The 212,159-nt window shown below is 41.5% G+C and overlaps 2 protein-coding genes across 9 annotated transcripts; both read left to right on the forward strand.

The window, feature by feature from the left end:
• Window positions 1-4,171: 4,171 nt before the first annotated feature.
• tln1 (talin 1) lies at window positions 4,172-156,893 on the forward strand. Its single transcript, XM_060908652.1, has 57 exons — window positions 4,172-4,324; window positions 52,958-53,028; window positions 72,478-72,640; window positions 74,008-74,105; window positions 75,871-76,000; window positions 76,194-76,346; window positions 76,647-76,789; window positions 79,762-79,889; window positions 84,421-84,481; window positions 84,963-85,067; window positions 85,221-85,376; window positions 87,203-87,304; window positions 88,106-88,182; window positions 90,095-90,275; window positions 91,675-91,788; window positions 91,903-92,011; window positions 92,298-92,506; window positions 92,590-92,688; window positions 95,848-96,015; window positions 96,214-96,508; window positions 97,111-97,277; window positions 97,609-97,737; window positions 102,091-102,204; window positions 102,522-102,635; window positions 102,741-102,875; window positions 103,077-103,205; window positions 103,788-103,890; window positions 106,130-106,338; window positions 106,595-106,714; window positions 108,654-108,851; window positions 108,992-109,131; window positions 110,944-111,037; window positions 112,668-112,757; window positions 112,886-113,008; window positions 118,107-118,250; window positions 119,039-119,200; window positions 121,709-121,849; window positions 122,197-122,378; window positions 123,897-124,029; window positions 124,276-124,377; window positions 124,522-124,692; window positions 124,983-125,228; window positions 125,399-125,518; window positions 125,679-125,825; window positions 126,039-126,205; window positions 126,377-126,560; window positions 129,475-129,600; window positions 134,656-134,772; window positions 135,323-135,508; window positions 137,183-137,290; window positions 140,432-140,537; window positions 143,046-143,170; window positions 143,756-143,881; window positions 144,051-144,113; window positions 144,619-144,801; window positions 150,580-150,705; window positions 155,455-156,893. Exons 3-57 carry the CDS (start codon window positions 72,511-72,513, stop codon window positions 155,587-155,589), a joined length of 7,623 nt encoding a protein of 2,540 aa, XP_060764635.1. The 5' UTR covers window positions 4,172-4,324; window positions 52,958-53,028; window positions 72,478-72,510; the 3' UTR covers window positions 155,590-156,893.
• Window positions 156,894-161,677: 4,784 nt separating this feature from the next.
• On the forward strand, window positions 161,678-205,898 carry tpm2 (tropomyosin 2 (beta)). Of its 8 annotated transcripts, none has more exons than XM_060908675.1 (9): window positions 161,678-161,983; window positions 165,642-165,767; window positions 185,965-186,098; window positions 186,357-186,474; window positions 189,019-189,089; window positions 191,182-191,257; window positions 192,770-192,832; window positions 192,946-193,015; window positions 204,591-205,898. In XM_060908675.1, the coding sequence occupies exons 1-9, from the start codon at window positions 161,870-161,872 to the stop codon at window positions 204,671-204,673; spliced, it is 855 nt and encodes a 284-aa protein (XP_060764658.1). In that variant the 5' UTR covers window positions 161,678-161,869; the 3' UTR covers window positions 204,674-205,898. The 8 variants fall into 8 exon arrangements, with proteins under 8 accessions (XP_060764658.1, XP_060764656.1, XP_060764657.1 ...); XM_060908673.1 differs by lacking the exon at window positions 191,182-191,257 and adding an exon at window positions 192,244-192,319 and having other exon boundaries at window positions 161,681-161,983; XM_060908674.1 differs by lacking the exon at window positions 204,591-205,898 and adding an exon at window positions 196,092-196,632 and having other exon boundaries at window positions 161,681-161,983.
• The last annotated feature ends 6,261 nt before the right edge of the window (window positions 205,899-212,159 follow it).

Below are 212,159 nucleotides of genomic sequence, written 5' to 3' on the forward strand. Positions count from 1 at the left end.
AGCCGTGATGCAGACATGATGCAGAAGCGCAGACGTCTTCTCTGGGCCAAGGCTCATTTAAAATGGACTGTGGCAAAGTGGAAAACTGTTCTGTGGTCAGACGAATCAAAATTTGAAGTTCTTTATGGAAATTAGGGACGCCGTGTCATTCGGACTAAAGAGGAGAAGGACGACCCAAGTTGTTATCGGCGCTCAGTTCAGAAGCCTGCATCTCTGATGGTATGGGGTTGCATTAGTGCGTGTGGCATGGGCAGCTTACACATCTGGAAAGACACCATCAATGCTGAAAGGTATATCCAGGTTCTAGAGCAACATATGTTCCCATCCAGACGACGTCTCTTTCAGGGAAGACCTTGCATTTTCCAACATGACAATGCCAAACCACATACTGCATCAATTACAGCATCATGGCTGCATAGAAGAAGGGTCCAGGTACTGAACTGGCCAGCCTGCAGTCCAGATCTTTCACCCATAGAAAACATTTGGCGCATCATAAAACGGAAGATACGACAAAAAAGACCTAAGACAGTTGAGCAACTAGAATCCTACATTAGACAAGAATGGGTTAACATTCCTATCCCTAAACTTGAGCAACTTGTCTCCTCAGTCGTTTACAGACTGTTGTAAAGAGAAAAGGGGATGTCTCACAGTGGTAAACATGGCCTTGTCCCAACTTTTTTGAGATGTGTTGTTGTCATGAAATTTAAAATCACCCAATTTTTCTCTTTAAATGATACATTTTCTCAGTTTAAACATTTGATATGTCATCTATGTTCTAGGGCGGCACGGTGGTGTAGTGGTTAGCGCTGTCACCTCACAGCAAGAAGGTCCTGGGTTCGAGCCCCGGGGCCGGCGAGGGCCTTTCTGTGTGGAGTTTGCATGTTCTCCCCGTGTCCGCGTGGGTTTCCTCCGGGTGCTCCGGTTTCCCCCACAGTCCAAAGACATGCAGGTTAGGTTAACTGGTGACTCTAAATTGACCGTGAGTGTGAATGGTTGTCTGTGTCAGCCCTGTGATGACCTGGCGACTTGTCCAGGGTGTACCCCGCCTTTCGCCTGTAGTCAGCTGGGATAGGCTCCAGCTTGCCTGCGACCCTGTAGAAGGATAAAGCGGCTAGAGATAATGAGATGAGATCTATGTTCTATTCTGAATAAAATATGGAATTTTGAAACTTCCACATCATTGCATTCCATTTTTATTTACAATTTGTACTTTGTCCCAACTTTTTTGGAATCAGGGTTGTAACTTTTTTTTTTTTTTTTTTAAATATTTTTTTGGGCTTTTTCACCTTTATTGGATAGGACAGTGTAGAGACAGGACAGGAAATGATTGGGGGGGGAGAGAGGGGGAGGGATCGGGAAATGACCTCGGGTCGGAATCGAACCCAGGTCCCCGGATTTATGGTATGGCGCCTTAGCCACCTGAGCTACGATGCCCCCATCGGGGTTGTAACTTAGTTTAGAAATGAGGCCCAAAGTTTGAAGGTGGAATCGTATATTACAAAATATTTGGGATGATAATTAAATCATTCATTTGCTTTACTACTTGTCCATTGTGGGTCGCAGGTGAACTGGAGTCAATCCCAGTGGACACCAGGTGAGACGCAAGGTACACCATGGACAGGTCACCGGTCTATCGCAGGGCTAACACAGACAGACAGCTATTCACACCGACATGCACATTGATGGACAATTCAGAGTAACCAGTTGACCTAATCCGTATGTCTTTGGACTGTGAGAGGAAACTCATGGAGGCAAAAGGAGAGCATCCCACTTCTGATATTTGTTGGGTCAGCCATGGCCTGAAGATTAGACAAGCAGCCTTGGGCCCAAAGGGTCACCGGTTTGATTCCAGGAACCAGCAGGAAAAATGTGAGGGGAGTTGAACAGCACTTTCCCCTCCCTCTGTATCATGGCTGAAGTGCCCTTGAGCAAGGCACCTAACCTCTAACTGTTCCCTGGGTGCTGTAACATAGCTCCATGTGTGTGCTTATTGCTCACTTGTGTGTGCATGCATGTGTTCACTGCTTCAGATGGGTTAAATGCAGAAGAGGAATTTCGCTGTGCTTGAGTGTACATGTGACAAATAAAAGCTTCTTTTTTTAACATGCAAACTCCACACAAAAAGACCCTGTTCAGCTGCCAAGTTCAAACCTGGAACCTGCTTGTTGTCAGGCGACAGCGCTAACCACTGCACCACCATGCTGCCTTGGATGATAATATTGCTCCAGATTCCTTATTTCATTCATTTATTCATCTTTTTATCTCCTTTAACCCAGTCAAGGTCGCAGCATGTGTGGAGCTTATCCTGGGAATGCTGAATGGGACACCGGTCCATCGCAGAGCAGCACTACGCACACACATTCATACCTAGGGCCAAATTAGCATAACCAGTCCACCTGCTGGTGTGTTTTTGGGAGGTGGAAAGAAACTGGAGAATAGAAGAGCAAAAATGCACCTCCAGCATCTCTGGTTTGATCCTAAGCTTGGATGTTTCTCATGTTGTCCAAACATTCACCTGGGTTTCCTTGGGGTTCTCCAGTTTCCTCCCACCACCCTTAAACTTGCCAGTAGTACTTGTATTATCTCTCTGACTTACTTCATATCTGCGCACCTTCTCATACTCTTAGATCTTCTTCTTCCATCAATCTTGTTACACCTCCAGCTCATTTGAAAACCATGGGGTTTAGAGCCTTCAGTCGTGTCACCTGTCACCTCTGGAATGCTCTTCATCATGACATTCATAATATTGATTCTCATCCAACCTTTAAATCCTGTCTTCAGATATGCCTTTTCAAATTGACCTATTCTGTCTGACTTCGGCACAAATGACTTCTTTTACAATTTTATTTTTGCATTTGAGGTTTTGTACGGTGATTGCTGTCGCCTCACAGCAAGAAGGTCCTGGGTTTGAGCCCAGCGGCTGGCAAGGGCCTCCCCGTGTCTGTGTGGGTTTCCTCCGGGTGCTCCATTTTTCCCCACAGTCCAAAGACATGCAGGTTAGGTTAACTGGTGGCTCTAAATTGACCGTGAATGGTTTTGTCTCTGTGTCAGCCCTGCGATGATCTGGCGACTTGTCCAGGGTGTACCCTACCTCTCGCCCATAGTCAACTGGGATAGGCTCCAGGTCGCCTGCAACCCTGTAGAACAGGATAAGCAGCTACAGATAATGGATGGATGGGTTTTGTATATTGATTTTTACTGCATAGTGTAAGATGCCTATAATGCATTATTTTTTATTCTTAGTAGTAGGTGCACTAAATTCCCCTCCCTCAGTATCATGGCTGAAGTGCCCTTGAGCAAGACACCTAACCCCCAACTGCTGCCCACTGTTCTGCCCAGGCACTATAGCATAGCTGCCCACTGTTCTGGGTATCTCCGTGTGCTCGTGTGTGTTCACTGCTTCAGATGGGTTAAACGCAGAGGAGGAATTCCACTGTGCTTGTGACAAATAAAGGAGGCTTCTTCTTAAATCAGGGCAGTGGTGGCTCAACTGGTTAAGGCTCTGACTTAATGGGTTTGAGCCAAGCTGTCATTGTTGGGCCCTTGGGCAAGGCTCAACACACATTTAGCAGATGCTCTTATCCAGAGCAATGTACACCATACCCAGAGTGCTCAAGGGCACTTCATCAATTCCTGCTAGTCCAGGGACTCAAACCAGCAACCTTTTGGTCCCAAAGCTGCTGTCATGTGTACTCACCCAGTGTTCCTGGATCCATTGCCACCCTGACTTCTCTACCATTCAACATTAGCTCCAGTGCAATGATTTGCCTGATTGAGTACATCTGGGACAGGTACATATTTGTGTACAGAATTGTATGCTGTTATGCATCAGAGAAGTCATGTGCTCTTAATGCTAAAAAACAAATGTTTTCGAATTGTTCTTTCTGCGTTACAGATAAAAATTATCTAACATTTTTTAAAATCAAATGCCATGACTAATTGATTAAATTAATTAATAACTCAATCAACACCATTTATAAAGAGCTATGGTTTTTTTCTAGTGGAAACGACGTTCAGTTTATAGGAAACGTTCCGTAATAGGCCGCGTCCCAAACCTCATACTACCTTACTAAATAGTATGTAGTACGCACGCGCTGCTGTAATACTATCCTGCGCACTGTGTAGTCAGGGAGTGTGCGGTTTAGGACGCGGCTGAAGGGTGGAGCTCTAACGGCGCCTCAGAGCAGTGGGTCCACAAGCCAGAGCTACTGACGTTTAACCCGCATTATTTTCAGGAACATCATTTTATCTGCTGGGGGAACGGGAGTGGTTTTACTGAAAATAGTGTCCGGAGGTGGACAAATAGCGGTTGAGTGAAGAAGAGGTAAGAGTTCAGGGTTATAGTTTATTTCCACGATAAATAAAAAAAGAAAGAAGGAAAAAAACCGGATTTGGTTCTGCTTACTAAACTTTGTTGTGTGTGGTATGAAGTTCCTTTTCCGACGGCTAGCTTGTTCACTCCTGCTAAACGGGTTTTTTTAATAATAATTGAGAAATGGCATGTAATGTAGCGTTATGTTGAAATATTTAAACGTTGAAATTATTTTTTCGAAATAAAAGGACATGAAAGTGAGCTGAATGGTATAGGCTTCTGGTTGAGGACAGAACTGTTGGCTAATGCTGTAGCTTTACCTGCTGTGTGTACAAACCGAGAGCACTGGGCTAGTTTAGCTGGGTTTAATTTATTTTAAACAGCCTTTTTACTTGCTTGCTTTGTCAGAATGAGGATATTCGTGTGGTAACTTTTTTAATAAACTAGTCAGAGTTGTAGAGAGTGTGTTGTAACTTGCTGAAGTTTGCTTCACGGCCTGCAGGCTTTAACTGTGTGCCAGAGTTTGAACTTGTGAAGTGAATGTAGGCGTCTTGTAACTCTCTCTCACTCACACACACTCACATACACACACACACACACTCTCACACTCTCTCTCACACACACACTCACATACACACACACACACACACACATACTCACATACACACACTCACACACACTCACACATACACACTCACTCACTCACTCACACTCACTCACTCACACTCTCTCTCTCACACACTCACTCACACACACACTCACTCACTCACACTCTCTCTCTCACACACACTCACTCACTCACACTCTCTCTCTCACACACACTCACTCACTCACACTCTCTCTCACACTCTCTCTCACACACACACTCACTCACACTCTCTCTCACACTCACTCACTCACACTCTCTCACTCACTCTCTCACACTCACTCACTCACACACTCACTCACTCTCTCTCTCACACACACTCACTCACACACTCACACACACTCTCACACTCTCTCTCACACACACACTCACATACACACACACACACACACACATACTCACATACACACACTCACACACACTCACACATACACACTCACTCACTCACTCACACTCACTCACTCACACTCTCTCTCTCACACACTCACTCACACACACACTCACTCACTCACACTCTCTCTCTCACACACACTCACTCACTCACACTCTCTCTCTCACACACACTCACTCACTCACACTCTCTCTCACACTCTCTCTCACACACACACTCACTCACACTCTCTCTCACACTCACTCACTCACACTCACTCACTCACTCTCTCACACTCACTCACTCACTCACTCTCTCTCTCACACACACTCACTCACACACTCACACACTCTCTCACACACTCTCTCTCACACACACTCTCTCACACACACACACTCACTCACTCACACTCTCTCACACTCACTCACTCACACTCACTCACTCACACTCTCTCTCACACACACTCACTCACACACTCACACTCTCTCACACACACTCTCTCACACACACACACTCACTCACTCACACTCTCTCTCACACACACTCACTCACTCACACTCTCTCTCACACACACTCACTCACTCACTCACTCACACACACACTCACTCACTCACACTCTCTCTCACACACACACTCACACACTCTAGTGCACTATACAGACTGTAGCAGATCTGTCCTATCTTCTCCACCAGTGAATTATTGATAGTAGACAGACCAGAGGTTTATAAGCAGCTTTAAAACTATGCTGGAAGAGGTTTTCTTTCTTTTTTTTCTTTTGCAGATAAAGTACTCTCATACATGCACAAGTCCATGTGTAACACATCTTACTCATCCCTTTTCAGCATATTTCATACCATTTATGACTAGCCTGAGGTATCGCAAAGACCTCACGTGGCTGTGTAGTGATTTGTCAAACAGGTTGGGCCAGAGGAAAAAAAACATACCCGACGGATGCAAATACCTAACTACATGGGTGCAGGTAGTGTAAATACCCAGGTATATAATGCGTGCACACATACTTTACATTACTGGTGTTTAGCAGACGCTCTTCTCCAGGAGCAGTTGGGGGTTAGCTGCATTGCTCAAGGGCATTTCAGCCATTCCTGCTGATTCAGGGAATCAAGCCAGTGACCTTTTGGTCCCAAAGCTGCTTCTTTAACCATTAGGCCATGATGTGTATATCCTTAAGATGAAAGTTACTAACGGGAAATAAAGTATGATAGATTTGGTGGGGTTTTTCCCTCCCCCATTATCGCTAGTAACAAGCATCAATCAGTCCAACTGAGTTTCTCCTTTTCTGAACGTTATATAATACTTCTGCCTTTATAACGGTCTCTAGTCTCTTTGCATATCACGCATTTCATAGCTTTTTTGATACTTTTATTTGTGATATTCACAGCTTTTATCTTGACATCTCTGCTTGAACTTCACCAGATTGCTTGGTCAGTCTTTGTGCTTTTTTTTTTTTTTTCCCCCTTGACACATCGTTTGTCACACCCTTCCTTCTTCAATTTAAGAAGAAGAAACCTTTATTCGTCACATGTACACTTCAAGCACAGTGAAATTGATCCTCTGCATTTAACCCATCTGAAGCAGTGAACACGTGCATGCGCGCACACCCAGAGCAGTGGGCAGCCCAGAGTGCCCGGGGAGCAGTCAGGGGTTCGGTACCTTGCTCAAGGGCACCTCAGCCCAAGGCTGCCCCACGTCAACTTAACTGCATGTCTTTGGATTGCGGGGGAAACTGGAGCACCCGGAGGAAACCCACGCAGACACGGGGAGAACATGCAAACTCCACACAGAGGAGTGCCCTTGCCGGCTGCTGGGTTCGAACCCGGAACCTTCTTGCTGTGAGGCGACCGTGCTAACCACTACACCACCGTGCCGCCCCAAATTTTGATTCTACTTGTGTGATGGATGATTGTCTTTTTGCAGAATAAGACACACACTGTTTCAAATAGAGGTTCGGCGCTTCTTTTGTTTTTAACACAGAAACCATCTTTTGCACTCGGTGATATGATGCACGCTCCAAATACCTGAGTATAATATGCACAGTGTGGCCAAATTTCTGAGCACACAATGCGCGATTGTGGTCCAAACACCTGGAGAAAGAACAGAGCATCTGGATTCCAATGCCAGTGGAAATAATGCATCCCTTGGGTCCAGATATTGAGGGTGAAAAATGCATCCAAATTATACAGGCTACTCATTCAAAGACCAATAAGAAATAATTCACCCGCTGGGTTTGCTGAGAACATTTTTGTGTGACAGTCTGAGACGCAAAATTGTTACTCAGCCAGAAATGCTGTGTATTCAGGAATAACTTCTAACACAGTTCAGTGATAAATATCAGGTGTGTGTGTCTCTTATTTTATTTCCTTTTAAGATGCACTAAGGAGCAGTGCCATGTCTTGAGCGAGCCATTCCTCAGTGGTCTGGCTAATCAAAGGCAGTGTATGATGTCACTGAAAAAAAAAAAAAAAACAGCATCCAGTGATTCACTCTGAAGTCATCACGCCATCTTGATGGATTGTCATGGCGTTTTCATTCCAGTTTCTTGTATAACTGAAGAACGTTCAGTTCTGTCTCCGGTACGTGTTATGTGAGCAGGTGTGGTGAACATCTGCACTGGTGTCCATGTGTTTGCTCACGTGACTGCTGTTATTGCTAATAGAAAAGAAGCTGTTGAACGGATGACATTTATATACGAGTATATGTCACTACTGATTGGTAATATATACAGCGGCAATCTGAGCACCCGGGACAAGCAAATTTCACCAACAAGAAAAAGAAAGCAAAAACCTCACTCTGTGTTGACTTTGTCATTTTGGTATACAGATGTGTTTAAACTTGATGCGCTTTTTCAGATTCATGAGCACACAGCTATGTGGTAATTAAGCAAAAGAAATGCAAGCACAAACTTGTCATATCACTCCTCCTCCTGCGATAAGTAAATAAAGATGTGAGCCAGATTCTAATAATATCTTTCATGTACAATGCAAGGAGAAAACATCGCGGTTCAAAGCCAAGAGCTTGGCCAACAGCTTGCTGACTTCTCGTCAAGGACACAAACATGATGTGCTACATTAGAAACTTTTATAATAAGATAATTATGTTCATGGTTCATTTCCCTTAGTTTATGAAATTGCACACACTACCGAAATATTACACTACATTAACTACCACTTTTTTTTTTTTTTTTAGTCGACTTGAGTAGGAGTCTGTGCAGCAAAAACATAGGACATGGTAGCACACTGGAGTTTTTACTTACCTGGAAGACAAACTATTGATATATATTTTAAATCCGAAATCTGTCTATATACACTGATTATTTCACTTAAATAATGAGCACTTAGCACTGTCGCCTCACAGCAAGAAGGTCCGGGTTCGAACCCCGTGGCCGGCGAGGGCCTTTCTGTGCGGAGTTTGCATGTTCTCCCCGTGTCCGCGTGGGTTTCCTCCGGGTGCTCCGGTTTCCCCCACAGTCCAAAGACATGCAGGTTAGGTTAACTGGTGACTCTAAATTGACCGTAGGTGTGAACGTGAGTGTGAATGGTTGTCTGTGTCTATTGGCCCTTTTCCACTACCCTTTTTCAGCTCGCTTCAGCTCACTTCAGCCCGACACGGCTCGTGTTTCGACTATCTAAAAACAGCACGACTCATCTCGCTTCAGCCCTGCTTAGCCCCCAAAACTCGCACCGTTTTGGAGTAGGGCTGAAGCGAGCCGAAGCGAGCCAAACCGAGCTGAGTGAGGCTAGGGGCGTGAGGAGACACTCCCCTGTGCACTGATTGGTGAGGAGGAGTGTCCTCACACACCCCGCGAGCACGCTGGGATCTGTAAACACCGTAAACCCGGAAGAAGGAGAATTACGAATTACGAGAATTATGAAGCCTTATGCGCCTCGCCTCATCTATACGCTCTTGCCAGTATCTGTTGGCGTTGTCGGTGACAACAAGCCACAGCACCAAGACCAGCAACACTAACGACTCCATGTCCTCCATGTTTATTGTTTACTCTCCGGGTTGTGAGACTACCGCTTAAAAGCTCGCTGATGTCACTGTTTGCGCCGCCTAACGACATCACCTGACGTCCACCCACTTTCGCTAACTCCACCCAATGTGTCCACCCACTTCCAGCCAGCACGGTTCAGCGCGGTTGTAGTCGAAATGCAACTCCAACAGCCCCACTCGGCTCGACTCAGCACGGCACGGCTCAGCCGCGTTGGTAGTGGAAAAGCGGCATATGTGTCAGCCCTGTGATGACCTGGCGACTTGTCCAGGGTGTACCCTGCCTTTCGCCCATAGTCAGCTGGGATAGGCTCCAGCTTGCCTGCGACCCTGTAGAACAGGATAAAGTGGCTACAGATAATGAGATGAGATAATGAGCACTGTGTTGTGCTCGATATTGCAGACCAATCAATAAAGCTGCAGAGGATTAGAGCTGATCTGCGAGTGTATTGAACATGATGTCCTGTGACCGTTGTTCTATCAGTGCATGTAATGTTGAGCTGCCTGTTCCTGTGCCATTGGTCACACTTGGACAGAAAGAGGCTTCATCCATCGTTTCTTATTGGCTTTTGATGTAAAGAGTGAGTTCCTTTCTAATAAACAATAGGGCACTTTTCGGAAAAGCCTTCCAGGATGTCGGCTTGTCACATTCCTGGTATTGTCCTCTAGAAGTTTAGTGATATGACATACAGTAGAGCACTGATAGCGAGCTTGATTTCCTCTTGCCTTCCCACATGAATTATCACACTCGAACACGTTTTGGTAGTGCGTTTAAAAGGATGGGAACTCTGCTCTTGCAGGCTGTTCCGGCCAGTAGCAAGCACCCCCCAGCGCTACGTGCAACAAGGTTGGCATTGATGGCACACTGTGTAGTATTGTGGTGGGCTTGTGCGGAATCAAGGCTCCCTTTGTCTCTGCGAGAGGGGCTCTGGAGGAGAATCCTGCTGAGATGAGCGGAGAAGTGGAGCACTAGAGGAGCACATGCTCTTTATGCATGGCCTTCACTAGGTGACCTGCTGCTCATCGTTCTAGATCAGATGCTGAGGTCAGCCTCCATGTGTGTACATGGACATAACCGCAAGCCCTCGGCTATCACATGGATGCCTTTAGGACTGACGAGGCTTCCTTTAGCTCTTGTTCTGATTAATCATAATGTTTTTATTTATTTTTGAACGTAGCATTAATTATTTTCCCCCATAATTAAGACGCACCATATATTTCCCTATGGTTAATTGCTTAAAAGGGGGTAGAAAAAGTACCTGGAATGGTTTCACTGATGGGTGATCCTTTAAAAGCACACCAAAGAAATATATTAGTATGTTGTGTAGTATGGGAAAGCCATGGTTTAATGGTTGGAGACCAAAAGGTTGCTGGTTCGAGTCCCTGGAACAGCAGGAATGGCTGAAGTGCCCTTGAGCAAGGTACCTAACCTCCAGCTGCTCCCCGGGCTGCTCTGGGTACGTTGTATGTCGCTCTCGATAAGACTGTCTGTCTGCTAAATGCCTGTAAATGTAATTTGTTCAAGGTTTATGACACTATGATCCCATGGGTAGCTGTGAGTATTTTAGTTCTTGTTTTTGCTGTGTTCACTTTTATTACTATATTGCATACAATATAACTTCATTACATTACAGGCACATCACAGACGCTCTTATCGAGAGCAATGTACAACATCCCCAGAGCAGCCTGGGGTTAGGTGTCTTGCTCAAGGGCATTTCAGGCAGTCCTGCTGGTTCAGGGACTTGAACTGGTGACCTTTTGGTCCCAAAGCTGCTAACCATTAAGCAATGACTTCTCCCAAGTTCAGCTTGGTGTGCTTTTTAAATAGAACCTAATGAACCTATTTTAGCTTCTTGGGTTAAATAGAACCTACCTTTGCTTGTTCAGAACTTTCTTTTCTGGTGCTTGGAAGTCCTGGTTTTAGAGAACTCAGGACATGGCATAGTCCTTGTGAACATCCCCTAAAGCCATAAAACTGTAACCAGCAACACATGAATGTGGAGGATGTTGATGAGCCAAGAAAAACAATTGGCATATTAAAAAAAAAAAAAGTTGCCTTTCTATAATCTTTGTGTCAGTGACTTGTTTGGATTGGAGTAGACATCTTAGAAATGGAAGTACTGCATATCACCTTTTCCTAGTACATATCGACCCAATAAGCTCTTTCATAGATGAGCCATGAAAGTACATTTACACCAAATTGGACCAGCTTTCTCATTTTTGGAGCCCTAGTATGGCAGAACATCTGTGGCGAGTCTCACGAACGTGATGACTGGAGTTGGATTTATGCCTGGCGTGTGCAGCGACTCCACAGTCTCTCCCATTTAGGAGATTTGGATCCGAGGTTTGTTTCGGGGTGCAGGACGCTGTCTTCTACCACTGTTTGGAGCCAGCCATATTTGGTCAAAGCAACATGTACTGTTATTCCACAGGCGAGAGAAGCCAGTTGAATTCCCTCCGCCTCTAATAGGACACATGTTATTAACGCCATCACATCCACTTGAGTGTAGATGTGTTCTTTGATGGATATGTGGAGTATATTGAACTTTTTTTTTTTAATTCTTAAGCTGTCATTGAACACATTTACACTGCAGTGCTGCCTGCTTGTACTCCATGTACAATAGCAGCAAGAGGAGTGTTTGAATGGTGCTTGTTAAGAGAGTGGAGTTGTAAGGAAAGAGGCATTAGTCACGCCACAGTTTAAGCATATGATTACCATATGTCTAGCTGAGAAGTTGTCATGACTCAGGAGGAAATGTGCCATGAGACTAGGGGCAATGGGAATTATTAAGATGAATATCTCGGACAGTTTGTGCTTATTCTGTCAGCTTTATCAAACCTTTGTGCAACATTGATGTCAAGCGGGGTTTGCTACTAGATCTATGAAGTCTGCTGAGACAGAGACATTGGGCTTCATTTATCTCAAAGTTTTTTGTAGACCTTGAAACGTTTGCACAGACCAAAACGGACTGAAAACTCCCGATTGCCAGGTTTACAAAAAGTTTCGGTAACACTTGTGTTTTTTGCTCATTTGTGTCATTTGATAAAATGGCAGTGATGTTGAGTGTCTCGTCAGCACAGTGTGACTAAATCTTCCAGTAATGCAGCTCAGCCACTGCAGCTTGTCATCTAATGCTAGGATCAGGCTCCACGATATTTTTAGCTTTCACAATGGTCGTCATGTCAGATTAGGCAATCGTATATCGCTATAAATGCTTGCCGTGTCTTGATTTAGGAGACTGGCGACACAAGTTTGACCCCGACCAATCATCGTTCACATCCTTGAATTTCGTCACGGAGGAGGGTCAAGAAATTGTGCATCATGGCTACAGAAGAGCGATGTGTGATGGTGGCAGAACACATTGTAGGAGTTAACAAATATCAAACTAGGTGAGAATGTTTAAAAAAAAAAAAAATTCTGGCATGCTAGACTTCATTGTGATCTCATGGAGCATCCCAGATGCCACATCGCTGACTTTTGTTGCGCTACAAAGCCCGTTTGTCCTTCCTGACATTCATGTTTGGGCCTGAAGCTGGAAATTTGTTGGCCTTGACAAAATCTTGTGAAAATCGGGCTGAATCTGTGGTCAGATTCCAACATAAAACAGGCATGGATTAACTCCTCCTCTTATACAGTGGCATTTCTTTTGTCCTAATTTTCTCAGTTTATGAATTTTTGGATTGCTTTATTAACTCATCCGGCCGACAGGCAACAAGCTTATACCATCGTATTGTCTGTCCGGCGTCCTCCACATTTCACGAAAATCGCTTTTTCTCTCTCGATTCTTCATCGATTTTTATTCTTTTTGGCAGGAAGGTAGGTCTGCCTGGGGTGTCTATAGCTTCTACCCAAATTTGTGTAATTGCAATTAACAATAAAGGTATGGAGTTAAGTCCTAACAAGCAGTTTCCACACAAATCGCTGCTTCTCCCTCAGTTCTTCACAGATTTTGATTCTTTCTGGCATGAAGGTAGGGGTAGCTAGGGTGCCTATAACCTCTACCCAAATTTGCTTAATTACAATTATTAATGAAGTTATGGACTAAGTCTTAATGAGCAGTTCAACAAGAGTAACTTCTTGGTTAATTCCTTGCTGTTTTGGATTCTTTCTGGCAAATAGGTAGGTGTTCCTATGGTGTGTATATAGCTTGCAACATTTATTGTGCAAGGTGGCCCATTTTAGATCGTTCCTTCTGGACTAGACGTGGTCGGAGTGAACTACACCGTCATTGACGGTCTCGTTAATAATAATATTTTCGCTAATGTGAAACAACGGAGTTTCATTAAATTTGTTTAGGCAATCAAGATTTTCAGTTAAGTTTCAGATTAGGAGACTTTACACAAACTTAGAAGCTCTCAAAATATTTTACCACAGGCTCCTGTGGATGACTGACTTATGAACAAATTTTTATACGGTTTAATAAGTGAAACCCACTGTCCCTACATCACCTTGCATGATTAATTGCAGCCTGCGATGAAGCTTTGAGAGACACCTAGCACTCCAGCCACTTTTAGCAGTCGTTTACATTGTGACAAAACTGAGTCATCTGAGGAGCTGGCTGAGGGAGTGTGGTTAGTGATAGATATCTGGGATAGCTGAACGACTGGGTCACAACTGGAGCTGGAGCGAGTCCCGACCAAGCCAATCTGCTGCTGGCAGCTCCTAAATCACTTGAGGCTCATATGTGTGAATGAAAACACCTCTCCATACCTCATGTATGAAAAATGTGCTATTTCAGTCTGGAACTAATAAAACATTCATTATAGTTTTAAAAATGAAATATGCACTGTATGTAACAGCCATATTTGTACCCTATATGCTGTAAATTGTTGCTCATGTAGTATAATATAGGCTGTTATGTGATAAATGAACACCGTTCAGAAGACATCCGCAGGTCTTGGTGTTAATTTGAATTTGTCTGAACATCCTTTTTTAAAAAAATAATTCTTAGAGCCTTGGGTATATTAAGCAAAAAGAAGTGTAAGCTGCCGTTGTGAAACTTCATACCATCTTGCTGAGGTTCCAAGAACTGTTAAATTAAGTACAACAGATATTTATGTTCTACCTATCATGTAGTGTTGATGCAAGTTAGACGCTGTGCTCCGAAATCAAATACAGAAATTTACTCGCGTTCTTCTCACTTGTCAACGTCTACACTTTTGATGCAAGCCTTTTAGCTGATAAGTTTGCGAAGCATGGTTTTGGCCTAATGTTTGGTATTTGAAGCAGATGGTCTTCAGTTTTGGGTGGGGAAAAACAGATGCATTGCATGAACGTGTCTGTGGACATAAAAATGTGCAGATCGACTTCCTGTACCCTGTGGGAATGTGACTGAAGGAATGTAAGGTCTGTCACTGGTCATGTCTTCCCAGAAGGGTCATCTTCAGCCTCGGATGACTTTCTGCTGTGTTTGACACTGAAGTCTGGCAGGAACTGTTTTTAGTGTAATTGGAATATATTGAACTACCTGGATTTTTATTTTTTTTTAAATATATAAATATAATTTCCAGGAAAGTTGGGATATTTTCCAAAATGCAATAAAAACTAAAAGCTGTGTTTTTTTTTTTTTTTTTTTAAATAATTCACATGAACCTTTTATTTAACTGACAAAAGTACAGAGTTTCAGTAGTTTTACTGACCAAATGAATTGTAAATATAAACGAGGTTAGAATTTGATTCCTGTAATACACTCAAGTTGGTATGGAGGCATTATTACCATTTGTATTACATCACCTTTCCTTTTAATAACACTTTAATTATATTGGAACTGAAGATACATGTGGTGTTTACCAGCTGGGCAGTCCGTATTGTGAAATACCATGACTGAGGTTTTGAAAGTACTGACCGAGGTCATGATATTTCACCATACGGACCGACCTTAAGCTGGTAAATTTTTTATATATATATGTGTGTGTGTGTGTATGTATGTATGTATATAAATTTTTTTTTTTTTTCCTTTACCAAATTCTAACAGAAAACGAGAGCGCCCGAAAGGGAAAGCCGAGCCGCCATTTTGAATCCTCATTCACGGCTGTAATGCAAATTGCTTCCTTCTCTGTATACAAGTGCACTTCCATGGCAGGAAAAAAACTACATTTTGCTGCCTATGTAGTCCCCTATTTATACAAAATTGAGTCATTCAGGATTCAGCCATGTTTTTGCTCGGCGTTAGCAACAGTTAGAGGTTTTTAGCTTTCTCCTGAAATGTTTTCTTTTATTTCTTCTTCCTCAGGGTAGTAAAACTCACTTTCACTGTGAAGACTGTCGTTATCGCTATCCATGATGTAAAATTAATGCTATTATGCTGAGAAATGCTGGCAAAAATTTAAGATTTTTGATAATCTTATAAATAAATCTTATAAAAGAGATAAATGATGACAAAAATTGCTACTATGTTTGTTGTTGTGAACGAGCGAGTCGCTAGAGGTCCATAACTGGGGTCTGTACTGTAGGATACGGACCCGCTCGCCAGCCAATCAGAGCGCAGGATTTGATGGAAACCGGACCGCGAAAAAATAATTTTTGCAGTTGGAAGTTTTGTCCATTCTTGCTCGATAGAAGACTTCAACTGCTCAACAGTCCGTGGTTGCCGTCGTCTGACTCTCTCTTTATGATGTGCCCTACATTTGTCAATAGGAGACAGATCTGGACTGGCAGCAGGCCAGTCAAGCACATGCACTCTGTGTCTGTGAAGCCACGCTGTTGTAGCCCGTGCAGAATGAGGCCTGGCATTGGTCTGCTGAAATAACCATGGGCTTCCTGGGAAGAGACGTCGCCTTGATGGCAATATGCGTCTCTCTAAAATCTTAACATGCACCTCTGTGTCAGTGGTACCTTCTCACACGTGTAACTCACCCATGCCGTGGGCACTGATGCCCCCATGCCATCTCAGATGCTGGCTTTTTGCACCTTTTTCTCTGATGATAAACTGGACGGTTGTGTTCACCTTTGGCATGTAGAACTCAACGTCTGGTTTACCTGAAAACAAGTTTGAAATGCGGACTCGTCTGACCACAGCACACATTTCCACTGTCGTTCAGGCCCAGAAAAATCGGCAGCGTTTCTGCATAGCATTTGATAAATGGCTTCCTCCTTGCGTAATACAGTTTCAAAGCATTTCTGGATTCAGCAGCATACTGTGTTAAGCGACAATTTTCTGAAGTCCTTCCAAACTCGTGGCTGTATTTGTTACATTAGCATGACGGTTTCTCAGGCAGTGCCACCTCAAGGCTTGAAGGTCGCACACATTCAACAGTGGTTTCTGACCTTGCTCTTTACGTACTGGGGTGTCTCTGAATTCCCTGCATCTTTTCACAATATTATGTACTGTAGATTTTGAAAGACCTAAATTCTCTGCAATCTTGCGTTAAGCAATGTTCTTTTTGAATTGACCAACAATTCTCTCGCAAATTTTGGCACAAAGGAGTGAGCCACGACCCATCTTTGCTTGCAAAGCCTGAGCCTTTGGTGCATGCTCCTTTTCTACCCAATCATGTTACCAATTAACCTGCTTATTGTGGAATCTTCCAAAATGGTGTTGCTTGAATATCCTATAAACTTTTTTTAGTCTTATTTTACCTCTGTCTCAACTTTTTTGTGTGTTGCAGGCATCAAATTCTAACTTTGTTTATATTTACAAAATACAGTTAAGTTGGTCAGTAAAACTATCGAAAGTCTTTTCTTTGTACTTTTTCAGTTAAGTAAAGGTTCATGTGAAACAGAAATCACCCTTTTTTTTTTTTTTAATTGCATTTTGGAAAATATCCCAAAACTTCTCTGTAAATGGGATGTGTGTGTGTCAGTCATGCCTAACCTGCTTGATGTGTAGTAGTGCTCTTCAGAAGCATGTCCATCAGTTCTTGTTTTGCATAATCCTACTTGAAGGCTCAGCAAAGTTCTGAAAGCACTTCACCTCCCAAGTGGCTTGACATGGTTGCACACACACACGTGAAAGTCTTTTGGAAAAGGAAGGCATGCAAATACTTCCTCTTGACTGGAATACAAATTGCTGTTCCTTCCTCACAAGACAGTGCTGCGTCCTGTTTCTTCTTGCTTCTATTTTTTCTTTCACTCAGTTGAAATCCTTCATACTGAAAGTTGGATTTAATTAAACACGTTAAGTGTTCATGGCTTCTCCGCTTCAGCGGTTGTCTATTATGAGCTGGTTATTTCATGTTGGAATTTCTTAGAAAAGAAAGAAGAAACCTTTATTCGTCACATGCACAGTGAAATTCATCCTCTGCATTTAACCCATCTGAAGCAGTGAACACACGCGCACACTGAGCAGTGGGCAGCCATACCAAAGCGCCCGGGGAGCCGTCAGGGGTTAGGTACCTTGCTCGAGGGCACCACAGCCCAAGGCCACCCCACGTCAACCTAACGTCTTTGGATTGTGGGGGAAACCGGAGCACCCGGAGGAAACCCACGCAGACACGGGGTGAACATGCAAACTCCACACAGAAAGGCCCTTGCCGGCCGCTGGGTTCGAACCCGGAACCTTCTTGCTGTGAGGCAACCGTGCTAACCACTACACCACAGTGCCACCCATGGTCGTTTGTCTCTACTGTATGTGGCAAAAAAAATGGTTGTTTGTCTCTACTGTATGTGGTCTCTCTGTGATGATCTGGCGGCTTGTCCAGGGCACCTGTAGTCAGCTGGGATAGGCTCCAGCTTGCCTGCGACCCTGCACAGGATGAGTTGTTACGGATAATGGATGGATGGAAATTTGATGACTTGTACAAATCTCATCTCATTATCTCTAGCCACTTTATCCTGTTCTACAGGGTCGCAGGCAAGCTGGAGCCTATCCCAGCTGACTATGGGTGAGAGGCGGGGTACACCCTGGACAAGTCACCAGGCACACAACCATTCACACTCACACCTACGGTCAATTTTAGTCACCAGTTAACCTAACCTGCATGTCTTTGGACTGTAGGGGAAACTGGAGCACCCAGAGGAAACCCACGCAGACACGGGGAGAACGTGCAAACTCCACACAGAAAGGCCCTTGCCGGCCGCTGGGTTCAAACCCGGAACCTTCTTGCTGTGAGGCAACCATGCTAACCACTACGCCACCATGCCACCCACGGTATTCTTATGACCAAAGTGGTTTCTTTGGTCATAGGAAGCCATCTCAGTGACTAGGTGGATAAACTTTACTGATTTAAAGCCCTTTCCGTTGTTGTGTAGCGTTGTCCCTGACTGTTGGTAAACTATTTTTTGCATGTAATAATCTAGGCATGAGCATGTCAAGTTTTAAGTGCTTGGCTTCATCATATTTAAAAAAAAAAAAGTACTGCAGTAAGTAAAATGTCTTTCACAACTTTCTGGATTTTTTTTTTTGACTACTTTCAGCCTTAAATATAATATTTAAACTTGTGGAGACTCACTAGCCACATGGTACAAAAGTCCACAACTGTCTATTTGTTGATTTAGAAGTAAGGAATTAAACATGAAGATGCGCTATTATAGATGTGTAACTTGTACAAAGGGCTTACACTGAACACTCCTTCCATAAAAGTTAATGTAATGTCTTCATGTTAGATTATACACTTTATTTGTTAAATAGCGCCACATTTTAACCTTGTTTATTTATTTTAGTAGACTTGGATTGCATCCTCTGTACAAGTTTCAAAGTCTACTACTGTCCACTCAGATTCAGCAACACTAATAATATAACAATAAATATCTTGTAAAAGGAAGTGAACAAGTAAATAAATTATTGCGTAACAAAAGAAATAAATGCCATTAGTGAACCAGGAATGCTATGAGTGATGTGTATGACTTGTACAGATAGCCCTACAAATGTGACTTCAATTAGTCAGACGCACAAGTTTTCAAAGGACACAAAACAGCAAAGAATGACATTCCACAGTGTAATTGGATTGATTGAATCGGGGTGGGTACTGATTCAGAACAAAGAAAAAAGGAGGTGGTGGCTCACAGCAGTGGCTGTTCAAACTGTGCTAATGTTACAGCTTGTCTGAATGGACTGTGTCTCCTCCCCGTCTGAAAACCAACCGTTATAAACATCAAGATGTGACAGCATGCTGCCCTCTGCCAAGGATTCTGTTTAGGAGGCTTTAACTCCTGACCGAGTCCCGGTTCAGTGTTCTCGATTGAGTGTCAGTCCTGGAAAGCATCGTCTGCCGGCTACAGCTTGTGCAGTCCAAGCCTCTGTGTTTTGCTTAAACAGATCACTCGGATAAAGTTACTTTGTCGCCAGCAAAAACATTCCCAAATCCACTTCTGCTCACATTCCTAAAGATGGTGGGGAGGCAACAAAACAAGTGCTGGACCTGCAACAGCGAGCGCTCCCCCTTTCTCTAAGGCCTGTGTCGTCCCTCCCTCATATTTCGCCTGGAGTCCGCTGAGAATCGCTGTGGAATTCCAGTGGAATGTGATGTGGAATTGAGCCATAAAGATGCCAATGATTAGTTTGAGTTTGTGTTCCACCACTATCAGTGCTGTACTTTTTACAAATAATGAACATGATACGATATCTAGAAATGATTTCAGTTTGAATTACTGAACTTTCGCAACAAAATGAACAGAAGACAATTTGTGACTGAAGTACATGAGGTTGTTATTTAGTTGGTGTGTCGTGGGGTGTTTTTTAAAGGCACCATTACATTGATTACCAGCTGCGTTGGTATGCCATATGTCTCTCATTATTTACATTCAACCACATTGCATTTTTTTTTTTTAAAAAAAAAACGAGCGTTTGCCTTCAAAGTTTAGCACCGTTTGTAATGGGCTGAATATTGAATAAAGAGATTGCTCTTTTCCTTTTTTAACCTTAGCGCAATACGATACCATTTTGATTTCTAAGTCAACGATTTGATATTTTTGATTACGCCGCTGGATCTGACACCATTTGATTTAGCAGCCTCTGATTTTCTAAGGGATCAGCTTTGTTCAGACTCTGGGGTAAGGCATATCAATTCACAAATTGTGGTGTTTTAGGGAAGGACTGTTTTTTTGTTTTTTTTTTTTTAAATTGTTTTGGTGTTACGGGTGAATCACCTTGCTAGCCTTTTTTAAATCATTTTCACATCAGTTTAAAAATACATTTTTATACACTGTCCTTTTTTTAGTTAATTTATGTATAATCAATTACAATGGTCAAAAATTTGAGAATTGTTAATCAATTTCAGTCATTGCCTTTTAGATTGATGTACAGTGGTGCTTGAAAGTTTGTGAACCCTTTAGAATTTTCTGTATTTCTGCATTAATATGAATTATTTTTTTTAAATTGTATTAATATGCATTAAAACATCAGATTTTCACACAAGTTCTAAAAGTAGATAAAGAAAACCCAATTAAACAAATGAGACAAAAATATTATACCTGGCCATTTATTTATTGAGGAAAGTGATCCACTATTACATATCAGTGAGTGACACAAGTATGCAAACCTTTTCTTTCAGTATCTGGTGTCGTGTTGTGTTTCCCCCCCCCCGGCAGTAGCTTTTGATAAGTACTGCACATTGGCTTGGAGTAATTTTTATCCATTCCTCTGTACAGAATAGCTTCAACTCTGGGATGTTGGTGGGCTTCTTCATATGAAATGCTCACACATTTCGATTGGATTAAGATCAGGACTTTGACTTGGCCATTCCAAAACATTAACTTTATTCTTCTTTAACCATTCTTTGGTAGAATGACTTGTGTGCTTAAGGTTGTTGTCTTGCTACATGACCCACTTTCTGTTGATTTCAGTTCATGGATAGATATTCTGACATTTTCCTTTTGAATTTGCTAGTTTACTTCAGAATTAATTGTTCCATCAATGGTGGGAAGTTGTCCTGGCCCAGATGCAGCAGAACAGGCCCAAACTATGGTACAACCACCACCATGTTTCACAGATAGGATAAGGTTCTTATGCTGGAATGCAGCGTTTTTCTTTCTCCAAACATAATGCTTTTTCTTTAAGCCAAAAAGTTGTTTTGACTGCATCCATCTGTAAAAATTTTTTGCATTAGCCTTCTGGCTTGTCCACATGATCTTTAGCAAACTCTAGATGGGCAAAAGTGTACTTTTTGAAGAGCAGTAGCTTTGTGACCTTGCAGGCTATTACATGCCTTGGTCAAGCACTCCTGTGGAAGGTAACGGTGGTCTTGAATTTCCTCCATCTGTCTGACTGTGGATTTATGGAGTCCAAACTCTGGAGATGGTTTTGTAACTTTTTCCAGCATGATGAGCCCCCCCCCCGAGATTCTCAGAAATCTCCTTTGTTTGTGTAGTGATGTACTTGCACAAAGATGTGTTCTAAAGGACCAACGTTGATCGAGCCCTGTTCTTTAGGTAAATCAGGGCACCTATTCACACCCATTTTAAATCCCATTGATTTTAAAACACCTGACTCTTAATTTCACCTTCAAAATAACTGCTAATCCTAGAGGTTCACTTACTTTTGACACTCACTGATATGTAATATTTGATCATTTTCCGCAATAAACAAATGAGCAAGTGTAATATATTTTTGTCTCATTCGGTTAATTGGGTTCTCTTTATCTACCCTGAAAATTTGATGTTTGTCATATTTGTTCAGAAATAAAGAAAAATCTTGGAGTTCACAAACGTTTTTCAAGCCACTGTATCAATCCAGACTGTTTGGTTTAATACACTCCTATTCAGCACATTAACATTTTATAACAATCATAATTGCTTTGAACTCCTTTTTATGACCTTTTGAATTGTGCTAATCTAGCTGCCGCCACCCCCTACCCCCCAAATTTTTATTTATTTATTTTTTATAAAGGCTGGCCCACTTTTGCCATGACCCTGACATGCCTCCAGAATTGTTTATTCTACACCGTGAGAGTACTTTTTGTTTTACTTGCTGTAAGATAAGAGCGGCAGGGATTTGCTCAGCAGTTTACACTCCAGCAGATGTTAGTTGTTGCTTATATTCCCCATGTTTGTCATCAGTGTGTTGCGACTCCTGCCAGTAGAAAACACGGAGCAGCTTTCTGTTGGACTTCACGTTACTGTGATGGAATTCAGTTTGTTGGCTGTGTTGTTGGGTCCATGCAACAAGGTCCTGTCCTCAACCTTGGGTGTTTCAAATTCTGGTTATCTGTACCTGTTTCCTGCCATATTGAGCACTCTAAAGTGATTACTAGAAGAAGGAGAAATGGTATGGTCTTTCATTGAGATTTAGGTTCTTCACATACATTAAAGGGAGTGTTGCCATAACATTAAAACCACTGACAAGGTGAAGTGAATAACATTGATCAGCTCATTACAGTGGTACTTGCAAAGGGGTGGGATATATTAGGCAGTAAGTGAACAGCATGTTCTTGAGGTTGTGTTGGAACCAGGAAAAATGGGCAAGCGTAAAGATCTGAGTGACTTTGATAAGGGGCAAATTGTGATGGCTAGATGACTGGGGCAGAGCATTTCCAAAACAGCAGGTGTTGAGGGATGTTCCTGGTTATGCAGTGGTTAGTACCTACCAAAAGTGGTTCAGTGAAGGGCAACCAGTGATAGGATCATGGACATCCAAGGCTCATTGATGCACATGAGGAGCGAAGGCTAGCTCATCTGGTCTAATCCCAGAGAAGAGCTACTGTACAACAAATTGCTAAAAAGTTTGTTGTTTATGATAGAAAGGTATGTGAATACGCAGTGCTGTGTCGCTGCAGACTGGTCAGTGTGCCATGTTCACTACCAAGTGTCTAAAATGGTTGTGCACATCAGAACTGGACCATGGAGTAATGGAAGAAGGTGACCTGGTCTGATGAATCACATCACATTTTCTTTCATGTGGATTGCTGGGTGCCTGTGTGTCGCTTACCTGGGGAAGAGATGGCCATAGGTGCACTCTGGGAAGAAGGCAAGCTGGTAGAGGTGGCGTGATGCTGTGGGAAATGTTCTGCTGGAAAACCTCGAGTTCTGGCATTTATGTGGATGTTACTTTGACACGTGCCACCTACTTAAACATTGTTGTGGACCCCTTCATGGCAACTGTGTTCCTTAATGGCAGTGCCCTCTTTCAGCAGGATAATGTTCCCTGCCACATTGCAAAAATTCTTCAGGAATTATTTGAGGAGCATCAAGGTGTTGACTTGGCCTTCAATGTATCCAGGTCTCAAGCATCTGTGGGATGTGCTGCACAAACACATCTGATTCATAGAGGTCCCACCTCACAACTTGCAGGACTTAACGGATCTGCTGCTGAAGTCTTGGTGCCAGATACCACAGCACACCTTCGAGGTCTTGTGGAGTCCATGCCTTGATGGGTCAGGGCTTGTTTTGGGGGCACAATTGGGGGGGGCGCTATATAATATTAGGCAGGTTGTTTTAATGTTATGGCTTATTGGTGTATCTGTAAATATTCATATTCGAGTCTGCAGATTTGTTACACAACGTGTGTCAAAGCAGGGCAAGGATGCCAGATGTGTGCATCATGTAAATACATGCTGATTCACTTGATTTCAGTTTGAATGTAGCTTCCTAGTGAGAGACATGCATGTCTTGTAATGATAAGCAGCATTGTTGTCAAAGTAATTGTGTGTTAACTCCATTCTGCAAAAGATGGATATAAATGAGAACGGTTAGATAGACCTAGCGGAGGATGAGAAGAGTCAGCTTGCAGATGGAGATAAAGGACAGAGTGGTGAACATGCGTTACTTTGTGAAACCACTGTCCTTCAAACACAGGACTCGGGAAGTGAATCAGCAGGAGTGCTGTCAGAGTAAACTTGAGTTTGAATACTGTTTACATTGTAATGATGTATTTAAAGACTAAATTGACATCCAGATGTTTAAGATCCGGTGTTATGGTATTAGTCATGTATAGTGTTGATAAAAATGTTTCCTTAAATGGGTGGAAATCGGAGTATGTATTGCGAGAGAGCCACCAGGATAAAGCACTTACAGGCGAAAGAAATGATCAGTCATTAAAAATAAAAAGTAGGAGTGTATTGATTTGATTTGTAGTTACCAGTGAAGTGTAGGGCTGTAACGATATGCGTATCGAAATCGCGATACGCAGAGCCACGATCCGTATCGCGATGCAAGAAGGCAGAATCGCGGTACACCCTTTCAAACTTCTCCTCAGCCCAAAAACAGAGGCGCTTCCAAACTTCAATTTATGAATACTTTTTTATTTAAATTACATTTTAAACTTACTTAAATTACTTTTATTTTTTTATATCTATTAGTAAGTCGTTTTTTCGCCGACCTGCGACAATCTTCTGCGAGTCACGCAACGTCCACACTCGCCACTGGCAGAGCATTCATTTCTTTTAAGCGGTCGCCATTCTGGTTGCGACGCGGGGAGCGAATCTGTAAACAAGCAGCTCATTGGCTGGCTAGGTGTGCCACAAGCCAATCACAATCACTTGACCGGAAAGGCATGCAGTGTTGCCAGATTGGGCGGGTTTAGGTGCTTTTTGGCTGGTTTTGAACATATTTTGGGGTGGAAAACGTTAGCAATATCTGGCAACACTGAAGGCATGTCTGCTTGGGCGGAAGCCTTCTGCGGCAGTTACATTTTACACGCGAGCAATGTTTCACCATAAAAATTCCGTAATTTCCATCTGTTTTCCGCGATCACAGAAAATCATTGGCCCTATGAGAGCGAGACAGTGAGAGAGCCACCCCCCCCCCCAAAAAAAAAAATCTTAACGGATTTACACGATTTGGAAAAATGACTTTTTCAGAACCGAAAAAACCAGAGCTTCCGGCTCAACAGTATTATTTTTGAGAAATAAAACAGTCTTTGGATATACATTTGTTCATTTTTGCATACATATTACTCATTCTCTGCAGTGGTCTGAATTATTTGTTATTAAATAGTTAATGTAAGTAAGTAAATGTTAATAAGTGAAATTTACTACTTTAAAAAAACATTTTAAAAAAAATCGTGGGCGTATCGAATCGTGGGTCAAAAATTGCGATTCGAATCGTGAGTCGGGTGTATCGTTACAGCCCTAGTGAAGTGCAATCTTTTCAGGTTTGCCAGACTGTGGTTTGTGCAAGCATCAAATTTTGTTTTGGGCCGAGCAAAAAAATCCTGTCAAAGTTTAAAAAAATATATATATATATTTTCAGGGTTCGGTGGTCCAGAATTTTATTTTATTTTTTTCCCCTCTTTTCAGAGCTGTATTAAAATGGTAGGTGCAAACAATTTTTTGTTACTAAAGATCAGTGATTTATGATGCATGAAAATGTTTTACAATTATATGCATGATTGTAGGATTTAAGAAAAATAAAATGGATCTTGATACTTTTTGATGTGGTGTTTTATTTATACACCACTACCCTGTGTTTAATATTACAGATGCAATGTCTAAATGTCATAAAACTATATGCAGTAAATTTATTTTAATATTCATTAAAATAACGTGTTATTAGGGGTTTCATTAAGGGCCGGTGCCCGGTGCAAAATCCGGCCTGGCGCTAGTTACTTTTCAAAGTTTCTCAACCAACTGATTTCCTATCAGGCCTTTCAATTACATGAAACCTGCGATGGATAACGTCGTAGGTGCCCAAATTAAGGTCAAGCACCCAAAATATGCTACCAAAAGTAAAAAAAAAAAAAAACCCGAAATGCTGATTAAATAAACTTGGCTGCATAAAACCCAATGTCTTGACTTTCTTTTTTAAAGATACAGAAATTAGCATGTATTTCTTGTAACTGACGCGAAATCCGCACCATTCCCATGTTGTTCTGGGTTCGTCGAACTAGCCGTAAGTCTCGCGCAGAGCACAAATTCTCCATCAACGGCTATCGGCATGCCATGTTTTCGTGGAGGAGCGAGACTCGCATACCAATGACCAGAGTGGGATTTCCACATTAGGTAAATCATCTTTTATAGCAGTTGGCAAACAGCTTTTAGGTGTATTACTGCCACCTTCTGGACTGGAGTGTGAACGAGAATGTTTACGACCCTGTTGTGCTAAATTCTCCTAATAATTCCTGTATCATTTAAAAACCTAAAAATAGCCCTGTATCCCACACTATCTGACCTCAACTGCAATATCTCTCTGATACCTAGTGTCCTATGATTTTAAAATCAGATAAGACTGAATAAAAGAGCGCTATTTGGGACACAGCTGTGTATTTAAGGTACAGCTTGCATACACACAGTTGTTTAAGTGTGGGTGGAATCAGTGACTTGGAGCTTGGTCCTCTTGTTGATGATAGTCTTAGATACTGGCCTTTCATTTAAACTCAGGTCTTTTACCCGACTACATGCTGTGAATTGCACTGCCGATTCTTGTGATGTGACTGAAAAACCTTTTGTGTCACAGGTCTGCGACAGGTTTGTCTCTTTGTGCGTAACTTGCTTTTTCATTCCCAGGCTCCTTTCCTCCAGGCTCTCCTCAGGCCCAACACATCTTTTAAATACTAACTGTATTCTAATTATTTTTGACATGTACATCAAGAGGGATTAATGCTGTAGACATTTTGCAATAAAGGTAAAAATAACGTTCATAGACTTCTTTATTTATTCATAACTTTGTAGCTAAAAAAAAAAAGCAGCAGCAGGTTTAAACACAGCACTGGGAAAACAGCATTTTGCATGTGCGGAAAAGCCCAAATTACCCTTTATCACAATAGAAAAAGCCCAAATTCAGAAATCCAGGGTGTATCCCAAATTATGTAATTAAAAGGCCTGCCATGTTTAATATTACAAATGCAACATCTAAATATCATGATATAAAACTATATGCAGTTGTCTTTTTTTTAATTTTATTTTAAATTTTAATATTCATTAAAATAACATGGTGGCACGGTGGTGTAGTGGTTAGCGCTGTCGCCTCACAGCAAGAAGGTCTGGGTTCGAGCCCCGTGGCTGGCGAGGGCCTTTCTGTGGGGAGTTTGCATGCTCTCCGTGTCTGCGTGGGTTTCCTCCGGGTGCTCCGGTTTCCCCCACAGTCCAACGACATGTAGGTTAGGTTAACTGGCGACTCTAAATTGACCGTAGGTGTGAATGTGAGTGTGAATGGTTGTCCGTGTCAGCCCTGTGATGACCTGGCGACTTGTCCAGGGTGTACCCCGCCTTTCGCCCGTAGTCAGCTGGGATAGGCTCCAGCTTGCCTGCGACCCTGTAGAACAGGATAAAGCGGCTAGAGATGATGAGATGAGATTAAAATAACGTTCTTAGGGGTTTCATTAAGGGCCGGTGCAAAATCTGGCCTGGCGCCGGTTACTTTTCGAAGTTCCTCAACCTACAATGCTAGTAGATTTCCTGTTTTCCAAGACCTTTTCTTTCCTATGGTTATCAGTGGTTATTTTCGCGTTTACACTTTTTACTGTGTTTGTGTACTCATGGCTGCTTTATGGCCTTGACCTTCAATCAGGTCAGTTACACTGTATGAGAGCCTGATGCTGATTGGCTGCTCATCACGCCAACATTGGGGAGCTGGAAAGCTCGTTTCTGATTTCGCTACAGTTCAAAATGAAAAGGCGACAGGACCAACCAGCCAACCTTGTCCAGATTCTTTCCAAGTTTGGCAAGGAAGGTGCCCAAACGAGGAGAAAGCGGTAGACAAGAGATCCTCCTGCACTGAGGTTACCTAGTTAGTGGCTCATGCAGGAAAGTACAGATGCCACTCATCTTGTAGTTGTTACGAACAGGTTAGCACACTTCAGAGGGTGACTAAGAGCCAAAGGGGAACATAAAGGATACTACACTGTACAGTAGTGTAAGCCATAGGCAAACACGGGAAGGTGCAGAAGGGTGAAATGTAAAGTGTTATGCCGTACACTCTGTTTCATGCAAAACCTGATAATAAACACCCATAAAATAGCAATAAAAATGCATTATCAGCAGTGAAAATGGGGCCTAGAATGCACCAGAGAGCATCTAAAATTGAAAATTTTCTGGGGGAGGCCTCCAGACCCCCCCCCAGCAAGAGGGGGATACCCCCTCCTGCACTCTCCCTCATCTATTACTTGACCCGCTACTTCATTTCTTAATGAAAACCCTGTGTTACTGAATCAATGCACAGAACTTTCCATCAGATCTTCGAGGCGAATGTCTGAACGAACATGGGTGGTAATACTATTAAAATTGCAGGCAGATGCCAGTGTGTAATTTTGCATGGTGCGAAGATGGCTATTGTAAACATCTTCCTTTTTTTTTTTTTTATAAAAAATTAAATCAGGTTTTTATATGTGCGATCATCGAACCGTTTTTGTGACCATTGAAGTGGAAGTTAAATATTGGCACTGGTCAGGTTTGGTTTTTGTTTGCCGTTTTCCACTAGAATCACGTTGAACTCCCTCACGTTTTCGCTGTAGTCATGTGGTACATCAAATATGGCTGTGCCCATAGCTGTGATTTTGTTTCTGAGCAACGGTAAATGCTTTTCATCATTTGCAATGCGTGAAACTCTTAAAACGAATGGTTATAATAATTCAACGCTTAAGAAATTTCAGGGTTGGGCAGGTGACTGGAAACTTTTTTGGATAGGCCTTGTCAAAGTTCTCACTCACTCCAGCTATTCATGGAGCAGAGGCCTGTGTCCACCATATGCTGAACTCTGGGGTACTTTTTTCTTTTGATAATAGTTTAACTTTTGGAAAAACACCAAGCTCACTAGTGTAACTTCTCTCACTGACAAATCAAGAAGGTGCTAGGACTTATGACATCAGCACAGTCAACAATAGTGGAGGAGATGCCTGATCCTGGTCGTCACGGACAACCCAGTTATTTACGATCTAACATTTCGATCTTTTCAAAGGTATAGACCCCTTCGCATGTTTGTAAACAAACCGACCGTTGCCAGGATGCGCGCGCAGCCTGGACTCAGAAACAATGGCGCTGCCCATAGACCGGCATTATGAGCTGTCAGATTATGCAAAACAATTGTCGTTACAAGATCGAGAATGCTACATAAATAAGTTAACTCTAACAAGTGGACATCGCCTACCGGATCCGCATTTAATTAGAGTGGACGGACAATGTTAGTAAGTTTTCCTCTGATATCTGAAGGCAGTCATACTATTTTTACAAAAAATGTCAAACTCAAAAAAAACCCAAAACCTATTTACAAAAGTAGCCTGCCATCAACATTCTGGTTACAGCGAGACTACAACTTGATTAACAATGGGACATTCATATTCATTTTGTTTTAATCAAATTATGCCAGTGATGTGATGGCAATGTGGCTTTAGCTACAACAGCAAATACCAACACTAAACAGCAATTTGCAGGAGGGAATGGCATGAAAGGAATGATAAAGAGTGCAGCTAAGAGAAATCAGAGCTGCGTAAAAAGCGAGAGGCAGAGACCAGAAATGAAACTGAACGGGGTGGGAGCTAGGTTAGAGCAGTCAACGTAAGTTGGCATTTAGAGTGAGGGCACACAATTTTACCTTTCCATCCTTGCTTTAAAATTGTGATTTTCGGCATACACAAATAATAATGGCACAAAATCTGGACTGCTTGAGTCAAGCGAGACCTCTCCTACAAACAAAATTGCATGCAAAGCTAAGTTAACATGCTAACAATATTCATTACATTGTGTAACTATGACCCAGCTAATCAGACAAACGTTACCAAAGTATTTTGCTACATCAATAAACGAAGACTAGAAAGATTTAATAAATAGCCTGATCTTACCTGTGATGAAGTGGGCGCTGCAAACCCGCGCATTTTTGATGGTGCTTTCATCCCAGTCTACACGTTTGATGGCTTGTAGCCATAGACGTTGGCGATTTTTGGAATGGGTGAGATCCTGCTGGAATTCTGTACATTTTAATCCAATCACTGCTACGATTCTGACACCCGACAACACAACAACTAGGCATTTCTTCCAAATATTTCTTCTCGTCTCTACCGTCGCTGAGTCTTTTTTGGGTCCAGGCTGCGCGCGCAATTTCCTCTTGCGTATGAATGACCTTTACTGCGAAGGGGTCTATAGAGATCAATTCCCATTCTAAGAGCCATTGCCAAGGCCTGATTTCTTTCGACAGTTTTAGCTAACCTTTCTAAAGTAAATAGAGACTTGACGGTCACAATGGAGGAATGCGGAAGTGTTGGATTTAAAAAAATAATTTTTTCCCTCAAAAGTGCTCTGAAAATGAGGTTTTGGGTGCTGGTGGTGCAAAAAAAACCCACATCTGGTGGTTACAGGACCTCAGAATAAACATCATGTTGGTTAGTGCACCTGACACTGAGCGTAAAGTTCAGGAGGAAAATGTGGCTATGGATACCTTTTTCTAAATGATGAGCTCTGTTTGAGGATTTAAGAATCCCCTGCTGAAATATCATGCATAGTCTGGCACATTTCAGTTACACGCCTAGAGTATTGATCAATTACGTGTGTGTGTGTGTGTGTGTGTGTGTGTGTGTGTGCGTGCGCACTAGCAGATCTGCTGACCCCCTGTAGGAGTCTGGCTGACCTTCATGCTGGGCTTTGACCTTGATGTTCACATAATTTGTCATTAGTTTTCAAAGTGCAATTTTCTCCTTGACTTGCCTTTTGCATCCGGTCTGTTTTAGAATTATTCCTTATAACCTCCGCTTGACAGTAAAAGACTGAGAATGTTGATGCTTTAATTGGTTTTCTCGTTTCACATAGTGACACTTGGTGCAGTTTTTCTGTGCCCTATATGAGCTTCTGGTAGACACAAATGCAGGTTCTTGACCAGCAGATCTTCTCGGAGTAGAGAAGAAATTTTCAAATGGATCATTTAGGAATGTTGCGTCTGTCTCTGGGAGTGGTATGACTGAGACATTTCCACAAAGGGTGTGTGTGTGGGGGGGGAGTGATTTTTTTTTTTTTATGATTCAAATAAACCATTATGGTTTTAAAAATGGCCGTGAGTGATTTTCATTTTCCAAGTTGAGTCACGAGAAGTAAGTGACTCCCACTATGATTCTTATGTGTTTGGTTGAGCTTTGTGTCTTAGAAGGTGCGGCACATCACACGTTAGTGTTGATGCATCTACTTTTTATGTTTTTGTGCAAGTTCTGGTGTTTCATCGAGGCTCTACAAGCAATCGTTTCATTTCACAGGCCACGTCTGATCTGATATCCGGTCAGTGTTCTTTATAGTGCCTTATCAAACTGCTATTTATACACCACGTTATCTGAAATGCCATTTGTCACTGATGCATGCAGAGAGCCTTTACTTTGTCCTGAAGCACTCACAAGCTTTTATAAGGAATAAGCAGCAGGCAGGATGGTGCTGCATTGCAGACGTAATGTTATTAAATGGGCAAATCATCAGCATGACGTGTATCTTAGTTATCAAGGCTGAGTCATTAGGCCATCCTTAAAAAAAAATCCGTTTCCTCTCCACCGGGTGAGCAAAAAAAATTTTCAGTCGGGAGGGAGGGATTTTATATATATAATATATGGATGGATAAGAAATCACAATGCTGTGTTTGCTTTTTCTTTCAGTACTTTTTTTTTATTACAAAAGCAGACATTTAATAAAATGACAGTTTAATCAACTGAAACTTGTACAAAAACTTTGTTAGCATTTTAAATGCTGACTGCAACATTTGCAAAACTTTTACAAAGGTACTTAAAATGTCCGACACACGGACATTTTGTAGTTCTAAATCGACCGTTAGGCCTAGTTCGGATGAAATTACACTATTAAAATGATCACTGAATGATTTGTTTTTCTGAATCTTTATTATTTTGTTGTTCGCTAGAATACCATTTTGCGATTTCACACTTAAGCAAATGTTTGAAAACTCCGGATCTCCTTCCTTCGTGGTGGCTGCCATTTTTTGTGCCGTACGGCGCATGCGCAGAGCTGATTCAGTTCAGAGTGCGCGCACTCGGCAGAGGCAGTAGTGTGTCGAAGGGAACAGAAGCAGAGATGACGCTTATTTTGTCTCCGGTAAACCAGTCTTCTCTCGTTCAATTACGTGCTGGCATCAAAAGACACCGTTGGTTGTAAATGAAACCAAACTGAGTGGTTGGAGTGTATTTTCATACACTAATGGAGAAATGTTCGCTGAGTGTTTAATTGTGTAGCCACCACTGCAGACCGTTGTCGTTGTTAATTCATAGCATGCTCAGTTGCGTGAATGTGTCATGCACTGAAAAAATAAGAGATTTACAAGCCAGGGACGCCTCATGATGCAATACGCAAGAAAAGAAAAAGATTTACTGCCATTTTACTTTGTATTTGAGTAAAGTGAATAAATAAATGGTCTGTGGAAAATACATTTAATCCTGGGAACTGCGTGCACAGGAGTTTGTGTTTATTCCCCCCCCCCGGCTGGCTACTTATTTGTCATGGCTGGCTAGTATGAGCCTTAGTGGAAAGCCCTGGGAATGCGTAAATGTCAAGTTCGATTTTAGATTTACGAACCCGAAAAAATGTCTAAAAACCGGCGTTAAAAAAAATTTCAACCGCAGAAACGGCACTCACCCGGCCGGTGGACCGGAAACAGAACATTTTTTAATAATGGCCTTAGAGGAATGCAGTGACTAAGACCCACACACACACACATCAGTGTTTAGAGGTCTGAACTAGATATAGTTTAAGGTTAAGTAAGTAAAATGGGTGTGGGTGTGTCAATCGCCTGACCCAAAGTTCAACTCTTGCATACTGAATACATGTGCTTCCTGTGAAGCAGCACTGAATTTAGCATCTGGTTAGTTAAGATAACCGACAGGAAACCAGTCAGTTATTTTGAGTTTTTAGAATAACTAAAGAGATTGCCTCAGTGTTACTTCAGTTCGATGTTTTTTGATTGAGTTACATGAATGACTTGGCACAAGGTTCTGTTCTGTTAAGTGCTCAGGAAATTACAATTGGTACCTTTTGGTGTTTTGAACACTGATATGCAAGCAGATCCTAAAAAAAAAAAGAAATCTCAAATCAAGTCCTATTTGGTTTTGTATCTTCTATGTTATTTCCTTTTCCAACTCTTAGTTGCAAAAAAAAATAAATATTGGTCTGTGTGTGCGTCTGTGTATGGTTATCCCTTCTTTAACTCTGTAGATAGATCTTGGCTCAAACATGTACAGCCTCACTCCAGATACACTCAGCACCTCGCTGTTGAAGACGGTGACCTCTGCAAAGTTCATGGGTCATTTTAGCAGTTTGCTAAGCTGCTGTTGAGTTTATTTACATTCTACAGGGGCCTCTATCAAATGCTGTTGGCTGTTGTGGAAATCAGTCAACTGTTTTGAGACCCTGTCACTAGGGTTGGGCGGTATCCAAATTTTGATACCTTTAAACTCTCTCTGTGTTTTCCCGGGGTATACGGTATTACCGAGAAAAAAATATTTTTGTTTCGGCCTACTGTGTAACGTGCGCCTATACCGGCGGACCTTGTCCAGACCTGCGCCTATGCCTCAAATGTACTATTTAAAAGCAGCATAGCGAATTGTGTGCATTGATGAATGGATTAAGAGATATTTCAAAGCATCACGCAACTCTTCCTTCATCTTGAAAATAGCATTCAACTGTCGTTTACACATGTCTGCGTTGAAACGCCATTTGCAGCACTATTTCACCTACTCCATCAAAAAAAGTACACGATGAGCAGGATCATACCCTTTCAAGCATGGGAAATAAAAAAAGAAAAGAAAAAGAATCAACCAACACCCAAGTCCGTTTAGACTGCGCGATAAACCATATTCTTCAGCGCAAATGAGGCGAACCTAATTCAAATGCGTGATAGCTGCACAAGGCAAAATCATATGGGCCCACGTCATGCCATGGCGGGGAAATTAATAATCAAATGGCCTTACCTTGCTTAAAACGTTGTCTCGATCACATAACTCCTTACAATTATTCCACTTAAATCCATACGGTTTAACACACCCAACAAAGATAGCAAGCGCATTGCTAATTCCCACCAGAAACCTAACAGTTTACGCTACGATGTTTTCTTCCGTTTCTTCAGTAGATGACATTTCAAACGTTTATTACCCACATCCCAAATGTCATACGTTATATTATTTTACCTTGTTGTTACTCATGTAACCAACTCAAAACACAACTCATTGGAGATATCTCGTGGAAGTGGAGTACCCCAGGCTATGGTGTGCCTTAGGGGACATATTAGATTTTTTTCGATTTTGCGCGGTCATTTACATTATTGCTGGCTCTTCCTTTTCGTTTGGTTTGAAACCAAAATACTGCCACACTGCCGATGTTGTATTTTTTTTTTTTTTTTGCCACTAACTCGTTATCTTGACTTGCCATCTTTCAACCGCGGTCTCAGTCTCTTGCGAAGCTTTCTGTCAGACTCCAAATGTCACGCAGGGTTGCCATGGTAACGACATAAACAACCCTGCACGCGATGAGAACTTCTTTAGGAAATTGATAGAATTAGTGAAAATACGATCACACAGTTATTCGGGATGATCTTCAATTTATTATTTTATATTATGACCTCATGTACTCCATATTTATTTAGATATTGTATATTTTTTTAAAATGACGGTAATGAGACCGATACCGTTGGTACTTTTGGATACCTCGGGATACCTTCTTACCGTAATACCGCCCAACCCTACCTGTCACCTTGACTTCCTGTTTCAAAAGATCGACCAACACATGCTCTAGATTGGTGTTTGAGTCAAACTGGATAAAGCAAACTAATTATTTGGATTTCTTGACTATTTTAGAAGTTTACACAGTATGTGAGCTCCAGTTGAAATCAAAATATGTTTAATGGCTTTGGGACCCCTGAGAAGATGGACATGGCACCTGGAAGCTAGTAATAAGCAGCATGGTTGGAAAATTATCATGGTGACCAAATATCAGAGGTTCTCAAAGTTTTTGCAGGGGCACTTTTAACTGTGAGGTGTGTGTGTGTGTGTGTGTGTGTGTGTGTTTCCACGAATTGGCCGACGAGACTGATCACGCCAAGTCGGCTATAAGCCATGTACGACGAGATTGAGTGGAATAACTGCTTTTTATTATAACAACCACAGTCACTGGCTTTTGAGAAACGGGGCATTATTATTTGCAAATTCGATAAATAAAAACTTTATACAAAATGTCTGACAATCATTTCCGCTTAGAGTGTAAACAAACTGGCAAAATGACAGTAGCAATTTGTGAAAAATGCTACAAAAATAATTATTGAAAAATAAAAGATGTGTTCTTACCATGAAATACTTTCTTTCCATATTTTCTTGCTTTTTTTTTTTTTTAATCATTTGGGGTTTTGTTTTTGAGTAGTTTTTATTTTGTCCTCAGTTGGTTCAGCAACACTGCTATTTTTTGTTTTTCTCTACTCACAGTATATGAGCTGATAGCCTAGTAGTAGAGTAGCCAATCGGAGCGTGCGATTGCTCATATCCAGTGCATGTGGAAAGGAAAAAAATATATATACGAGGGTAAGTCAAAAAATTTCGAAGACGGATGTTATAATTTCAAAAGAACTCAAAAAAGGAATACAAAGAAGGAATTCTCTGATGGAAACGTCGCTTGCAGAATTGTTTAGACCTAAATGGAGGATATGTAGAGAAATTAGCTTTATTTTCATTATTTTTTTCATTTGTCTTCGAACTTTTTGACTTCCCCGTGTGTGTGTAGGCATTGCCTAAAAGCAGAGTTCCTGACTGTAAAATGTGTTAGTAAATAAAACCCACATTATTATTTAAAAAGCAAATTAAAAATAAGTGCTGGATTAAAAACCTATCTATCTTATGTAAATAAAAATACAAATTTTGTTGTCTGGTGGTCAAGTGCTTGAGAGACGTTGCCTTGCACTTACGATCGGGTTCCCTGTGGTGTTACACGTACGGACATCATACCGTCACAAAAGTCATCAAAAATCAGGTCGATGTATTACCATATTCTCTTCAGTGTGGAGCTTTGCTCCAATAAAATAGTCTCATTATTTAAATGTGTACGTTTAATTTTTTTTCTACGTATTAGACCCATTGTACCTTTTTTATTCCTGAATGCATTGGCCCTCATTTATGGAGTGTATGACATGAAGCTGGGTGTACAGTAATTTCCACGCGTCAAAGCTCAGAATTTATCACTGTGGGTACGAGCGGAGGCTATGATCATATCTCACATCAGGTCTTGCCTTGTGTACGTAAGTTTTCGAGTCAGCACGGACATGTGATGGAGTGCAGTGAGCCTGGCTAAATGGAGAATTATCAGACCCTATATTCTTTCTGACTGGCATCTAAGAATTTGCAGGCATGTATTTATCACTTAAAGGTAGCATGTGGCAAAATATTTTATCAAGCCTACATCGACTATGGGTCTCGCATCCCTAACAAAGGTGAAATAAGGTGTGGTCTCCCCCCAAATGGTGTGCAGTTAAAGGGGTTAACAGCAGGTGGGGTTTGGGACTTTATTTATTTGAAGCAAGATTCATCTCTTTTTCATTTTGAGATGGCCTCCTTGTTTGGCTAGACTACTGGTGACGATCTAAATAAAATTAAGTCATTAAAAGCAGCGTGTAGGTTTAACGATTTGCAGTGTGATTGGTTTAGATGCTTATTCAGTCACCTGTTTAATAAAGAGTTTTGCCAATCATCAAATCTCAGCAATGGCACATCTGGATCTGTTAGACCTCTACACATCTGTAAGACGCAACAGGATTTTTCACATGCGCAGAGATTTTTTAAAATTTATTTTAATGGAGTGAGATGAGTGGCTATTAATTTGATTTCTTCTCCCGTGGCATCCAAGGCTGAAGTGTGTCAGCAGGGCGGTCGGAAGATACGTGCGCGCTCTCTCAGCTCATGCTTGTCTGGCTCTGTGGGGCTCCAGGCCAGTTTCTCTAGCTGAAGACTGAACACCACTCGTGCCTGGCTCTGACTGATCTGAAACATTAAAATGAGGAAATGAAGAAACTCCACAGCCATGTAATTTTTGTGACAAGTTTGAGATCTGACCATTCTTTTTCTTTACCAATCCTACTTCTAAAGATTTGCGATATAATCTATTATTACACTGCTGTTTTTATATATATATATATATATATATATATATATATATATATATAAATAAAAATCTCATCGGCTAGGCATATCGTGGATTTGTAAATATTCAGACTTCAGCTGGATTTCGATTGTCCACAGCAACATTGTTGACTGCAGCAGTGATTTCCTTCTATACTACATTTTTCTGACTTCTTTTAGGCCATTATTAAGGCCCACTTTACACGGGGACGGTCTGAAACAAAAACGCAAAAGTCCGTTTTCGTTCTCACTTTTTTCCGCGTCTACACGACCGTTTTCAAGGAGGAAATCTGCGTCTATATGGTGACGCATAAATGTGTGGAATTCAATTGGATGTGCATGCCGGGCGGCTAGGTGGTGCTGTGAAAGACCTCTGCTATGTCTGCACGCATGCGCAACGTCTTCCATCTTATCTGATCTGCACATCTGCGCTGCGAAAACTTTGACTACTCTGGCTATGGTAAGTAAAAAAGTAAGAGCATACTATACCCGCCTCTGTTCATTAACGGTATATGTGCAGATTCGGTATAGATGTTCGAAGGACTCCTGGATGTTTATTAAAGCTGCCAGAGCAGCTTGAAGGTCCGTTGGATCGATGTAATCAGACATGCTCTTACTTCCTGGGCTGGCATGTACAGTATATGACATATGTATGACGTAAACGCGTACCCAACGTGAGCAGATCCGAGCAGAGTTTCGCGTATTGGGTAGTTTAGACGGATATGCAACGGGGGCTGTTTTTAACTTCTTCACTCTGGAAGGCGTTTTCAATTTTTTCCGTTTTTCAGCCTCGGAAACGCCGTCCCCGTGTAGATGAAAGGCACTTCCGATAAAATATTTAGTCGTTTTTACCCGACAGCGTCCTCGTGTAAACGGGCCTTAAAAAATGTTCTGTTTCCAGTCCACCTGCCAGGTGAGTGCCGTTTCTGCGGTTGAAAATTTTTTTAACACCGGTTTTTCGACGTTTTTTTTCGGGTTCGTAAATCTAAAATCGAACTTGACATTTACGCATTCCCAGGGCTTTCCACTAAGGCTCATACTAGCCAGCCATGACAAATAAGTAGGCAGCCGGGGGGGGAGTAAACACAAAATAAACTCCTGTGCACGCAGTTCCCAGGGTTAAATGTATTTTCCACAGACCATTTATTTATTCACTTTACTCAAATACAAAGTAAAATGGCAGTAAATCTTCTTTCTTTTCTTGTGTATTGCATCATGAGGCGTTCCTGGCTTGTAAATCTCTTATTTTCGGTGCATGACACATTCACGCAGCTGAGCATGCTATGAATTAACAACGACAACGGTCTGCAGTGGGGCTACACAATTAAACACTCAGAGAACATTTCTCCATTAGTGTATGAAAATACACTCCAACCACTCAGTTTGGTTTCATTTACAACCAACGGTATCTTTTGATGCCAGCACGTAATTGAACGAGAGAAAACTGGTTTACCGGAGACAAAATAAGCGTTATCTCTGCTTCTGTTCCCTCCGACACACTACTCCCTCCGCCGAGTGCGCGCACTCTGAACTGAATCAGCTCTGCGCATGCGCCGTGCGGCACAAAAAAATGGCAGCCACCATGAAGGAAGGAGATCCGGAGTTTTCAAACATTTTGCTTAAGTGTGAAATCGCAAAATGGTATTCTAGCGAACAACAAAATAATAAAGATTCAGAAAAACAAATCATTCAGTGAACATTTTAATAATGTAATTTCATCCGAACTAGGCCTAACGGTCGACTTAGAACTACAAAAAGTCCGTGTGTCGGACATTTTAAGTACCTTTGTAAAAGTTTTGCAAATGTTGCAGTCAGCATTTAAAATGCTAAAGTTTTTGTGCAAGTTTCAGTTGATTAAACTGTCATTTTATTAAGTGTCTGCTTTTGTAATAAAGTACTGAAAGAAAAGGCAAACACAGCATTGCGATTTCTTATCCATCCATATAAAAATAAATAAATAAAAAATCCCTCCCTCCTGACTGAATTTTTTTTGCTCACCCGGTGGACAGGAAACGGATTTTTTTTTTTTTTAAAGGATGGCCTTATGATACTTTTCAGGCTGCCAAATAGAAATTTAATAGGACTTGAGATGTTGGAGCTTCTATTTCGAAGACACAGAAGTTTCTGCTCTTGGCTGTATTACGCCTCTCCATGTCGTGAGATCTAGGGATGTGACCCCTAAACTGAGAATATTTAGAGCGATTATTTAAATAGATGGATTTCAGCCACCACATTTATCAGCACCCGATCATTCTTACTCTGTGATTTTGATGAGATATGAACACTTTATAAATTGCACATGAACCCTGAGGTACAAGGGTTTCCACACTAGACTGATGAGGTTTATTATGTTTAAGTTAACTTTTATTTATAGGCTACTTGTTTTTGGATTATTGAGGTTTGGTTTAAGCCCATTCAATTTAAGTGACCAGTCAAACTATTAAAACTCAATAATAAATTGAACAATGGTGTTGTGATTTTCACCACTATAACAGCATTTTAAATAAATAAATAATAATAAAACGAGTAAATCAGTGACTGACAAACCACTTCCTAGTTTTAACTGGTTAATACAGTAGTGTTGGTGACCCTCAGTGGATGTGTTGAGTGATTCTGTTCACTTTTCACCTTTTTGACTTAAAATATCAAAGCTCATCAGATGAAAAGGAAGGAGGGATGCCAATTTGCTGGATGCACCTTTTTTTATAAGAATAATAACTTCAATTTATATAGCACCTTTCTCAAAACCCAAGGTCGCTTTACAATTATAGGGAGGGGGGGAAAAAAAAAGTCCTCCAAATAGAGGTCAGGATGTCATTCCAATGGTGTAGCAGCCACCGTCCCACCAAAAGGTGCACGAAAACAAGTCTCTCACAGCTGTGGCAATGCCACTCGGAACACCACGCCATAGATCCACAAAGCGAGCACAGATGCACCGCCACACAGAGCGCTGGTATGTCCCCAGCTGCTGTGACACCACCGAGCAACATCGCTCAGGACATCACACCAAGCATTAAAGCACTGCTACACAGAGCGCTGGACAACCACGATGTTAAAATGAGCAATGAGCTCACTGCAGATAGCTAGGAGCACAGGCATCACCCATGGCGAACCAAGGCCTGGAGGAAACTGACGCCCAAAACTGGGTCCGGAGCTACAGCACAACCGGCAGACAAAAACGCACTCGAACATCAAACTACACAAACACCAAAAAAAAAAAAAGAGAAAAAATAAGCTCTGGTGAGAAGTGGCAGCCAGAATGCACACGAAGTACTCTCAACCGGAAACAGAAACGGGAATGTACAAATCCGTATGCGCTTGCTAGACGTCTGGCCAGTATGCTATCAGGTCAACGCCGCTTCTTCAGGATCTGTGTCCGAGCGCAGAGATTGCTCGCCATATTGTGTCCAAAATATCATTTACTCAGTATTCATTTCTTGTTTATAGAACTGTTATATAAAAGTAATATCACACCTTGAGCTAGTTAATATTGGTGACAAATGCCGCTTTTCCACTACCAACACGGCTGAGTTGGGCTGAGTCGGGCTGAGTCGAGCTGAGCGGGGCTGTTGGAGTTGCATTTCGACTACAGCCGCGCTGAACCGTGCTGGCTGGAAGTGGGTGGACACATTGGGTGGAGTTAGCGAAAGTGGGTGGACGTCACGTGATGTCGTTAGGCGGCGCAAACCGTGACATCAGTGATCTTTTAAGCGGTAGTCTCACGACCCGGATAGTAAACAATAAACATGGAGGACATGGAGTCGTTAGTGTTGCTGGTCTTGGTGCTGTGGCTTGTTGTCACCGACAACGCCAACAGATACTGGCAAGAGCGTATAGATGAGGCGAGGCGCATAAGGCTTCAGAAATTCTCGTAATTCTTCTTCTTCCGGGTTTACGGTGTTTACAGATCCCAGCGTGCTCGCGGGGCGTGTGAGGACACTCCTCCTCACCAATCAGTGCACAGGGGAGTGTCTCCTCACGCCCCTAGCCCCACTCGGCTCGGTTTGGCTCGCTTCAGCCCCACTCCAAAACCGTGCGAGTTTTGGGTGCTAAGCAGGGCTGAAGCGAGCTGAGTCGTGCTGCTCTGAGGTAGTCGAAACGCGAGCCGTGTTGGGCTGAAGTGAGCTGAAAAAGGGTAGTGGAAAAGGGCCATAACAATAACGTTTTGGTATGGTATAGTAAGTAAGTTTCGGTGACTTGTATACTCTGCTATTCGGAGTGGCAGGAGGACATGCAGGCAGTTCCAATTTGCATGTCATGAATGAATATTCATGGTTCCTGACATTTTATAGTGTAACTACATCATGGTGTATGATCAGACCGTTACCTCACTGCAGACTTTTCAAATCAATCTTGAACAAGTTTCTTTCTCCTATGCTTCAACTCTACCAACATTTCACAAGCCCCTTCCCTCTGCACTCCTCCAGAATCCTACTACATCCACCTTCGTTTCTCTGCGCAGGGGACATGAGGACACTAAAATCCCTTTCGTAGTGTAATCTGCTACTGTCCTCCATGCGTTACACTTTACCAGAGTCACACGATTATAAACTGCTCAGAAAACCATGGCGCTGCTGACAACTTATCAAAAGAACTATCGGTTCTTTTCAAAGCAGAACTGCACACTGCTCTTTTTCTTTTTAAAGCTTAATGACATGAGAAATACTTACAGTATGAGATTTTATGGAAGTGTAATTCTCAAATCTTTTGAAAAAACAGTTAGGGATTTTTGAAAAATTTTAACTTCTCTTTCCTTTTGCTTCTTCTTTTTCTGCTGTTTCAGTCTAAAGCGATCATGCTTATGAATATGTACGTCTAAAAGTTGCTTCCTTGTTTTGAATGCAGTATTGAGCCATGTGAAGCGTAGACTCCTCACATGCTTGCAGATATGCTGGCGTACAAAGCAGGGCGTAATAAAAGAAATCTAAAGTCAGTCTGATGATGTGTTAACAGCTTCTGGTGAAGACCTTTTATTTAATTAGACACTTTCCTGCTGTGTGGATCCCATTCCTGGCTCCTTTCCACACACCCTGGCGCCGATGAGGATCTGTTACTGAACTAGTGAGCCTGCGATCATGTTTCTCTGCTGTATTCTCAGGTCCTCTGTGATTCCAGCTCTCCAAAATTAAACCATAAGACCTTGATTTCCCATGAGCACATCCTACACCTGTGACCTTTTCTGTATGTATACCTGAAGCTGATGCGATGTTGTTTTATACACTGTTTTGTAAATATTTACTGACAGCCTGGCGTCTTCTGTAATGCTGCGTTCTACTAAAGGTTATAACTCGTAATTTCCGACTTCCGAATAACGCCCCTTCAACTTATAATTCCTACTCAGGACCTCGGAACGGTCTTCTCAAATTCGATTTCAGCAAGGAACCTCAAATCAATATGGCTGCTCACAGCATGAACTTGCATTTAAATGAGTTGTTCTGTGTATATACACAAGCATTTTCTTTAGATCAATCAGCATATGCATACATTCCCTTAAATCTATAACTGGCTATGCAGATTTGAGGAGGAAAATATAAAACACTCATCACAAGGTGGGTTTCCATTAACCTGCTTAATGCACATTTTTGAAATTGCAAACTATAAAAAACAAGTAATGTAAACGCATCAGTGGCGAACTGTTACTGTTAGAGCTGGGACTTCAGTTCAACCAGAACTTTGCCAGACACACCAAAAAAGCAAGAGGGTAAAGGGTTTTGTAAGGGATTAGCGGCAGGGTGCCACATAGCTCCGTTGTGTGTAGCTGTCGATGTTGATTTTAAAAGTAACTAAGTAAATTACATGGGGAAATGAATATTTATTTAAGTCTGAGTGAAAAATATTGTGGCGAGCATGTAAGGATGAAGAGTCTGGAAACATAAATCTTAGTTTCCTGGCCGTTAGCCTGTGCTATTTGCTCTCAATAGCACTGGCTTGACCGCTTTATTAGCATTTGCTGACACTACTGATGAACGCTACACCGGCTGGAAGGTTACTTCACTGCTGCACTGACTCATGGTGAAGCTAGCATTGCTGTTTGAGAAGGCCGAGAGCGATTAAAATTTTTGGTCTTTCTCATCTATAAATCAAAATCTGATTGGTTAATTCATCTGTCACTTCCTACATAAACGTACACTGCCATGGCCTTCTGTCCCGGCAATGAAGTTCTAACCAATGAGTGAGCCAGCTCTAAACTCTTCTCAGCCTAGAGACAATAAACAAAAAAAATCGCATTGGATAACTCTATTTTAATGTTTTCAGGACAGTAACCCTTTCATTTCTGAAGCAAATTTGATTTAAAAAAAAAAAGAGGCCAAATTAAAATTCGAAGAGAATGATCATAATGAAATTATGAAATAAATTAAAGACTGAAAGAAATTAAATATAACCTTTTGAAATGCTGATACAGGGAGTGCAGAATTATTAGGCAAATGAGTATGTTGACCACATTACCCTCTCTATGCATGTTGGCCTACTCCAAGCTGCATAGGCTTGAAAGCCTCCTACCAATTAAGCATACCAGGTGATGTGCATCTCTGTAATGAAAAGGGGTGTGGTCTAATGATGACAACACCCTATATCAGGTGTGCAAAATTATTAGGCAACTTCCTTTCCTTTGGCAAAATGGGTCAGAAGAGGGATTTGACGGACTCAGAAAAGTCAAAAATAGTGACATATATTGCAAAGGGATGGAGCACTCTTAAAATTGCCCAGCTTTTGAAGCGTGACCATCGAACAATCAAGCGCTTCATTCAAAATAGTCAACAGGGTCGCAAGAAGCGCGTTGAAAAAAAAAGGCGCAAACTAACTGCCCGTGAACTGAGGAAAGTCAAGCGTGAAGCTGCCAAGATGCCACTCGCCACCAGTTTTGCCATATTTCAGAGCTGCAACATCACTGGAGTGTCAAAAAGCACAAGGTGTGCAATACTCAGGGACACGGCCAAGGTAACAAAGGCTGAAAAACAACCACCACTGAACAAGACACACAAGATGAAACGTCAAGACTGGGCCAAGAAGTATCACAAGACTGATTTTTCTAAGGTCTTATGGACAGATGAAATGAGAGTGAATCTTGATGGGCCAGATGGATGGGCTCGTGGCTGGATCAGCAAAGGGCAGAGAGCTCCAGTCCGACTCAGACGCCAGCAAGGTGGAGGTGGGGTACTGGTATGGGCTGGTATCATCAAAGATGAGCTTGTGGGACCTTTTCGGGTTGAGGATGGCGTCAAGCTCAACTCCCAGTCCTATTGTCAGTTTTTGGAAGACACCTTCTTCAAGCAGTGGTACAGGAAGAAGTCAGCATCCTTCAAGAAAAACATGATTTTCATGCAGGACAATGCTCCATCACACGCATCCAAGTACTCCACAGCATGGCTGGCCAGAAAGGGTCTAAAGGAAGAAAGATTAATGACGTGGCCTCCTTGTTCACCTGATCTGAACCCCATAGAAAACCTGTGGTCCCTCATCAAATGTGAGATCTACAAGGAGGGGAAACAGTACACATCTCTGAACAGTGTCTGGGAGGTTGTGGTTGCTGCTGCATGCAGTGTTGATCGCAAACAGATCAAAACACTGACCGAATCCATGGATGGCAGGCTTTTGAGTGTCCTTGTAAAGAAAGGCGGCTATATTAGTCACTGATTTTTTTTTTTTTTTTGAATGCCAGCAATGTATATTAGTGAATGTTGAGTTGTTATATTGGTTTCCCTGGTGAAAATAAATGAGTGAAATGGGTATATGTTTGTTTTTTGTTAAGTTGCCTAATAATTATGCACAGTTATAGTCACCTGCACACACAGATATCCTCCTAAGATAGCTAAAACTAAGAAAGCCCTACTCCAACTTCCAAAAATACTCAGCTTTGATATTTGAGTCTTTTGGGTTTATCAAGAACATAGTTGTTTTTCAATAATAAAACTAATCCTCAAAAATACAACTTGCCTAATAATTCTGCACTCCCTGTATGCTTGGGCCTTCTCTGAAGGCCTAGAAGGCCCTGACGGTTCCACTTTGAAATGCATGATCTGAAATATTGCAAAAAAGTTTATACGCTTACATGAGGTGGTTTTTCAGACTATTTGACAAAGTAATATTTCACAAAATTGATGCGGTCAAAATGACTGGCTTAAAGGAACAGTCCGCCGTACTTCCATAATGAAATATGCTCTTATCTGAATTGAGACGAGCTGCTCCGTACCTCTCTGAGCTTTGCGCGACCTCCCAGTCAGTCAGACGCAGTCAGACGCGCTGTCACTCCTGTTAGCAATGTAGCTAGGCTCAGTATGGCCAATGGTATTTTTTGGGGCTGTAGTTGGATGTGACCAAACTCTTCCGCGTTTTTCCTGTTTACATAGGTTTATATGACCAGTGATATGAAACAAGTTCAGTTACACAAATTGAAACGTAGCGATTTTCTATGCTATGGAAAGTCCGCACTATAATGACAGGCGTACTAACACCTTCTGCGCGCTTCGACAGCGCATTGATGCGGAGCTGGCCGTGCCCGAAGAGGAGTGGGGGTATCAATGCGCTGTCGAAGCGCAGGAGGTGTTAGTACGGCTGTCATTATAGTGCGGACTTTCCATAGCATAGAAAATCGCTACATTTCAATTTGTGTAACTGAACTTGTTTCATATCACTGGTCATATAAACCTATGTAAACAGGAAAAACGCGGAAGAGTTTGGTCGCATCTAACTACAGCCCCAAAAAATACCACTGGCCATGCTGAACCTAGCTACATTGCTAACAGGAGTGACAGTGCGTCTGATTGACTGGGAGGTCGCGCAAAGCTCAGAGAGGTACGGATCAGCTCGTCTCAATTCAGATAAGAGCATATTTCATTATGGAAGTACGGTGGACTGTTCCTTTAACACTTATCAGGTCTTGGAGATCTGCCAACGTGTTTAAAGGGAATGACTATTGCGAGAGGAGAAAACCCAGCTTTATTCGCATCACACCATCCGGTGGAAACACAGACCATTCACAGTGGTTTTAAAATCACTTGAAAAGAAAAATCACTTCAGTTTGGCTCAAAACTGCAATGGAAACCTGCCTAGAGTTAGCTAGCTAGCTTTTTGCGAATAAAAGCTGACCTTGGAGGCATCCACTTTTTGTAGCTTGCACACAGAGTTCGAATATAAAGAAATTCAGAGTTCTGACTTCCCACTTCTGAGTTGCATCAGATGCAGCATAAGATTTCGGGTGTGTGGTGAAATGGGGATTTGTTTAGTTCAGCTTAAAGCATCATTTACATGATCATGCAGTGTGTAGTGTAATATTGCTGCACTATACACATCCTTTTACTAGGAACGTGCAGGTCTGTGGAAACCTGAAGAAACCAAGCAACAGCGCTACAGCATGCAGCCACCTGTTACATACCAAGTAAAAGCTTTGGTCAGACTCGAATGCTATATTTTATCTACAATATGATGACAAAACTCCACAGCTCATAGCCATACGCTTATCAGTTACTTCCTGACTTTTAGTCAAAGGTTTAAAAAAAAAAAAAAGGGCTGCAACAACTAGTCAACAAAATTGAAAATAAATATAGCTGCAAGCAGCGATGAGGGGGCCAGGCGGCTTGAATCGGTATGGCAGTGTCACCATGGCAATATCAGATGATCACGTTAACAGCATATCAAGTTTTGTCAGTTGACCAAAGACTGGGTGGAACTGAAATATATGATTTCATGTCCTGTTTGGTGGATTTAATGGACTATAACAGACGAATGCGCTTTTTGGAATCTCCTGACACAAGAATTACATTATAGTGAACATATTTGTTGGCGTGTTAAGGGAAACACGCCAACACTTGAGGTAAAAAAAAAAAAAAGTTTTTGCTTATTGTAGCACCCACCCCAGTGGTTAAATGACACACACACATTTTTGCACATTCACAGGAAAGCATTCCAAATCCATATACCAAGTTTGGTTTTAACACACAAAAGCGAAGCTGAGAGATGCCTTTAATTCCTGTTTGGTGGCTTTACTGCTCATTTCGTTTGGCTGTCACGGAAAAGCAGTTAATTGAACTGTGTTGTCGCACCACAGCATGCTTTGTCACGAGATCAAAATACATCCGACTGAAATCGTGGAGCACGGAGAAAACATTACATCCTTCTCTACGTAGTGGAAACGCTACAGTTCACTGTCCTCCAGTGGATATTTATTTTGCCTTTTATTCTGAATCTGTCCGCTTGGTTTTGGAACAGATCAGGGCTTGAAAGATGGATAAGACCCACAGTAGTAAAAAGTGTGATGTGATAAGGTGTAAAAGACGTACAGAACACCACTACCTTGTTAGTTTGAGGTGTCCTGTTTGGTTGACCTTGATGATATTCTCATGCTGTGACAGAGTAGCTGAAATGTTAATGTTGCATTGTAGTTAGTGAGATCTTGTTTAATTAACTAAGCCTAGTTAAGAAACAGTTCTATGTTACAGTTGAGTAAAATGCTGCAAAGAAATAGTCTTTTGGATTTAATAAATTTTTTAATTGATTAATTGAAAAAGTAATCAACCGGTTAATCGGTTATGAACATGATCGCAGAGTTTCCCATACATAGACCATTGTGTGGTGCAGCGCCACACAATGGATTCCTATCGCCACACAATCAGACTCGTGATTTTGAAAAAAAAAAATTCCCTTGCGTATCGTTCCGTTTATTCATAGTGCTCTTTCTTCTCGTTCACACGTGTGCGGACACACCCACACAGAGAGAGAGAGAGAGAGAGAGAGAGAGACGGAGAGGCGTGTACACAGGTCTGCCGTTGCGCATGTACCTGGACTGCAAGTAGGCCTGTTAGGCTAATTAAAAATAATGCAGCCTTATTTTAAAAGGTAGCCTACGTCGTGCTCGTGATGAGCTTTATCATAGCCGCCTTGGCTTACATGAAACGGACATCCCTGAGTCAGGCTACAAACCAATTTTGATGCATACAGTAGCAGCTTGACGTGAGGAACCGGCCTTATTGCGTTATCCCGTTTATCCCGCTTCAGCATTCATGCAAGTTATTAATAATGGCTTGACATTCACAATAAATAAGGATTTCCCACTAGCCTAATTGTATTATTTTGTTGTTACATTATACTATTTATTTCATTTTAGTATTGGTTGAGGTAAGTGTTGAGTTCAATATTTAAAATAAAAACCTCCAGCTTGTTTTTTGCAATTTATTCCTTGAATGTCAACTAAAGAATTATTGAAAGATTGCCACCAAAAAGGCAAAAAACTAAGGTCAAAACTAAACTTTAACTTCAATTTTGGTGAGTAATTTTCATAAATTTAAAAGACAGGTTTTCCACCAACATCAAGCCTAGCAAACTAATGGCCTGCCCTGTAATGTAAAGTTGGGTCGAGGGAATGAAACCAGGCAGGGTTCTGGTAAAAATTGTTTTAGCTGTCTTCTCTTGAACTTTAGATTGAACTGAATAATCTCAAATGCTTCTTGTAGCTTTAAAATAGTCCCAGCAGGTGACTCTGAAGAAAAATACTGTGTGTTTGAACACCGCCCGCTGTAAACACTCCGCATACACCCCAATGACCGACTCCACCGACCGCCATGACACCACCGCGCACAATTCCCTCATCGGCACAGTGGAGCACCACAAATTGCTACCTGGTCTGTGGGAAACACTGTGATCGTCTGTTGCAGTCCTAGTGTGAACATAACATAGCTACTGCCTGATTTTGGATGAGTCGTCCAATAAATTGGGTATTCTGTCTCTCTGTATTAATGCTTTTAACTTCTTACGTTATAATCGCTAGACACCAGAACATGGGCTTGAGCAAGTAAAGGCAAGAATCTTCCACATGCTGATGGATGTATCATTTGTCCAACCCTGCATACTATTACTACTACTACTACTACATAATAATAATAATTTTTTTCACCCGTGTTCATTCTGAACAGAAATAATGTTTGTACTTTCCTGCTCTGAGGTTCCACACCCCTGTTTAGATTAGGAAACTGGTTGGAGGGAAACAAAACAATAGTTAATGCTGTTCTCTACATATGATAGCCTAATGTGCTTATAAAAATCTGCGGATATAAATGAAACCAAACACTGCATTTAACCAGAAACGTGCATTCTTTTAACGTCTTCCTGCTTTGCTGTCTCTGCTTTCAGCATTGTTGGAAAAATGCACCATCTTCAAAAACCCGGCTGTAGCAGCTATCTAATGTTGTTGTATCTTCCTGTAGCGGGAATGCAGGAAGTGTGACGATTTCTGGACAGGAATTTGGGCCTGGTGGGAAAACGGGGAAAACTTGAAGTCACACTGGGTCAGAGAATAAATGTATTAACCCGTTAAGCACTTTTCACTGATTTTATTTATTTTGGGCATGTTTTTGATTTTGTTTGGTTTTTGTAATATTTCTACTGCCTGGACTGCTGACTACTACTGAGATTTCTGTTCTCTGTCAGCATTAATTGTTTGTTTCTTCAGGGCCTCCTCCTGGTTGCTCTTGCGAGAATGCCCGTAGTCGTTGCTCTACTCAGGACTCCGACGACTTCTCTTTCTCTCTGCCAGGATGCAGCAGTGTCTGTTTAAGGTCACTGTATAGTGGGGGTTGAATTTATTTAGGTTTAATGACATGCAGACCTTTTTGAGACTAAATATGGCAGGCTGTGCGAAACGATTCATAGGGTGAAAAGTTAGGCTTCAGATTGTTAGACTGAAAGCTGCCGAGTGAAGAAAGTGTTGTTTAAAACTCATCAGGGTACATATAGTCATTTTAGTCAGTAGTGATTTTAGTTATGGGAGGATTTTATATCCCCATGTTAACGAGTGTGAGTTTTGTACAAAGTGCAACTTTTTTTCTCCACATACAGAGGTTTGTTTTAAATTTTTGTACTCCCTCCTTTTCTATAAGCTAAACAAAGTTCTGTTCCTCAGCTCCAGGTTGTAATTGCACAGGATGCCGTACTCTCAGCTGTGGGAGAACCGGTGGTGTGTGTGTGTTAATGGTGTGCGCTCCCTCTCTGCCTGCAGATAGCTAAAATTCCCTTTTATGGCATTGAAGTGCTTTTCAAACAGGAAATGACATCACGCTACGCTGAGGCAGAGCAGGAGTTGCCTCTGCTGTGTAACATTCCACACAGCATGACTCGCCTCGACTCTGACGCCTCAAGTCAACGTATCCTCAACTAAAATAGTAAAAAAAAAAAACTCTAAGCCCCCATGCTGTTATAATGGAAATGAGTGGGAAGTTCACAAATAAAAATGTTCGTATTGGTCATGGAACGAGAAGGAGTCCTGTTAGCTGACAATGGGGCTCGAGACTTGCTGCTGGGTTTGTGAGCAGGGATCATGTAAACTGAAAGAGGAAGGGTGGACATGGCAGGGGTATTTTATTTTATTTTTTTAAATGGTAGCCTTCCAGAAATGCATGTCATTTTTCAGTGAGGGGGCAAGAGCTCTTAAATAAATGACTTTCTTAAGACACTACTTCTTTCTTCGAAGGGTGTGAGACACAGGAAATTAATGTAGACATAGCTACTCAAACATCCGACAGCTTCTCAGTCAGACGGTTGAGGGTCTAATGTCTAGTACAGTATTTTATTTTTATTTATTTATTTATGATGTGGCAGTGCCACTATCTATTTATTGATCCAAATATCCATATTTGTATTTGGGCATAAATCTGAAGTGGGTGTGGCCTTAAACCAGAAAGGGTGTTCCCCCCCCCCCCCCCCCCCCCCCCACACACACACACACACACACACATTGTCCTTCTGGTTCTGACCGTTCTGTATCACTCTAGTTCATTAGGTTTGACTACGGATGTGTGCAGGAGACCCTGTCTTTTTTTTTTTGTTTTGTTTTTTTTAAAAACGAGCAAAATTGATATTGTTGGTAGACGAATCTACATGGTTCCATTCAGAAAAGCTGCACGTTTGTTATTGAGTGTGTACGTACTTTTGTCGCTCATGCCCATACGAAAGCATTTTATGCTGCGTCCCACATGATCCCACCCCCGAGTGAGACCTTCGGACTCATCCAAACCTTTTCAGCAAGTTTCTTTCTCTTTGTATCAATTTGAACACAATGTCTGTTCATTTCAAATAATTACTGTAATATTTTAAAATACTTATTCGTAGTGTGTATGGAATTGATTTAGTCTGCGTAAGGGTGCGCAATATTTATCAAATACTGGACTGTAATAGTCTACTGAAAGACCGTTTTTTTTTTTTTTTAAAAAGATATTTTTTTTTGGCTTTTTTCACCTTTATTGGATAGGACCGTGTAGAGACAGGAAATGAGCGGGAGAGAGAGAGACGGGGAGGGATCGGGAAATGACCTTGGGTCGGAATCGAACCCGGGTCCCCGGATTTATGGTATGGCGCCTTATCCACCTGAGCCACGACGCCCCCCTGAAAGACCGTTTTGACTTTATCCTAATTTTATTTGAAATGAAAAGCTGTTTGAATTTATTCTGCATTATTAAAAGATGCCATGCCATGCACAAGTGTATCAGCAGTGCAGAACAGTGACTATCCTGATGTCATAATTATGCTATTGAAAATAAATTCCTTCACTTAAAGGTAGACTGACTTTCAGATTTTTCAAGTTTACGTCATTTAAAAAAAATTTTTCCCTGACACCCAATTATTTTTGTTTAGTGGACTGAAAGCTACTGAATTCGGATCATAGTCTTCCAGTTTTATTACTGTAGGTTTTTGTAAATAGAACAATTAATGAATTTAGGGCCACATGACCTGAAATTCTCTGCTATTTTTTCCTGCTTCACCATGACCCAATTTAAGATACTACGTCATGCATCATGTGGTGGGCTTTCCCCGTTCACGCGAAGCATTGTGGGATAGAAATATGAAACAGGAGAGAAAAATGGAGGACGTGAGTGTGCGAATGAAACGTGAAAGACTGACTACAGTAACGGGAAGCGAGAAGAAAAGACGTTATGTTGCGAAGGAAAGGAAACGCAGGACCAAACTAATAAATATCGGCGGTCAGCAAGCACCTCAGTGTGATCAGCTGTTCGTTTAGCAGCAGAATGATGTAACCATCAGTGCACGGTCAAGGTAAACCTGTAGATGGCAGTAATGCAACACTGAACGCCAGCTGCTGTAAAACCCAAAAGAAGGTGGTAAACCTGTGCATGCAGACGTCTGCTTGACTGCTTGAAGTGAGCGATTTCGTGCACATTTGCTCGGGAATCCCCTCAAATTAAATAACTTCCCAGCCACAGAATGTCGTGGTTGTTTTTGATACATGTTTATTTCTGTAATACCTTTATCACAATGACCAAATTTCAGAGGGAATTAAATTTCACCGATTTTTTTTGAAATCAAAAGGCTGTATAGCTTTAATTGTCTTGAAGTACAAGAGTGACTGCTAGCCGTTTGAGATGAGGATCAAAAATAAGTTTGCCACTCACTTCGTATCTGATTGGCTGCCTGTATGATCATTCTGACCTGATGAAGGATCCAAATGCTTCTTCAAACACTTGTTGAGCTCTTAAGGTGCCAGGTCTCTCTTACTGACCTCGATCCGTTTCCTAATCATCTTTTAGTCCTTGTTTTCTGCCAGTGAAACAAAATTGGCCTTACTGAATTTTAATTGAACTTTGTTTGTCTGTTTTTATTAGATGATTCATCTTTCAACAGGTCTTTATGCACGCATTGGTGCAGTACAGCTTAATTAAAGACATCTGATGAATTTAAAAAGCCTGGGGAATAAAGACGAATAGTGTGGGAGATGTTAATCCACTCCTCCTTTGCCTTCACAGAACCAGCAGAAGACCCCAAACTGCCACATCCCTGTGGGAGGCCTTCTCCCATTTCCAGAAGATTCCATCAGGTAAAACAATCTTCTTCATGGCTGAGCTTTGTTTGAAGCACTCCTCTGGCCTGGCTGGTTTAATAAATATATACATGCACACACAAATCCTTGATCGAGATTAATAGCATTTTTTTTGGTGACTTATGGATGGTAACAGTTTAATTGATAAACTCTAAATAAATAATTTGTGATGATGTTTATCACTGTTTGATATTTGAATTCCTGGGCTCATCATCCAAGTTGTGAGGAAATGTTTCAGAGTTGCTTTTTTTTTTTGGCTTTAGACCAGCGTTTCCTTTTAAATCTGATGGTAAATAAAAGAATTGTTTGTTGCGACACCATATGGGACGACTTAATCCAACACTAACAACTTTAGTGAGACGCTATTTGTGTATACGTGGAACGTTAGTATGTTTGGAGAAGGTATTCTCAGTCTCCTGGTATAGTGACCTGAATAATGTATAAAATATACTTGTGAAACAACTTCTAACCTTGGTTAAAGTAAAGCAATCATGTCTTTTGAATCTAGGTGACTTTTGAGTCTCGATGTTAACTTGAAGCTAAATTTAAATTGGGCATGTTTCTCTCGTGTGAACTAGTGTTAAATAGATGATTCTCAAGATTACCGAGTGCAGAGCCTGCTGTGTTGCATCTCAGATCTGTCAGCCTTCGACTGTTATTTGTGTACTTTTTTTTTTTTTTTGAAGGTGTACGCTTGGTGCTATAAGAAGCCAGTGTAGCGACTGCTAGCACACAGCTGTGTCAGAAAAATGTTCCCCGAGGCTGCTACTTAACACCGCAATTACCATGCCTTTTTAAACCTTGTGTTTTTGAAGATGAACAGCAACAAAGGCCGACTCTGTCAATGGTGTTTTTTTTTTTTTTTTGCCTTTGTATCTATGCAGAGTGGGTTGTTTGTTTGCCCTTTGAGCCAGTGACTTCACACCGTGGCATCTCCTGTGTCTCAGCCCACATTCGAACCACCTCACATCAGCTCACTACATGCCATTCTGCCAGTTTGAGCGCCTCTCGTTTTTACTGTTGGGCTTGGTCACGTAAATAGCACTAATGGGTTCTGAGAAACACCTCATAACTGTCAAAGAGCTCCTCAGGGCTGTATTATGCATGGGGCTTTATACTGTACAGAGTCACAGATATAACCAATGGATACTCCCCAGTAAGGTATTAGGCAGAGACCCGTCCACCCGTAAATTTGACGGGCAATTGCCGATTTCAACGGGCAAGTATACACACAGACGGATACTGAAACGGACGATAATGCCGAAAATTTTCGCACATGAATACTCCCACATGTCATCCGATAAATCCAGTTATGTTCCGCCCACACACGGACTGGCCATCGGGAGTAGCGGGAGTTTTCCCGGTGGGCCGGTGGTTCAGCGTGGGCCGGCGGAGAAAAAAAAAAAAAAACAGTTGCGCGCTGGCCTTTAATATGATAAGCAATGTTAACAGTTTCTTTAACAAACTGTTAACATTGCTTATTACAGTTGCGCGCTGGCCTTTAATATGATAAGCAATGTTAACAGTTTGTTAAAGAAACTGTTAACATTGCTTATCATATTAAAGGCCAGCGCGCAACTGTTTTTTTTTTTTTCTCCGCTGGCCCACACTGAACCACCGGCCCACTGGGAAAACTCCCGCTACTCCCGATGGCCAGTCCGTGTGTGGTTCCGCCATCATTTTACAAATCGTAAGAAACACAGTTTAATACGAAAAATACTGAAAACTTGAAATGAAAAATCAGAATATTTCATCGTTTCCGCCATTTTGGCCCGCACTGAATCTTGTAACATGCGGACTGAATAAATCGCGAATTCTGATTGGTCGAAAATTGCCAAACACCCTGCGTTGTAGTTTCCTCTTTCTTGGCGGGAGAACCGCATTTTTTTTTGCTGACTCACTCTTCTGGATCAAGATGAATCCCAACAAACGCCCCAAATTGAATGTGACAAAAACTGATTCGTTTTTCCACAAAAAGACAGAAAAGGTATGTGTGATACATTGATTAACAAGGGGGTTTCATTGGGGTATGGTAAAATAGAATACTGTTGGTTTTTTTTTTTATTAAATACTGTAACTAGATCAAAAGATTATATACAATTCATTGTTGTTTATTTTCTTTTCACTTTTGTTACCAAATCAAACACCATACATACATCTGATACATTCAGGAGTGAAACTGAAAAAAATACAAAGTAAAAATATGCAATATTTCTGATCAAAAATTACACGCCATTTCACCCTGAAAATGTCCTAGAATGCAGGAAATGAAGTCTAAATTTCAAAAATTTTCTGGGGGGGCATGCCCCCAGACCCCCCTAGAGGGACTTCGCGCCTGCGGCGCTCGTCTTCGCACCTGCGGCGCTTATCAGGATTATATAAAATATTATTTTTGACTGGTAAATTTCTTTTTCTGCCTAATACCCTACTCCCCAGACTTTAAATTGACTTTCGCACATTTACAAAAGGATCTCCAGTGAGAGCTCATGAACCTTTTGTTCACTGTGATGGCTTCAGAACAGAATAAGACAGGAAATTAGTGGTTTAGTAAGGAATAAAAATTGAGTATGCAGTTATGGGCCAATAATCAACAATAAGGTGATGAGAATGTGGCTTCACTTATTGTTACCACCCTGAAGTGGTTTATTTTCCAATAATTGCTTGGTGCATAGTGTTTTTATTCCTGTTGTACCCTAGCAGTTTGCCACTGATTGCGTGTTTATTCATTAAAGAGGAACAGAGGGCAATATATAGAGTAAATATAACAATAAAACACACATTAACGAACCTTATTCAAGACTTACAAAAGTTTTTTGTTCTAAGGTTGGAAAGTTATAGTGTTTTGAAAGTAGCTCGAGCAAACTATTTCCGCAGTTTGAACAGCCCGCCATGATATTAATTTTTATCCAATCAGAATACACGTTCATTTTCTCTGCGTAACACTCATGACGTATGTATGTGCCCAGTTGTGTTGGCTCATTGAGGTTGGGAATAGCACATGTGAAATACCTGTTTCTGCCTCTTGCGACGATTTCGCAAGTCCACGGGTGGCGCCTATCTCATTGCAGCAAATAAATTCTGCTGGACTCGTGAGCAGCTCCACGTTACATTTTCCGCACGAGCACCACGCCGTGTCACCTGCACGCAGACGCTCTGCCCCACGCTCGCCATGCCCATGGTCAGCATCAGTCTCGTCCTCGCCGTCATCCGAGCTTTCTTTTATTTCATCACCGGAGTCGAGAGCACCTCTCCTAGCTATTTTAAGTTCGTTTCTTAAGACAAGGATTTTTTAAGATGTTACCTTGTCGACAGTTTTGGTGAGAATCTTCTGCCTTCTTCAAAACAGTCACCAGATGTGTCCTGGGGGAGCGACCTGACAGCAGGAGGCGTGAACTACCTGTCAAATTGGGTGGGACGTTCACGCCTCCGTAGCGTAACATCAGCTGATAAGGCACGTCACCACTCGACATCTGGTGACTGTTTTGAAGAAGGCGGAAGATTCTCGCCGAAACTGTCAACAAGGTAACATCTTAAAAAATCCTTGTCTTAAGAAACGAACTTAAAATAGCTTTAATAGTTAGACATAATGAACTTCCACTACATAGTACCTCTCCTAGGTTCAAACTGGTACCCTTCTAAGCCATAGCCTGCTTGCAGTGTGTCTTGCGGGATCTCTTCGTATGATTCGACAGAGCTGTCGCTTTCACTTGATGCGCCCGACGCCATGATTACACGCTTCTCTCCTAGTGCAGTGGGTAGCGCTGACGTCACGGTCTTTTAAAAATGGCGACTCTTGTGCCGTTTAGCGTACCGACTATTATATTTACAATTACCAAGATATTTCGTTGTTTTCTAGTATATAAATTTGATAGAATACTTAAGAATACATTACTTTGTCACATCAGCAACTGTATATATTATAATATTTGGTACCCCTTTAAACATTTGCCATACAAGTACCTGTGAATTTTATATGCTGCTGTAGAAATTACAAGTGCATTTATACACATACATGTGGTTTGAATTCTAGCTAGTATTATTGTCGGAGCTGCTCATTATAGAAAATAAACCACCACCACCTGCTGGACCAATCAGAATCGAGAATTCAGTAGTGCTGTGGTATAATTGACCTCAATTCACTCTGTGACCAAATGCCTGTACTTACAGTATACTGTGGTAGAGCATGTATTGTACAGTAGAGTTTCTCGCACCTCAGAATCAGGAAATGCTTGAATTGTTTTTGCTGTTCGTCAGTATGAATATAGAGCTAGTAATCTCAAGTTTCCTGGGATGGTGTTAGTTTCTGAAAATTAACAACTGCTTGCTTCGTGGAGTAGAAACGGAGATATCATTTAGAATCTGGTTTTGAGCAATTCCAGCGTTATGGACGTGACACTTGAACTCAAAATGGCAACAAATGACCCAGTGCATGTTTTATTGTCTCCCAGTATTTAAACAGGTGTTGCATATTTTAAGGCTGTACCATACTGGAGAAGTGATAGAACAAGAACAATTCCCATAGTACATCTAGGGCATGCCAGAAAATGCCAATAAAAGATGCGTTATGGATGTGACAGAAAAAGTATCACTTTTCTTGGGTGACTGTACATTTTTATCAAACTCTGTGAAATTGTAAACCTAATGTCGAAATGGAGATATCCATTTGATAGAGGGGTCCAAGGTGAATATTAAAAAATCTTTGTTTAAAATATTTTGTATTTCATGCAGAGTTTCGGAAGGAAAAGTCAGCGTTATGGATGTGACGAAATTCCGTTATGGATGTGACGCGTCTGAAATAGACATGGCATATGTTTAGAAAATCAGCAATTTAACCGCCATAACCCTTTGAAAAACTCTCTAAATATCAGCTAAAACTATCAAAGTTCTTAAATAATATTTAGGATGGCTATTGTTTTGCTGTTTTGTGGATTTTAGCATACATTTCTGGGGCTTGTGGCAATAATATAGAATTGTACATGATCAAAGTTGATTTTAGCTTGGGTTTTACATTATAAGAAAGAAAGACTGACAGTGACACATTAGGTTGGTTACAAATTGGTTCAACTTATTCACATCTGTAAAATACAGGCCTAGGTGAGATCTCTGGGAGTGGTTTTGATGTATTACATGTTGCTTTATTTTTGCATGGTGAGGTTGACATTTACATGGAATTGCCCTTTTATGCTTTTCAATGTAGATTTTTTTTTTTAAGTGGATAGTTTCTTGATTGTGCAAGACCTTGGATGCTTTCCTGACACTTCAGTGCCAAATTCTTTATATTCCAGCTTGATCTGCATTTGTCTGTTGGTCCAGTCTTTCTTTTTTTTTTTTTTTGGTGGACGTGAGTTTCTTTAAACGTTTTACTTTTAGTGACGTAACTTGGGTCTTGCCTAAAAATTTCTTGAAGGTTAGTTTAGCGAATGGTGTCAGTCGATCCTGCGGTGTCTTGAACTTTCTCACGTTTTTGGTGTGTGGGAGGTATGTGGAAAGCTTCTCTCAGGAACCACAGCTAAAGAATCTGCTTCACTGTATAAAGAGAGATCAGAAAGTCTTGAACCTGCCATTAAAATGTCAAAGCCAGAATACGAAGTGTTGGGCAGAGCCTCTCGTTCACTGTGTAGTAACACTTTAATGCCATTATACAGCCTGCTTTTGTTGTTAGAACACAGTTAATCACTCAGCTACTTTATAAATCTCTGCTTTAAACGCCTCAACAATGGCCTGTTTCAACACCACACACACAGCTCTTGTCTCTCAGTCCGATCTACTCTGAGGTCTCCATTAATAGAGCTCCTTGTTCGGTTGTTAATTTCCTTTATTACCCATCTTTAGAAACAGATGCCCTGTCCGGAATCACGTCTGTGCCTTTTCACCCACATTTACGATGCTTTTGGAGCAGCGATTTTCCTTTCCGGTTGATGAAGTCATTCCCTTTATTTAAAGCGGTAGTCGTAAAAACTCTACTCTACAGCTAATGCTGCAATGTTGTTTTTTTCTATTTTGTATAAAACATTTGTTCAGAAAAATGTTAAATCTGTAAGAAGGTGTTTTTGGTGGCAAATAATGAACAGTTTATCTTCTGCCACGAACCCACACTATACAAGAGTTACTACTTGTGTTTAAACAGAACAGTATAAACTCTCTTCATAACCTTTTTACAAATGGTAGCCTCTCTTTCTCCGATCTTAGGATGTTTTGTTTTTTTCTGTCTTGTCTTGTGACGTTTTTATGACTGTGTGAGATTTACAGGGTTCCTGTGAGCACGAGCTGCAACAGGCCTCTCGGTTTCCTGACTCTCTGAATAGATCAGGTTGTTAGTGTGTGGTTAGCTGGAGGTGATTGTATTATGCTTTTTGACAACTGAAAGTTGCAGACTGAAGAACTCCTCCTTCATTTGTATTTGTCTGTAAGCACATGCTGATGTTTTCTCAGTATTGTGATCTTATATTGTGCATTAAATCTGTACGTTGTAACTACTTTGGTTTAAGGTCCGACATTATAACTTTGGGCAGGGTTTTATCCCATGTTCTTCACTAACGCAGGCCGTTATCTCACTTTTTGGATAAAAAGGCATCACTGTTCACTATTCAGGTATTTGTTATGCCCGACCTCCACATGAAGTCAGTAAGAAAATATGAAATGCAAGCAGTGCCTGGTAGTGTTTTGATTCAGAGAGACCAGATATGAAGGCTGCAGAGATGCTGTAAATTTCCTGTAATGTCCAGCGCAACTCTATTGTATTAACTCCATTAGAAGTAATACATAAGACACGTCAGGTACCACGGGTTTACAGGTTGAACCGATTTTTACACCAGAAGCAATGCACAGCACTTCTGACAATTTTATAATTAACAATTATTCCACGAAATCAAAACGCGCATGAGCAGGTAGCTCGGTTATAAGCCATGTATGACGAGGTTAAAGCTCATGGGCAGCGGTTTTAATTTTATGCACATTTGAAACTTTATATGTAAAAAAAAAAAAACCTCTGTAATTTTCTTCTAGTCCCAAGAAGTATTGTTAATAAGTAATAATTAAAATAAGTTAGCGCGGATCGTGGCGAATTTCTGTCGGCTATTTTCGTGACCACTCGGCACGTGACGTCATTTAAGTCAAACAAACCGCTTGAGTCGAGTCCACTTCCGTTTACTTACATTGCCACTTGGCTTGAGTGCAGACGTGCGTTCAGGAATTTCCAAAGAAAACCCATGCCTTATTGTTGTGCAGTGAACTGTAACAACGGGACTGGTTCAGGAAGAAGTTTTTACCTTTTACCGAGAGAGGAGAAGAGGCAGAGAGAGTGGATTGGCTTTTTCCAAAAAAGGAGAAGAGGCGGAGCGAGTGGGTTGGCTTTTTCTGGAAGAGGAGACGAGGCAGAGAGAGTGGATTGTGTGCGTGAAGCCAGAGGGTTGTTTTTTTCCGGAAGAGGAGACGAGGCGGAGCAAGTGGATTGTGCGCGTGAAACAAAATCAAGCAGTCAAAGAAGAAATGGACCAGCAACGCTCAAGCAAAAAGAAGATTGGAGGTAAACATTTTTACTTTTGCTTGCAATTGACAAGTCAAGAATCCTGAGGGATCCTGTACAATCATTGTGGAAATGAGACAAAGGGATATTTCCTCGCTTAGAATCGGCTATAAATAGTATAATGCCACAGATGGCAGGCTAATGTGGCCTACCGGTGCACTGTCCGGTAATCGTTCCCTATATCCACTAGGGAGGGCGGTTTAATTATTCTTCAAAAGGGCTCTTATTTAGTATTACGACGAAAGTAGGAATTTATCATAACTACCAGGATAAATCATTTGGGCGCGAGTCTTGTCGAGGTCCGGGGTCACCGCGATCAGAGTCGGCCGAGTCGCTGTCCGATTCCGAGGCCGCACGGTCAAACCAGTGAGCCACGTTCACCGATTGCTTCGCAACGGCCATAGGTTCATACATGTATGGTTTCACCTCTCTATATTCGATTTGTAGAGTTCCTACTTCAAAATTGCTATTGCTTTCAGACATTTTACACAACCTCTCACGACCAAAGTCCGTACACGTGTGCTCGGTTTGCAAGTAAACAGAGCTGCTCCCAGTCTGTTTGCCTTAAATGACGTCACAATGACGGTCCCCTGGCGGTGAAAGTGCGCATTAGTGAGATGTAAACAAACCTTTGGAAATTGGGCAAACCAGTACATTTTAACCGTTTTATTCAATTTTAGGGTGCAAATTGGACACCAGGAAGACTGAATTCACTTTTTTGGTCGTTCTTCTAGACAAAGTTGATATTTTACGTTTCACCTTCGACTATAGCCTATGACCTCTAACTTTTTTTTTTTATATCTACATTGACTGGATTTTGAGAAACCAAGCGTTTTTTCTTTTTTTTTTTTTGCAAAATTTGATAACTTTATGCAAAATGTCCGACAAAATCATTTCTGCTTAGAATGTAAACAAACTGGCAAATGACAGTAGCAATTTGTAAAAAAAAAAAAAAGCTATAATAATGAAAAATAAGACGTTCTTACCATCAAATACTTTCTTTACATATTTTGTGGCTTTTTTTTGGGGGGGGGGGTTGTTTTCAAGTAGTTTTTATTTATCCTCGGTTGTTTCAGCAAAACACTCTGCCATTTTGTTTTTCTCTACTTAGGGTATATGAGCTGATGGCCTAGTAGTAGAGTAGCCAATCAGACCATGCGATTTGCTCATATCCAGCGGCTGTGGATAGAATAATTACCATTATACATTGCCACTGTGATTCCAAAGTGCAGAGATTTGCAAACATCCTGCTCACAAAAATCAGTGGTTGCAGTCTTTTAAACTGACAGTTTCCTTCTTTCACGGGAGGTTAACTGAGGGCTTGATCACTATCACTTTTATTATATCTGTGAAGATACTCAGTCATCCAGGTACATAGTAATCTGTGGTTGGTAGGAGAGAGCAACTGGACTTGCTTGAAGATTCTTGAAGACGTTTCGCCTCTCGTCTGAAAGGCTTCCTCAGTTCTGTCTGTCTAATAGGGAGTATCAAGTATTTATCCTCTCATGGATCATCATAGAATCCGAACGCTGATGGCTGAATTGTAAATGCAGCCATCAGCATTCTGATTCGGATTCTATGATGATCCATGAGAGGATAAATACTTGATGCTCCCTATTAGACAGACAGAACTGGGGAAGCCTTTCAGACGAGAGGCGAAACGTCTTCAAGAATCTTCAAGCAAGTCCAGTTGCTCTCTTCTACCAACCACAGATTATCACTTTAATTCAAATAATATTCAAGTAATAAAATTAGACAGAAATAACATGCCAAGTTTGAACTTTTTCAATCCGGATGTTTTTAAAATGTGTACATTTTTAAAATCTGTGTATTTGCAAAATATACAGTAAAGCAGCATGTGTATAATCTATTTTTACATGCTGCACTTTTCAAAAAAAGATTTTTTAGAATGAAGAACGAAAGATGGATAAAATGGCTCAAAACCAGTTGAACTAAACCAGCAGAAATGTCCAAAAGTGGTCTAATAATCACGCTCGATTGGCCTCCAAGACTCGCAGCTGCTGCTCCTCCATTCAAACAGCACTATACACGAATGACCTCAACTCAACGTGTACACATACAATATGCTGTTTTTAAGAATCAGGTGCTGACGACAACTAAATTATAGTCCTAGACAGACACGACTGGCACCACTTGTTTCACTTGACACATGAACACAAAGATCATAAAGAGCTTGTGGGAGAGGTAGGACTAGTGAATAGGGACGGTAAAGCTTGTACAAGGGGTCACGTTCTGTGAACTGGTTTGTACATCTATGTTGGGAACCCACAAGATCAATATAGACCCCTTTCACTGACGTCACCCGAAACCGGAAGTCAACAGACCCTGCGCCATTTTGGAAGACCAACAAACTCGTGATAAGGGGATAATAACGGCAGCGGTATGTGAACCCACGAGAATAAAGTGGAGTGGCAAACGACTTAAACAAACAAATCTGAGCTGTTTTATTTATGATTTATTGGCCCAACAGTAGACTTGAAAGAAACCTGTGTGAGACTTGGCAAAAAACTGTGGATATAATGGATAAGTCTGTGCATGATCTGCGGACACTTTGAGGTAAGCAAACGCAAGAAATTCAGATTTAAAACATGCTAAAGTGGCCCCAAGTTGATAACTGTATGAGGAGCAAGCCTCCCAGACTTCTACAATTTAATAATAATAATAATTTAGGATGGTTTGGGGCTTGCTCGCTGCTGTCAGGTTGGTTGTTGAGTAGCCTGACTGTTTTTTGTTTTTGTTTTTTTTCTCTTGCGTGTGGTATCATTGTTGACGCGAGGTTGTTTTTTGAACATGCCAATGCAGACACGATTTCCCCTGATGAGTTATGACTTCAGACGCGATGCATGTGTGGAGGTGTGGAGTCCGCGTGATATGTGCGTAAGATAGGCTTCTCATGTGTTTGGAGATCCGCGCTCCGAGACGAGTGCAAGCACACACCCCCAAGGGAAAAAAAGGGGCCCCCCGAAAATATCGGCATAGTTCGAACACTGGGTGTAAACAACAAATAGTTTACAATGTCTGGGTAGCAAACATGGCAGAATTGGTGTCAGGTCCTCCTTATGTTTCCATTCTCCCTTGCCCTGAGTCTTGTCTTATATGGGTCAAACCCATCAATCACAGCCAGTTTCTCCACATACCGTGCCCTTTCTGCAGCTGGTAATGTACTCACATAACCAGAATTATCATCCATCGTGTCACTTTACTCTCGCTCGTACTTTGTTTTATATTGTGACTGCATGCACTTGGTCTTCCAATATGGCGCCTAACAAAATCTCGCGGCGCGGTGACGTCATGTAAAAGGGGTCTATAACCTCATTAGAAACTAACCCTAAGGCTGTAAGGGGAAAAAACTTGCATGTTTTCACTCGTCGTCCATTTTTCACCTGTGGTTAGACTCAAAACTGCTAAGCTGAAAGTTCACCCAGTCTGAGAACCTGCTCTGTTTTGTTTCAAAACCAAGAAGTGAGCCTGTATAACTTGCTGAAGAAAGTGTTAATTTGTGCTGCAGTATGTTACTCTGACCTAGTAAGCACTTGGCATGGTGAGAGTGAACCGTCCCCTTCCCCCTCCAGCGTGAGCCCTTTCAGGGCTGCAGCTGTGAATATCTTGTCATGAGTCTGCTGTGAAGTCTACCCGCTCATCCCATTCCCTAAATTTAGGGACAGGATTGCTGGGATGGGCAGCCGGAATGCAAGCAGACCTCCTCTACAGAACCTCTGCTGACAGTCCAGAGAAATGGCTGTGAAGAAAGAGCGTTAAAGGATGAGGAGATTCCTGTGGCATCGTTAACTGGGGAAACCCAGCACACTGCTGCTCTCAAGTGCACCACGTAACAATAGCAGCAGTCGGCAGGCACATCTCTGGACTTTGTGCCAAATTGTGAAATGTTCATTGCGTTTGAATTTCATTGAGTTGAAAAGTGTTAAGTATTTGGGTTAACCTCAGTCTTCAAAGACCTAAATGCTGTTTGAGCACATGGCTAAAACGCAGAATGGATTTTTTTTTTCTCACAAGGGCTTCAGAGAAGACTTTTTTTTTTTTATAAAGCGTGTGGTTTGCTTTTCTCACTTTCAGACTCAAAATGGTTCCTCTGTCGGGTCTCGGAGCACTGAGATCTTCCTCTTTTGGTAGATGGTATTAAAAACGGCTGTGTCAGCAACTGCGCTTCCACAATGCACAGAACATAACGCATAGCTAAAATTCCTTCGAGTTGTCTGTATTATGTATGACTAAATTTGGCTGCAGCGTGTTCCAGTGTAAGCCACATCCTTGTTGTACTTTTACATAGGGTTCGGTTAGATGCAAATTGCATGTCTGAGCGCTCCACCTAACTTGAAGTTTAAATTCAACAAGTGGCTAAGATTTCGGATGCACTCTTGGTTTTGGCAGTGCTTTTTGTTTTCATCGTCATTGCTTCTTTGCCCGTATTCTTTGGCATTCCTGATCTTGCGCTCTTTTTTTTTTTAGGATGAGGTTGAGGTGCGCTGTGTCTATTCTGGATGTTCTCTCAGCATCCTGCAGACATGAAGATTTTAGCATCTCTGATCTCAAGCATGCCACAATTTGAAGCTCTTGTACAACCCCGATTCCAAAAAAGTTGGGACAAAGTACAAATTGTAAATGAAAACGGAATGCAATGATGTGGAAGTTTCAAAATTCCATATTTTATTCAGAATAGAACATAGATGACATATCAAATGTTTAAACTGAGAAAATCTATAATTTAAAGAGAAAAATTAGGTGATTTTTTTTAAATTTCATGACAACACATCTCAAAAAAGTTGGGACAAGGCCATGTTTACCACTTTGAGACATCCCCTTTTCTCTTTACAACAGTCTGTAAACGTCTGGGGACTGAGGAGACAAGTTGCTCAAGTTTAGGGATAGGAATGTTAACCCGTTCTTGTCTAATGTAGGATTGTAGTTGCTCAACTGTCTTGGGTCTTTTTTGTCGTATCTTCCGTTTTACGATGTGCCAAATGTTTTCTATGGGTGAAAGATCTGGACTGCAGGCTGGCCAGTTCAGTACCCGGACCCTTCTTCTACGCAGCCATGATGCTGTAATTGATGCAGTATGTGGTTTGGCATTGTCATGTTGGAAAATGCAAGGTCTTCCCTGAAAGAGACGTCGTCTGGATGGGAGCATATGTTGCTCTAGAACCTGGATATACCTTTCAGCATTGATGGTGTCTTTCCAGATGCGTAAGCTGCCCATGCCACACGCACTAATGCAACCCCATACCATCAGAGATGCAGGCTTCTGAACTGAGGGCTGATAACTTGGGTCGTCCTTCTCCTCTTTAGTCCGAATGACACGGCGTCCCTGATTTCCATAAAGAACTTCAAATTTTGATTCGTCTGACCACAGAACAGTTTTCCACTTTGTCACAGTCCATTTTAAATGAGCCTTGGCCCAGAGAAGACGTCTGCGCTTCTGGATCATGTTTAGATACGGCGGCTTCTTTGAACTATGTAGTTTTAGCTGGCAACGGCGGATGGCACGGTGAATTGTGTTCACAGATAATGTTCTCTGGAAATATTCCTGAGCCCATTTTGTGATTTCCAATACAGAAGCATGCCTGTATGTGATGCAGTGCCGTCTAAAGGCCCGAAGATCACGGGCACCCAGTATGGTTTTCCGGCCTTGACCCTTACGCACAGAGATTCTTCCAGATTCTCTGAATCTTTTGATGATATTATGCCCTGTAGATGATGATATGTTCAAACTCTTTGCAATTTTACACTGTCGAACTCCTTTCTGATATTGCTCCACTATTTGTCAGCGCAGAATTAGGGGGATTGGTGATCCTCTTCCCATCTTTACTTCTGAGAGCTGCTGCCACTCCAAGATGCTCTTTTTATACCCAGTCATGTTAATGACCTATTGCCAATTGACCTAATGAGTTGCAATTTGGTCCTCCAGCTGTTCCTTTTTTGTACCTTTAACTTTTCCAGCCTCTTATTGCCCCTGTCCCAACTTTTTTGAGATGTGTTGCTGTCATGAAATTTCAAATGAGCCAATATTTGCCATGAAATTTCATAATGTCTCACTTTCGACATTTGATATGTTGTCTATGTTCTACTGTGAATACAATATCAGTTTTTGAGATTTGTAAATTATTGCATTCCGTTTTTATTTACAATTTGTACTTTGTCCCAACTTTTTTGGAATCAGGGTTGTAAATGACCATTTACAATTACACCACTGGGTACAAACCGGATAGCTTTGGTTTTTGATTTGGATGCATCGCTTTTCTTCATTTTCACTAAATTGGTTTGTTTATTCTTGATTTTGCTGTGAGCAGGCAATAAACTCGCCCACATCTCCAGATTGTTTTAGATCTGCTATTGCTCCATGTTGTACTCTTTTGACCACCTTGCAACAGGTGGGTTGCATCCAACATTACAGCTGCCTCATTAGATATGCAAGATGTGAAGTGGTGGTCAGCTAAGCTCACAAAGCATTACTATCGCTGGGGCACCTCGCTGGTTGTTAAAATACCCTACATTTGCGTTGTTTTGGGCTGCTTGATTCAAACAAACCACGAAACCGATAAGTTTCTTCCGGGTTCCCCGTGAAGTGATAAAGGGTGAAAGAGCAAAAGATTTTACCAAAAGACGACAAGAAAGGTGGCTCTTGAACGTTTCACTGTGATCAAAGGGAGCCGAGTTGAAGAATGCTTGAGTTTGCAGTGATCACTTCGTGAAAGGTTTGTAAATTCTTCTGATTTTATTTCGTTTGGATTCCCAAATGACTTCTCGCCATTTTCTGTTATTTTCGTGATGTTTTGAAGTTCAGGAGACTCTCAAGTCCTCAGATGTGTCCTTGTTTGATCGTGGTAGCCATATTGTAAGCTAACGTGTGCGTTTTCACTTGATCAGGATGTTCGAGCAATCTTCACAAGGACAATGATGTAGATTGGGCTCCTACACTGAACTAGATAGACAAGATATTCGAGACGATCCGTGTAAACGCAAAAGCAGAGCTTACAAGTTAACAGCATGAAACTGCTTCCCCGGCCATGCAGTTACAGTGAGCCGTGATCACGTCTCCATCCTGTTTCACCAATACCCAGGTCTTTAACGGTGTTTCTGTGGATTTTTGTGAATGCTCTTCTCTTCCAAGTAAATCAGGGAGGATTGAGAATCGAGTGGCTGTGGTTTGTTCACACTCGATAGTAAAACTTGTAGTGTTCAAGCAACCATCACAAAGACGTGTACAAAAAGCCCAAAAATTCCTACATACCTGGGCAAAAACAGTACAGGATTTATCTTGTAGTGTCCTGATCCCCAGATCTTTAACCCAACCACACATTAAAAAAAAAAAAAAAGGTTGTACACTTCCATGCTCTTCCAGGTTTTCATCCGTTTGTCCGTGTAGAACGATGTCTGCAGTACCAGGTAGTTTAAGGTGTTTAGGAACTCAATGATGGATAATTTTCCACCTCGTAGGAAAAATCCTCCTTTGCTAACATTGTAAGGATCTATCCCATTGCAAAGAGCAACTTTCTGAAGGTATCTTGACTTAGCCTGGGCCCGCCCATCCTAAGTGTGACGCAACACGGGGGCCTGTTGTGAACCTAGTCTGGCAAGGCAAGCTATCTCCAGCTCTTCCAAGCTCCCGAAAAATCGGGAGCCAATCAACTTTGAGCATCTCCAACGGCCCTGGGTAGAGGCGTGTTCGAGGCAGTGACGTAGTAGAACTGCGACCGGAAGCCATAGATTGTTTACAGAATCTATGCCGGAAGCGCTTCATTCACTAGAAACATTACGAACATGGAGCAGCGGCAAGCCTTTGACACAGCGGTAGATGCTGTATTGAAAGCATTCAACGGGAAGTTCTCATTGAAAACGGAGCAAAGAGCAGCCCTGGAGGTATTTATCTTCTTCCTGTTACTCGAGCAGTTTCCGTCGCGTCACATACGTCAGAGGAAAGAGTGATGTGATTTGGTTTAAGCTTCGTCAGCCTTTTCTGGCTTCGACCAGTAGCAAACTGAGGCATTTCAGGGAGGCGGGTCAACCACGCGCTTTGGGAAACGGTTGGGCTTAATATCTTTGCCAGACCAATGCTCGCAGAGCTTTGAAGTTGCATTAGCCAGACTAATCTTGACTGTGAATTGGCCTCAGAACTGCGAAAATAGTCAGACGGTTTCACTAGCTCTTCGCATAACGGCAGTCAAATTGGTTTGTCTGACCACCACTTCATTCGCCGGAAGTAAACTCGCAAGCAAAAGTCATATGACTGAATATAACCTATATCACGTCCATAATTGCAGCACTTTTCTTTTACTCACACGCACAGTAAAATGATCAACATACGAAACATGATTAGAAACAAGAGACTAAGTACATTGACTCCAGTGGACACAGCAACAAACCTCTACAAGATCCAACATGCTGAATCTTAACATTGTGAAAGCATTAAGTTCTCAGTCTACAGTTCTTGTAAATGATCAGGAGTTTATTGTGCAGCAGACTTTCTTAGTTTTCCAGTCTGTCCTGTAGGGAAATTTTACTGACCAATTTTAACTTGTTTTAAAAGTGCTGCTTTGTGAAATACTCTCCTCCTCTTTGCTATTCAAAACAAGGAAGTCAAGTCTTATTTTAAAATCCCAGTATTGAAGGGGAAGTAAACATCATTTAGGCAAGACCCTTGCGCTGTTTCCACTGGGTGGAGCAGATGGGTGTCTGTGATTACAAGAACAATGACACAAATGTTTTAATCATTATCAAATTCAGACAAGTGCACAATATTTTGGTAGCTCATGGATGAACGTTGTCATAACAGTGATCTGGACATTTCTTGAAATCACTGGAGGGACAGACTTGCATACAGTGCCAGTGAAAAGTTTGTACACCCCTACCCATTCATAGGCTTTTCTATATTTTGACGATTTTATACATTGTAGAACAATACTGAAGACATCAAAACTATAGCCCTGTTCACACGGCACATATTTGCATCGATGCTGCACCGATGTATTTTGTTGCGATATATCTGACACCGGTGTAAATTTTGTGGAGCGTTCACACGTCACAACCCTGCTTACTAGAGAGAAGCGTGTTAGCACCGGTGCAGCCTCACTTGCGGTCACACGGCAGTTTCTGCGATAGTTTCTGCGATAGTTCCTTTGATAGTAATAAAGTTTTGATATAATTTCCTTTTATTATTATCATTTCCTATCATTATTACTATCATTTCTGATCGTAATAATGCGGAAATGAAATATGCGCATGCGTGAAAATGTACTTCCTTTTCCCGGTTGTCATGGCATCACCAAGCGCCGGGAAAACAATGTGGATGAAGACACCAGTGTTGCCAGATATTGCTGACTTTTTCCATCCCAAAATATGTTCAAATCCGCCAAAATGCACTTAAAATTACCAATCTGGCAACACTGGAAGACACGCAGTTCTGTTGTTGATATTCGCCATTTTGGAAGCGCAAAATACCAGGATGCAAAATTATGCAATGCCCGTATGTAATCAACTCTCCTCACGCGTAGCGAGTCTACCCCAGTAGCGTTCAGACGTCCCATTTTATATCGGTGCTGCCCCGCAAACTAGCATTTACTCCGGAGTAAATTTCTTAAACCACCTCCCGAGCAGGGTTAGATTTGCACCGGTTTAAGCAGCTTTCAGGGGCGACACCGGTATAACTTTGTACCGTGTGAATGCTCTACCGGGGTAGCCCCGGTGCTACACCGGAGTAAAAGTTGCCGTGTGAACACCCCTTATGGAATTATGTGGTAAATAAAGTGTTAAATGCGTTTCATATTTTAGATTCTTCAAAGTGGTGGCGTAGTGGTTAGCACTGTCGCCTCACAGCAAGAAGGTCCTGGGTTTGAGCCCAGCGGTCAGCGAGGGCCCTTCTGTGTGGAGTTTGCATGTTCTCGCCGTGTCTTCGTGGGTTTCCCCCACAGTCCAAAGACATGCAGGTTGGGCTAATTGGTGGCTCTAAATTGACCGTAGGTGTGAATGTGTGTGTGAATGGTTGTTTGTCTCTGTGATAACCTGGCGACTTGTCCAGGGTGTACCCCGCCTCTCGCTCATAGTCCAGCTTGCCTGCGACCCTGTAGAACAGGATCAGCGGCTATGGATGGATACTTCAAAGTAGCCTATTGCTGTGTTCACACTTGTACCGGTACGAAAGTGGTATAACTGTATCGATACAAAGTATACCGGTACAGTTTAGTGCATCTGTCCACACTAGCGAGAAATGTTTGCAGTTTTCTTTCAGGGAAGTTGAAATGTGCGTGCGCGAAATGTTTCCGTGGTTACCGAGTAACTTCCTTCCGAGAATATGGCGGATGAAACGACGTGTGTGCTTTTTGTCAATGTACAGTCTGTATTTCTGTTGGTCATTTATTCATTCGAATCGTATAAAACGTGCGAGGCAGTTGGGAAAGAAACAAAGAAAACTAATCTCCCTTTCTCCCCCTCACTTTCTCCCTCTTTCCTTCTCTTCCCCTCCCTTTCTCTCCCTTTCCCCTCTTCCTCCTTTCTTTGCTGCATGTAGCTCCACGGTCGTTTTGAGCCATTTTGATGTTTTATTTACAGCTGGAAAGCACGGGCGTATTGTATGAATAACCTGGAAGACGTAGGAATGGTTCATTGCGCTTGCGCATTATATTTGTATCGATACAGAGCCGCTTCATCTGTCCACACTACAGCAAAGCGCTACAGTACCGATACAGTTATACCGCTACAGTACCGGTATAGTTGCTAGTGTGGACAGGTGTTGCGGTACGAAAGTAGTTTCGTATCGGTACAAAATCCCTAGTGTGGACAGGGTATAAGTTTACCTTGATGATGATTTGCACACTATTGGCGGCATCATAACCAGCTTCACGAGGTAGTCACCTGGAATGCTTTTTAATTAACAGGTGCCTCGTCAAAAGTTAATTAGTGCAATTTCTTCTTAAAATGTGTTTGAGATCAAATAGTAAATAATAAAAATACAGGAAATGGCCCTATTCTGCGACTGTAGTGATCCATACTATGTCAAGAACCGCTCAACTAAGTCAAGAGAAACGACATCCATTACTTTAAGACATGAAGTTTCTTTTAATTAATAAAAATAAAGAAAAAAAAATTGAATTAGAAGATATCCAAACTTTTGGCTCTGTATTATACTATATACTGTGTGTTGACTAGTGGTAGCAAAAAATAGTAGAATACTACACACACAGGCATTAAAATATACAAAGGTGTTTTTTTTTAAATGATATTCAGTATATCTCGTGGTGATGAATTGTGTGTGGCGCTGCTGCCTTTCTCTCCACGTACAACTTTGATTAATGGCGGCAGCAGCACATGAACCAAAACACAAGCGTGCCAGTACTTTAACCTTTAGTGAAAATAAAGATAGCGATGTTGAAATACGAGTGCAGACTTGACAAGACATTTGTTAAAATACAAGATAAATACAGAGTTGTGCGTTTTTCTGAATGTCCGTTAGAAGTTCAAATCAGGTAGGCAGGGTGTATGACGCCATTGTTTTACCCATGTGGTGCACAAACGAAGCAAACAAGAACCCATTTGGTTCTCACCTTGATGAGTCATTAGCTGATGGATTTGACTTGGATCACAGGTAGGAATTAACTTGTAAATAGAAAGCATGACTGTGGACAGATGAATGAAAAAGGAACTTTAGGTAACATTGATTTGCTGGGATAAACTGTGATACCGTTTGAATAGGCCAGGGGGAAAAAAAAAAGACTAAAAAGGTTTTGTGCTGGAGTGATGCAGTTCGTCCCAGAGACGTTACAAAGATGGAATTCAATAAATAAGAACCAGAATGTGGGATCATGGGTAATTTGACAAGCAAGGTCCTGCTGTATTGCTCAGTGGAAAAGTGCTACTGTAAACATTTGTGTGTCTTCTTTTTCTCAATACAGGTGTAACAGAGACGCATACACACAAGCGCAGTCATGGTGGCGCTATCACTAAAGATCGGGGTGGGAAATGTGATCAAGACAATGCAGTTCGAGCCCTCCACCATGGTGTACGACGCCTGTCGCATCATCCGGGAGAGAGTTCCTGAAGCGCAGCTCGGCCAGCGTGAGTGTTTCAAAGCCCAAACGGCAAATTTCTAAAATCTACAAAAATGTGTCTATTGTTTAACTGTGAGCTTGTCTTTTCAGCGAATTTAAGATGATGGAATTGGCTTACTTCAACTTATTTACTTTTAAATTTATAAACTTTTTTATTTTATGCTGATATTCTAAAGTCTGATTGTGCTCCTTGTTTTAATGTTCCCTGGGCCATGCAGTGGTCCTCGTCCTGAAAAAGCACAGCATCTTATCTTTCCATTCCAGTGATTCCCTGAAGAGGCTGTCTGATTTATTTATTTATTTTCCACAAATACACTCCCTTTATGGCTCTTGCAATCTAATTTGTCCGGTCAAGTTACACTGTAGTGCATCACCATTATTGTTGCACACATGACGGCTACGATTAAGATTTTATTTTATTTTTTTCCTTTCATACCCAAGTACTGATTCAGGATCACGACTGGAGTTTGATTTATCAGATTGCTCAGAACAACCGTGCTGAATTCAGGTTAGCGCTGGTATATTTGTCTTAGTTGTATTCAAAGCAACACCAAGTCCGCGCCCTTACGCTAAAGTATTCCGGAGCCTCTGATCCAGTGACCTCGGTTACTCATGAGGAGCAAGGCCTGATTTCACCCTTCTGTCACCAGCCTCCACAAAAAGCCCCTCCCATAGGAAAAAAGGAACGAACATGCTGCCAAATCCTAAAAATATCCCTGAATATAAAATGCAACTTCAGAGTTTCTAACAAAGCTGCTTTTTTGCTCTCCAATCAGGGTGTGGCTGGTTCCCCAGTCTTATATAATAACTTCCCTCTGGATGCGGTTTTTGTCATTCTTGTCCAAACCTGTGAGTAATTTTCCACTTTGAATGCCTGTTTTTGGCCAACGTCAACAACTAATATGGAATGTTCAGCATCTTAAAAAGCAGAGTGTAGAGAGACACTATATAGTCCCTGAGGGGTGTAAAAAAATAAAATTTAAAATAAAAAAAATCCTGAACTCTGATGCCAAACAGGGGGGAAAGAGATCTGAGCTACCCTTTGTGGTTGAAGGATATCAAGAGCGTTCATAAACTGAGACGAAGGCAACGTTAAGGGTGCGATTGCAAGATACCACCTTGAGTCATTTCTGATGGTTTATGTGGTGTGTGCCCATCAAAAGCGAAAGAGAGATGCATATTTTTACCACCTATTTAACACCTCGGTGCTTTTGTGGACATCTGTAATGAATTTTCTAGGAATATAATCCTGACTTAATTTAAAACTGGACTGACTCACTTGGACTGACTCTTCTTAATACCCAAAGCTGCCATATTTTCAGTACACAAAACACACCAGTAGAATAAGCTCTGACCTGTTCTTTCCTCCTCTAGCCAACGACTATGGCCTGTTCCTGTCAGATGATGACCCAAAGAAAGGCATTTGGCTGGAAGCAGGAAAAGCCCTGGACTATTACATGTTGAGAAATGGGGTGAGTGAGTCAGTCATTCTGAGGCAGGAATGTCAACGTGCTACCACATGTTTCCCCATTGTAGAGGAAGTGCACTACTGAGAATGGAGATTGTGATTAGACCCCAGTCAGTGATGTGTGCATACATTTGATAGGTAGGCCCGACTTAGAGTTTATTTCATTCCTGTTAGTCTATCCTTCACATTTTATGAAGCAGCTCACTTTCATTTTGTATGCTGTCAACTGCAGTGATCGATGGAGTTAATCATCACAGTTGACTCTCAAAGCAGCAGTGGAAGAGGTTCAGGCAGGCTTTTACATGAAAGCAAAACGTTGCAAGTCAGCAAGTGGTTGAAATCTGCAAACTTCCACTTTCGCATCTTGCACAAAATGCACACGTAAAAGTATTTTGTGCTTTTATGGCTGGATGGGTTATTGTTTAATCATGATCACATGATTATTTTTGGATTCTTCAATTAGCTAAATGCAATTTACTATGGTGTTGGTGAAATTAGGTTAGCTGTGTAAAATGTCATTTTTCCCTCCGGTGCATGCCTACAAATGTAGGTGTACAGTGTGAAAGAAAAGACTGTTTACTGATGTTCTAAAATGGTAGTGTAGTACAGTATTCTAAATTTCTCATCGTTATAATAATGGTTTTAGCCACGCAGAGACTTGACTAACAACCCTGTCTTTTCTTCACTTTATTAGAACATGCTGTCATACTTGATAATGCTGTAATACTTAGAAAAGATTAGCCCATGCTAATTTTTAGCAGTTACAAAGGAGCCACTGATATGCAGTTTTTGTCATAAACTGCTGTAAAAGTGGTTGCATCATTATTCCACATCAGCTGTGTGTAATTCAGAAGTGGCCAAGCAGGAGGTCCTCATTACACTTGCTATTGTTTCGGGACGTGCGTCAGTTCCAGCCCAAAGAACCCATGGGATTACAGCTGAGGCACTGCTGTAGATTAGTCTGGTTAACACCAGACCATATCACAAGTGAAATATGGTCTGGAATCCGCCTACTGAATTTCTCGTAGGGGAGGTGTGGTTTACGATTGTCAACGGCCGTTTATTGGACATTGCGAATGTCTATCATTTGGCGTATACGTAGCCCATGGCCAATCATGGCAGTTGTACCCGGTGACGTAGTTAGAGCGACGAAGAGGCGAAGAAAGACTGTAACGCCAAACGCTGTTCTTTTTTTAAAACAAACTTTCGCTCTAAACTATTCAGAACAGTGTCTAAAGCTTGATCGAAAGTTTGGTTCGTATCGCTCGCCGCCATGTTAAATGTGATCCGTAAACAGTCCCAAATAAACTACAAGCTTCCGTTTGTCGAGTAGTACGCGTCACCGTCTTTCCACCCCTCCCCACTCTCTGATTGGCTCCCTAACTCAGGCGAGCCTTTAGACCATAGTTTCCATGCTGTCTTTTCAGATCGGAACGACTGTGCAAAGCAGCATGGGATTTCCCAGGCTAGCTGTAGATATGAGCAGTGACGTTAAAAGATATGAGTAGTGGTCATGTTCCTGAGAGTTGTATTAGTAGAGATTTAAAATAATTTTAATCATTTTCACAAAGCATTGTTTAGTCACAAACGTACAGCTGCATCATAAGTCCATACAGCAAAGTTTCACTTTTAGCTAAACCCAAAGTTACCTTTTTAGTCTATTAGTACAGCTCTGGTGCATTAATTATGTTCCTAGGACAAAGAATTGGTATAAAATGGCTCTTGTCTGACACTGCTTTTTTTTTTTTTTTCTTTTCTTTTTTTTTAAGGACACACTCGAGTACAAGAAGAAGCAGAGGCCGCTGAAGATCCGCATGTTGGACGGGACAGTGAAAACAGTCATGGTGGATGACTCCAAAATCGTTACGGACTTGCTCATGACCATCTGTGCCAGAATAGGTAAACCACGTGGCATTCATTTAAAAAAAAAAAAAAAAACAGCCAGGCTTGGTGTGTCCACTAACATCAACATTTAAATGTCGAATCTGTAGTTTCATTTGTCTTTTGTTTTCAAGGTTGAGGTTGGTTTTGTGTGTGTGTTTGTCAAATTGGGAGTATGTTGATTTTACTTGTGAGAACTTTTACTCCTCAGGCATTACAAACCATGATGAATACTCCCTGGTGCGGGATATTGGTGAGGAGAAGAAAGAGGAGATCACAGGGACATTGAAGAGGGACAAAACCCTTCTGAGGGATGACAAAAAGATGGAGAAACTCAAGCAGAAGCTTCATACCGATGATGAATGTATGGCAGATTGTCACCACACTGGAGTCCTAAATTGCCAGAGTTTTTATTGTTTCAAAATGACCCAGTTTGACATTTTTAAAATTGGTTGGAACACTACACCATAAGTGAACACTTCAAAATAGGCTGCTGAATTTTTGTATGTAATGGCCACATTGTGTACAAGGTGTTTTTTTTTTTTTTTTTTTTGGATCATGTAAGCAACACATTTCATTGTAGTTATGAATAATCACCCAAGCTCTTATTTCATAGCCTTAAGTGATGTTTGTTTTAAAGTCTTGTGCTGCTTTGTGGGTGCAGTGAACTGGCTGGATCATGGGCGAACGCTGCGTGAGCAGGGGGTGGAGGAGACTGAGATGCTGCTTCTCAGGAGGAAGTTCTTCTACTCTGACCAGAATGTCGACTCCAGAGACCCAGTTCAGCTCAACCTGCTCTATGTACAGGTACGCAACTCAAGAGTGTGGAGTGTCAAGATGCTCTTTGGATAACTTCAGGCATACAGCAATGTTTTTTTTGGAAAGCAGTGGTTTTCTCCGTAGTGTCCTGCCATAGACACCTTGCCTGTTCAGTGTTTTGCATATGGCAGACTCGTGAACAGAGATATTAGCCAGTTCCTTCAAGCCTTTAGCTGTTACGCTAAAGCTGTCTTTACCTCATTGAGGATTCTGCATTGAATCTTTGGAGTAATCTTGGCTGAGTGCCTACTTCTAGAGAGACTAGCCACAGTACTAAACAGTCTCATTTGTCAAACTGTGGAATAATGAATATTTAAACTACTTGAGATTTGCTTTGTAACCCTTTCCAGTTTTATGCAAATCAACAGTGCTTGATCTTGGGTCTTCTGAGATCTCTCATGAGGCATGGGTCACATCAACAGATGCTTCTTGTGAAAGTAAACTCAAAATATTCGAGTGTCCAAATACCTCTGATTCACATCTCCAAACTGTTCATTGATTAGACTCCAAGTTTGCTGACTCCAATTAGTTTTTGTTGAAGCCTCGGGGGGTCACATACTTTTTCCAACATGCACTGTGAATAAATGAATGGTGTATTCTATATGGACAAGAACAAAGCAATCATTTTTGTGTTATTAGTTAAAGCAAATTGGGTTTGTTCATTATTGTAACTTGGGTGAAGATCAGACAAGTAGGTAATTCCAATGGGTTCACTTACTTTTTCTTGCCACGCATTCACTCTATCGCTGTACTTAAATGTTAGTAGTCCCTTAGTAGTACAACCCCGATTCCAAAAAAGTTGGGACAAAGTACAAATTGTAAATAAAAACGGAATGCAATAATTTACAAATCTCAAAAACTGATATTGTATTCACAATAGAACATAGACAACATATCAGATGTCGAAAGTGAGACATTTTGAAATTTCATGCCAAATATTGGCTCATTTGAAATTTCATGACAGCAACACATCTCAAAAAAGTTGGGACAGGGGCAATAAGAGGCTGGAAAAGTTAGGTACAAAAAAGGAACAGCTGGAGGACCAAATTGCAACTCATTAGGTCAATTGGCAATAGGTCATTAACATGACTGGGTATAAAAAGAGCATCTTGGAGTGGCAGCGGCTCTCAGAAGTAAAGATGGGAAGAGGATCACCAATCCCCCTAATTCTGCACCGACAAATAGTGGAGCAATATCAGAAAGGAGTTCGACAGTGTAAAATTGCAAAGAGTTTGAACATATCATCATCTACAGTGCATAATATCATCAAAAGATTCAGAGAATCTGGAAGAATCTCTGTGCGTAAGGGTCAAAGCCATAAAACCATACTGGGTGCCCGTGATCTTCGGGCCCTTAGACAGCACTGCATCACATACAGGCATGCTTCTGTATTGGAAATCACAAAATGGGCTCAGGAATATTTCCAGAGAACATTATCTGTGAACACAATTCACCGTGCCATCCGCCGTTGCCAGCTAAAACTCTATAGTTCAAAGAAGAAGCCGTATCTAAACATGATCCAGAAGCACAGACGTCTTCTCTGGGCCAAGGCTCATTTTAAATGGACTGTGGCAAAGTGGAAAACTGTTCTGTGGTCAGACGAATCAAAATGTGAAGTTCTTTATGGAAATCAGGGACGCCGTGTCATTCGGACTAAAGAGGAGGATGACCCAAGTTGTTATCAGCGCTCAGTTCAGAAGCCTGCATCTCTGATGGTATGGGGTTGCATTAGTGCGTGTGGCATGGGCAACTTACACATCTGGAAAGACACCATCAATGCTGAAAGGTATATCCAGGTTCGAGAGCAACATATGCTCCCATCCAGACGACGTCTCTTTCAGGGAAGACCTTGCATTTTCCAACATGACAATGCCAAACCACATACTGCATCAATTACAGCATCATGGCTGCGTAGAAGAAGGGTCCGGGTACTGAACTGGCCAGCCTGCAGTCCAGATCTTTCACCCATAGAAAACATTTGGCGCATCATAAAACGGAAGATACGACAAAAAAGACCTAAGACAGTTGAGCAACTAGAATCCTACATTAGACAAGAATGGGTTAACATTCCTATCCCTAAACTTGAGCAACTTGTCTCCTCAGTCCCCAGACGTTTACAGACTGTTGTAAAGAGAAAAGGGGATGTCTCACAGTGGTAAACATGGCCTTGTCCCAACTTTTTTGAGATGTGGTGTCATGAAATTTAAAATCACCTAATTTTTCTCTTTTAAATGATAAATTTTCTCAGTAACCCTCATTTGAAATATCTCATTTGATATGTCATCTATATTCTATTCTGAATAAAATATGGAATTTTGAAACTTCCACATCATTGCATTCCATTTTTATTTACAATTTGTACTTTGTCCCAACTTTTTCGGAATCGGGGTTGTATATCTATTCTATTCCTGTAACTTAGTGTCTGTCTCAGAAGCTCCTCCCACAACTCGTAGAGCATCTGGTGCTTTTCTCACACATCGTGTACACCTATCTAGCACGGAGTGTTGTTTTGGGATGTGCTCTATATCTTTCTCTGTTTTGGCTCCTGGAGTAACAGTTACACCTTTACAACAGATCAACAGTAACCACTGATAGATGAGTGTAGTAATGTCATCAGAGGAACATGATATACGCTGCCCTCTTACATGTAGCATTTTACATAACTTGGCAACAGAAATGTGCATTATCTGTTTTTATTTTGATATTCATCAGTACATTAATATGGGTTAAGTTATATTTATTACAACACAAATGAGATCATGCATTAATTCATTTTAGGCCCATCACCATACAGATGGCTCTGCTGTATTCGGGCAGTATGTTTAATCTGCTTATTCAGTGTGTTATAATAACAGCACGACCTTTAGTAGTCTTTGTATTATGATGCGCTGGTTGCACTGGTTTTGATCCCCAGCAGTAAATTTGTAAGATTACTAACACGCGGTATATTTTCTACCCAGGCACGAGATGACATTCTGAATGGATCTCACCCTGTCTCTTTTGACAAGGCCTGCGAGTTTGCTGGTTACCAGTGTCAGATTCAGTTTGGAGACCACAATGAGTCCAAACACAAGCCAGGATTCCTCGAGTAAGGGTTTATTTTATTTTTTAAATTCGTTGTACCTCATTTTCCTATTTTCTGATTTGTTAGTTTGTTAGGATTAGTTGTTGTATCATTTTATATATAAAATATATAAAGTTATTCCACAAACTCAAGTCGTATACGAGTTGATAGCAGAGCTGATAGCGCCAGGTCGGCTATAAGCCTCGAACTTTTGGCACGTAACTAGGGCTCGACATTTAACTTTTTAAACCCACTTGCCCCCTATTTTGCAAGCACTACACCTTTTTTTTTTTTTTTTTTTAAGTTTTGAATTGCAACATAAAATGAAGATCACACATTGAGTTGAAGTTTGGTTATCGATTAAGTTTGGTTATTGGTTACTTTTTACTTGTCACGGAAAATAATTTTATCCAAAATAGTTTTTCCTGCCTTAATCAATTTATTTCCATTTCATATGCATGCAGCTGTTGTAATGTTCAGTATGTTTGTATAGAACTCCTGACTGTAGGTTCATTACTCGATAATGTATAACTCATAGAAATCTGTAACAGTTTGTATGAAGAAAACAATAGGGTGCCAAGACTTTTGAACAGTACAGTGTTTGAGAATATTTATGTATCGGTTTTTTATCATCCACCTCTAGATTTAAAAAAAAAAATCAGGATAGAACCGACAGGATAATGGTTGAGTTTAAAATTTAGTCTGTAGGTTGTGGGTGTTTTATACAGAGCTGGCAACCTGTAACTGAATCAGTGCAGCGGTCTGTCATGATGCAGCGTGGGTTTATTTATTTATTTTTATTTATTTAAAAAAAAATATAAACCTAGAGGTGGATGATCTCTCTCTCACACACACTAAAAATATATATATATATATATATATATATATATATATATATATATATATATATATATATATATATATAAATAATATATATATTAGGGGTGGCACGGTTCACAAAAGTCGCGGTTCGGTACGTATTGCGGTTTGAGGTCTGCGGTTCGGTACGTATTGCGGTTTTTTGTTTTTTTTTTAAATCTTAAGTACTCTGTATTTGGGCATATAGCCTACTATTTACCTTAAGTAAACATAGTTTAGGATACAGCATTTAAGAGAGGTTAAAATTATAGTTACAATGAAATAATCATGCACAAACGGAGTTTGAGTTGACATAAGCACATTTTATGAACAATCTCTGATGAAAAGCCAGGTAGTATTTTGAAACAGCAAGAGGGAAGACATGGATGATTTCAACAGCTTTTTTATTTACTACAGTATTTATACAGTGTCAGGAGTGTTTGCTGCCATGTTGTGGCATCTAGAGGAACCAGGTGTCTTTTGTCACATACAGAGTTTTCATAATTGGAAGAAATAAAAATGAGTTCTTAAAGCTTACTTTTGAACAGATGTGTGTGTTAAAACTTTTATGTGGCGACCAACCAACCACCTATATACAAAAACCGAATCAAAAACTCTTCTAATCCCTGAGAGAGAGGATGTATTTTTTCACTTGAAATTTAAGTGCAGTGTTTTGAAACGTATGGCTGGATTTCTTATCTAATCTTAAAGTGCCACTGTATTCTTAGAACGATTTATAACAAAATACACACACACAGCCAATATAAAATATTGCAATAAAACCAATCACTGCACTGTTTAAAACAAACCTCCCCTCGCCGGAAAAAAAAAATCTAGTTCGCCCATTATCCTGTGTCATTCTGAGATGCGCAGATAGACAGTAAAGGGAATTCCGAATTCCCTTTACTGTCTATCTGCGCATCTCAGAATGACACAGAATAATGGGCGAACTAGATTTTTTTTTTTTTTTCCGGGCGCCGCGGTACGCCGGAAATCCGGAAAAAAATCCAGAAATCCATCACCCCTGTTCGCGCGAAAGAGAACCACGTGGTTTCATACGGGCATTCGGCTTTTTTTTTTGGCGAACATCTTAAATAGGGGTACCGCGGTTTATACGCGTATTGCACCGCAACAGGCGTATCGTACGGTTCGGTTTTTTTCCCATAACCGTGCCAAGCCTAATAAATAAATAAATATATATATATATATATATATATATATATATATATATATATATATATATATTTTGCACAGGACTGTGTTCCTCTGATAACAGAAACAAAGCTCCAGCTCTCTCTGCTCTGAATCTGTTCTGTTCTTTCAGGATTTATTGTGCATGTCACTTTTTTTTTTTTTTTTTTTGAGATATTTTTTGGGCTTTTTTTCACCTTTATTGGATAGGACAGTGTAGAGACAGGAAATGAGCAGGAGAGAGAGACGGGGAGGGATCGGGAAATGACCTCGGGTCGGAATCGAACCCGGGTCCCCGGATTTATGGTATGGCGCCTTATCCACCTGAGCCACGACGCCCCCGATGTCACTCTTTTTGTTGAGGGTTTTTTTTTTTTTATGCCTGAGGTGTTTGAAACCAATCTGGGTTTTCTGTGTCGAATAAGGAAGCGGCTTCACCTGTAAGAAAATCAAACACTTTCATGAAGGAGCTAACTCGAACGCGAGCAGAAAAAATAAAACGAGATTCTTAAGCAAACTCTTCCATCCTCACTTCCGACTTTCTTTTTGTCAAATACATTTTCAATACAATCGTGAATTTCTCTGGAGTTTTCAGGCTGAGCTCCTCTCCATGTTCTTGAAGCATTTGCTTCCATTTAACATTTTTCTTGATAGCGGGAAGACAGTAATGCCTTTTATCTGTTTCTCTGTTTGAACAAGCAAAAACGGCGCAAAAATTAACCATATTGAAGACAGATTAAGCCTTGCTTGCGTGAAAGGCGGTGTCTGTCTGACCCCAGCTGTAATTATCACGTGATGCATGACGTCATGCACAAGGGGTCTATAAACAGTATGCGTACCGTACTACAACAGCAGGGGTATATAAAATAACTTGCAAAGCAGTAAATGAAACAAAGACTAAGAAAACAGCCAAGGCATAATGGCAGATATGTAGAGAAGAGACACTTTTAGAAACTGAAATAAAAGATCAAAACCCCTAATTTTTGTGGTGCTAGTTTGTAATATATGCTCATTCCAACTTGCCTGATCAGGCAGGTCAGGGACATGTTTCACTTGCCCGAATGTAATCGGGCAGTGCTTAATTGTTGAGCCCTGACATAGGCTACGTTCACACTGCAGGCTGAAGTGACTCAAATCCGATCTTTTCGCCCATATGTGACCTGTATCCGATCTTTTATTGACAATATGAGCGACACAGATCCGATTTTTTCAAATCCGACCCAGGCCGTTTGGATATGTGGTCCTAATTCCGATTCCTATCCGATCTTTTCATATGCGACTTCAGTCTGAACCGCCAGGTCGCGTTCATCCGACTTGCATGTCATCATCAAGCCACAAACGTCACTATTCTGCGCTGAAGTAGGTGGCGGGTCTCTCAAAAAAAGTTACAACAACATGGCGCATGACCACGGGCGCAGATAGAGGGTGGGACTCATCCCACCCAGATTTAAATTCGCCTCGTTCGGTCCCCCCCACTTATAGGGAGGAAAAAACGTCTATGCTGTCTTTCTTTGCATAAGGCAAACCTCACGGAAAAATCAAAAGACTAATTACCATTCGGTTTATTGAGGTGCACAGCAGTGTATACATAGTTGCAACAACTCACATAAAACAAAACAAAGACTGATATTCGGTTGGTTGAGCTGCGCAGACTGCGCAGGTTGCGAGCTCGAGCTTGGTTGCTATGGTTACTAACAAGTTTGACAGGCATATTGGGGTTGGTTTGCTGGCAGCTTTGTCCCCCCCAGTTTTTTGTCCCTCCCAGTTCAAAAAACGTATCTGTGCCCCTGTGCATGACATCAATGCGAGGGACGCTTCGGGCTGTGAAGGTTCTGAATCTTCTCAATGGAAGGACGCAGAGGTTAGGGAGCTGATTTCCATTTGGGGGGATACAGCTATTCAGGCTAGATTGGATGGGTCATACCGCAACTGGACGGTTTTACTTCCGTAAACACTGGCCATGCTCACTGCGTGTGACGTCGTCGTATCCTGCAATGCGCATGCGGAACACTTTTAGGTCGCTTTTCGTTCATACTGAGGATCACATACAAGTCGCATATATTTGTTAATGTGAACGACCTCACAAAATCGGATTTCACAAAAAAATCGCAATTGAGCATTAAGCCTTGCAGTGTGAACGTAGCGATAGATACAGGAGAGAGCCACAATTTGGCAGAACTCAGAAATTCCATATTTGGGTCCCCGGTGGCCCCCTGGGTGGTGGATGTTTTGGATTTTTGTTTGTCTTCGGTTAACATCACCATTGCTTGACAGATCTTCACCAGACATGGAAGTCTGGGGGCAACCCAGAATTTGGCAAAACCTGGGCAATGCCGGGTAACCTGCTAGTATAATGTACTGAAAGTCAGAGCAAAGCCTTTTCAGTTAAATCTGAGCAATCAATTTGTTTTCACCACATAATGTGTTTTAAATTTTTTTTTTTTTTTTAAATGAAAGCTCTTCAATGTTTAAGTGAAAAACTCATCTGCTCTTCATATCCCTCTAGTTTGAAAGAGTTTTTACCCAAAGAGTATGTGAAGAACAAAGGAGAGAAGAAGATTTTCCAGGTAAGGTTCTTCAGTTTTGCATGTTGATGTGGGTCTCTGGTTTGAGGTCATTGTGGGGGGCAAGCACAAGTGTGCACAGGGATTTTAGCTGCTGGTGGTGGCTGTGCTTCCTCTCTCTGTGCTCCAACTTTGGATGAAAATACATGAGCTAGATTTAATCAAATTTAAAACATTCGCAGCAGCATCTTTCATTGTTCACTGAATGTTTATTTTAATGGTGTCTGTAGAGAGCTCTCTCAGAAAAGATGAAAGCAGTTAAAGCCTCAGGCCGCATATGCACTTTAAGTAGACTGATAAATATGTATTAATCTGTTACCTTTGTTTGTGGAATATTTGGAATGGCTAGTGTTTTATATTCTGGTGTGTTCAGACTTTCCCAGTACATCATTCATATGGGCTAATCTGAAGTATGCCATTCTGATTGATACAGAATGGAAATAGTTTGTTGAATGTTAGACTGAGTTTTCTTTCCACCAATCAGGCACACAAGAACTGCCAAAATATGACCGAGATTGAGGCCAAAGTCAGCTACGTCAAACTGGCCCGTTCTCTCAAAACCTACGGAGTGTCTTTCTTCTTAGTAAAGGTAAAATACTTTTTTATTATGTAACTGATGGATAACAGCCCACACCCAAAGTGTCTCAGTCTTGTAAATGGTTCAGTGATTTAACACCATACATATTTGTCTGTTAATAGACTGGATGAGAGGTGTGTATGTGTGTGTGTCTCCACCCTGCAGGAAAAAATGAAAGGAAAAAACAAGCTGGTCCCTCGCCTGCTGGGCATCACCAAGGAGAGTGTGATGAGGGTGGATGAGAAGACTAAGGAAGTGATGCAGGAGTGGAGTCTGACCAATATCAAGCGCTGGGCTGCCTCCCCTAAAAGTTTCACCCTAGTAAGTTCAGGCTTGGTGTTGGTTTGCGCACGTGTGTATGTGGTGAAATGGATTTTATTTCCTCACTTTTTAATCCTGCTGTGATTTTTTTTTTTTTCTTTCCTTCTTCCCTTCCACAATAATTTGTGTACACACTTCTTGTTTTCAATACTTATGTAACTTGTTTTGATCTAAATCCTGAAAGTTTTGTTTGCTGCATTAGTATAGGTAATCATATGGGGCCGAGTAAAATTAAGGATTAATTTCATGAGTGATTTCAAAGTTTTTGGCAATTTCAAAACTTTGAAATCACTCGTGAAATTGATCCTTAATTTTACGAGGAACCATACGATTACTTGTGTTTTAATATATAGGGCCAAATTCATACTTCGGAAGCCATTCAAGTTCACAACATTTGTCCTTCACATTTTCTGAACCAATCAGGGCGCAAGACTATCTTGCATGTTTGAATCAGTTTCTAAAGCATTCCTTGTTTTCGCAAATCTCTCGCTTTTCCCTCGAGGACTTTTCATGATTCTTGAAAAGTAACATCTTTCAGAATTGATCCCGGATATTTCTCTTGTCTCAGATGCAGATCCAATGCTGCCTGCATTACTTTTAAGAGAGTCTGGTTCGTAGTTTTCCCCATTTTCTTTCCTTACTTCTGCATAAAACTGCGATAGCACCTTGTCTAACTCACAGCATTCATACGCCCCTAGAGAGTCATTTATTTGTCTTTCTGCGGCCCATTTCTTAAACATGAAAAGCCAAAAATGTGTACTTTTTTGGTATTTTCATTTTCGCTTGCAGCTTTCAATTGGTTTATCATTCCTTCGTCAAATATAGCGAAACGTGGCATTGCTGTCAGCAGAGTCAGCCATTTTAACAAAATTTTGCTAATTTTTGTAACCGTAACCAAGCAACGAACTAGCCAATAGCATTTCCGAAATACAGCCCCGTGTTAAGGAAAAAAGCCCTCCTTGATTGACCAATCAGAATTGAGTAATTTGGCCCTATGTATTATAAATTGTTAAATAGGTACATGTATGTTAAAGAATGTAATTTCCTCAACCTGAGCGGCAGTGTCTCGTGACGCATCTAATTGTATAATAGCTCTATAATATTATCCTGATCCACAAGAAAAGAACTATTTTCATTTTAAACGTCAAAAGCACTTTCAAGACTTTAATTTGGAGCATTAATTTCACTATTTTTATTTTCAAAAGCGAGCAAAACATGCTGATCTAAGGTGTCGTTGCTTTGTTATAACAAGTAATAACAAAACTCAAGCTTTCTGAGGCATATCCTTTATGGTAATGGCATTATTTATTGTTGGCAACTTTTTCTAAAAAGGAAAAAAAATCCTTTTCACATGAGGAAAGGAAAGGCATGTCCGTGTTTTTATTTTTGAATATCTGGGGAAATATTCAGGAAACTATTTCCTGGCAAATTACCCTAGAGCTGGAAGCCGGCCTAAAGATCTGAAATAGGAAAGAAATGTACTTGGTATTAATGCTGTGGCCAGCTCATAATCTTTCCCAAGCAGCATCACAGTGTGGACCGCTGTCAAGTCTGTGGCTTATTTTCTAAAGGAGTTCCTTGCTTTTTGGTTTCAGTAAATGTTGTACAAATTCTGTCATTGTTATGCAATCGATATTTTTAGTGGACAGCTAAAAGTTTAAAAATGGTTATCCAGCACACACAAGAAGCCATCCAAATGAGAATGATATTCACATTGCATTATGCAGGACTTCCACATGTCGGAATGATCATGGAGTTAAATTAAATTACAAATGTTTTAATTCCTGGCCTGACACATGATCTTGTGAATGTGGTGATTTCTATAGGACTTTGGAGATTATCAGGATGGCTACTATTCAGTCCAGACCACTGAAGGAGAACAGATTGCACAGCTGATTGCTGGCTACATCGACATCATCCTCAAAAAGGTAATTGGCTCTTAATGCATGTTAAAGTATCTTGTAGGTCTTTTCCTCCAGACAATGCGGCCTACTTCGCCATGCCTTGACAAATGAGCTGTGATCCTGATGAATATTGCTTTCTCCCACACCATGTGAGCCATGCTGTATTTTTCAGTACAAATGTTGCCTTTGGTTACTCATCTTGCTTAGGTACTATGTGAGCTGAGACAAAGCGACAGGACATATGGGTGGAGCAAAAAATAGACCAGGCCATCGATTGGTCAAATGCAATCATTCCAGACTCACCCTGACGATGCCCATGGCTGCAATTGCTTTTCTACCAGCACAATATTGAGGAGTGTAGTGGTCAAACTTTGTCACTTTCAGATGGATTTACAAGGCAGCATATGGTTTTAAACAGCAGTTTAATGTTTTATGATTCCTTTTTTAAGTTTTATTTACTGTTAAAACTAACGTGCTACTTTTTCACTGGTAGGACACTGACTCTCACACACTCGGCCAAGAGTCCACGTTTCTTGAGTATTAGCATTTCTATAGTAGTGTCCAGCTTACAGTAACACGTTTCCCATTGTCCAAACCAGAGCTGACAGTTTTCCAGTCGTTTTTATCCAAAGACCTTATTTGCATTGATTATATAGCATGTTTGTGTGAAGTTACCGCCTGTGGTTTTACAGGAGACAGTGGAATTTGACAGCCGACCTTGATACTTGACCTTTGTCAAGTAAACAGCTTGGCACCAAAGTGCTTGTGGTATGTAACGTCGCAAAACTCACAAGAACTAACCAGGCGAACGCTGTCTGTCTGCAGAAAAAGAGCAAAGACCACTTTGGCATGGAGGGAGATGAGGAGTCGACAATGCTGGAGGATTCTGTTTCACCTAAAAAGTAAGCATGATCTATCATCTGGAGATCATGAGTTCACATCCTGATTATTGCCACAACCATTCATACAGTAGCCGGGAGTCTAAGAGGCTGTCCACACGGCAACGGATTCAGGTGAATCCGATAAAATTGTTTATCATTTCGGCCTGGCGTCCACACGGCACCGGCGTTTTGGGTGCCCCAAAACGATATTTTTTGAGAACGGGTTCCAGAGTGGAAAAATCTGGCAACGGCGCCGTTGCGAAGTCGTCTGGATGAGTAGAACGGATTTGTTTACGATGACGTCACAACCACATGACTAGAACAAGCAGCACTCTCGCTGTTTTGTATGAACCACTGCATTGCATTCACTTTTGTATACAGCTTTTCTTTTAAATAAACAAGTAACTGAACCATTTCTTGAATTTCTTTTTTTTTATTGGATAAGACTGCTTTTCAAAATGTTCACACACAATAAGAAAATTAAGTTATATAAAACTATGCACACTAATAAAACTAATTTGTACACACAGAAGGCACGATTTCCTTGCGTAGTCGCATCCATCATCTTGTTGTTGTGTGTTTGTTCCTGAGTGCTTCACGCCGGGTAGAAGAAGGGGTTTATGCGCATGCGTCCTACTTCTACCGTTCTGGTGTCTCCGATGGGACCGTCTTACCGCGCACGTAGAGGTGTGGCATGTGTATTGCATCGTTTTCAGCAAGCGTTGCGTTGCCATATGTACCTGATATCTTACTGGTCCGTTGCCCATGTGGACGCGATATTTTTTTAAATAAAATCTCGTTGCCGTTGTCGTGTGGATGTAGCCTAAGAGAGCAAAATTGGCCTGTGCGCTAAGTGAAGGAGGGGTGGCATTCTTTCTCTCTCTCTCTCTCTCTCTCCTTTTCTCGGTCAATTACAGCAACACTAGCCAATCATGGGCGTCTGTGAGCTCATGCATACGGAAATGGATGGACAACACTGTCCTCCACGTGTTGCGCTGCCTCCTAACATAAGCATGATGGTCCATGCCATCATCTCTGATTGTTGTGTGACAGCTAAGTTTACTTCAAGACTCAAAAATTGCCAGAAGCTTTTTTATTTTTTTTTTTTAACTGATGGAGAGGTTTTGTTTTTTTGTACTTGATTGAATAGCTGAAAATGTTGATTCTTTAGCAGGTACCCAGCACTGACTAATGTTTCGTAGAGAAAATGGATTGAAGTCATATGCAGATTTTGAGAATCTGTAATTAACAATTGCTTGCCGAAAGCGAGGTGAATAATAATGGAGGCAAAGTCGAGGTTATTATTCGCTGAGGCAGATAATTGTTTCAGTATAAATACAAATGTGATTCATTTAAAAGGTGTTGGTTTTTTTTTTAAATCCTATTGAGAATTTTTTTTTTCAGTCTTCAAAAGCAGTATGCAAATGTCAGACTTGTCACTTATCTACACAGAATCACCTAAAATAAATTACAATTTCACTTTACTTTTGAATAGCTGTAGACCAAACTTCGTAACGTCTTTAGCACTTTTAGGAACAGCATTTTCTTTTGTAACTTGTAATTCTTCCTCACTTACTGTGATTGATCAATTGGCCACCATTTTGCCAAGTTGCTCATCGAGAAATAATCAATCTTTCGACCAATCGGCGTGCACGATTTCATATAATCACCTTTGTATTTGTACTAATAACGTTTATTCATATAGAGTGCTCTTTCAATTGTAGGTTAAAGGTGAATAAGGGTTGAGGCAAATCTGTGATTGATATCCCAGCCTTCCGTCCCCTAATGAATCTGTTCCCTCCTTTATATTGTATATTTGTGTACATTATCACTTTATGATAATTTTAAAGTACTTCAGCAAACTGTATGACCTGACTTACAGGAGTTGTGCATTTTGAATCCTTGACGAACACCTTTTGTGCATTGCTTACAGATCGACAGTGCTGCAGCAGCAGTTTAATAAAGTGGAGAGGGTGGAGACAGGCTCTGTGGCTCTGCCTGTCATCATGCGTCCAGGTGCAGGAGGTCCAGAGAGCTTCCAGATGGGTTCCATGCCGCAGGCCAAGCAACAAATCACCAGTGGCCAAATGCACACAGGGCACATGCCACCACTGGTGAGCTCTATAGCTGGATATTACCATTATGGCAGGAGTGTGTGGTTTTTTGTTTTTTTTTTAATCAAAAAGTAATACACCTGATACAGTTGATTTAAACACAGATTGTTGTCTGCTGAATTTGTTGTCTGAATCAGGTGAGGGATTGATTAGCCAAGTGCTCCTCTGCTGCGTTTTGCATTAAATTGGATCTCTGTTCATATTTTTCTCTCTATACACAGTGTGAATGCTATTTGCAGATGAGAGAGCATGCAAAGAAATAGTCAGTCTGAATGTCATTTTCTAATATATCGAACAAACATCCTCAGCTGTTTTTCTTGCATTGATTGTATGTAAGCAGCAATGCTAAATTTCTAACAAATTCTACACTACCGTTCAAAAGTTTGGGGTCACTTTGAAATGTCCTTATTTTTGAAAGAAAAGCACTGTTCTTTTCAATGAAGATCACTTTAAACTAATCAGAAATCCACTCTATACATTGCTAATGTGGTAAATGACTATTCTAGCTGCAAATGTCTGGTTTTTGGTGCAATATCTCCATAGGTGTATAGAGGCCCATTTCCAGCAACTCTCACTCCAGTGTTCTAATGGTACAATGTGTTTGCTCATTGCCTCAGAAGGCTAATGGAGGATTAGAAAACCCTTGTACAATCATGTTAGCACAGCTGAAAACAGTTGAGCTCTTTAGAGAAGCTATAAAACTGACCTTCCTTTGAGCAGATTGAGTTTCTGGAGCATCACATTTGTGGGGTCGATTAAATGCTCAAAATGGCCAGAAAAATGTCTTGACTATATTTTCTATTCATTTTACAACTTATGGTGGTAAATAAAAGTGTGACTTTTCATGGAAAACACAAAATTGTCTGGGTGACCCCAGACTTTTGAACGGTAGTGTATTCTTTTGGGTCTATGCATTTTGTATGTCATAACCTGTATAGCGAGCGCGCACAGTGAATAAGAAGCAAGTTCATATTTGTTGTAATTCTATGGAAAAAAAAATTATACCCGTGTGAGAGCTAGTTAAAGATGGCGGATCTTTGTGTAAATCCTGGGTTTCCGTAGAAATGTAGAATGTAACTAAATACCAGAGAGAGGAAAACATTGATAGCTGGAGGTATATAATTTCATCAGTTAATACTAAAACTATGGTGCTTTTCTTATTTTCTTTGCTTTAAGAAGCCAAGACAATTTCAACCCTCTGTGGTCTATGCAAGTTGAAAGCACAGTTAGCGCTACTGGTAATGTTCATTGTGTCTGTGCCAGTGTAAAGCCAAAGCTATATTATATTTGAGTGCATTCAACCGCTCAATCTTTTTAACTAATTAAAATCAAAATGCATTTTTATATTACTTTGACAGACGTAGTGTTAAACTCCTCTGACGTGTCGTTTCTGTTGCAGACCTCAGCTCAACAGGCACTGACGGGCACCATTAACTCCAGTATGCAGGCAGTGCAGGCAGCCCAGGCCTCTTTGACTGACTTTGACACCCTACCACCACTGGGCACTGATGCGGTGACACACCAAACCTTTTATGCTTCCACTTATTATATGCAATACAGATTGCTGTTTGGTTCATACATCAGCTAGAAGTAGTAATTTTCTGTCCCATATCGTTTTGCTTGTAAGGCCTCTCAAGCCTGGAGGAAGAACAAGATGGATGAGTCGAAACATGAAATTCATTCTCAGGTGGATGCTATTACTGCAGGAACAGCATCTATGGTTAATCTCACTGCAGGTGAGTCCACATGCACGCATGCTTGTTGCTACATCAAACACTAATTTGCCTAAAAAAATTTACTTTTAATTCAATAGAAAATGGCGCCTTTCTAGTGCAATTAAAGGATTAGTTAAAAATAAACAGGAAGCTTGTTTGCTACCTTGGTGCCAGTATTTACAAAATAAGCCTGGCTTGTAACTGAGCCTCAATAACATCAGCACCCTAATTAGAATCTGATTGGCCATGCTTTCTTACTGTACAAATCGCGCACGTACCCACTTAGAACATGCTCTCTGTCTCCTAGGGGACCCAGCAGAGACCGACTACACAGCTGTGGGCTGCGCGGTGACCACCATCTCCTCCAACCTGACTGAAATGTCCAAGGGTGTAAAGTTGCTGGCGGCACTGATGGAGGACGAGGGTGGAAACGGACAGCAGCTCCTGGGTGCCGCTCGTAACCTGGCCTGTGCAGTGTCAGATATGCTAAAGACCGCTCAGCCTGCCAGCGCCGAGGTACCACACCGTCTGTCTCAGTGCTCTCACACACAGGCCATTTAACACCACATGTAATCTAAGCATGAGCGTGTCCTTCACAGCCTCGCCAGAACCTCCTACAGGCTGCAGGTAACGTGGGCCAGGCCAGTGGAGAGCTGCTGCAGCAGATAGGAGAGAGTGACGCTGACCAGCAGTTCCAGGTAAAATACCTATTTACATCCACACGCATCAGATTCAAAAGCATCTAAGTAACTACGTTTAACCTTAATTGTCTTTGTCATGGCCTTTAACCAGTCCTTAGGCAGAGGATCGTTCAGACACACAAGACGGATTCATCATTATAGTCAAATGCTGGTAACAAAACGCCCTCGGAAGACGAGTAATTCATTTTCACCAGCCAATCGTACTAATCCTTCCTTAATCACATTTTAGTAATTCTAGTTGGAGAACACCATTTAATCATAATGTGGGCTACTTATTACATAACTTCACACAATAATTTGGAGAACGTTTACTTCCTTGTTTTTAGATTCATTTTCAGCCAGATTTTTTTTTTTAATTTAATCAAAACCAGGAAGTAAGTCTTTCTGTGAAGTTATACTTTTAAAGTAGTGTTGCACAATATATTGGTTATTACAACAACATTAGGCAAAATCTACCATCTCTTAGGTTTTTAAAAATTCTGAGCAATCAGAAATTCTATATAAAATTTCTGTACGTGGCTTGATAAATAGTGGCATTGATGGGATCCAAAAATAAAACAAACTAATTGTATTAAAATAATGACACATTTGCTAGCTTGCTCAATTATATTGTAAGGCATATCCCACTGTGTAGCTGTATAACATGTCAGCATTGTGCAGCCCTACTTTAAACATTCATTTGAGCCCCCAGTCTTCTCCTTCTCTTTTATAATTGTTGGGTGAAAACATCTGGTGTTGGGTCTCGAATTGTAGTGTAATAAATGTAATCTGCTCACAAAATATGTAAATCAGGCAACATTTGTACTGTCTGTAAGAATGATGCTTTCTTGCTAAAAATGGTATGGGTAAACAGTCTTCAGTAAAGGTATTTAGTTCGGATGATCATTTTATGTGCTTTGTGCTGCATGACAGTTGAAGCCCGAGTAGTAGTTCATATCGCTACTGTTAGTAATAGCAGTAGTAGTCTAGCACTTTAGTTGCCCCCTCCCCCCCCCCCTTTTTTTTAAAGGTCCCATGGCATCGTTTTTTCATTAATTGTGCGGTGGTCTCTAGTATGAATGAATGCCCTGTGAGCCGGTTTTGGTGAAAAAAAATGCTGTGGTTCTCCTGTTTCAGGCTGTTCTAGTTTGGTGGAGGAGCGGGTGGCGGGAGAGCGACAGGATTTCAGCTCTTATCATTTAATATTCATGACATGTAAACGTGTTACCTCTGATTGGCTAACAGCACTGTGACGCTACCTCCAGTGGGTCAGAACAAGCGGATGTGGGTGTCTTACTATGGCGAGAGAGAAGGAACAAACCGCAAAGGGAAAAATACCGCGCGCTGACGTCATTAAGGTGCGACGCGAGGAAATAAAATAAATTCAACAAATGTTTGGTTTTTTACTGAACAAACAAATAAAATGAACGAGTGACTTAAAAAGAATGTGGGTGTCTTTGTAAAAACTGTTTTGATTGGCTATTATAACAGAGCATGCTGCATGCTTTTTGGTTTTGTAGCGCAGAGTACCTGGCTAACTGCAGGAAGCGGTTAGCTGCACAGCTAATGTAGCCATTGCAAGGCTAACGCACCGATTTTAAAACACGGCAAAACGACTTAACAGTTATACACTTACTTGTTCGCTGTTTGTGGCTGATGCGGCAGGGATGCTTGGTACGGACCCAGGCTTCAGTGACAGTTGATGTGCAAAACCTGCCCTGTACTGTCCCAAGTTGTGGAAACATTCATCAGGAAAATTTTTCCGACAAACGTACACCGTCTTAGGTAGACTTGACGGCGTATTATTGGAGTAAATAAAATTAAGCCACTGCGTCTTCAGGGGCTCTCCCGTCGGCAGTAAAAACAGACTCCTTTCTGTGTTGTCACATCCATGTACAGCGCAACTTCCATGTTTGGTGGCAACTTTTGAGCTGGGCGGGCAATCCATACAGTGGGTGGGAATCCAGAGGGGGGGCGTGGGGATCATCTCCCATGCTGACGTAGTAAAGGGAAGAGCCTATTAAAGTGCCATTTTGACGCGCCATTCTCAAATGTTGACAAAGGGTGGGCATAGTTTGGTTTACACATTATGAAATTTCTAGCCACTGGGGTGACTTAAGAAGGTCAGAGGAACTCATTTTAACGTTAAAAAACCTCAGAAAGTGAAAATTTCATGCCATGGGACCTTTAAGCAGAGACAATTCCCATTTTTGAGATCTCATTTTCATAAAATAGTCTCTTCACGTTAGAATTGTTGAAATGAATATTTTAGCAATTTGCCTTTATTCTCCAGGCGACTATGCTGCCTCATGGCGTTTTTAATCTAGAGTGAAATATCTGGAGAACTCCTGGCTGCCTGATTTAAACACAACCTCATAACATGCCTCTTCATCTGTTGTGGTCACAGCCTGTCACCCTTATGGAAAGAATTCTAAGTATTCACTAGTCTTTACATGTCTGTTATCCTCCTTTTGTATTCTCTGTTCATTATTTTAGGACTTCAGTTTTACACTACAGTATCACACTTTTGCTACTTGAATGGTGGATCAGTGATGGTGGTAGTCACTGAAGTCAGATGATCTACATTCTGCATCAATAAAGTTGTATGCTTAGAGTTGAAACTCTGATGCCTGAGGCATCCTGGCCTGTGTAAACAGAAGAAAGAAAATCATATGGGCCACCAACTTCCACCCAGTCTGGACGTCTGGCCTGTTGGTCATGTTGCCTCTCGGTTAAAAATGCTAACCTGTAGCCATAGCGTTCAGCCCGTCTAGCTGAGCTATACGTTTTGGGCATGGCTTAGGTATGGAACCCTAAAGAGATGGTCTGTATTGCTTTAAATTAGGAGTTTGAAAGCAGCCAACTTCAGATAACATCAAAATCACGGATTGTACCTTGTCTGGATAATCTGCACGCTGTGATATAAAGAATAGACAGGTGATAGGAGTTGCTCTGCCTAGGTGAGATGTCAAGCAACAGTCATGATGCTTATGCTAATGATACGCCAGTATCTCACAATGTGGTTAATTTTCAGTTGCATTCACGCACTATATAATCCAATCAAATCAAATACATCAATCAAAAAAGCCCATTTGAGCTTAAGTCTGTGCAAAACCAATCAGTGGTACCTGTAGAAACACTAAAAATGTGTGCATGCATTGGCGCGTGTTTTTGCAGGACATGCTAATGAAGCTGGCTAAAGCTGTGGCTACAGCAGCAGCAACTCTGGTGCTGAAGGCAAAGAACGTGGCTCAGAAGACCGAAGACTCGGCCCAGCAAAACCGGGTCATTGCTGCTGCCACCCAGTGTGCCCTTTCCACCTCTCAACTGGTGGCATGCACTCGGGTAAGGGGGAAAAAAAAAAACGCACTTACACCCTGGCAGACTGCAGACAGTCAGACCACCTGCTTAATGCTCTTATTTTATAGTTTGGGATTGTGTCGTCATCTCACACAGAGTCAGATGTCACTCTGGCTTCAGCCACATAGAAAGAATTCCTTTGGACAGAATCAGTGATTAAGCTACATGCTTCTGTGTCTCCAGGTCGTGGCTCCGACAATCAGTTCCCCAGTATGTCAGGAGCAGTTGATTGAGGCAGGAAAACTGGTGGCGAAATCAGTTGAAGGCTGTGTGGAGGCGTCACAGGGGGCCACTAACGACGAGCAGTTGCTAAAGCAAGTGGGCGTGGCCGCCACAGGTGTCACCCAGGCTCTTAATGAGCTGCTGCAGCATATTAAACAGTACGCCAGCGGAGGCCAGCCAATCGGGCGCCATGGAGAAGCCACCGACCGCATCCTGGATGTAACTGAGAACATCTTCAGCTCCATGGGAGATGCAGGTGTGTCAAGGGAGATGGTGATGGTGCCTGTTTGTGTTCTCGAGCCTCGACGCAGGAAAAATGCATAGAAACCTAACGAGGTTTAGACAGTATTTGTGGTTGTTACCTGCAGTGTAATTTTAGAGCCACGTCTTATCTTCAAGCCAATTTATAGTTTCATCAAAGACACTAACATCTTCACCATCTCACCAGCCAACTTTTGTTTTTGAGACTGCACATCCTGAGTTGCTGTTTAAGGGTCTGAGGCAAAACTAAGCAACTCTATCTGGCTAATTTCTGAAACGGAAACCTGAAAAGACAGACCTGAGTGTAATAGTTGCTTACGGGCATCTTTAAAGGATTTGTAATGAGTTTAGAAATACTTTTAAACATCACAAACTCCACCATTAGAGGACCACATTATGTTGTGTTTGCAGAATTTTACAGAAATCAATACGCAACGTCCCCATTTGATCTATTTTTCAGTTACGTTAATAAGCTCATTCTGTGCGTGTGTGTATGTATACAGTATGTGTGTCAGATATATTTTAGCCTCATTATTAGATTTATTCTCTGCTGGTACTAGAGTACCCAGAATAAACTAACTCTGATGGTTTGTAAAGGTGAGATGGTGCGACAAGCACGGATCCTGGCCCAGGCCACCTCCGACCTGGTCAATGCCATTAAAGCAGACGCGGAGGGAGAGACAGACCTGGAGAACTCCCGTAAACTGCTCTCAGCCGCGAAGCTTCTAGCTGATGCCACTGCCAAGATGGTGGAGGCTGCCAAGGTGCGTGACCTGAAATAAAGGTGCTGTTCATGTGACTTCGTCCACATGAGGATTTACGAACGTAGCGCTGATTGTTTTCGTACCAAAGCACAGTTAATGAAAGGACGACTTAAGTCCAATCCTGTTAAATGTCTTAAAACAGCAGGAGATGTGGAAGGTTAAAGCTGATGATGAAAGCCAGCTTTCAAGTGGAATTAAATTATTGTTGAATTTCTTTCACATGTACATCTGTAGCTCATGAATTTGATTTGGTGTTTTATAAATGGATGTTGCACCCTGAAGTGAATTCTATCCTTTGTGTGTGTGTGTGCGCGTGCGTGCATGAACACAGGGTGCTGCCGCTAATCCAGACAGTGAGGAGCAGCAGCAGAAGTTGCGTGAGGCTGCTGAAGGCCTGCGTATGGCTACCAATGCAGCTGCACAGAACGCCATCAAAAAGAGGCTGGTCAACAAGCTAGAGGTGAGGACAGATATAAAATCAGACTAAAGGTAATATTAGGCAATTGTAACAGAAAATGTACACCACCACCCAAAAAAAAAAGCGTGGTCTTTTTCCATATATGACCAATTCTTCGACTCGTTCAATATCCTGCTCGCTGAATGGAATATAATCTGATATACCATGAAAAAAGCCAGCAATTGTTATTATACATACACGTTTGATGGAACAGCTATCAGGGATGAGAGTTTTACGCTTTTCGGCGGATTTCCGCTTTTTCTGAGCAAAAATCAATATTATGCCAAATCCGTTGAGATCTTTTTTTTTTCATTGGGGGGGGTTGGGGTATGTTCCTTCGTGATACTCAAGCATACGACGATGTTACATGTTTACATTTTCGCCATCTTTAGTCTCGCTAAGTCTCGCGGTAGAATACGTGTTATCTACAATGTAATTGGCCAAAACATCGCTGGCGAGAGCATGATAGCCAATCATAACAGTTCTTACAAGAGTGTGAGAGAGAACAAAAGCCAATCATAACAGTTCTTACAAAAGTACCCGCATCTGTTCTATTTTATCGAAACTTGCACATGTTCATCGTCGCTGCGCTTCAAAAATACGTTTCTCTTTCATATCGGCTTTTTTACTCAAAATGCCGAATACAATTGACAAGCGAGACGAAGCGAAGGTACGTGAAATCGATGCTGGTATAAAAAAACAGAGAGAGGACTGACAAGCTTTTGTCTTTGGCCAAAAGGCTGAAGAAGTCGAAATGATTAAATGAAAATGAGAAGTGACTGTGAACTATAAATAATTGTATAAAGTGTACATAGACATTATCCCATAAACTTAGCATTCGTTTGATTTAATACATTGAACATGTATATGATGGTCAGTAAATCTGAATTAATGCTGACAGTTTTGAAAACTTAAATATTTCAAAAGACTTTGAAATCATATGCAACTAATGAGGACATAGGGTGACTGACCTTTTCTCCCTAAGAAATTTTATTTAATATATAAACATTTTGATAATTAATAAAACTTATGTTTAATGTGAATTTGGTTTGTCATTTTTTTTGTTGATCATAAATTATAACCATACCCTTGAATGTAGAATGTGATTTTATTTTGAATTCAAACAATACTCCTATTGATTTGAAACATATTTTCATGTAAATATATAAAAAAGACAACAGATTTTTTTATCTACTACAGCTCAGATTGCAGGAAAAGTGGTTTGTAAGGCCTTATTTTTCAAAATTTTCCTGGGGGGGTATCCCTCCCAGACCCCCGGCTTCGGGCGCCATCTTGTTTTCTGCTTTTTTTTTTTTGGTGGCCACCCACTTTCATCCCTGAATTATAGATTTTACAAAAAGTTAAGAACAGGGGGGTAACTTACCAATATCAAATGCTGAATTTGATCAAATGTAATTCAATGTTCTGTCAATCCAGTATACATGTACAAAGTCAAAGTTCTAACAATAAAAATGGTCCAAGTCCAAAAACCCTGAACAACCCAACTTATGTACAAGCTATATACAGGTTGACAGTTCAAGTTCAACGTTACTTTTAGTCATAGTTAATTGTTCCATTGCAGTTGTTCAAAGCTAAAAGGCTTTGCTGAGTGAAGTCCACGAGTGAAGTCCTCTTGTAAAAGTCTCCATCACTTTTCCTCAAACCCCCCCCCCCAGTAGAACTTTTGACAGTATTTTTCGCTATTTCTCTCTTTTCCAGTTTTTCAATGTACATTGGTATGTTTTTCTCTTGTAAATATACGTGAAGAATATCCAGTGAAGTTTTGGTAACCTTTCGAGTGTTCAGCGTGTTTTTAGTTTATTTCGTGCTTAAACCTAGCACTGGATCTTCTCTCTTTCCTGACCGACAAAGAAATGATTGTGTGCATGCGCAGCAGAAAAGTTTCGTCATTGGATCTTCGCATGAGCTCTGATGTGTGACATCATGTTGTCTTGACAACATGCAATATTATAACAATATTGCACACTCCTCCTCCATTGGGGAGAGTGGTGTAATACATGGAGGATAAGCGATATGATGATATTGCATGCCATTTAATAAACTGACTAGAAGGGAATAGAATACATTTTATTTACCAGCTGGGAGGTCCGTATTGTGAAATACCGTGACCGAGGTCTTGAAAGTACTGGCCGAGGTCAGTATTCAAGGCCGAGGTCACGGTATTTCACCATACGGACCGACCTTAAGCTGGTAAATAATATATTTATTTTTTTCTTTACCAAATTCTAACAGAAAACAAGAGCGCCCGAAATGGAAAACCGAGCCGAGGCGAGCCACCATTTTGAATCCTCATTCACGGTTGTAATGCAAATTGCTTCCTCCTCGGTATACAAGTGCACTTCCGTGGCAGAAAAAAAAACTACATTTTGCTGCCTATGTAGTCCCCTATTTTATACAAAATTGAGTCATTCAGGATTCAGCCATGTTTTTGCTTGGCGTTAGCAACAGTTAAAGGTTTTTAGCTTTCTCCTGAAATGTATTTTTATTTCTTCTTCCTCAGGGTAGTAAAACTCGCTTTTGCTGTGAAGACTGTCGTTATCGCTATCCATGCTGTAAAATTTAATGCTATTCTCCTGAGAAATGCTGGCAAAAATTTATAAGATTTTGATAATCTTATAAATAAATCTTAAAAAAAGATAAATGTTGACAAAAATTGCTACTATGTTTGTTGTGAACAAGCGAGTTGCCAGAGGTCTGTAACTGGGGTCCGTACCTCTAGGATATGGACCCGCTTGCCAGCCAATCAGAGCGCAGGATTTGATGGAAACCAGACCGTGAAAAAAAATAAATGTTTTTATTCCATGGAACAAGTGGCCCGTATGTATAATGATCATTGTTATTTAAGGACTCCTGTAGGGATTTCAAATGTCCCCAAAGGCTCCAAATCAATGTACAAAATAACACAATTTGACTATTACATGGGCTCGTATTGAAAAAGGCAGCAGCACAGAATTTTCTAAATACAAGTGATATGGAAATTCCTTAATTTTATTTAATTTTTTACAGTGAGTGAAAATTTATAGTTTTCAAAGAAGCAAATACTTTGGAAAAATCATGATGTAGGGTAATCATAATGCAGAGATTAAAAAATAGAGATGTACCCATTTTGCAAACAAAACCATTTGAAAGCTGTATCTAAGCAACCTTGGACTGAAAAAAAAAATGGGGTTGCAAAGTCTCTAGAGATTCCCACTCCTAATATTCTGTTAGCTTGGAGTGGTAGTACGACCTAAAAACTGGTTAACTATCAAATTTCCGAGTGTATGTTTCATTCAAGACGCTTTATGTGACTGGTCAGAACTTGTCTGGGAACAGAAAAGTTGGGCAAATGTAAGAGGATGTGCTTTAACATTGAGGTTGTTTCAACTTGTTTTTTTTTTTTTTTTTCAAAGAAGTGTGAGAGAGCAAATGACTCAGAACATGGTGATCACACATTTTTAAAAAAAACACCACCATGCTGTTGAGTTGATGTGCTCGGAGTTTTGTGTGGATGTTGACAAGAATTACTAAATTCCCAGGAGATGCTTGTTTAAACAGTAGAGCAAACATTTCAGAATCCCAAATGAGGAAATGGCATTTTGTTTTTAAACAAACAACCCGAAGGCAGTGCTTTGATGGCTTTTATATGGCACCAAAAATGTCGAATAGATTGTTACATTACCTTCATGTCTAATCTGAGTAATTGGAACAGTGTTACACACACATACACATGGCGGCACAGTGGTGTAGTGGTTAGCGCTGTCGCCTCACAGCAAGAAAGTCCGGGTTCGAGCCCCGTGGCCGGCGAGGGCCTTTCTGTGCGGAGTTTGCATGTTCTCCCCGTGTCCGCGTGGGTTTCCTCTGGGTGCTCCGGTTTCCCTCACAGTCCAAAGACATGCAGGTTAGGTTAACTGGTGACTCTAAATTGACCGTAGGTGTGAATGTGAGTGTGAATGGTTGTCTGTGTCTATGTGTCAGCCCTGTGATGACCTGGCGACTTGTCCAGGGTGTACCCCGCCTTTTGCCCGTAGTCAGCTGGGATAGGCTCCAGCTTGCCTGCGACCCTGTAGAACAGAATAAAGCGGCTACAGATAATGAGATTTTATATATATATATAAAAAATGAAAAGTCTCAAAGGCATGGGTTGATGGCTGGTTTGAACAGTGATTTCTAACCTTGCAGTGGACCTTTAGTACAATTTGGTCTGTAGCTGCGGTTCTGTGCCTCCTGTTTTTGTCTCTTCGTTTTATTTTTGCACCATTCTCAGTACATTACTGTAGCAACAGCTCTGAATAAACATGTCTCCATTGTGAGGTTTTGTGTAGTAATTTCTAATCAAGCAAACATTTCCTGCAGAACGCTGCAAAGCAGGCCGCTGCAGCTTCAACTCAGACCATAGCTGCCGCACAGCACGCTGCCTCATCTAATAAGAACCCAGCTGCACAGCAACAACTTGTACAGAGTTGCAAGGTAGGTTCATAGGTTCACTTCCTGTCTTCGTAGGATCATGATGAGGTCAAAGTTTCTACTGTATTTAAATCTCCAGACAGTTATTTCTAAGTACCACAAAACTTAAATAATCTGGTATAGGAGAGTCGTGTTGCTGAGACACCCAAGGTGGCATGCTTTTCAGATTTCTTGAGTTTGCATAATGAAAATCTTAGATTTGTTGGATTGCATACTTTTTAATATTTTGCTTATCGAGCGATGACCATTAGCTGTGTCTAATGCACATGGCACATTTTGTCCATGATGTCTTTCTGATGCAAGAATTATTTACTTGACAGGTGGTGGCAGACCAGATCCCCCAGCTGGTGCAGGGAGTGAGAGGCAGCCAGGCACAGCCTGACAGCCCCAGCGCTCAGCTTGCCCTAATTGGAGCCAGCCAGAACTTCCTGCAGGTTCTTTGCTCAGCTCAGTCTTTTCAAGATGCTGTCCTTATTTTGGAGAAGTGAGTTTGAGAGCAGACATTTTGGCTCATGCTGTGTCCTTTTTCTCACCGTCAGCCTGGAGCCAAGATGGTCACTGCAGCCAAGGCTACAGTGCCCACTATTAGTGACCAGGCCTCTGCCATGCAGCTCAGCCAGTGTGCCAAAAATCTGGCCAATGCATTGGCTGAACTCCGCACAGCTGCTCAAAAGGTAATATAAATATGTCCATAATTTACACTGTTCTCCTTTACTAAGGAACATGCTTTTGTGTTTAGCTTTTAGTTTCCTGTTCTTTGGTCCATCTTAAACATAGCTTTAATTTATTAATGACTGGAACTAGGCTGTGAGAAACACAAATGTGAAATGTCAGTCGGACCCGAGCTGTGTCTTTCTCTCCCCCCTCTCCCCCAGGCTCAGGAGGCATGTGGTCCTCTGGAGATTGATAATGCTCTGAATGCGGTAAGGGGGTTGGAGAAAGACATGCAGGAGGCTAAAGCATCAGCAGCTGAAGGGAAACTCAGACCTCTTCCTGGAGAGACGGTACCCATCCTGTTCTCACTGTTTAAAATGCACACACCAATACTTACCTACATAGACAGAGAGCCCACATAAATCAAGATAACACATCAGTTGTATGGGACTTTTGAAGAAAGAAAAATAAAGTGAAAGACAGAAACCATATTTCTGTTACTGTTAGTTTTTTATCCTGCACTCCATCCACAGTGCAACATTTGTAGTAGGCTCCCACGCTCTGTCACCACTCTGTCACACACTTCCTGTCACATGAGCAAGCACTACACACAAAGCTGCAGCCGTTGGAGGATTTCCTCTCCACTAGTTATTGCTGAACGTGACTGTTTATCTGTGGGGAAGAGCGATCCAGTCTGCACTAATGTTTTTAGATATGTCACAATATATTGAAATTATTAAACCTTAAGAGACAGAGTCATGGAATAATGGTCATAAAGTCAAGACCTGCTCACTCCTAACCTGCAGGCTTGTTTTTAGCCCATACTGTGAGTGCAGTGGAAATGCACCTAATCACAAACACTGAAAAGTCATACACTCTTCATCAGTGAGTTCACACTGGTTTCTGTGCATCTCTGTATGTGTGTGTATTAGCTGGAGAAGTGCTCTCATGACCTGGGCTCCCACACCAAGGCAGTGAGCTCTGCCATCGCACAGCTACTGAGTGAAGCTACACAAGGCAATGAGAATTACACTGGTAAGAATGCTATCAAGTAATCTGCACAATTCTTCTCAAATTCAAGGTCAATTAATCCACTGTGTTGGATACTGAATAGTCCACTCGGGACATGTTTTTGTGTTCATTCCACAATTGATTTCTGCATTCTTCAAGTACATTTTCTTCAGATATCCTATAGCACCCCCTGCCTGTGCTGGAAAGTGATTTAAAGTCATCCTAAACTTTATAAAATGTAATTTAAATGTTTTGAATGAATAAATATGTTGGGGGTAATTAAATTTAAGTGTGTGGATTTAGTGAAACTGAGAAAATGTCACTGCAGCGGTTTTGTCGTATTCTTTTAAGAAAGTGTAGGTTAATATGACGGATGAGTGTTTTCCCATCCTATATTATAATGTATAAATTCAGGATTATCGGTTTACCAAGAGTAACAGAGGGGCATTAAGGTGGAAAATTTACAAATCGCATATCTTTATTTACTGCCCCCTTTTTTTATTATGCTCCTGCTCCAAAGCGGTGGGGGTGTACTGGTTTACCTCTGTCCATCCATTCATCCGAAACACCCTTTTTCTCAGCAACCACAAATCCTAGCCACTTGGTACCAAACTTCAGCTTGGGGTTCTATACAGTGTGTACTGTTTTCAGGTCTGTCGCACATCAACTTCCTGTTTACCAGCTGAATGTATTTACGAAACATAGCGCGGATTTGCAAAATTTTCGTAACACTTTTCTCAGCAACTGCAAATCACAGCTGCTTGATATTCAGTTGATCAAGCTTTAGCTTAGGGTTCTATCCCATGTATGAGCCATTCTACCGAATCGGTGCCATTTCCGTCCCTAGAAAATTATATGTATAAATGCACATTAAAAATGTACTTTTAAAATACATTTCCTTATTATGCAGAATGTCCTGCGCATTGGTCTGATTTCAAATTTAAGATATACAATTGTAAGGATTAATAAAAACTACCTAAAACACTGAAAAATAGCATGTGTTACCTGTCCCCGCACTCTAACTTTATACTTAACTATGAAATATTATGATTAAAATCCTTCAGAAACAGTATTTCTTTTGCACTGTTGTGTGACTCCATATCCTATCCATGGTTTAAATTTTTTTTTTCATAAGAAATCCACAATATCTTAGTTAAAATACACATTTTAGTCATGTCCCTGGGTTTTCACTCAGTCCTGTTACCCAAACATATTACCCCATCTGACAAATTTGGAACGTTCCATAAATCACATGCTCAACAGGAAGTTACATCAGTTGTGTCTTCTGAAGGCCATGGGAAGACCAAAAGTTAGTTCTCTCATTTTACTTTTCTGTATATTTGATATTTTTGTTTTAACTTTGACTGAGAAGGTCAATGTCAACATACTGTCCTGTTACTTAAATTATTTCTTAGATGATATTTGTTTATTTTAAAAATACAGATTTTTGGTAAATCACTAGAATGTGCTAAGTGTGGTCGTGCTATTAGCGATGACGCCAAGTGGCTTAATTCCATGTATTAGCTAATCCTAGGCTAAAAACTCAGTCCTGTTACTTTCAGTCCTGTTACTCATATAAAGAGTATGCAGCCATCTTTGACTTCCAAACCTTGTAAAAAAAATAAATAAATAAATAACGTAGCCTGAGGTTGACCAATACACATTTTGAATAGTTAAATATGTGTGTTGTTATAATCAGTGTTGAAAAGATATAACAAATTAAGTTTAATTTAGGAGTGGTACAACAAGCAAATGGCACCCATTCGGTGGAATGTCCCGTATACTGTTTTCAGGTCTGTCCCACATCAACTTCCTGATTATCGACTGAATGTATTTACAAAACGTATAGCATGGATTTACAAAATTTTTGTGACACTTTTCTCAGCAACTATGAATCACAGCTGCTTGATATTTGTAACGGAGTTTCAGCTAGGTTTTTTTTTTTTTTAATAAGTTTTCATGTCTGTCAATCTTCTACATCCTATTTAGAGAACACTGCTCTTTACTTGTTTCAGGGTTAATTATTTGTTGAAGTCAACATTCATAAGAAGTGTCCTATTCCTTTGATTGCTTGCATACTGATATAAGCCGGGGGGGGGGGGGAATACGTAAGTGAGCACTAGCTCACAGTTGATCATGTTCTTTATGGGAGCTAAAAGTGTATCCTTAAATAGATTTTTAGGAACAATTACGTCAAGCAATTTATTATTCAATATTAAAAAAAAAATTTAATTGTGCATAATCACTGTGTGCTCCTTTGCAGGCATGGCAGCACGTGACGTGGCCCAGGCTCTCCGCTCTCTCGCCTCTGCAGCCCGTGGAGTAGCTGCCACCACACAAGACCCACAGGCATGCAACGCCATGCTGGACTGTGCTGGAGATGTCCTCGACAAATCCGGCAACCTCATCGAAGAAACCAAAAGAGCCATCGCCAAACCTGGAGACCCAGACAGTCAGCAGCGACTTGCCCAGGTTAGACATGCAACATGTAGTGGACATATTCATAACAGAGTCTGACACTCTGCTGGAGCTGATTTATATTTAGGAACAAAACCTCCCTTTAATTGCTGATGTAAGACTTCATGATGCTGCTGGTTGCATCAGAACGCTCATTCATTTGAAAGGATAAATGTTTTCTGTCTCAACTAATCTATGATTAGTGTTCTATTAGGAGTTGTGTCTGAACAGATGATAATTGCTGGTGTGCGTGTGTTGTGTGTTCATTCAGGTGGCCAAGGCTGTGTCTCAGGCTCTGAACCGCTGTGTTAACTGCCTGCCTGGACAGAGAGATGTGGATAATGCCATTAGGACTGTGGGAGAGGCCAGCAAAAAGCTCCTTTCTGATCAGGTGAACACAGCTGCGTCTGTACATTAGGGTTTTAAATCATTGCTGATGCATTTTTAATGTGTCTCACACTCCCTGTTCGACTCTGCTTATTCTTTGGGTGGCTTTAAGTTATTGGCCAACAAAACTAGCATATAACGTTGCAATATAAATTGTGCACATGACCTACCGGTACATCTACAGCAAAAAATTAAGCAATTTAGCAGTTTTTGATGCAGAAAATTGCAAGTAAGACCCGGTTCATACTTCATGTAGGTGTATGTATGATGGCAACCGTGCGTATCTTGCGTTCATGTGGTTCGCTGATTATGCACATCTGAGAAAATAAACATGATGCATGTACTTGGTGCAGTACCCACATAAATACTGGTGGCCATAAAATGTAATGTCTGCAACGGACTGAACAAACCAGAGCTGTGTCACAAATCGCAAGCTTGTGTACTATGGCAGTACTATAATTACTGTTAACACTGACAAATCTTCCTGTTATGTTTTAGTGAATTTGGAAAAACCTCTCATTTCAAGCCTACCTGAAAGTGCTTTGCAGGCAAATGCTCCAGATCTTTCTTAGAAGAAAACTAGTAGATGCTTTTAAGCGTGGGTTGGTTTTTTTTTTTTGGAAACACAACTCATGACGACAATCTCAACAATGGCGGAATGTTTTAAAGGAAAAGGCAACTTTTGTACAAAATCACCACAGATAGATAAATATATAAAGTAATCGATCATGGAATTTATAGAGAAAGAACAGACCGCATAACAGTATCTTTTAACTTTTAATAATATGGGCTTGCGCTGAGCTCAGCGAAGATGCGTTCCGCCATATTGATCTACTGTGTGACGTCATGCGGCCCACCACTGAAAAGAACTCTTCAGTGCTTCATGGTAATAAGGTAAAAAACCAGTACAATCGCTTCTTCAAAGTTTCACCAAATGGTTTTATTTATGCAACTTAAAGCTCATAATACTGTATAACTTTGGTTGAGTAAAAACACGGAGCAAAAACATGGCTGAATCCTGAATGACTCCTATTTGGATTTGTCCTACCAAGCCTACTGCGCATGCGTGAAGCGGCTTGGCTCGGTTTTCCCTTTCGGGCGCTCTCGTTTTCTGTTAGAATTTGGTAAAGAAAAAAATATATTATTTACCAGCTTACCGGGTCCATGAACATAAATCTGACAGCTGACAAGGTCGGGATATAAACGAATCGAATACAAGCCACCCGCCGGGACTCCTAATCACAGTGATCTGCTTGTAAACACTGTTTTCATGGGCCCAGTGATGTCACAGATCAGAGGGAGGCGCATTAACGAAAGATTCTGATTGGTTTATAGTTGTCCACAATCTCGAAATGGCTGACTCCTCCAACTTCGACTCCTCTGTGTCAATTCATGATTTCAAAGTTAAAAATATTTTTTCATGTTCGATATATAATGGAAATAATTAACGGAATTGATCACGTATATGTTTTTCTCCTATTACACACCTGGTTTTGTACAAAAGTTGCCTTTTCCTTTAACAAGAAATTAATGGTGCTTGTGCATGTGCAGTGCTACACAGAGACATGTGTGTTCGAGTCTAGCTGGCATGAAGTCATTAAACATTTCCTGGTTAACATGGAAATCTGCCATGTGCCGATAGTGGGTATTTCTTTTAATTCTCTAGATGTACATAAGATACGCATGCGAGTACTTGAACCATGCCATCACTGCACCCGTACGTGACGTCACACTCAAGTATGCTGTAGGTTTAATCCAAAAATGAGTTATTTTTGATAAAAACACACGCTTTTTTGTTGTGCGTGTTAATCTACTATAATGTGGAGTGAAAAAAGATGAAGCTTAAGAGTGTACATACACTAAAGAAAGCATTTATCAGGGTAAATTCTGGGTGTCTTTCAGTATTTTTATCTGACTCAACACTTCACTCTCCCACTTTTCAGTTCCCAGCTAGTGGCAAGAGCTTCCAGGAAGCTCAGGCAAATCTGAACCAGGCGGCCGCCGGCCTCAACCAGTCAGCCAATGAACTGGTGCAGGCATCCCGTGGCACCACACAGGACCTGGCCAAGGCATCTGGCAAGTTCGGCCAAGACTTCAGCCACTTCCTGGAGGCTGGAGTGGACATGGCTGGTCAATCACAGGTAGATGGACAGAAAAACTTGCTCAATTTCTTTAGTTATAACATTTAATTCTTATGCTGATAGTTCATAAATTGCTCTAAGATTGAAACCAGAATAATTTCCTGTATGATTTGGTTTTAATTGGTTTTTGCTTTGTGCAGTCTAAAGAAGACCAGACTCAGGTGGTGACCAACCTGAAGACCATTTCTATGTCATCTAGCAAGCTGCTGTTGGCAGCCAAGGCTCTGTCTACTGACCCCAATTCCCCCAACCTGAAGAACCAGTTGGCTGCTGCTGCACGGTTCGAACTCCATTTTTATTTCTGCTTGTCTCATCTTTCTGAAGTCGTCTGTTTAACTGACTGAGACCAAATTGACAGAAAGGATGGTGTTTGTCAGTCTCTAAAGTCTCATTTGCTTATAGTGTCTGACTACCGTCACTCACTGTTATCATGTAGCTTTTGTTTAAAGGAGCTGTTTATGGTTTTTAGATCCATCTGCTGCCTGCAAATTAGATTGCAGTGAACCCCAACTAACACCAACTGCTTAGCTGATGCCATGTATGTCTTGGTGGATGGATTTTAGGGAAAAGCTGAGCAGCTGTGTTGTGGCTGGTGGGGAAACGTACATTTTTGCTTCAGAAAATTTTAAACAAAAAAAAACAAACCCTGAAATAACAAAACTAGTCCGATTTCATTGCATTTCAATATTCAACTCATGGTGGGTCCAGAGACACTTATGGCCCTTTTCCACTACCCTTTTTCAGCTCACTTCAGCCCGACATGGCTCGCGTTTCAACTACCTCAAAACAGCACGACTCGGCTCGCTTCAGCCCCCAAAACTCTCACGGTTTTGGAGTGGGGCTGAAGCGAGCCGAACCGAGCCGAGTGGGGCTAGGGGCGTGAGGAGACACCCCCCTGTGCACTGATTGGTGAGGAGGAGTGTCCTCGCATGCCCGCACACGCCCCGCGAGCACGCTGGGATCTGTAAACACCGTAAACCCGGAAGAAGAAGAATTACGAGAATTTCTGAAGCCTTATGCGCCTCGCCTCATCTATACGCTCTTGCCAGTATCTGTTGGCGTTGTCGGTGACAACAAGCCACAGCACCAAGACCAGCAACACTAACGACTCCATGTCCTCCATGTTTATTGTTTACTATCCGGGTCGTGAGACTACCGCTTAAAAGCTCACTGATGTCACTGTTTGTGCCGCCTAACGACATCACTTGACGTCCACCCACTTTCGCTAACTCCACCCAATGTGTCCACCCCAGGGGTGATAGCGTTCTGGCGCGCCGCGCCGGATTTCCGGCGCGCCGTGGCTGGGGGGAAAAAAAAAATCTAGTTCGCCCATTGTCCTGTGTCATTCTGAGATGCGCAGATAGACAGTAAAGGGAATTCTATCACCCCTGGTCCACCCACTTCCAGCCAGTACGGTTCAGCGCGGTTGTAGTCGAAATGCAACCCCAACAACCCCACTCAGCTCGACTCAGCCCAACTCAGCCGCGTTGGTAGTGGAAAAGCGGCATTAAATTCTTGACACTTAAGTGATTGTTCTTTTCAGTTTTTAAGAGTTTGGGACTTCTTTTTGCACAGTCAGTATTGTTTAGGAAGTGTTGCACAGCGACTTGAAAACTGACATTGGCCTCCAACATGATCCCATAAATGCATGTCGTGTGTGCACATGCGCGGAGTCATCTTTTCCATTTCGGCTTCCTACAGCCTGCAAGTTCGCTCCTGTTGATTTTAGATGTTCAAGAGGAAAAGGGAACAATTATATAATGTGTGTGTGTGTGTGTGTGTGTGAGTGGGTATGACGGGCCTTTCAGAGCCAGGACTACCGAACTCCTGTGCTGCCACTCAAGAGCTTAGCTGAGTCACTGACAGAAAGAGAGAGAGAAGCACAGAGTGAGAGAGAAGCTAGTGCGTGGTAACGCATGTGGGCGGACTGTGTTCTCTATACTCCCGTATCTCTCCCTCTCCCCAATCTTTGTGTTTTCCTCATCGCCATGTCTCTAACTCTCCCTCCTTCTCCCACACATTCCCTCTCTGCCTCATCTCATGCATATCTTGTATCTCTCACATCTCCTGCTTTCTCGGTTGGTTTTAACAGTGCCGTGACTGACAGCATCAACCAGCTCATCACCATGTGTACCCAGCAAGCACCGGGTCAGAAGGAATGTGACAACGCGCTAAGGGAGCTTGAGGTATTTCTCTCATTTCACATTTTTTTTTTTGTGCTTTCTTTCTCGCTGTTTCTTTGTCTTAAGAGTTTGTTTGTGTGATACAAGCCAGTGTATGTCAGATTTGCAGTGTGAGGTAGAAAAAGTTGTTTGAGTGGTCATTGGTTGTTCATTCACGTACAGAATTCTGTTGTATAGGAAGAAACTGTCATATTTCCAGACATTATAGTTCTCATGGCATACTGCTCAGCACTCACGTTTTGCGGACTGTACTAATGTGCAAGTGGGCAGTGTAGAGTGATATTAATTTGTAGTAGGAGGTGCTGAAGCGCAAACCAATCAGGCAGCAGTGCAAAAAAAAAATAGCCAATCCAATTTGTATTCCTTTAGTTTGGTTTAAAAGACCCACAGTTGCTCTGTTTTATTGTGTGGTAGCGGAGTGTGTTGCCTGACAGATCCACTCTGACATGAGTTGAAATGTCATATTTTTGTAATTGCTACTTAAATCTTGAGAATGCTGGCTCCTTCTGTAAGAGCTTAAACTCGGTGCTAGGAAGTGAAACCAACATTTAGAGCTTAAGTTTATATTTGAAGCTAGTAAGGGAAGTGCATCAGTCACCATTGTAGTTTTGGTTAAACACAGTAGAAATAGTGGAACTTTATACCAGTGTTCCCTTTTATAATGCTCTCCTATGCACCATTATGCTAAAAACGATCACCTCGTGTACAGTATGTGTCAATATTTTGGGGTTTGTTGAAGTTAAAGGAACAGTCCACCGTACTTCCATAATGAAATATGCTCTTATCTGAATTGAGACGAGCTGCTCCGTACCTCTCCGAGCTTTGCGCGACCTCCCAGTCAGTCAGACGCAGTCAGACGCGCTGTCACTCCTGTTAGCAATGTAGCTAGGCTCAGCATGGCCAATGGTATTTTTTGGGGCTGTAGTTAGATGCGACCAAACTCTTCCACATTTTTCCTGTTTACATAGGTTTATATGACCAGTGATATGAAACGAGTTCAGTTACACAAATTGAAACGTAGCGATTTTCTATGCTATGGAAAGTCCGCACTATAATGACAGGCGTACTAACACCTTCTGCGCGCTTCGGCAGCGCATTGATATCTGAGCTCCGTATCAATGCGCTGCCGAAGCGCGCAGAAGGTGTTAGTACGCCTGTCATTATAGTGCGGACTTTCCATAGCATAGAAAATCACTACGTTTCAATTTGTGTAACTGAACTCGTTTCATATCACTGGTCATATAAACCTATGTAAACAGGAAAAACGTGGAAGAGTTTGGTCACATCTAACTACAGCCCCAAAAAATACCGTTGGCCATACTGAGCCTAGCTACATTGCTAACAGGAGTGACAGCGCGTCTGACTGCGTCTGACTGACTGGGAGGTCGCGCAAAGCTCGGAGAGGTACGGAGCAGCTCGTCTCAATTCAGATAAGAGCATATTTCATTATGGAAGTACGGTGGACTGTTCCTTTAAGAAACACCATCATGAAAGAAGACAAAAATTAAGCTATTGACAAATAAGATGGTGTAACAAGCTAAAGTCTAGATTTATTTTAGTTTGTGTGTACGCAGTGTTTTTTTTTGTTTGTTTGTTTTTTTTAATTTCTTTATTTTTTTAAACGTGTGTGTAGACGGTGCGGGGCATGCTGGAGAACCCAACTGAGGCTGTGAATGACACTGGCTACTTTGACTGCATTGACAGTGTGATGGAGAACTCCAAGGTGCACATTGAATCCTCCCACTTCATTCTTATCTTCTTTTCCTGCATGTTGTGTTGGGTCTATAAATGACACTGACCGTGAAGTATTTTTAGTCGTGTGTGTGAGACAGTGTGGTGTTTGGTCTGCAGGTTTTGGGTGAAGCTATGGCAGGCATCTCGCACAATGCAAAGAACAGTAACCTGCCCGAGTTTGGAGATGCGGTCAGCTCTGCATCCAAGGCCCTGTGCGGCCTCACCGAAGCTGCTGCTCAGGTAAACAAGCATCACTGTTTTGTGTGTGTGTGTGTGTGTGTGTGTGTGTGTACACACACACACCAACACCAACATGGGTCTTTTAGTTGGTATTTTTGTTGCAGCCATCATATCCGAGAGGTTCATTACATCCCCTGATGATTCATACCTCATTTCTTCAACCTAATTAGACCGGTGTGGACTGAAGTGTGTCAGTCCCCTGGTATCTCGCACATCTGGAATTAGAAAAGAGGTGCAAATAAGCAAACACAGCCACCCACTGTGTTTCTCTTCATGTGTTTATGGAATGCTTGTTTCTGTTTTTTAAGTTTTACTTTTAAATGACTTTTTGTAGAGGTTTACACAAACTATGCATCAATACCTTTTTTTTTTTTTTTCCCCCCAGACTGAGTATATGTTTTTGGTGCACACTATCATTACTGATACCTAAGCAAGTAACTTGCTCGGTATCGATAAATAAGGGACGTCACGGAAAGTGCACATCTGGTCATACCCTTAGGCTAGTAGTCTCATTCTTGATCATTTAGCTAGTTGATCTTCAACAGAGTGCATTAGTGAGCTCCATCATTGAGTAGGGTTGCAGTAGATAGTGGATTCTGTTTTACTTCAGGGGAAAAAAAACTCTTCTGTATAGCTATTCTGTTTTCATGGTGTCTGAATCCCTTAGGAATGCCCAATAACGCCGATCAAGAACAACGTTCTTGTTAAGTGAGTTACTGTGTTTTAAATCACCCAGTGTTGTCTATCGACATTTTTTTTTTTTCCTCACTTAGCCAGTTTGTTGCTGTGTGCCACTAGTAATGGACTCCTCATGCTGAGTGTTATTTTTAAGATGCTTTATTAAGTTATAGGAAGTTGCTATATTGGCTCCTACTCATATTTTCTCAGGGCACAGTTTTAAAATCTGCTTTCTGTGGTTTGTCATTATTAATCATGAAATATATTCATATTGTTGTCATTTGTTCTTTAGGGCAACAATTTACAATAAGCTTACCTTCTATAGTATCACACGATGGTGTCAGCATTTTTATGAGCATGAATAACTGAACAGGGTACCGGATTGATACCCAGTACGGAGATTGGTGTTGATGCAGTCCTTACACACACGGTACAGTGAGCCTGAGTTCAAGCACCTCTTCTTTTCTTATCTAGGTCCTTCTCCAGTTTTAAAGAGATCAGAAATTTTTTGTACATTTCAAATTCTACTATTGGGCATGCAACTTACGGGCACTCTCCTTTTGGCCCCAAGATTATATACCTGCTTGGCTTCAAATTGAGAAAAAATGCTGCTCCCCAACTTCTTTATCAGCTCTACGTTTTTCGGCTTTACCCATCACACATTCATATTCTGTAAACAATCCAATAGTCTCACAATCACTCAGAATTTGGTCTTCAATAAGAAAGTACTTTGGGTTGCACTTTGGATCACTTCGGGCCCCTCTAATCGCAAATCATTTATTTGCTCCTTCGCTCTCTGATACAAAGTTTTGTGAGTGGTACAATAAAGGGATTCACTCCTTTCGGGACCTTTTTATTGTGGATAAATTCCCATCATTCCAACAATTAAGAATTAAATTTGATCTACCTCACTCACATCATTTTAGGTATTTGCAGCTGCGAGATTTTGTCAGGGGAAAAAAACACAATCCTTCCCTAACATCAGGGGCGATTTCTCAGAGACATCAAGGGAAGCCGAGCTTCCCCTAAAATTCTCTCCCCAAACTGCGGCGTCTACGACGTTGAATTCTCATTAAAACAATAACTTGCATAACATAATATATGCCCAAGATTGTATTTATGTTCATAACTATCCTGTAACTTATTTGAGTGATGTCTGACGAACTTGCAGTTCGCTACGAGAATCACCTTTGCTGCCAGGCTGTAACCTTTCTTATTTCAATGGGCTCTATGGACTGGCAGCAGTGTTGCTAGATTGGGCGGTTTTAAGTGCATTTTGGCGGGTTTTGAATATATTTTGGGATGGAAAACTTCAGCAGTATCTGGCAACACTGACTGGCAGCCGGGTATCCGTTGCAGTCTATGAGACGCCTCTGAACAGCCAATTTCGGCTAGTTGTTATTGGTTAAAATCAACAAAATCGTCACTTCCAGGGAAGCCGGGCTTCTCTGGGACTAAACGAGACAGTGGGAGGGACAAGAAGCCGGGCTGATAAAGGATTATTGGAGGTAGTGTTTGAAAGACATGAGGAGGGCGGTACTTCGGCGAGAAACACGGAAGTATGATCAGTCAGTCCCTAGCGGATGTCAAGAAAGTGTAGTCGTGTGCCAAAGTGCTGTCCGAATTTCTTTTCATATAAACGGTTCTTCTCATTGATGTCTCTGTACATTACTCTGTAAATAAATGTAAATATTACTTGTTGTGCTCTGTTAACTTTCATCCATTCTATCAGTTTGATCATTCGTGAATTCACTCGTTTATTTCATTTGTAGTTCAATCTGGTTGTAGGCTAGCTTGAGCCTTATTGGGATCTGCAGTGCTAGCTGCTAACAGAAATTGGTGAAGTCTCTGGAAAGCACAACCAGCTGGTATGACAGGGTCACAGACCATTTTTTGGAAAAGGAGCGGAGGGCAGAATTTGTGTATAAATAGTGTTCATGTTCATGAATCTGAAGTGTGTATATTGTTCAGTAATGTTAAGAGAATGGTGGGCTCTGTGTTATAGGTTATACCTGGGCATAATATTCAAGGTTCTGTGTGTTGCATAGCCTACCTGGTTATGAATTTCCAGACTGTGTTGCAGATGATGTTCAAGGATGTGTTGCACAGCTGGGTGTTGTGTTAAAGACTCTGTGTTGCATATCAGGGTATGATGTTCAAGGCTCTTCGTTGAATAGCCAGTGATTTTTGGATGTTTGATATTTTTGATTAAGGATATGAGGCACTAGCCTGGCAAGCCAGACTATAACATGAAATGTACAAGCAAAAATACTTTCTGCCACTAGGTAGGGTTGTCTAGTTCACTATGCTAATGGGGCACACTTTTCTATGCTTTGATATCCGGCCTACAGGTTTTACGATGAATGCGTAAAATGGGCTTCCCCTGTTTTAAAAACCAGCAGCCACCACTGCCTAACATACCAGATAGTACACCAGTGGATTCTATATTCTTACTGAATCCATTGACAAAAGGAGGAATCTCGACTCTTTACAATGCACTTTCATGTTTAAATGGTGCCACCTCCTTAGATCATTTGAAAACAGCCTGGACAAATGACCTGGGAACAGTCATTACTGATGAACTTTGGACAGGAGCTTTGAAGCAGGTGCACTCCTCTTCGGTCTGTGCAAGACACGGGCTCTTGCAGTTTAAAGTACTTCATCGATTACATTTTTCAAAGGTAAAGCTCTGTAGAATGTATCCAAGTATAAATCCTGCATGTGACAGATGTGGTCAATCACCAGCCTCGTTAGCCCATATGTTCTGGCACTGTCCGAGAATAATTATATACTGGCAAAAGATTTTCCAATCTTTCTCGGACATCATAGGAAAAGTGATTGATCCTAACCCACTGACAGCTATCTTTTGGAGTTAAAGAACCTGGTCTCGTACTGTCTAGCTGTCAATGTAGCATGATAACATTTATATCTCTTCTAGCACGCAGACTGATTTTACTGAACTGGAAACAGGCTCGACCCCCGACTCACTCTGCCCTTTTGAAAGATGTTATGCAACATCTACAGTCAGGAAAAATTAAATTTCTCATTGAGAGGGTGTGAAGATGAATTCCATCAAATTTGGAACCCTTTTATAGATCACTTCAACAGAAGTAAACCAATACTTCCCGCAATTTAGCCTGATGTTAATATGAAGACAGCACTGAACTACTCGATATCCTCTTTTATTTCTGTCGCTTCTCATGGGTATTTTTTTTTCTTGTTTGTTTTTGTTTTCTTTGGTGTATATATGTGTCATTGATGTATATCGGTATGTCAGATATGTCAAATATTGTGTGCATGTTAAACTCTGAAAACCCCAATAAAAAGAGTGTTTAAAAAAAGAAATTTTTTGTAAACATAGGCATATACTCGGTTTATCATTTTGGAGGGGAGAGGCAGAAATGGGGCTTGAGGGTTTAAAATGCATCATTAGAGACCAAACTGGCAGAAAAACACAATGGGAGGACTATTTCTTCTTTTTTTTTTTTCCTCTTTTGTTCCATCCTGTTGTGTCTCTCGACTTATTTATTTATTTATTTTGCCACCCCCTGCGCGTGCACACAGTGGAAGTTCATAATGGCTTTGATAGGGGAGAAGGATGAGTCATGTTTAAATGCGCTCGCGCTCTCTTTCTCTGCTATAAATGTGTTCATTCTGCCTTTGTGGCTCAGCATTTCCCACTCTTATTAGAACATTGATTTCTACTAGAACAATAGTGAGGAAAGTGATTTGGAGTAGCTTGTGTGTGTATGTGTGAGAGTTGTTGCCAAGGCAGATGGTGAGAGAAGCTGAACTGGATGATGTGGCTTTTCTAGTGAGAACAGAACAAAGCTAAGCCTGTGGGGGGGAAAAAATCTTCCTTCTACAGGATTTGACTCCAAAAAAGGTCAAAAGAAGAATCAGACTTTACGTCTCCTTAAAACCTTTTTTTTTGAGAAGCTTTGTTAACGTGAAAAGTGTTTTTGAAGTTATCCATGATTTGAACCTTTGAGATGTACGCATGGAGAATTTACACACTGTCTATAAGTGGATGTGACTGTGTATGCTCAGGCCCTGGACAGAGACTTTAACCAGGAGAGTAGACAGAAGCCCAAGGTCACTACAGGGCTGCTGATTAAGTCTGTAGGATAACTGCACTGCCTTTAGTCCACAAATACACATCGTCTTTTAATGGAACAACGGAAAATATACTAGGCGTTTTATTTGTCTTTTGATATGTCAGTTTATTTATTTTAAGCCCCAAATGGGGTTCCTTAACCTCCCTCCCACTGGTAAGAAATATGGTTAAGACCTTCTTTCAGTAATTTACAAACATCATTTCAGCTGGAAGCAGGTTGTGCTAGTTCCTGATAGTCTATACCTTTTTTTTTTTTTTTTTTAAAACCACTAACTCTTGATTTAACTGAACTCTCTTTTGCAGGGTGCTTATCTGGTGGGGGTGTCTGACCCGAACAGCCATGCTGGACAGAAGGGTTTGGTGGATCCGGCTCAGTTTGCCAAAGCCAAACAGTCCATCCAGATGGCCTGTCAGAACCTGGTGGACCCCGCCTGCACTCAGTCCCAGGTACCATTCAGCATAAATGTTCTCATCACGTTCCACATCTAGAACAGATAGCAGTGATTTTAACCTTTTGTACATACTGTCATTGCATGACTAATCCCATGACAGATTTTGAAAATGTAAATCATCTCACATTTGATATTTTTCCACTCTAGACGATTAGGCAAAGACCCAAAGGTGTCACTCACCCAAGTGTTTAGTGAGATAATCCTCAAAATTACAAATGCTGATGGAATTTCTGCAATCCTCTTACATGACACGGAAATGGAGCCAGACATATTGTATCTTGTTCATTTGTTTGTGCACAGACTAGAAGTGTAAGCAGTCAAAATACATACCAGATGTTTTAAGGAAAAGCTGACCTTGACATCTTGCTTTTGTCTTTTTTTTTTCCCCCCTCCCTCCCTTCATCTGTTATTGCCTTTTGCTTTCATCAGTCAGGCAAATTCATCGTTGATCACAAGACACTTTTTCAGTATTTCATTGTTTCAGCAATCAATAGGAAAGTCTGTTTATTAAGCAGAATCAGTAGAATTAAGACTAATTTTGACTAAAAAGACTAAGCTGTGGACTGTTCTCATTCTGTGCCTTCAACAGAGAAACTTTTTGAATTGTCTTGGTGTTTTTATCTTATTGTTTTTATTTGTTTTGATTTTTTTTTCTTTCTTTTTTTGCCCTGCAAGTTAAAAATAGATACGCTATTGTTGATGTATACTTCAACAGTCATCCTCAAAGGTCAAATCTGTCATCAGAACTTTCAGATATTTTTTCACACCTCTGCATTTCCCAAGGTCCTCTCTGCTGCCACGATTGTTGCCAAACACACCTCCGCCCTATGCAATGCCTGCCGCCTCGCCTCCTCCAAAACATCAAACCCTGTTGCTAAGCGACAGTTTGTCCAGAGTGCCAAAGAAGTGGCGAATAGCACAGCCAACCTTGTCAAGTCAATCAAAGTGAGTATTCACTTCAACAAATGCTTTTGTTTATGTATTAAGATTGTAGTTTTATCAAAAAGTCAAAAGAAGAACAAGATTCTTGCGCAAGTTTTGAGAAGCTTTAACTAGCAATGACAGGCCATTTTTTTTAAATTAGTTGTCATAATGATGTGTAATGTATCAAGTTAGAGTGAGAAGATCTGAATTAGGGATGGCGAAAACTAAAAAAAAATCGTTGACCGAGCACCGAGCCTCATTAGCCAGTTAAAGTCGGTTAACTTATGAGTTTAAAATTCTAGAATTGGAATTATTAGAATCCATTCTAAATCTAACCGCGAGCATCCGCACATTCAGTCCCAGTCGCTGCCCTCCACTCACATTACCTTTTTCTACAGCGCGAAACATTTAGTCAAACGCGGCACTGACGTCGAGGGGTTTGTATTGGAGCGGAGGACAAATGGCTCCAGCTTAGAGACGGTTTCAGTTGGCCATGATGGCGTTGAAAATAAAGTCAAGTGCTAGAAGTAGTACATAACATTCAGTGATGGGAATAACGGCGTTAAAATAAAGGCTGTTATAACGCCGGGTAATCTAATTAATTAGCTACAATCGTTATAACGCCGTTACCAATATCAACACGCCATTACTGCATGGTATTGAAGTTGCTCTGAAGCCGTCACAGACATAAAAGCTGCATTTGTCACTCCCCCTCCAGACACCGCTGTCATTTCATTCTCTCCCCTTCCCTCGAAAAGTCGGCATCTGCGCCTTTAGTTTGTGTGGAGAAATATGATCTGCAATAACATGCATTGTTGGCTACAGACCGAAACATACGGTACTTTCAGAATGCACTGGCCAAGGCAGGACTAAACTCCATGTGCCTTCTAATAATAATTTTAAAAAAAAACAGAATAGTAATTTGTAAGCTAAAAAGCCTGTCTACACTTTTCTTTCGCCGAGTAGCAGCTGTCTTCAACTGGGGCGGGACATGACTGAATGGGTGTTTCTGATTTGTCAGCTGTCTTCAACTGGGGCGGGAGGGTGGAACATGACTGAATGGGTGTTTCTGATTTGTCAGCTGTCTTCAACTGGGGCGGGAGGGCGGGACATGACTGAATGGGTGTTTCTGATTTGTCAGCTGTCTTCAACTGGGGTGGGAGGGCGGGACATGACTGAATGGGTGTTTCTGATTTGTCAGCTGTCTTCAACTGGGGTGGGAGGGCGGGACATGACTGAATGGGTGTTTCTGATTTGTCACCTGTCATCCTTACACCGCATGGCATGCCCCAAGCATTTACAACACAGATTCCAGGTTCTCTGCTCCAAAATCGGCAGCTTCAAAACGATTGATTTTTTTTTTTTTTAACCGACAGCCAAAAAAAATTAACCGGTTGACGTTGATTCGGTCAACCATTGGTCAAACGGTCATCGGTTAACATCCCTAATCTGAATTGAAAAATGTTTTTGTAAATATGTCGTAAAAAAAAAAAATCAGTTAGGAACATTTGAAAATCCAGTATTTTTACAAAAATTTCCATTTCTGTCTGTTGCCCCGGTCACAAACCAGCAATCGTTTTCCATTGGTTTAATTTTCCATTCATGAGAAAAAACCTCAATCAGAAATTAATAGACCAAAATGCCAAAAATAGAGATTTTTGAATTTTGAGTATCAGGGTAAGAATTACAGATAAAGGCTTCTCCTTGCATATCACGGTTATGCACCTAGACGGATTAAAAGTAATGCATCAATGAAATTGTGTTTAAACATAAGTCAGAATTTAGCGGGTATGTTCACTTTAAATTGTGGACACCAAGCATGACTAAAGGTGGTGGTGCTTGATTGCGTTGTGTATGAGGGTCAAACTTTTGTTAATTTTCTTCAAAACAGTATTACTGATATTTATACACCTTCTCATTTTTTTTTTTTTCTCCATGAAAAAAATATGAGGAAAACCGTCGATTTTTAGGAAGGATACAAAATTTTCATCAGTAATCCTATCTTTCATGGGCACTAAACAGTGTTCCGCTGATTTTATTGGAAAAATTGTCAACATGAGAGATTCGACCACTAGGTGGGAATCATGAGTTTCAACCTGATTGAACAAACGGTGAGCGAGCTGGAAGTAACAACAAAACACGCACAACAGTGACAAATATTACTAAAAACCCCAAGATGGCGGCACCCATGAATTTGGCATATTGCAATACACAAAGTTAAACACTTAAAGTAAAAGCTCATCACAATGGCGTGCAAAATTAACAAAATATTCCATAAATGTTGTTTATTCTTGAATATACACAAGTTTTATGTAGATTAAGCACTTTTAAATGTCTTTAAAGGTCAAATTAAAAACCTGCTGTTCTCCCAAACAAACGTATGGGAGGTTCATCAGCACAGCGGCGTGCTGTCAAGCCTACTTTAACATAAACAGGTAGTTTCAGGGTTCTCTGTGATTTTGAACGTTTGAGGTGTGTGAAAGGAGAATTCATGCAAGTGTATAAGTGGAGATGACCATGTGTGCTCAGGCCCTGGATGGAGCCTTTAACCAGGAAAACAGGCAGAAGTGCAAGGCCGCCACAGGGCCGCTGATCGAGGCTGTGGATAACCTCACTGCCTTTGCTTCCAACCCAGAGTTTGCCAGTGTGCCTGCACAGATCAGCCCAGAGGTACCATAACTTTTTATATTAAACATCCATAAGTATGTGTTTTATCGAACACTGATTAGAAGACAGGCTGAACATTTGTTTTTAACTGTCATTTATGAATGTAGTCTAGTACACCCTTCTAATTGAGGTTTGTCCGGTTGTTTTGAAAGGTAAACAAGCCATTTATGTTAAGTAATCGTCTGAGTGTTGTGTAACATTAAGCTGGGCCCATATCACTTCAGGTGGTTTTATACATATATATATATATATATATATATATATATATATATATATATATATATATAAATAAATTTTTGTTTGTGTGTGTGTGTAACACAATACGTGTGTGCATGTTCACTTGAATGTAGGGTCTGGCTGCCATGGAGCCCATTGTGGCTGCAGCTAAAACTATGCTGGAGAGCTCAACAGGTTTGATAGAGACCGCACGCTCACTGGCTGTGAACCCCAAAGACCCACCCAAGTGGTCAGTACTGGCTGGTCACTCCAGGACCGTGTCCGACTCCATCAAAAAGCTCATCACCAACATGAGGTACTGCCATGCTTTAAAGGCTAGCTAGTAACAGTGCTAAACTAGACCAAATTAATGCATGTCCCAAAAACTAGCATGCAGCTGTGTAGGTGGTTTTTTGTAAACTTTAGCATTTTACATGTTTCTTCAGCTTTCCTGATTCTGCTACTTCTAGATATTTAAAGGTCCCATGGCATGAAATTTTCACTTTCTCAGGTTTTTTAACGTTAAAATGAGTTCCTCTGGCCTTCTTAAGTCACCCCAGTGGCTAGAAATGTCATAATGTGTAAACCAAACTATGCCCAACATTTGAGAATGGCGCGTCAAAACGGCACGTTGATAAGCTCTTCCCTTTACTACGTCAGCAAGGGAGCTGATCCCCACGCCCCCCCCTCTGGATTCCCACCCACTGTATGGATTGCCCCCCCCAGTTGTAGTGAGGAGACCATAGAGGACACAACAACATGGAAATTGCGCTGTACATGGATGTGACAACACAGAAAAGAGTCTGTTTTTACTGCCGACGGGAGAGCCCCTGAAGACGCAGTGGCTTAATTTTATTTACTTCAATAATACGCCGTCGAGTCTACCTAAGACGGTGTATGTTTGTCGGAAGCATTTTCCTGAGGAATGTTTCCACAACTTGGGACAGTACAGGGCAGGTTTTGCACATCAACTGTCCGTACCAAGCATCCCTGCCGCATCAGCAACAAACACCGAACAAGTAAGTGTATAACTGGTCGTTTTGCCATGTTTTAAAATCGGTGCGTTAGCCTAGCAATGGCTACATTAGCTGTGCAGCTAACCGCTTCCTGCAGTTAGCCAGGTAATCTGCGCTACAAAACTAAAGAGCATGCAGCATGCTCTGTTAAACTGAGTTTAGTCTGGAAATTGACTGTAACTTATGAGCTTATGTTTGACTGTTGCTCCGCAATGCATGTCTTCTGTTGGATAAGCGCTATGTTGCTGTAGTTGCTGCTTCTATCCTCTTTGGTTACGGAGTGCATGTTCAAGCCTAGGGTATTATACGTTCGTAAACTACCACTCCGAACACTCTCACTCTCTGTTTTCTGTGTCACGTTGAGTTTACAAAAGGAGTCCGAGGGAGAACGGGGTTTTGTCTTAGCAGCGTGGCTACAGGCGCTGATAGCAGCGAGTATGTGCGCGCGCAGCTTGGTCAAGCCCCTCCCCCTCCCCCCATGGCCCGCCCCCACCCTCTACCCTTCCCCGCCTCCTGCTTCTCATTAGCAAAACGACGCACTGGGAAAAGCGCTGAAATGGGGCTTTCTCCCAGGAGGCTATATTTACGTGCCGAGGGTTCATTTCGAGAAAGGCTGTGGATATAACATCCGGAAGCCTCCACGAGCCCGTTTACAGCATCAACAAACCACCATGCCATGGGACCTTTTAACAGTGAGATGTGTATATTCAGTTTCTCAGATTCTTCTCTCAGTCTTTAGTAACTGTTGCCTAACTATTGTAAGTTTAGTCCCTCTGGAGTTCAGTGCTCATGCTTGACTCTTGGTCGAATGCTTACAGAGATAAGGCTCCAGGTCAAAGAGAGTGTGACGAGGCCATTGATGTTCTCAATAATTGCATCCGTGAAGTGGACCAGGCTTCTCTTGCTGCCATTAGCCAACAACTGTCACCCAGAGACGACATCTCCCATGAGGTGTGTGTCATCCTTGCAGAATATACAGTACACACAATACATACAGTATTGGGAAGAACAAACATGAAAAAGTTTAAAACTTGAATGACATCCTACAAAGCTCGAGCTCTGTTTGGGAATTTCTCGTATGTTATCGGCGTTATAACAGTAGATTAGTGTCTGTTCCAATTAGCAGTAATTTAAATTGTTTTCCTCGGAGTCAGCAATGATAATTGGATTTAGCAGAGAATATGTTTGTTGTTTCAGGCTCTGCATGAGCAGATGGCAGCGTCAGTGCAGGAGATTAGCAACCTGATCGATCCAGTGGCCATTGCAGCCCGCTCTGATGCCTCACAGCTGGGACACAAGGTATGATTCAGCATGCAGCCTGTGGTACTTTTATACAACTCGATCATCTTTACTAATGACCCTCGGACTTTTCCTCCTTCCAATCACAAAGGTTTCTGTACAGTGGTACCATGCTCAAGGTCCTGGTTGTTCTTGGTCTCGCAGGTGTCTCAGATGGCGAGCTACTTCGAGCCGCTCATCATGGCAGCCATTGGCACGGCATCAAAAATACTGAACAGCCAGCAGCAGATGAGTGTACTGGACCAGACAAAGACTCTGGCAGAGTCTGCCTTACAGATGCTCTATACAGCCAAAGAAGCAGGCGGCAACCCTAAGGTGTGTTTATTTTTAAAGATTTCACCTGTCAAATAGTCTTAAATTCTCTGAATCCTCCTGAACAACATGTTCAAAGTCCTGGAATTTGAGCGTTTAGGAGTAAAGCTCTCTTCTTTGCAGAGAAGTGATATTTTTGGCTGCCCTGATTCTTTCCCTACATTATAGCCAGTTTATGTTGCATACCCTGTTCCTGTCCATAAAAGCTATTTTAATATTATTAAATCCCCAGCTCTAGAATCAGTAGTAAAACTGCTGAGCTTTATTGTTCATCTCTTTGGTCTTGCACCCAGGCGGCTCACACCCAGGAAGCCCTGGAGGAGTCTGTGCAGATGATGAAGGAGGCTGTTGATGACCTTGGAGGTACGATGGCTGAAGCAGCCAGTGCTGCAGGAGCTGTAGGAGGCATGGTGGACTCCATCACTCAGGCACTCAACAGAATGGAGGACTCTGGAGTGGAGCCTGAAGGAACCTTTGTGGATTACCAGACTACTATGGTGAAGACGGCCAAGGCTATTGCAGTCACTGTGCAGGAGATGGTATGTCCTTGGTGTTTAAATATTCCTTTTAACTAATTCCAAGTGAGTGCAGTTATGCAATTGAGGAAGTGGCTTTTTTTTTTAAATTAATTTTACAAAATAAAGTTCAGGCTATGTGCGTCACACTCTAAAAAGGCAGCATTTCTGGTTTTCTTTTGCTGCCTCACCAGGTCACTAAGTCAAACGCCAACCCCGATGAACTTGGAGGACTAGCCAATCAGCTGACCACCGAGTTTGGTGACTTGGCATCAGAAGCTAAATGTGCTGCCATCACTGCTGAGAACGACGAGGTAACGAATAACACGGTTTCTCTCTTAATGGGCCCATTAGAATTTACTTCTCTCTTCAGTGCATGCATTTTGTGTGTAAAAGCATCTGCAACCTCACTGTGCCTGTTGGTGCATGTACGTGTTTAATAAAGCCATTTTCATCCTCCCTGCACTCTTGTAGATTGGCTCTCATATTAAGAAGCAGGTAACAGAACTAGGCTACAGTTGCACTGGATTGGTCACCAAGGCAGGAGCTCTGCAGTGCAGTCCCAGCGATTCAATCACCAAGAAAGAGCTCATTGACGCCGCCCGCAAAGTGTCCGAGAAAGTGAGTGAAAATTCCCTTCTAGCCGAATATTTCATCAGACTGTTGTAGTCGGTTGTCTCAGAGATAACCGGAAATAGTTTAGACTTTGTGATTTATTAAATTGTGTACTTTTATGGGTAGTTTGTGTATTTACCCTTTTGCTTCTTCATACATTTATTAAAGTATTGTTAGAATGGTGTAGTCTATAAAATCAAAAACTTTTCTTTCTCTCAGGTGTCTCATGTGTTGGCAGCGCTGCAGGCCGGTAACCGTGGTACCCAGGCTTGTATCACAGCTGCCAGTGCTGTAGCTGGCATTATTGCTGATCTTGACACCACCATCATGTTTGCCACAGCGGGTACACTTAACAGGGAGAATGCAGAGACCTTTGCTGATCACAGGTTTTCAAGCATTTCTGATCTCCTAAAACATTTGGATTCATAATGATATGTATTATTCATAATAATATCAAGTATCAGTTGCTGCTCAGAAAATACAGTACCTAGGTCACGCTTAAAATGAAATTCAATCCAAATAGCCAACAATTCAACATGTTGTTTTTGTTCATCCAGAGAGAATATCCTGAAGACTGCTAAAGTTCTGGTAGAAGATACCAAGCTGCTGGTGTCTGGAGCAGGAGCCAGTCAGGAGAAGCTGGCCCAGGCTGCCCAGTCCTCCGTCAACACCATTACCAAACTGGCCGATGTGGTCAAGCTGGGGGCTGCCAGCCTCGGCTCTGAGGACCCTGAGACACAGGTATGGCTGTCCTTCATTTTCTGTCTGAAAAATGTACTACTTTATTCCTTTATATAGTGAGCTCCAGGTTCATTGGAAACTTTAAAAATGATTGGGGGGGGGGTCATCTGTCTTACTGGTAATCTTGGCTTAATTTCAGACTGAAAATATGAAAAGTTTAATTGATGGGAATTTATTCAAAGAAAAAAAGGTTTAAAGCTAGACAGCCTTTCAGATTTTAAGTGTAGGTCATGAAAAGAATTTTCCCTGACATCCAATTATTTTTGTTTAGTGAACCGAAAGCTACTGAATTTGAATCACAGACTTCCAATTTTATTATTTTTTTCTTCTCTAATAGAAGAATTAATGTTTCTCCGCTATTTTTTCCTGCTTCACCATGACCCAATTCAAGATACTACGTCATGCATCACGTGGTGGGCTTTCCCCATTTGTGCAAGGCATTGTGGGATACAAATTTGAAACAGGAGAGAAAATTGGAGGACGCGAGTGTGCGAATGAAACATGAGACCGACTACAGTAACGGGAAGTGAGAAGAAAAGATATGTTGCGAAGGAAATGAAACGCAGGACCAAACTAATAAATATCAGCGGTCACCGAGCACCTCAGTGAGATCAGCTGTTCGTTTAGCGACAGAATGATGTAACAGTCAGTGCACGGTCAAGGTAGACCTGCGCATGCACACACGGACTTCCACTGTCCGCTTGACTGCACGAAGCGGGTGATTTCATGCACATTATTTGCTCAGGAATCCCCTCAAATTAACTAACTTCCCAGCCACAGAATGGCCTGATATTTTGAGATATTATTGAAATAAACGTCACAATGACCAAATTTCAGAGGGAACTAAATTTCACTAATCTTATGAAATTGAAAGGCAGTCTCACTTTAAAGTATTTTTTTTCTTGAAGAATAATTTTACTTTATTTCTCTCATTTTTAGTTTGAGAGTATGACAGTTATCCACAAATGCATATTGTTACTCATATTTACCAATGGTGCCAGTTGTATAAGCTTATGCCTCTTCTTAACTAGCTTTGTGAAATTTTATTACATGCTGAGATGTATAAAGTTGTCGTGTCCCTCCCCACCCCCACCCCCCCACCCCGTACATTTGAGCAGAATTATTCTTAGTGACTTGTAGCATTTAATTTTCTTGATGCTGTCACTGAAACAAGTCACCCTTTTTCTTGAAAGTCTGTCTTGGTTACATCACTGTGCAGACAGACTGTTGTTGCACTCAGTTCCTTTTTCTTTCTGTTTCCTGCTTCACACTGCTGTGAGTGTCCTCAACAAACAACTTTTATTTTTTTTTCCTGTGGCTTTCCTGTCGGTCAGGATGTGGGTACTGCTTGTGTGTGTGTGTGTGTTTTTCCTCTACTCATCAGCATGTGTACGTGTGTGTGCTCATGTGTGTCCCATGAGAATGAAGAAAGATGCACATGTTGGCTAGCATGGTTCTCTTTACGGTCTTGTATACAGACAGCACACACTGCATTTTGGCACCCAAGTCTGCTTCCTCTTGTTCCTATGGCAGCATTCAGAAATTCTCGGAAAAACATTTGAAAATGCTGGAAATAGTTGTTTACTGGATTGAGAAGCACAAGTTGCCACTAATGCAAAAATATATAGTGATGATGTATAAGGCAGGTACAGGTTTTTACATACATTTTTAATGACCATCAGGCTGTATGTGGCCCTGAATGCCACGAAGTCATTCATTCTGGGTTTTTGTTCATTCTTGCATTGGCTGATCTTTAGAAAAGGTTTGTTTGGTATAAGAATGCTCAGACAGTGAGGCTCCTGCTCAGTTGCTGTTTAACATTTTAACTCAGTTTAACAAGGCTGCTTATTCACTACAGGAGTCCCTGCATTTATATCAAAACCCTGCTCCCTTATCATTAACCTCATATTTTACTATATTCAAGTTCAAAGTGTTTGTCATATGCACAGTAAGGACATGTCCTCTTGCACAATGAAATTCTTAGTTTGCTGTCCACCATGAATGCCAATTACCAGTAAATAAATGGGCGGAAGAAATAATACAAAGTAAAGGCAATATAATGCAAAATAAAAGGCAAGAAAAACACCCAGTATAGTACACAGTTCCTGAAAGGCATTAGTTTTTCATCTCATCTCATTATCTCTAGCCACTTTATCCTGTTCTACAGAGTCGCAGGCAAGCTGGAGCCTATCCCAGCTGACTACGGGCGAAAGGCGGGGTACACCCTGGGCAAGTCGCCAGGTCATCACAGGGCTGACACATAGACACAGACAACCATTCACACACTCATTCACACCTACAGTCAATTTAGAGCCACCAGTTAACCTAACCTGCATGTCTTTGGACTGTGGGGGAAACCGGAGCACCCGGAGGAAACCCACGCGGACACGGGGAGAACATGCAAACTCCACACAGAAAGGCCCTTGCTGGCCACGGGGCTCGAACCCGGACCTTCTTGCTGTGAGGCGACAGCGCTAACCACTACACCACCGTGCCGCCCTGCATTAGTTTTTAATAGTAATAATTGTTGAATATTACCATCTTGCATGCTAACATCAAAAAAATCTCTTCTTTTGCAGATATTTTTAGCACAAATGAGTTCTTATTCATTTTGTTTAGATAAATTAATGCGTGCCACCTTGCCTTTAAAAATGTTAAATCAGCAGAATGTTAGTCAGATTTAAAAGTTGTTAACTTTCTTCAGCATTTATTTGCTTGCTTCACTTCATGAATTCCTTCATTTATTTATTTTTTATTCTTGACTGCTGCTCACTTGATTGTGTTTATGTCCATAATGCAGCGTTTGTTAGTACACTACTACTTCTGTGTTGGGGAATGTGTGTGAACAGTAGATGTCAGTGCTGACCACCTCTCTGTGCTCTTCACAATAACAAAGCTGTGCTCTGTGCTGCAGGTGGTCCTGATCAACGCAGTCAAAGATGTGGCTAAAGCTCTGGGTGACCTCATCAGAACCACCAAGGCAGCTGCTGGCAAGCCTCATGATGACCCGGCTATGCTCCAGCTGAAGAGTTCTGCAAAGGTAGTTCACTGGTGCTAAAATACACTGATCACTGACCAGCTCAATAAAAATTTATTTATATAGCACTTTTAACAGCACACACTGCTGATAATAGCAGCTTCACAGAAACCTGGGTTGAGATATAGATTGCTACAGAGCAAGTCAGGCATGAGAGTGGCAAAAAAAAAAACCTCCCTGAAACAGGGTAAGAGAGAAATTTTGAGCAGAAGCAGATTCAGAAAGGAAGCCCATCCTCTTCTGCATGACGATGGATAGCCACCCAGACCTAAAGCTAGAACTGCCCCTTTTTTTTTTTTAGGTGTACATTGGTCATCAGCTTATTCTTCAAGTGAGATCTACAGTACCAGTCAAAAGTTTGGATGTTTTTCTGTATTTTGAGTAGTCTCTACGTTGTAGAACAATACTGAAGACATCAAACCTATTAAATAACGTGTGGAATTATGTGGCAAAAAAAAGTGTTAAAACATGAACCACGTTTTGTTTAGATTCTTCAAAGTAGCCAGCATTTACCTTGACGCTTTACACACTATTGGCATTATCTTAATCAGCTTCATGAGGTACAGTAGTCACCTGGAATGCTTTTCAATTAACAGCTGCCTTGTCAAAGGATTAATGGAATTTCTTGCCACCTTAATGCATTAGGGATGAAATAATACAAATGCAGCAAATGGCCTTATTCAACATCTGTAGTAATCAATCACTTTTATTGCCAGGTATGTGGACACACATGAGGAATTTGACTCCGGTTTCACTTAGCTCTCATAGTACAAAACAGATGATAAAGCGTATACACACAAACACAAAAAAAAAAAGAAAAAAATGGTGCAATAGGTGCATAGTGCAAAGTAATCCAAGTAAGTCAAGTATGAAATAAAGTATACAGTGTGCACAAAATGACAGTATGAGTGTGCAGATATTTTGCAAGTGATATTACTGATATATGAATCTGGATTTTAGCTGTTCATCACAGAAAGGATTTTCCCTTTTGGTGCAATATGGTGCATAGTGCAAAGATGAAATAAATATAAATAAGTATAAATATAAGTAACAATGAGCACAGAATGACAGTATGAGTGTGCAGATATTTTGCAAGTGATATTACTGATATATGAATCTGGATTTTAGCTGTTCATCACAGAGCCTGAGGGGGGGGGAAACTATTCTTGTGTCTGGTTGTTTTTGCATACAGTGATCTATATCGCCTCCCTGAGGGGAGAAGATTAAACAGATTGTGACCCGGGTGTGATGGGTCCGCAGCGATGTTACCTGCCTGTTTCCTGACTCTGGACAAGTATAGGTCTTGGATGGAGGGCAGGTTGACACCAGTAGTTTTCTCTGCAGACCTTATTGTCCGTTGCAGTCTGTTCTTGTCCTGTTTGGTGACCGATCCAAACCAAACAGTAATGGAAGAGCAAAAAACAGACTGAATGATGGCAGAGTAGAATTGTGTCAGCAGCTCCTTAGGCAGGTTGAGCTTCCCGAGCTGGCGCAGAAAGTACAACCTCTGCTGAGCCTTTTTGATGATAGTGACTGTTGGTCTCCCACTTCAAGTCCCGAGAGATTGTGGACCCCAGAAACCTGAAACTTTCAACAGCAGTCATAGTGTTGTTGGTGATGGGTGGCAGGGTGAGAGGGCTCCTCCTAAAGTCCACTGTCATCTCCACAGTTTTGAGCGTGTTCGGTTCCAGATTGTTCTGACCGCACCCCCAGACCAGCCGTTCAACCTCCCGTCTGTATGCAGACTCGTCACCATCTCGGATGAGGCCGATGACTGTTGTATCGTCCGCAAATTTCAGGAGTTTAACAGATGGGTCTCTTGAGGTGCAGTCGTTGGTATAAAGGGAGAAGAGCAGTGGGGAGAGCACACACCCTTGGGGGTGCCAGTGCTGATAGTCCAAGTGCTGGATATGATGCTCCCCATACTCACCTGCTGCTTCCTGTCAGTCAGGGAGTTTATAATCTACTGACAGGTGGAGGAGGGCACAGTGAGCTGGGCGAGCTTGGTGTGGAGGATGTCTGGAACAATGGTGTTGAATGCCGAACTGAAGCCCATGAACAGGATCCTGGCATACGTCCCTGCAGTGTCGAGGTGTTGCAGGATGTAGTGTAGACCCATATTTATTGCATCATCCACTGACCTGTTTGCCCGGTAGGCAAACTGCAGAGGGTCCAGCAGGGGGTCTGTGATGTCCTTCAGATATGACAACACCAGTCTATCAAAGGACTTCATGACTACAGATGTGAGGGCAACAGCCCTGTAGTCATTCAGTCCTGTGATATTGGTTTTCTTAGGAACCGGGATTATTGTGGAGTGTTTGAAGCATGAGGGGACTTCACACAGCTCCAGGGATCTATTAAAGATCTGGGTGAAGATGGGAGCCAGCTGGTCAGCACAGACCTTCAGACAAGAGGGTGACGCACCATCTGGGCCAGGTGCCTTCGTGATCTTCTGTCTGTGGAAAAGCTGACAGACATCCTCTTCACGGATCTTGAGTGCTGGTGGGGGGTCAGAGGCGGGGGGTGGCAGAATGGCAGGGGGCGTAAATGGGTCTTTAATGACTGAGGGGGGAGAGAGGTGTGAATGTGTCGAATCTGCAGTAAAACACATTCAGCTTGTCAGCCAGTTGATGGTTCACTGCAGTGTTGGTGGATGGTCTCCTATAGTTAGTAATGTTCTGCAGGCCTCTTCACACTGACGTTGGATTGTTTGCTGAAAGGCTGTTTTTAATCTTATCAGCATAGCTCCTCTTAGCTGCTTTCACCTCCATCGTTTCTGGTCTGATTATACAGAACTCTGTCTCCACTTTTGTAGGCCTCTTTGTTCTGACGAAGTTGCCTGAGGCCAAGTTTACATTAGACCGTATCTGTCTCGTTTTCTTCGCGGATGCACTGTCCGTTTACATTAAAACGCCGGGAAACGGGAATCCGCCAGGGTCCACGTATTCAGTCCAGATCGTGTCTGGTCCGGTGCTGTGTAAACATTGAGAATACGCGGATACGCTGTGCTGAGCTCTAGCTGGCGTCGTCATTGGACAACATCACTGTGACATCCACCTTCCTGATTCGCTGACGTTGGTCATGTGATGCAACTGCTGAAAAACGGCGCGGACTTCCGCCTTGTATCACCTTTCATTAAAGAGTATAAAAGTATGAAAATACTGATGCAAATACTGCCCATTGTGTAGTTATGATTGTCTTTAGGCTTACCATCCTTCCACTTGCAAGTGGTAAGTGACGCGCATGCCCGATATGCACTGAGATCACACACACAGCGGCTCAGTCCCGAATCACTGCTCGTGTGCTTCACTCTCGCGTTCTGTGAGCTGCGCAGGGCCGGAGTGTGCACCCTCCAGAGGGCACTCGCTGTTCAGGGTGGAGTGATTTGGAGCACAGGATGCCTGCAGAGCCGAGCGTATCCGTGTATTGGCGTTGCTGTGTGCACGCGAATCATGTATTGACGTTGCTGTGTGCACGCTAATCGTTTTAAAAACGTTAATCTGATGATCCGCTGATACGGTCTAATGTAAACCCCACCTGAGTTTTGCAGTGAACCAGGGTTTATTGTTGTATATGTGGAAGGTTTTGGTAGGGGCGCACACATCCTCACAAAAACTGATGCAAGATGTCACAGTATCAGTCAGTTCATGCAGGTCTGAGGCTGCACCCTCAAAAACACTCCAATCAGTGCAGTCAAAGCAGGCTTGTAGTTCCACTTTGGCCTCATCGGACCATCTCCTCACCGTCTTAACTACAGGCTTAGCAGATTTCAGCTTCTGCCTGTAGGACGGGATAAGATAGTCCCAAGGCTGCATGGGGACAGAGTGGTACGAGTCCTTTAAAACAGTGTAAAGGTCAATTTATGCTGACAACGCAGTCCTCGCAGACGAGGGCTCTGATTGGTCCACTCTACATCCGCTGTACACGCACTTCCGCTTCCCTACTTTCCTGGTTTGGTTTGTTTTCACTACCGCCATTTTTAAAAACACGAGCGAAGATGGAGCAGCACGAAGAGCGGTTGATCGAGGAAGTGAGGAAGTACGTACATCTATACGACTCCAATTCTAGTCATTATAAGTAACCTGAGGATAAACACACCACTAACCACACCCACCAACTACTCCTAGCGATTTCACGACTTCGCGCCCCCTTGCGTTGTGGCGGTGAATAACATCGCGCACGCCTATTACTCCCCGCTCAACGATAAATTACAACTGTCTGCGAAAAGCTATCTGCGAAAGCCTTGTCGCAAGAGCATGCAGAGGCCCTAACAATGGTCCAGAGTGTTGGTGTCCCTGGTGGGACACTTAATTTGCTGTTTATATTTTGGCAGTTCATGGCTGAGGTTTGCTATGTTAAAGTCCCCCAAAACAATGAGCAAAGAGTCCAGGTGTTTTTTTTTTTTTTCCCCTCCACATTGTTTATCTGGTCAGCCAGGTGTTGTAACACCTCATTAATTCACGCCTGAGGGGGGATGTAAACTCCAACCAGAATAAATGAGGAAAACTCTCGCGGAGCATAAAACGGTTTGCAGTTTATGAATGTCTCCAGATGAGGACTGCATGATTTGTTTAGAACTGCGACATGTCCTATTATGTCAAGAACCACTCAACTAAGTAAAGAGAAATGACAGTCCGTCATTGCTTTAAGACATGAAATGTCCAAACTTTTAACTGGTACCGTATGTTTGAGAGTGACACACCTGCAGGTCAGAGAAGCATGCAGACCCCAGTTTCCTATTCAAGTGCATTTGCAGGTCTTTCGTAACTGTGAGTGATGGTTATTAATCAGTATACTGGTGTTAGTCAGTAGCTGAGGTGGTAATTAAATCCTACTCCATTGCAAACACACACATACAAACTTGCCCTACCAGCACCCTGTATTACATACCCCTTTTGTCAGTAGTGATCTGAACAGGGTGAAAGATCTTCAAAGATTAGGAACCTTCTGTTTTGTTTTTTTGTAAATAAATTCTCCTTGTGCCTTAATTGTCTCGTATGCTTGTATTATATGGAAATTTGCATCACACTAAATTGCAGTATTGGTTACTGTCATTAGGTGATGGTTACAAACGTCACCTCCCTGCTGAAGACCGTGAAGGCTGTGGAGGACGAGGCCACTAAAGGCACGAGGGCACTGGAGGCCACCATTGAGCACATCAAACAGGAGCTGGCTGTGAGGAACTCATTTACTTTATCCTCTCACTCATTTAAGCTCAGGCTAAAACAATTTAAAAGTTACTAACAGGACAGCTGTGATCTTAAGGTAACTGATGATGTCGCTGAACTGAAATTGTGCTTTTTAAAACTTTCCTCATTTAAACATTAACCATTTCAGGAGATCCAAGTTTCAATCCTAATGATACCAAAGCAATCCTTGGCCAGCATTAGAAAGTATAATTATCCATGTGGGAGCAGTAGAGTTCATCTTTCCTTTGTGTCCCCTTAGTGCTTACAATTTGTTTATCATTAGCCTTGGATTATCTGGAGCATGTAATCTGTGACTTGAATTACAGCCAGAACTGTTGTCAGAGCTGCTGTTGTAGAAAATTAATGACCACTTTGTGATCATTTAGAATCGAGCATTCAACAGAGCTGTGGAATGATGATGCTAAAAACAAACACATGTAATTACATTAAATGACTCCTCAGGATTTAGAGTTCCTGCTTTGACTGTCACTGGGATGTTATGGTTTATGATGACCCAGTGTCATGTGATCTCTTAGGTGTTCAGCAGTCCAGAGCCTCCTCCAAAGACAGCTACTCCTGAGGAGTTTATTCGCATGACCAAAGGTATCACACAAGCCACAGCCAAAGCAGTGGCTGCTGGAAACTCATGTCGCCAAGAGGACATCATCGCTACTGCCAACCTGAGCAGAAGAGCCATTGCTGAAATGCTGCACTCCTGCAAGGTGACACAGCCTCTTACAGCCTAGCTCAGGGCTTTTCAAAGTGTGGGGCGCGCCTCCCCTGGGGGGCGCCAGAGTTCTTTGGGGGGGCGCAACGTGAGGAAACATAAACCAGAATAAGTTACTATTGCGGACATTTAGTGAACTTCAGCTAGCCTTTGCTAGAGACAAATGGACCGATTTTTAGTACCTAAAGCTACAGTGAGTGAGGAGACGACAGAGTCTGGGCCAAGCAAAAAACCAGACCCTCCAGGATTTCGCGATGTTGCGATTTGCAAATTCAACCAATCCCCGCAAATTCAGGGCAGTGTTGCAATTATATCCAATCACCGCAACCTTCCCGCAAATTTGACCAATCTTTGGCGTCGTCTTGAGGTGACGTCGACAAACTACCTTCCGTCTTGCTTCCGTGTATACGTTCAAGAGAAGCAGCATGCGCGCAGTGTTGCCAGATTGGGCGGTTTTAAGTGCATTTTGCCGGGTTTTGAACATATTTTGGACTGGAAAACGTCAGCAGTATCTGGCAACACTGCATGTGTGAGTCAGTGTTTCTGTAGGCTTAAATTCTGTTACTGAAAGTGTGTTATGTTTACAGTGAAGGACTGTGTGCACTTTATTTTTTTTACTTAATACAAGAAATTAATGGATGCCAACATTTTTGCCAAAATGGTATTTTATTTTCCATTGTTTAGGCAGCTTCAGCATCATACTGTGAGATTCTGCTCAATTTTTTTTTTCTTCTATGAAGCCTGAGCCATTTATTTTATTAGTTTATAATTATTGTTTAATTTAGTCTTCAGGAGAGACTGCCTGCACACAGTACTAGTATTAGTTTTTTTCTTACATGAAAGCTGAGGCATTTATATTATATTTTAAGGTAACTTCATGTTGTGCTGTGAGGTTCTCTGCACTTTAACTTTTGAACCAACAGGTGCATTTGGATGAGTAAAGCCTATTTTTCTGCATTTTTGTAGTCCTGGTAATCTTTTATATTGGTAAAGTTGTTTATAGGACCATTTCTCAGTGTCTTTGTTTTTTTTAATCAATAGTTTTTCAGTAATAACTTAATATTTAACATATCACTCAATTTTAATCACCAAAAAAGAAAATCGCAACAATTTCTCGCAACTTTCACTTCCTCCCGCAATGTAATCGCAACAAAAACCTAAAGAACACCGCAACTTTCATCGCAATTTTTTGGAAAACCCCCCGCAACATCAGACATTTTAGCCCGCAACAATCACAAAAAAGGCCCGCGAAATCCTAGGGGGACTGAAAAAAGAAGGAAGTATGACCACGATTATTTAAAGTTTGGATTTTCATGGACTGGATCTGAAGATGCTCCACTGCCACAGTGTGTTGTCTGCCAAGAGGTGCTAGCTAACGATGCTATGAGATGTTTAAAATGTGTTAAACAATGTTTTAAAAAGAGAAGCACAGATGTTTAAAATGTGTAAAAGAAAAAAAAAAGTGTACAACAACCATTTTTTTTAAAAATACGAATGGAACATTAAGTATAGCAACAACAAAAATTGTGAGGGGGGGTGCTGTTGTTTATTTGCTCTCTGAGAGGGGGCTGACTCTCCCACACTTTGAAAACCCCTGGCCTAGCTCATAGCTCTCAGCTTGAAGTTTTAGTCCTGTTTACTTTAATATTTTTCTACTCTCTCCCTGCAGCAAGCGGCTTACCACCCAGAGGTAAGCCCGGAGGTGCGGACTCGTGCCCTGCGCTTTGGAACGGAGTGTGCCACCGGCTACTTGGGTCTCCTGGAGCATGTGCTTGTGGTAAGTTATTGGCCAGAGTGTTTACAGCTGCTGCACTAAAGGAGATCCTCTTACTCTGTTACACAAGCACAAACGTCTCAAGACTTCTGGGAGTGTCATTAGGGCTATGTGCGGAATACCGGAAGTGTCATTTGACATTGAGCTGCTTGTTATTTCAATTGCTTTCTCATTGTTTGATTGCATCATACATTTCACAGCTTGGTTGACAATTCAAGACTCTACCGAGGATTAATTCTAGACTCATTTGAACAGGGACTCATTATTGCAGGCTTGTTTTTACGCAGATGAGAATCTTCTGAACTGCGGATTGATAGCACAACAGTTGTATCATTTACGTAATTTTCTGTGTACATCCCAATTTTTCTTATTAATGTTCATTTACTGATTGCGTTATTTATTTAATTGATGTCTCTGTGATTTCTGCTGGACACTTGCCAGTATCTCGGGTAAAGCCTTTCATTCAGAGCAGTTTTACTTAGAAGGCACTTATTCTACAAATTACAAGAAGTCTTTCCACATCATTCTGAATCTTCAAGCAGGAAGTCATGAACATGTTAACCCATCCCATTATTAGGCACTTGACCCCAGGACTAGATTACTGTTTTACACATGATGTGATCCGCACTCGGCGGCACGGTGGTGTAGTGGTTAGCGCTGTCGCCTCACAGCAAGAAGGTCCTGGGTTCGAGCCCCGGGGCCGGCGAGGGCCTTTCTGTGCGGAGTTTGCATGTTCTCCCCGTGTCCGCGTGGGTTTCCTCCGGGTGCTCCGGTTTCCCCCACAGTCCAAAGACATGCAGGTTAGGTTAACTGGTGACTCTAAATTGACCGTAGGTGTGAATGTGAGTGTGAATGGTTGTCTGTGTCTATGTGTCAGCCCTGTGATGACCTGGCGACTTGTCCAGGGTGTACCCCGCCTTTCGCCCGTAGTCGGCTGGGATAGGCTCCAGCTTGCCTGCGACCCTGTAGAAGGATAAAGCGGCTAGAGATAATGAGATGAGATGAGATGAGATCCGCACTCAGGGTGAAGTCCAAATCAATTTTTAAGGTAGAGCAGAGATGTTCTGGATCATACCAGGGTTCAAAAACGGCTTTCGCACTCAGTCAAGTGGAAAAGCTAGAAGTGTTGTAGACTGTATCTGTTTTCCTGTGTATATTAAGTTCTGGTGCTGGACAAGTTACCAAACATTGAATCCAGTGCTAATTATTCGTGGCACATATCAAATAACTTGCATTTGCGAGTAGTATTAACCAGACACGTTTAATCTTTTTTTTTTTCTATTCTATTCTACTGGGGTGTGTGTGTTGGGGGGGTTGACTGGTAGCCGGTGAGTAGAGCTGACTGATCTGCACGAGTGTGTGCCCTTTGGTGTGTGTGTGTGTGTGTGTGTCTCTGTATCCAAATAGATTAATAGCCTTTAACCCCAAGAGATATTCTTGTCCACTCACACATGGCTTGAGATTTTGAGAGTATTGCTATTTTAAAACAACAATGTTTGTTTTCAATGAGAACAATATGCATGACTGAGTAGGGATTAATGTGCCATCATTTGAGTGTCATACCTATATGCTGTTGCAGGGTCAGTTTTTAATAATGAAGTATGATCAAATTCTAATAAACACCATAGGAAAAGATGTGCTAGATTAGTAGTTTTAATATTAGACATTGAAACTGTTTTATAAATCTTTGCATCTCTCAAAAAAGATAAATGGGGTAAAAACATGATTGCGTAACGCTACATCATGTTTTAATCTTAATATTCAGGCTATAAACCCTAAGGTTATTTCGCAATAGTTAGTTATAGATCATGTGATGTAGGGTTACACATGCAATGAATTATTGAATGAAAATTACTTGCATGGATTCGGCGCGTGTTCATAACAAATTAACCACGCACCTGAATGGGATGATGGTATCAGAATTGAAATGCCTCAGTACATTAGAAACCATTCAGAATCTCTGGTAGGTGAACATTTTAATGTGTGGATTTAAGAATGTGCGCGCGCATGGGATGGTACCTCTATTGTCAGGAAAAGTGTCTTATTTTGATTTAATTACTCAGTGTGTTTGTGTGTGTTGCTGGGGCTTAGGCTTTTCTTAATGCTGTATTTGAATGGGCAGAGAATGACATGCTTGCCAGCCCTCATAGCTGCTAAACTAATGGCAAACACCTATTATACACTCACCAGCGCAACTCTAGGACACTCTGAGCCCATGTTTACATTAGACCGTATCAGCGGATCATCAGATTAACGTTTTTAAAACGATTAGTGTGCACACAGCAACACCAATACACGATTTGCGTGCACACAGCAACACCAATACACGGATACGCTCGGCTCCGCAGGCATCCTGCGCTCCAAATCACTCCGCCCTGAACAGCGAGTGCCCTCTGGAGGGTGCGCACTCCGGCCCTGCGCAGCTCACAGAACGCGCGAGTGAAGTGCACGAGCCACGATTCGGGACTGAGCCGCTGTGTGTGTGATCCCAGCGCATATCACTTACCACTTGCAAGTGGAAGGATGGCAAGCCTAAAGACAATCATAACTACACAATGGGCAGTATTTGCATCAGTATTTGCAGTATTTTCATACTTTTATACTCTTTAATGAAAGGTGATACAAGGCGGAAGTCCGCGCCGTTTTTCAGCAGTCGCGTCACATGACCAACGCCAGCGAATCAGGAAGGTGGATGTCACAGTGACGTTGTCCAATGACGACGCCAGCTAGAGCTCAGCACAAGCGTATCCGCGTATTCTCAATGTTTACACAGCACCGGACCAGACATGATCTAGATTGAATACGTGGACCCTGGCGGATTCCCGTTTCCCGGCGTTTCCAGGCGTTTCAATGTAAACGGACAGTGCATCCGCGAAGAAAATGAGACAGATACGGTCTAATGTAAACTTGGCCTGAGGTCTCTCTCTCACACACACACACACACACACACACACGAAAATAGTAGGAAGTTATGAAGTCAGTATGTGCATGGAATTTTTTTTTTAATTATTATGACATTTATTTTTAAGAAAGTCACACACTGTATTACTAAACATTCTGCCACTAATAGGTTCTTTATTATTCTCCCCTAATGCAGAAAATGGTGTTGTCCATTTCCTCACTTGTTTCTTCATATTTCTTTAGATTATTCAAAAGCCCACTCACGACCTGAAGCAGCAGCTGGCAACCTTCTCCAAGCGGGTGGCTGGCTCCGTCACTGAGCTCATCCAGGCAGCTGAAGCCATGAAAGGTGCTGATTCAAAAACATGTCTGTAGCTACCACGATGCACTGCAAACCCATTCTTGGTGTTCTCACACACACACAGAGCCAGGTGTTCTCACAAGGTTAGCTGTGATGGCTCCTGTCGCACCACATTAACCATGTGTGGGATTTTATTGCCTGACTTGGGTTTAGCAAAGCAACATACATTCCCCAAATCCACTGACCGTGTACATATGGCATCTTCAAGGGAACATGGTGGGATTATACCCAAGTTTGTGTTAATCAAATTAAACCTCTGCATAGTCAGACGTTTAGCACTGCTGTCCTTCCATACCGTGAGTTGTTCCTGACTGTGGTTCACACAGTCAACCCTCTTTTTCTTTTTCACAGAAACAAACTCACAGCTCAGTCATGGTGCTAATAAACAGGTCTCAGTGTAACAGATGCAGTGTTAGTCTTCAAGGGTAGTTGGCAGGTGTTGCATGTATGTGTGTGATAGTGGATTGGAGATTTGTAATTGGTGCTGATTCCTCCATTCTCTTTCAAGTTGTAACTTCTAAACTTGATGTCAGATTGGGTAAAACATGATAGGACACCAAGTAGTTCAGCAGTCACAGTAAGTCATTGGGCATAAAACACTGTCTAAAGAAAGCAGCACAAAGTTGCATGCTATATATGACTCTATTGAGGTATTTCACCTGACGTCACATTTTGAACGTCAAGCTAGCTAATGTCAACAACATAGTCGCTATGTTACTGTAGCAATGTTTACGTTCAGTCATTTGGATGACTGTTAAAACCTTTCAGTCTCAAGTTTTTCCTTTACTGTATTTACTAGTTTAATGAGCTAGCGCGCTAGCTAACGTTGTGTTCCTTTGCTGTTTGTAGACTGTAGGACAGATCAGAGGCAGTGTTGCCAGATATTGCTGACGTTTTCCAGCCCAAAATATGTTCAAAACCCGCCAAAATGAACGTAAAACCGCCAATCTGGCAACACTGATCAGAGGTAATGTCCTACAAACAGGGCTTAATGAGCAAGCCGGAGCGCGCTCCGGAACCTCGGACGTTGGCTCCGGCAGCTATTTACACTGGATCCGGTGTAAATAGCTGCCCGATCATAATTACAGTAAACTAGTAAATACAGTAAAGGAAAAACTTGAGACTGAAAGGTTTTAACAGTCATCCAAATGACTGAACGTAAACATTGCTACAGTAACATACTAGTAGTAGTGCTAACAGTAGTGGCTAGTGCTAACAGCTAGCTGCTAGTACACTGCTACAACACAGACACCGACCCTAATAATACAGTTCTTGGTCATTGCCTGGTAACAGCAAATTTATAACGGGCCATGTCTCAACAGACTAAGAAGTTATTTCAATGACATTTAATAACATTTTGTTTATCCTGAGGACCGAAAGTAAATGAAAATGTGAACAAACCTTAGCTGTAATAAGATGGCGACCACCGGCTCCAGGGACGACCCGCTGATGTAGGCATGTTACCCAGCCTGACACAAAATATTTGTAGGCATCCAAACTCTTATACGCTTTCAGATCAATACCTGTGTATGGCGATGGGTTTTTAATGACATAGGTATACAGATCATGTGGGCCGAAGTCAGGTAAAGACGAGGGCTTCCTGTATTTCTGTACGTCAGTGAGCAATCCTGGTGGAAGCAGGTAAACGTCGTTCTCTAAGCCTGCTAACCTCAATTTTTGCAAATACCTCTCCCTCTGCTCGCCCTGTAAATGCCCTACGTCGCTGGATAGTGAAGGTGTTTTCTGCATCTCGCTCCTTTTTCTTTTATGTTTTTCATTTGTCGCCTTCCTCGCATTCAAACTGATTCGAGCCATGACGTCCAAAATGGCAGCCTCACGATGCATCACATGACTTGGTCACGTGGGTGAAATACCTCAATATAGCGCTTTCTAACCATCTGTACTTCTCTAAAATCCATTATATATATATATATATATATATATATATATGAGAGAGATAGTATGTGTATGTAAAGCTCTAATATAATAATCTGTGGTTGGTAGAAGAGAGCAACTGGACTTGCTTGAAAAGTCTTGAAGACGTTTCGCCTCTCGTCCGAAAGGCATCCTCAGTTCTGTCTGTCTAATAGGGAGTATCAAGTATTTATCCTCTCATGGATCATAATAGAATCCGAATCAGAATGCTGATGGCTGCATTGTAGGTGGCTGATAGATGTCATAGACACCCACCTCTGTTCAGTGATGGTCGTTCCAGGTTGACAAAAATGAACGATCCTCTCTGGTTAAGATGTCTGCCAGTTTTCTGGAAATCCTCTCATACTCCCGCACTAGTCGAAGGGAACTCATCCCAAAGTGCGTAGAAACAGATTACTATGTACCTGGATGACTGAGTATCTTCACAGATATGTCTCTAATATAATATCACAAAATAACTAAAATGGTGTATCTGACCTAGCTACAAACTTTTTTTTTTTTAAATAGGTAATTCCATATTCAGCATTACTTTAATAGTCTACGTTTCTGTTTATCTGGCAGGCACTGAATGGGTGGACCCCGAGGATCCTACAGTCATCGCAGAAAACGAGCTGCTGGGTGCAGCGGCTGCCATCGAAGCCGCCGCCAAGAAACTGGAGCAGCTGAAACCACGAGCCAAGCCCAAGGTGAGCGGGCTTTTTCCGCCACCTTCAGTTCTGTCACACCCATGCCAGCCACCTGCTACAGGCTTAACTGTTCCATAGTTGGGTTTCAGCCTTGTTGGGTTACCACATTTAACGCTGCTCTTACTGTGGGGAAAAGCAATCCCTTAATTGACATGATGGACCAGGGTAAACATCTAATATCACATTATTAGCTGGATCCACACCATTATGCTATGTTAGCTATGACACATTAGCCTGGGCAGATGAAGAGGAGCTTTGCCTTGCTTTGATATTGTTAATACTTTATGCTGAACAAGCAACTGCAATTTTCTGGGAATCAACAAGTCCACATGTTCTTGTTTACTTCAAACAGTTTGCGCTGGGAAGAAAGGTAAACCTGAAATTGTATGAAATATAAAAATCTGTGTTTCATAACTTGATTTCTCATATGCATCATGCCATGAATCATTTTCATTCCCGATGCCGTCAGATACAAACCGAGATGCCATTGTGCTGTTTTTCATCCAGCATGCTGAAAAAAAATCCACTAGAATCCCTGCTATGTGACAGAAATGATGGTAGTGTTGGCTTGTGTTTTTTGAACAGGAGGCTGATGAGAGCCTGAACTTTGAAGAGCAGATTTTGGAGGCAGCCAAGTCTATCGCTGCAGCTACCAGTGCGCTGGTGAAGGCGGCGTCAGCCGCACAGAGAGAGCTGGTGGCCCAGGGCAAAGTGAGAGCACCGCTCATATACTGAGGCTTTGTGCAATAGATATAATGGCAGTGCATTTTAACACAGTATTGTGGTGTTTGGAGTAAATGAGCAGCTGTTAATCAGATTCTAAGTTTTGGGGGGGGACATTTTTGTGTTTAACATCTGTGTGTTTGCCTCCTCTGCTCAGGTCGGCGCCATCCCAGCAAACGCAGTCGATGATGGACAGTGGTCTCAGGGTCTCATTTCAGCTGTAAGTACTGTTTAGACTGGATAAATGCCTTTTCCGTACAGTTCGGGTAATCAGTTTCAGAGATGGCAGGTGGTGTTTGAAAGCCTTGTAACACAAACAGTAGCATGTCTGCGTAATTGGAAACTTGGACAAGCTTATTGTATATTTGAAAAGGTTCCCTTCATAAAGAAGAGATGATTCCAGTCGGCACTTAACATTATGTTAACAACTATTTGTCATACAAACCTTATTGTAAAGACCGTGGTTTTTTTTTCCTGTATATTGAATACGAACTTGTTAAACAGATTCTTCTCACTTAATCGTTGTCTCTGACTTTTGCTATCATGAAGAAACCCAGCTTATATTCAAATTGCAAATCCTTCTTTCTTATCTGGGAAAACGGTATTGCATGGCATTATATTTTACCTGATATTCACAGTCGGCAGATAGATGAAAGATCAATTAAAATTTAAATATCTAAGCTGATGGGTTGATGTAACCATTTTTTTTTCCTTCCCCTTTCCAGGCCCGCATGGTCGCTGCGGCAACCAATAACCTGTGCGAGGCAGCGAACTCGGCAGTACAGGGCCATGCTAGTGAGGAGAAGCTCATTTCTTCAGCCAAACAGGTGGCTGCCTCCACAGCTCAGCTGCTTGTGGCCTGCAAGGTCAAGGCTGATCAGGACTCACAAACCATGAAGAGACTGCAGGTCAGTTGGGGATGTTGGTAAAGGTGAAATGAGTTGAGAGTATGAACAGAGGAGCAATAACCTAGGACACTCAGGAAGCAGTGGAAAAGCCAAAGCTTAGGAGAAAACCAGCTCAGTCACTGATCCTGTGTCCAAAATCACTCCTTACTTACTATATAGGGCACTATATAGTGAGGACGCCATTTTGTAGTGGTGTCCGAAACAATAGTGAGGAGGATTGCACCCTATATAGTGCACTCAAAGTATCCCACAGTGCATCACGAAAAGTAGTGTACACCCAGTGGTCACTAACCAAGCAATATATCCCATTATGCGTTTTGGTTGCGCTGAAAGAAATCAAATTAAAAGTCTCAAATTTGATTTAATAAAAGGCAGCGGCAAAGAAGAAAGTATTCAGCTTTGATGTAAAAGAACTGAAAGATGCAGGTACTTTGTATTGATTAATGTGGGAAATGCGCTCAGTATAATCTGGATTTATCACAAAAATACATGCATGTATTTATTATTTTGAAAACCCACCAGCTGCCTGATCTAGCATGTTTTAATTGTGCGACAGTCAGTGCCGTATTAAGCCAATGCGGTGCCCCTGGGCACTATACCTCAAGTACCCCACCACCACCACCACCCTGCGCGCACGCGTTCAGTAACCTCCTGCACACACAAACCTTGCCCTTTGCTGTCAAAAATAGTAGCATATCTATAAACAATAGTACACATAAACAAGGTCATTCTTCCTCATTGAACATTTATTAAGTAGGCTACATCAGCCCATCAAATTCACTGAAAACAACGATATGCATGTAGGCATATTGAAATGTCTTATTCAAAAAAGAGCAGCATATATCTGTATGTCTCAAAAAAAATCTTCAAAGCATCCATACTCTATTCTATCCATATTAAAATGTCTCAGTTCAAAATGTGTATCAATTCGAACAGCATCCATCTATATACAATACAGCCTATTCAAATGTGTCAATTCAAAATGTGTATCAATTAAAATAGCATCGATCTAGGCAACATATTCAAATGTCTCAATTCGAAATATAAATTCAAATAACATCCAGTATGGCATATTCAGATGTACAGTGTACATATGTGTATCAATTCAAAGAGTATCTGTTCTGTATGAACCTAGACATGTTCTCCCCATAGCGCAGGATCAGTTGAAATAGAAAAGTGTTCTCCTGGCGTCGGCTGCGCTGGGTTGACATCCATAATGCCCTCGTCTTCCTTCTCGTCACCATGGTGTGAACTGATCTCTACCTGGCTTAAAGTGGCTTCGCACATATCCTCCTCCCCGGCTTCAGCGCTGGTAGTGACAGCAGTTGTCGATGTTTTTATTAAAAAAACGATCTAACACTGGAACACTTTTAATTGCAGCTACACGCCTGGAGTCTTTCTCTTTTTTTAATTTTCTCTTCGCACAACCACTCAATTGATGTCTGTCCATTTTTCATTTCTACCGCAGTTTTTAAAAAAATGATACCGTAGGTGGACTGGCTCAACTGACAGGTTGAGGAAAGGGGGGTTAATGGTCACATAGGCCACTCTTGCTCAGAATTATGATTATTGTTGTTGTTCTTATGAAATTAGTGTTCATAATGAATTATACACTAAGTAACTTTAAAAACGCACATTGATAAAACTTGCTGAATTCGTGCTGAGTTTATCTCAAGAAGAAAAGAAATACATCACAATGGAAAAATAACTTCGTTCCGCCCGAATAAGTTCCAAATCTGTGCTCAAATCAGAATTTAAGGGAGTTGTACTCAATAACGTACAATATGACTCGGGTAGTCAATGACATGGACAGGCTTTAATTTTCAAACAAATTTTGCATACACTGTACACACACAATCTTGCCTATAAATACCCGGGGGAAATGATGGGAAAATTGTCATTATTGAAGATGCCACGCCTAAGCCAAAATCAACGTGAACAGGCCATCGGGATGTTGCGTGCCGGAAGTACACAGACGGAGGTCGCCCGGCACTTCGGTGTTCATCATTCGACCATTTCCCGTTTGAGTCAGCGTTACAGACAGACAGGGAGCACCAGGGATCGTCCACGCCCTGGTCAGCCTCGAGTCACGACGCCAGTTCAGGATCAGCACATCAGGCTAGCTCACCTCCGTGACAGATTCCTGACACCCTCAGTCACTGCTGCTGAGACCCCTGGACGACACAGACCCAGAATCTCCAGCATGACGGTCCGAACATGGACCAGCTGTCACTTTGAATTTTTTTGTGAATTAATTCTTGAGTTTGACAATAAATGTCCTTTATCGATGTTTCAAGATGTGTGTGCATTACATACAATATCATAAATTTCAAATATATGCATGGATCTAAAGTGATATATCGTGTTGAATTCCATTGTGCGTTTTTAAAGTTACTTAGTATATATGACTATTTAACAATGTCAAGTGTATAACCATTTTAAGCGTACAAACATTCACGAAAAATATTTTTAAAGTTTCTGTCATGTGGTGCCCCCCCACTGGCTGTGAGTGGTTAGTGCCCCTGGGCACTGTGCCGCAGGCCCATATAGTTAATCCGGCCTTGGCGACAGTAATGACGTAAATGCCAGTGTGACGGACTAGTGTCTGAAAGCGGGGGGGGTTCTTTTCTTTTCTCCTCTTCATCTTACCAGTGGGCTCACTATATAGTCCTTTATATAGTAGTTCCCTATATAGTGAGTAGTGAGCAATTTTGGATGCAGGGTGACACTTTTAAAGTCTTGTATTATGCACATTGTTCTCCGTTTATTATTTCTCTGTCTCTATTTCTTTCTCTGGTTTTTCCTTATCCTTCCCTTCCATTTGTGTCATGTTTTTATTACATCTCTGCTGCACTGATATCGACATCTGCTAAGAAGGGATGGCTCACGGCTCCCCCCCCAAATCCATATAACAAAGTATGTGCATTACTAGAGGCACATCTGGAGCCAGGAATAATCCCTGGTCTCTCCTTCTAGGCTTACATGGCATTCCCATCCATGTCCAACTGTCCCATTACGCTTAGGTCATTCTATGTTTAGCCCCATTATACACATTCTCCGGGTCAGTTGTTTTCTCTGGGATGCCTCAGCATGGATTCGCTAGCAGTTTTGTACTATTAGCTTTGAGGATTTTTTTTCTTCTTTAGATTAAAAAATGAAGTGCATGGACAGTCACTCTTATATATTGCACTGTTTAAGCAAGTATGTTTATGTAGTGTTTAACTAGAACAATTGCACATTTAATGGTTCTTAGCCTATTTTTGTCTCAAGCATTCATCCAACCATTAGCTTTTCCTCAATTAATTATCACTTGTATTAATAACAAGCCTGCTGGGAGTCTGCAAATAGCCTCATCCGTTTAAGACTGTGGCACTTCTATGGCGTCTCAAGTTCTCCCGTTCAATCAGCAGAGTCTTGGCCCTGCTGAATCTGTAGCGGCAGCTGTACCCTGCTCGTATATGTGGCCCAAGGATTTTCTCACTGAGATTTAGGGATAATCAAGTGCCTACAGTTGAATCCTGTTGAGTCTTTTTAGCATTGCTGATGCACCAAGATGTTTCTCATAGGAGTCTTTCTACCAAGTAGAAGATATGAAGAATTAACGTGTGTAATATGTGCCATCCGTAAAGCGGTTTATTTACTTGGAGTATTTTATCATTTTCCCCACAAAGAGAAGGGAATTCAGAAATTTGTTTAAGTGACAGCTTGCAGACATCTTCCATATTCATGTGTTTTGTTAATTCACTCTTGTTTTATTAACATTTCTTCATTCTTGACAGAGATAATGTAAATACATACTAGAGTGAATAAACAGAAGGTTGAAATAGTTCCACAAAGTGTGTTAGGACTTGTTCTCTGAACAAGTAACATGTCAAACTCTAGACATATTTGTCCTTGATCCGTTTGTGGTACCGTAACTGTGGCAGTAGGATGAAAAGTTGCTATTAAAAATGACCTATACACTACTGATATAGATTTGTTTGGCATGCTTGTAACTTGTTTTGGCTACTTTTCAGTTAAATTCTTGAAACTTATGTCTGCTCGCACATCTGCTCTCTGTTTTTCATAACACTCTCCTACTCGGTAATTTTCCATTACCCATTGAAACCACCCTATCACACTCGGCCAACTCTGCTTCCTTACATTACATTTTTCAAATTGTACTGCTACACCACGCTCTTGAATATGGATATATACTCATGTTTGTCCTTCATTAAACTGAGAAACATCTGAACCGCTAAGTGTCTGTGATCGTCGTTCCCGGATCTGTGAGGCAGAATCTCCTAGGCGGAAGAGGACTTTTATTTCTAGATCACTCATACTTTCTTCAGCACAGACAAATCAAAATCTGTTGACTACTGTGATGAGAAGCTGCTCTTTTTCTATCAGTCCAAAGTCATCGGGTGTCTGGACATTTTAGCACCAGAAATAAAGAAATCTGGATACCAAGGAAGGACACAAGCCTTGTCTCACACACTGGCAAACCGGTTCTGCCTTATGTCAGAGCTGCTTTAAATATTCAAATGAGTGGGCCTCTTACCAGTAATATACTGTGCGCTGATGTTAATATCAAAACGCACATCTGTCCATTCTCTGCTCAGTAATTAAGGCTCTGGGTTACTGATTAGAAGGGTCATGGGTTCAAGCCCCAGCACTGCCAAGCTGGCACTCCTGGGCCTGTGAGCAAAGCACTTAGCCCTCTCTCTGCTCCAGGGGCACTGTATCCTGGCTGACCCTGTGTTCTGACCCCAGCTTCCTAACAAGCTGGGATATGTGAAGGAAAATAATTTCACTGTGCTGTAATGTATATGTGACCAAACAAAAGCTGCTCCTTCTCCTCCTCCGTCTGACGATGCCATGCCCAGGCAACAAAGTGAGATCATGGCTCATATCCTGGCTATTCTAATCCTAGCATTGGGTAAGAGGACAAATTTAAAGCAGTGACACTTGTACAGGCAGAGCATTAAATATCTTCTAAGCAAGCAAGACATCTTTTGCCATCACTGCCTCAAAAGGCAAAACAAGAAAAAAAAATGTTTGAGGAAGAACTGCCAGAGGAGTCATTTAGATGTGTGTTTTGTTTCAAGTGAATCATCAGCAAGCTACTCATTCACTCTGCATTGCCTTTTAAAGCCATCTCAGGAGCAGTGTTAGGGTTCACCACAATCTTTTCAAGAGGGCCTGCATTTCCCAATCATGCATGTTTGAGAATGTATGATAAACTAACACAGCAGTTAGGTTCATAGTCGGCTCAACTTTAGCTAAAGTGTCTGATCTTTGGTTAGCTTTGGGATCGAGGCTTCAAAATATGTTCTTGAATTTGCGCACCGCATAGGATTGTATATTTTGCCCAATTCAACTTTTATCTTAGTTTGTTTGTTCTTATATTTTGCACATTCATATTGCACTTCATTTAATTCTTCTTTTTTTTGGGGGGGGGGGGTTGTATGTTATTACGATGTGGGACGAGTAACTAAGGGAAAAACTTTTCATTACGTTATATCACATGTATGTCATTTGTATGTGACATTAAGGACCTTGATTTAGAAATGTCTAACAGAGCATGCGTTAATGTATGGCCACTAATCGGCGACATTTCCATCAGTGTTGTAAGAGCATAATACACTGAATCATAAACCTGCATAAGAAACATTGATATGGCAGAACTCTATGCTGTATCACAGATTGAACACCGAGAGAGCTCTGTGTTGCTGTTAATTACTGAACTAGGATGTCATGAAAAGTTTGAAACATTCTTGCTGCTTTCTGCTTCTCCAGGCTGCTGGTAACGCTGTTAAGAAGGCTTCAGATAATCTAGTGAAGGCGGCTCAGAAGGCTGCTTTCGATGCCCAGGATGACCAGGCTGTAATGGTGAAGAGCAGGATGGTGGGCGGCATCGCTCAGGTAAGACAAAGAAAAGACAGCAACACCTGTTTGAACTGAGTTGGGCCCTTACTTAGTAATGTTATGAAGACGTTAGTATGTGTGTCACTTGTATGTGTACATCTCTCTCTCTCTCCCCCCCCCCCCCCCCCCCTCCCCCCCCCAGTGCAAAATGTGGGAATGCTTTTGTGGTTACAACTTATCTCATTTTTCATAGTGTGTGGTTAAGAGACTGGAATGCCACCTTAGTTGCAAGCTCTGAGTAAATTATCGGCACTTGCAGCGCACTTTTTTTTTTTCCCCCTTCAGTCAGTCACATTTGTGACCCAAATTCTAGAGGAAAATAATCTGCCCAAATGCAGAACCTGAAATTTCAAGTGCTTTCGACATCTTGGGTTTTTTTGCCAATAGACACATTTTGGGGAGAAACTGCGGATAATAACAGGTATTGCCCCACCATCCTTAAAGGAACAGTCCGCCGTACTTCCATAATGAAATATGCTCTTATCTGAATTGAGACGAGCTGCTCCGTACCTCTCCGAGCTTTGCGCGACCTCCCAGTCAGTCAGACGCAGTCAGACGCGCTGTCACTCCTGTTAGCAATGTAGCTAGGCTCAGTATGGCCAATGGTATTTTTTGGGGCTGTAGTTAGATGTGACCAAACTCTTCCGCGTTTTTCCTGTTTACATAGGTTTATATGACCAGTGACATGAAACAAGTTCAGTTACACAAATTGAAACGTGGCAATTTTCTATGCTATGGAAAGTCCGCACTATAATGACAGGCGTACTAACACCTTCTGCGCGCTTCGGCAGCGCATTGATATCTGAGCTCCGTATCAATGCACTGCCGAAGCGCGCAGAAGGTGTTAGTACGCCTGTCATTATAGTGCGGACTTTCCATAGCATAGAAAATCGCCACGTTTCAATTTGTGTAACTGAACTTGTTTCATATCACTGGTCATATAAACCTATGTAAACAGGAAAAACGCGGAAGAGTTTGGTCGCATCTAACTACAGCCCCAAAAAATACCATTGGCCATGCTGAGCCTAGCTACATTGCTAACAGGAGTGACAGCGCGTCTGACTGACTGGGAGGTCGCGCAAAGCTCGGAGAGGTACGGAGCAGCTCGTCTCAATTCAGATAAGAGCATATTTCATTATGGAAGTACGGTGGACTGTTCCTTTAAGTAAGATTATGCCCTCAGTGTTGGAAATCATAATTTCTCTGGACCCAAACTGTCCACTGATGTGAGCGGTCATTGATTTTCACACTATAAAAGCACTATTAGAAATTAATACCAAAGGGTTTCCCATTCCACGCATGTGTAGCTGAATTGCGGCATTAATTTTTTTTTTTTAAATCGGCATCATTAAATTTTTAAAACATTAAAATGGCTCATAAAATATTCAGAAAAAAGAGAAAGAGGCTGCACTATGCATACACAGATCTATTCCAGGGTGGCCGCGGGTCCTTAAAAAGTCTTAAATTTAATTTTCCTAAAATAAGGCCATTAAAAAGTCTTAAATTGTCTTAAATTTCAAACCCCGTGGTCTTAAATTTTCAATCTTAAATTTATGGAGATTTTACTCAGTCATATCGTTAAAATGTGGTAAACTTTGGATGGTGAAAAAGTTTAATCGTTTTTGATGCTCACAATTATACCGCGCAGGCTCCGAATCCACTGGTTGCTAGACACACGCGTGCTTGACAACCACTCAGTGCCTGATCTGTTGATGGAGGCTAGTCCGAGCCACAATGGGTAAATGTAAATTTAATGATAACTGGCTGAAAGATGCAAAATACTCGTGGTGGCTGAAAGCTGTACCCAAAGATGCCAACGAGGCATACTGTGTAGCATGCTGTAAGACTTTTAAGTTGGGCACAATGGGGATAAGAGCGGTGGACTCTCATATGAAGAGCGCCAAGCACGTTGCTTTTGCTAAAGGCCGTGAGCATCAGCCTCAAATATCCGACTTCAGCGCTGCCACCACTAACGGTCGTGGAGAAGAGGATAGATCTGCGAGGCTACCGACGTCCGACATTCGAACAATGTGTGGATCTACTCCGACACTGAGGGCAGAAGTGATCTGGGTACTCGGGACTATCACTGGCCACCATTCATATAGATCCAATGACGGAACTGACGACGTGTTTAAGGCGATGTTTCCCGATTCAGCACTGAACAAGCAGAGGGGAAATCGGGAACCCTCATGGCCCAGCTAATAACAAAATCAAACGTTCTTAGAAAGCGTTTCAAAGAAAAAGTAGCCGAACCGAAAGACCTTGAGAGTGAGCTGGATCAAGAAACGGAAAAACTTAGGAAAATGCCATAGTGTGTGTGAGCGTGTTGCATTGTCAGTGAGTATTGTACTGTACAATGAGTAAGAGTGTTGTCTTGTTTATGTAAGAGAATATTGTGCGTCTCTGAGAGAGAGAGAGAGAGAGAGAGAGAGAATATATTCTATTGCGTGCATGTGAGAGAATAGTATTGTTTGTGTGTGGGTATCGTTCCAAGTGTTTTAAGAAGTGCAAGTGAGCATACCTTTCAAGTGAGTGAGCCGAAGTTTCAGGTGTATGTGCATTCACATTGTTTAACTGTTGTTTTCTGCATTGTTGTTTGACCAAAGATGGAATTGAACAATTCTGCTTACAATGTGACTCCCCAAGCAGAGAAAATAATAATTTAAAAAACCTGTTGCATTGGATTCTGTGTGACTTCATTCACATTTTCACAGTGTTACATTGGATTCAAACGTTGTGACTGCATTCTGATCGTCACATAGTTACAAGTTTATCCGATCCTTATATTGTGTTCTGAGTGTGTGAATGCCTGTCAAGGAAAAGAAATGAAGTACTTCTACTAGAATAGTGTTTTCTGCTGAATGTTTACAAGAACAATAAGTTACATTAAATTATATAGGGTTTTTTTTTTTCCCCAAAGAGTAAGTTTTTGCGTGACTAGATTTGGTCTTAATTTTTTTTGGAACATGGTATGAAAAAGTCTTAGTCTTTAATTTAACTTGGACATACCTGTAGACATCCTGTATTCGCACAAACACATTTCGGTGTGTGCTCAAGTAATCAGTGTTACTACAAATCTTAAATGCCCACACCCCCATCATCAACCAATGACAATACAATAATTGGCAATATCAATAGAGTAATTAAAACAATCCATTGGTCTTAAAACCTCTTGTAAAAAAAAAAATCCAAATGAAATTATGGAAATATGTCAGCACCAGGGATGAGAATTTTCCGCCGATCGGCGGGTTTCCGACTATTTCAGACCAAAATGATTGTTTTTGAGCATGCGCGCGCAACATTAAGGTCTGCATCACGCATCTTAGAATGTGCGCGCGCGAGGGAGACTGTGTGCAGTGTTGCCAGATACTGCTAACGTTTTCCATCCCAAAATATGTTCCAAACCCGCCAAAATGCACTTAAAACCGCCCAATGTGGCAACACTGCCTGTGTGCTTGTTCATGTAGCGCATGCCAGACAAAGAGCATCCTGATTGGGTTACTCAGCAAAATAAGCCAATCAGCTTTCAGTGTGGGCGGGCTTTTATCTCTTTTCTCGAGGACCGGAGTTTTCAGCTGAGTCGGTGCAGCCTACAGGATCGGCATGGCAGAGAGAGCGCGCGTTCGCCCCAAAAAACCAAAGTACAAAACCCATTTCAGCTCAGATTACACAAAAGAATCTCCCTGTCTAATAATAATCTCCCTGTCTAATAATCATCTCCCTGTCTAATAATCTCCCTGTCTAATAATCATCTCCCTGTCTAATAATAAAGTAAATAAATAAATAAAATAGCCAAAAATCATTAGCCCCTGGGCCCCGCCCCCCTGGGCCATGGGCCCCACCCTGGTTTTTTCAGACTTTTTAAATATTTTTCATTCTCATCCCTGCAGCACAAGCATCATCACTTCACATTTTTACAAGAAACGGGTCAAAGACAAATCTTCATTCATTCCATGAGGAATGCAAGTATTCAGGTTAAAAATATACCAAGCCTCCCTTTGTATGAGGCCGTTCTCATGGTCTCCACCTCTTGGAGACCGATTGACCATTTCCAGGCCCATGAACCTGAGCGCATTGGCGTCATGGCCCGCAGTATTAGTGTCTTGCAACTGATGACCTTTCATTATTTTTTTTCTAATTGCACATTTATGTTCACAAATTCTAGTTTTTAATTGCCATCTTGTTTTGCCCACATAACTGACCTGTGTTAGGTCAGCATTGTCAGAATTAATAAAAACGCATTGAGTGAAGCCTGCTCCGACCCTTATGCACCCTAATAAATTAATAAAAATATTAAACAGCACAACGTAATACTTTACTGATCAACATCTGCCTCAGAAAAGTTTTGTTTTGTGCGTTTCCTGGTGGCACGAACATGTCAGAGTCCTTTTTGAGGTAACATAATTTTCATTGTGGGTCTGTGTATTTAAATAAGCAGTGACATGCACAGTGACTGCAAACTAGTGATATTTATTAAGCTTCATTACTTAGACCTATGGGTACTACCTGTGTACAGACGTTTGATGAATGCCAATGTTACTGTGCAGCTTTTATATACATTTTATACATAAACAACTTGGAACATTTTCTGCACAGTGTTGATAAATTGAGATCATCATGTCGTATCTAGTTATAGTCCTTTTTGTCCTGTACATGTTTACATGATTGGATTAATATAATGCTACACTTTTTTTGGGCTGACTTTCATATATATATATATATATATATGTGTGTGTGTGTACACAGATCATTGCTGCTCAGGAAGAGATGTTAAGGAAAGAGAGGGAGCTGGATGAAGCCAGGAGGAAGCTAGCCCAGATCCGACAGCAGCAGTACAAGTTCCTGCCCTCAGAGCTGAGGGAGGATGGACAAGAGCAGTGAAAAAGCTCTTCACACACACTCAGATACGCCACTCAGGGCTGCCAGGCCTGAGCGCTTCTACTATCCTAGTGTTTAGCTGCGATCGCAGGCTTGCTAGAGCAACATCCAGGTGAAATGATTAAAGCAATGCAGTGGGTTAAAAGTGAACAAATGCATCAGGATATCTATTTTAAGTTGTTTATTTCTTTGTTTGTCTCTTTTATGAGCATCACCATGCCACCAGTTTCTTTTTTTTTTTCTTTTTTTGCACATTGTATGCAAGTAACTGCGCTTTTACTAGAGCAATTTGATTAGTAGTAGATTATTTAGATTTAGTTTGATGTACCTAAAATGCATGGGTCCTTAGTGGAGCTACACTTGTTTTTAATGATCTGTACTCATTTCACAGACCTTCGGCTGTGTTGAACAATAGTATTTTCTAAGAGCTGAATGATTTAGATGTGAGTAGATGAATGGTTTCTCAGTCACTGGTCATTATCTGGATATATATTAAGGTCCGTCAGATGACCAAAGCGTGCGGTAAGAGAGATTTTGACAACTTCTGAGAGTCATGTGGGGGTGGGGTGTTTGTGGCATTTAGTCAGCTTCCAAAGATGATGCGGTTTGGTGATGAAGGCCATCAGTTAGGCCTTCTCCTGATCATTTAAATCAGGAATGGTTGAGTGTATATTTGTGCCAATTGGACCAGCAGTGCAATGATTAACTTTGCGTTGAAACAAATCAGAGAGAAAACATATCATTTTTTTAAAGAAAAGAATAATAAAGCTATGAAAATGTTACAAATGCTATCTTCTATTAAATTTATGTTAATACACGTTTGTCAGTGTTTTGTTGTTTTGTAAGAACAGTTATGCCTACTGGTAATTCTGTCAAAATTCTGTCTGTTATGGAGTATAAAAGCCATATTTTGTTTTGGGTTTGTTTGGGTTTTTTTTTTTTTTGGTCATCATGAATTATTGGTCACTATGGTGCTACAAAAATGGATTCCCTTTTTAATATTGCCATTAACCGATCTTCAAGCATCCAAGTATTTGTAGTCTAAATGTTTATACAGATGAGTCATTCACATAATGAAAATTTTAAACTAGTTGATGAAATAATAAAATCCTGATCAGTGTTGGGTTTAAACAGTAATGTCATAAATTTAGACAGCCATGTTTGATCAAAACAGTTATATTGCATTTAAAAGTGCCTGCATATGTTTTTATAAGTGTATTCATAACTGTTAACATTTTCCAATTTTATGTGCACTTCATTCTTTGTCTAACTTAACAAAATCATATAAATTCACTCTTCCAAGGACACTGTGTGCCTTTGCCGTGTTTGTACATCTTTCCACATTTTTTTTTTTTAAACTCTGAAAGTAATCTTTAAAAAAAAAAAAAGTCAGTGTGTATGATTATCACCTGAACATCACACTCGTAAGTGGTTCTTCCCCAAACTATTACCACAACGCTGTAAGTGTACAATTGTACAGAATGCCTTTGTATGCTGTAGAATTACAATTTCCCTTCACTGGAACTAAGGGGCCCAAACATGTTCCAGTATGACCGTGCCCCTGTACACAAAGCGAGCTCCAGGAAAATGTGTCCTGTACAAAGCCCTGACCTCAACCCCACTGATCACATTTGGGATGAAGTGGAACACCAGTTGCACCCCAGGCCTCCTCAGCTAACAGTGCCTGACCTCACTAATGCTCTTGTGGTCGAATGAGTACATCCCTACAGCCACACTCCAAAATCTTGTGGAAATTTTAGAATCTGTGAAGAGTGGAGATTATTATAACAGTAACGGGGACCTAAATTTGGAATGGGATGTTCAAGTGGTCAGTTGTCTACAAACTTTTTAACCACGTAGTGCATAGACATCGTGCTATGTCATTCTAGCTCAGATTTCTTTCTGAGGTGTATATGGTTTAGACTATTATATGAAATCATTTACTGCAACTATAGTGACCATTCCTGATTAGGAATTTAATTCATACTGCAAGTGAAGCCAAGAAGCCTTTGTCGCACGTCCACTTAAGCACAGACGTAAGCACACTGAAGTTTAACCCATCTGAAACAGTGAACACACACACACCCAGAGCAGTGGGCAGCTATGCTACAGAGCCCGGGGGACAGTTTAGGGTTAGGTGCCTTGCTCAAGGGCACGTCAGCCCAACCTCAGGTCATGGCTGCCCCATGTTAACCTAAAGGCCTCTGCATGCTCTTGCGACAAGGCTTTCACAGATAGCTTTTCGCAGACAGTTGTAATTTATTGTTGAGCGGGGAGTAATAGGCGTGCGCGATGTTATTCACTGCCACAACGCAAGGGGGCGCAAAATCGCTAGGAGTAGTTGGTGGGTGTGGTTAGTGGAGTGTTTATCCTCCGGTTACTTATAATGACTAGAACTGGAGTCGTATAGATGTATGTACTTCCTCACTTCCTCGATCAACCGCTCTTCGTGCTGCTCCATCTTCGCTCGTGTTTTTAAAAATGGCGGTCGTGAAAACAAAACAAACCGGGAAAGTAGGGAAGCGGAAGTGCGTGTACGGCGGATGTAGAGTGGACCAATCAGAGCCCTCTTGTCTGCGACGCTGTCTGCGAGGCTTCTGCGGTGGTCACAATTTTTGGGAGGTGCGCGCAGAGCGTCTGCGAAGGTGGGGGGGCTACGCAGACACTGTCTGCGACGCTATCTGCGAGGACTGGGTTGTCAGCATAAATTGGCCTTTACTGCATGTCTTTGGACTCTGGGGGGAAACCAGAGGAACACACACACGGGGAGAACATTCAAACTCCACACAGAAAGGCCTCTGTTGGCCACTGGGCTCGAACCCAGAACCTTCTTGCTGTGAGGCGACAGTGCTAACTACTGCATTTATGAAAACATAAACAGTAAATTTGAGGTTGTCTCATCCAGTACATGTTAATGGAATAATTTGTTGATGTAGCTATTCCACAATAAAGGGTCACTCAGAAGAAGGAGGAATAGATGCAAACACGTTTCATCAAGAAATCCGTCCATTATCTGTAACCGCTTATCCTGTGCAGGGTTGCGGGCAAGCTGGAGCCTATCCCAGCTGACTATGGGCGAGAGGTGGGGTACACCCTGGGTAAGTTGCTAGGTCATCGCAGGGCTAACACATAGAAACAACCAACCATTCACATTCACACCTATGGTCAATTTAGAGCCACCAATTGGCCTAACCTGCATGTCTTTGGACTGTGGAGGAAACCGAAGCATCCAGAGGAAACCCACGTGGACACGGGGAGAACATGCAAACTCTACACAGAAAGGTCCCCGTCAGCCACTGGGTTCAAACCCAGAACCTTCTTGCTGTGAGGCGACAGTGCTAACCACTACACCACCGTGCCGCCCCATCAAAAAATCTATTAAGTATAAATATGTGGTTTGGAAGTGCTACCAAGGCTACATCTAACCACCTACAAAACTTCCATAGCCACTTGTGGTAGGCATGGTCATGGTTTATAAGCATTCCTTGTATTTGCATATAGGAATACGATTGGCTGATATTTTATGATGCAATAACACTTACCTTTCCTGATGGAAACTGATTATGGTTTTCCAGTGAGATTTTGACTCACTTTTATGTAAAAACAATGCAGCAAACCATTGCAGTGGAATAATTTTCCTGTTTTCACCAATTTGTGTACTTGTATTATGTGAATTAAAAAAAAACTTTAAATTTCAGCGTTAACAGAGTTGGTTCTATTGCAGATAATGTCTTTGATGCCAGCATCATTTTCAAGTGCTTGGGTCTCTCTCTGACCTGGGTCCAAGATGCTGATCATTTTAACACCCACCCAACATCTCAGATACTTCAGTTGTGAAGACACTGTAATGTTCACATCATTAGTAAGCTGTTTCCATAACCACATATCTTCACTGTAAAGCTTCACTTTTAGTTCAGTCATCACTCTCATGTTGCAAACACAGACGCTCAGTAGCATTAGTTATTTTATTTTTTACATTATGCTAATTTGTACCTAGCATTCATATTTATCCACTTCATCATGTCTGTTCGAGGTACACTGCTAGTTATGCTATGCTGGTGGGCAAAAAAAGAAAGAAAGCACAACTTTATTCATTACACACTTGTGAAATTCCTCTCTGCATTTAACCCATCTGAAGCAGTGAACACACACATACCCAGAGCAGTGGGCAGCCATGCTAACAGCGCCCAGGGAGCAGGTGGGAGTTAGATGCCTCGCTCAAGGACACCTCAGCCCAAGCCCGTCCCATATTAACCCTAACCGCATGTCTTTGGACTGTGTGGGAAACCGGAGCACCCGGAGGAAACCCACGCAGACACGGGGAGAACATGCAAACTCCACACAGAAAAGCCCCCTGCTGGCTGCTGGGCTCAAACCCAGAACCTTCTTGCTGTGAGGCAAGCGTGCTAACCATAAGGGGAATATATATATATATATATATATATATATATCCATCCATCCATTATCTGTAGCCGCTTATCCTGTTCTACAGGGTCGCAGGCAAGCTAGAGCCTATTCCAGCTGACTATGGGTGAGAGGCAGGGTACACCCTGGACAAGTCACCAGGTTATTGCAGGGCTGACACATAAACAACCATTCACACCTACGGTCAATTTAGAGCCACCAATTAGCCTAACCTGCATGTCTTTGGACTGTGGGGGAAACCGGAGCACCTGGAGGAAACCCACACGGACACAGGGAGAACATGCAAACTCCACACAGAAAGGCCCTTGCCGGCCGCTGGGCTCGAACCCAGAACCTTCTTGCTGTGAGGCAACAGTGCTAACCACTACACCACCATGCCGCCCATATATATATATAAAATCTCATCTCATTATCTCTAGCCACTTTATCCTGTGGCGGCACGGTGGTGTAGTGGTTAGCGCTGTCGCCTCACAGCAAGAAGGTCCTGGGTTCGAGCCCCGGGGCCGGCGAGGGCCTTTCTGTGCGGAGTTTGCATGTTCTCCCCGTGTCCGCGTGGGTTTCCTCCGGGTGCTCCGGTTTCCCCCACAGTCCAAAGACATGCAGGTTAGGTTAACTGGTGACTCTAAATTGACCATAGGTGTGAATGGTTGTCTGTGTCTATGTGTCAGCCCTGTGATGACCTGGCGACTTGTCCAGGGTGTACCCCGCCTTTTGCCCATAGTCAGCTGGGATAGGCTCCAGCTTGCCTGTGACCCTGTAGAAGGATAAAGCGGCTAGAGATAATGAGATGAGATGAGACTTTATCCTGTTCTACAGGGTCGCAGGCAAGCTGGAGCCTATCCCAGCTGACTACGGGCGAAAGGCGGGGTACACCCTGGACAAGTCGCCAGGTCATCACAGGGCTGACACATAGACACAGACAACCATTCACACTCACACCTACGGTCAATTTAGAGTCACCAGTTAACCTAACCTGCATGTCTTTGGACTGTGGGGGAAACCGGAGCACCCGGAGGAAACCCACGCGGACACGGGGAGAACATGCAAACTCCGCACAGAAAGGCCCTCGCCGGCCACGGGGCTCGAACCCAGGACCTTCTTGCTGTGAGGCGACAGCGCTAACCACCGTGCCACCTATATATATATATATATATATATATATATATATATATATATATAGAGAGAGAGAGAGAGAGAGAGAGAGAGTAATGAAAAACAAATTCTAGTATTCAATGAAACCTAGCACCATTATAATACTGGTAATATGAATAATCCGCACTGTATACCTACTTTTGCAGCCCCCTCTGTGTGTGTGTGTGTGTGTATATATATATATATATATATATATATAGAGAGAGAGAGAGAGAGAGAGAGAGAGAGAGATGGTCAGTGTTTTAGTGAATGGAGGAACTGGTTTAACAGTCTGGAATAAAATAATAAAATAAAATACTGTATATCACTTTATTTCTGCACCTTTCATGAAAAGACCACGTCCATAAACTCGTCCGCCACCATGGTTTCTTCTCACTGTACTTTTTGCGGTTCAGTCCCACAACTCATCCCCACTTGGGCTTTCAGAGTCTCCCAAAGATGGACAAAATCACTCCTGAGCTCGGATCAGCGCGCAAGACGTCACTCCTCCAGTGAGTGACTTCAGTGAGCTTTCCAAAAAAAGTGCTGCTCTCGTTTTGGACAGGATTCCTGCCTCCCACAGCCGCCCAATCCGAGTCAGCCTCTGGACCTTCACTCTCCTGGAGCCCTCGGTGCTGTTCACTACTGCGCATCAGCCCTGTGCGTCTGCTCTCTGCGCTCTCAGCTCTCTCAGTGTGCAGGAGACTCTGGTCCCAAAGCAGCCACCATGGAGGCCATCAAGAAGAAGATGCAGATGCTCAAGCTGGACAAGGAGAATGCCATAGACCGCGCCGAGCAAGCTGAGGTGGACAAGAAAGGAGCAGAGGACAAATGCAAACTGGTATTGGACTTGCTTGGGGAGGGGGGGTTTGTTTGTTTGTTTGTTTGTTTGTTTGTTTGTTTGTTTTTACCCTGGGGTTAATTTTCTGAAACAGTGAATAACACACTGCTTTGTACATTATACATTAAATGATAAGCATATTTTTGTGTGAGTGTGTGTGTGTGTGTGTGTGTGGGTGCATCAGTTGCCCTCACTTTTATAAAATCTGATGCATTTTTGTTTGGGTGTTCCTTTTCACCAATAAAGACATCCTGTAAAATTTTTTGACCATATTCAAAAGTCTAATGGTGGCACCATGAGGTTCTTTTTTTTTTTTTTTTTTGCCAAAAAACGCTTATTTTATGTTTTCGCGTAAGGTTTGAATCACAATGTTGGACTCCATTTATTGATTTCTTGTGAGTCAGAGATCATGTTAAGAACCTTTGCAAGGGATTGAGAAGCATTAATGTGATTCATAATACATTTGTATTGTTTAAAAGTAGTTGAACAATGATTCAATGAACAGCTAAAACTCAAACTGTGCTTGATAATATATTTAGAATATGTACTAAAAATGTGTATCTAAGATATTTGGTATACTCTATAAGGTGCCATAATGTTTCATAAAAAGTGATCGAAATTTTGTCATAAAAGTCATAAAATAGCAGCTTTTTCCATAACTTTGAGCTCCTGGTGCCACCATTAAACTTTTGAATTTTGTCAAAATATTTCACCCAGTGTGTTTTCTTACCAAAAGGAACATAAAAACAAAAATGCATCATGATCGGAGAAACTTTTCATTTTTAGGGGGCAACTGATGCACCCGTGTGTGTGTGTGTGTGTGTGTGTGACTTGTACTGTGTAGTTCACTGAGAGGACACATGATACACTCATATACAGTTCAATATTTTTCAAACCAAAAGTTTGACAACTTTCTAGCCAAAAAGTTTCCTTTTCATTACTGAGGTTAAAGTTTGGTGCACAGTATTAATTAACTGCATTAATAATTATGTCAATGGAAGATCCTGTGTGTGTGTGTGTGTGTGTGTGTGTGTGTGTGTGTGTGTGTGTGTGAGAGAGAGAGAGAGAGAGAGAGAGAGTATATCCCAATTATGTCTTTTATCATTCCTGCACTTTTTATGAATTAGGATTACAAAAGAAACACTTTCTATTGTACAACCTCATGATATCTGAACTTAAGTACAGACTCAACTTCGTAGAATGTAATGTCAGTTTTGATTTTAAGATGAAAAACTTTCCTTCCAATTTACTGATCTGGAATCAAAACAGAAAAGTTGATATTTGATATTAACTCATAAAAGTGTGTGTGGATTGCGAGTACATTTAGAAATCCAATTCAGTACAATCCAGTATGGCTAAAAAAGGACATTTCACCCAGTTGTTGCACAGATGAAGGCAGGCCTCTGCTGATAGTGTCTGACGTCATGAAAAATGCAGCTATTATCATCCTTTTAGATTGTTTTATTTTATTCCATAAGATCTGCCAAGAACAAACGATTCAAGCAATTCCGGAGATGAATACTGTTTGTGAACATCCATGTAATTAAACAGCAGTTAGGTACACTCAAATTACAGCTCAGTTATTTGACTAAATACGACATAAAATATCCAAACACAGCCCACGGTGAAGTGTTTGAGTTTATTATAGGCAGCGTCAGATGCTTTATATGAACGAGTCACAAATTGACATGTATAGAGTGTGAGTGACCTTTATATTCAGGCCAACTTGTGGATAAATGTTAGATTGTGTTTGCAGGACGTTTTAGGACTTACAGCTCGAAAACATGCTCGTCTGGTCACTCACGGTTCATTATGTATTTCTCAGAGACTCCTAAAACTGCTGTTTCTCCTCTGGACTTTTACATGCTTCTTGGGTAGCAAGAATGTTCTTGACTTCAGTTTGTTTTTCTTACTTGTCTCAGGAAAAAAAAAGAAGCTTGGCTTCAGATCACTAGATGAAGTTGATGAAGAATTCGTGTTTCGCATTTGTGTCATTACATTAGCATTTCTGTGTGATTTCATGGATATTGTGCCCATACATTTTAACTCATTGTTGTGAAAGATACTGACCTCGAAGCTACTGGTGTTTTTGCCATGTGGTTTTGCTGGTCAGTCATAGCATCGTAAAGTTATCGACTCTTCATTTTTCGGATTTTTTTCTTTCCCTATGGGGCCCCTGAGGAGCAGTTTTTTGAATTAGGATTCTCTTTTTTCCTTTTAAGTAAGAAGAGCTGCATGGAGTACACAGAAGCATGTGTCCTTGAACATTTGCCAGTCCTTGGATGTGTGCGCACGTGTGTGTGTGTGTAATACAATACAATTTTCCAAAATGATCACCATCAAATGCCATATAGAATATGCTAATGTTTGATCAGAACATTCTCATCTTCTCATAAAACTTCATCTTGGGCCTTTACTTCATTTCGCCAGCCTTTTCGTGCTCCACATACCGGTATGACAATGTTCTTCTTAATAAGTATTGCTTCAAAGAAGACCACAGTCTCAAACCAAGCAGTCACTACTGATGACATCCTTGTGTCCGTTTTCTTTTTGTGCATTTCCTGATCATTTTGGATCATATTCTTGTCCACACCAGGGGTCAAGGCTGTGTATGGAGTCAAAGGTTACCCAACCACAAGACCCTGCAGCAGTCCCAGCGTTTAGATGAAAGATTCCTTGACTACACATGACGTCCAAATGCAATGCTTCACATAATTGGAGCTCAAAGGCATCCCAGTGTGTCTATCATGAGCACATTGTGTTCACACCAGCAGCTCTGTCAGTCATAACAGGCTTTTTATAGTCCTTTTATTTCTGGTTTATGGCCTATTGTGTCTCGTGTTACTGTAGGGACAGGGGCAGCTGCAGGTATCTCGCTACACAGTATTCCAAGGGCTAGTTTTACTGACGTTACTGAATAAATTTAGTTCTTCACTAGTCTGTACTAGTTTGTTCAAGTTTAATCAATGGCAAAAAATAAAAATCAGGCGATAGACTTTTGCCTCTTCTTATAGCAGGAAACCCACAGTTCCTCCACATCAAAGCCTTTGGTTTTGGCACATCATGGAACGGCTGGGCTTGTGATCTCGTGAGCTTAGCAGGAAGCTTTAATCATGGCCGCCCATGAACTGTGGTCTATTTTCATAGCAGGAGTTGTGGTTTGCACTGCCATATACAGTAGTAGACTGTCTCTAAGGACCAAAGAACACAATATACCAAATAGGTAGCTATTGCTGTGTTATGGCTGCCTGGCTACTGTTTTACCTAAGCGTGTTGAAAGAGAAAAACAAGCCTCACCAGCTGCAGGCCCGGTGAAGGCCTTCATCACAAAGGCCGTGTTCCTTTTATAATCCTGTCCTCATGCCATCCTCAGCCTGCCTGCCCTTCAGTACAGCACCGTACTGATTTATACCTCTAGCTTCAAATAGACTACACTTTCTGCAGCCTTCCATTTGCTATATTTTAATGTCACGTCATGTCATGCTGTCATGTGGGTGTCGTATGTGCAAACACATTTACAAAAATGACAGGTAGGTCATATCGACAGGTTTGATCTGAGGTATTTCTTTTTCAATCACAGTGATCCACAACACTAATATATGTGTGTGTGTGTGTGTGTGTGTGTGTGTGTGTGTGTGTGTGTGTGTGTGTGTGTCAGCTGGAAGAGGAGCTGCAGGGTCTGCAGAAGAAGCTGAAGGGTGTGGAGGATGAGTTGGATAAATACTCCGAGTCACTGAAGGATGCTCAAGAGAAGCTGGAGCAAGCTGAGAAGAAAGCCACAGACGTAAGCGACACAGAGCTGCGTCTCTGAGTAACACACATGCACTCTCATGACACTAAATCATCCTAATTATAATATTACGTCATTTTACAAGTGAGCTGACTGTAATCTGACCTAAAAGGCTTGCAAGCCTTTGAGGGATTTTACCACAGGGTGGTGCTATTTATTCAAAATGCTGTTTATTGTCAGGAACAATTAATTTAAACTTTTTTTTTTTTTCAAATCTGAGCATATGTCTAGCTAAATACAAATGATAAACAAGATTCAAAAGTTCAAAGAAAATGACTCCTAAACTAGAGAACATTCTTTACATCTAATATAGTATAGGAAAATAAATGTACTGGCGCTGGGCAAATTTTAAACATATTATTTTAAACTCATTCCAAATGGAAATATTTAACAGTTATTCCATGAAATCGAGTTGTACATGAGCTGATAGCCGACAAGTTGCGTAGCACCGACTTGGCTATAAGCCATGTACAACGAGATTGAGTGGAATAACTGTTTTATTATAACCATATTCACTGGATTTTGAGAAATGGAACATTTTTTTTTTTTGCAAATTCGATACATAAAAACTGTATAGAAAACGTCCGACAAACTCATTTCCACTTAAAATGTAAACAAACCGGCGAAATGACAGGAGCAATTTGTGAAAAATGCTATAATAATAATAATTCTTGAAAAAAAAAATCTTACTATCAAATACTTTTATTCCATATTTTGTTGCTTTTTTGGGGGGGGTGGCTTCTTCTTCTCCTTCTTTTTCTTGTTCTTCTTCACAGTTTTTTTTTTTAGTGGTTGGCAAACCAACTTAAAGGTGCATTACTGCCGACTGGGCTGGAGTGTGGAACAGGCGATACTTTGGGGGGGGGGGGGACCATATTCTTTTAGCTATTTCTCATCTCATCTCATTATCTCTAGCCGCTTTATTCTGTTCTACAGGGTCGCAGGCAAGCTGGAGCCTATCCCAGCTGACTACGGGTGAAAGGCGGGGTACACCCTGGACAAGTCGCCAGGTCATCACAGGGCTGACACATAGACACAGACAACCATTCACACTCACATTCACACCTACAGTCAATTTAGAGTCACCAGTTAACCTAACCTGCATGTCTTTGGACTGTGGGGAAAACCGGAGCACCTGGAGGAAACCCACGCGGACACGGGGAGAACATGCAAACTCCGCACAGAAAGGCCCTCGCCGGCCACGGGGCTCGAACCCGGACCTTCTTGCTGTGGGGCAACAAGCGCTAACCACTACACCACCGTGCTGCCCTTAGCTAGTTCTGTTTCTTTTAAATACTTGATAACAATTTGGGGGGTTTTTGTTTTCGAACAGAGTTTTTATTTTGTCCTGTCCTCGGTTGGTTCAACAACATGCTCCACCATTTTGTTTCTCTCTACTCACAGTATATGAGCTGATAGCCTAGTAGTCGAGTAGCCAATAATCAGAGCACGCGATTGTTCATATCCAGTGAATGTGGATAGAATAAAGTGTTACATATACCTGCCCATCTCACTCCCATGATACCACTGGTGCTCTCTCAGCCTAAATCTCGGCACCGTGTCCCTGTCATGCCCCTTTTCCACCAAAGCAGTTCCAGGGCTGGTTCGGGGCCAGTGCTTAGTTTGGAACCGGGTTTTCTGTTTCCACTGACAAAGAACTGGCTCTGGGGCCAGAAAAACCGGTTCCAGGCTAGCACCAACTCTCTGCTGGGCCAGAGGAAAGAACTGCTTACGTCAGCGGGGGGGCGGAGTTGTTAAGACCAACAACAATAACAAGACCGCGAAAGATCGCCATTTTTAAGCGACGAGAAGCAGCAGCTGTACAAACGTGAAGTAATCCATTATTATTATTATTATTATTGTTGTTGTTGCTGCTGCTGCTTCTTCCGTGTTGTTTTTGCTTCGATATTCGCGCCAAGGTTTATGCAAACGTAGCGACGTAACTGACGTATACAGCGATGTAATGACGTGGCTTCCCTTAGCACCGCGAGCTATGGAAAAGCAAACTGGTTCTCAGCTGGCTCGCAAGTTGAACGAGTTGTGAACCAGCACCAGCACTGGCTCCGAACCAGCCCTGGAACTGATTTGGTGGAAAAGGGGTATCAGTCACACTGACTTGGTCCTGTCCTCCTCTCTTTACTGTGCCAGAAATCCCTGGCAGGAACAACTTAGCACTAACTGTGCTGTTGATGGGCACTCTAGAGAAAGTGCCAACTGCTCCCTACTATCGCTTACTGTAAACACTCAGCACCAACCATGCGTTTTAATCATTCAGACAAGATAGCAAAAGTGGGACTCTTTTAGACTATCTCCTCTATCTTACATTACTTGTTACCTACATTAACCTTGTGTCTCCAAAGCAATAGTAAAGTAGTGAATATCAGACACAACATATCTTGGCTGATTTTAGTACATCTATCAGTACATAACTATCATCAGGTTCTCTTGTCATCCAGGTTGTTTATGGTGACAGTTGTGATGATAATAATAATGGGAAGGGGATACTGGGCTAGATACGTGGCCTGTGCTCACTTTTGCAACATCTTTTACACTTTTTAGTGTTCTAATGATCAGAGCCAGCTGTTAAAATATATTATGCTTCATCAAAAGCACAGGGCACATTTACAGAACACAATAGTCTGCAATGGATTTCGTGCATTTAGACGTTACATCATTTGCCTGGTATATTTTTATTAGCTCAAAATGTGTTGACCTAATGCCACAATGTAAGCAGTGTCTGTCAGCATCACCTCCCTTTCCTGCTCATGTTCCCTGATAACACCCTTTCCTTTACATTTCTCGCCCAATTTCTCTCTTCCTCACTGCCTCTGCCTGATCCCTTTAGTAACATTCTTTTCAGGCGAACAGTTTCCTCCTGTTAAACCCAACCGATGATATACACCTGTCACATCAGCGCTTATCGAGCAATATATTTGAACAACCACCTCTTTTTCACCCCATAAACGGACAACTGGTGGTGCCATTATAACTGTAGGAAAAACAAAGAGAAGAAAAACATTTAGGCCCACTTTACACGGGGACGGTCTGAAACAAAAACGCAAAAGTCCGTTTTCGTTCTCACTTTTTTCCGCGTCTACACGACCGTTTTCAAGGAGGAAATCTGCGTCTATACGGTGACGCATAAATGTGTGGAATTCAATTGGATGTGCATGCCAGGCAGCTAGGTGGTGCTGTGAAAGACCTCCGCTATGTCTGCACGCATGCGCGACGTCTTCCGTCTTGTCTGATCTGCACATCTGCGCCGCGAAAACTTTGACTACTCTGGCTATGGTAAGTAAGGAAGTAAGTAAAAAAGTAAGAGCATACTATACCCGCCTCTGTTCATTAACGGTATATGTGCAGATTCGGTATAGATGTTCGAAGGACTCCTGGACGTTTATTAAAGCTGCCAGAGCAGCTTGAAGGTCCGTTGGATCGATGTAATCAGACATGCTCTTACTTTTTTACTTACTTTCTTACTTCCCGGGCTGGCATGTACAGTATGACATATGTATGACGTAAACGCGTACCCGACGTGAGCAGATCCGAGCAGAGTTTCGCGTATTGGGTAGTTTAGACGGATATGCAACGGGGGCTGTTTTTAACTTATCCACTCTGGAAGGCGTTTTCAATTTTTTCTGTTTTTCAGCCTCGGAAACGCCATCCCCGTGTAGACGAAAGGCACTTCCGATAAAATATCTAGTCGTTTTTACCCGACAGCGTCCTCGTGTAAACGGGCCCTTATTAAACATTATAATGAAAAGTCGGGGCGGTACGGTGGTGTAGTGGTTAGCACTGTCACCTCACAGCAAGAAGGTTCTGGGTTCAAGCCCAGTGGCCAACGGGGGCCTTTCTGTGTGGAGTTTACATGTTCTCCCCGTGTCTGTGTGGGTTCCCCCCCACACAGTTCAAAGACATGCAGGGTAAGTTAACTGGTGGCTCTAAATTTACCGTGAGTGTGAATGGTTGTCTCTACCGTATGTGTCAGCCCTGAGATGATCTGGTGACTTGTCCAGGATGTACCCTGCCTCTCTCCCATAGTCAGCTGGGATAGACTCCAGTTTGCCCACGACTCTGCACAGGATAAGTGGTTATGAATAATGGATGGATGGATAATGAAAAGCCTCATAGCAAACTGGGAGTTTGTGAAATAAGATAAGATTGCCTTTTATTATCCCACAAAGGGAAATTTACATTGTTAAAGCAGCAAAATATCTCATCTCATCTCATTATCTCTAGCCGCTTTATCCTTCTACAGGGTCGCAGGCGAGCTGGAGCCTATCCCAGCTGACTACGGGCGAAAGGCGGGGTACACCCTGGACAAGTCGCCAGGTCATCACAGGGCTGACACATAGACACAGACAACCATTCACACTCACACCTACGGTCAATTTAGAGTCACCAGTTAACCTAACCTGCATGTCTTTGGACTGTGGGGGAAACCGGAGCACCCGGAGGAAACCCACACGGACACGGGGAGAACATGCAAACTCCACACAGAAAGGCCCTCGCCGGCCCCGGGGCTCGAACCCAGGACCTTCTTGCTGTGAGGCGACAGCGCTAACCACTACACCACCGTGCCGCCCGCAGCAAAATATAGAAAGAATAAAAAAGATAAGGCAGTGAAGGAGTAGTGCAAAAAGTACTAACTATACAAAAAAGGTATATATAAAAAGAAATAAACTACAAATTTAAAGATAAGAATTAACAAATTTGCATAAATTAACAGGTTTGCGGGCGGCACGGTGGTGTAATGGTTAGCACTGTTGCCTCACAGCAAGAAGGTTCGGGTTCGAGCCCAGTGGCCAACGGGGGCCTTTCTGTGTGGAGTTTGCATGTTCTCCCCATATCTGCGTGGGTTTCCTCCAGGTGCTCTGGTTTCCCCCACAGTCCAAAGGCATGCAGGTTAGGCTAATTGGTGACTCTAAATTGACTGTAGGTGTGAATGTGAGTGTGAATGGTTGTCTGTGTCTATGTGTCAGCCCTGTGATGACCTGGCGACTTGTCCAGGGTGTACCCCGCCTTTCGCCCGTAGTCAGCTGGGATAGGCTCCAGCTTGCCTGCGACCCTGTAGAAGGATAAAGCGGCTAGAGATAATGAGATGAGATGAGATGAGATATTACACAGGGCCCTGTGATGACCTGGCGACTTGTCCAGGGTGTACCCCGCCTTTCGCCCGTAGTCAGCTGGGATGGGCTCTAGCTTGCCTGCGACCCTGTAGAAGGATAAAGCAGCTAGAGATAATGAGATGAGATGAGATATTACACAGGTGATATTGCACAGGTAGTATTGCACAAGTAATGTCACAAAGTAATATCTCTCATTAAACTGTCCAAACATGGCATTTTATCTCTTTTTAAAATAAAAATACAACACGTGGATCTAATCCTACTGTCATGCCAAATGTATCATAAAGAAAGAATTTAATTCTGTTCTTATTACTGATGCTGTTAATAATAAATTCAGAAGTAATAGTGCGAATCAATGTTAAATAATTTGCATAGAGCAGATTGTCTGAAATAGGTTTTACTTATGAGCATGAGTGCCAAGTTTATATGTTAAACTCTTTTGTAATTTGCTAGATGATCAAATGAACTTTTACTTGTTAATCCTGTACGACAACCCCGATTCCAAAAAAGTTGGGACAAAGTACAAATTGTAAATAAAAACGGAATGCAATGATGTGGAAGTTTCAAAATTCCATATTTTATTCAGAATAGAACATAGATGACATATCAAATGTTTAAACTGAGAAAATGTATCATTTAAAGAGAAAAATTAGGTGATTTTAAATTTCATGACAACACCACATCTCAAAAAAGTTGGGACAAGGCCATGTTTACCACTGGGAGACATCCCCTTTTCTCTTTACAACAGTCTGTAAACGTCTGGGGACTGAGGAGACAAGTTGCTCAAGTTTAGGGATAGGAGTGTTAACCCATTCTTGTCTAATGTAGGATTCTAGTTGCTCAACTGTCTTAGGTCTTTTTTGTCATATCTTCCGTTTTATGATGCGCTAAATGTTTTCTATGGGTGAAAGATCTGGACTGCAGGCTGGCCAGTTCAGTACCCGGACCCTTCTTCTACGCAGCCATGATGCTGTAATTGATGCAGTATGTGGTTTGGCATTGTCATGTTGGAAAATGCAAGGTCTTCCCTGAAAGAGACGTCATCTGGATGGGAGCATATGTTGCTCTAGAACCTGGATATACCTTTCAGCATTGACGGTGTCTTTCCAGATGTGTAAGCTGCCCATGCCACATGCACTAATGTAACCCCATACTATCAGAGATGCAGGCTTTTGAACTGAGCGCTGATAACAACTTGGGTCGTCCTTCTCCTCTTTAGTCCGAATGACACAGCGTCCCTGATTTCCATAAAGAACTTCAAATTTTGATTCGTCTGACCACAGAAGAGTTTTCCACTTTGCCACAGTCCATTTTAAATGAGCCTTGGCGCAGAGAAGACGTCTGCGCTTCTGGATCATGTTTAGATACGGCTTCTTCTTTGAACTATAGAGTTTTAGCTGGCAACGGCGGATGGCACGGTGAATTGTGTTCACAGATAATGTTCTCTGGAAATATTCCTGAGCCCATTTTGTGATATCCAATACAGAAGTATGCCTGTATGTGATGCAGTGCCGTCTAAGGGCCCGAAGATCACGGGCACCCAGTATGGTTTTCCGGCCTTGACCCTTATGCACAGAGATTCTTCCAGATTCTCTGAATCTTTTGATGATATTATGCACTGTAGATGATGATATGTTCAAACTCTTTGCAATTTTACACTGTCGAACTCCTTTCTGATATTGCTCCACTATTTGTTGGCGCAGAATTAGGGGGATTGGTGATCCTCTTCCCATCTTTACTTCTGAGAGCCGCTGCCACTCCAAGATGCTCTTTTTATACCAAGTCATGTTAATGACTTATTGCCAATTGACCTAATGAATTGCAATTTGGTCCTCCAGCTCTTCCTTTTTTGTACCTTTAACTTTTCCAGCCTCTTCTTGCCCCTGTCCCAACTTTTTTGAGATGTGTTGCTGGCATGAAATTTCAAATAAGCCAATATTTGGCATGAAATTTCAAAATGTCTCACTTTCGACATTTGATATGTTGTCTATGTTCTACTGTGAATATAATATCAGTTTTTGAGATTTGTAAATTATTGCATTCCGTTTTTATTTACAATTTGTACTTTGTCCCAACTTTTTTGGAATCGGGGTTGTATATGTCTATGGATGACATTTAGCCTGGTATGGAATTAAAGTGACTTTATTTTACACAGAAAAGTCTAAATACTGGGCGGGACGGTGGTGTAGTGGTTAGCGCTGTCGCCTCACAGCAAGAAGGTCCGGGTTCGAGCCCCAGGGCCGGCGAGGGCCTTTCTGTGCGGAGTTTGCATGCTGTCCCCGTGTCCGTGTGGGTTTCCTCCGGGTGCTCCGGTTTCCCCCACAGTCCAAAGACATGCAGGTTAGGTTAACTGGTGGCTCTAAATTGACCGTAGGTGTGAATGTGAGTGTGAATGGTTGTCTGTGTCTATGTGTCAGCCCTGTGATGACCTGGCGACTTGTCCAGGGTGTACCCCGCCTTTCGCCCGTAGTCAGCTGGGATAGGCTCCAGCTTGCCTGCGACCCTGTAGAACAGGATAAAGCGGCTAGAGATAATGAGATGAGATGAGTCTAAATACTTCCCTGGGCCATTATTTTGGACAGCACAATACTCTACATTTATTAGTACAAAAATACACAGGTTTATTACAACTTGAAAGGCAGGGTAAAGCTCACTGTTACGTCCATGAATAACAGTGACAAATAGAGGAGGAGGGGAGGAAACACTAGTAGTATATGGTAAAACAATTTTTCCTGTGTAGGTGAGAATGATTGATATCCACCCTGAGCATTTGTACTGTTATTATATGACCAAAGAAGGAAAAGAATTAAAAGAATGCAGTCGTTTGTTTATAGTGTACTGAAGTAATGCTCTCCAGCGTTGGCTCACCACTTCAAAACTAGTGTGTCTTTCCAGACAGCAGTGTGAAAGAGCAAGTGTGAATCAGTTCATAGCCCTGCTCACTGAATCACTGTGAACTGTTTAAGTGAAATCATCATGTACAAAATGGACTACAACCTGTCTAACTTCACTCAGTAAAGCTCATTCAGCAGCTCTTGTACTCTTTGACTTCTTGAGGAACATATCATTCTTCCTATATTCATCGAAGGAATAAAACACTTGGGGGTGGGCTGCTGTAGGAAAATAATCAATAATTACAGGGTGCTATGGAATTCGAGTTACTGTTACCACCCTAAATTTGATTATTTTCCAGTAACAATGTGTCTCAAAGTGTCTGCAAAACGAGTTACTTTAAGGACGGTCAGTAAATTTTACAACACATTAAAGTCTCCAGACTGAGAGCTTTGCACTTTCTGGTTTCTCAGTAACATGACAATCTGCATTGCTTTGTCTTATTAACTAATTCTATAACATAAGTGATAACAGGAACCAACTTGTCTTCTCATCTCATCTTATCTCATTATCTCTAGCTGCTTTATCCTGTTCTACAGGGTTGCAGGCAAGCTGGAGCCTATCCCAGCTGACTACGGGCGAAAGGCGGGGTACACCCTGGACAAGTCACCAGGTCATCACAGGGCTGACACATAGACACAGACAACCATTCACACTCACATTCACACCTACAGTCAATTTAGAGTCACCAGTTAACCTAACCTGCATGTCTTTGGACTGTGGGGGAAACCGGAGCACCCGGAGGAAACCCACGCGGACACGGGGAGAACATGCAAACTCCGCACAGAAAGGCCCTCGCCGGCCACGGGGCTCGAACCCGGACCTTCTTGCTGTGAGGCGACAGCGCTAACCACTACACCACCGTGCCGCCCCCAACTTGTCTTGTGGACATTAAATAACATTAAAAAGTAACTGTGAATGGTTAAAAAGTGTGACGTTTCATTCAGTAATGAATTAAAGATTGTAATATGTGGCAGTTTGCGTCAGGATAAGAGGAATAAAACATAAAGAGGCATGCAGTTATAGGAAAATAACCCATGCTGGGTTGGTGCGACCATCCTGAAGTCATCCTGTTATTGAAACTTTTTCAACAGTTAATTTCAGTCCACTTATTTGATTGTTCGAGTGACATTCCAAGAATGCTGATCTTTACTATAGCAGCACTGGGACGTTTTGCTGTGTGTGTCACTCATCTGGTCTGCATTCACTGCATAAATTTACACTTCCTAGTTCGAAACGGTTATATTACGGTCGTGTTAATGACATCATCATCAGACATGGCAATCAATACTTTTCAGGAATATTACTGAACTATTTCTGCTAGCAAAGCAAAAATAAACTGAACATTTGGCCATATAGTGTCTGAAATGTCATTCAGTATTAAGTACTTGTTTATAGAACTGATGTACAAAAGCAATATCACACTTGCAGTCGTGCTGTTGCACTGAACATCAGCACAGCTGTGATCATCTTGACAGCTGTGCGGATATTCAGTACAACAGCACTCCTTCACATGTGATTATTGCTTTTAAAGATTTTTTGGGGGCTTTTTCCACCTTTATTGGATAGGATAGTGTAGAGACAGGAAATGAGCAGGAGAGAGACAGGGACGGATCAGGAAATGACCTCAGGTCAGAATCAAACCCGGGTCCCCGGATTTATGGTATGGCACCTTATCCACCTGAGCCACAATGTCCCGTGATTATTGCTTTTAACTAATCAACACATTCTGACAAATCATGACAGCACTGTGATATAAAAAGAGATAGGGGAGAGCAGGGTGACTTGGGACAAGTTTTCAGATTTTGTAGACTGTGTGAAAGTCTTTGCAGGTCACATCACATTCATATTGCATTATGCCGCTTTTCCACTACAAACGCGGCTGAGTCGGGCTGAGCCGTGCCGTGCTGAGTTGGGCTGAGTCGAGCTGAGCGGGGCTGTTGGAGTTGCATTTCGACTACAACCGCGCTGAACCGTGCTGGCTGGAAGTGGGTGGACACATTGGGTGGAGTTAGCGAAAGTGGGTGGACGTCACGTGATGTCGTTAAGCAGCGCAAACAGTGACATCAGTGAGCTTTTAAGCGGTAGTCTCACGACCCGGATAGTAAACAATAAACATGGAGTCGTTAGTGTTGCTGGTCTTGGTGCTGTGGCTTGTTGTCACCGACAACGCCAACAGATACTGGCAAGAGCGTATAGATGAGGCGAGGCGCATAAGGCTTCAGAAATTCTCGTAATTCGTAATTCTTCTTCTTCCGGGTTTACGGTGTTTACAGATCCCAGCGTGCTCGCGGGGCGTGTGTGGGAGTGTGAGGACACTCCTCCTCACCAATCAGTGCACAGGGGAGTGTCTGCTCACGCCCCCAGCCTCACTCGGCTCGCTTTGGCTCGCTTCAGCCCCACTCCAAAACCGTGCGAGTTTTAGGGGCTAAGCAGGGCTGAAGCGAGCTGAGTCGTGCTGTTCTTTGGTAGTCGAAACGCGAGCCGTGTCGGGCTGAAGCGAGCTGAAGTGAGCTGAAAAAGGGTAGTGGAAAAGGGCCATTAGAGAGTATTTTACTCTCCCCGCTTACCACAACATTAGTTTCTCAACTTGTCACATTTACTGGCCTTCAGAGTTCACTTTTTCTGTCATTATTTTTGCAGGAAGACATGAAACATTGAGAAGAGACATGAGACATTATGTTGGGAGACTTGGGACATAGCGCGGAGACATGGAACAAAAATAAAATACCTAGCTTAATCCTACATGTTTAATTAGTGATGCAGTGCAAAGCACAGCATCACTATTGTTCTTCTGCGTGTTTTTTCTTTTTATTATTATTCTTAATTTTTATTTATTATCAAAACATGTAACATATGAACTGTATGAACACATAATGCTGGTATAGCGATAGAAAAATGTCAGTTTACCCAAAACCTGACTCAACAAAACAGTTCTATTCTCAAGAAGGAATAAAATAAGGTTAATCCTCATGCAGGGACACGCACCATATTTTTTAACAAAATAAATAAATAAACAATTGTATATTTGTAAACCACAAGAAAAAAAACTGTAACATGAATTGTCCCAATTCTCCTCATCTGGCCATTTTGGAAAAAAAAATCCTTAAATGTTTTTTCTCCAGAATTTAAGTTTAATAAATAATACTATATATAGTAACTCTAGGCTACATACTTTAATTCCTAACAAATCCCAAATTCACAGCATACATTACATCATAAAATGGAGGCAGAGGCAAAATAGAAAATACAAGTTTTGGTTGATAAAAATATTTAACTGCACAAACTTTACTGCAGTGTCTAGATTCAAATGAAGTAGGTTACTCTCGGGGCAAAATCTAACTTATGATGTAATCTAAAACCTGATTAGTTGAAATTAATTTATGGGAATACAAACTTTCCCCAGTCTCTCCTATCACAAGTCTCCCCGCTCTCCCCTAAAATCCACCAAGGTGCTTCACAAACAAACCAATATCCATCCATCATCTGTAGACGCTTATCCTGTCCTACAGGGTCGCGGGCAAGCTGGAGCCTATCCCAGCTGACTATGGACGAGAGGCGGGGTACACCCTGGACAAGTCGCCAAGTCATCACAGGGCTAACACCTAGACACAGACAACCATTCACACTCACATTCACACCTACGGTCAATTTAGAGTCACCAATTAGCCTAATCTGCATGTCTTTGGACTGTGGGGGAAACCGGAGCACCCGGAGGAAACCCACGTGGACACGGGGAGAACATGCAAAATCCACACAGAAAGGCCCTCATCAGCCGCTGGGCTCAAACCCAGAACCTTTTTGCTGTGAGGCGACAGTGCTAACCACTACACCACAATGCCACCCCAAACCAATATTAAAAACAAAATTAAATTTGGCCAACTCATAGGCAGGGTACACCCTGGACAAGTCATCACAGGGATAACACATAGACAACCATTCACACTCACTTTGGAGCCACCAATTAGCCTAACCTGCATGTTTTTTGGACTGTGGAGGAAACCAGAGCACCCGGAGGAAACCCACACGGACATGGGGAGAACATGCAAACTCCACACAGAAAGGCCCTCGCCGGCCACTGGGCTCAAACCCAGAACCTTCTTGCTGTGAGGCGACAGTGCTAACCACTACACCACCGTGCCACCCCAAACCAATATCTCATCTCATTATCTCTAGCCGCTTTATCCTGTTCTACAGGGTCGCAGGCAAGCTGGAGTCTATCCCAGCTGACTACGGGCGAAAGGCGGGGTACACCCTGGACAAGTCGCCAGGTCATCACAGGGCTGACACATAGACACAGACAACCATTCACACTCACATTCACACCTACGCTCAATTTAGAGTCACCAGTTAACCTAACCTGCATGTCTTTGGACTGTGGGGGAAACCGGAGCACCCGGAGGAAACCCACACAGACACGGGGAGAACATTCAAACTCCGCACAGAAGGGCCCTCGCCGGCCACGGGGCTTGAACCCAGACCTTCTTGCTGTGAGGAGACAGCGCTAACCACTACACCACCGTGCCGCCCCCCAAAACCAATATCAAAAACAAAATTACATTTGGCCAACTCATAGTCAAGTCAAGTGAAATTTATTTGTATAGCTCTTAACAATAAACATTGTCGCAAAGCAGCTTTACAGAATTTGAATGACTTAAAACATGAGCTAATTTTACCCCTAATCTATCCCCAATGATCAAGCCTGTGGTGACAGTGGCGAGGAAAAACTCCCTCAGACGACATGAGGAAGAAACCTCAAGAGGAACCAGACTCATAAGGGAATCCATCCTCATCTGGGCAACAACAGACAACATGACTATAACATTAACAGTTTTAACATGAAGTCAGTGTTGTTGATGTTATAACTCTTCATTGATGGAAACTTGAGTGCAAAACTGTTCATGACAACTGCAGTCCTCATTCTCATCTCATTATCTCTAGCTAGACATAGACACAGGCAACCATTCACACTCACATTCACACCTACGGTCAATTTAGAGTCACCAGTTAACCTAACCTGCATGTCTTTGGACTGTGGGGGAAACCGGAGCACCCGGAGGAAACCCATGCGGACACGGGGAGAACATGCAAACTCCGCACAGAAAGGCCCTCGCCAGCCATGGGGCTCGAACCCAGGACCTTCTTGCTGTGAGGCGACAGCGCTAACCACTACACCACCGTGCCGCTGAACTGCAGTCCTAAAGTTAGCATTTCAACTGCCATAAAAGCATTACTGTAAGTGTCCTTAACATTTCAACTCCTTTAAACTTTTATAATAGCCATATTTCTTTAAAAAACCCAGACAGAAATATAATTTTAGCAGAAAGATGAAAGCTCATGATAAGAAAATTTGTAGCTATGAGTTTCTGACAGGGCAGCACGGTGGTGTAGTGGTTAGCGCTGTCGCCTCACAGCAAGAAGGTCCTGGGTTCGAGCCCCGGGGCCGGCGAGGGCCTTTCTGTGCGGAGTTTGCATGTTCTCCCCGTGTCCGCGTGGGTTTCCTCCGGGTGCTCCGGTTTCCCCCACAGTCCAAAGACATGCAGGTTAGGTTAACTGGTGACTCTAAATTGACCGTAGGTGTGAATGTGAGTGTGAATGGTTGTCTGTGTCTATGTGTCAGCCCTGTGATGACCTGGCGACTTGTCCAGGGTGTACCCCGCCTTTCGCCCATAGTCAGCTGGGATAGGCTCCAGCTTGCCTGCAACCCTGTAGAAGGATAAAGCGGCTAGAGATAATGAGATGAGATAAGTTTCTGACATGACAGCAAAGTTCAGGTATGTTCATATTTTTGAATGTAGAAGGTGCTCATGAAAATAACTCTCATGGAGCATAAAGTTAAAATCGTGGTTATAGTGGCCAACCTGAATGATAGCATTAGCATTGTTAACTAGTAACACAAACCGTTACTTCAACCCCGCCCACAAAAAAAGGAGGAGGAGGCTGTTCTTTAAAGGAACAGTCCACCGTACTTCCATAATGAAATATGTTCTTATCTGAATTGAGACGAGCTGATCCGTACCTCTCCGAGCTTTGTGCGACCTCCCAGTCAGTCAGACGTGCTGTTACTCCTGTTAGCAATGTAGCTAGGCTCAGCATGGCCAATGGTATTTTTTGGGGCTGTAGTTAGATGCGACCAAACTCTTCCACGTTTTTCCTGTTTACATAGGTTTATATGACCAGTGACATGAAACAAAGTTCAGTTACACAAATTGAAACGTGGCGATTTTCTATGCTATGGAAAGTCCGCACTATAATGACAGGCGTACTAACACCTTCTGCGCGCTTCGACAGCGCATTGATACCTTCACTCGGAGTTGTACTATTTTTTTTTAGACAGAGCGGACGGACCAGGGCATTCGCCCGCCTGGCCGTGCCCGACGAGGAGCGCTCTCGGCCGGCTTGGGAGGCAGACGGCAGCCCCTCCTGGAAGTGTGGTTTTACCATGGGCCTCATGCGGAAAAATGACAAAATCCCAATTTTACCATGGGGCTCGAGTTGTACCATTTTTTTAGACAGGGCGGACGGACCAGGGCATTCGCCCGCCTGGCCGTGCCCGAAGAGGAGTGAAGGTATCAATGCGCCGTCGAAGCGTGCAGAAGGTGTTAGTACACCTGTCATTATAGTACGGACTTTCCATAGCATAGAAAATCGCCACGTTTCAATTTGTGTAACTGAACTTGTTTCATGTCACTGGTCATATAAACCTATGTAAACAGGAAAAACGCGGAAGAGTTTGGTTGCATCTAACTACAGCCCCAAAAAATACCATTGGCCATGCTGAGCCTAGCTACATTGCTAACAGGAGTGACAGCGCGTCTGACTGACTGGGAGGTCGCACAAAGCTCGGAGAGGTACGGATCAGCTCGTCTCAATTCAGAGAAGAACATATTTCATTATGGAAGTACGGTGGACTGTTCTTTAAAGCGCGAGCGCTCTGATGGCGTCATGTTAGATAAGAGAAGGGCGGAGCCTCGGTGACGTAGTTGAGTGTGTAACTTTTCTACAAAAGCACATTTCTTCTTCAGCAGAGCGCGAGCCCTGAAACAAAGTGGATGTTTTTATAGCTCTCTCTCTCTCTCTTTCATATGAAGAAGAAGCTTTTAGCTGAGTAGGTTTAGTGGTTGCAGGGTCTGGAGGTGGTCCAAAGGTTTCTCTGTCTCTATACAAAGTGTCTGAGCTGTAGATAAATAGTGAAAGTGAACGACAAGCCAACCAACCAACCAACAAAAACAGACAGAAATATAATTTTAGCAGAAAGATGAAAGCTCATGATAAGAAAATTTGTAGCTATGAGTTTCTGACATGACAGCAAAGTTCAGGTATGTTCATATTTTTGAATGTAGAAAGTGCTCATGAAAATAAGTTAGAATAGTGGTTATAGTGGCCAACCTGAATGATAGCATTAGCATTGCTAACTAGTAACACGAACCGTTACTTCAACCCCGCCCACAAAAAAAAAAAGGAGGAGGAGGCTGTTCTTTAAAGCGCGAGCGCTCTGATGGCGTCATGTTAGATAAGAGAGGGGCGGAGCCTCGGTGACGTAGTTGAGTGTGTAACTTTTCTACAAAAGCACATTTCTTCTTCAGCAGAGCGCGAGCCCTGAAACAAAGTGGATGTTTTTATAGCTCTCTCTCTCTCATATGAAGAAGAAGCTTTTAGCTGAGTAGGTTTAGTGGGTGCAGGGTCTGGAGGTGGTCCAAAGGTTTCTCTGTGTGTAGTACAAAGTGTCCGAGCTGTAGATAAATAGTGAAAGTGAACGACAGACAAACAAACAACCCTGCGGTTAGTGCTGGACTTGAGTGGCCGGAATGTCATCCATCGAGGCTGTGAAAAGGAAAATCCAGACTCTGCAGCAGCAGGCGGATGATGCTGAGGACCGAGCTGAGGCTCTTCAGAGAGAGGTGGACTCAGAGAGACATGCCAGGGAGAGGGTAAGACTTCAGACATACCTTAGTTATGAAAAAGAGAGACTGATATTTGAGATGAGTTTTTTTTTCTTTTTCTTTTCGACGCTCTGAAAAACAACCTGTTGCGCATTTTGTGGTTATTTTGTAGTATCTTGACTGGGCATGTTGGTTGACGCCTGTAGGGAGCAGATACAGTTACAGCGTTACTATAGAAACTCGGCCTCAGGCTGTTTCTGGCCTTTAGGCAACAGGACTCACCGTCATTCATAACCAAACCAAACTGAAGGAAATGAGACAAACTGACCATCCCTGAACAACACGGGTTCGAAACTAGTGAGTTATAACCCAATAAAAATGTGGCTAAAATCAAACTTTATTATACACTCAAGTTAGTTTGACAAAAATACTAAAACAGTAAAATATAAATATATCTAATCAGCTTGTTGGAAAACAATCAAATATTAAAAATCATCTTTTTTTTTATAACCAGGCCATTTAGCCAACTGTTTGCAGATCCCCACATTTGATTCCAGGTTTAATAGCTCTCGTCCCTCGGATACAAAGAACTGCTGATCGAGTGAGGTAGAAGGACACTTTGGTTCTCAGTCAGCATACTAAAACACTCATTTCAAGGTCTTCTCACTTAGTTTTGACGAAAGCTCTGTTAGAAAGCAAACAAGCAATAAAAATTCAAGTGTTTTGGTTCATGAAGTTGCTGGTGACCAACTTAAAAACCTCAGTACATGACTAAGTTAATGATCTTAATCAAAAAATGTTCATATAGCTTCTATATTTGATGTTTTTTTAAAAGCATAGGCTAGCTGTATGAACTTGATGCCATTCCTTTAATTTTAAAATGTATTCATTCATCTGGACACACACTGAGGTACTAAATAAACTATGCCTTACATGTCACTATACCTTTTTTTTTTTTTTTTTTTAATCTCGCATGTGAAAATATTGTATTTTAAGTGTTTAAAGTATGTACTTGAATCATAATTTGAGTCAAGCTTTAACTGTACACCAAATACATTTTTGAAGTGAAAGATACAGACTTAAAGGTGTATGCTTGTGTGTGCCATGCCAATGATTTTGATACTCCCCTTCATTGCATTTATTATCCATGTTGATACGGACTGTAGTTTGTGGTTTCCGGCACATTTTGCTTACATCGATGCATCCAAGTTGTGCCTTTGTTTTACAGCCTAAACCTAGTAGAGACTTTAGCAGGTTAACTCAGCCTGACTGGTTAGTCAACCTGCTCCCACTTCCTGTCTCCTCCCAGTCCTAATCTCCATTGGTTTGACTCAACCTGGCCTCGGTCCCAGAGAGCACAAGGTTAATCATTTCCTGTGCTCTTTGTTGCATGTGAGCTAAAAAGACCTTGGGAATGTCCAGGCTTCTCGTATATCAGATACTTAGTGCTTGACTTTACTGTAGAGAGATTTCACACAGACGGAGCCCAGAGCCATGAAAACTCTAACTGAACTATAAACTATAACTGGGAAAACTAACTTTAACCTTATGTGCTCAATTTTTGAAATCTCGTTTTAAAAATAAATGAATCACTACTAATGCATTAAAGAGCATAAAGGAATAATTGGAGGCTTGAAACTTTTTCCCTCAGATCACATCATGAGTTAAGCGTGATTATTGGCTGTAGTTTAAGTGTGGTGATGTGAAAAAGGAGCCAAGGCATGCAGACACTTCACCAAACAAAGCTGCTCTCACTTTGGGTTTTTAAGGGCTCTTGGAGGAGGTTTTTTTTTTTTTTTTTCCTAATCAGTCACCCTTCAGCAGTTAAATTGCAAAGAGTTGCGTCAATTATGAATTATTAATTTGAGCCACAAGGAATATTTGAGATGCCATTTGTGGCATTCCACAGCTGCCCTGCTGAAACACACTGGAGTTGGTTCAGACCATGAGGATTTGACAGAACGGGGGTCTGATTATAGCTGTCGTCTGTTGGGGAGTGAGAGAAGAACACTGGCTCTTTTGTGCTCCTTCTGGCTCTGTGGGAAACATGGAATGGTGGAATGCGAAAGCCAAAGTCTAATCATCTCCGTCATCACCATCTCCTCCTGGACCTGCAGCTTCATCTCTCCACACTTGGAGCAATGTGGAGTATACATTGGTGTAAACACCTTTTAACCTAGAAGTGTAGTAATGCACACCATCATATTTGCATAGGAGAAGTGTTTGTATGAGGTGACTGGGATTTATTTATTTATTTATTTATTTATTTAATTAAATATTACTAACTCATTGGTTAAATATGAAAATAAATCTTGTGTTTAATCAAGAGAGGCAAAATTATGTAACTTTCCACCTATTCTGTATTTGTAGACTAAAATTAGACATCAATGAGCACGCTGGCAGATGAATAGTTGAACAATTGGGGCTGGGATATACAGTAGGCTTTCCTTTTGAAGAACAAACAATACTTTTCTATTTACAGTCATGGGAAAAGAGGATTTCTTTTTTAAGTGGCTTGCAATTGAGACACTGGCCTTAACCCAGGTATTACAGACTTTATGAACTAGCTTCGGCTTTCCGAGGACACATGATTAAATACTTATAAGGGCTATTGAACAGATATTTGGATAATTGTGAATGAAATGTGCATTTCAGCTGATCATTGAACAGTTATTCACTGCGTTTGAGGTGGATAATTGTTTTAGTATAATACGTGATTTATTTTAAAAAGTAAATTACTTTATTTCAAACTTCAAAAGCAGTATGCAAATGTAATCTGCATAGACTTGTCACTTATCTATGCCAAGTCTCAAGATACTTTTGTTTTGAAATTGATAAAATAAATCCCAATTCCACCTTACCTTTTGAATAGTTTTACACCAAATCTCATAGCGTCTTTTGTGCTTTTTTTTTTTTTTTTTTTTAGGAACAGAATTTTCTTTCATAATTTGTCATTTTTCCTCACTTGCAGTGACAGTGATTGGCTGCCATTTTGCCAAGTTGCTTGAGGTGTTTATCGAGAAATAGTTTGAATTTCTCAATCAGCTTACGCAATTTTGTGTAATCCCCTGTATATTTATACTAAATACAATTATTCTGATTTTCAGCTAATTTTCTTTAGTTATTGATGCATGTATGATTTCCTTTGAAAAAAGGAATATATAATTAAGTTATTAAATATCAATCATCACGACAACCTTGTTCCAAGGTTGTTGCTCATGAGAATATAAAATAAGCAGCAGAGCTATGTTTTATACAAATTCATAACTTATTAACACTAAAAATGGGGGGGGGGGGGGGGTGTTAATTGTTGGCAAGACCCTTGAGTAAACAAAACACTTGGGGTGTTCGGTTATAGAACATGTAACAGTGGGATTGTTTAATGGTCCCAACATAGTGGAGTTGCTATTACTACCTCAAAGTTGACTAATTGTTGCAAAAGCAAATTTTTTTTTTTTAAAGGAATGACTTTTTATGAGATGGAAGAATATTTTGGTGTTAATTAAGATATTCAGTCAAAACTGTGGTGAAAATTATTTCCATTCTAATTACTGTTAATGAGCAGGTTTTTTTTTTTTTTTTTTGGGGGGGGGTGCAATCAAGTAATTGTCTATTTCTATCTTCATTATTCATCACCATGAAGGTTGGTGTTGCATAGCTTGCATGCAATTTATTGCAACATAATACCCAAATCATAATTTCAGTATTTAAAGCCTTGCACCTGAGTATTTATTAATTTATTCAAATGCACATCATTTTTAAAACATGTACACTCAGTACTGACAATGCAATGCCATCCTTATAGTTTGTAGCTTTTCCATTCCTTTTCATAGAACCTGCTTTTTTTTTTTTTCCTTCTCTTTTTCCCCCACCTATGCTGTAAATTTGCTTTATAGAAATGGCAGGGTGGTGAGCTGGTGGTTGGTTTACATTTCGGTGGGTAAATGAACTTTAGTGTGATTTTCTTATCTGAAAAGATAATCTTCTGGATGCTTTCTTAACATCCCATGAGAGGAAGTCTACACATATAGCCCTAGAACTGCTGGTTCCCAGGGTATATATGTCTGCGTAATGATATTGATTTGCTTTAATAATATCCCAAGGGTTACTGTGTTCAGAGTGTAAGTTTTAAGAAAGCAGTGATATGAATAGATTCTATCTAGACCGCTCTTATGAGAGCCAGTGCAAAGGCTTATAGAAATGGAGAGAATATGTTCAAAAAACCCCAGAATTGCTTGTGTTCTGTTTTGCTAAGTGTATTTGATCATACCTGTGTTGTCCTCACAGGCAGAGGCTGAGGTGGCCTCCCTGAACAGACGTATCCAGCTGGTTGAGGAAGAGTTGGACAGGGCCCAGGAGAGACTGGCCACTGCATTGCAGAAACTCGAGGAAGCGGAAAAAGCTGCAGATGAGAGCGAGAGGTGATTTTTATTTGGAACTAGCAAGTGTGCTCATTAAAAGTTAGAGAAGTCTGTGAGTGTCTGGCTGCTTTTTCTGGATGTTCTCTTTGGTCTTCTATAACATAAATAAAAGATTTCCAACCCAGATAATAGTTTCACCTGTAATGGAAGGCAGCACAACTCGGTTGTTGAGGAGTGGGTTGGGAAGTGGTGGACTAACAAACGTATTGTAATTTTTTTTATTTTTTTTATTTTTTTTTTTACTTCTTTGGTCCACAGAGGAATGAAGGTTATCGAGAACAGAGCAACAAAAGATGAGGAGAAGATGGAGCTTCAGGAGATGCAGCTGAAGGAGGCCAAACACATTGCTGAGGAGTCTGACCGCAAATATGAAGAGGTATGTAACTTGGGTTTAAAATTCTATTGCTGAGAAGTCAGTTTGTGTTGTATACAGGATGTTTATTTTTGAATCTGAGACAGTTTGATGAACAATATTTGGGTTATTCCATGAAATCGAGCCATACATGAGCTGATAGCTGATGAGGCATGGAGCGCAGAGTTGGTTATAAGCCATGTATGATTAGATTGAGTGGAATAACTGTGGTGTTTCATCCACATTCACTGGATTTTGAAAAATGGAACTTTTTTTTGCAAGTTTGATAAACTTTATCCAAAAGTCTGACATTTATGTTTAGAATGTAAACCAGCCGAAATGACAGTAGCAATTTGTAAAAAAAAAAACCTATAATAATTCTTGAAAAATGAGACATTCTTGCCATCAAATACCTTTTATTCCATATTTTGTTGTTTTCGAGGGTTTTTTGGGGGGGGTTCCTCTCCCTGTCCTTGGTTGGTTCAGCAATGTGCTCTGCCATTTTGTTTTTCTCTACTCACAGTATATGAGCTGATAGCCTAGTAGTCGAGTAGACAGAGTGCATGATTGCTCCTATCCAGTGAATGTGGATGGAATTTAAAAAAAAAAGCTTGGGGTGGGTGTTTTTTTTAAATTCCCCATTTGCCCCTCCTTCAGGTGAGGTGTCGTGTGGTCTCTTCCCCCCCCAAAAGCTTGGGTCCTCTACAGAGGCCTGGGAATTTGAGGGTCCTGTGCAGTATCTTAACTGTTCTTAGGACTGTGCTTTTCTGGATAGGGATCTCTGATGTTGTTCCTGGGTTCTGTTGGAGCCACTCTCCCACTATGGGGTCACTGCACCAAAGGCTCCTATCACCACGGGGATCACTGTCTTCATCTTCCACATCTTTTCTAGTGTTTCTTTCAGCCCTTGATGCTTCTCAAGTTCTTTTTTTCCTGATGTTATTGTCACTTGGTAATCAAGTGATATACATTTGTACTGAAATCCATAGGCTTATGAGGTCTTGTGTATGTATACATTTTATTTTGTATATTTAATTTCCTTTATTCTAGATTTATTTCCTTACTTTTATGAAACCTCTGCATAATTGTTGTGTGAAGGATCTAATATCCTTTTTCCCAGTGCACTGTACTGGATCTTTTGACTCCAGTAAACTGGAGCAGGTCTTTTTTTTCGTTCATTAACCAGCCCAGTGTAAATGATTGTGCAAGATTGGTACCAACAGGAATCAATTGGACTTGGGAATGGGGTGAGCAGCACAATTTGTTGCTGACTGGTTATCCATGAACAAGCACAGATTAAGAAAGAAGCACAAACAGGGAAAACTGAAAAAGAATGCTTATAAATGTCTATGGATTTATTTTTTGCATCATATTTTCATTGATTTTGGCTTGAATTAAAATTATTGAACTTTAATTATACTTGATCGTGAATCAAATGAACTAATCAGTGTTTTTCAGTAATTTTGTTGCAGCCAATTAAATTGGTTCACCAAATGGCCAGCAATAATGAGCATAATTATTGTCCATTATAATGATAATGCAGTTGCTGTAACTCCTCGCTTTGACCATATTCGTCATCTCTCAGGTTGTCTGAGGTTCCTCTGGCTCTTGTTGAGGCTAAAATTTTTTTAAATATATAATGGTGAGGACCCCACCCCATTAATGGTCTGCAATACATATAGCCCAACAGCGATTCTACATTTCCATTTTGGCTTCTCAAGACCTTGTAATTTAGCTGTTAGCTTTTCCCCTCACTGTGGAATCAATTGACTTCCCACCAGGGGTTCCCTTCACATCTTTTAAGACATTCCCCATGTCTGAGCAGTTCAGCCTGTTGGCACAAGTGGTACTGTTTAGTGTGACTGCTTCTGTGTCTTCTTGCTGTTCTTGTTGTCTTGGTGCTAATGAACTGGCTTTGCTGTGGAGCGAAGCTTGAAATGAGAGAGACAGAAGGAAGTGTTGGTGGGCCTCTCGAACACTTCTAGAATTTAACTAATAATTAAAATGCTTATTAAGCGGTCCTTCTGTATGAGTAGCATATTGTGCTTAAATGTAGCAAGGGGTTAAGATTGGTTAGGTCTTGATTTTTAATACAAAACTGATCAGTAGATTGTCTTAATGTCAATCAATGCTGCATTTAATGTAAATAGCAGCAGCATTTAGTATCGATCACTTCACCAACCTCAGTGTCCATGTTAACAATTTCAAGAGCAGATTCACATGTGACTTGGCTCACTAGAGTCAACACTGCATTAACCTTTGGAATACAAACCTTCAGATTTACTGCTTGTAGAGCAATTTTTACATACATACTTGCTGTTCAATTGCTAGTATCCTGAAGTTTGTCTGTAGTGAAGTTACCGTAAATGTGTAGTGCAGTTTGTCTATAGATTTGAGAACCCTTAGATATGGTGCTGTCACTTTATTGTCCTCACTATATTGCTTGTCTACAGTTCCTATCCCACCCCAGCAAGTCTGCTGAGACACTGTGTATTAACCCTGAAGCAGTACTTGAACTGGTCACTGTATTCCTGTATTATTAACTGCTTGTTTGCTGTTTACCTACAGGTGGCCCGTAAGCTGGTCATCCTTGAGGGTGACCTTGAGCGTTCTGAGGAGCGTGCTGAGGTGGCTGAGGCGTGAGTATTATTTACAGTTAACGTAGTGCATGTATGGAGCTTAGCTGCTTCACGTAAATGATGGGGTTTTTTGCCTTGTTTTTTTCTTATATTACATGATACTATGCATGACGTACAAGTTATTCCACGAAATCTAGTTGTACATGAGCTGATGGTTGATGAGGCGCGCAGCACAGAGTTGGCTATAAGCCATTGATTGAGTGGAATAACTTATTTATTTTTATTCTATCCACATTTGCTGGATTTTGAAGAACTGAGCCTTTTTATTTTTTTCCAAATTTGATAAATTTTATACAAAACATCTGATAGTGGCGGCACGGTGGTGTAGTGGTTAGCGCTGTCGCCTCACAGCAAGAAGGTCCTGGGTTCGAGCCCCGGGGCCGGCGAGGGCCTTTCTGTGGGGAGTTTGCATGTTCTCCCCGTGTCCGCGTGGGTTTCCTCCGGGTGCTCCGGTTTCCCCCACAGTCCAAAGACATGCAGGTTAGGTTAACTGGTGACTCTAAATTGACCGTAGGTGTGAATGTGAGTGTGAATGGTTGTCTGTCTCTGTCAGCCCTGTGATGACCTGGCGACTTGTCCAGGGTGTACCCTGCCTTTTGCCTGTAGTCAGCTGGGATAGGCTCCATCTTGCCTGCGACCCTGTAGAAGGATAAAGCGGTTAGAGATAATGAGATGAGACATCCGATAGTTTCTGCTTAATGTAAACAAGCGAAATGATTTGCAAATTGTGAAATGCTATAATAATTCTTGGGGGGGAAAAATTTATATTAGTTGTTCTCTACTCGTGGTATATGAGCTGATAGTCTAGTAGAGTAGCCAATCAGAGCACACGATTGCTCATATCCAGTGAATGTGGATAGAATATGAAAATGTGTATCTCCATTCATACTGTTGACATTTTATTTATTGTTTGAATGTTACATATTTGTCCATACTAAATATGTATCGTAGATGAGAACAATATTTGTTGAGTGTATTCACTGTTGTGGTTATATTTTTGCATGGACTATGATGCAATATGCTGCATGTTTGGGGTGTCTGAAAGACTTTCCAAATCAACAGGCCATGTACAAGATCATATTTCAAGTTGTGAATGATCCATTTATGACGCTAGATCATTTCTGAGAATTTGCCCCAAGATACAGTTGTCTGATCCCAAGCCACACCCACGTAGTATGTTTACAGTGACAATCTAGGTCAAGCTGGAAAATGGAGTCATTCTGTTAAGCCCACTACCACAGGGAATAATACAGTTTTGAAAATTAGGAACATTTCAAGTATAAAATGGTTTAAGTCACAAAGGAGAATAGTAATTTTGCAAACTGATTGTGACCTTCCTCACACGGTGAATGTCGCACATTGATCAAGTTGTGGGATAGCCATGTGCTGTAGTGAAACAACAGACTTCTGCCTAATCAATTCAGTTTGTAATCAGACACTGACTCAAATTATCTGCAATGGTCTGCTCTGCAGTCAGAATGGAATGTTTTAAGGATGATTTTCTTACTTTCCATATTTTAAAGTTTTTACTCGTGTTTTGAAATGCATGCAAAGGAGAAACATGGTTCAGAACAACACGTTTCAGTTTTCAGAACCATATACAGTAGAAAATGTCAATTATGCCACGTGAAGGGTTTTCCCCAGGTCAACACTTTTTTTTTTTTTTTTTTTTTTAAGCCATATACAGAAATGCCTGCAGATCCTCCACACAGACTACTGCTGTCGAGCTTGCTAAAGTTCTGATAGCTTGACTACTAAAGTAATGACATTCAACATGGCAGTTTTTTTTTTTTTTTTTGGTTCAGTAGTAATTGGATGGTAGAAGAAAAAAGGTGGGCTTGAGATTAGTCTGTTGGATCAACTTGGTATAACTATTAGAAGTCTTTGTTTACCAGCTGCCTGTGGTCTTTCAGCTACCTCATTCTGTATGTAGAAAAACATGAGGACAGCTCTGGGGTTCACTAACCACAGCGAGGATCTTGGTCCTCTCTTTCTCCCTTTGTTTCCTAAATGCATGCTCCAATGCACCCCACCCTGGGACACACCATGTCCTCCCTCTCCCCCATTCCCTGCTCATGTTGGACTAACCCAGTCGAATCAGACAGCTGGAGGAGGAGCTTAGACTCATGGATCAGAATTTGAAGTCCATGATGTGCGGGGAGGAAGAGGTACAGCAGTGACTGTTGCTCAAGCGCCCTGATATTAATGCTGGCTTTTTCTGTCCTCCTTTCTTGCTGGAACTCACTAACCTTCATTGTGCTTTGCGTAACACCAGCCCTGTGCTTCAGCTTGTCTGTTTCTCAGCTTGTAGGTGAACCATCTCTTCTGCCTGGCAAAGGTGGCCCCTACTAAAGACTTAGGAAAGAGACTTCTACTCCATAGCAATATTGAAAAATTGCAAGATTACATTTAAGTTATTCCACAAAATCAAGTCATACGTGAGCTGATAGTCATCATATATAAGCCTTGTGCGACGAGATTAAGTGGAATAACTGTTTTTATATCCACGTTCAGTGTTTTGAGAGTTTTTATTTATTTTTGCAAATTCAATAAATGACTTTTATACAAAACGTCCAACAAAATCACTTCCATTTAGAATGTAAACAAACCGGCGAAATGACGGTAGCAATTTGTGAAAAATTAAAGATGCGTTCTTACCCTCATATATTTATTCTCTCTCTTTATATGTATATAATTTTGAGGTTTTGTTTTCAAGTAGGGTTTTATTTCATCCTTGGTTGCTTCAACACGCTCTGCCATTTTGTTTTTCTCTACTCGCAGTATATGAGCCGATTGCCTAGTAGTAGAGTAGCCAATCGGAACATGCAACTCCTCTCCAGTGAATGTGGATAGAATAATTTTAATTATCTTTATTCTGATTTGCAAGTCTATTTTATGTGTGCATATTTGTATAAAAATACAAGTCTTTTTCCTAATGCATATCTATTAGCTAAGCACTTATGTCACGCAGGTAAGTTTTTATTCCTAGCCATGTCTGCAGTGTCTAGTATTATCAGAAACACCTTCAGTTTGGGGTCTCCTTAGCCTAGACTTTTGCTTTTTTCCATCTTAAAATGCTGTTTCTTTCTCTTTTCCTTTTTCTCTTCTTTCTTCCCCCTTTACTTTTTTCTCCACCTCTCCTGCTGTGGCACAGCAAATCTGGTGACCTTGAGGAAGAGTTGAAAAATGTCACCAACAACTTGAAGTCGTTGGAGGCCCAGGCAGAGAAGGTAGGCGAAGCAGCAACAGCTGGTGGCTGTGTTACTGTGAAAAGCCAACAGTATCTCCCAATTACAGAGCTGAGCCTAAGCTTACGGGTGTTTGGGTAACTATAGAGACGATTACTGGAGCACTAAGTGGGACAGTATGAAACCAAACGGCTTGTTTACAACATAATAGGACTTGTAAAGAAAAGTTTGTGTAGTAGTAATAGACTCTCTCTTCTCTGCTCAAGTTATCGATAGCTAATAAAGCACAAGATCATCTTTATTCTTAAGAATTCTTCCTTGATTGTGCCACACTATTGTATTAGTCTCTGAAACTTCTTTCCTGGTAGACTGCTCTGCATTTTCTCTGTATTGCTATAAATCGGGCTTAATCAAAATGTTATTTTGAAGTTTCAAGTAATGCTGGTCTTAATGTTTCCCCCTTTTTTTTTTTTTTTTTTTAAATATATTTAGTACTCAACAAAAGAAGACAAATATGAAGAGGAAATCAAAGTGCTCACTGAAAAGCTGAAAGAGGTGAGCAGTCTGTTAAAGCTCTTGTTCTAGAATATGAAGTATAGTACTTGTGCTGGCAGAATGGTTTTTATTTGTTGGCTGAGTTTGAAAAGGTTTTATTTTCCTGTTCCTAGGCTGAGACTCGTGCTGAGTTTGCCGAGAGATCTGTGGCTAAACTTGAGAAGACCATTGATGATTTGGAAGGTATGTCAGCAAGCTGTCAAAAAGCAAGGTTGTCTTTAATTAATTGACCTCCTGGTCCTTTAACTGCATCGGTGTTGAATGTTTCACTCTAACGTGTGTCTTTGCAAAGTTGTGTTTTTATCATATGCTTGTATTCATTTGGAAGTATTGACCCAATATGTGGAAGCATGTGCGACAAATCCCTACCATGCTACAGCCATTTGTAGAGTCCAAGAGATTAAAATTGGCCATGCTCTATGGATGAGAGGAATTGAATTACTCTTTCTCTTGTCAGAGAAATTTTAGCCAATCATGGGGATTTGTACACTAATGTATGTGGAAGAGGGCAGATGGCGCTTTCCTCCAAGTGTGTTCAGCTGCCCTGTGCAGCATTTCAGAAAGTTCCAGTTGGCCAACTTTAAATGTTCTAAAGCAACATGTTGGCCTTCACCCTTCCTGGATGGTAGTTGTGTGGTAGGGTAGCTCTTGCTAGTGGGTGGGAATTGGCAGAATAGGAGAAAATGAGGAGGTTAAAAAAAATTTAATTGTGCAACCAGTAAAATGGACTGCTTTAACTCTTTCAGATCAACTGCCTGTGTGGGCTAGACACAATATAGAATTAACCAGACAATCTGAAAGCACTTTGAGAACTAATAAAATGTCTGTGGTTTTCAAGCTTGTGAATAAGACAGTACAGTTTGCTGTGGTGTGACCTTTCAGAACCAGGAAGATAAGTGCATCTTAATTGGCATAGTTGGTGGATGAAAACTGATTTTGACAATCGACTCTATCAGGACAAGCTGCTCATTTTTTCCATATTTACAAGGGAGTTTTATGATGGAAATAAATGGTCCATTTTCATAAACTGGGGCTCTCTGATTTTGCCTAGTGTGTCTTTCATAGAAAAGCATTACATCACTCAAGTGTTAATGATTTAATAAAAAAAAAATGGCTTGACAACTGGTCTGCTGTGATTTTAAGAACTAACCAGTTTGATGGGATATGACATAGTAACTTTGCACAAATGGGGTATAGTTGGAATAGAAAGAATTCAATAGTAACACACTGCTGATATTAATGCTGTTAAGGTAATCAGTTTGACACGTCATGTGCTAAATGGTTGTTTCAACTTCATGTGCTTATTTATAAGGGTTAAATTTAATCGATTTTGCTCATCAGTCTTTGTTGCATGCTGGCTAGAAGGATGGTTTAAAACTGTTAGATTTCTACATATTCAAGTTTTAATCTGTTAAAATGGTTGATCATGGAAACTATACACTTTTCAGCTTGAGTTCTATGTAGATTGTGTGAATGAGCTGAAAGACACCATTAACAAGTGTGTGATGTTGCATGGAGATGTGAGGTTCATTAACGGACTTTTGGACAAATGTGTTGAGTATTATAGTGCAGGGCTCGAAATTATTATTTTTTTTTTTCCACCAGCCAGCCTTCCAACCTTCCAAAGTAACTAGCCAAACAGAAAATCAACTAGCCAAAATTTGTTCATGTATGAATTTTACTTCTGTCAAAAATAACACTAGAGTAGTTACCATTGTTCATGACTAATGTGCATTTATTTCAAGACCCGAGTATTTTTGATACTGTTAAATACATAAATGAGAACAACACAGCACCATAATATAATGTCAACAAATAATATATTGGAAAACTTGGCAACTTGGTGTATGAGTATTGAAAACAAATATACTTACCATCATGACTATAGCACCCAAAATGTCCAACATGCTTTCTGTATTTAACCATTTGAGAGAAAGCGTTAGGAGCTTCATATTGACTAGGAATCAACTTGAGAAATTAATTATTCCATAAAAATCGTATTGCAGCCAAGGCCTACCCTGCTCCCACGTTTGCTTACAAGTCCTTTGTCGTTTCTCCTCTTCAGATCGAGGTTGTTTTGTCCCCGTCTCTGGCGGTTTCTGTACACCTTTCAGAAAATTCCACATCGCACCGTAGCTTTGGTAGATGTAAACAACAAAAATGCGTGTTTAAATGGGCAATAATGTGGCCACATCTGTTGAATTTGATAACGTGATGTGGCAGCGGGGGTGTGGTCAAGCGTCGGTCTGTGAATGGAGGGCGGAGTCAGGGAAGGTAAGTGGTGGAATCATTGCACCTGATGGGGATTAACCTGTTTGTGCATCTTCCCCAGTGACTGTGCCCTTTAAAAGGAGAGGAGAGCAGAGAAAGGGAGCTCTCTCTCCACAACCAGAACATGCGTGTGTGTGCGCGTGCACACGCACATGGCTAGGGAGTGATAAAAGGCTGAAAAGCTAGCAATAAATAGTTCATTGAGAACTCCGTTCTGGCCTGCCATGCTTCTGTGCTCCACCCACCTGGTCCAATACTACACGTGATTACTGCGATATTCAACGAGATGCGTTATATCGTTATATGCATGCGCAGTAGTGAAAAAACCGACAGCCTGACTCGTACATGATATGATTTGGAATTCTTCGGTATCTTCCGTCCTGCCAATAAACACATCGATTAACAGACACGGCACGCGCTTAATGTGTGGCGGCTTTAGTTGACGGTGTGTCTGAATCTTCTCTATATAAAAATAAGGAATTACCCGCCAAATTAAAAATTAAGTCTCCTCGGGCGACCGGACCACCGCGAATTTCGAGCCCTGTAGTGCATGACCATGCTGAGTTTTAAGTCTAGAGTAGAAGCTTTATTCTGCATATAAGCTATACTGCCCAATAGTTATAATGGCCACCATGATTTTATATGACTTAAAGCAATGGTCTTCAGTCTTGTCAGCTTTCCTTCTAGCCATGTAGGTGACAAACCTAATAGTTGATTGAAGACTGAGATCAGTAAAATTGTCAGGTGGAATTAGATGTGGCTCCTGCTTCAAATAAAAAAAAAAAAAAACGGCTGCAGCCACACCAGCAGATAAGACTGGTGACCGGGTTTAATTTGGTGTATTTTCAGTTTAGTGGCCAGTTATAGATTTGCTTGTTGAAACTAACAAAACTGTTTTTCCACTTTCTGATCTTTCTCTCCTTCCCCACTCTGTTTCCTTGTGTCTCGTCTGTTACTCTTCCTCTGCTTGTGTGTGGATGAAATGCAGACGAGGTGTACGCTCAGAAGCTGAAGGGCAAAGCCCTCAGTGAGGAGCTGGATCTGGCTCTCAACGACATGACAACCCTTTAAATGCACTGTCTCACCCTTTCTCCACTTCTGCCTTCACTGTGACCTGTCTCCTCAGTTCTTCTTCCTTGGCGCTTCCTTCATCTGGTTCATCTGGGGTTCACTTATGGCCATCCTCACTTGTTTTTAATTTCCCTCCATTCCACCATTTAAATCCAATCCCAGTCTCAATCGTAAAATCAGTTTTCAGAAACAAATGCATAGTTTCTTAATAAAGAAGTCTGATCCTGCATACCCCAGGGAGCCAGTCTGGGTCCCTTTTTTTGTTCTTTTTGCTATTTTTTTGAGGTAGCAACACTTCTGTTTCATTACCTTTCTGTTTAGAAAATGATTGTTCTTGAGCTTTGCCAGTTTGTCAGTGTTTACACATCTGCTGCATTGTTCTGCTGGAACTTGTTCAGTATTGTTCTGTGTTTCTGTAATACTTTTCTCCCTCTGTAATAAAAAGCGAAAAACCCTTACTCCCCCCCCCCCCCCCCCCCCCCTTTTCATTTTTCCACGCAAACACACTTAATGCTATTTTGCTTGTTCATTGCCAGTTTGTTTACAGCTTTGGATAAAATTCAGAGTTTCACTGCCAAGAATATTACGATGTATTTATACCTTTTGTTACCTAAGAGTATTTGTCCCATTTGTTGAGTTCAGCCAAGACAAGCCAAATGTCTGTTAGTAATTTTGAGATGCACTTGGTCACTGGAGTTAGGAAGCAGGGAAAGGACAATGATTCATGGAAATTTATGACTTAGTATTTTTGTAGTTTTTTTTTTTTTTTTATGTAGAAGGAACAATTTTTTTTTTTTTCTTATGCATCAAGCTACTTTGATTTGTTTTCAAAATGCAACAATTTCTCTTAATTCCTAAAGATGTAACTCAAAAAGGAAGAGGGACATTTTATGACTTTATAATCCCAGTGGCGGTCTTATTCATAAGATGAGGTAAGTGTTAATAAAAACAGGCTCCGTGCTTATATTCATGATACGGTTACCATATCATTGTGTGTGTGGTAATGGACAATCCCCCCCGATTTGATCTCCAGTATTTCTGGTGCCTTCTGCTTTTTGACTGCACTAATTCCCCTCTCTTTCTTTCCTCATTTATCTTTCTCCCTTTTCTGTCTTGCTGGCTCTTCCTCTGTACCTGGCGGTCTGTGATGCTGTGGAAACAGATCGCTTCCATGAGACGGTGGAGAAAAACCACACAAATGAGCTGAGAGTAGTTCTTAATGAGCTCGGCAGCTGAGCCTCTCCAGATGAAATTCTCTTCATGCTCAAAAGTATTTAGTCATATTTGGGAACTGAAAATTTGACCGTCTTGAGAGGTAATGGTGTCAAATCTGATATATTGTCTGACAGTGGACTGTAGGGTGCTTAGTTAATGAATTATTTGGCCTATAGCCTGAAACTTATCCATGTCGTTCATAGGACAAAGTATCTTGGTGCAAATGGGACGTATTGTGGGTTAGCTCTGAATTAGTTATATAATGCATTAGTGAGTTGCATGGTCTTCCATAGTTCTGAGCATGTTGAATATGCTCTTTTATGTATTCCTGCTTTATGAAACCAACAATATGAAAAAAACCAAATCTATAGACCCCTTTCACTGACGTCACCCGAAACTGGAAGTAAACAGACCCTGCGCCATTTTGGAAGACCAACAAACTCGTGATTAGGGGGAAATAACGGCAGCAGTATGTGAACAAACGAGAATAAAGTGGAGTGGCAAACGACTTAAACAAACAAATCTGAGCTGTTTTATTTATGATTTATTGGCCCAACAGCAGACTTGAAAGAAACCTGTGTGAGACTTGGCAAAAAACTATGGATATAATGGAGAAGTCTGTGCATGATCTGTGGACACTTTGAGGTAAGCAAACGCAAGAAATTCAGATTTAAAACGTGCTAAATTGGCCCCAAGTTGATAACTGTATGAGGAGCAAGCCTCCCAGACTTCTACAATTTAATAATAATAATAATTTAGGATGGGCAGCACGGTGGTGTAGTGGTTAGTGCTGTCGCCTCACAGCAAGAAGGTCCTGGGTTCGAGCCCCGTGGCCGGCGAGGGCCTTTCTGTGTGGAGTTTGCATGTTCTCCCCGTGTCCGCGTGGGTTTCCTCCGGGTGCTCCGGTTTCCCCCACAGTCCAAAGACATGCAGGTTAGGTTAACTGGTGACTCTAAATTGACCGTAGGTGTGAATGTGAGTGTGAATGGTTGTCTGTGTCAGCCCTGCGATGACCTGGCGACTTGTCCAGGGTGTACCCCGCCTTTCGCCCGTAGTCAGCTGGGATAGGCTCCAGCTTGCCTGCGACCCTGTAGAAGGATAAAGCGGCTAGAGATAATGAGATGAGATTTTAGGATGGTTTGGGGCTTGCTCTCCCTCCTATTATATAAATAAAGCATAGTTGTTGTGTAGGCATATATCATAAATACATATGTATAATTTGGATAAATTAACCTAAATTATGGATACCTTAATAGTATCAAAGTATTAATTTTTCAACTGAAAAGATATATTATTAAAAGATAAATATCAACAAGATTACCTTGGCCATAACTATGTAGGTTATTCTTAACAGCTGTAATATCACGAACCAAGCCACTAACAACATAATTGTAAGCCTGTAGCCCTTTGTAGGCTTTCAGGTCATCAGCAGTGTAGGCACTGGGTGTAAACAACAAATAGTTTACAATGTCTGGGTAGCAAACAGATGGCAGAATTGGTGTCAGGTCCTCCTTATGTTTCCATTCTCCCTTGCCGCGAGTCTTATCATATGGGTCAAACCCATCAATCACAGCCAGTTTCTCCACATACCGTGCCCTTTCTGCAGCTGGTGATGTACTCACATAACCAGAATTATCATCCATCGTGTCACTTTACTCTCGCTCGTACTTTGTTTTATATTGTGAGTGCATGTACTTGGTCTTCCAATATGGCGCCTAACAAAATCTCGCAGCGTGGTGACATCATGCGGTAGCCCTCTATAGCTCCAGAAAAATTACACACAAGCTCATTTGTTACATGTAGCTGCACTTTGATGCTGTTCACAATTTTGTTCACCCATCCATCAATAATCTGCCTCTCCACTGGGAGATCATGAGTTCTACTTGCAGTCAGGTCATACCAAAGACCATCATAAAAATGGTACCTACTGCCATCTGGCGAGGCATGCTGCAATACAGATGTGAGTAGGGAGTCAAACTCTTGTGGTTACCAGAGGACCAGCCCCCTGTTGTAACTCATAACTGTACATAACTGTATGTAATGGGCAAGAGGCCAAGGGCTACTGAAACGGAGATCGGCGCCACTCGATGTGGTTTGTAGCATGGGAAGGACTTTGAGTTGATCCATCAATAAAGTAGAAAAACTGTATATATCCAGTCAAATCAGCCACCAGTGAAAGAGAAGAGGACATTATCTTGAACTGTGTATAGAACGAATAAAGAATAAAACACAAAAGGGCATGCAGTTATAGGAAAATAATCAGTGATGGGGTGGTGTGATGTGACCTAGGCAAAGTGGAGTTACTTTTACCATTTTCCAATTATGGCACAACCCAAAGTGTTTTAATTCTTCTTATGCCACAGCAATTTTCCAATCATTACTAATAAAGCAAATATTTAATTTATTAATAAAAGGCATGTCTTGCTATTAGTTACATTTTATGTTGTGGAATATCTGTAAAACAAGTTGCTTCCTGTTATTTAATTTACACCGGTGATGAACTGTCTACTTTCTTATGGCAAAGTCATTGAGAAACCAGAATGCAGAAAGTCCTGGAAGTGTTCTTGTGGTGAAAAACTTCCTCTTACAAAGCTGACACTGGAGGCTCCTTCCATAAATGTTAATCAAATGTGTCCATACAGAAAACTTCAGCATAACAATTCAGTTTCTTTGTTAAGCAAATTAAAAATGGTATTTATTAGACTTGTGTAGTGCGTCCTCCGTGCAAGTTCCTGTGAATGAGCCGTTACTATAGAAACGGCACGTTTTAATATAAACCCGTGAACATGTCCGTGTAACTGTTGTGCTGAGACTGACACCCTGACCTAATTTCATTTGGTCCTGTGGTCCCTTTCCTTGGCCTTTAGTCTTGTCTGCTGAGCATCATACTCTATCAGTAAGAGTTCAATCATACAGAATACAATTCTGCATGATGCTGATGAATCCATTAATTTATTTTATTTCAAATCGAAGGAGTTTAATCTCTTTCCAGGCCACAGTGATGAACACAAATAACTTTGCTTTTTGTTTTGTTTTTTTTAACCTCAAAGGAAATATTTGTCCCTGCTTTCTCTGTGACTTTGAATTCTAGTCTGGTGTTTATTAGTGTGAGGAACTGGAGCATGGGAAAGTAGTTTATGCTTCCATCCCTTTATGGGATTACTAATGTTTATGTACAAAGACATGTTCGGCATTTCAGACTGTGAATTTTTATGCTTTATAAGCATGGTTTTTCTACACTTTGGAAACACTAATGCATATTCTTTTCCAGAATATTGTGAATTGCTGTTAAATTCAACCCAGTGATCATATTCCACTGTGATCAGAGTTATATCTTTTAGATACATCTTCAGTACTGTTAATTACTGTAACTGGCAAGTTCTGCTGTAGTTCGTTTTTCACTGCAGGAACATCAGATCTTTTGACAGCTGGCATCTGAGTACAAACTGATCGTTAGACTTGTTTGCTGTGGTACATAGCTGACTTTCACGGTCTCAGGAAGTTGCACTTAACTAGGGAGGTTTTAGACATCTTTAAGCAAACTACCTGCATTTACCTTTGCGTTTGTTAAACTGGCTTCTAATCTGTGCAGGCAGATGGTGTATGCAAGGTTAAAATAGTTTTAAATGGCCACTTTTTTTTTCTTTCTTTATTGACTGCTATAACTTGGCCTCAGTGTTGTCTGTCTGATGGCTTTTATCGTTTGAGTAGGGTGCGCACATCCAAAAACTCTTTGCAGGTGCCAGACAAAAGTGTCAGACAATAAAAGAAAGTAGGTCTGCACACTGCTGGATACGCTCCAAAAAATAAACTTTATTTAATTAAAACAAGCAACGTTTCGATCACCCTGGATCTTCATCAGGCATATGGGTAACAGGAAGAGGCTGTGGCCTAGATCACATGACCCTGCTCTACACCCGCCCAGGCAAGGCACCCAAAGGTGCCAATCAATTAGACAGACAGGTGTCTTAACCTGTACCAGTCATACAAAAGGCAAAACCAAAAAACATTTGCAAGTTTGAAAGATTAAAAAGATGTGAATATAGTACACCAACATATAAAATACATATCACGTGAAAGTCAATTACAAAAAAGGTTTTAAATCAAAATACATATTCATTCCGTTAGGTGCAATGGTGTTCAAGGTGTATATATAAAAGCCTCACGTCTTAAAAGGAGATTATCAACATCGCCCCCACGTCTAGGTGTGGCAACATGTTCAATGCCAATATATTGAAGGGTTGCGAGGTTGTGCTTAAATGTGTTAAAATGGACAGCTACAGGGTTCTTCTCATCATTCAACCGTATGTTACTTCTATGCTCTGCGATGCGCGTTTTTAAACACCTTGTTGTTTTGCCTATATAGGCTAATCCGCAGGGACATTTAATCATATAAATTACATTTCGTGTATTGCACAAAATAACGCCTTTTATTTTAAAAGGCTTCCCAGTGTGCGGGTGGTTGAAAGAATTACATTTGCGCGTAAAATTACATTGCGCGCAATTTCCGCACCTATAGTTGCCATCAGGAAGGGGAGGAAATCTCCGTGCGCGGTCTGGTGGTCGGTCGGGGTCGAGCAGGGTCATGTGATATAGGCCACAGCCTCTTCCTGTTACCCATATGCCTGATGAAGATCCAGGGTGATCGAAACGTTGCTTGTTTTAATTAAATAAAGTTTATTTTTTGGAGCGTATCCAGCAGTGTGCAGACCTACTTTCTTTTATTGTCTGATGGCTTTTCTCAGGCCGTCACACATCCAGTACCAGTCAAAACGTTTGGACACAACTTCTAATTCAATGGGTTTTTTTTCCTTTATTTTTATTAAGACACTTCATGTCTTAAAGTAATGATGGATGTCGTTTCTCTTTTACTTAGTTGAACAGTTCATGACATGGATTACTACAGTTGTGGAATAGGGCTTTTTTTTTTTTAAATTTACTGTTTGATCTTAAATGCATTAAGAAGGCAAGAAATTGCACTAATTACCTTTTGAGGCACCTCATCTCATCTCATTATCTCTAGCCGCTTTATCCTTCTACAGGGTCGCAGGCAAGCTGGAGCCTATCCCAGCTGACTATGGGCGAAAGGCGGGGTACACCCTGGACAAGTCGCCAGGTCATCACAGGGCTGACACATAGACACAGACAACCATTCACACTCACATTCACACCTACGGTCAATTTAGAGTCACCAGTTAACCTAACCTGCATGTCTTTGGACTGTGGGGGAAACCGGAGCACCCGGAGGAAACCCACGCGGACACGGGGAGAACATGCAAACTCCGCACAGAAAGGCCCTCGCCGGCCCCGGGGCTCGAACCCAGGACCTTCTTGCTGTGAGGCGACAGCGCTAACCACTACACCACCATGCCGCCCTTTTGAGGCACCTGTTAATTGAAAAGCATTCCAGGTGACTACCTCGTGAAGCTGGTTAAGGGTTGTTTTACAATCAGGGTACAAAGTTTGTGTCACAGGGGTCCAAAATTCAAATTGATTCAAACTGGTTCTTGTACCGGCGGCACGGTGGTGTAGTGGTTAGCGCTGTCGCCTCACAGCAAGAAGGTCCGGGTTCGAGCCCCGTGGCCGGCGAGGGCCTTTCTGTGTGGAGTTTGCATGTTCTCCCCGTGTCCGCGTGGGTTTCCTCCGGGTGCTCCAGTTTCCCCCACAGTCCAAAGACATGCAGGTTAGGTTAACTGGTGACTCTAAATTGACCGTAGGTGTGAATGTGAGTGTGAATGGTTGTCTGTGTCTATGTGTCAGCCCTGTGATGACCTGGCGACTTGTCCAGGGTGTACCCCGCCTTTCGCCCGTAGTCAGCTGGGATAGGCTCCAGCTTGCCTGCGACCCTGTAGAAGGATAAAGCGGCTAGAGATGATGAGATGAGATGAATGGTTCTTGTACCAGTTTTTAAATGAAGGACAAGTTAAAGAACAGATAGGCATGTGTAATAGTTTGTATTATAACAAGATTAAGTGTAGCTTTAAGCAGGGCTGGGAGAAACAAATGAAGTGATTCTCAGAGAGGACTTTTTTTTTCTTTGACAATTCAGAATCCACTACTTCCATAGTGCTTTTAAATATAAGGCTGTAAGCTTTGTGTTAGTTGTCTCTAATATTTATGTCCCAATGTCTTGACCACATTTTAGGATGAAAATAATCATCATTTTAGATGTGTTATTTTATATAGAAAAATTAGCTGTCTCGGAGAGGACATTTTTTTTTGACACAATTACATACTAATTTGATCAAAATGGTCTGAAAACTTACTGGCACTCAACATTAAAACTTAACTATGTTTCCAATGATATGGAACCAAATATTTGTTTTATGGTATAAAGAATGATTTAAGTGCATCCCTTTTGGAGCTACCTGTGGTCAAAAAAGCACTTTTTCTAAAGGACACGAGTAATTTTGCTAAATGTGTATTGCCATACAGTCACCAAAAATGTTATCACCAAATTTTTTTTGCATGGTAAATAGAGCTATCACAGGGCTACAATAAACAACCAAGTTTATTTAGTCAAGCCTTTTGATATTGAAGATAAGTGTTAAATTTTTTTTTTTTTTAAGCTTGCGTACCCTGATTGTAAAACAACCCTTAAGATAATGCCAATCGTGTGCAAAGCGTCAAGGTAAACACTGGCTAATTTGAATCTAAAGTATGAAACGTTTTATCACGTTCCATGTGTTATTTCATAGTTTTGCCTTCAGTATTGTTCTACAATATAGAAAGTGGTCAAAATACAGAAATATTTATGAATGCGTAGAGGTGTTCAAACTTTTGACAGGAGCCTTATTGGGACATTTTAGTTCCCTCCTTAATTGTGCTTGAACAGTTTTTGGCTAATCACCCTGGTGTGGTTGAGGCACTGAGCTGAAACAGCCGCTGTCCTCTGTGACTGCTCCTTTGTGCTGTGAAATCCAAACCTCACCTGACATTTCACTCACACAACACACACTAACCAGTGTTTGTGCTAAGAGATGTGTTCAGTCTCCCCTCGTTTAGGAACGAACCAGGAGTCTGCCTCCTGCTCATGACTGAGTATGAAACTCGAACTATTAGACAGTTCTAATGTAAATGTATATAGCGAGAACTGGAGTGTTTTTCATACTGGATTGTTCATGTTGCTCATTTTTTGCTTAACTTTCTAAGGATGCATTTTTCTTACTTTTGTCCTTTTCTTGTTCCCCTCTACCACCAGAGAAACTAGCCCAGGCTAAAGAGGAGAACCTAGCCATGCACCAAGTGCTGGACCAGACTCTAATGGAGCTGAACAATTTATAAAGCGCAAAATCTGCACCACAAACGAGTCTTACATGGCATAGTGCTTTCCAGTGGAGCCCCATGCAGCAAACAACAAACCTGTGCACACACATCCCTCACAGGGGTAAGGTCTTGGTAGCTTTAGTTTAATAGCAACAGATGCCCTGATATTACACTCTGCCATTTTATAAGTGTAGATAGACTCTCTGTAGTATCTCTCTAAGACACAGGCCCCTTTTATCAACTAGTTTATCAGTAGTTATAGAATCGGTAGTATATCCATCAGTATACCAGTGAAGTGACCGTGTTTTTGGCTTTTGAATAGTTCTGACACAAGACCAAAGTTACTTTATCCATCTAATTACTAATAAGTGTTTGTTCTAACCAAGGAGCTGTTTACTCATTTATTAAGTGATTTAACTACTCCACTGCCTTACTCCCTGTGCTTTAGTCATTCCAGGGCTTTACTTGACCAAAATCTATCCAAATCAACAGAGGGACTCATTTTTATTATAGAGCTTCAATTGATTTCTTGGTTTGCTATTTATGTAAATTTGATGTACACTGGTTTCATGTGTGTAAACAAAGCACAGAATTAGGAGGAATATTTACTGATTGATCACCATTAAATTGACCCTGTTCAGTTTAGTGCTTCTATTTGTGAGTTAATCCACCTGCAGGCATTTCTGACCTGGTCATGAATCCATGTGCAGTTTACACTTTATCTGCTCTACAAGAGAAGAGCTCACTAGAGAACTGGTTTTAGTATTTTTGGTCAAGTTAAGAAATTCCCCTTTTATAGCTACTAGTATAGGACAAGACCAGAAGTCCTCTGAGGAGACTCAAGTGTGTGTTTACAGATATGAAATCCGTATACTCATAGTCACCAAAAATGACTTATGGCCAAAATATCAATGTTGATTAAAATCACTTTATTCTTCAGCTTGTTTTCGATTTCTTGATGTGAATCATTTTGACAGTTCTACAAGTTTGTAATGTCTAAAATATTTCCTGTTTCATGGCGTTTCCCCCTCTAATTATACCATGACGTATTAAAGCTGGTGCGTATGCCATGGAGTTGCACTATTTTGAAAAACAGGATGTTTTTTTGAGAGTTGTGGCCATTTAGAATAATTGACAGTAATGTGAGTAATGTCTTGATCAGCTATAGCCCAATTTTAAAGTCTCACCTAACTATGCAATTGTGTAAGCTCTTTGTTAAAGATGATTAAATTGTTGAATACAAGTGTTCCCTTTGTTTATTTTTTCTGCTGTTTACATTAAAAAAAAATTGTTTCAAGAGCTCGTCATAGACAGCAAGTACCTAATTTCATAGTAATATTACCCATGGGTGTGGGAGTGTGGTGGATGTTGTAGGTCATGTTGATGCTGCAGTTTCAGTATGCTATTATTGTGTGGGTTCCCCCCATGATGACCAGTTAAATGTTTACTACAGCCTTATTTTAAATGAAATACACAAGTTTTTTTTTTTTTTAAATGAATATCTTGGGTTTCTCTTCTTGACGTTATACCTTGCATTTTCTCAGTCTCTGAAGCTCCACCCACAGCTCGCAGGAGGATCTTTGAACCATCTTGTGAAGTTAGCTTATAACGATGCCTCTTTTAAAGCTGAACAGTCATAAGAGGACCTATAAAACCTAAAAGCAATCTCTAATTGTCATAAGAGAATATTATTCCCAGAACATTTTGGGAACAGCACTGAGATTCTTAACCAAAATAGAAAGCTCCCATAGCATTATGAAACGGTTCCCAAAACAGGAAACAAATGGTAACCTCAGGGGAAACATTTTGTCTACTAGATCACTACTTGAAGATTTCCATATATGAGCTCAATGGCACACCCTCAAACGTTGTATGTAAAATAAGCATGAATGCTAAACATGCTGGTATGCAAAATGAGTGTCCATACTTAAAGATGAGTGTGTACTAGACTGGACAACAGAGTAGCCAACCTCATATCTAAATGCAGGGTTTGCACTCTAGTTGATTTGAGACTCTAGGGGTAAGCATAATGTACATCTTCCACAAGACTGGTCCATCTCAACCAATCGCCATTCATCTGGCAACACAATGAGCTCCTAATGTACAATGTGTAAGCAGAGATGTAGCCTTAGTATTGTATGCTCAAAAAGGCTGGGTTATACATAGTTGTTTTAAAGCATGCATACATAATTTGCACACTTTTTTTTGGTTAGTGCTTATGCATACTTGTCATATTCATGGTAGTTCCCCCCTGAAATTCTTACCGTGGGGTACGGCAGTTTATGAACATGTTACTTTTGTTAGTGTTTTTTTCGTTTTAGAAAATACTTGATGGTAATCTGATGAATGTGAACGTGTAATGTTTCCAAACAAAAAACAAAGGGGAACCAAATGCTAACATTCTATTACATGAGGGACTATATGGTTTTGAATGCATGCCCATTTAGAGCTGCTCTTATTTCCATATATGGATTTATTGAGAAATCTAAACTTTTTTTTTTCTTGTAAATTTTTTTTGACTTTACTCAAGTAACTATGCAAACTATAAAATGTTCAAAATAAGTATGCATACTAAAAATGTGCAAAATGCTGACTGTTACTGTGTGCATTATACAGAGAGCATTCTTCCTATTTAAAAAAAAAAAAAATCCATATGGAGATGAAGCACAAAGTGCATGATAAGCATTAGATGCTCTGTGGGCAGAGCTCCTGAGACTGGGCCTATGTAAGGTACGACAGCAAGAATAGAAATCTAACCCGACAAATATTTACCTAGAGTTTATTTTCGTTTCTGTGAACTGTTATTTCAGCTGTCGGCAAGAAATTTCCCTCGGAGATGAATAAAATCAAATTTTATACTAACTGAAGTACAGAAACAAGCATGCATCACTGAAAATAAGCATGCAGCCTAAAAATAATATGCAAAATTATACTTTAAGTGATCACACACACACGTTTCTGAACTTAAAGAAGCGCCTTTGTAGTATTAGAGTTCTTTTTCACACCTTGCACAGTCTATATGCATACTTGGTGTAGAAAAGTGTGCACCCCTCAAAACAAGCATGTTAAACCCCATTACTGAATATGCAGTATTAAAAAATCTCTGCTTTACATTTAATATGTTAAGTTCAGATCAAGTTCAGCGTGCACAGATGAAATGAGGCTGGTTGAGTGAGTGCAGAGGAAAGGAGGCCTTTCTCTTACTTCCACCCCCAAAGTCATGATGTATACATCGTTGAATGATGTACTTTTCAGATTTTGTGGAACTCTGTGGGTGTTTTTCAGCTACTTTTGTAGTTTAGTAGTCTCTCGTATTGCGTTGGATCCATTCTGGGAAGTAAACAGGTCAAATGTAATCTCATTTAAAGTGTTTAAACTTCTTGTAATGTTTAACTATTTAACTGTTAGCTGCACTCTGAAAAGTTCAGTGTGTATCCTGTGGTAGGTCTGATTTAAACTTAAAAGGAAACAATCTGTTACTATATAATAGTGGTAGTAAAGTGTCATTAATCATGACAGTAAGGCCATGATTAATCATTTTTTTTTTAAATACAACAAAACTTACCTCAAAATGTTTTAGACATTTGGATGCAAAACCTACAGGCAGTTTCATTTATTTATTTATTTATTTTTTTTTGGGGGGGGGGCAAGTGATAAAACACAAGTTAACTGATAATTAGCACTCAAGACTAAAGACACCTTTTTTTTTTTTTTTAAAGAGTCATGCTTTTTAAATGAATTCATTTTGAACACACATCACAATTTCATCTCATCATCTCTAGCTGCTTTATCCTGTTCTACAGGGTCGCAGGCAAGCTGGAGCCTATCCCAGCTGACTACGGGTGAAAGGCGGGGTACACCCTGGACAAGTCGCCAGGTCATCACAGGGCTGGCACACAGACAACCATTCACACTCACATTCACACCTACAGTCAATTTAGAGTCACCAGTTAACCTAACCTGCATGTCTTTGGACTGTGGGGGAAACCGGAGCACCCGGAGGAAACCCACGCGGACACGGGGAGAACATGCAAACTCCGCACAGAAAGGCCCTCGCCGGCCACAGGGCTCGAACCAGCCCACTTCACAATTTCAAAATTATAAATTCTTTGAAACCTTTTCTTTTTTGGCTTAGTCATGTGACCTTGCTATATGCTGAATTATAAATCCAAAGCATATGAACATCTAGGCAGGCTTGTAGTACTTATGTCCTAATTTTTAAAGACTCATGACTTGACTCGGACTCGTAAATTGGAGACAAGGATTCTGATTTTTTTTCTTTTTTTTTTGTAACATGCCATAATTTGGCATAAGAGATATCTACGTTAATTTTTATACTAATTTTGTGCAAGAGAATGCACATTCACCTGTTCATACGTCATGTTCAGGAACAAACTAATGTTAATGGCGCTAAAATGCCTGGAGAGAAGCCCCTAGGATTGTCCGCTTTGCTTATACGGACTTCTCGTGGAGTGGGGGGGAATGCACTGCTATGTGTTTCATATGTAGAACTATAGAGGGGATGACCTCGAACTTCAATTGTCATTTGGTACGACTCCACCCAGAGAAGGAAGTGACGTGCTATGTTCATTGCTCTGTTGATAGTGGGGCTTGCTGAGCGATGAACTAGCTACTGTTACCCTCCCTCATGTTATTTGCCCTGTTGATAGTGGGCGGGGCTTGCTGAGTGATGAACAAGCTTTTTATCTGTAGCCTATTAACTAAAATGGGGCAGTCGAGCAGTAATGTTAGTCCGACACAACAGCAGAGACGGTTTCACATAAAGGCACCAACAGCCACCGTCAAATGGTGCGGTTGGAGTCTTGTTCTCGGACTCAACTCGAAATTTTCTTTCATGACTTGGACTTGAGTCAGACTTGAACACTGGGGACTCGAGACTGGACTCAGACTCGAGGTTTAGTGACTCAACTACAACACTGAATCTAGGCATATAATTAAAAAAAAATAATAGGAACACATTTGTGGTCTAGAGAACTTATGCATAATGATGACTGTAAAATATATTACCAGCATCACTGTGGCGCTTTATAAATTCCCACACTGTACAACCCCGATTCCAAAAAAAGTTGGGACAAAGTACAAATTGTAAATAAAAACGGAATGCAATAATTTACAAATCTCAAAAACTGATATTGTATTCACAATAGAACATAGACAACATATCAGATGTTGAAAGTGAGATTTTGAAATTTCATGACAGCAACACATCTCAAAAAAGTTGGGACAGGGGCAATAAGAGGCTGGAAAAGTTAAAGGTACAAAAAAGGAACAGCTGGAGGACCAAATTGCAACTCATTAGGTCAATTGGCAATAGGTCATTAACATGACTGGGTATAAAAAGAGCATCTTGGAGTGGCAGCGGCTCTCAGAAGTAAAGATGGGAAGAGGATCACCAATCCCCCCAATTCTGCGCCGACAAATAGTGGAGCAATATCAGAAAGGAGTTCGACAGTGTAAAATTGCAAAGAGTTTGACCATATCATCATCTACAGTGCATAATATCATCAAAAGATTCAGAGAATCTGGAAGAATCTCTGTGCGTAAGGGTCAAGGCCGGAAAACCATACTGGGTGCCCGTGATCTTCGGGCCTTTAGATGGCACTGCATCACATACAGGCATGCTTCTGTATTGGAAATCACAAAATGGGCTCAGGAATATTTCCAGAGAACATTATCTGTGAACACAATTCACCGTGCCATCTGCCGTTGCCAGCTAAAACTCTACAGTTCAAAGAAGAAGCCGTATCTAAACATGATCCAGAAGCGCAGACGTCTTCTCTGGGCCAAGGCTCATTTAAAATGGACTGTGGCAAAGTGGAAAACTGTTCTGTGGTCAGATGAATCAAAATTTGAAGTTCTTTATGGAAATCAGGGACGCCATGTCATTCGGACTAAAGAGGAGAAGGACGACCCAAGTTGTTATCAGCGCTCAGTTCAGAAGCCTGCATCTCTGATGGTATGGGGTTGCATTAGTGTGTGTGGCATGGGCAGCTTACACATCTGGAAAGACACCATCAATGCTGAAAGGTATATCCAGGTTCTAGAGCAACATATGCTCCCATCCAGACGATGTCTCTTTTAGGGAAGACCTTGCATTTTCCAACATGACAATGCCAAACCACATACTGCATCAATTACAGCATCATGGCTGCGTAGAAGAAGGGTCCGGGCACTGAACTGGCCAGCCTGCAGTCCAGATCTTTCACCCATAGAAAACATTTGGCGCATCATAAAACGGAAGATACGACAAAAAAGACCTAAGACAGTTGAACAACTAGAATCCTACATTAGACAAGAATGGGTTAACATTCCTATCCCTAAACTTGAGCAACTTGTCTCCTCAGTCCCCAGACGTTTACAGACTGTTGTAAAGAGAAAAGGGGATGTCTCACAGTGGTAAACATGGCCTTGTCCCAACTTTTTTGAGATGTGGTGTTGTCATGAAATTTAAAATCACCTAATTTTTCTCTTTAAATGACACATTTTCTCAGTTTAAACATTTGATATGTCATCCATGTTCTATTCTGAATAAAATATGGAATTTTGAAACTTCCACATCATTGCATTCCATTTTTATTTACAATTTGTACTTTGTCCCAACTTTTTTGGAATCGGGGTTGTAATATACAGGGGAAAACCACTTTTCTCAGACCTATAGGTAACTCTTTTCCCCTGATGTTCTCATCTCAGTGGAAATGAATGATCAGAGGGTGAAGCGTGATGATAAAACATAGTTGAGTTGATAAAATATGCACATAGTACTAGCAATGCTGTACTCTTAGTTGTACATCATTGGAATATACTGGGGAAACTAATTTTCAAGGGTGACATTGTAATCGATTTCCCCAGTTTCTTAATAATAAAAGCGTATGGATGAAACTTGTGGAGTTCAGAGGAAAAAGAGAGATATATTACCATCATCACTGTTGCATTTCAGTTGCAATATTGTAATATTTGTGGGGGAAACCACCTTTTCACTAATACCAGATGTGAAAGAATGAAACCTGAAACAAGGATTAAACTTGCTGAGTGAAACTACTTTTCTCGATGCACTTCAACAGTAAAGCTTGGCGTAACCTAAAATAATAACACGGACAACTTATTGTGCATTTAATATACTAGTGCATCTCAAACAATTAAAATTTCATGAAAAAGTTCAATATTTTCCATCAGTTATTTAAGAAAATGAACATTTAATATATTCCAGACTTATGCATAAACTAAAATGTTTCAAGCATTTTTCTATTTCATTTTGATAATTATGGCCTACAGTGCAAAAAAAATCTCAAAATATAGTATTTCATTTAGAGTTTGAGTAAAACAGTATACCGTAAATACAAATCATTTGCAAATCATGGAAACCCTTAAAAAACTAATTTAGTTAATTGGCAACAGGTCAGTAACATGATTGGGTATAAAAAGAGCATCCCAGAGAGGCGGAGTCTCTCAGAAGTAAAGATGGGAAGGGGTTCACCTCTCTGGA

This window comes from Neoarius graeffei, chromosome 25 (assembly GCF_027579695.1).
Source record: "Neoarius graeffei isolate fNeoGra1 chromosome 25, fNeoGra1.pri, whole genome shotgun sequence".
Taxonomy (NCBI): domain Eukaryota; kingdom Metazoa; phylum Chordata; class Actinopteri; order Siluriformes; family Ariidae; genus Neoarius; species Neoarius graeffei.

Bases quoted from the DNA above. Each gene is read 5' to 3' on its own strand.
- tln1 (XM_060908652.1), top strand. From the start codon at position 72,511: ATGGTGGCGCTATCACTAAAGATCGGGGTGGGAAATGTGATCAAGACA. The intron at 102,205-102,521 runs GTAGGTTCATAG...TTTACTTGACAG, and splicing joins AACTTGTACAGAGTTGCAAG to GTGGTGGCAGACCAGATCCC. The intron at 106,339-106,594 runs GTTAGACATGCA...GTGTTCATTCAG, and splicing joins GTCAGCAGCGACTTGCCCAG to GTGGCCAAGGCTGTGTCTCA.
- tpm2 (XM_060908675.1), top strand. From the start codon at position 161,870: ATGGAGGCCATCAAGAAGAAGATGCAGATGCTCAAGCTGGACAAGGAG. The intron at 191,258-192,769 runs GTACAGCAGTGA...AAATATATTTAG, and splicing joins TGATGTGCGGGGAGGAAGAG to TACTCAACAAAAGAAGACAA. The intron at 192,833-192,945 runs GTGAGCAGTCTG...TCCTGTTCCTAG, and splicing joins TCACTGAAAAGCTGAAAGAG to GCTGAGACTCGTGCTGAGTT.